A 288,358-nucleotide genomic window follows, 5' to 3' on the forward strand; every position below is an offset into this window, starting at 1 on the left:
TATCATTACCTGCAGTTTTTCTGTTTGTGTTCCTTTGTTATGTTTTATCATCTCATTCTCTCTCTCTTACCAGAAGAGAAACAATGTGTGCAAGATTTGGTCTGTTTTATTCACTGCTGTATCCCTACTGTCAAGAACCATGCCTAGCACATAAAGGCACTCAATAAACATCCATTGAATATATGCCAAATAAATTCAAATGACCTTTATTGAAAAGCTAACATGACCCAGGCATGGTTGGGCTTAGGTGGAATAACAATGAACAAGACATTATGCTCCATCTCTTGTCTCTGATGTTTTATAGAGAAGACCAGTGGTGAAGTCCAGGATACGTGTGTGTATTAAGCCTTTCAGACCCTACAGGTGACAGGCATCTTGTGTAAGGTCCAGGGAAGCTATCCATGCTGCAGTGCGTGAGTCAGTCCCATACAACAAAGAATTGTCCTGCCCCAATGAAAACATTGTTCCCAAGAGAAACACTAGCTTGAATCACCCAGGGCTCAGCAGCAGAGCTGGGGAGAGCATCACTGGGCACAAACCACATGGGGGAGAATTGGGGAATGGAGTCTCACAAATGACAGTTAGGATACTCAGCAAAAGGAGGAAGGTCCAATGCTTGAGGGAAATGACACGCATCTTCTATAACAGGTTAAAAGCATCGAGTGAAGCTTCCAAGGATTTTCTTTGAATATGGACATTGGAGAAGTCTATGAAAAAAAACTTAGAATAATATTGTTGTATTATATCACTTGTGTTATATCACTCTGATGCAATGTAATTCTTGCTATTAATCACGGCATAATTTCTTCACTATACTTGGCACTGATATAGAAGCGTTCTTTCTTTCTTTTGTAGTGTTCATTTATCGTAGTGTTCCTAGTGTTCTAAAGTAAACTTAAAAAAAAATTAAAGTCTATCATACCTACTAAGAAGTTCGCAAATCATAAGTGTGCGACTCAATGCAGTTTCACAATAGGAATCTACCTATGTAACAACCATCCAGATCAGGAAATAGAGCCTGGCCAGCCCCCAACAGTCCCCTCCTGTCCCCGTCGCTTCTCCATATGCTGATTTCTATCATCACAGAGTGAGTCTGTCAACCTTTGATGTTTATATAAATGGAATTATACAGTCTATGCTCTTGTGTTTGCCTTCTTTTGCTCAACTTTATGTTTGTGGCATTGTGACATCACTCATGCTACTTTTGTAGCAGGAGTTCATTGATTTTCATTGTATATTATATATCTAAATTATATTATTGTATAAATATGTCACAATTTATATATTGATTCCACCTGGGTTGTTTCCGAGTTCCATCTTTTACAAATAGTAATTCTATCTGTCTCTTCTGTGAGTACATGCTTGCATTTCTGTTGGGTATACACCTAGGAGTGGAATTGCTGGGCCATAGAATATGTATATGATCAGTTGTAATAGATACTGCCCGACAGTTTTCCAGAGTGGTCGATTCAATTTATTTGTGTGAGAGTTCCATTTGCTCTACATAATGATAGAATTTTTTAAAAGGCAGTAACTCATAGGATTAGGGTATGATGGAAAAAGTGTTGCCTTAGGAGAAACACTGCCTACTCTGTAATAATTTTATGTATGCTCGGCATCCTTCAGCATTTATAATAAAGCGCATCCTTTTCTTTTGTGAAATTTTACCCCTGTGCCTACTTGAACCTACTTCAGACCAGATAATGATGGCAAGGATCTACCAAGTCTAGGAAATTCAAATTATCCCCCAGAGTATTGGGGATATGGGAATAACTTACTCTGTAAGTGTATATAGTATTCCTTTAACTAAATCGTAAAAATCATTGCTGTGTTATATGAGAAGTTTATGAGGTCACATGAATGCTTGCTTACTGTGCATATGGTAAGAGCTGTGCATTTCAAGTTAAATATAGGAGCAGTTCTGGCTGTAAAGAAGTAGTTTAAGAAATCAAGAGAACTATAAATGGCCATCTGCTCTCTTCTCCATTTTTATTTGCTGAATTAACCCAGTGCAATATTTTAATGAATTATGCGTTGGTATTCCATCTGCTCATTAATTTTTTCACACTATACAATAATCTATCATTTTCACAGAGTAGAAACAATTTGCTACTTTGTAAAAATATTTTTAAAAATAGAGGCAGTGGGTGTAATTCAACTTGCCATTAATTTCAAGTGTATTTTAGAGATGGAGATAGTGAGAGCATCTTTTGGATCAAGGTGCTGGGGAAAGTATTTCAGTACTTTGAGATGACAATGCGTATTGGGTGATGTGTATTTTGTTTTATAAGATATGTATGTTTGGGCTTATTTGGAAAAAAATCAAGGAAAGAACCTTTCTCTGTATGATCAAAGGTTGCAGAGATGTAAATGGCTTTGGTATAATGATAATATAATGCTCTGGCAAAAAGAGTGTAAGGATTAGTTCTTTAAAAATAATATAAAACATATGTCACTATCAGGATGGAGCTTATGGTATTCCAATTCTGTACTCAATGCTATGAATCTAAAACAAGTCGAGCATATTAATGTGTGTGTGCATGTGTGCATGTGCAAACATTTAAATTAAAATTTCATTTAAGTATGTTTTTAATTTGTTTCTGTTTTCTTGCTTCTGTCTTTTTATATCTCTTAAGTTGGCATGGCACGTTATATGCTTATGGGCCATTTAAGGTTCCTGTGTCCGGAAGCAGATGTCAGTTTAATGGCATCTTTAATGCCTGCTGTGCCTCTTCCACAAGTAGATTCCCTGAAACAGGCTTTGGCCAGAGGGTTCAAGTTGACATTTGGAGAATTGATGGATGAGATGAGAGGTGGAGAAGAAAAGGGAAGTGGCTTTAAAATATTCCAGTATTGACGATTTTTAAGATTTCTACATCATTTACCAAATATTTTCTCTTCTGGTGGATTTCTAGCTCAGTCGGTTCTAAATAATTTATCAACAGATTTTAAAAGCCTCCACTCCAGTTCTTGTAGGTTCTGGGACCTGAGGGTGTTCTTACCTATCAGTAAAGATATATTATTCCCTTTAAAGATAAGGGGTATATTGTGTAGAAGGAATGGAAAATAATTACTAACAATGTTCCTGTGGATTAGAGGAGCCTATCCTACATTAATATTATTCTGAAAAAATGACTAAATTTTGAAAAATATGACAATACACTAATCATCATGTCTAAAGTAAATGAACCATCTTAGAGGCACATATTTTAATCCATCAGATTTCACTTATAACTACTGTCTATTGATCTGGATGAATTAAAGCCATAGCTTTTTATTTACTCCTTAGAGTTTGTCGATGAAATATTACTTACTTTTATTTTCCTAAGTCTCTTGGGCCCCACACATCGTTCATATGATCTCCCACACCCAATTCTTCTCCACATTACTAACCAGAATATCTAGTATAATTGGCACTATTCCATCACGATGCATAAAGTAAATGATATATTATGAATTTTTTTTCTAGAGAAAATTCCATTAAATTTAAAGACGAAGCAAAAAAGAAACTTGAAAAAATCAAATGAGTCAATATTTTAAATGGTCCAACAAAAGAAGTCAAGGATTTCTATTTGGTTGAATATGACTATAAAAATGTCTGGATGAATAGCACCAAATTGTAAAGAGAGATTTTCTCTGTGGGTTCTACCTTGGAGGATTTTTATTTTTCATTTTTTACATCTTTGTAAATTTTAGTTTCAAAATAGACTGTATGGATGTCTTTGGGAACCTGTGTTCAGAGAGAGGACACAGCAAAATGTTTCCATGAGCTACATAGCATAGATAATAGATGGGGTGTTGATTGACAACACTCTGTTATAAACTGAGGAATGTGTATGGTGTATGTCTCATAGTAGAGAACCCAGTCCATCATGGCAATGCCAGGACCAGAGCTCCTCTGACATGGCCTCCTAATAAATGCCAGTAGATTCATCAGTAGTAGGTCCTCTCAGGTAAGAGTTTTATATTTCCAAGATCATAGGAACACTTTCTTCAGTTACAAAGCAGCAATATAACAGGGTGAAAAAATCATTATATTCTATGAAAATTTACTTGTGAATAAAATGGAAATAATTCCATTAAAACATACTTTAATTTGAAATATACAATACTTTAATTTTTCTAATAAAATGTGATTATGGAAAATGAACTAGGAAGGGCAATATAGCCTTCCTCTTAAATCTTCAAGAAAGATATATGATAGGAGCCATTTTCCTTTCTCTCTTGAGCTATTAGGTAAGCTCCATGAGAGCAGTTACTGTGCTGTTCTTCACCAACATGTCCCTAGAGACAGCACAGTGCAGGGCACACAGGCACATAGGTGAATCTCAGGAAGTAGATAGTAACATAGAGGAATGACTCTGGGCATCAGATAGTCTGGGTTCAAATCCCAGCTCCTACAGTTAATGACTTCTTTAGCCTTAGGGAAATTACTTAATCTCTCCAAGCTTCAATTTATGTACTGGGGGATAAAATTAGCTACCCTCTGGATTGTTGTGAAGATTTTATATATAAAATGTTCGGTTCTGTGCCTGGCAGAGTTTGTGCTCAATAAAAGATAACTATTTCATATAATAAAGTTAGTGATCTTCCTGCCCCAGGTAGAATTATTTCTTTATTTTTAAGTAAAAATTTGGGATGGAGAGTGAGGCTTATGCTTGAATATCAAAAATGATAGAGGATTTCTCAGGCCGTTACTGATTTCCAGTGTCCCCAGTATGATTTATTCTAATTAGCACCCAGAAGAGTCAGGGGCTCGTGTTATTCCCTTACATAATCAATTGATAGCTAATGTATAAGTTAATGTTGGGTTCTTCCTTTGTTCTTTTGCCTTAATGGTATACCCGGTGTTCAGAAGAGAGAAATAGCACCAGAAGCTTGAAATGTCTCAGAGAGTAAAGTATGTTTATCAAAATCCATAAGGAATATTTGATTATACAATTTGTTCCAATGAAAAGGCCTGTGTTGATTATCATGTTAATTAGAATACCTTCTACTCTACTGAAATGTTCTATACAATCAGTGTTTTACTTCCTCTTGCCTCAAAGCACATAATTTGTAGTCTTCTGAAATGGAAGAGACAGATAGTACCAAATCTTTGCCTTACAGCTGGTTCCCCAGAGAAGCTTGTAGCTGTACTAAAAACTTAAGGCATAGTGCCTGAACTATATACTGGGATATCATAGAAAAAATTTTAACCTTGTCATGTGAAGCTCAAGGGTAATACCTACATGATCAGCCAAAGAAATGTATCAGGCTAAAAAGCAAAAACAAAAAACCAGAGACACATCAGTTCTTTCTTTCATTATTCCTTTCCTTTCTTTTCTTCTCCAATTTACCTATCAATGTTTTATAAATAAAGAAAATTTTTTCATATTATTTTTTATTTTTAAATGAAAATGCTTATGGTTTTATTTATTTTAAATTAAAAGCATTTTTTAGTTTTCTCATAAACTTTTCTGAAGTTTCATTTTTTAGCATTTTATTTTTTTTATTGAGATAACATTGGCTTATATAACATTATGTGAATTTCAGGTGTACCTCATTATATTTCAATTTCTGTGTAGTTTACATGATGTTCACCACCCAAAGGCTAATTAATATCTGTCACCATACACATGTGCCCTGTTACCCCTTTCACCCTCCTCCCTCCCCTTTTCCCTCTGATAACCACCAATCTAATGTTTGGTGGTTGCTGTTGTTGTTTTTATCTTCCACTTATGAGTGAAATCATCCAGTATTTGCCTTTCTCCATCTGACTTATTTCACTTAGCACAATACCCTCAAGATCCACCCATGTTGCTGCAAATGGCAAGATTTCATCTTTTAATGGCAGAGTAATATTCCATTGTGTATAATACCACATCTTCTTTATCCATTCATCCGTTGATGGGCACTTAGGTTGTTTCCAAGTCTTGGCTATTGTGAATAATGCTGCAATGAACATAGGGGTGCATATATCTTTATGCATTTGTGTTTTTCTGTTCTTTGGATAAACACCCAGAAGTGGAATAGTTGGATTATATAGAAAATTTTAAAAATAGACATTTATTTGATAAAGTAAAAAATAAAATTATGAAATTAACATTTTAAAAAGAGCACTTGTTTTCACTTGAAAAGATATTTTGAGAGGTACAAAAATTAGTTTTATTTCAACAAAAATATGAATGCTTATTTAATGCAAGCAGTGTGTTAGAAACGGTGGACCTACTGACATAAATAAGGTATGATCTCTACCTTCACAGAGCTTTCAGTCTATTCAACGAAACAGAGTAACAAACAACTATGTCAAATAATTTAAGGTGAAGTGAAATATGTGTGACAAGAGTACAAAGCCCAAAGCTTTCTGCCGGCCAATATCAGAGAAGGCTTCATCGGAGAGTTGGCATTTCGAGTTAATCACTGAAGGACTAAGTAACCTTTCTTAGGCACACAAGAGGAGGAAGTGCTTCCAGGAAAGGGAATATAATGAAAAAATCATCAAATTGTGAAGGTTTGGGGACCAGCAATGGGTCAAACTTGGCTGGAGCAACGCTCCAAGCCATCTTCCTCTGCAGATCTCTTTCACTTGTCGGTCCGTCTTCCTGTAATGCTCATCCTGAAGTTGCAGAGCTCCTTCCTCACTTGTTCAGGTTTCTGCTCAAAAGTCACATTATCAGAGAGGCACTCTGGGAGAGATCACCTGGTATAAAATAGCAATGACCTCCATCCTCTATTCCCTTGCCCCTCTAATTTCTTCACAGCAGTTATCACCACGTGACCTATTATATAGGTATGTGTTTCACGTCTGTCTCTTTTTGGTAGACTTTAAGCACCTTTAAATTTTGTCAAACACTTAAATCATATATGCCAGGCACTCTTTAAAGAACTTTACAAATAACTCACTGAATACTTATAACAAGTCCATGACATAGGTAGTATTATTCCCATTGTATAGACTAGAAAATTGCAGCATGGAGAGGTGAAGTAAATTACAGAATATCTCACAGCTCGTACATTGTAGAGCTCAGACTCAAACCCAGGCAGTCTGGCCTCTTCACAGCCACTAAGTTTTTTGAAAGCAGGGACTTAGTTTTTTTTCACTGCTAATGCTGCTTCCCTGGCACCTAGGATGTGGCCTGGCTCAGTATTTAATGAATAAATAAACTTTGGCTATATTAATTTGAGGTGGTGGTACAGCATCTCTTTCCAGTGTTCAGAAACTGCTGGAAATACAGGAAGATAAAAATCAGAAAGTTTGTTTTTGTTCAATCACCATATACTATTTCTTTTGAGAGTATCACTTAAGTTTTTCTTTTTTAAGCTCTCTGGATTTTTTTTATCAGCCTGCATGATTCCATTTTCTATTAAAATGCTGTTATTGTAAACTCAGCAGTAAATACTAAATATTAAATACTTGACTGCTTTTTTATGGTCATGTGCTGAGTTGAACAAATTAATCAAAAGAAGCTTGTCTCTAAAATTTCCTCCTTTTAATTGCACTGTGGGAAATAGTTGATAAAAAGATATTGGATGAGGAATGTTAGCTTTATCAAACTGAACAAGCTTATATGGGCTATGGCAAGTGCCAAGCCCTGTGCTGTGAGTATAAACACCTGTAAGGTATCCCTACATCTGCAAGTTCACAGTACGGGGGACAGACTAGTAAATAAGTAAGCACAAAAATTATCACTTGGGCACAACACGGGACATAGAGCTATGTGTTTGGAGAATTGGGTAGAGAGGGAGAGGTTTCAGGGAAGGCTTGGTAGAGGAGAGGGTGTTAGGTATTGTAGGGGAGGAAGACAAATCCTCTACCCTCTGGATCCTTCTGGCTGGGCTATGAATTAAATTGAATGAGATAGAATAACAGGAGAAAATCAAACAAAGCTTTATAACATGTACACATGGGAGAGACCCATGAAAACTGAGTAACTCATCAAAATGGCAGAGGCTCTCATCTTAAATACCATCTTCAGCTGAAGACAAAGGAGGGTGTTGGGAGTAGTGGTTTGGGTCTTCAAAAGGGAAGGAGCAATTCACGTGGAAATGGAAAAGTAAGAATTTGGTAAACAGAGCTTTGATAAGAATAGGCTTAGCAAGGACCCTCCCAGTCTATCAATACCCAGAGTTATCCATGGTGATGGCCCATCGTGGGGACAGACCTTTTATCTTAAATTCCTTTAGACAGTTAGGGGGAAGGCCAAAGTTTCTTTCAGAGTCTTTTGTTCTTAAAAATAATCAAGCCAAGGCAAAGAGACACATTTTAGGGTGGCCAATCTGATCCCCCACAGTGTCCTAAGAGGTTAGTGAGTATTTGCAAGGCTGACTCAGGGTGGGGGCAACTCAGGGCAGGGGGTATTGGTGATGATGGTGGGTAGAAGGCTTTTCAGACAGAGAAAAAAGCATGAATAATGGAAACTTACCATGTTGTGAATCTTTCTTCAAGTTGATCTTTCATGGGGAAAAAGTCTATTAATTTGTGAGAATCCAGTTTCTTATTAACTGGATAAATTGCTATAAGACCATTGAAGGCTCATAATTGCATATGTATAAAAATGGCTGACAGGAAATAAAGTAATGTGTTATCATTTTATATGTGGTTTAAAATGTATTTCCTTTTAATTATGAAAATGTGAGATTATGGGTAGAATTGACATTTTGGTACAGTGTTAGAAAGCAACCAAATTTCTACAAATGCTGGTTAAGTTTTTGCTGAATTTCAGGTTTGTTTCCATCTCAGATACATTTTTTTTTTTGTGTGTGTGTGTGAGGAAGATCAGCCCTGAGCTAACATTCATGCCAATCCTCCTCTTTTTGCTGAGGAAGACCGGCTCTGAGCTAACATCTATTGCCAGTCCTCCTCCTTTTTCTCCCCAAAGCCCCAGTAGATAGTTGTATGTCATAGTTGCACATCCTTCTAGTTGCTGTATGTGGGACGCGGCCTCAGCATGGCCGAACAAGTGGTGCATCGGTGCGTGCCCGGGATCTGAACCCGGGCCGCCAGTAGCAGAGCGCGCACACTTAACCGCTAAGCCACTGGGCTGGCCCTCAGATACATTTTTATAATAAGATTATTCTTAACATTTATTTATAATATACCTTTAAAATGTATCCATCATTTTATTTGTGGGTAAAATTTGGCATAGATATTTTGTGGTATTCCAGACATCTTTGGAAAGACATCTAGGTTTTTCTTTAAGAAATTTTCATATAACAACATTTTAGGTTTTATGGACTTATATCATGCTTACGTTGTATCGTGCTTTATACAATTTACCTACCTTATATCAGTTGCTTTAACAGTTTACCTACCTTATATCAGTTAATCCTAGCAATAGTTCTGTGAGTTACATAAAGGGTAGCTAGTTCAGAATTCCGTGTACAAATTACTGCTTCTCTTTTTACATACTCTTCAAATGACTGGATGTAATGCCCTTAGCTGTTGAGAGCATGTAATTCCACAGAAGGTGTCAGAGCATCATGAAATATCATTGATCAAATGGCATAGTGAGAGCAATGCCAATGGACAGTGAGTCATGTGACCAGGGTTTCAATCAGTCTTGGCCCTTTCATCACCCAGAAATAGACACTGGACATATCACTAGACTTTTCTGGGTCTCAATAAATCATATCTGAAAGGGAGCTGGAAGGGAAGAGACTAAATCATCTTCAAGGTCTCTTTTAGTTCAAAGTTCTGAGACTTGCTGTGAACTTGAAACTAAATGAAGCCGAATAAACACAACAATTAGAGGAACCTGTTAGAAGATTTTGTTGAAGCGTGAAAAGTTTTAAGACCTTGTGACACCCGTGAAGCGCATTTGGACATGTCGTCCTAGGCATTCTACAAATGGGCAGCATATCTTCAAATGGAAGGTACCAAAAGCTTGTTTCATATCGACATTGGCACCTTTGATATATGTGACCTGATGTTTACTTTGGTAAGGCAGTTGCAGCTTTTAAGTGATCTGCTTCTATTAGGAATTTTTGATTTCTCTTAATTATACTCAATAAAAACTTTCTGCTAACAACTTTAAGAGAGGATCAAGAGAATTATTTCCAGATATTGCAGATTAATGGAAACAGAGTTGACACTAGTTGGGAAGAGTTTTTTGTTTTTTGTAGCTAAACAGTATTTTTTGAACTCTCTGCCTATGAAATTCTAAGTGAAAAATAAATTTATAGAAGTCATTGTTAGAAAGCAAGAATGGTATCAAAAATTGATATTATAGAGCATATATTTATTTTCTTATGGAATCTCTCATATGTGAAGATACCCATATCCCATGAAAATTGTTGGGAATTCATCGTTTTCTTGAGTACTGATTCATAAACTAGATAATTGACTGGAAATCAGAGCTAAGATTTATTGCCACTGATGGTACATTTTCTAGCAGAATGCAGAAATTTCTTTTATATCAGATCAAAGGCTGAATGTTATTACCAGTTCCTCAGAAAATCAGTGGTTCCTTTTCTGGATATCTATGTTTCTGTTTGGAAAAACTCTTAATTTCTTCTCGTTATCGGCACTACCAACAATTCCTATTCTTTAAACAATTCCTATGTAAACACTAATGCATACAAACCCCTACAAACCTCTGCTCCTGAAAGCAGAAAATATTCTAACCAGGACCCATATTTACAACATTTCTTAGAAATTAGTCTGTTTTGCAATAGAAAGATCACTATGTGAGAAAACCGTGGATCTACGACCATCCATTTCTATAGATCACACAGAACTAACAGAAGAAAAGCTCCATGAACCCCAAGCTCAAATTATTTTTTTCTCTCTCTGAGATGACGTATTGGATAGTTGTATTAATTCTATTTCTTTTATTCAAGTAGAGTAAACAGAAAGTAATGTAGTTGACTAATTCTTTAAGGCTGGATCAATATCTTATTAATTTGTGTATCCTTGGCATCTAGTAGGTGTCAGTAATTCTTTGTTGAATAAGCAAAGAGCCTCATAGGCTTCCAACGAAAGAACAAATACAGAGGATGCTTACTACAGAATAATTCATGAGTTAGTAGTGGCAAAAAGGTCATCTCTTCTTTCCGTAAACATGTTCAAGAGACATAAGTTCAGAATGAACTGAAGTCTTCTGAACCTTAATACACTTAGTGCTGGCATCTTAAACTAATTTATCGATGTGACTTTTGTAGTATGTCATAGAGATAATTTGTCTCCAATCATTTCATAACCGTCACTGAATAGCTATCCTGTAATAAAAGCCCATCATTATTATATTGAATCAGACTTAAATACATAATGTAAGTTGTACTCTATTGTAGAATGCATTTAAATACCTTGATTAAACTCTACTAACTCAATTTCAAATGACATTTCATGCCCTTAGTCTCTTAGTTTTTTTTCCCCCTACTTGGTGATTCTCTTTCTTTGGCTTCTCACTGTATTCATTGATTCTATTTTTCTATTAGTTTATAAAAAAATCAGGGTATTTCTGTGAATTTACATTAACTACAAATACTTAGCAATTTTAAATTGTGCATGCTGGGGCTAATTTAAATATATTGAGTTTATCATGGTTGAATCGCTTTTTAAGAATTAGTCTATACTTCCAACATAATCCATCACTAATGTTTTGTCTTTTCAGCATCTTTTGGATTCCAGCTGCTGTTAATCCAGCCCAAGGCTTTCATGAAGGGATGAGGTTTAGCTCTATTTTAGCTGAGCTTGTCAAAGTAAACCTGAGCTACAGTAATTGTGGTTTCACTGGAGGAAGATAATGGATGGATAGAATGTTAGAAATGACTCAATTTGTCTAGGTCAAAACTAGTGGTTAAAAGTATGGTCCCAAACCAGCAGCATCAACATCACCTGGGAATTTGTCAGACTCCACCCAGACCTGCTGGATGAGAAACCCTGGAGGTGGGCCCCAGCAAACTGTGGGTTCACAAGTCTTCCAGATGATTCTAATCCATGCTCAAGTTGCAGCACCACTGCTTAGGTCATCCTTCCATGTGGAGAATTCTCTGGGGGCTCGCTCGAACAACTAAGAATACCATCCCATCTCAGGGAAGTCCGGGTGATTCAACCCAAACCTCAATTAATTTAAACTGAAACTCAACAGTCTACACGGGTTTCAATGTAGATGAATGTGAGCTTGCATCCCAGTGGATGGATTCCTAACTCAGTCATCTAGGGTAATCCTGCTGAGCCTCGGCTTCATCGTCTACAGAATAATGCCCACCTTGCTGGGCTGTTGTAAGGATTAGCAATGGCATATAAAGAGCAAGATCCAGAGATGCTTTTACCAGGTCGCTATTGAGGCTCAAGTGTCAGGCCTTCACTTGTACAAATCCCTTCTAAATAATATTAAGTTTTGAACCTAATTTTGTATTTGAAGTTTGTGTTTTTTTTTCTTAGGGAGGACCCTCAAATTGTGTTAGTTTCAGGCCCCATAGAATCCCGATGCACTCCTGGCATAGTACGATGCTTGACACGTGCCAGAGGCTTCGTAAGTGTTAGTTATATTGGTATTCAGTCTTTTCACTATTCCTGCCACTTTTGTCATTTCCGTTAGAGTTCTGCATTGTATTCTGGAACGATTTACCAGCATAGCATATACGCTAGGGAATGGGTGCATGGTCCACATTGCTGGATGACAATGAGGTTGAAATGTATTTAGGAAACAAAACTTTAGTGCCGAGGGGTGCAGTTTCTCACAAAGCAAGAGTCTGCTCGCTTGTCAGTTCAGGCAAAAATTCCAGCCTCTCCATTTACATTTATCTAACATGTGGCAAGCAAAGTGTATGGCAAGTTGGTTTTTTTTTTAAGACAAAAACCTTTTTAAACCAATGTGAAGTTGCTTAAGATTCAAATGACAGTTCTCTGAAAGTCAGATTGTATTCTTTGCCCTCTCTTTGACAATGATTATAGTAATTGAACAGAAGATAGTCTTCTCTACTGAAGTATATGAATGTAGACACTTAAGGTTATATTTCCAAAGTAGCATGTGTAGACTTAGCCATGCATCTCTTCTTAATGTTGATGCTGTCGTGCAAGGAAGTGCTTTTGCTCATTGGGTTGAAAATGTACCCACGACATTAATGCACATATCCTTCAGCATCATCAATTACCCCATTTCTCTCTGACTTCTTTTCAATTAATTTCATTCCAGAATGTAGACTTATCTGAGCAGTGATTTTTTTTTTGGTTTAATGATAGTAGTGCTAGCATTTTCGGTATTTATCAAGTGCTGACTGGGTCTTTTTGGTTGAAGAGTTGGTTAGGGAAATTACTGTTAAGCTCACTCACCACCATAGTAACCGAATTTTAACACCTTCTGGGGATACAGACATTTATATAATCTGATTCTATGGCACTGAGGTACAGTATATGTAGTGTATTTATGATTGAACAGAAAGTTTCAAACAGCAGCCTGTGAAATTGGATTTTAGATGTAATGTACCATAAATAAGTGCTATAAAGATTGCCTTTAATGCTATAAATCAGATTTTATTGGTTTCAGCTATCTGATTCTGGTTATTGTATTACCCACAAAATCAGAGGAAATCAAAGAGCTGGAATATTTTTTATTTTAATATCCCATCTTCTACAATAATGGCACACGCACCCTTACAGCTTCCTATTTGGGTAGGTTGGACAATGTTGACAGGTGGCAGACCCCAGCAACATATCAGTGGCACGATTGGTGTAAACAACAAAACTTTGGGACTTGAAACCTTTTCAAATTTCCTGTCTGTGAAATATACAAGGTAGGTGAATTGGCAGATCCCTTCTGTTTCTGAGAAGCTGGTTGTCATGTTCTTCAGGCAAGGCTGACACCTGTAGAGATTGGCAGGTGAGGTATGCTTTGGGTCTTCTGCAAAGTTGATGCAGTTTGGTGATGAGGTTACCCATTGGGGATGGGCGGTGTCCATGCATGACCTATCTTGAGTTATTAAAAGCACCAAAACTGTTGCTATAAAAGAAAGTTGTGTCTTCAATTTCTCAATATTTGACTTAGAATCAACTCCCATAACACACACTTGGATGCTTTTTATTCAGTATGGTTTAGTCAAGAAAATCAACATATTTGGCATTTAAAGCAAATGTTTAGAAGAGCATACACATGGACTGGTAGAGCCCAGGATTAGTTTAGTTAATCTAAAGTTGAAAACTAGAAGTCTTTTTTTTTTTTTGAGGGAGATTGGCCCTGTGCTAACATCTGTTGCCAATCTTCCTCTTTTTCTTTTTTTATCCCCAAAGCCCCAGTACATAGTTGTATATCATAGTTGTAGAGTTGTAGCTCTTCTATGTGGGACGCCACCTCAGCATGGCTTGATGAGCGGTGAGCAGGTCCGTGCCCAGGATCTGAACTGGCGAACCCCAGGCCACCGAAGAGGAATGCATGAAATTAACCGCTATGCCACCGGGCCGGCCCCTGAATAGTTTTCAAGCTATTAAAAATGCAACTGTGGGGGCCGGCCCGGTGGCGCAAGCGGTTAAGTGCGCGCGCTCCACTGCGGCGGCCCGGGGTTCACTGGTTCGGATCCCGGGCGCGCACCGACGCACTGCTTGGCAAGCCATGCTATGGCGGCGTCCCATATAAAGTGGAGGAAGATGGGCACAGATGTTAGCCCAGGGCCGTCTTCCTCAGCAAAAAAAGAGGAGGATTGGCGGATGTTAGCACAGGGCTGATCTCCTCACAGAAAAAAAAAAAAAAATGCAATTGTGCTTGGTTTATGTGTAGTTTTCCTCAGTGTTTACTTACTAAAGTGCTCTGAGTTCGAGTCACAACCCAGCCTTGTGGGTATGACTGTCGTTACTCAAGGTTGAAGCTATAGGCCCTGAAGAAGGCAAGGGGGATGCAGGGGTTTCTTGAAACTGAGGATCTGAGAGAGCTACATCTTCATTATGCTTCACTTTTTAATTTATTTTTACTGCGGCATTATACCAGATATGTTCTCATTAGTTCCCCTACCTGAAAAATAACCATACTTAGTAATCAGAAAAGGCACCGAAATGTTGTGTTTTGTCTTGATTACAAAGACATCTAATTCCCACAAATGCTTAAGTAATCTTGAACCTACTGGAGATTAAAAAAAGCTATATAGAACGTTAATACTGCTAATATTATGCCAATCCCAGTTTAGCAATTATTTTTTTTCCGAAATAGGAAATCTTTTTGATGCCACCTTTACTCGCTCTGAGCTAAGCTGGAAGAACTAAGGGGATTATGTTGATCGGGGCTTGACATTTATGACTGCCAGTTCGCTGCTGAAAATACAGCCCAAGAGCTCAGCGCTAGACCTGGGAAGCAGCTGGGTCCCAGAATGTGCTTTGGCACTTGTTTCAGGCTGCACTCAATTTTCTGGGAGACCTGTGGGCCACTTGCATTGAATAAGGAACTGTCCCTGTCTGCAAGTGTACGTGTAGCTGCAAACAGAAGCAAGGGGGCTTTATCTTTAAGCACTTTTGCCGCTCGTTCCTTGTTCTTAATAGAGCATGAGGGAACCTCTTTCTCTCTCTCTTCAAGACTAGCCTTCTCCAAGAAGCTATCATCAATGGAAACCTTACCTATTTACTTTCAGACCAACCCAATGATTCTACCATTTACCTGTTTTGTATTGCTCCCTATATAACTCTCTTTTGGCAAATGCTAAGAATATAATTTTATATTTTGGTTTATTTGGTTTGCTTTACCTTGCCTCCTGACCTAGCCAGTCAGCCTGAGATCACCAGAAATGAGCTTTTATTCAGCAAAGTCAGGTTTGTTGTGCCATTGCAATGAGGGAGACAGCCTGCCAGGGAAACTGTGGGTCATCTCACCACACAAAGGTAAAGATAGAGGTTATTATAGGATTTTGAGGGATAATGAAGTTTAGGTTAAATTTAAATAAAGCAGTGTTTGGATAGGCTCAAAGCAAAGCAGGGCTGTGTGCAAAAGGTTTAATATCAAGTCTAGACTGTGAAGTGGATCTGAGGTCCTGTTTCCTTGGAAACCACAAAGTTAAGATAGATGTAGAATGTTGTGTCTAGAAGCCCCTTATTTGAAGCTCTGTACCTGGATTGGAAATTGAGACTGCCTCTGTGTCAAAGTGTTAGATCCTCTAGGCAAGAGTGGGATGTTTCGTTTTTACTGATATAATTTCCCAAAAACAAAGTTTTGATAGTTAATAATTTTAGGGAATGAAGCATCTAAGTGAATAAAAAGTAGCAGTCACCCAAAGAAGGGGATGGTTATGACACTTTACAGCTGTAGTATGTACTTGGGTGAAATATCGTTTCCTGTTAACTTAGCTCATTAATTTAAAGATTTTATCCTTTTTAATGCATTCATATAAGTCTATAAATTTTCCTCAGTACTTATTAGCTGAATCCCACAAGTTTTAATATGCAGTATTTTAATTATCGTTCAGAAATTCATTTAAAAATTTTCCATCATGATTTCTTCTTTGATCTATGTGTTTTTCAGAACCGTGTGTTTTTTGTAAATTTCCAAATATATAGTTCTTGTCCTAGATATCTTTTTGGTTTTGATTTTTAACCTAATTATTTTATGTTTATAGAATACAGTCTATAGGATACCAATTATTTGAAATATATAGAAATGAATTTTATGGTCTTTCATGTGGGCAATTTTCATAAATAGTTCATATGTTCTTAAAAGGAAGGTATATTCTGAAGTTGTTTGCTGCAGTGTTCTATGTTCTATATGTCCATTTAAATCAAGTTTATGCTGTTCAAATCTTCATCTCCTTGCTGGCTTTTTTGTTTGCCTGATCTATTAATTAATGAGAGATTGTATTAAAAGCTTCCAATATCTTGGTGAATTTTTCAATTTCTCCTAGTATAACTGTGAATTGTTAATGTATATAATTCAAAGCTACATTATTATGTTTCATATAAGTCTCAAATTGCTAGCCTAACTGGTTAATTAAACTTTTTATCATTATGAAGAGACTTTATTTATCTCTGCTCATACTTGTTCCCCTTAAAGTCTCTTCTCTTTGTATTTTGGGTTAGTATTTGTTTGACATAATTGTTTTCATCCTTTTGCGTTCTCACCTGCTCAGAATGTGTGTGTGTATATGTGTATGTGTATGTTTGTGTATATGTATGTATACATATAGATAAATGAAGTATGTGTGTGTCTACTCTAATAGTCTTTTTAAAAATTACTGGATAGGTTATTTCATTGGGATTTTATTTTACCTTTTTTTGTTCAATTTATGACTTGCCTTGTTTTTTTTTTTTTTTTTTTGGTGAGGAAGATTAGCCCTGAATAACATCCGATGCCAATCCTCCTCTTTTTGCTGAGGAAGATTGGCCCTGGGCTAACATCCGTGCCCATCTTCCTCTACTTTATGTGGAATGCCACCACAGCATAGCTTGACAAGCGGTGCATCCGTGTGCACCCGGGATCCAAACCTGCGAACTCCAGGCCGCCGAAGCGGAGCTCATGCACTTAACCGCTACGCCACCAGGCTGGCCCCTGACTTGCTGTGTTTTTAAATTTTTCCTAATTTCTTGCTTCCTTTTGAATTTTATCTCTCTAGTTATTTTTGAAGTTTACTCTTTATGCCATTTTTAGTGGTTACTGTGGATATTTTAACATGCATAATTAGCACCGCTTAAAATTAATCATAACTCTACTCTCATCCCTAATGATACAAAAACCTTAGAATGCTTTAGCTTTAATCATTGCCCTCCCAATTTAAATACTATTATTTTCCACTTATTACATTCTATATTTTTTAATCTTCACAAATTAAACTACTTTATAGATCAATGTTTGTTTGTATTTATCGTATATTTACTCATAGTGTTGTTGAGAATCTCATTTTGCATTTTAGACTTTCCATCTGGGCTAATTTTCTTTCTCCCTGAAGTGTGCTCTCTAGATTTTCAGTTAGGGGTAGTCTGTAAGTGATGAACTCTCACAGGTTTTGCTTCTCTGAAGATGTCCTTATTTTGCCCTTGTTCTTGACAGTTAGTTGTAGTGAGTATGAAATTCTAGGGCGAAGGTTGCTTTATCTCCATGCATTGCACTCTATCTTCTGGTATCTCTTGCTGTGCTGAGAAGTCAGCCATCAGTACAATTGTTCCTTTGTAAGTGATATTCCTTTTTTCCTCTACTTCCTTTAAATATCTCTTCTTTATGTTCAGTGTATATGCTTTTACTTTCAATATGTCTAGGGGCGGATTTCTTTTTGCTTAGTCTGCTTGGAAATCATTGAGCTGCTTGGATATGAGTTTAGTATCTTCCAAAAATTGTTGAAAATATTAGTTATTATTCTTTTCAGTATTCCATTCTCTCCATTTTATGCGTTAGCTCCCTCTGATGTACTTCAAACTTTCTCAGCCTATCCTCTTTATCTCTTTTTAACTTTTTTATGTTTTAATATTTGTCTCTCTGAAGTTTGATTACTTCAGATTTATCTTCAAGTTTATTAATCCTCTCTTCTGCTGTGTTGAATTTGCTAATTTATCCTATTGAGTTCTAAGTTTCATTTTAAAAATTATTAAGTCCAGTGTATTCTTTTAAAAATTGATTTGTTTTCTAAAATATCACCTTATTTTTTCATGTTTTTGTCTTTTACTTCTTAGAGCATATTAAATATAATTCTTTTACATTGTGAGTATTATTATATATTCAATATCAGATCTTTGTGATGGTTCTGCCATCTCTTGTTCTTGGTGTGCTGTTTTTGTGTGTGTTGTGATCTTTTTTATTGTGATTTCCTTGTTCTTCTTGGAATTATCTGTGAGAACTATTAGAGCTTCTGCTTGGTATTGAGTTCCTCTAGAGAGGATGCTCAGGCACTACCAATCTGGCTGCAGATTTAATTATTTTCTCTGTATTTTCAATACATATAGAAAGCATAAATGTGGGTCACAAATCCCATATTCTCTGTAAGGATTGACTTGTGACTACTCATTCTCAGGGAAATTTATTTTTCCTCATACCTAGCATCAAGTTATGACGGCAAGTTCCCTTACTCTCCTTTCCTGAGGGTGAGGATTGTTTTATTTACTCTTCTACTTTGGAATCTCAGCTTTACATAGAGCTCTAATACCTTCCTCACTCTGAGCAAACCCTGGCTCTTATCCCTTACCTTCCATGCCCTGACAAGCCATCCAAATAGAGAGTCAAGGTCATGAGATTCTGCCAATACCTTCAGGACAGCTGAGGCTTTGATTCTGGCTTACTTCTCTGGGGTCTGGCTTTTATTTCATTTTGGGTGATTCACTTCATCTGGGATTCTTTTATTCCTGAGTTCTGAGATGGCTTTAAAAAGCTGTGTTTTAAAAATGATTTTATTCAATGGTTTTGGAGCTTTCAAAGGGAAACCGAACATTTAGCCTGCCATACTTTCAGAAACGGGAAGTCCTCTCTAAATGGGCTTATTTTTTATAGTGCTCGTTGGAATAGGGATAGGAATGAAATTCATTTTATTGAGTTTTACATTTTTTAGAAGCTCACCATTATAATTAGAAATCAATAGTTTTCAGTACTCTTAAATGTAAAATCAAGGCAGAAACATTCTAAATGTGAGAGTGCAGATGCAGATGAGCTAGAGGTTGTTGCTAATTTCCTGTAAGGAAATAAAGGTCTACAGAACTGGCTTGTAATCATGTGAGCTGGGAAGGGAGTGGTAATATTTCAAGCAGGCCCCTTTAATTTCAAGGGCAGGGCCAGATGTATACAAAACAGCTCATCTTTTCCCAAGATTTCTCAGTCCTTTGGAGTGGTTTTATTCTAGCCTGGATTATGGACATTCCTCTCCTTTGTGCCTGGATATCATCTATCAATTCTTCACTATTTCTAAAAATAAAAGTTTAGCAGCCCATGGCCCTGTTTAGATTAAAGGGCATAGCAACAATAAATGTTTTTTTTATCATGAAATAACAGCAATGAACGCTGTAAATTTCATTCTCACAAGACTGAGAACATAAGACACATTAACTTTGTCCAATAGTCTTAAAATTTAATGAGGTAAACAAGAAAGGTCTAAGAGTAAACAATGTTGTTTGTATGAAAAAGAAATAGCTACTTATTCCATTTTCCTTTTTCTCTGCACCAACCTTACTACCAGGAAGATTCTGTTATCATTAGAGACTGGTTCTCAGCCCCAGTCTGTAACATCTTAGTTATCTACTGATAACCGAGACATGTTGCAAAATTCCTAAAATGCAATTAACTTCAGTGTACTTTGTTGTATGTCATATTTCTTAAACATCAACTCAAGGTTTTCTCCAGATATCTCCAGATAACATTGCGAATTTCTCAAAAAGCCAATTAATTTCAATTCAGTTTTGTAGAGATGTCATATATTTCTTAAACATTTCCAGCAATGATAGGATGTCAGAATCAATGCCGTGGTGCTCATGAAAATCTCCTTGAAATAAAACCAAGGGACTATGAATGCCAAAGCAGAGGGGGAGGGCTGCCATTTGTCAAGCCCAGTGGAGATGTTTCTGGAAATCCGCGCAAGTTAGAGCTCAGGTTAGTTGAGATAGGAGTGAGTGGGCTGTTGCATTGATTGGGTCTAATGGAGAGCTGATTCAACTCAAGAATATCAACTGGTGCACAGTTGTTTTTCAGGGGCCCCAGAATATCACCTAATATAACTTAATTTCGGAACGTTGAAACATTGCTTGCTTTCTGCAATTCAATCTTTTAAAATACCTTTGCAAAGCAGTTCCAGAGCACCAACCCTTGGAAACACAGACTTTAGGCAACCACTAAGGGCTTAAATGTATGATATCAGTGAAAGAAGATGGGATTTCTGGTTTTTCCGTTTAGTCACTGCCTGGTGAGCTCTGAGAACAGTATATAACATAAACAGGATCCCTACCCTCAGCAGCTTCCATACTGAAAGCGAATCACTGTTTTTCAGCAGCAATACCATTTCTTTTTATTGTTAGTGTTGGTGATGGAACTGTGATAGTTCAGGCTCTACACTACACTAAGGATTAAGGAAAACATTGTGTCTGTCCATATGGTGCATCCTCTGAATACACTAGGCAAGACATTAGTAGATGTAAAAATCTGGGACTACGTGAATGAGATGTGCATGTTTACAGTGAAATCAGCCAGGTCATTTGTTTGTGTTGCTCCTCTCACTGTGCTGCAAGCCACACTTGTAATCAGAACCTCTTCTAATTCTTTCCCAATTCTTTCATCTTGGTTTCCTGTCACTCTTCTAACCCTGGAAGCTGTAAAGTTGGCTGTGTGCCTCTTCCCTACAGTGAGTCAAAATATGGAGGAGTGGATTTCGGTACCATTCCATGGATCAGTCAGCATGGGCATACGCATTGGCAGGGACCAGTGTTTCTCAGACTTCCAGAGAGAAAAGCAGGAATATAAAGTGAAGGCATATGTACAGACACAACAGGGAAAGCAGAAATGAAGTGCAACGGCAGAAAGCAAAATAAATCTCAGCTTGATTCAGGAACAAACAGCACACAGTTCTGTGTGCTTAAGAATAAAACTTTTGGTCTCAAAGGACTGAATTATTGACTGAAATCTTTGTTGAGCACTTATTGAGTGAATGTAGTATGCTCCAAAGGTATTAGAGAGTGAAGACTCTAGACAAACTTTAAAGTGGAAGAAAATTTAGATGTGCATTAGTCTATTACTTCAATTCAAGGATGAGCACATGAAGGCCCAGAGATGTTTTAATGGACTTAGCTCTAGGCACTGAGTAATTAGACATTACTCTATAGTGACTTTACTGCAATGTGGCATCAACACTGTTTTCTACCTTTTCTGTGAAAATCTCTACTGCTGAGTCTCCAGGATCTCACACTCTTTGTCTCACATGTAGGTCCCTGAAACGCCTTCTCATCACCTTCAGAGGTACCTGCTCCCCAACTCACGTCTAACTGGTGTTTATCATCCCAAAGATTCTCAACTACTGCTTATCTCTTTTAACAAGTTCCTCATGGGAAATATCTTTCCTCAAGGATTATTTCTACTCCTATAAATTTTTTTTCTTGTAATTTATTTATTTATTTTATTTATTTATTTATTTATTTATTTATTTATTTTTATTGGTTTATAACATTGTAAAAATTTCAGGTGTACATCATTGTACTTCTATTTCTGCATAGATTACATCATGTTCACCACCAAAATACTAATTACAACCCATCACCACACACATGTACCGAATTATCCCTTTCACCCTCCTCCCTCCCCCCTTCCCCTCTGGTAACCACCAATCCAATCTCTGTCCCTATGTGTTTGTTTATTTGCAAAGGTACATGCACTCCTGTGTTCATTGCAGCGTTATTCACAATAGCCAAGACTTGGAAGCAACCTAAGTGCCCATCAAGGGACGAATGGATAAAGAAGATGTGGTATATATACACAATGGAATACTACTCAGCCATAAGAAACGATGAAATCCAGCCATTTGTGACAACATGGATGGACATTGAGGGTATAATGCAAAGTGAAATAAGTCAGAGGGAGAAGGTCAAATACCGTATGATTTCCTTCTACTCCTATAAATTTAAGAGTCACATAATTTACTCTTAATCTCTGACTCCTCTGAGCTTCAAGCTCATGTAGCCCAAGGCCTGATGAGTATCTCAAGACACTCAGTTCCTGCCTCTAACCCAGCACAACGTCCTTCACATTCTGCCTTGTCAATGTTTCTTGCGTAGTCTGACTCTCAGCCCTAATAACACTGCCCTAATACAGGCTCCCATGGTCTCTCACCAAGAGGAATAAATTGCTTATCAGTTGAGCTCCCTGTTTTCAGTATTGCCCAAATAAAATCCATGCCCTTTATTAAGTTCCCGATTTAAACTGTTTAAAACACAGATATGAGTCTGTTTCTCTTAGAGTTGAAATCTTTCAATGTCTATCTTTCTCAAAAATGACTAAGTTAAAACAAAAATGTCCTGGGGCTGGCCTGGTGGCGTAGTGGTTGGATTTGCGCTCTTGGCTTCTGGTGGCCCGGGGTTCACAGGTTCAGATCCTGGGCATGGATCTGAGCACCGCTCATCAAGCCATGCTGTGGCAGGTGTCCCACATAAAGTAGAGGAAGATGGGCACAGATGTTAGCCCAAGGCCAGTCTTCCTCAGCAAAAAAGTGGAGGATTGGCAACAGGTGTTAGCTCAGGGCTAATCTTCCTCACACACACACACAAAAGGTCCTTCATAACCTTGACATTGCCCACCTCTCCAGTCTTAATGGCCTACTGTTCCCAGCCTGGCACTTGAAATTTGCAGGGCATACCACTGGTAAGTCCCTACACACTCATGCTGTTCCATGTCCTCTTGCCTTTGTTCACACTGCTGCCCAGCGCAGAACTCCCTCCCCTCTCTGCTAATTCTTGACTTAATTCCTATTTATTTTTCAGGACTCAGCTCTGGCATGTCTTCTCCCAGCAGTCTTCTTGAGTCTACCACAAGATTACATACTCATCTGCTGTGTTCCCTCTGGCACCCTGGTCATACTCTATGTAACCTCTGCTTACTTTGTGCATAAATGTTATGCTTATTCATCCATGTCCTGACTAGATTCTAAGTTCCTCAGGGGAGGAAGTATGCAGCCCCATCCTATCTGTGGGAGGAGATATGATGCCTAACACAGAGTAGTTAAATAATAAATGTTTCTTGACCTTAACTGCCAGACCCCTTGTTGTATTCCAGAAATATGGAGATAAACACTGTGTTGGTCTTGCCTCAGGAAGCCCACGTTGGACAGTGGGATACCTATGTACCTAGTAAATCCCACCCCCACCCAGTACCATGTGAGATACACACAGGATGCGGAAACTGACAATTTAGCCTGAGGGAGAAGAGCAGAGGAAAGGATGAGAAAATACTCCTCAGATGAGGCAACCCTTCAGCTCTTTTCTTCACTTACCCTCTTCTGCACTTTTACTTCTTCAATTAAGGATACACAATCCCTTCAAACCCTGAGTAGAGAGGCAGAGGACTGCTTCATCGATGAGGTGATGGAATCCCAAGCTTTGCCTGAGAGCTGTTTCTTTCATCTGGCTTCCACAAGTGTTTAAGCCAAGAAGAAAGTACACTTGTCTTTGCCAGGGACTTGCAAAATGTGCTCCTGACTGGCAAAACACAAAAAGCTTTAAAAACTGAGGAAATTGTACAGCAAGCACTGCCATCTGATAATAGCAAACAGGCTCACGTTTGTGCAGGGATTGGTAGGAAGGCACTTACTGCTTGGTAAGTATGTGGTCGATAAGAGAACTAAACGGCGCTCTTGCCAAATGTCGCTTTTAGATATGCGCTCCACACCTACTGACTTTGGATGAAGTTGCCTACACAGAGCTGAGGGGAGAATTTGGATCCAAGTGTGCAATTTGGTCACGGCTGCAGCTCTGACTGCAGGTAGAGCTGGAGGTAGAGCCTGGGCACATCAACTGGATTTCTCATCCTATCTCTCAGGTCCCCTTGTGCCCGGAGCACAACATGAGCCATTTTATTTACTTTTGGTGCTTTGTGGTGCCAGAGTTGCAGCAGCCTAGCTCTGAAGGGAAGCTCAGCATATTTTTCCAGGAGTTTCTACTGCTAGAAACCAGAATAGAGTTGACACAAATCTAATGAAATGAAAGAGCTCTCTTACCCTCCCCTGAATCCCAGAAAGCAGTGGCATTTGGAAAATTGTGTTCTTAAACAAGTTGACAAGGGCAGGAGTTCAGTAGAAGCTAGCTATGAATATATATATATTTGAAGATTTCTGCTCTCCTCCCTCCTCTCTGCTGTTTGAAGATAAATCGTATTCAGCTTTAGGTAGTTTAAATATCATGCATGTACATCTGAAGATTTTCTTCCAAAAGAAAAAAGGAGAAGTTTTAGAGCCATGTTGGTTATGGACAATAAAATAAAATAAGAAATAAAAAAAAAGGAGTGAAAGTGGTTTCCTTGGTTGCCTCTTAGAAATTAGAAGAAAAAAAAAACGTTGGCTAGTTATGTGATTGTGGACTCAAAATTTGCTAGTGCTTGGTGAATTCAGAGGTTATTATTACAACCACTGTAGCTTTACATAACTCTTTGTTAATTTGAACTTCATTAATTGGAGAGGGATCCAGCTGGGGTCCCCTCTGGCCTTTATGTCAGAGAGGAAAAATATTTAGCCTACGAATTGTTATGGTAAACAACATTGGAGGCATGGAGAAGTGGTCTACATAAGGAACATTTGTTACACACTTAGTATTTTGTGTTTTACACTGTGTGGATACAGAAATATTTCTTGCCACAAGGATGATGAAGTTGAGAAATTACAGCACACATATGTATATCAAATAGAGATCATCTTTGAGGTCTTAGAAAAGTCATTTAATCTTTCTTATCCTCAGTTTCCTCATCTGGAAAATGGGAATAATTACCTCAAAAGCCTGTTCTGTTGATTAATTGAGATAACATCATGCCTGGGATGTTGTGAGTAGTTCAAAGTATTAGCTTGTATTTGTATTAAGGCAGGAGAATTAAGGTATTAAATCAAGGCAGGTAATAGATGGTAATTAAGAGCAAGGCCTTAGAAGTCTCATGGTCATTGGTTCCAATATTTATTAAATATTCACCAGGTGCCAGGCATTTGCTAGATGCTGCATATTAAGTGTGAGACCCTGTTCTTATGGAATAAATAGCTTTGGGGAGAGGCAGAATAAACACGTAAACAAACAATAATGCATTCTCTCTTCCTCCCAAAATGGTAGGACCTTCTCACAGAGTCTCTGTTTTTTTTTTTTCCGAAGCATGGATTGAAATCCTATCTGTGTTTAGTTCTACATGGTGTTTCCATGGTGACTGAGATGGGTGCCTTGTAGTGGATAGACACAGAGACCTTCCTGTGGTTTAAAAGCCACTTAGGTTGTCAGGGGAAAGAAGGTTGGCTGCAGCACTCTTATCTCCTTGGTAATAGCTCTTATCACTTATTAAGGGAACACCTAGTTGTGTGGCATCAGTGAGGAAACACTGTTATCCTGATCATTCCTCAGTGTGACCAACTACCCTGGTTTTCCCAGGATTGAGAAGATTCCCAGTACTTGGGACTATCAATGTCGATTCTAGGAAAGACTCAGGAAACCAGGATGAGTTGTTTACACGATATATAACTTAACATTGTGAAAAGTTCGGTGAAGAAAGAGAATAGGATGCTGTGAAAGTGAATTACAGAAAGGACCTTGTATAGATTGGGTGTAAAGTATCCCCAATGAGGCAACATTTAAGCTGAGACCTCAAACATGACAAAGACATTAAGTTTAGCTTCCAACTTTGTTTCTTATTAAGTGTTTGATCTTAGGCAAGTTATATAACCCTTTCTACTGGAGTTTCTTCATCTGTAATAAGTGGATAATTATTATACCTAATCATACATCTCCTATATAATCATATTGTACTTCATAGGATACTTGTAGAATTAAGTAAAGTAATGCGTGTAAATCACTTAAAAGATTTCCTGGCCATTGATTTCTAATTTATTCTATTTTTGTAATATAGATTTAAAATTATTGAGTCTTATTTTATGGCACAACATATGGTGTATCCTGGAGAATGTTCCATGTGCACTTGAGAAGAATGCGTATTCTTCTGTTGTTGAGAGGTGTTCAAAAGATGTCTGTTAGGTCAAGTTAGTTTATAGTGTTGTTCAAGATTTGTATTTCCTTTTTGGTCATCTGTGAGTTGTTTTATACATTATTGAAAGTGGGTTATTGAGGTTTCCATCTGTTATTTTTGCACTATCTATTTCTCTCTTCAATTCCATCAGTTTCTGCTACATATATTTTGGGATTCTATTGTTAGGTGCACATATGTTTATAATTGCTATATCTTCTTGATGGATTGACCCTTTTATCATTATAAGATGTCCTTATTTGTTCCTAGTAAAAATCTTTGTTTTAAATTCTATTTTGTCTGATATTAGTATAACTATCGCAGTTCTCTTTTGGTTACTCTTTGCATGATATATCTCTTTTACTTTCAACCTATTTATGTCTTTGAAAGTGTGTCTCTTGTAGATAACATATAATTGGATCACATTTTTTTCCTCATCTATTCTGCCAATCTCTTTCTCTTAATTGGAGCATTCGATTCATTTATGTTAAGTGAAATTACTGATAAGGTAGAGTTTACACTGCCATTTTGCTATTTGTTTTCTATGTGTCTTATGTTTTCCCCATTACAGCCTTATTTTGTGTTACATAGATATTCTTTAGTGTACTATTTTAATTTTCTTGTTATTTCTTTTATTATATTTTCTTTGAGTTATTGTCTTGGTGGTTGCCTTGGGAATTATAATTAACATCTCGATTTTAGTTTGGATTTATACCAATACAATTTCAATAGTATGCAGATCTTTGCTCCTATATAGCTCCATTTCTTTCCCTTTGTTTATGTTGTTATTGTGATAGAAATTATATCTTTATTTATTTTGTGCCCAACAACACATATTTATAAGTATTACTCTATGCAGTTGTGTTTTATTTTTATTTATTTTTTTTGCCGGCGAAGATTTGCCCTGAGTTAACATCTGTTGCAATCTTCCTCTTCTTTTATGTGAGCCACGACCACAGCATGGCCACTGACAGACCAGTGATATAGGTCTGCACCCAGGAACTGAATCTGGGCCACCAAAGCAGATAGCACCGAACTTAACCACTCGGCCACCTGGGCTGGCCCTATGCAGTTGTATTTTAAATCAGATAGGAGGAAAAATAAATTACAAACAAAAATATTATAGTGTCTTTTATATTTACCTATGTAGTTACATTTACCAATGCTTTTTATGTCTTTATGTGAATTTAAGTTACTATCTACCATCCTTTTATTTCAGCCTGAAGGGCTTCTTGTATGGCAGAAAAGCAACCAGATGAATTCTCCCAATTTTTATCTGTGAATATCTTAATTTCTACTTCATTTTTAAGGATAGTTTTGCTGGATGTGGAGTTCTTGGTTGACAATCTTTTCCTTTCAGCACTGTGATTATGTCTTCTCATTGCCTTCTGGTGTCTATGGTTTCTGATGAAAAATCAGCTGTTAGTCTTTATTCAGGATCCCTTGTATATGATGAGTCACTTCTCTCTTGATACTTTCAAGGTTCTCCCTTTGTCATTGGCTTTCACCCATTTGATTATGTCACTTCTAACTGTGCACCTTTTTGAGTTTATTTTACTTGGAGTTTATTGAGCTTATTGAACATATAGATTAATGGTTTTCCTTAAATTTGAGATTTTTCAGGCATTAATTCTTCAAATATTCGTTCTGTGCCTTCTGCCCTCTTCTTTCCCTTTGGGACTCCCATTATGCACATGTTGGTCTGCTTGATGCTCTTAGGCTGTGTTAATTTTCCTTTATTCTTTTTTTTCTGTTCCCTACACTAGATAATCATAATCGACCTATCTTAAAGATCATTAATTTTTAATTCTGCTGCTTAAATCTGCTGTTGAGCTCTTATAGTGAATTTTTCATTTCATTTACCATACTTTTAATCTCCAGAATTTCTATTTTTTTAATATAATTTCTATATTTTCATTTATGTTCTCTATTTGGTGAAACATCATTCTCACATTTCCTTTAGTTCTTTAGATGTGGTTTCCTTTAGTTCTTTGATGATATTTAAAATAGCTGATTTATTTATTTATTTATTTTTAAATTTTTTGTTTATTGCAGTAACATTGGTTTATGACATTGTAAAATTTTCAGGTGTACATCATTGTACTTCTATTTCTGCATAGATTATATCATGTTCACCACCAAAATACTAATTACAACCCATCACCACACACATGTACCGAATTATCCCTTTCACCCTCCTCCCTCCCCCCTTCCCCTCTGGTAACCACCAATGAATCTCTGTCCCTATGTGTTTGTTTATTGTTGTTATTATCTACTACTTAAGGAAGGAAATCATACAGTATTTGACCTTTTCCCTCTGACTTATTTCACTTTGCATAATACCCTCAATGTCCATCCATGTTGTCACAAATGGCTGGATTTCATCGTTTCTTATGGCTGAGTAGTATTCCATTGTGTATATATACCACATCTTCTTTATCCATTCGTTCCTTGATGGGCACTTAGGTTGCTTCCAAGTCTTGGCTATTGTGAATAACGCTGCAATGAACACAGGGGTGCATGTACCTTTACAAATTGGTGTTTTCAAGTTCTTTGGATAAATACCCAACAGTGGAATAGCTGGATCATATGGTAGTTCTATCCTTGATTTTTTGAGGAATCTCCATAGTGTTTTCCATAGTGGCTGCACTGGTTTGCACTCCCACCAGCAGTGTATGAGAGTTCCCTTCTCTCCACATCCTCTCCAACACATGTTGTTTCCTGTTTTGTTAATTATAGCCATTCTGATGGGCGTGAGATGATATCTCATTGTAGTTTTGATTTGCGTTTCCCTGATAGTTAGTGAATTTGAACATCTTTTCATGTGTCTGTTGGCCATCTGTATATCTTCTTTGGAGTAATGTCTGTTCAGGTCTTTTGCCCATTTTTTAATTGGGTTGGTAGTTTTTTTGTTGTTGAGATGCATGAGTTCTTTATATATTTTGGAGATTAAGCCCTTATCAGAAGTATGGTTTGCAAATATCTTCACCCAATTGTTAGGTTGCCTTTCATTTTGTTGATGGTTTCCTTTGCTGTGCAGAAGCTTTTTAGTTTGATGTAGTCCCATTTGTTTATTTTTTCTATTGTTTCTCTTGCCCGGTCAGACGTGGTGTTTGAAAAGATGTTGCTAAGACCGATGTCGAAGAGCGTACTGCCTATGTTTTCTTCTAGAAGCTTCACAGTTTCAGGTCTTACATTCAAGTCTTTAATCCATTTGGAGTTAATTTTTGTGTATGGTGTAAGGTAGGGGGCTACTTTCATTTTTTTGCATATGGCTATCCAGTTTTCCCAACACCATTTGTTGAAGAGACTTTCTTTTCCCCATTGTATGTTCTTGGCTCCTTTGTCAAAGATTAGCTGTCCATAGATGTGTGGGTTTATTTCTGGGCTTTCGATTCTATTCCATTGATCTGTGTGTCTGTTTTTGTGCCAGTACCATGCTGTTTTGGTTACTATAGCTTTGTAGTATATTTTGAAATCAGGGAGTGTGATACCTCCAGCTTTGTTCTTTACCTCAGGATTCCTTTAGCTATTCGAGGTCTTTTGTTGTTCCATATAAATTTTAGGATTCTTGGTTCTATTTCTGTGAAGAATGTTGTTGGAACTTTGATAGGGATTGCATTGAATCTATAGATGGCTTTAGGAAGTATGGACATCTTAACTATGTTAATTCTTCCAATCCAAGAGCACGGAATATCTTTCCATTTCTTTGTGTCTTCTTCAATTTCTTTCAGAAATGTTTTATAGTTTTCGGTGTACAGATCTTTCACCTCTTTGGTTAAGTTTATTCCTAGGTATTTTATTCTTTTTGTTGCAATTGTAAATGGGATGGTATTCTTAATTTCTCTTTCTGCTACTTCGTTGTTAGTGTATAGAAATGCAACTGATTTTTGTATGTTGATTTTGTATCCTGCAACTTTACCATATTCGTTTATTACTTCTAAAAGTGTCTGGTGGATTCTTTAGGGTTTTCTATATATAAAATCATGTCATCTGCAAATAGTGACAGTTTCACTTCTTCCTTTCCAATTTGGATCCCTTTTATTTCTTTCTCTTGCCTGATTGCTGTGGCTAGGACTTCCAGTACTACGTTAAATAGGAGTGGTGACAGTGGGCATCCTTGTCTGGTTCCTGTTCTTAGAGGGATGGCTTTCAGTTTTTCACCATTGAGGATGATATTACCTGTGGGTTTCTCATATATGGTCTTTATTATGTTGAGATACTTTCCTTCTATACCCATTTTATTCAGAGTTTTTGTCATAAATGGATACTGTATCTTGTCAAATCCTTTCTCTGCATCTATTGAGATGATCATTTGATTTTTATTCTTCATTTTATTAATGTGGTGTATTACGTTGATTGATTTGTGAATGTTCAACCATCCCTGCATCCCTGGAATAAATCCCACTTGATCATGGTGTATAATCTTTTTAACATATTGTTGTATGCGATTTGCTAGTATTTTGTTGAGGATTTTTGGATCGATATTCATCAGTGATATTGGCCTGTAATTTTCTTTTTTTTGTGTTCTCCTTGTCTGGTTTTGGTATCAGGGTAATGTCAGCTTCGTAGAATGAGTTAGGGAGCTTCCCCCCCTCCTCAATTTTTTGGAAGAGTTTGAGAAGGATAGGTATTAAGTCTTCTTTGAATGTTTGGTAGAATTCACCAGGGAAGCTGTCTGGTCCTGGACTTTTATTTTTGGGGAGGTTTGTGATTACTGTTTCGATCTCCTTACTGGTGATTGGTGTATTCAAATTCTCTACTTCTTCTTGATCCAGTTTTGGAAGGTTGTATGATTCTAAGAATTTATCCATTTCTTCCACATTGTTGAATTGGTTGGCATATAGCTTTTCATAGTATTCTCTTATAATCTTTTGTATTTCCGAGGTGTCTGTTGTAACCTCTCCTCTTTCATTTCTGATTTTACTTATTTGTGCCTTCTCTCTCTTTTTCTTGGTGAGTCTAGCTAAAGATTTGTCAATTTTGTTGATCTTTTCAAAGAACCAGCTCTTGGTTTTATTAATTTTTTCTATTGTTCTTTTGGTCTCTATTTCATTTATTTCTGCTCTGATTTTTATTATTTCCCTTCTTCTACTGATTTTGGGCCTGGTTTGTTCTTCTTTTTCCAGTTCCTTTAGGTGCATTGTTAGATTGTTTATTTGAGATTTTTCTTGTTTGTTGAGATAGGCCTGTATCGCTATAAACTTCCCTCTTAGAACCGCTTTTGCTGTATCCCATAAATTCTGGCATGTCGTATTTTCATTTTCATTTGTCTCCAGGTATTTTTTGATTTCTTCTTTGATTTCTTCATTGACCCAGTCGTTGTTCAGTAGCATTTTGTTTAATCTCCACGTATTTGTGGCTTTTCTGATTTTCTTCCTATAGTTGATTTCTAGTTTCATACCATTGTGGTCAGAAAAGATGCTTGGTATTATTACAATCTTCTTAAATTTATGGAGACTTGTTTTGTGGCCTAACATGTAATCAATCTTGGAGAATGTTCCATGTGCATTTGAAAAGAATGTGTATTCTTTGGTTTTTGGATGGAATGCTCTGTATATATCTACTAGGTCCATCTGTTCTAGTGTGTCCTTTAAGGCCAATGTTTCCTTATTGATCTTCTGTTTGGATGATCTATCCGTTGGTGTAAGTGGAGTGTTAAAGTCCCCTACTATTATTGTGTTATTGTCTATTTCTGTTTTTATGTCTGTTAATAATTGCTTTATATATTTAGGTGCACCTACATTGGGTGCGTAGATATTTACAAGTGTTATATCCTCTTGTTGGATTGTTCCCTTGATCATTATATAATGCCCTTCTTTGTCTGTTTTTACAGTTTTTGTTTTAAAGTCTATTTTGTCTGATATGAGTACTGCTACCCCAGCTTTCTTTTCATTGCCATTTGCCTGGAGTATCTTTTTCCATCCCTTCACTTTAAGTTTGTGAATGTTTTTAGGTCTGAAGTGTGTCTCTTGTATGCAGCATATATATGGGTCTTGTTTTTTTATCCAGTCAGCCACCCTATGCCTTTTAATTGGAGCATTTAGTCCATTGATGTTTAAAGTAGCTATTGACAAGTATGTACTTACTGCCATTTTTTAACTTTTTTTTTTCTCAGTGTTTTAGTAGTACTTCTCTGTTCCTTTCTTTTTCTATACAGAATTGATGGTCACTTTAGTTTGACCTCTGTCTGAAAGCTGTACTCTTAACTCCCCTCCTCCCTCCTTTTATGTTTTTGATATCATATCTAACCTCTTTTTTGTGTATTTGTATCCATTACGTTCTAATCATGGAAATAGATAATTTTTCCTATTTGTGGTCTTCCCTTTTCCCCTTAAGTCAGTCCCTTTAACATTTCTTGTAGCACTAGTTTCTTGGTGACAAACTCCTTTAATTTTTGCTTATCTGGGAACATTTTGATCTCTCCTTCCATTTTGAATGATAACCTTGCTGGGTAGAGTATTCTTGGCTGTAAGTTTTTTCCTTTTAGCACTTTAAATATATCATGTCATTCTCTTCTAGCCTGTAAGGTTTCTGCTGAGAAGTCAGCTGATAGCCTTATGGGGTTTCCTTTGTATGTAACTTGACATTCTCTTGCGGCTTTTAGGATTCTCTCTTTATCTTTAATTCTGGACATTTTGATTATGATGCGTCTTGGTGTGGTCCTCTTTGGGTTTATCTTGTTTGGGGCTCTCTGTGCTTCCTGTACCTGGATGTCTGTTTCCTTCCTTAGGTTAGGGCAGTTTTCATCTATTATTTCTTGAAATAGATTCTCTGGCCCCTTGTCTCGCTCTTCTCCCTCCGAGACACCTATAACACGGATGTTAGTGGGCTTGATGTTGTCCCAGAGGTCCCTTAGACTGTCCTCACTCTTTTTGATTCTTTTCTCTTTTACCTGTTCACCTTGGGTAATTTCTTCTAGTCTTTCATCCAGCTCACAGATCCGTTCTTCTGTATCCTCTACTCTACTTTTGAGTCCCTCTAGTGAATTTTTCATTTCCAGTATTGTATTCTTCATTTCTGATTGGTTCTTTTTTATATCTTCCATTTCTTTGTTGACATTCTCACTGAGTTCATCTATTCTTCTCCCCAGATCAGTGAGAATCCTTAACACTCTTTGTTTGAACTCTCTGTTGGGTACGTTGTTCATTTCTGTTTCACTTAGTTCCTTTTCTGGAGTTTTGTCCTGTTCCCATACTTGGAATGTATTCTTTTGCCTCCTCATTTTGCCTCTTTCCCTGTGCTTGTGTCTACGTATTAGGTAGGTCAGCTACGTCTCCTGCTCTTGGATAGGTGACCTTATGTAAGTGATGCCTTAGGAGGCTTCCAGTGTGCTTCCCTCAGTTCTCAATGCCAGTCTCTAGGGTGGGCTGCCTGCCCTGGCTGAGCTGGATTAAATCTTTGCTCTAGCGGGTGGGGCAGACCCTGGGCTAGCAGGCCTCAGGGAGAACTCCAATGGCGTCTGTGTCAGCATGCCCACACCAGGCCACAACAATGGCCACCGCCAATGTACCAGTCCCTGGAGAGGTCTCACCCCTCACCGAGATGCACTCAGGGCCTATTAGGTGAGTCTCTTTTCACCACAGCACTGTGCACCTTTCTTTCTGGTGATTTTAGGATGCTTTCTGAAACGGGTGAGTTTGCGCACGGGCCCTTTAAGAGCCAGTTTTAGTTTCTTTGTGAACCCGGTTTTCTGGGGGTACTCCCCAGTGTTTTAGTAGCAGGCAAAGTCAGATATTATGCTGCTGGTCTCGATTGTGCTGGGTCCACAAAATGCCCCCAGCAGGGGCGCTCCCGGCTCAGGACCTCGCGCCTCCAGGGAGGCTGCGTACCTGTGAGCTGCTCCCGTTGGCCGTGAAGCTGGCGGCTTGTGAAGGCGGCGTTTTTCCTCTCCAGAAGGGAGTCTCTGCCTCTCCCACCTCAGTTAGGATTGTCCGTTGTTGCAGGAGTTCCTCTCATCCAGTTTTCAGTTCTGTCTCAGGGGTAACTTTTCCACGAGTAGTTGTAAATTGGTTGTGTCCATGGGAGGAGGTGAGTTCCGAGTCTCCTTACGCCGCCATCTTGACTCCGCTTCTAAAATAGCTGATTTAAATTCTGGGTTGTAAGTCCCAACATTTGGCCTGCCTCAAGGACAGTTTCTATTGATTGTTTTTTTTCATTGTATGTGTATGGGCCATACCTTCTTGGTTTTTTGCTTGTCTCCTATTTTTTGTTGAAAACTGGACATTAGCTAATAAAATACGGCAACTCTGGAAATCAGATTCTCCCCACTCCCCAGGGTTTGTTGCTGTTGCTATTGATTGTTTAGTGACTTTTCTGAAAAAATTCTGTATTCTTTTTTGTGCTTGGCCACTGAAGTCTCTGCTCAGTTATCTTAATGGTCAGCTAAGGATTAAGCAGAGATTTCCTTAAATGCCTGGAACTAATTAATCCCCCAGTCTTTGCCAAAGGCTCCAGTGTGTGGGAAACACCTTCAACACTCAGCTAAGCTATTCCTTCTTAGCCTTCATTTTCTGCTTGCACAGAGCCTCAAATTTAGCAAGAGATTAGACTTGCTTAGGTCTCCCTGAGCTTGCACACAGTCCTGGCTATAGGCACAATCCTACACGTGCTTGTGAGCTTTGAGATTACCACGAATGTGTTGGAGCTTTTCAAAACCTCCTATGGACGTATCATTCCCCATCTTTTCCTTTTAAGCTTTTTGTTTAGCGTATTGTCTCAGCTGTTACCCACTGACTCAGGTAGTTGCAATGTTAAACAATTGCCTCTGATTTTTTTTTTTTTTGGCAACCCCCCCCCCCCCCAGGAAAAAGCCTTTTCACATTGAGTGAACTTCAAGTTAAGTCATATAAAAACAGCTTTGCAAGTGGGGTCTTTCAGGGTACCGCTAAACAAGTCAACTAACGATAAGTTCTCTAGGAATGGGGCTTTGAAGATGCTCCAACTCTATTTTGGCCCTTCCAATGGCTGCCAGACTGCTGGCTTTAACTGTGATTGTGGCTGTCGGTTTTTAGAGTACTGCATATCTGAGGGTGGGGTGGGAATAGGGCGACTTAAAACACCATAAATCCTGCTCTTCTTAATGAGATTTATCCTTTTTTTTAATGCTTTATAAATTGCTACCAATCTTTAGCTAACTTTCAGAGTTATAAAAAAGTTAATTCTTACTATTTTTGCCAGTGTTCTCATTGCTTTTATAGAGGAGAGGCTTTTTGGTATTTTCACTGTATTTGGTATTTTCACTGATGCTACCTCTGACTATTGAAAGACCCAATAAATGGTGTTTGTTTATTGTTATTAATTAGGTTAATAACCTCATAAGATGAACATCATTATTATCATCTTATGAATGATAATGAAGTAAAAAGGAAGCAAATTTGTTGTCTTCCACCTCCTTTTATTATACTTTTCCCATTTCACCTGCCAGTGGGGCTTCCCATCCAAATCCATCCTCAGGAAGGCATTTGATATTAATCAATTATGTCAGATTAGTCAATTATATAAATTTCAGGACATAGGTTTCCTCTCCCAAGAAAATGTGTACTGAATCAAAGCATGTCTTTATTCTCTTAAAGGAATTTGAATCATCAGTGAGAAAAGCAGAATTTTGATTTTAAGGCAGAGAAGCCCTTTAGATGCCTGAAATAGCATTATATGGGCAGGGCAGGAGACCTTCATCTTATTAGTGGGTCTACTTTGGAGTCCACCATTGCCTGTAGGCTTGGAGATCCGTCAGGGCTCATGTGGGATGATTAGGGCACTGCCTTAGGGAGTGGAGTGCAGAGAGTAGAAGCAGCCTGGAAAACTGATTAACATTCTTGGTGGGATGTGGTGAGGACTGGCTTTATAACATGCAGCCAGCGAACTCCACATAGGATGTGAAAATCAATAGCAGAAACCCATGGCTATACCTTAGGATCAGTAACATCATAGGAGCATCTTACTTAAGAAAACAAAATGATCAAACCCTCTTGTTCGCTTGTGGGTATAGCAAATAGGCAAACCATGCTTCAGAAAAGAAATCTCTAGAAACAGTTTTCCTCTGTGGATCTTTCTGCAGAGGTGACGTAATTTCATAAATGGAAATTATTTGAAGGGTAATCTCAAAGAAAATTCTGTTGTATGTGGAGGAAATATTCTGCCTTATAACCTGGATCAGTCCTGTACCAGAAATATTAACTGTTCAAATCCTAATATGTGTGCTTCAGTCACTAGAGATAAACCATGAAGAGATTCAGAAAATGTGTTGTTCAATAGGGTTCAGAGCATCATCAGAACGTCTGAGCATGGGTTAACCCCACAGTGCTTCTCACTGTCTCACAGTGCTGGGGGGAGTGGTACTGCAAAGATGGAGAATTCAGCACCATCTCTGCTATAAACTAAAGCCAATTGTGTCCTTGTTGCCTTTTCTGCTTTTGGTTTTTAGCTTTGCTTTGTCTTGTTTTAGGAGAAGGAGGAGAAAAATCCTGCTATTAATCTGGTATTTACTTTTAGCAACATAGATCTATAGGATCATGACTTTAGAAATAGTTTTATGAATGAGGAAATTGAGGCTCAGGGAGTTTGGGTGACTGTCTAATGAAATTCATAGAAGTCAGAGAGCTGGACCTTAACCCCATACCCATGATTCCTTTTGTCCAGTGTTTGTTCCATGTTACTGCTCTATCTCACATATTCCACTTAGGTGAAATATAATATTGAGGTGAGAGTGCCTGAACATGTGCAGAAATCTCCATAAGTGTGTTTGACCTTATTATATGCACTTTGGTTATAGGATTCATACTATCTGAAAAAAAATCAATCACGCTTGATAGAGGACATCACTTAGTGTGGACACTCCATTCACTGATGCAATCTGTATTGAACTATGAACTCTTTTAGTTCATAAATAAATATATCTAGGAATGATGATTCATTTTGATTGTTGGTTTTGAAATTAACTCCAGTTCAGGCAAGAGTATTTGGACCCCATTTCCCAGCTTAAAGGGGAGGAAATGTCATGCAAATTGCTAGGAGAAGCTCCAGGTTTGTTATACTTGCAAATAGTTTATAAACAATTTGGTAGTTTCTTTTCTCTCTAGTTCAGTTTGCACAATGGTCTACTTGGAACTACGTGACCTTTCAGATTTCTTCAAAATCTATTATTCTTAATTGGATGCCATTACAAAGAGAATTTGTTGCTAATAGCCAAGATGAAATTCAACAGACTCAGAAAGATTATCTCATAGCAGACAAAATTTAGAATTTTCAATGATATAAAGGAAGAAACAAAAGGACCAGTAATAAAGGCCCCAGTTTCGAGAATTGAAAAATAAGTAACGTAGCCTTGTTATGCATCATGATTATAAACTGCTGAATTGGCGTTTACTGTGACAAGAGTCTCCAATTTATTGGATGCATGTCATTGGAATTTGCCCTTTCTTTTTATGTGTCTTTCCATGATGAATGCCAGTGCTGGGAAATGAAGAGCTCTTACCCTTTTCATACTTTGCTGAATGCTGGCGAACTTTGCCAATTGATGCTTCTATAATTTTTGCCTCAAGGTCACCCGAGGGGACAGAGTCATCCAAACAAGGTCACTGTCTACATTGAAAGTTAATAATTGTTTCTTGAAAAGTCACAGAAACATTAGGACACCATGGATGTAATTACTATAAGATGGAAAATGGATTCAGAGAATATTTTCTTTTAATAATGTAATTCATTTAAAATAAAACATGATAAATAGTGCTTGGACAACTAAGGTCATTTGGTTTGCTCTCAGTAATTCAATTAGGAGAAATCTGAAAGCGATAAGTGCATCGTAGGTGGGAGCTGTAAAAGCACTGGACTGTTAATAATTTGAGACTTCCTCATCCCTTTATATGGATGAAAGTGGATCCATTATGTGAACTGTATTGTCCTCATGTTGTGTGTGGGCCCTGAGGGAGATTGCACAAGGACCCCAAGCCAGAGGCAGCGCTTGGCTTTTGGAAGAGATTCACTGTCTTCAACTTGATTTTCAATCCAAGAAAAATGCAATAACTAGAGTTTTTTTTTTTCTTTTCTTTTCAAGTCATAATTTCAATGTCCTGAGAACGTACAGCTCTTTTGATTCGAAGTTGCTACTAAGAACTAAGGCGAACGTTCAACTATAATTTGAGAAAACATTTCGTATTATAGCAAGCTTGGACTAGCTGAGCTTCCCTAGGCCTGCAGACCTGATGAGCACGTGGGTTAGTTTTTAGTTCTTTTTCTACAACGAATTCTTAGCCTTAGGTAGGCTGCTCTCCACCATCCGGCAGACACTGGGAGTGGAATCTAAATTTAATTTAGCCCGAAGCAGATCTGCTAACAGTGTTCATGTTTTCCAAAGAAAAAAATTAGAATGCGTGGTGTGACAATTACAAATACATTTATGAAGACAATGAGATTGTCCTGAAAAATTCTAGAAATGTGATTAGCACATGTATGCTATACCTCAAAGCTAAATAGGGCTTTTAAAAAGTTGTATCATATGTCTGATTGTTATAACATATGTCTGGTTATCCATTTGTTGTTAGTGCCATGGAGTTGATTCTGATTCCTAGTGACCCCGTGTATAGCAAAGTGCAAGCCTTCCTACTCTTTTTGTGCCATCCTCTCACCTTCTGGCCCTATATCAGACAGTTTTCCATTGCTATTCATAGGATTTTCATGGCCAATTTTTCACAAGTAGGTGGCCAGATTCTTCTTCCTCTGGTTATCCATAGCATGATTTGTATCTAAATAATTAAGAATTATCCATAGTCTTTTGATTCTGTTCTTTATCAATGAAGTTGCGCAAAGCAAGTTGTCTAGACACTGCCTTTTCCTAATGGCTTTTCTTAGTATTAATCAGTGTAACAGGCCTTTTGGCTGTTAAATGCAATGCCTTGTACCAAATGTTAACTGACTTAAAAAAATTTTTGTAACACGTCTAGGAAACTACAGTGACCATTTGGAAAATTGAAGTGGTGTATATGTTGGAGTATGGAGATATTCTGATGACATTTTATTTTAAGCAAAGCTGAAAGTAGTAAAGTTATTCTTAAACAAGTTCAAACTGAAATCATTATATAGATACGATGGGTAACTTGTGTCCATTCTCTGAGAGGCTAAAAGGAAAAATTCTTATCTGAGTCTGATATACTTTCATCTACCAGGGAAAAGTTAGAAAAAAAAGAAAGAAGAGACACTTTCCGGCAGTAGCAAAATGATCCTAGCTTGAAAAACCTTTCTGGAGTTTAGCTTCTTACTTTACCTTCTTATTTTGCTTTCTTCACTTGGAAATCTGAGCCTCTTACACATCTTACCTTTAGTTTTCTCCTATTTATCATGATATATCTTCTGAAGATTTTATCCTTTCCAATGACTTTAATTCTCCCCTTCCTAGAGATGATTTCTCGAAATATATTTAATAAATTTTTGTTTTGGTCTTTAGTCCTAGATTTCCAGCTGTCACTAAATTCACTGACTTCAAGTTGGTAGCTCAAAATTGGCCATGATGGGAGTATTTAAACCAGAGAAATTGGTAAGTACTACAAATTACACTCCCCCTACCTGGAACCGGTTGTTAAAATATTTACCAGCACACCATTAGCTGTCACCTGATTTTTGTAGTTTCACTTCAAACACAACGTGTATAAAATAGAACGCATTTATCGAACCAGCCATCTCTCACCACACTCAGATTTTCTCTTATTCCCTTAGGGACAGCACCGTTATTCTACTCAATCTCTTAACGTTGAGTGTCTCTAGACCCAGTCCTTGGTCCTTTTCTTTTCTCTACTACATCTACACTTACCTCTTTGGGAATTCGTCTTGTCTCATGATTTACATACAGTTTATATCCTGAGCACATCCCAATTTATATCTCCACCTCAGACTTCTCTGTAGATCCCTATATTTAATTGCCTATTTAACATCTCCACTTGGATTTCTAATGGATATCTCAAGCTCAACACATGCTGAACTGCACTCTTAATCGTCTGCACAAGTCTGCTCCAACCCCAGTCCTCTCTCTCTCAGTTTATAGCGATTCCATCTTTCTAGTTGTTCAGGCAAAAAAACCCCAAACAAATCCCTTTGACTCTTCCTATCCAATCTAATCACTTCCTATCCAATTTCTCAGGAGGAAATCCTGTTGGTTCTACCATGAAAATATATCCCAATTCTGCTCACTTCTCACCACCTCCATTGTTGTATCCTCCATTGCCACTGTCATGTCTCACTTGGATTACTGCAGAAGCCTCTTCATGGATCTCCCTGTTTCTATCTTTGCTCCTTTATAATTTTTCCTCAATGCACAGAGTGATCCCTGAAAGTGTAAATCAGATCATGTTACTCCTTGGCTCAAATGATCTACTGGCTCCTAGTTCACTCAGAGTGAAAGCCAAAGTCCTTACTATGGCCTGTAAAAGCCTACAAGATTTGCTCCGGATTTACTGTGATTTCATTTCCTATCATACTCTTCTTACTTACTCTGAAGTAGCTATACTGGCCTTCCTGCTGTTCATTGAACTTGCTAGACATGCTCCTGTTATTCTTTCTGCCTGGATTTTCTTCCCTCATATACTGACTTGACTAGTTCCCTCCATCACATTCAAGTCTTTGCTCATATCGCCCCTCCTCAAGGACGCCTACTCTGACATCTTTATTCAATATGGCATCCTCCCCACTTCTTCTCCCCTCAGTGATTATTCCCTGATACCCTGTTCTACTTTTTCCATAGCACCTAACATCTTCACACATACTACATCATTTATACATTTATCGTGTTTATTGTTTATTATTTCTCTCCTCCACCAAAAGTCAAGCCACATGAGAGCAGGAATGTTGGCTGTTTTGTTCCCTGGTTCATATCAAGCATGAAGAGCTATGGCTGACATGTAGTGGAAACTCTATAAATATCTATAAATGAGTGATCTACCTTGAAAGGCAGTTCATCTTTGACTTTTATTTCCTTCCCACAACCCATCTATACTGAAGTCCTTCCTCTTTTAAGTCCTTCCTTGGTGAGTCCTCGAGCTCCGAAGGGCTTGAGGAATAGGGTAGGTTCTTAACAAGTGGGTTTCTTTTGGGGTTTTGGTCCAGTGGCTGAGACTGGGATGAGGGCTATGTTTACCTGAAACAACAAGGAACAGAAAGAGTGCAAGAATGAGTGCTGAATATCAAATTGGGAAGTAGAATTCACTTTAAGTCCAAGAGGCATGTGAAAACTTGCCTGGAAACAGCCGATAGAGCTAAAGGGTCAGAAGACTTAAATACAAGAATGATGCAGGAGGGGATGCAAAGGGTGAAAACTCAGGCCAAAATAGGCCTGGAGGTCTTGTGGTATATATTTACTGTCCTGCAACAACCTGCTATGTTTGAGTGGATAAGTCTGGTAAAGCTATGTAATAACGGTAGATAATTCTGCCTTTCTGATGTTTCTTCTGTTCCTTCTATCCAGTAAATTCCTACTATTACCTAAATCCCTGTTAACTTTAGAAGTGATTCAGGTGAAAGGGATAATTCGGTACATGTGTGTGGTGATGGGTTGTAATTAGTATTTTGGTGGTGAACATGATGTAATCTATGCAGAAATAGAAGTACAATGATGTACACCTGAAACTTTTACAATGTTATAAACCAATGTTACTGCAATAAACAAAAAATTAAAAAAAATAAAAAAAGAAGTGATTCAGGAATAGCCTGTTCTTTCTAATATCCTTTCTCTAATCCATCCTTTATCTCAATACCAGATTCATCTTCCAGATCACAGTGTTGATCCTGTCACTCCTTCCTTTTAAAATCCTTTTGGGTGTCCCCATTGCCCACTGGATTAAGCCCTGACTTATTAGTCTAGAATTCAAGGTTTGACTCCAACCCATGTTTTGAAACTTCTTTCTCCCTTACTTCCCTATAATCAGTCACTTATTTATTCATTCAACACGTATTTGTTGAGCTCCTAGTATGTGCCAGGAATGAGCAAAAGTTTCTTATCCTAGCTGTACCATTCACCATTTTCTAAGTCTACATTACATTCTTGTCTCTATCCCTTTCCTAATGCCATCCTCTTTTTCTGGAATGTTCTTTTCATCACAGTTCTGACTATAGAAATCATATTTATCTTTCAATACTTAGTTAAAATGCCTTGTCTTTTACATGATCATCCCTGATCATATCAGTTATTGCCCCATTTTCTGATCTAGACTCAACATGGTATCCACACGATAGACAACCTTGTCCCTCTTGCTATCCTTGCCTTGGCTCCCTTGCTGCACCCTCCTCTCCGGGTCAGTGAATCTACTTGCCATTCCTCAGCATCTTATACCCTCCTCATCTCATGCTCTGGCTCACATTTCTCTTTGGCTTGCAGAACTCTTACTTCTTCAGCTGTTAAAGTGAGCCCAAAAGCATCTCCAGGAAATATTTCGCTGTCTGCTTCCGCCCTTGGACCATGTCACAATAATCCCTCCTTCCTTCAGTCATTGTTAGCATCTGGTTTTATCTATATCAGGGTACTTGCTTCATACTGTTTTGTATTCAATGAGTTATTTACATGCCTTTTCCCTCACGTGGCTTTAAGTTCATTTGGACCACAGAAACCATCTTCTCCTTGGCTTTCTATTCCCATAGTATGTGGTCCAATTCTTTGTTCATAGGAAGGTCTTCAGTAAATGCCTTGGAATGAATGAATGCATCCATATTTGGCTCCATATATTACTGTCATGACACATATCAGATATGTAGAAGCTTAATGCCTGGTATACAGTCTCATATATATGTATGTGTATATATATACATATATATATATATATACTGTATGAAATTCTATTATATATAATGCAGTCATATAATACAGTCTATATATAAACATACACATATATACACACATCTGTGAATGTATAAAATATACTGTATTAAATTTCTACTATGTACCTGGTGTGTGTGTGTATACATATAATATATATGTGTACATGTATATATATAATACTATATTAAATGTCTACTATTTTATATAATACAGTCCTATAGTACAGTTTCTCTCTATATACATATATATAAACACATCTGTGTATGTATATAACTGGTATATATATATAACATATATACCCACATATGCATTTGTGTATATAGATATATATATAATTTGGTATGCAGTTCCTGGTACACAGTAGAAGCTTAATACCGTTTCCTTCCCTTGGGCTAAATGTATTGAGAAAGCTCTCTAGTTAACTAACAGAAAGTACAGGCCAAAGCATCATGGTGTCATGGCTGTCTAGTGCAGGACGTGGACCGTGTGTGAAAGCAGTGACATGTTGGCACAGGCCCCTTGGATGCCTCTTGGCATGGGGAACATTCTGTGAGCTGTGAGAGTGTTCTATATGCCTCCTGATGGGGACGAGAAACAATGGCACTTTTCCAATTCTTGCCCTTGTCCCTTTGTCACAGATGTTCTGACACTGTGCCTGTCAGGCCAACCCTCTTATTGGTTCCTAACTCTTTTTTCATCTCAAGGAGCAACCATCTCTCCAGGAAAAGATTAGTCCTTCTGGAGCATTGAGAAATGTAGTGCTGGGGCATACTAAGTGACTCTTCTGTGAGAAAAACAGATTTCACTGAGTGTAAATCCATTCTTTCTCATTCAAACATAGAAAATTCACTCCCTGCCAGTCATCAAATCAGTAAATCTCCGACTATGGTTGAGGCCTAGGAAGAGATGCACAAACACACTTTTTGTTGCCTTTCCTTCCATTCTCTTCACTTCTCTTCTTTTTCCTTTCTTTTCTCTTCTTCCCTTCCCTCCTGTCCTTCTCTCCCTTCCTTCCCCCTTCTGTTCATCTTTTGCTTTCTCATTCTTGATCTTTAAGATATAATTCTGCTTTGATGTACTTGGTACACCAAGAAAAGGTGCTGATGGCTAAAATAACCTTTGTCACCTTATATTGAATTGTTGATATACAGGTTTACAGTTTGAGAGCATCTCACCTATTTGTTCTTTACTATACAGGGCATTAGAACAAATTGTTTTGTATGTTTTTTGAAAGGCAGATTGGCTTCAGTCAAATAGGTGCTTGGTAATCTGTGATGTGAATTATGCCTTCAGTCTCTGAGGACCTTTGTGAGGGTATAGCTTCTGAAAATATTGCTGCAGTCAGAAATAGGACTCATAATTACTCTAAAACTGTAAATTTTAAAAGGCATTGCTGGGCCATCTTCGACCTCATATTTGTTTGCTATTTAGAAATACCATAAAAACAAGCAGCACTGATAGAGGAAGTGAGGAGAACTTTATACGGTGTCACAAAATTCCAATCGCATCATAATAGTCATCAATGAATTGATGACTAAACTCTGGTGGTCGACTGTTTGCTCTGCAAGAAAACAGAAATGCTTTTTTAAAAAAAATGTTTAATGTCAGTACTATTTGGGGTCTTGTGTTTGCTAAAATCTTTTCTGAGGTGAATGCAGAGCCAGGGGAAGTTCACTTTATTACTCACCCCAGTCTTGAACCCAGAGAATTAGAAAACTCAATTGTCTGTTCACAGTGTGTGCTTAATTCTTATCTTCCATTCCCTCCCAAAGAAACAGAGGCTGAATAGTAGGCAATGTGTAAAATCTTTTGAAATTTTTGTTTTTAAATTCACCACTTGCAAAAAATAAATATCCTGATTGAAATAAAAGAAATCTACAGTGACCCAGACTCTCTATGGTTTATTTTTAATCGTCAATGTACGAACACACATCCCATCTTTATCTCTTTTACATATACTAGATGTGCCTGTTCCTAAAGCCGTTGTTATTAGAAAGAAGCCTGGAGTTAACATGTCTGAAGTGATTATTTAATTTGACAAGGGCAGTACCAATTTTTCCCCTCAAGTGTTTACATCACAAAATGTTGGAGAAGGAACTTCTTGGCTGTCTTCACTGGCTCACCAGAAATTTTCATTATTTTAGAGGTGTTTATAAGTGGAGGGAAAAGATCACCTGAGCCCTTAGGACATTGTTAAGTTTTTATTTTCTCTCTGTCAATATCCATAAGGGGAGAGCTAAATGAGCATCTTAGTTCCTTACTTTATGCTTTTCAGTTCATCCGAATTTCTCATCCTAACACACTCATGGTGACAGGGACTAGAGAAACTGTGAACCCCTGACAGTGGGTAGGTCGTCAACTTTCCTTAAGGAGGCTAAATCACGGGATGTTTCCAATATGTTAGAAAACGTGCTTCAAAGTCTAGTTCAACGGGGAGTACCAAAGTGTTTGGAATGCACAAGATTATTACTTATCTCCAGGAGGGTGAATGCCATAGAAAACATCATCATCATTTCGAATTCTTACTCAAAACTTGTGAACAGGCTATCAAAGGGAGGACTGCTGATTTTTGCTTAGGCTTTTTCATTTGTATCTATCCCAAAATAGTTAGTCTTCTTGGAAGCCCGTGCAAAAGAACTAGTCCTTTCATTGACAAGATTGTTCGAAGATCCTGCAGTATATCTGTAATGAGCTGTCTCCAGGAAGAAAATTCTGATTGTAGACTGATGAATATCACGACTGCTAGTGCTGAGGAAAAGCAGGCATTGTGGATAAAGGGTAAAATGAAACTGCCAAACACCCACAGATGTTGTCCCTTCTGTGCTAACCAGATGCATATTTTGTTCCTGGAAATTGGACGGGAATGGCTGGGAAAGGAGAGACAGTCAGACAACACTGTGATAGAGAGGAGGAATGTCTCCCAACCTTGTTTATCTGTTAACCTTGCGTCAGGCTGTTCAGGGCTCTCTACATCTTATGAAAGGAGATCCTGCATCTCAAGAACAAAGGAGTAGGCTGAGCATAGTTCGTGGTTGTAATAGATGTCACCATTTTCATTGTTATTATGATAACCACAATTATAATTCAGAATCTGTGGTTGCCAAGAGGAAATTAGATAGTGTATAAAACATAGCAATAGACATAATCCCTTCAAGAGCTTCCAATTCAGACTAATATTTCTGTGGCTTTGTTCATAACCTAGGAGAATTATGAAGATTGCCTTTGATCTACTTTTGAAAAAGCATTATTAAAAATAACTCGTGATATTTTTAAAATGCAAGAAAAATAAATTACAGTAATGGGCCTAGATGCCAGGTATAAAGTTATATGCTGAGTTGAGCAGAGCAGACCACTAATGCAATTAGTAATTTATTCTCCAATAATGGTTTTCATCCATGATTTCTTAGGATGCTTTACAATATAACAATCATATACCCTTTCATTTATTAAGGGAAGCCTCATTTTATTCCCATCACAAATCAAAAGTTCGGGTTCAGAAGTTATTGGTGAAACTCATCTTCCAAAAGAATGAGTAGAAATACATTGTTGGAACTAATTCTGAACATATTTCAAACTTCTGCTCACTTTGGAACTAGAATAAGGGCCAGGAAACTAAATGAAACCAAAATATGATGGTATGGTAGAGGTGTGTTTGGGACCAAGGCTCTGGGCTCAACAACTGGGCTACAATAAAACTCTTTCCTTTGGCCAGTGTTCCACTCTGAGCCCTTTGGAATGGACTGGGAGAAGGAGAATGAGGGACAAAAAAGGTGCCATAGGGATCCTGGTTGGATTCTCCAACAAACTGGCTGTACTGAGAAACTAGGGCTGATGTCCTCAGCTCCAAGCATTAGGCGGGTTCTAAATCTTAAATTTCATAGCAGACCAACTTGTTTTACATATATTATACATAAAACAGTCTAGTGGTTTCTCTAAAGCCATATTTGGGATGCCTCTCCACTCGATGCATGTTGTCAAAACCTAGATGTGTCCTGGCCAAATGGATTATTCTGACTTCTTTAATTTTATGTGTGTATGAGAGTGTATGTGTGTGAGAAACAGAGAGGAGGGGGGTGGTGGGGGAGGAAGGGTGAGGAGGGAGAGAGAATGCATGTGCATGAGTCTCTGTGGCTTTTTTTTGCTGGCACATGCCTCAAACAGCAAAGCAAGAAAGGTAGACCCCAGTCAGTTCTAATGTTTATTCAGTACAAGCAAAAAGAGACATATTCTTTCCTTATTTTTATTTATTGCAAAGCAAAATTATAAAAATAGCAAGGATAATTTTAAAAAGCAGAAGGAAAAAGACATTATCTAGAACTCATTCACTTATAAGAGGCTGACTAGAGCAAGTATCCCCAAGTGCATCCTGTCATTGTTTCAAAAGAAATTTTTGGAAGTTTGAAAAATGCTTTGCTGTGAGTGCTGGTGGTTAAAGATGCTGTTGGTGACTTCTGCAGAGAGAGCTTTTGTAAAGAAGCTACCTGGCTCTGGTCATGCTAACACCAGAAGTATTCAGTGGAGTCTTGAAGAATCTTATCTGGCAATAGATGTGGAAAAAGACTTGAAGGTGGGGGGTGGGGCGTGGAAGAGCGTCTATTCTAAAACTTTGTTTTAACAAGCGGAAATTCAGTATTCAAAATTACCATCCAGACAATTGTGAAGAAAAAGCAGCACACCATAGCTAGTAGCTGGTCAGGCTTTAATAAAACAATTAAGAGGCATTGGCCCTAAGGAAGCACATTGAAACTGAAGCAACACCTGATTTTGCAGTTATATATAACTGTTAGCCACAACAAGAGCAAGAACATTCCTGACATTCTAGGATGTTCAACTGTACTCCTTTCCTCTAGAGGTAATGATTTTTCACTTCAATCCCCACTGATTAATTGTGCCTATTCTTGCTGTTCATATAAATGGAATAATACCATGAACTTTTTTTGAGTCCAGCTCCTCAACATAATGTCTTATGAGATTTATTCACATTATTTCATGTGTCATTAACATGTTAAATTTTTAATACTATCTACTATTGTATTGCATACCACAATTTATTTATGTATTCTTCTATTGATAAATATTGGGTGGTTTCCAGTTTCTGGCTATTATGAGTAAGACTTCTGTGAACATTCTCGTATATGTCTTTTGATGGATATACACACTTGTTTCTCTTGAGCACATGCTTAGGAGTATGATTGCTGGATCCTAGGAAAGTACTGACACACAATTTTCCAAAGTTGTTGCACCAGTTTAGACTTCCTTCAGCAAGATATGAATGTTCCAGTGACCCCCACATTCTTGCCAACAAGTGGTATTATTTGTCTTCTGGAGTTAGCTATTCTAAAAGGAATGTAGTTGTATTGCGTGGTAATTTTCATTCGCATTTCACTGATGATTAATTATATTGATTTTTTTCTAATTTGTCATTTGGATATTCTCTTTTGCATAGTGCTTGTTTAATACTCTTGTCCAACTTAAAAAATATGTTTGTCTTTTTCTTATTAGTTTGTAGGAGTTTTTGAGATATACTATATGTAAGTTTTTTATTGGATATATGTATTATAAATATCTTCTCTCCTTGGATTACTTTTTCTTTCTCTTCCTGGAGTCTTTTGATAAATTAGTTCTTAAATTTAATAAACTAGAACATCATTTTTCCTTTGATGTATATTGCTTTTGTGTACTAATTAAGAAATTGTTTCTTATCCTAAGGTACGAAGATATTCTGTTTTGTCCTAGAAATTTTATTGTTTTTTATTCACATTTAGATTCATAGGCCATTTCATGTTAATTTTTAAATACGATGTGCAATAATGAGGCAGGGTTCATTTTTTTCTCATATAGATATCCAATTGCTCCAGAGCTATTTATTGAAAATAAATTCTTTTCCTACTGAATTTTAATGGCATCTTTGTCATAAATTAATTGACTGTATATGTGTGCATCTATTTCTGGACGGTCTAATCTGTTTACACACTCTTTTATAAATTTTTTTCCACTTAGTATGTTATGGTTATGTTTTCATGGCAATAAATATTCAACATAATGCCCTTTAATGGATAGACAGGATTTAATTTATAGATGTGCTAAACTTTCCTTAATCCCTTATGTCTTGCAAACTCAATTATTAAGTTTATTTTCTCTCTTACATTTACTGAATCATTATGCACCCTTGTTCCACACAAATGCTGTAATAAATGACAAAACAATTAAATTTTTAATGAAGAGAACTTCTATTGTATAGTGTGAAGTGCATTAATACAGCGTCAGAAGAACTGAATTCCAATCAAGATTCTGCCACTTATTAACTGTACAGAATAAGTCTCAGCTGTAATTTCAGCGCAATAACACCTACCTTCTGGAATTTTAATAAGATTAAAGCATATTAATGGACATAGGAGTGCTTTGGAAATTGTAAATTGTGGTAAAAACATTTTTGTTATTGATAAGTAATAAAAGTTTGAAAAACATAGCATCATTTTACCTTGTTTGACAGACATAAAATCATTTTAGCCTATTCATAAGGAAACATCTTATCTGCAACAAGTCTCTAATTCAGAAGAGACCCCCAGTCTTCAGTAACTTTAAATTGTAGTAACTTTTATATGTTAAGTACTTGCCATATCTCCAGAATTGGAGCCATCCTAAATCTGTAATTGTTGGGTTAATCAAATAAATGATTGCGAAGTTTCAAGAGGAGTTTCCTCTTGCTTCTTGTCATCACCTGATGAGGCATGGCTGGTAGACTTGCTAGCCTAGATTGCAAAAATCAATGAAGGTGTCCGAGACGTAAATTCAAAGGCCTAGGAAAATGAAGAGAATAAAACAGTCCATAAATTCACCATAGTTGGAGTCAGATAATTATGCATTGCTTGGACACGAGCAATTTTAGCAATGACATTGCAGAAGGATAGTCCTCTTAGACATTTTAGAATGGTCTGTAGGAGACGTGGTGACTTCGACATCTTCAACCTGCCCAAGGTAGAGATCAACAAAGATGTGTCTGCCTTTACTCATTTCAAGATCTTGCTCCTCACACTCAGCTCCTTGGATAGTTCTCAGTCCTACCTTCCTGAGGTTCAGAGACATATGGATTTATTCAGACCACAGTCCCAGCCCTGTGACATTTTAGTCAACGCAGTGTCCTTCTTATTACATGTCAGCCAGTGGAAATCATAACCTAGGTGACATGGAAACAGTGCATTTCCGAATATTAGATGGTTAGAATTAGATGCAATTGGATTCATAGAGATTGAAATATATTATTACAAGTGTTTCTAAAGCACAGCCTTTGGGAGAAGAGTATATCTTGTTGGTAAGCAAGGAGAAGACAAAATGTTCACGGGTAGTGGCTGAAAAGAAGCAATTTTCATAACTCTCAGTGCAGTGTCCAATAGAGTTAGGAAATTGTTAAGGATAAAAAGTAAAATACCTGCTCTATTGGTATATCAGTCAGTGACCTAGCTGCCAATGTTGTAAGCAAAAAGAGAAAAGTGCATTCTTCAATTTCAGTGAAGGAATATTATGATATAGTGAAATGTTTTTAAATTTTCCTTGCATCCTTAGAATTAATAGGGTATCTGAAGTCATCAACACCACAGTGAAAGAAGATAAAGTGACTGAGAAACTCAAAATCATTCATCTATGTTCTCCCAGAACAGTTAAAACATTTAATTCCACATTGCAGAGTTACCTGAAAGGAAAGGTATCCAAATTTTCCAAAGAATACAGTGTTAAAACTTCTGTATCTCGTTACCTACTCTTACAACTGCTTGGCTAGGGTAGATGGTGTCTTTATTAGCATTGTAATGTAAATCATCAAGGTGCTAATTAAGGAGAAAAAAAATAAAGTTTCCTTTGGTGTTTTGTGATGTCTATATGCTGTCTAGAAGAGATGCAACTTAGATGCAAAGACACAAATTGCTTGAGAGTAAATGTTGGAAAAAGATATACCATGAAACAGTAAACATAATGGATCTGGAGTGGTTATATTAATATCAAACAGAATAAACTTTAATGTAATAAATACCATTAGAAACAAAGAGAGGCATTTCATAATGTTAAAAGGTCAATACATTAGAAAGATATAACAATTATAAATGCATATACACCTCATAACAGAGACCCCAAATACTTGAAGCAAAAAGAACTGAAAGGAGAAATAGATAATTAAAAAATAATAGTTGGAGATTTCAATACCCCACTCCAATAATTGATATAACAAGTAACTCGACAGAAAATTAGCAAGGGTATAAAAGACTGAACAACATTATCAACCAATGTTATTAACTGACTTAATAGCACATTCCACTCAAGGACTGCAGAATACACGTGTTTGGAATGGAATAGTCTCTAGGGTAGACTATATGCTGGGCCATGCAATAATTCTCAATACATTTTTTAAAAACTGAAATCACTCAAAGTATGTTTTTTGACCACAACAAAATTAAATTAGAGATCCACAACAGAAAGACATCTGTGCCAAATATTTTGGTACTAATATACTTCTAAATAACCCTTGAGTCAAACAAGAAACCAAAAGGGGAATCAAAAGTTATTTTGAGTTGAATGAAAACTAAAACAAAACAGAGGAAAATTATGGAATTCAACTAAAGCAGTGCTTAGAGGGAAATTTATAACTCTAAATGCTTATAACAACAAAGGAGAAAGTTTCCAACCCCCATAACCTAAGTATCCACCTTAAAAAACTAGAAAAAGAAGAGAAAACTTAATCCAGAGTAAGCAGAAGGAAGGAAATAATAAAGGTAAGAGCAGAAAATTGTGTGTTTACAAATTACCAAAATGGACTCAAGAAGAAATAGAAAATAAGAAAAGACTGGAACAAGGAAAGAAATTTAATTAGTAATTTAAAATCTTCCCACAAACAAAAGCCCAGCCCCTCATGTCTTAATTAGTGCATTCTATCAAATATTCAAAGAAGAAATACCAATTTTTACAAACTCAGAATATAGATGAGAAGGAAACACTTCTCACCTCATTTTTTTTTTCAGGCCAGAATTACCCTGATACCAAAGCCAGATAAAAACATCACAAAAAGAAAAACTTCACAAAATATTAGCAAAACAAATTCCGTAGCATATAAAAAGGATTATATACCATGAGCATGTGGGATTTATTTTAGGAATGCAAAGTTTTTTACATCTGAAAATCAACCAGTGTAATAACCATATAAATAAAATAAACAACAGAAACCACATGACCATCTCAATAGATACAGAAGACACACTTGACATATACATTTCTGGTGGGGATATACAATGGTGCATCTGCTTTGGAAAAGATTCTGGCAGGTTCCTAAAAAGTTAAACATAACCTTACCACACAGCCTTGTAATTCCAAATTCCACTTCTAGGAATCTACACAAGAGAAGTAAAAATATATGTCCACACAAAGAATTGTACATGAATGTTCACTGCAACATTATTCATAATAGTCCAAAACTGGAAACAATCCAAATGCGTATGAATTTCAAAATGTGGTGTACCCATATAATTAAATGCTATTCAGCAATGAAAAAAGGAACAAAATACTGATACATACTAGAGCATGAATTAACTACAAAAAACATTATCCTAAGTGAAAGAAGCCACACAAAAAAACAAATTCGACTATATTATTAGATTTCATAAAATGAAATAATTCAAATAATTTCATTTTACTATATTATTTGATTTCATTTATATGAGATGTCCAGAAAAGGCAAATTTATTGAGACAGATAGTGGATAGGTGGTTGCCTGGGTTTGGGGGTTGAAGCAGAACTGAGTACAAACAGGCTCAAGGGAATTTTTTGAAGTGATGAAAATTGTCTAAAACTGACTTGTGGTGATGGCTGCCAACTCTATAAATTTATAAAAAATCATTTAATTCTGCATATGCAATGGGTGGACTTTATGGTATGTAAATTATGCCTTACTGAAGTTGTATAAAAAAGAAGTCTCAATCTTCTCATCTGGAAAAATTGATATATACAACATTGTGTGTGCTTGTGTGTGTATGTATAATAAATGAGGTAATTCATAGAAACAGCTTTGCACAGTGCTTGACAGAATAACAGTGAGTCAACGTTTGTCATCACATCATCATCATCACTATCAGCTTTATATGGAGTCTAACCATCTGTCTCCAAGACCCTAGTTGCTGAACTGTGCAGCAGAAAATACTACCCAAGCCAGTGTAAATTGGTAACATTAAAAATTCGTAGTCTCTAACTTTGGCTGAATGCTTGCTTGATGCTTCCTGGCAGTTCTGTGTCTCTCGCTCATACCTTCTCCCATTCTCTTCACTAAGCTCTTCGAAACCCTATCTTCCTCCTCTCACCTCTCTCTCACATGTAAATGCCACCTCCTACTTTACAGAGAATAGAATGTCCATGAAGGGATCTCCTTTGAAAACATTTCTGCATCCAAAATGATCTTTCCATCTCCTTTCCTACCACAGTGTCAGAATTGTTCCTCCTCTTTTTCTTGGGCAATTCTTGCTCCTGTGCCCTGGATTAAATCCTTTGATGTTTTCAGGGACCTTACTCAATCTCTCATAATTGCTCTATTGTATCTTAAAATTGTCCACTGCTTCTTTCTCAAGTTCAATATTCTGTCATTAATAAACAAAACCAAACAGAAATATTTGCCGATCCAAAGCTCCTCTTCATTCTTCATTTATCCATTCACCCATTCATTGATGTATCCAACAAATTTTCGTTGAATGCCTACATTGTACTAGAGAGCTCCCTAGGGACTGGAGACACGATGGTCAGCAAGAAAGAAATGGCCCTTGCTCTCCTGGAGCTTACCGTTTAGCAGAGAGATGGTAGTTAAAAATAATTAGAAAACTAATTAACTAACTTTAATTATTAATAAGTACAACAAAGGAAAAATACCAGAATAGTAAGAGAACATATAATAGAAGCTCCGGGACAGTTCACTGAAAAAGTTATATTTAAAATGAATTGTGGGAAAGAAGTCAAGATGGCAGCGTAGGCAGACTCTGAACTCACCTCCTCCCGTGGACACAGCCAATTTATAACTACTCGTGGAAAAATTACCCCTGAGACAGAACTGAAAACTGGATGAGAGGAACTCCTGCAACAAGGGACAATCCTAACTGAGGTGGAAGAGGCAGAAACTCCCTTCTGGAGAGAAAACGCCGCCTTCACAAGCCGGCCACGGCTGCAAGGGGGCAGCCCAAATGCACACAGCCCTCCCTGGAGGCGCGGGGCCCTGAGCCGGGAGCGCCCCCGCTGGGGGCATTTTGTGGACCCAGCACAATCGAGACAAGCGGCATAATATCTTACTTTGCCTGCTACTAAAACATTGGGGAGCACCCCAGAAAAGCTGGCTCACAAAGAAAAACCGGCTCTTAAAGGGCCCACGGGCAAACTCACCCGTTGCAGAAAGCAACCTAAAATCACCAGAAAGAAAGGTGCACAGTGCTTTGGTGAAAAGAGACTCACCTGATAGGCCCTGAGTGCATCTCCGTGAGAGGTGAGACCTCTCCAGGGACTGGGACATTGGCGGCGGCCATTGTTGTGGCCTGGTGTGGGCGTGCTGACACAGAGGCCATTGGAGTTCTCACTGGGGCCTGCTAGCCCAGGTCTGCCCCACCCACTAGAGCACTGATTTAATCCAGCTCAGCCAGGGCAGGCAGCCCACCCTAGAGACTGGCCCCACCCAACAACAAGCCCTCAGGCAACTTGTGGGCCTGCATAGATTGGTGACCGGATTCTCTGCAGCCTGGCAACTGAGCCGACTTCAGTGGGGCAGGGCGTGCACAAGGAGCAGGTGTAGAGTGTGGGGCTCCCGCCGTGGAAAGACTGGGTCTGCTTCGGGAGGTCAGGGCGCTCACACGGGGCAGGACTGTGTTGACTGTGTGTGTGGACCTGTGGGCAGCAGGGCTTGTGAGCTGCAGAAGACTTGTGCTTCTCAAAGACCCACATAGGGGGTTTTCCCCACCTTCCAAAGCTTGAAACAATTGAGTGCTCCCATGCCTGAGGCCAGCCTCACCCAGCTGCAATCCTCAGAGAGCTGACAAGAGACCTAAAGGCTGGAGGCTTATAGAAATTGTAAGGCCCTGAGCCTAACAACCTGCCACGCTGGGGACCTACTCACTTGAAAGAAATACTGCAACACAAATGTGGTATTAGAACTTGTAGCCAACTGTGCTGGGGCTCCCCACACCTGATAAAGAGACTGAAGGGCCCACAGCAACTACAAACAGCTGAGCATTACAACAGCTGGCCAGGAGAATAACTTGGCCTCCCTGGGCGCCTACAGGGAGAGCAAACAGGCCACAGCAGAAGGACACAGGTAGCCCACATAGGGGTCACCCCTGGAACATTGAGAACTGAGGCAAGCACACTGCAGGCCTCCTAAGCCATCACTTACATAAAGTCACCTATCCAAGAGCAGGAGACGTAGCTGACCTACCTAACATGTAGACACAAGCACAGGGAAAGAGGCAAAATGAGGAGGCACAGGAATACATTCCAAGTAAGGGAACAGGACAAAACTCCAGAAAAGGAACTAAGTGAAACAGAAATGAGCAACCTACCCAAAGAGAGTTCAAACAAAGAGTGTTAAGGATGCTCACTGATGTGGGGAGAAGAATAGATGAACTCAGTGAGAATGTCAACAAAGAAATGGAAGATATAAAAAAGAACCAATCAGAAATGAAGAATACCATACTGGAAATGAAAAATTCACTAGAGGGACTCAAAAGTAGACTAGAGGATACAGAAGAACGGATCTGTGAGCTGGACGAAAGACTAGAAGAAATTACCCAAGCTGTACCGGTAAAAGAGAAAAGAATCAAAAAGAGTGAGGATAGTCTAAGGGACCTCTGGGACAACATCAAGCACACTAACATCCGTGTTATAGGTGTCGCAGAAGGAGAAGAGTGAGACAAAGGGGCAGAGAATCTATTTCAAGAAATAATAGATGAAAACTTCCCTAACCTAAGGAAGGAAACAGACATCCAGGTACAGGAAGCACAGAGAGCCCCAAACAAGATAAACCCAAAGAGGACCCCACCAAGACACATCATAATCAAAACGTCCAGAATTAAAGATAAAGAGAGAAGCCTAAACCACAAGAGAAAGTCAAGTTACATACAAAGGAAACCCCATAAGGCTATCAGCTGACTTCTCAGCAGAAACCTTACAGGCTGGGAGAGAGTGGCATGATATATTTAAAGTGCTAAAAGGAAAAAACTTACAACCGAGCATACTCTACCCAGCAATGTTATTATTCAAAATGGCAGGAGAGATAAAAAATTTCCCAGACAAGCAACAATTAAAGGAGTTTGTTGCCAAGACCAGTGCTACAAGAAATGTTAAAGGGACTTATTTAAGGGGAAAAGAGAAGACCACAAATAGGAAATATTATCTATTTCCATGATAAGAGGGTACTGGATACAAATGCACAAAAAAGAGGTTAGATATGATATCAAAAACATAAAAGGAGGGAGGAAGGGAGTTAAAGAGTACAGCTTTCAGACAGAGGTCAAACTAAAGAGACCATCAATTCTGTATAGAAGAAGGAAGGAACAGAGAAGGACTACTAAAACACTGAGAAAAAAAAAAGTTAAAAAATGGCAGTAAGTACATACTTATTAATAGCTACTTTAAATCTCAATGGACTAAATGCTCCAATTAAAAGGCATAGGGTGGCTGACTGGATAAAAAAACAAGACCCATATATATGCTGCATACAAGAGACACACTTCAGACCTAAAGACACTCACAAACTGAAAGTGAAGGGATGGAAAAAGATGCTCCACGCAAATGGCAATGAAAAGAAAGCTGGGGTAGCAGTACTCATATCAGACAAAATAGACTTTAAAACAAAAAGTGTAAAAAGAGACAAAGAAGGGCATTACATAATGATCAAGGGAACAATCTAACAAGAGGGTATAACACTTGTAAATATCTACGCACCCAATGTAGGTGCACCTAAATATATAAAGCAATTATTAACAGACATAAAAACAGAAATAGACAATAACACAATAATAGTAGGAGACTTTAACACTCCACTTACACCAACGGATAGAGCATCCAAACAGAAGATCAATAAGGAAACATTGGCCTTAAAGGACACACTAAACAGATGGACCTAGTAGATATATACAGAGCATTCCATCCAAAAACCAAAGAATACACATTCTTTTCAAATGCACATGGAACATTCTCCAAGATTGATTACATGTTAGGCCACAAAACAAGTCTCCATAAATTTAAGAAGATTGTAATAATACCAAGCATCTTTTCTGACCACAATGGTATGAAACTAGAAATCAACTATAGGAAGAAAATCAGAAAAGCCACAAATACATGGAGATTAAACAAAATGCTACTGAACAACGACTGGGTCAATGAAGAAATCAAAGAAGAAATCAAAAAATACCTGGAGACAAAAGAAAATGAAAATACGACATGCCAGAATTTATGGGATACAGCAAAAGCGGTTCTAAGAGGGAAGTTTATAGCGATACAGGCCTATCTCAACAAACAAGAAAAATCTCAAATAGACAATCTAACAATGCACCTAAAGGAACTGGAAAAAGAAGAACAAACCAAGCCCAAAATCAGTAGAAGAAGGGAAATAATAAAAATCAGAGCAGAAATAAATGCAATAGAGACCAAAAAAAAAAGAAAACAATAGAAAAAATTAATAAAACCAAGAGCTGGTTCTTTGAAAAGATCAACAAAATTGACAAACCTTTAGCTGGACTCACCAAGAAAAAAAGAGAGAAGGCACAAATAAGTAAAATCAGAAATGAAAGAGGAGAAATTACAACAGACACCTCAGAAATACAAAAGATTATAAGAGAATACTGTGAAAAGCTATATGCCAACCAATTCAACAATCTGGAAGAAATGGATAAATTCTTAGAATCATACAACTTTCCAAAACTGGATCAAGAAGAAGTAGAGAATTTGAATAGACCCATCACCAGTAAGGAGATCGAAACAGTAATCACACACCTCCCCAAAAATAAAAGTCCAGGACCAGACAGCTTCCCTGGTGAATTCTACCAAACATTCAAAGAAGACTTAATACCTATCCTTCTCAAACTCTTCCAAAAAATTGAGGAGGGGGGGAAGCTCCCTAACTCATTCTACGAAGCTGACATTACCCTGATACCAAAACCAGACAAGGACAACACACAAAAAAAGAAAATTACGGGCCAATATCACTGATGAACATCTATGCAAAAATCCTCAACAAAATACTAGCAAATCGCATACAACAATACGTTAAAAAGATTATACACCATGATCAAGTCGATTTATTCCAGGTATGCAGAGATAGTTTAACATTTGCAAATCAATCAACGTGATACACCACACTAATAAAATGAAAAATAAAAATCACATGATCATCTCAATAGTTGCAGAGAAAGCATTTGACAAGATACAGCATCCATTTATGATCAAAAATCTGAATAAGATGGGTATAGAAGGAAAGTACCTCAACATAATAAAGACCATATGTGACAAACCCACAGGTAATATCATCCTCAATGGTGAAAAGCTGAAAGCTATCCCTCTAAGAACAGGAACCAGACAAGGATGCCCACTGTCACCACTCCTATTTAACATAGTACTGGAAGTCCTAGCCACAGCAATGAGGCAAGAGAAAGAAATAAAAGGGATCCAAATTGGAAAGGAAGAAGTGAAACTGTCGCTATTTGCAGATGACATGATTTTATGTATAGAAAACCCTAAAGAATCCACCAGAAAACTTTTAGAAGTAATAAACGAATATGGTGAAGTTGCAGGATACAATATCAACATACAAAAATCAGTTGCATTTCTATACACTAACAACGAAGTAGCAGAAAGAGAAATTAAGAATACCATCCCATTTACAATTGCAACAAAAAGAATAAAATACCTAGGAATAAACTTAACCAAAGAGGTGAAAGATCTGTACACCGAAAACTATAAAACATTTCTGAAAGAAATTGAAGAAGACACAAAGAAATGGAAAGATATACCATGCTCTTGGATTGGAAGAATTAACATAGTTAAGATGTCCATACTTCCTAAAGCCATCTATAGATTCAATGCAATCCCTGTCAAAGTTCCAACAACATTTTTCACAGAAATAGAACAAAGAATCCTAAAATTTATTTGGAACAACAAAAGATCCTAAATAGGTAAAGGAATCCTGAGAAAAAAGAACAAAGCTGGAGGTATCACACTCCCTGATTTCAAAATATACTACAAAGCTATAGTAACCAAAACAGCATGGTACTGGCACAAAAACAGACACACAGATCAATGGAATAGAATCAAAAGCCCAGAAATAAACCCACACATCTATGGACAGCTAATCTTCGACAAAGGAGCCAAGAACATACAATGGAGAAAAGAAAGTCTCTTCAACAAATGGTGTTGGGAAAACTGGATAGCCACATGCAAAAAAATGAACATAGACCCTTACCTTACACCATACACAAAAATTAACTCCAAATGGATTAAAGACTTGAATGTAAGACTTGAAGCTATGAAACTTCTAGAAGAAAACATAGGCAGTACACTCTTCGACATCGGTCTTAGCATCATCTTTTCAAACATCATGTCTGACCGGGCAAGAGAAACAATAGAAAAAATAAATAAATGGGACTACATCAGACTAAAAAGCTTCTGCACAGCAAAGGAAACCATCAACAAAACGAAAAGACAACCTAACAATTGGGAGAAGATATTTGCAAACCATACTTCTGATAAGGGCTTAATCTCCAAAATATATAAAGAACTCATGCATCTCAACAACAAAAAAACTACCAACCCAATTAAAAAATGGGCAAAGGACCTGAACAGACATTTCTCTAAAGAAGATATACAGATGGCCAACAGACACATGAAAAGATGTTCAAAATCATTAACTATCAGGGAAATGCAAATCAAAACTACAATGAGATATCACCTCACGCCCGTCAGAATGGCTATAATTAACAAAACAGGAAACAACATATGTTGGAGAGGATGTGGAGAGAAGGGAACTCTCATACACTGCTGGTGGGAGTGCAAACTGGTGCAGCCACTATGGAAAACAGTATGGAGCTTCCTCAAAAAATCAAGGATAGAACTACCATATAATCCAGTTATTCCACTGCTGGGTATTTATCCAAAGAACTTGAAAACACCAATGCGTAAAGATACATGCACCCCTGTGTTCATTGCAGCGTTATTCACAATAGCCAAGACTTGGAAGCAACCTAAGCGCCCATCAAGGGACGAATGGATAAAGAAGATGTGGTATATATACACAATGGAATACTACTCAGCCATAAGAAACGATGAAATCCAGCCATTTGTGACAACATGGATGGACATTGAGGGTATTATGCAAAGTGAAATAAGTCAGAGGGAGAAGGTCAAATACCATATGATTTCCTTCATTAAGTAGTAGATAATAACAACAATAAACAAACACATAGAGACAGAGATTGGATTGGTGGTTACCAGAGGGGATGGGGGGAGGGAGGAGGGTGAAAGGGATAATTTGGCACATGTATGTGGTGATGGGTTGTAATTAGTATTTGGGTGGTGAACATGATATAATCTATGCAGAAATAGAATTATAATGATGTACAGCTGAAATTTATACAATGTTATAAACCAATTTTACTGCAATAAACAAAAAATTAAAAAAAAAAAAGAACTAGATGGTTGGCACTCAAAACAATAAAATAAAATAAAATAAATTGTGAAGAATAAAGAAGATTTAACAGGCACTAGGACATTTATTGTAGGAGAGTGGGGAAAGAATTGCTAGCAAAGGAACCAATATGTACAAATGTCTTGAGGCTAAAGATATGAGAATTGCTTGAGTTTTGGACTAGACAGGGCTAACTTGAATCCCATCTCTGCCACTGACTTTGTGCCATGGTGTGGCCCTGAGCATTAAGTGATAGAACCATCTGAAGATCCAAGAGTACAGTATAGTCTTACGATGCTGCATGAATAATTTAATACTTTACATACTCTATCTCGTTTAGTCCTCACAATAGCTCTAGGTATTATTACCTTCACTTTGAAATGTGGGATCAGAGATTCAAAGGCCCTGATTCATCCAAGGACGCCAACTAGCAAGTGTTAAGACAGATTTTAAACTGTCTTTTTGAATAAGTTATGTTACTGTGATTTTGACATGTGGCAGGTGCTCAGTTTTATTTCTTTTCTTCCTGTTCCTTTCTTCTGCTCTTTCCTTTGATCTGACAGGACCACCTTCAATTGATTGAACTGCATCACATTCCTGCTAATTTTTTTCTGGTATACCTTTCTTCTAATATTTTTGTTAGATTAAGATGTTAATACTATTAAAATAGAGTTATGGTTAATTTTCAAATGCCTGAAGATATTTTCTTTTTCTCTTTACCATGCTGTTATTTAATACCACAGTTAGAATGTTACAGCAACATTTTGAGCTTTGGCTTCCTTATTTCTAACTTAAGTGATTTGAATCAGCTAATAACTATGGTCATTTCCATCTCTAACAGGTTGTGAATGTATATTTTTGGTCTTTCTGTGTAACTTAATTTTCAAAATTCTACTTCTTTATCAAATAGTAATTGTATTTTATGTCCTTATGAAAATAAGTAAATGAAAGTCATTCGTATATGTATTTCATCATGTTTCAAGATATGCAATTTGTAGATGGGACAGTTCATCTAGTTTGGTTACTTTTTTATGTAGAAGAAATTTATGAGTCAAAACATTTGAAATTCACACTATAAGACATTTAAGTTGTCATAAAGGTTTATATTAATACATTTTAATTATGTAATTTCATCCAGGATGAATTACACCAGTGTATTTGCCAATTTTTTTGTTATGTAGGATGTCATTTAGTCATGGAATCAAAAAGGGCTTTCTCATGCTAAGATAGTCTTTTAAGCCAAGATAAACACCAAATTTCCACTTGTTTTTGTTTTATTTATGATACTCATAAAATAGTATGAATATGGATTGTGCAAAGAGTAATTTCTATTTTGCTAATGCCAAAATCTATTAATAGTATTGAATATGAAGTAAAAGTACATTTGTAAGGCAATATTTAAACAGAGAAATAGATAACAGAAAGTAGCAGACAGCTTCAGGTAGATTTTTCTATTCTCTTAATATCTAACTTTAACTTGCAATGAAATCTTCTGAAAGGGTCAGTATCCAATTAAACTCTTGTGCTAAATGTTGAATACAGAAGCAGTTGCTTCTTTACAGAATATATGCCTTCTGGAAACTTCTATAAGGTATGTCATTTTTTGAGGGTAAAAAAGCACATTTGTTATCCTAGTTCAGAGATAATTGCTTGCCATTAGGTTGTTTGGAACGTAAATTTTACTCATTTCTGTCAGCTAGTGTGTCAACTTCCTAAACTCCATCTCCATCTGCCCCTCCAGTGACAAGCCGAATATCATTTTGCCTTCCACCAAAATGATAATGACTCGTAAATGTAAATTTCACTGAAATCACACGTGTGGAAACATTTATTAACTTTTCTTTTTTTTTCCTTAGGAATAGAGAAATCAGATGGGTTGATCTTGGTTCAGCAACAGTATAAAAATTATCCCATCCAAGTCATTTGCTTTTCTTGTTACAATGGTGTAAACATATTATTGACATTTTTTCTTCTCTCTCTTTTTTTTTTTGCAAGATTTATATATGCATTTGGCTTTCAGAGCTTTAGCCATAATAGTGTCACAGAAGGAGTACTTACTATGCCTTCCTCTAGGATGGGAGCGGGTGGTGAGACCAGCCACCTGCATGTGCCCTTGTGCCAGAATTCTTCTCTCTAAGGCCAGAAGCCACATTTTAGCATCACAGACTGACTCTAGGGAAAAGCCCTTAATAAAAATAGCTGTTATTTCCAAAATACCTACTGTTTTTTTTGTTTCCTAATGTTCACCAAGTCTTTAACTCTTTGCCAAGCTCTGTTTTAAGCTATTTATGTATAAACTCATTTTAATTCTCTCAAGAACCCTTTGAGATACTGTTATGATGCCCATTTTGCAGGGAAGAAACTAAGGCACAGAGGGGTCTCACACACAGTCACTCATAGCTGGCGATAAGTGAAGCCAGGATTTGAACCCAGGAGATCTGGACCTGCAGAGACCACGCTCTTAATCACAACACAATACTTCTATCCTTTAGTATGTTATAGTATTAAGTCCTGAGAAAAACCAAATCAGGCAGGATGAGAAAACGGATGCTCAAAAAGGTTAAGCAATGTCCTCAAATGCACAGTTAATACAATTAATAAATAGCAAAGTGATGCCTGGATGATGCTAATGCGCATGCTCAGAATGCTTTGTGACGTCGTAAGACTCAATGCCCGCACGCCCATTCCTTGCAAGGCATTGCCCTACTGAACCCAGGGAAGGTAGGAAAACCTCGCGGTGCTGCTGCCCACTGCATTCCATCGCATTCCTGGCTAAATCCTGTCAGAGGGCTGCAGAACCCAGGCGGCGCAACTCACTGCTGTGCCACACCAGTTCACAGGAAAAAGGAAGACAACCGAGGAAACTGAGCATACGAGGACAAACCTACAAACCCTCTTTTTTTCTGTTAGGTACATTTGGTATAATGCACATTCAACCTGTTCATCTAGCTTTTTCCAAAAAAAGGCAATGTAGTTTTCTTACAAAGATATGAGATCCTGGCACATTAGTCTTACATTTACCCTTGAGGATAAGAATTCTTGCTGATGGGAAGTGAGCTATAAAATATGGATACCGTGTCTCAAGTATTTAAGGATAAAGTGATAAACATGCAGATGGGGCCATTAATGAACATTAATTGCTTTAAATTAGGTTTTATTGTGCAGTGGGTAAATTGGAAAGTACACATTTGCATTGGTAATAGAAAATTAATTTAAATGCTTCAGGAAGCAAAATATCACCTGATGTGCTAAAACCTGTTATTTGTGGTAGACTTAAAAGGAAATTTGAAGGACACTATGTGTTAAAATAAAATAGAATAAACTATGTGGCGGCACACACCTGTGTGAACATCTTGGGTGTAAAGCCTGTGTGGCTACTGAGTTTGCCTAGGCCAAGAAAGGTCCCAGGTGGGGACTGGTTTAATGTTAAATGTTTTGCACTGTGTTGTCAAAATGTGGTAGTAATGTAATGGTGCACTGTAAATCTAGGAGTTATTTGAGCCCTCAGGAGGTCGTTGGATCCTTCTTCCTCCCTCCAGGGAGGACATGGTGTCTTGAGATCTTCCAGAATGGATTGTTGCCTACTCAAGTCTTGTAAGCGCTTGGAGGGACAATGTGGTGCCCCTTCCTTAGTGGCCTATTTCTAGTCAGGACCCATCTGCGCTCACATGGAAGAAGCCCTCCCTCATGCCTCTCAGTCTCTCCAGTGATGGTTTAAACCTGTATCTTCTTCTTTAATTTCTGAAAAGTTGGTAACCAGAGAATATGCATAATTTCGTGGTTCTTCAACTTTCCTACACTTGGATAGAAGTAATCTTTTTTCTTTAACACTTCAAAAAAATTTTTTTTCATATCATTGTTTTGCTCTGGGTCCTGCTCTGAAAAGGGTAGTATTTTAAAATATTTAAAAATTCTCTAATAAAAGAGGTCCATAATAAAGACCTTATGTCCTAAGGCAAAAATAGTAGGGAATTGTCATCTTGGCTGTTTTATTGACTTAGACAATTGAGTTACTAGCCAGCTCTAGTGGTTAAGATTCGGCACTCTCCTCGCCACGCCAGGGTTCATTTCCGGGCCAGGGAAACACACCACCCACCTATCAGTTGTCATACTGTGGTGGCTGTGTGTTGCTATGATGCTGAAAGCTATGCCAGCGGTATTTCAAATACTAGCAGGGTCACCCATGGTAGACAGGTTTCAGCGGAGCGTCCCGGCTAAGACTAGGAAGAAGGACCTGGCCACCTACTTCTGAAAAAATTGGCACTGAAAACCCCCTGACTAACAATGGAGCATTGTCTTATATAGACCTGGAAGGTGAGAGGATGGCGCAAAAGGACCTGGCAGGGTTCTGCTCTGCTGTGCACAGGGTCTCTAGGAGTCAGAATCCACTCGACGGCACTAACAACAACAAAAATTGTGCTGCTGTTCCTTAAGACAGGGAAGAATGGGAGAGAAGTGGGGTTGGGAGGAGGAGCAGGAAATTGAGGCTTAAGGAGCATAGAATACACTGATGTGGAGTTGAGGAGACAAATTGAGGCTAGTGATCTAAATTTGAGAGCCATCACTTTATAGATTATTTTCAAAGCCAGGGGATTGTATGAGATCACCTAAGGGTAAATGTAGAAAGGGAGGTAATGTAGAAAGAACTGAGCCCCTGGAGCACATCGGCATTTTAAGGTCTGAAAAGAGGGGGATGAACCAGCAAAGGAAACTCAGAAGAAGCGAGGCCAGAGAAGAAATAGAAAAATTAGGAGAATGTGGTGTCCTGGAAACCAAATAAAGAAACTGCTTTAAGAAGATGGGAGTGGCCAGCTGTGCTTAATGCTGCTTAAAGGTTGAGTAAGAGGAGGCCCTTGTTGACCTTGGCAAAGTCATTTTTTGTGGTGTAATAGGGACAAAGTCTATTTGAGGTAGATTCAAGAGAGAATGGTGGATGAAAAGCGGAGCAGGTGTACATAGACATCCTTTTAAGCGAGTTTAATATAAAGAGGAACAGAGAACAGTAGAGGGGAATGTGAGATCAAGAATAAAATTTTTTAAGGTATAGGATCTTGTAGCAAGAATATATGCTAGTGGAAATAATTCAGTAGAAGGAAGAAATGATGCTGCTAGAGAGAAAGGAAGTGCCAGAGAGGGGATGGCATCTGGTACATGAGTGGCATACTGATCCTAGATCCATTCAGGAAGAGGTCATCTATGGTTATTGGATGGATGTCAGGTATACGGGTACAGATGGAGGAGGTTTAGAGATTTGGTTCATTAAATAAAATATTGAATTATTCTGTCTATTATATTTGACTCAAATTTTGTTTCCGCTAATCAGATATTTTCTCAGGCTGTTGAACAATCCATTGCTCCTTGGAAGAGATTTGGCCTTTTGGCCCACTGTGCCAATTAGATAATGAGCAGCTAACAGAAATGGAAAATATTGTGTTGTTTGTGCAGCCAAAGATCTGATAGCATAACTCTCCTCCATAGGAGTCCACTACTGATGGCTCCACTCTGGCTGTTCCTTGGCCATGCCTTCTAATATCTGAGATCAGACCCCCAGTGCAAGAAGAACAGGCTATGAAATTTAAGAGTAGTTCACAAGGATAATGAGAGTACATCACCAAAGAGTGGCTTATAAGTATGAGTAGAAGATAGCCCCTCTGTCCAAATCTGACCTTAAGATAATATCTACTGGGCCAACTCCCTTGCTGCTAGTTTACCTCATTACTGGGAACACTCCAACTGTTTTCAGAACTTAGAGTCCAGGCCTGAATGCCATCACCCATCATCTCCCAAATTCTTTAGAATTCAAATCAGAAGTCTCTTCTCTCTTGTATACTTCAAGGACTGCTCATTTCCTGCACCAAGATTTACCCTCTTCCCAAGATGATTGACAATGGCAGTTCCCTTTAACTAAATCAATGCCTAACTGCAAGGATGTGTCCTGGCTCCATGTCCTCGATAGGACAATTGTCATCATGCAGTTCCCAAATGTAATAGTTTACTAGGGCTGCCGTAACAAAGTACCACGGACTGGGTGGCTTAAACAACAGAAATTTGTTTCCGATGTGTTTTGGTGTTAGTTTTTGTTGATCATTTTGCTTTGTAGGCAATTTAACCTAGAAACTCATGTCCTTTATTTCAAGAATATTTTCTTTATTGATTCTTTGGACTTTTCCCTCCTGTATGCCACCTATCTTTTTCAAGAATTCCGATTTGGTGGTTGTCAACTCTCCTAGGTCGTTCTAGGTGAATCCTCTGATTTAGTTATATTTTCTAGTGTGTTTTCTGTTTCTTGAACTTTTTGTTCCAGTTCCTGAGAGATTTCTAATCCTCCCATTGATATTTTATATTTCTGATATTAAAATTTTAATGTCTAATATAGTGTTCTTCCTCATCAAATTCTTGTTTCATGACCACAATATTTTCTCATCTCAGGATTTTTCAATTAGTTTTTTTTTTTTTAACTTTCTATATCATCACTTTTTCTTCTAAAAGTGCCTTTTTAAAAAAATCTAGTTTGTTTTTACCTCATTCTGTCATGTGGGAAGATTTCTTCAAATGTCTGGATATTTACTCATACTTAATAGCAATGTAATAATAACCTAATGAGATTATCACAAAGTGAGTTAGCTTTTTTTGCTGGATGAACTCCAAGTGTCAATTTCTCTAAGTCTTTTTTTTCCCATGTATGTGGTCCTTTTTCTGAGAGAGAAACCCTCTAATTTCCTCCCAAGGAGGTTGAGCCAGGCTGCTAGCGTTGTGGGAGCTGAGTAGGGAAAGGGACCAGGCTTCTCATCATTCATGAGCAGACTTGCACTTAGTCCTTCCATTAGGCCTCTCTTCCATTGCCCTCAAATGGACTCAATGTTCCTGGGTTCACATACTCTGAATTAGTCTCAGCTGAAATAAACATTCCTTTTTCAGGATGGAGGAAGAGCCTCAGAAGCCCACAGCACTTCCAATTTCAGAGCCTTTGTGTGGTTCAGCAGTGCTCACCTGCTCACTTCTTCTTGGCCTACCCAATCCCCATTCCTCCCTCCCACGCACCAGAGACTTATACTTCAGCTCTGCTGTAAAAAATTTAGTTGATGTCTCTTACTTGCTGTTGTCTCCTTTCCCCTTCTCAAGAGAAAGATCCTTGTGAGTTTGTGCCATTTTTATTTCTCTAATGTTTTTTAAAAAAATTTTTAAAAATCACATTTCAGGAAAAAGCAGAGGTAAATGCATGGATTTAACTTACCATGTTTAACCTTAGTCTGAAATAATGGTAAAAATAGCATCCAAATAACCCATTCCAGCTTTTGCTGCATCGTGCCCAGCCTTTCCTCCAGTTTAAGATGAAGAGAAGTTCAGGCCTGCATGCCTTTATTGCAGGAGTTCAGTCTCCACTCCTGACGTTTGGGCAGCTAATGCTTGGATAAGAATGTAAACAAACAAACAAAAGCAACACACACACACACATTCCTTGGATAAATTGTAATTTTAAGTATAAATTTAATTTTATAGATTTAGATCTCCCTAAATCTAAAGCTAAATTCAGATTTGAGAAAATCAAGAACTATATTGTCTAATTTTGAGGGGAAATAATTCTTCACTATATTCTAAATATATATATATATTCTATACACAATTTCCAATACTGAAAGATACATTTACTATTTCATTCTAAAGAAAGGACATTTGGGTTATTTCATTGACTATAGTGCTTCCTCAGAATAAAATGGTAAAATGGGCAGGAACTTTCTCACAACTTGCAGAATGAAAAGGTCCCAGTTTTTTTAAGAGAAAAAATGTTTCTTTTCAAATAAAGAATGATCTCTCCCAAAGGCAAATCTAGTTTGCAATTTGTAAACTTCTCCTTCTACCATCTGGAATAACAGTTTTTCTCATTTCAAAACAATGTAAGATCAAGTCTCTCTTGGACATTTGGTTGCATAAGAACGTTTTAAGAAAAGGTGCTCAACATTACTAACCATCAGGGAAATGCAAATCAAAACCACAATGAGATACCACCTTACACCTGTTAGAATGGCTATTATCAAAAAGACAAGAGATAACAAATGCTGTTGAGGATGTGGAGAAAAGAGAACCCTGGTGCACTGTTAGTGGGATTGTAAATTGGTGCAGCTACTGCGGAAATTTTTTGAGGTTTCTCAAAAAATTAAAAATAGAACTACCATATGATCCAGCAATCTGACTTGTAGGTATACATCCAAAGGAAATGAAATCACTGTCTTGAAGAGATATCTGCACTCTCATGTTCATTGCAGCATTATTCACAATAGCCAAGACATAGAAACAATCTAAGTGTCCATCGGTGGATAAATGGATAAAGAAAATGTGGTATATGTATACAATGGAATATTAATCAGCCATAATGAAGAATGAAATCCTACCATTTGTGACAACATGGATGTCATTATGCTAAGTGAAATAAATCAGACAGATAAAGACAAATAATGTATGATCTCACTTATATGTGGAATCTAAAAACATCATACTTGTAGAAACAGAGAGTAGAATGGTGGTTGCCAAGGGCTGGGGGGTGGGGGAAATTGGGAGAGGTTGGTAAAATGGTACAAATTTTCAGCTATAAGATGAATAAGGTCTGAGGATCTAATGTATAACATGGTGACTGTAGTTGATAATACTGTATTAACTGAAATTTGCTAAGAGAGGAGAACTTAAATGTTCTCACCATAAATAAGTAAATAAATAAATACATAAATAAATGAAGTGGAAAAGGAAAAGGAACAAGGCAGGAGAGATTATTGTAAGGCTAAATGAGGATTGGAATCAGATTTGGAAATCAGTCAGAAGCAGCTTGAGGGAGTAACCTCTCGCTCCAATTTTCACTATCAGCCCACATGATCTCTCTCCCTGCACTGTCATATTTTTCTGTGTGCGTCTGCACCTTCTGTAGATTTTGACTATCAATCTGCTGTATCCACCAGTGTGAATGCTGAGCGAGCCAGCCTGGTTGGATAGCTCACTATCATTGTCCAGTTGGGCTGAGAGCTGTGCTCTTGGCCACCTAATAGGGTCAATCAGCCTATAGATGAGTTACCTTCACATCACTTGCTAATCCCTGGTCTAGTAAGCACCACCTGTGCACCACAGGGAACACAGAACTGCTTCTTGGCACAGGGCTCTGGAGGAGTTTGCTAGGGCTGCTGTAACAAAGTGCCACAGAGTGGGTGGCTTAAACAGCAGAAATTTATTTACTCTCAATTCTAGAGGCTAGAAGTCTAAGATTGAGTAGGGTTGGTTCCTTCTGAGAACTGTGAGGGAAGGATCTATTCCAGGCTTCTCTTCTTGGTTTGTTGATGGCCATCTTCTCCCTGTGTGTGTCTGTGTCCAAATTTCCTAGAAGGATGCCAGTCATATTGGATTAGAGCTCACCTCATTTTAAGTTAATTACCTCTTTAAAGACTCTATCTCCAAATACAGTCACATTCTAAGCTACTGGGGTTAGGAATTTAAATTATGAACTTTTCGGGGGACACAATTCAACCCATAACAAGCTCTATGGGGGAAGAGCTTCTTGAACCAGAAGCCAGCTCTCAGAGTGCAAACATCACAGCTGACATGCCCAGTGCAATGTTTAACCCCATTACAGTTCCATTAAACAAATGTATACTTACTGAATTAATGAAGAATTATCTAAGATCTGAATCACTCATATCAATTTGTAGGTAGTACCAGTCTCAATAAATTTCCTTGATAAATCGCTTTATGATTCCCATTCTACTCCCAAAAGACACAGACAACTTTTTTTTTTTAATCCTCATTCCCAGGCTGTGGTTGTCTACCTCAAAGTTTTTGAGGTCTAAGTCACAATTTTCTAAATTATTTATGATTGTGTTCTTCAGAAAAGACCACGAAAAGTTGACAAGGCTTGTGAAGTCAAGATAAATGACACTTTCTGCTCTTTCATCTGTAAGATCCATTACTCTGTCAGAGGAGTAATTTAGATGGCTGTGATTTGTTCCTCAAAAAGTTATTTTGGTTCTTCCAGAACCCTCTTCTTGGGTGTGGTGGTCAGCAGCTTTTCTTAGTTAGAAAATCTCTCCAAGTGAACTAGAAACAGGAGGAGGGGCAAAGTCGTAGTAGGGAAAAGTTGGCTTTATATTTGCTTTGGGTCCAATACTGCATCATGATGTGTGCAGCATATCTGAGGCAGAACATGGGTCATCTCTATGGTTGGTTCGGGAAATTTTCAGATTAAAAGAAAAAATTGCTTGACACATCAACCTGGTCTTAGATTACATTATATGGAAGTAAAATACAAGAACATCTACATTTTTGTCTTTTGAGAGTCAGAGTTGACTGTATTAAAGCAGGTTGTTTGGGTTGATTTGCATTATTATAGGATACCTGTTCTCTACCAACAAAGATGGGATAAATATGTAAGGTAAGAAATACCATTAAAAGAGGAGGTAAGTGAGTCAGATTTTTGTTGACATTTTGGTTGGCTTTGTGTCTGCCCCACTTTTTGCCAGCAGATGTGGCTTCTGGCTGGACTGAAAGCCTCTCTATTAAACAGAACGTGAATGGCTGGTCTTCCTACTACGGTCATGAATGCCTTTTGGCATTTTAAATTTCATTTCATATATACACACACACAAACACACACGTGTGTTTGTGTGTGTGTATATACACATATATAGCGCATTTTTTTTGTGTTCAAGAAAAACTAAAGTGAAAGAGAAGGTTACATATCATTTTCATTCCCTATGTCGTATTTCTTTTTAAAAGAGATTTATTTTCAGACATTATTAGCAACTCTGTGCCCATATCACTTTGCGCTCAATTCTCTTATGTCTTTTGACATTGTGTTGTAAATATTTGATTACATCTCTTTTCTCTCCTTGAGAACTTGAGTCATACGAGACTCACATAAATCTCATTTCAAATTTAAGTGAATATTGTACTTGGTCAAAATGTTTATTTATTTATTGTTTCATACTGAGTTCTTTAACATAGAGAAATATTTTTAGGACGCGGGCCTACGATATTTGGTAATACTCCTATTTATAATATATTATTATAGCATTCTGGCTGATACTTAAAACCAGATAAAAGCAAGGTTGGCCTTCTGAACTCAAGAGCACCAAGAATTGACAATAATATCAAGTTGCTTTGATTCAAATTCTGATTTACTTCATTAACTGTGCACCTGCTAATTACCACACTATGCACTTCATCATTTATTTATTTTTCTTATCAATTCAGCTATTAGTGCAGCCCTCACAGCCTTAGGAAGAGTGAACAAAGAAAGCAGAATTTCAAATGGATGCTTTGTTCTTTAATAATTTATTAAAATGTCAGCCCCACATTCACCCTGAGTGTGGAGATGATAGGAAAATCACACCTATTTCCTCAACTGGTCATGGAACAAAGAAGTCGCTTCTGTAGGTCGCAATGTGCTGTGGCTCTGCTCTCTTCCTCGCCACACTCTCACCCATCTGGCTGGCCTCAGCAAAGTTCTTCTGTGCTTGTTATTTCGCTTCCACATAGAGATATCATCTTCAGATACCAACCTGTTTCCTTATTAGGCTCTTGGCTAGGACCAGCACTGATCTTTGTGTTCTGAGCATCTTAATGGTCAAAAGTTGACTCATGATTGAACTAACTAATTAATTATTAATTAATATTGAGAAACATGAGCATCTCCTTAAGTTCTGACCAGGCTTGTTTAAAGCCCGGTGCAGCATCCCTGTCTGCCTCACCCGAAGAGCCTAGACAAGGAACTCCTCCCTACCCTTCCCTCCAGCAACCACATGGATTCTTAATGTAAAACGACTACACAGACACCTTCAGCTGTGCATATGTGGTGCCTTTATTAACTCCCACATTCCCTATCCCTCCCACAACTCACACCCACTCGAATGTTCAAATCCCAACCCGCCTCAGCAATTGCTGCAAAGCCCAGCCAAAGATAGTTATCCATAGCACTTGCTGCTGCTCTCCACTCTTTGTGGTGTGCTTCATTTTTGTTTTCCTATGAGGAACTCACTCGAAATGCTGCTCTTCCCTAGCTTTCTGCCCCCACAGACACCTTCTTTCATGGAGGTGACCCACTGGTTACTGTGGCAACCATGCTGTAGGCAGCAGCAGATTGTTCTTTGTCATTTCTTTCTTTGAGGTAGACGTCATACATTCATTCGTCAAACATTTAAAGATGTGGTATGTGCTGGGATCCAATAATGGAATCAAAAGTTCCAAGACACTAGGTACTGGCCTTGCGAGCATTGGAATCCATTGGGAGAGTTTTGGCGTAATAAGAAATGGAGTTCCCAAGACCCCAAAGGCCCTATTCCAACCTAAAAGCAGAGGTGGTAGAAACATGAGGAAGGAATGCAAGGGAGGGAAAAGGAATACAGCTCTGGGTTGTGAGGAAAGAGCCCCTGAGCACAACCCAGCACAGCCCTCCAGGACAGGTCACTGCCTGGGAGATGCCAGTGTTTATGGATGGGGAAAGTTTTTATGAAATGCCCTCGGCCCACCCAGCGTCTCTTTCTGGGGGACAACTGACCCAAGCAGGCTGCCACATAATCCTTGGCCTCTCAGCGAATTTTGTGCTTCTTGATGGCATCCATGAATCTTGTCATCTCATCACCACATGGATCAGCAACACCTCCCCACAACCCAAAAGATATTACACTGCATTAGAACCCCTGCAATACGGATAAATGTAACCTGTCAATCCTCCTGCATACTTGTAAGCTCTATGTGATCAGAAGACTCCTCTGAGAGGGTAGGGAGAATGAGTTTAGGCTAAATGTTATTAGAAGCTAGGCAGTGAAGCACTCAGTGACTCCTCTTCTGGGATGAACTAAGATCCTTTAGAGCACTCCAATCTAGGGTCACGGGGAAGACGACACTTCCATTATACAGGTACAGTAGAATATATTTCAACAGAGGTATAGACAAGATACTAGCACAGCCGAGGTAGGTTTTAGCATCACCATATTCCTAAGAGGTAAGACCACAGCTCTTGGTCATATCTTCATGGGCCACCATAGCCAACTTGTGAAGAAGACTGTTGCACTAGAGGCTGACCCACCATCTTGGTACAACCATCCCCTTCTCCAACCCTGGGCATACTTTTCTTCACTCTTCAGGGATATTTAAATTTCCAGGAGACTCTATATTTCATAAAAGTCATTGCTGGAATGCCAGGCATAATGAAAAATAATAGGGAAGAGTTGGGAGTGTGTAGGTAGGGTGGGAGAGGATAGAGAAAGAGCATGATGACTTTGGCGCTACATAAACATGATTTGGAATGCTGGCTTCACTACAAACAGCTATATGATTTTGGATAAGGTATTTAAGTGTTCTGGGTCTCAGTTTAAAAATCTGTAAAATGAGAAGGGAAACTACCTACCATCATTATGTTGTTTTTTCCTGAAATCATCACAATGTGCCATATAGGTAGTTGCCTCCTTTGTCTAGTTGGGATCGTGGGCTCTGCTTATATGGGTTCTACAAAATTTTGGCTCCAATTAAGAATAATAACACTTGATCATATAAATTTTGTTTGGATTGGCTAGATGCATGAGTGTTAGAAATAAAACTAGGCCCCCAAAATATGCTTTATGTTGATGAAGGTAAGAATGCTTTGTGAAATAAGGAATTATGACATCTCTTTTCAACCAGTCACCTTTGTCAAATCTGGGAAATTGATGTAGACTGTTCTTTCTCTCTCATCCCCCCGATCAAATGCCTGACAACACATCTCTCCATCCGAGATTCCTTTGCTCTAGACTCTCAGAATCTCTTAGCTTCTGTCGTTCTACCCCCACTGCAAACCATCATCCATCCTGCTGCTACTAAACTTACCTTCCAAAAAAAGCCAAACTGATCATATCACTAATCTGATTACACCCTTCCTTGGCCTTATTGCCCTAGATTAAAGTCCAAACCTCTTCAGTGGGCATGTAAGTCTCTTAATTAACAGAGATTCTTTTTAGTATCACCCCCAGGGTGCCCCGCCATGGGCCATGTGCTTCTAATGAAATAATTTTCCAATATATTTTCTTAGCAGCAGACTACTTCAAAGGAAATCCAATTTAAAACCTGATATAAAAATGAATGAAATGGGGCTGCTCCAGTTGAGCTCAGGGGTGGGGGACAGAAGCCCCAACACTTGTTCTTCCCTTTCCTGCCCTGCTTCTCTTGCACTGAGAGATTCTATGTAGCCCACTTTTAAACCACTGAATAAGTCTGAAGTTGCTGACTTGAGGCCATTTGTTTTTATTTTATTTTATTTTTTTTGGTGAGGAAGATTCGCCCTGAGCTAACATCTGTGCCAATCTTCCTCTATCTTGTATGTGGGATGCCTCCACAGCATGGCTGACGAGTGGTGTAGGTCTGCACCCAGGATCCAGGCCCACAAACCCAGGCCGCCCAAGCAGAGTGTGCAGAACTTTAACCACTCAGCCAGGGGCCGGCCCCGTCTGGCCATTTATTGAATAGCCCTTGTTCTTTCATGCCTCATTTAGATATCTCCTTTTCTCTTTTCTCTTCCACACCATCTGTGTGAACAATGACTCCTCATCTTTTAGTATTCAGTTCAGCATTAGCCCTTGCGCAAAGCCTGGGCTGACTACCCAAGCAAAATCAAGGGTCTATTTAATGTAATTGCTTGAGTATATTCTTATCTATCCCATAGACTGAGCTGCTGGAGACCAATGAAATGTATTATTTATCTTTGTGTCCAGACCACAGTGGGAGCTTCAAAAATATTTTGGGCACTAATAAAACAAAATTCATAAATTTACTAATTATTTTTCCTCTCCAAAAAAGTTAATTAATACTCAAGGCTCAATCTAGATGTTAAGGATGCCTGTCCAAAGGCAGACATGTATGTATTTACAAATAAATATATGACTTTGTATTCACAAATACATACTAAACTCACTGAAATTGTGTTTGTACATAAATATTTAAGTAGCATCATAACATCTTTTTAAAGCATACAGTCTTCATATCATTTATTTTCTCTTTATATTCATCATGCTCAGTAAAACCTTGCCTCCTGAAGCTAAATGTTTTATTCCTATGTTTGGTCTATGCTTTGTTCCTATGCAGTTTTGTTTAAAGATTTGTAGGAACACAATGATTCTTTGGGACGTGCTGAATTATCAGAGGAGCTCCAGCTGTAATTGGGCAGATGGAAGGGAATGACTTTTGACTCCAGAGGCTGCAGTGACTCTTAGAGAACTGAATGCAGTGGATGGTGCATAGTTCCTGGAGCTGCAGTACCTGGATTTTAGACCTGATACAAAAGAGACTTCATAATAGCAAATGTTGTTCATTAAACTAAAGTGCTTAAGGTGAATTCATGGTGGAGACCTCATTAAAGGCCAATAAAGAAAGAAGCTCTCATACTGATGTTTTGAAATAAATGATGGGTTTATTTCTTTTATCTTGATCATGATGTAACTTTGCGTTAGTTGATGGATTTTTCCCATGTCTTTTGTTAGTGTCAAATGAAAATAATTCCAGAAAAGCACCTTATTAGTGTTATTAAAAAAAAATCCTTGACACACTTTTAGAAGCAACTTTATATCCTCCCATTCCGTTTTATACACAGAAATTAAATTACCTTTAGAGAGTCTATGTAAGGCTTTTTCCTTTTTTATATAAGACCATATGTGCATTGAATGGAAGTGATTTCGTGAAGATTTGTTTGATGCAACAGTGTTGTCATGAGGTTTATTTGCATCACTTGTGCTGTTCTCTGTGCCTTGTATATTTAAAGTATCTGCTTATCCTTCTTCACATTGATAGTGCGTTAGTGAGGGGAACATATAATGCATCGTTTACAATACTTAAATGTCAAATACTTGTTCATCCTACTAGAGTCCAGCTATATATAACTACTCCCATTAAATCAGTCTTACTCATGCCTCCGTTGGAAATGTCAATTAAAGAAGGAATCTAATCTCATTACAAAAGCTCAGTGACAATGCTATGATATTCAAATGTATCTATCAAATTGTGTTTCTCTCCCACATTTAGATGTTTTAATTAAACCTTAGCGTGCCTTGGCAGAATTTTTACTGATGGTGACAGTCTCTAAAGCAATCTCCTGTTTATTGCATGCTCATTAAGACATCGTAAGAGCATGAATGGTAGCAGGTATTATTTCATCATTGGTTTAATACATTCATAATTCACTTGTTGTTGTCATTTTGTTCCAAGCAGGTGCTAGCCAAAGCACTGGGAAACAAGATTGGTAGCCACTTCTGCTAATAGATTTGGGTTTATTTGGCTAAGTCATTACATGGTTGTGAAATGATCTTCAGTCCTGGAGAAATACTCTCTCATCATGTGTTTAATTTCTATTGGTGTTACTGGACCATCATTTGCTTACACAAGAGTCTTACATTTTTCTGTAGGGGGGAAAACCTTCTGTAATGATAACAAAAACAAAACTTAAACAATTCCTAAGTCATTTAGAATAATAGAACACAATTACTTCTATCTTCAGTTTGTAAAAACTTTGGGGTATAAGAATTACCAACCACAGAGAATCTGAAAACAATTGAAACATGGATGGATGGACTTGAAGGCTAGTGTTTGTTTTTAGCAGAAGTAGGCATTTCTATGCCACATTATTCTACATACCTCTCTAATTGAAATGATCTTTGTATGCTGGGAAACCTAGAAGGTTAAGTTGAGAGTCACATTCTACAAGTCCTTTAATATTTACTTATCCAGAGATAGTTTAGCAATTGTAATTTTGGATAAAGTGGGTTTGGGTGGCACTGATTAAATCTTGATTTTACACATGCATTTGTTGCCTCAATAACTAAACTATTTTGATCAGAATAAAAAGTTCTATATTTTCTATTATATATAATTTATAGGAATCTGGGAAAAATAATCTTTTCTCTTTGTCTCTCTTTTGTATTTTGATTTTTTTCATAATGTCACTTTTCACTGGTTTCTACATGGATGTTCCAAAAGGTGGTCTATTTTATACTACATTTCTGTTTATCCAGGGACACCACATGCGGGACAATAGGAGATGTCTAATTTTTGAACTATTTTAAGTAGCTAAATAAAATGTTGGCATTAATATATGATACCATCCGATACTTTTGAAATGAAGTCTTCATTTGCAGTCAGAAATGTAAGTGGAGTCAGGGCTGGGGGACTTGTGTGTATAATTTTAGAGGCTTCTCCAAAACACAAGCCTCAGAACAAAGTTCTCAGTATGCACATATTGGTGGGCCAGTGGATCCTAGAAATAGATTCTCTTGCAAAGGTAGCCTGTTGCTTGATAGAGGACCAAACTGTGAATGTCTCCTGGATTTCAAGTATTCCCATTGTGTTGTCATCTCTGCACTTAATATCCTTTCATACTCTTGACACTTGAACTGACAGCCCTAACCTGTTATCACTTGGTAGTGCAGCTCCGTGACATGAAATGTACAGCTAATTACAATGCAATTCACAGTGGCATATGACAACAAGGATGCCATCAGAAGACCCATCCAAGCAAGAAGTTACTAGATGATTTAAGAGTTGGTTGCTCGGACAGTCACAGTAGAAAAATGCTGTATGAGTGTGTATAGTATATATGATAAATACATATATATATATACACACGTATGCACACATAACACAAACATATTTCCACAGCATTTTTTATTTGGTTCTTTAGCTTTCAGCAAAGACATATGGGTGGAAAAAAATGATCAATACATAAAATGAGTATTCAGCACACAGCACACAGAAGTGGTCTATTTGTCAGGGGCTGGTTCTCTTAATCTGACAGTCTTCTATTTTTAATAGATAAGTGTTATTTAACTGTTATTCTCTCTGCCATGATTCCAAAACAAACCAATGAAAAGTAATAATGCAGGTCAAACCAATCATTTTGGCACTAAGTAGAGCAGAAATTGATTATTTACTTAAATCAAAAGGATTACATGCAGATAGTTTATTTCTCTTATTACCTCATTCTTGCTTTTTTGTCATAAGAAAGATGGAAATAGGACGACTGATTGTGCTTGTTGAAGGAGTATTAATATCTGGCATGGGAACATGGAAGGACAAAGTCCACATTGTATTTTGTAGCTTTACTCAAGTTTATATCACAAGCACAAATTTATATTTATAATCAGTTATTTATGTTGTGGGTTCCATCCTACAAGCGTGTAGTATCTGTGTTAGATACTACATAGAGCACAAACATGACATTAATTCACTAATTCAATTAACATATGCTGAGCGTCAGCAATATTTGAGGCATTGTGCAGTTGAGATCTTCCATTCTGTAGGAGTGTGACGTGTATGCTTTATGTCCACCTACTAACAGTATACCTATTCCATGATGGGGTTAAAAGGGAAAAGAAGGAGAATTATACCTCATGCAGATCAAATATCATCTCTTAAACACAGACACACCAGGGGAAAGATGATAACTACTGCATTTCATTCTTATTTTCCCTCATTTGCCCAGAATAATTTGCCAGAACTTCCAATGAGCTAAGAAATGTGATCCGCATCCATGTCATGGTGGCTAACTCCCTGCCAAATTGTAAGGGCCAGAGAGTAATTCAGAGAATGAGATGTTCATTCTATGTGCTAGGTTAATGAAAGTGTCAGACAAAATTGCAGGTATAGAGCATTGGGGTTATATTTTAAAACTGAAAATAATTTCATTTTTGGAATGTCCAACTTTCCTCACCTAGGTTATTACTTTCCCGCTGGAAAAGTAACCCATCATTAAATTTTCATACGAGGGGGAAGGCGTTTGACTGCAGTTACACACAACTCATCATCACACTTTCTCATTACCATACACGTCTCCTCCAATTTGGGGTCTCATTTTCCTTATAAACACAGCTTGAAAAGCTTCCTCTTCACCTATTTATTCAGGCAAATGATGACCTTTCGAGCCAAGAAAATAACTGTCACAAGTGAAAAGATATTTTTATTGATGGGAAGAGCAGATTGTGGTTTAGCCCACAGCAATGCATTTATTCCCCTTTAATAATTATGGTTTATTACCTGTGTAAATAGTGCTGAAATGGTGCTTAGTACATATTGCTCAGAGGCCAAAGCCATCTAAAAACTGTCTTGAGTTATTGTAGTTTTCTACTGAATGCAAGGTAACTGAACCTATTCGGGTTTAATGTTCTATCTTGTGTTGGCTAGGCACGTCTGAGAAGGATTGATAGTCGTTTTTTTATTGCTGTTGTTGTTGTTTTAATTTAGTACATCTAATAACTTCCATTCCTAAGACACTGAATGCACAAGACAGCCTCTTCCATCAGCAAGCTCATGATCTGTGCAACTAAATAATAAAATAGAAAAAGCTCTTTGATAAAGCAAGCACGCTTACAGTCAAGAAAAGTTAAAGTGCCATATGTTTGTTCCAGTCTTCTAATCATTGTCCCTATGTAAAATTATAGCTCTAGAGCTTCATTTTTCCATTACGGAAATAGACTTAGAAGATAACTCTGTATAACGTTGGTGTTGAGGATTGGTTTCATAGCCATATGGTATAGATACATTTTATTTGGCATCTATGGTCTATAGTTACTTTTTACAGTATTCCCCATTGTGGAGTTCAGTACATGTGATAATCAGATATATTAAAATGTGGGTTTGGTATTTAATATTCACTGGAGATAAAAGTGCAATTTAATTTATGCATGCTTGCTGCTCCTATCCCTCCAGGCTCTCTTTTCTCCTTTTCGCTAAAGAAACGCTGAACAAATACCAAATGTATTCTGAAACAGCCAGAAGAACCTTTATTTTCTTTGTACAAATATGATGGTAAGATGTTCATTTTGTGACTATTTTCAGTATAACAAATAGACAAAATAATTCTGTTAAAAAAATAATCTGTGCAGTGAGACAAATTTACACTCTCCTCCCCCAGTGAATGCATTATTTTTATCCACAGTAGAATACGTGTGTGGTTTCAAGGCAGGCTATTCAAAGTTTCCTTGGGGTGGAAACTTCTGAATTTAGGGTGGGTTTTCATGCTGTAACATATGGCATGTTCTTTTTTTGTTATTTGGTCACAGTTGGCTGAAAGTCAATTACTTTGAATTTGGGCAACTTATGTTTGTAACACATCTAGACAGGGTGAATTTAAAGAATGACTACAATATGCAGAATGTCTCTAAACATGCCCAGAGTTGAGCTCACTTTGGTATTTCAGATTTGTAGGAAATGAAGGGCGGAAATGATTACATATTTCCAACTCACATATGAATCTGAAAAATTTGAAGCACTTTCCATCTCTAAAATGATCTGGTAGTGTGCATGTCAATCCAAAAGGCAGTTCGCATGATGGGCTGGATGTATCTAAATATTATCCTGGACAAGGGCTGCCGTACTGGTTGGTGGCATTGGGAATAGAGTAGTAAAATGTTGGGAGGATGTCAAGGATTGAGACCCTCTGTCTTTTTAGGGGAATAAATGAAGAAGAAAAAGCCAGTGAGGCACAATGACTGACAGTGCAATTTCTCACTAAAAATTGGCTAAAACAGTGAATGAGATAGTCAAACACTGGTTTAGTCCTCATTCGCATCATTTGGATAATAGGTCTATGAAAGGAATTGACTCTCTCTGGCTCCAATTTTGTCGGCCAAAACCATTCAAACTTCCCCCTGGTGGTACTAAGCTAGGCTGTGCGAGCTCGGTTGGATGCTGTTCCTTTATGTGCAAATAAAATTTGTTTGTATTTTTTAATGGAATTTGTTATTTGTAATTGATGTGGCTTCATCCAGCTGATGGCATGAAGAGGTAGGATTAATTTAGGGTGGATCCAAAGGATGGTAGATTGAATGTACTTTCTTCCTTCTGTTTTTAATTGCTGCCCCCACATTTTCAGGTCTTGAAGGATACTGCTAAAGGAATATTAGAGGAGAGATGCTCACTTGATAGAGGGGTTTATTCTAACCCTATCAGCTGTCAAATTCACAACCTCTGAATTTAAGTGTGTTTTTGTAAATGAGTGTTTTTGAAGTTATGCGTCTGTCAGTTGTGTATGAACTCTCTCTCCTCTATGGTGACCTTAAATAGGTCATGTGTGATGTAATATGTTTATAATCTTCATTAAATAAGCTGCCATCACCATGCAAAGGGCCCCACTAGTCCCTGGCATATACCTTCATCTAGCCACTGTGGTTGGCTTAGGACAAACCAAGGATGCTTTGCCAATCCTTGTTTACCCAAGACCCCCCAAATTTAAGCATCCTCCTACTGCTGCCTGTTAATTTGAATCTTGCTTATGCTTCCAAATCCAGCTGAAATTCTTCCCTCCTTAAAGACTTTCCTATCACCCCAGTCCAAAGAGCCACCATTTATAGAGCGCCTATGATCTCCAGGGCCTGTGCTAGGTCCTTGTATTTCCCGTGAGAAAGCTGGTGATGAGACAGTGAAGAGCAGTTGTTGTTGATTCATGCTTTAGCATTTGACTGTGTTCTGCTGCTTACCAATTGTGTGACCTGGGCAAGTTATTTGATTTCTCTGAGTCCTATTTTCATCTTACGTAAAATGGGGCACATTTTACAACCTTCTATAACACTTCAGGGTTGTTCAGAGGGTTAAATAAAATGGCATCTATAAGGGTTAGCTCAGTACACATGGTCAGCACCAAGCAAAAGATTATCACTCCCAATCCTCTTAGGGGTCCTGGAGGGTAGGTATCACTAATCTCTGGCAGCTAGTCAGTGGAGGAACTGGAATTTAGATTCAAATTTGTTGGGCACTAAAATCCAGGCTCTTCTTTATTTCCTATATCTGGCCCTCATCTAAGTTCCTAAGTTACTGATTGGTAGCAAATTTAGCTTTATTATACCCTATATTCTGGTGTAGTTTATGTACACGCCCTATATTCCCAACTATGTTGTCAGTGATGCGAATAATGATAGGCACACTTTCATAGCTTATACCTAGTAAAAAGCATCTCCAAAAAAATGGGTTAATTTTGGTTCTTAGTCATTAAGACCATCAGTTGTATTTGTGGGAATTCTTTTGTCCTTGGTTGTGTGGTTGATTGCCATGTAGAAATAGGGTACTTACTTTACAAGTATGAAGGATATGCAGTACAATTTTTGGTTCATCTTATTCCTATAAAGAGAAAGGCTGCTTCTTTGGTTATTCTTTCTTTGTTGAGCATCCTGAAGTTTGTTTGTCAAGATACGTAATATTAACTTCAGATGATGGTGGCCACATGCACTTCCTTTTTTATTATAATATGCATCATCCAGCTTTGATTTTGTATCAAAGTCAATAATTTAGTTATATCATATTCTTGCTACTAGGTTGAAGATTCACAGGAGAAGGGGTACAAGCAGGGAAAATTGGCCCATTTTGAGAAAGGCTAGGTGTCCTTTAGTTGCTCATGTTTTGAACTACAGTGAATAAAACCTGTGATGGGTGCTGTGGGCAGAAAGCCCCTCTAAAGCACTAAAAATTGCTACATCATAGATTTGAGGTGTTTGACTCAGTCCTTACAAAGGGGGCTTCATACCATCCCATCTTACAATATTAGATTTAAAAGCATGAATGAATCTTTGAATGAAATGAAATAGAAACTTAAAGGAAAAAGTCATTCTTAAGAAAAAAAATACTGGAAACAAAAACTGATGGACTCCAAATATTAGGCACAAGTACAAGAATACTAGAGATTTGGTTTCATTACCCAGGTTATAATTTATATGCAGACATTGTATGCTGTGTGTGATTTACTATTTGAAATGCAATCAAGTCATCTTTGTTTGATAGATTGGTATTTTGAGTTTTCATAACAAAAGCTTTTCTACACACTATTGCATGACTCCCTTCCAACTTGGTATTTGAAACCAGATAATAGATTATCTTATAAATACAACACATACATCTCTAGTGTGCTCCCTAGGACCTTCATGGATCATCTGAAATGAAAGTCATTTCCCACACCAGGAAGGAATACTGAGGAAGTACTCTTGGCTCTGGCATCTTGTAATGTTTACCTTCATTTACCTGGATAGAGGTTACCCTTCAAGCACTGTCAAGGACTTCTGAAATTGTTGAAATGCATTTTTTGGATCACTTTTCAAAGTGCCACTGTGCAGAGATCATTACTCTGCATGGAAATTACCTAGGGATAGGAAAATAAGAAAATCCATTCCAAACACATGGGAAAGTCTTGTCCCTTATGAAATGAATGCCCACAAGAGATATAAGGAAAAAGATCTGGACATGGCTTTTATTCTTCTTATTGTCACTTGTCAACAATGATAGGTTTCAAATTTTTCAATTCCAAAGTTGGGAATAAATGCCTACTTAATAGATTATTACAGGGAAACATAAAAAGTAAAGTATCTACCATGGTCCTTGGCACACAGCAGGCCCTCTAGAATTTCCAGTCCCCTTCCGGTCCCGTGGAGAAGCCATCACACGGGTCAACTATTACTGTGTCTGCACAACAGCAAATACTACATCAGAAAGTAATAAATCAAAACACATGACTAGTAGCCTTTAATGGATCTGCTTTATTTCACATCTCAGCAAAATGTTTATTTCAAATTAACGTGTCCTGACATAAGGAGGGGGTGTTTTCAGCCAAAATATTTAATTTGCTGCTGTCTCGTGATTGATAAGTTCTCAGAGGGCCATGTGTAAATGACTGCTCTTGTGACAGGCTAGTGAACGTAAGGGATTTAAAGTGGGGTGTTAAATGTAAGACTGATAGCCAGCTCCTATATGCCCCTACCCTTGCTCATTTGAACACCATAGTTTCTCAAATTGTTGACCAATGAAGGAACCCCGTTGTATCTTTTCCTACTACTGGTAGTCATATATAGAGAACAGAAGGAAGGGACAATTGGTTGGAATTTAAACAAACACATGATAATTTAAATTTTTGACTTTGTAAGATGGCAAAATTGGCCAAGCATATTTTGAGTTTACTAGCCAGATCAGGCAATTCTGCTTAGTTTTTCTTTTTCTCTTTTTTATTTCTTTTCTTTTCTGTCCTTTTTTTTTTCTTTTCCTTTTCTCATCCTATATCATTGGAACAATGACTCAGCAAAGAGAAGATTTTTAAAGAAAAATAGCAAGTTTGGTGAATGTGTGCCCTAAAGAAATTAACTCTTACATAAGTATCTGCTCTTAACTAACTCTTAATCGAGGGACTGTTTCATCTCATTTAACTTTACCCTAATCAATCACAATTAGATAGGTATTAATATTCTGACTCTACAGAAGAAAAAAACGAAGGCAGAAGTTAAACAATAAACTTGAGAAGTACACTAAGGTCACACAACTTGCAAGTGAGAGAAGGAAGGTTCAAACTTGAGCCTAAGCCTAAACACGGTGTACTTTTACTCCTACTGCCCTGACTGAGCTAAATCACGTTTACTATGGCTAAGAGAAAGACTAGTACTTAGAATGAGGAAGATTGGTCATTCAGTAATCATCTAAGATTGAAATTTTCAGATTCATTCAAAGAACAAATATTTCTAGGGAAGAAATAATTTCTGCAGAATTATGTAACCTTGAGAGCCTTGCCAATTTTATAGTCTATTCAAGGACACTTGCCACTATTAGGACGGCTACAGATTCCCGAATCTGTTGGGAACTTTAATCACAGATTGCTTTCAGGGAGCTTGTGCAAATCTTGAAGATGAAAATAATTAAACTACATTAAGATTCCATACTGAATGATTCAGGAGCAACTATTTCTATATGAATATTAATAATGTTTCATGGAATAACAGATGTTCATTTTTCACTTCTTTTCTTTTTCTGGCGTAGCTATTATTGATCAAATGAGTAAACAAAAGTGTATATTTTTCCATTCACTTATTTACTAATTTTGGTCTCCTATTAATTCTTTTGTGTTTTATTTATCTGATGTCTTGTATTCAGGATTATGCAAATCCAATTACTACTCTCAAAAATCACTATGTAGGAGAAAATATGTTGTTAGCCTGGTGCATTTTCTAATGCACTATTTGAGGGACGTGGCACGGTCTATATTTTACCAAGCTCATTTTGGAATTTTTGCTTGAAGAGGCCATTTGTGGCCAAATGATAATCCCCATTTGAAAAATTAGGTTTCATACTCAGGAACGATGACCCCCAATCCACAATTTCATTTTAGTTCTTTGAGATGAAATTCACCCTGCGTTTATTACGTCACTTTTGTGTGGATAAGGCTGCTTTCTCTACTCTACAGGTGAAGACAAGAGAGCTTATTGTCTTATTTAATAAAAATAGGGGAACAGATCCCAATCTCATCTATAAACATAGAACAACCTTCTTTAATGTCAAAATATATGACTTTGTTATGCCATTTAAAAAAAGTTAACCAGATTCTTTAGAGTTGCATTGGAATTACAGCACAATCCAAATTGCTTCAGCTATTTATGCTCTTGGTAAAATGATGATTGGCTAAGCACCATTTGGGGGAAATTAGCCAGAGCTAGTGTGAGACCATCCCTCAAGAATGTTAAAGCCAGAATGGACTGCTTTCACATTCACATTCTTAATCTCTGAACATCTTTGATTTGGAAGTTGGCTATAGACCTGTCACAGACTCATCTTTAAATTAAAGTTACACAGGCCCAGATTTGATCCTTAATACACATTCATTGCAGCCCTCACAACTGTTTATAACCTACAGACCTAAAACTCTAAAAACAACTGATCTTGAGCAATAAAATCCTTCTCATATTTGCGGGCAGTCATATCTTCTTTCCCTGTCCATAGTTTTAAATCTTATGGAAGGAAAGAACAACTTGATATATCAAAATAAGGGATACACACATACACACACACACATTAGTCTGCACAGAAACACAGACACCTAGAAGCTCCAGGTTGGAAGTATCCTTAAAAGTCTTTTGGTTCAAAGGCCCAGCTGTTTGATGCTTGGTACCATACCAGCTAAGTGCTTGAACAGGACCAATGATGAGAAAACCAATTTCATCTAAGGATACTACCATCTTCTTTTTAAATTATTTTTTGTTTAATGTTCTTTCTCCTGTTGGCCAGGAAAAAAAATCTCTCTCTGTTTAGATTCTGTTTGTTGGTCCTGGTTTACTCCTTTGAGGCAAAATATTGATGACTGCTCTTGTATACCACCTGAGTCTTCTCTAGGTCAACCACACCTAGTTCTTCTGAATGTAGGACATCTTCTGATTCTATCCTTTGAAATCGACAGTCTCATTTGAAGGTGTTCCACTTCCATGGCCCCTAGGAAAGTTTGATGGCCACTCTCACACATGGTAGGTGGGAGTGAGAAATAGGCATAAAATTCCTGCAGGACAATTTGGCAATATCTAACAAAAGATTTTAAAACATGCTTACCCTTTGATCCAAGAATTCCTCTTGTAGGAGGTTAGCGTGAAGAAATATTGAGACGTACAAAGTTCATACATAGTGATGTGCAGCACAGCATTAATAGTAATAATAACAATGATGATGTTGAAAACTTGGAAAAACCTACCTATCCAAAACCAGTGAGTGAATTAAATAATCAGAGGCTTCTGGCACCAAGTGGTAGACTTAGAATATATGTTCATATCTTCTTTCTTCACAATAATTTATTAAAATTTAGTAGTATAGGGGCCGGCCCAGCGGCGCAAGCAGTTAAGTGCGCTCACTCTGCTGCGGCGGCCCGGGGTTTGCCGGTTCAGATCCTGGGTGCGCACCGATGCACTGCTTATCAAGCCATGCTGTGGCAGCGTCCCATATAAAGTGGAGGAAGATGGGCACTGGGATGTTAGCCCAGGGCCAGTCTTCCTCAGCAAAAAGAGGAGGATTTGCAGATGTTAGCTCAGGGCTGATCTTCCTCAAAAAAAAAAAAAATTAGTAGTATAAATCTATAACAGTAAAGAGAACTATATAGGGATTGGAGTCTCTGAGTGGGTGAGAGAGCTCAACAGATTTCTAGATGTCAGGGTCCAACCAGAGAAATAGTAAGAGATATATATTAAGAGATTAATTGCAAGGAACTGTCTTATATAACTATCGTGGCTCACTAGGCAGGTTGGAAGTCCACAGGCCAGGCTGTCGAGAAGGGCAGACTGGAACTCTCAGGCATAGACTGAAGCTGCTGTCAACAGGTAGAATACCTTCTTTCTCAAGGAAGCCTCAGCTCTGCTCTAAGGGCTTTAAACTAATTGAATCAGGCCCACCCAGATTATCTAGGATAATCTCCCTTATTTAAAGTCAATTGATGTGGTATTTTTAATCTTCTCTACAAATACCTTCACAGCAACTGCTAGATTGGTGTTTGATTGCATAACTGGGAACTGAAGCCTAGCCAAATTGATACGTAAAACTGGCTATCACACTAGAAGACAGAAAACGGATGGAAGAATGTGCTCTGATAAATCAGAAAGGAGAAAGTCCCAGCATCTATAATACACGGATTGGGTGACAACAGAGGAAAGAGCTGATCAGCCTGGCAGAACCCCAGGGATGGTTTTTAGACAGGAATGGGAAGTGAGGTAGAAAAGTGGATATTTACCAAAGGTCTTTTGATCTGCTTGCATCTATCTTGCTTGTGCTCTTGTACAATAGTACAATTAACTGTACAACTAACCTTTAAACCTGAGCAAAAAATTAGAGAGTTTTTCTCTGAGGAAGCAGAACTAACATCTGGGAAGAATTAAGACAGCCAACATGGGTGTTGGCAGATGAGAGTAAAGCCTGCCTCGTTTAGCAATTAGAAGAGGCCCCTAGCCTGACAGTGAGTTCAAGATCTGCTCACACTTAAACTAAAACATAATGAAAAAGTGCAGTCCACAGACACACACACACCTCTCAGGCAGCCCCTCTATTTATTTCCTAGTCCTTAAATATAAATGGCCAATTAGAATCTTCCAACACTTAAAGAAGAATGCAGCATTTTTAAAAAAAGAAAAAGAACATGGAAAAACTGCCCTAGAGAAAACAGGAAATTCAAGAAGCAGAAGACAACTTACAATAACTATAACTATTATATTTAGGGAGATTTGAGAAGAGAATAGACCATAAAATAAGAACAAGATATCATGAACAAGAGAAAGAAGGGAAAAAAGTACCTTTAGAAATTAATAAGTGTATGAAAAAAAAGGAAAATACATCACAAAAATATAAAAGTCTAACAGTAGGAAAATATGAGATAAAATATTAGAGACATTAAAATCGACCCATTCACTTAAACATGTGACAATTAAAAGTGCCACCAAAAGAGAAGAGAAAATATAGCAGGAGAAACCAGAAAAGAGACAATGCAAGAAAATTTTTAGAGCTAAACAGAGCCAAGATCCTTCCAGTTAGGTTTCCACTGAGTGTAGAATAGGACAAATGAGGTAATGCCCACAGTTAGACATATCAATGTGAAATTTCAGAACACTAAAAATAAAGAAAATATCCTAAAAGTTCCCAGGTAAAAAGAAAATTTAAACAAAAGTACAGCTAACCACTAAAAGAGGTCTTATCAGCAAATAACGCATGCTTGAAGACAATGGTAAAATGCCTTTAAACTAAAACTATAAGGGAAAATGGTTTTGAACACAGAATTCTACTAGCTACTAGTTATCTTTAGATGGTAGAGTGATGGGTTATTTCATTTGTTTTTGGAGTATTTTTATATTATACTCTGATATTCTCCAGAGACTGGTATAATATGTTTTTATACTTTTTAAACTGTGATACACAGAAGCAAACACAAATACCATCTATAGCCTAATCCGTGCTTAAAAGTGCCAGTTTATTGCATAACTTCTTTTAAACACTTTATTTCTGCTGAGCAGCAGACTAAGATTGCATTAGTTTTTTTGGTGACAATAGTTTTTGCTGAATCTTATTGAACTTATTGACACTCTAGGCTCCTAAACTATTTTTCATTTGTATGTACCTAAGACATATCTCCCTTGCTCAGGACCTGAGCATTTATTTCATATTTGTTTTTTTATAGTTATATCCAAAGCTTTACATTATTTGTTTTCAATTCTTTTTATTCAAACAGCCTATCATGTTTGTTGTCAACATTTTTGTGGATGCTGATTTTTATCTTAATACATGAAACCTAAATTAGTAAATCTGTTATTCCTAAAGCTAAAAGAAACAACTGGAGTCCTTTGCTTGTCACCTGACTGTATCTAGGTCTGTGTAGGGGAGGAGGAAAATTATTCACTGTAAGGAAGAAGAGGCCTTAATTCCTCCGGCCCCAAAGGAACTGCATGTTGCCCTGGAAAAGGTCACTTGCAAAATTGTTTCCTTTTGTCCTAAAATAGATGACACACTTCCCCTAGAGCGAATGATTCACTCTTATTTCATTGGGTTTAATCATTAGGCTAGATAATGACTTAATGAGTGTAAACTCCTTACTCGTATAAGGCAAGGGCATTGGGACATCCGGGTCTCATTTAGTTCACCAGAAGAAACAATTGAGCTGGCGGAAATTCACCTCCTGGAATGACATGGTCACAATTTAAGGGTGAATGGTTTACTCACAGAGTCGTTTTGATCATCATAATAAGTAGAACAATTTTATTTTAGCTGATTTTGGGGGAAGAATCATGTTGGATAATAGTCAGCTATTTTAAATAGTTGAGTTGATCTATCGATCAAAATTACCATCTAACAAAAGAAGTACTATACTTATCAAAGTCACAACATTTCTGTCATGAGAACTGGCATGGTGTATTATTAAAACCAGCGTTTCACTTTGTTTTCATTTCATCTAAGACACCAGGCGCAATTTGAGACAGGTGAAATGTTAATTACTGGTCTGAAGAAGTAGAGAGTGACTAATGGAATAATGTGGTAGCTCATTGAGATTCTACATATGTATAGACAAATCCTAATTATGGTATTTAAGAATAAAATTAGAATAGGCTGGATTTTAAATAACGATTGGAAGTGGTTAAATATACATATTTAACTTGCCTTAGATTTTTTTTTTCTGGGAGCAAAAATAAAATCCAATGCTATGGAACTCACAGAGCTGAGAAGGAAAGTCAGTCAAAATTTAATACTCAGAGCACTCTACCGGATGCTGGACATTTGGTGGAAATAAAAAGGACTCCCATGATGAAATTATTTATAATTTAATGAGGAAGACAAGAAATATGCAAGAATTACCTGTAGGCAAGGAGAGGCGAAGGAAACAGTATAGAGTATAGACAATGGATGTAAGGGTAGAGGCTGGATCAAGGTGATCATTGGACTTCACAGGCAGATGGACAGAGAGAGGCTGTGAAGAGGAAGATGGTGAGAGGAACAGTAAGTGTGGCTATGCAATATCTATGGCATTAAATATATAGGTGAAGTCAGTTAGAGGCAATATTGGTTGTTTGTTCCATTTTAGTTGTGAAGAAGAATCGTAAATGTAGAAGAGACCACGAAAGAACATGTAGTCCATTCATCTTATGTCAAAAGCTGTCTGTAGTCATCCTAGTAAGATAATGCAAAATGAATCTGGTTTATCTGCAAGGATTTTCCTGCCTTTATTCACAGTCTTTGGAGCCTTTCAAGTAAACTCTTCTGGTGGTTCCATGTTCAAAGTGGCCTTTTGGGGACAATATTTCCAGGTAGTTCAGTTGGCAATTTTTAAAGGAAATACTGTCAATGAGTGTGCAAATGAACCAAATGCATCATATTAACCAATAAGACATATTCTTACCTTACTTTTAAAGTATAATGTTGAAACTACCAGGATACAATGAGGATTGTCCACTCCTTTCTTGCTGATGCCACCTTGGGCATCAGAACAGCTGTATCAAACCTGCTGCCCATTTCTCTATTGAAAACCTACTAAACAAATCACTTTCTTGTATATACAGAAAAAAAAGACTTTGGAGCATTCAATCTTTTGATTTCAGAAAGTGGCCAAGAGAAATAAAACAAAGATCATTAGATTTAAATCTCGTTGAGGGGCTTTTAAATATCTCCCATGAAATACCAAGAGTATTCAAGTTTACAAGGCATATTAGCTGGACATGGAGCAAAAGAAGTGAAAGATGAAGTGAGTAAGTGACCTGGGCAAGTCAATTAAATTCTGTGAGCCTCAATTTCCCTAGCAGGAATGTTTTTAAACTGTGAAAGTCATGAGATGCTACTATTGTTGTTATTTTCTGCTCTATAACTTTGAGTTAGCCTATTCAACTAGCCTAAAACTTCTTTCTTTGTCTAATAAAATGATTGAACTATAGAATCTCTAAGGCCCGGTCTCTTCCAGGTTTAAAATGTTTATGTATATTGCGCATATTTGCTTACGTTAATGTTAAAATTAATTTCTACTACTGGGCATAAGCTCTTTTACCAGGAAGAGTTTCTGTCTCCAAATAGTGAACCATGTATATCTATGAGATAGCTTCCACTAAAGACTAACTTTTCTAAATGATCTATTGACATGGCCTTGCTCATCATTGATGCTTTTACTTGGCTTGCTTAAGATCTGTATTTAACAAACGGCACTGAGAACTTTCAGTGTCAGCCTGAGAAGTAGCTCTACTCATCTGCATTTGTTAAAGTTGTGAGAAGAGTAACCAACCTGTAATTTTCCGGTTCATCCTAACTAAAAATGGAGAATGAAAATAATGTTATGCTCTCGTCAGAGGCACTTAGCCTGATTGAGCGCTTGCTTTTTGTTCAGCATAAAATTGCTGCAAATATTTTCATATGTTTAAAGTGGGATAACAAAGAAAATGCAGCAAATTCACAGGCATCAATGTTACCACTACTTCCTGACAAATGCTCTATTGTGTTCTGTTTGCTGGATTTGTTGGGATTACTTTCTTCACTATGGGGGCACTTAACAAAGAATGTTAGATATCTTCTGTACCAAAGAACTTGGTTTAAACATGTTGTTATTAGTCCTTGCCCTCGAAGTAGTTCCAAGTAGCCACTTCTAATTAGCCCCAAATATCTCAAGCAACTCCACAACCTGCCCCAAAACAAAAAACGTCAGGGGTATATAATATCAGCAGACAGTGAGCCATGTCTCTGGTCAAGCTTACACAGATTAGATGGGATTCTGCACCTGACACTCCTATGGTCTCTGCCCTCGACCTCCAGAATAAATCTCAACCTGGAAGTCTTTTTGTTCTCCACACACAGTCTAGATCTAGTCAGGATAGTAGGACTCATTTTCAAGCTAGCCTGCCCTAAACAGCTTGTCTAGGGCAAACATCGGTAGTCAGATCAGTCAAATTGATGTGGATGCCTAAAGTGGAGAGATAATTATAGACTAGTAAGTTATAATTTGATGAGGAGCAAAGACCAGAAATTTAGATTGTTGAATCTATGTAGAAGCAATCTGTCCAAAATTCTGTATTGGAATTAAGATGTTGCTCTTGAGTTGGATTCTCTATGGCCTGGGCTGAAGAGCAGATAGAGTAAGAAACCAGGTCCAGGCCATCTGAAGAGTCAATCTCATGGGACTTAGCAGAGAAGAAGCCAGGTACGAGGGAGAGGGTAAAAACTGGGACACCAGACCACAGGGATATTTGTGTCAGAGGACTAAAAGAGAGAGAAATTAAACTCCCCCAAGTTCCTAAATGTCTGAACCTGCAATTAAGCTTTATAGGCAACCTGAGGTCTCTATCAGGGAGGGGAAGGGAGCTTTTAAGGGCCCAAGTTGCCTGGGATTCCCTGGGGGTGTTATCTGGCCTCTTTTCAGAAACTGTCTAAGCAAGTAATCTTGTTAAAAAAAACTCTATTAGGGTATTTTAAAAAATAGACTTTATTTTTTAGAGAAATTTTAGGTTCACAGGAAAACTGAGTGAAAAGTACAGAAATTTCCCATATACCCCTCAGCCCCACACATACATAGCCTCCTCCAGTATCAACATCCCCCACCAGAGTGGTACATTCATTACAATCAATGACTCTATGTTGACATGTCATTATTATCCAAAATCCATAGTTTATGTTAGAGTTCACTCTTGGTGTTGTGCATTCCATAAGTCTGGACAAATGTATAATGTCATTTATCCACCATTATTGTATCATACAGAATTATTTCCCTGCTCTAAAAATCCTCTGTGCTCTGTCTCTTCATCCCTCCTTTCCCTCTAACTTCTTAGGACTTTTAAAATTGCATATGAACCAGTGCAACAATAACCTTTAGAAGGGTAAAACTAGCCAAAATAATGATTCAGGTTAACTCTTCTGTCAATGCGATTTTTACTCAAATTCTTCCAGATGATATCATTTGTGGAATACTGTGCATTTTAGCATATTTTCCTTCCTGAGAGTGTTTGAAATCAAAAATTACGTAAGGGTGCTGCAAAAAGACACTGGAACTCACTGGGCCATCCCAGCCTCTCAGTGCTCCTCCCTCGCACCCAGATGTTTTTGGCCCTTCCGTGCGCCCACGTGTGAAACTCGAAGGTGGGTGGCTTCCAGCTTAAGCCTCATGGTCCTCTACATGACTTACATTCTCAGGGAGCTGCTTCATGCATTCTTTCCCCAAAGCAAGCCCTCACCGGCAGTGCAGGAGAAAGCTAACAGGCAGGCAGAAAATCATACTCTCCCATCAGTCCCAACAGATGAGGAGCCGCCTTCTGCTCAGCAGCCTGCTCAGGCTCCAGCAATTCACTCAGGCATCTGTCCATCTGCTCTACTGGTGCTCTGCACACCTGCACAGGTGACGGTGGTCTCGTTGAATCTCCAGCTATAGGTCTCATCATTAAACTCTTGCTTATTTCAGCCAAAGGAAGATGACAGAGACAGACACTTCTCCCTAGTCCTTATTCTCTTTTCCTCTTTCCCTCCTAGATATCTAGCTAGTTCTCCACTTTCAGAACAAGAAATTGTCAAGTCCAGGCGCATCTAGGAATCTTTTCTTTCAGAATAATCCATTGGCTCCTTTCCTTGCGGCACTTCTCACAAAATATAATCTTAAGTTGTCATTTTACTCTTTACAAATAAGGAAACTTACCTCTTTCAGTACATCTGTCTCCACAGAGCAGAAAGGAAATGAGCATGCTTCTCTTCTCCCAGGATCACACCCTCAGAAAATGAGCAGGTGGTCCCTGGAAGCTGTGTTTGGGGTCATGTGTTATACCCAGAGATGGACTGAGGAGCAGGCAGAGCTGTTAGTAGACTGCGTCTCTGAACCAAAAGGCATGAAAAACATCTCAGGAAGCTAAGACATCACTGGAAATGTAACAGCAAGGAAAAATCTTATATTGACTAGGGAAAGTACTGTGTTAGTTAAGAAGTATAGATGATGAGTTTAATGGGCTGGTATTGAGGCCCCCAAGAGGCAGGCTTTGGTAACAACTAATGGTCAAGTAAATTTCTGAAGACAGGAGGTCTGTTTAATTGCAGGTCTTTTGTCTTGCTAAGGGGAAGGGGGGGGCCTATACCTCTGGGACCAGAGCTGAATTTCTCAGGACAAGGAAGGTAAAGCTGACCACTGTCCCCAACAACCCATCATCTCCTTCCATCCCCTGCGCAACATTCTGCCTCTTCCACAAATAAATGTAAAAAAACATATTTAAAGACGGTTAGTTTAGAGGAAGTACTAGTTTAGAGGAGTGACAAATTATTAACCTGCTCAGAACGCTCACAGGACTGAGCAGTTCTGGCTGCACCAACAGATAATCTTCCTTCTCATTCTAACCCGTGGCACTTTAGAGCAGTGGAGAGATGTTGAGACCTTCCCTTAATAGCAGTTCTCAAACTTGGCTTTGCGTTAAAATCACAGAAGTAGCTTAAAAAAAAAAAAAAAAGACTCCTGAGCTCCACTTCAGTTCTACTGTATCAGTATCTCTGTGGTGGGACCCATAAATCTGCGTTTGTCAGTCCTCCCCATGACATTGTGATGCATCCAGCCAGCCTGAGACTAAGAGGTGACACTGGAGAAGTACTGTGGCAGGCTGTGGCTGTGCTTCATGTTGGCCATGCCTCCTTCTGGCTTCTACATACGTGCACTGGGAGCCAAACACACTGGACATGTTCTCCTCTGCACTCTTGTGTGTTCAGCCATATAGAGATGCCCTGACAATCCTAGGGCTCATGTACATGTAGGAGGAATGTAGGATCCAGGATTTGTTTATTTCACTTTCCACTTCTTTCTCCTGTAGAAAGCCAAGCTAAGCATGCGGTGAAAAACAAAGTCCTCTGAATGAAAAGAAGTTAATAGTGAACCATCTCAGGCCCTCTATTGACCATTAATGATCTAAATGAAGAGCTGGAGTTAGTGAGGTTTGCTGATGGCATAATCAGCGTCAGTCAATAAGAGTTGCAAAGGAATGAGGGCATCCAGATGGGCTTTAAAGTGAGGAAATCTAATGAAATAACTCCTGGGGATATTGGATTTGTGAACCTTTCAGCCAGTCTGCAGAAAAACACTAAGTGCTGGTGTCGTGAGTTCAAGAAAATAGTGGCCAGAAATCATTCCAGGACTCTTGTTTATGTGTTTGCTACTTCACAGTATATGTAAAATGAATAAACATTACATTTAGAAGCCACTTTACTTTTTTCCCATAATTATCTGAGCACGGCTAACGACCTTGGATTAGGTTTCTGAAAAACATGAGACCATAAGAAAGTCTGGACCTTGTATTTATAGCATATAACATGGATTTTTCAATAATAGTATTCTGACTTTGCAAGGCATGCATAGTCCAATTTGAGAATGCACCCATCTCTTTCTCTGGCCTCTGTCAGGCTAACTGGCTCACTGAGGAAGGTCAGAAAAGTATTGATACATGATATCAACAATATTCAATTTGCTTAGCAATTCCTTCACTTCTTTTCCCATCGCTGATACTGCTATCCTCTCTCTTTCCTTCCTCATATGGCCTTTGCCTTCTCCACTCACATAAGTCAGGCTTTTATTTAACTAAGCAACCCTCATACACAGCCCAGAGCCTGGTTCTCTCTGGAGAGATGTGGATTCCCCAGGGGAAGAACAGCTCAGTGCTTAAGGACCCAAGGATCCTGGCCCAGACCACACCAACTGAGCTGGAGGAATGTGATTGTTCTCTTCAACTCATATGGGGAGCAGTTTTCCAGCACAACAAATTATCGGAAGAGATGCAAAATGATAAGCCTATCAATGAGGGACAAGGGCATGGAAAGGTGATGTTACAAAGCAGATGCTATTCAGTTGTTGATAGGATGGAAGAAAGGATAGGAGAGAAAATGTTTGGATACCCGTCCCACACCCTATTCCTAAACATCATCTCTTCACCTTCCCAGCTCCATGTGTCCCCCTCTTACGTTCTCTCTCATGCTCACACACACTTCCAGCCTCCAGAACTGTGAGAAATAAATGTTTGTTGTTTAAGCCACCCAGTCTATGGTACTTTGTTGTAGCAGCCTGAACTCAGACTGTAAGCAATCAATAAATGTCAAATAAATTACTCAAGGTGAAGCATTTTAAGATACTGTTTAATTTTAATATCTATGTGAAGTGGTAAATTGAAATAGAAAGCTCCATCTTCCTTATTATAATTACCATTTTGTAACTTGGAGAAGATGTAAAGAAAATAATTTATAATTCAAACAAAGGGCTTTAAGTGGCAGAGCCGTATTTGAACCTGTCTACGGTCTCCATCGTTAACTGCAACTCCATGCTGCTTCTCAATTCCTTGGAGAGGTAAGGTAAGTACAGTAGCTGAAATAATTCTGGTGCATAGTAAATAATCTCTTGGTGGTATTAGTTACTATTGCAATGACTGTTGTTCTAATTTTCCCACTATATATGATTAGCCTACTAAATGTATAATTCAAGATTTTGAAAATGGCTAAGAAGACAGCCAAAGGAAATAGGATGAAGTATTAAGCAGTGTCAGCTAACAATAAATGTAGATATTTAAACATAGTGTAGGTCTCAGCCTGAACTGGCCACATGCATTTGGGGGCCTGAAGGCAGCTGGCTCTGGATCACCCCTGAACCTCACACCCTCCAGCTAGGCTTTCTGAGCACAGTCCACCCAGAACTGACTGCTTCAGGTCCCAAGGCTAAAGCGGTAAAACTGGGCTCCATCACGCCTTGGGCTTTCTCTGGTGAACATGAGTAACAGTGGGGATTCTCTCTGCAAATAAATACGCAGATTAGGTAGGTAACTCATTCTTTCATATGCAATTCAACAAATGTTTATTAAACACCTACTACGCACCAGGCACAGTCCACCTCCAGGCTCCTTTGGCCTTGAAGAGAAGCAGGCTGACCCCACTGCAATGGGCTGACCCCCATGTCATACTTCCACCTCCTGCCAGGTGCTGCTTCCCAAGCAACTGCCCCTCTCAAATCCAAGCTCAGAGACCCCCAATGAGGCACAGGAAGTTCTCTGTGTGCAGAGAAATGCTTCCCCAGTGGTGCTGAGGACCTCATGGAGAATTCTGGATGGAAGCTGAATGTACCTCACCCTTGGGAAACCAGGCCTAAACGAATTATCCCTCGAGAGCCATCTCAGGGTGAACTTAGCCAGTTGGACCTGGATGGACCACGCTGGTATCAGAATAGCACATTTTTCTCAGATTTCTCAATGATTCCATACCTTGACTGGTCTTTTACTAATCTCACCAACAAAAATTACCTCTTGTGCTAAGTCTGTCCTGCATCTGAACCCACCTTGTGCGTAACCTGCCCAGTCCAAAGGGAGATGAGTGACCTGTGTTCCATACTCAGCTTTGGCATCTTTCTTAGGTCTTTACCTGCACTGGCTGGTAACCTCAGTCTGGCCTGTCTCCCCCTAGTTGACCACACCTCTGCCTATATTCCCTAATAGCCCAACATGAATGACCCACTCTCCCAACTTCTCAGACCCTGGCCAGCCAGAACACCCAGCAGTCACAAAATTATGTGGTGAAAATAAAGTAACCAGGCACTCTAATGATACATAATGCATAAGTTCCAAAATATATGTATAAATTATTAATAAAGTAATATGTGGTAATAAAATAAGAAGAAATAAACATTTTACATTGAGATGAATCATTTTTTATGTGGGAAACATTTATATATTAAATAATTCTCTATATGAAAGCAGAATATGAGCACTTATGACAAGATGGTCCTCATCTTTGCCTGTCTTCATTTTCTCTGGCTTTTGTCATTTCATGTCCTTCTATGAACCTCTTAGTTTCTACTTTGCATACATATATTTTTTCTCCTAACTTCTAAAGATGTCTCTGTATTAAGCCACCATCCAAAGCATCAATTAAGCACCTGCATATCCATAGGACTTTTTTTGGGGCTGCCTTCCCACATATTTTCTATTTATGTGTCATTGTGCATCTCATTCCAGACTTTCCGTGTGTTTCCCAATATATTTTGTGCCACACTCTCCCTGTGGGTTATTCTTTATGACTCCATGTTTATTTATATCCCTACCTTGTGAGTTTATAATCCAGATTGTGAGCAACCTGAATTGTTTTATCATCTCTGGTATATCCTGTATAAAGAATGACATTGAGTATAATTGCAATAGATTGAGTAGATCACTTAGTATTCTATGTATGAAGTTAGGATTTCTTATGATTCTCTGCCTCAGTAGAATATAAAATATATGAATTGGGTAGAACTCCAGTTTTCTGGGATAACAGATGCTTTACTTTAATATGGCATATTTGTCCAAAGATACATAAGCCAGGAATGGTCTGATTTCATTTCTTGTCTATTTTGTATGACCTGGTCCTGATCTTTCTTCACTTCCCTCAGTGAACTATAGATTGGGGATTGTGTAAGGACTGCCTAGATTCACGAAAAATGGCTAAATCGAACTGAATTGAACTAAGGTGAATGGCAGAGAGAATTAAACAGAGTTTTAGGGCATGAACACTAATGAACACTAAGAGATACAGATTTATCTTTCTTGACACCACTATCTTTGTAGATACTTCCTGATGTGACAGTCTTGTAAGAACTTAGAACACCAGTAAAGCAGGGAACAGATGGGTTGGGCATCATTTGATGATTTGGAGCTATGGAATTTTGAGTTTTGTAATGATAGACTCTCTTAGATCGGAATTCTATGTGCTGAACTCAATGAGATATTAGCTCACCCAAGCAAAAGCATACAGTCTCTATTATTCCAGGGTGAAGGTTGTGTGGCCAGATAGTGAGAGAATGAATTAGCTACCAAGACTGCACCTTAATGCTTTGGGAGTGTCAAATAGCCATTTTTCCAGAGTAAGAAGTGTTGGCTTACCATCCAAATCAGTCAAGGTGACTCCATTTCATACATTGATAGACAACTGTTGGATAGCTTCCAAATGTCCCCCCGGTTCCCTGACACTTTTTAGCCAATAAAGTCTTTCCAAGAATCTGATGCAAATTCTGATTCTAGGACATCCTCTCTCCCCCCACACATCCAGGTCATTTAAAGGATTCAGTAGGCGTGATTTGATTCTTTCATTCAAACGATGCAATGGAAATGTAAGTGATTCTAAAGGGAGAAAAGAACAGAAATAGAAACCATGGCCTGTGCAAACTGAATCAAATGAGATTTTTAAAAACAGTAAAGCCTCAAAGCTTATTTTCAGAAGAAATGGTCTTTAAAATGACTCCTACTGAGTAACATAAAATGAAAATCCATTTCAGGATATAAAAAGGATGCACCAGCTTTCCTTGTTTGGTACCACAACTTTACTATTGTGAAATGTCATCTTTTTCTGTGCTAAATTTTCTTGGCCTTTTTTTGGTGTGATGGTAATGGGATATTTTCAAAATTCCGCATCTGTCCCAAGCTACAAAGAAGCATTTATAACCATAAGCTTGCAAGCCTGCTTGTTAGAGGAGTTTTAAATCTGGACTCTAAATATTCTACATCTTTCAAAACCATTAATCGCCATTGATCAAATAGAACTAAACTGCTTTTGAGTCTCTTTGGGTCCCTTGCATAAATACATATTGAGGGGCTGTTTTAAATGTCCATTAGATCTTAACGTTTCTCTTTGGAGCCGTTACCATTTATCATATGACTGTAAATATAGATTCAGGGATATTTAAAACACACATTATTTACCTGGCAAGGCTTAATGGCTCCAAAAGATGCATTAGAGTCTGTTTATAACTCCTCTCCAAGAATAGATCCTGAACACCTCCCTTATATGAATCTTGTTTTATACCAAGGGAGCAGATTACGCACTTCAGTCATTTACCCAATGTTTTAAATAAAATATATTCTCCAAGTCATGTGTGTTCAACAGTTTTGTGACTATTTGTAAAAGTAATTAGCTTTAAGTGGTGCTTTGGTAGAAGCAGCCAGCCGTGGTTTTACTGAAAGCACTTTCAAAAGAAAAGTAAAAATTCTATACTTTTAGAGTAAAAAATATTAGGTTTTTTTTTTTTTTTTTTTTTGGTGAGGAAGATTCGCTCTGAGCTAATATCTGTGCCAGTCTTCCTCTACTTTGTGTGTGGGTCACAGCCGCAGCATGGCCTGATGGGTGGTGTACGCCTGCGCCTGAGATCTGAACCCGCAAACCTGGGCCGCTGAAGCGGAGGGCACCAGACTCAACCACTACGCCATGAGGCCGGCTCCCTAGATTTCCTATTTTTATTAGTGTTCATTGTTTTGAAGTTAATATACATAGATGGTTAAAATAAATATTTCAGAAGACCTAATGATGAAAAATAAATGATTACTAGGACAGAACACAGAGCCTAGAAACCTCCTCCACGTGTATGGAAACTTGGTATGACAGGGGTAGCATATATGTCAATGGTGAAGGAATGGGCAAGTCAAGAAGTAATGCTTGGATAACTGGTTATCCACAAGGACAAAATTAGACCCTTACCTCACACTAGGCCCTGGATAGTTTCCATGTGGATTAAAGAATTATATGTGAAAATGAAACACATTAAAATTTTTGGAAGAAAATATCAGAGGATATTTTATGACCTCTGGGTAGGGAGAGATTTCTTAAGGTACAAAACCCTACAAACTTGAAAGGAAAAGATGGATAAATTAAGCTATATTAAAATGTATAACTTCTGTATAAAAATACATCACACACCCAGTGGAAAGACAATCTAGAAAAAGATATATGTAATGTATATTACAACAGAGGATTAGTATCCTGAGTGTATAGATAACTTCTACATATTACCAAGAAAAAACAAACAACAGAATTGAAAATTGAGCGAAGTGTAGGAGGAGGATATTCACAAAAGAGGAAACCCAAACATCCAATAAACATATAAGAAGATGCTCTCCTTACTAGTGGCCAGAGGAAGGAAGAATAAAGCAAAGCCATGTCATTTTACGTCATCAAGTACACAAAATTAAAATGTTTGAGAATGCCAAGAGTTGGAAAGATTGTGAAGCTACAGGAACACACATGTGTTGCTGGTAGGAATTTTCGCTGGCATCGCTACCGTAGATAAGTGAGTATAAGATGTGATAACATTGAGGTTGTGCATTCCTTCCTGTCTAGCAACTCACTGCTAGCTACCTAGCCTAGAATAGCCTTGCACATATGTATCAATACGCAAATAGATATAAGGAGATCCATGATTGTTTATAAAGGTGAAGATTTGGAAACAGCCCACCTGTCCATTAATGGAAGAATTAATAAATAATTTATGGAGTAGTCACAAGATGCAAATAACATTTTGCTAAATATACTAAACAGCAAAACCAAACAAACATCCCAAATGGAGCAGAGCTACAGGTATCAACATGGCTAAATCTCAAAGAAATAATATTGAAGGAAAAATTGGCAAATTGGTAATTTAAAGTTTAAAAATATGCAAAATAATACTGTGTATGCTATGGATTTATACATATGAAAGGAAAAACAAAACATTCAAGGAAATGAAACACCGGCCTCAGCTAGTCTTTAACTCTGGATGAGAGAGGTACATTGGGTTCTTCAGTTGTATTTTACTTTTTTTTAATTAAAAAACATTTTAACGTTTTTTAATTTAGAAGAAATGTGGAGCAAATAAGGGAAAATACTAAATTTGATAAAGCTGAGTGTACTTTGATGTTGATTATGTTATCTGTTCTTTTTTATGTTGAATTCTTGAAATATTTCTAATTTAAAACTTAAGAACACACATAAATAGTTCCCTTCCTGACTCCTTACCATTCCTTGTACCATCTCCCAAAGGCAACCATTATTAACCATCTTTAGCTGTTTGTTTCTTCTAGCAGTGACTGCTCTATCTCTAGGTAAGATCAAAATCCTACTAATTGAAACATTACCTATTTCCCATTATGAAAGTTAATGATTGTACCCTCTTATACCACTTCCTGCCTTCCCTCCACAATTTGAAACATAGTTATATCAAGATGTTTATTTTTTTATTGGTTCGTGTCGGGTTTTAAGAAACATGTTATATGTCAATCTTGATTTCTTGTTCCATCCATTACAGTGTTTCTTGCTCCTCCACTTTCTACGATGGTTCCTCTTACTGCTCTGTTCTCCTTCCCCCTCTGAGACTTGTTCTTTTGTGCTTTTACATTATTCAGATTGATAACTTCTACATTCTGTTCCATAATCATAATTAAATCTTCTGTGCTTTGTCTCTGAGCTAGTTCTAAAAGAGAAAAATCAATAAGGAATATTTATATTATTATGATTATTTAGTGTGGTTTAAAATGGATCTAAATAGTGGATCATGGTTTTATTTTTCTCATATTGCTTTTTGCTTTTCCTGGAAATTTTAATTGTCTTTATTTTTTGAATTAGCTACTGTTATTATTTCCTAGAATTGTTCAAATGTCCCATAATATCAAGCATTCCATTTGAGGGGCTGATATGATTAGGAAAGATTTCTTTTTTTAAGTAGAAATTAATCTGGACAGATAACCAAAAGAGCCTACTAGAAGTCTAAAGCTTGGGAGAAAGAAACTACTTGAAAGCATAACCCATCATTGTTAAATGACATGTGAAATGAATTTTTGAATCTTTGGCTTTAGATTAAACTGGGGTTGAAGTCTTTCTGGAAGAAATAACAACCAAGAGCACCACATAAATTCTGTCTCTAGCAATAACCAAGAGGGTATACTTGATCTAGACTCACCCCCAAACCATCCTCCTGTGACATGTCACTGAGTAACTAATTTCAACTCTCTAATATTTTAATTAATGCAAAATGCTGGCAGTGATATCTTTCTGTCTATACAGGTAGACTTTCTGTCTATACAGGTAGATATCTGTATTAGTTTTATGTTGCTCCATTACAAATTACCACGAATTTAACTCACAGCTCTGTAGGTCAGAAGTCTGGGTGGACCTAGATGGGTTCTCTATTTTAGGGTCTCATAAGACCGAAATCAATGTGTTAGCTGGGCCGGGTTGTTGTCTAGAGGCTCTGAAAAGGATCTGCTTCCAAGCTCATTTACGTGGCCAACAGAATTCTGTTCCTAGAGGTTTTAAGAATAAGGTCCCATTGCTGGTTGTCAGCCAGGGGTTGCTCTCTGCTCCTGGCTGCCACCTGCATTTCTGCTCACGTGGCCCACTCATCGTCAAACTTCAAATCTCTGACTTCTCTTCTGCTATCAGCTGAAGAAATCTCTCTGCTTTGATTGAAGAGCTTCTGTGATTAGATCAGGCCCACCTGGGGTTTTAATTACCACTGCAAAATCCCTTCAAAACAGCACCTAGATTAGTGCTTGATTAAATAACCAGGGTAGGAGACTTTTGGGGGAGGGGGAGCATCTTTAGAATTCTGCCCACAACTCTATTTATCACCTTCCTTCCTTCCTATCTATCTGCCTATCTACCTAGCATCTATCTGTCTAGCATCTATCTAGACATCCATCTATCTAAATATATACCCATCTCTATGCCATTTAATATCTGTTCTTGTTCCAGAAAGGACGTTTTCGGACTTTTAAAGGACAGCATACAGTAAAAGCAAAGTGAAAAGGAAAAGCAAAACTTGAGTAAAGACAGCAAATGCTCTTGACCCCTGCATTAGCGTGGGTAAGTGGGCCAAGTAGAAAGGCAAATGTTAGCCACAAAAGCAGTGAACTAACGCCGGACTGTAACAGAAGAACGCCTCGTGTTACTTTCCTCCATCCAGGACGTTTGGGTCCAGCAGCAAATCCAAAGTCTGAACTGTGGGGTTCTGGTGGGAAATCACACGGACATTGGGCAGCACGAGAATATCTAGTCCTTTGTGTATGGGATGTTAGTAAATATCCGGGAGTAATTTGTGAGCGGTGTACATCACTCAATTTTTGAAGCTATAAATCTGAAAATCATGTAGTCAAGGAAGAGAAAGAAAGTATAGTTCATCGAGTAGGGACACTCGTGTGGCAGATCCTATGATTCTTCTGTCCAGGTTCCTGAAGCAAATCTCAGACATCCACTGGGGACTAGCATAGGTAGGCAAATGCGGAGCACACTGGCTCTTCTATAATTGATAGATTACGCGCTCAGAGGGAGTAGGTTCTGGGAAGAATCAAGTGGTCCCAAGTAAGTGTGAAGTACCGTATTTCTCATGTGTTTTCCAGTTTTTTTTCCCTAATACTTTATGAGAGTATACCACATTCTACATGCTTTCACGTAGCAAATGGCACTTAATCCTCACTCCAACCCTGGCAGGTGTGTATCCTCCTTCTTGTTTTGCAGAGGGATAAAGAAGAAAGAGATAAGGAACTTGAAATGGAACATGTATTACGCGGCTATTAGTTACTAGGTACTGTGCCAGGTGTCTTTCATATTTCCTTTTATTTATTCCTCACAACTCTGTGAGGTAGGCCTTATTGCTTTCATTTCACAGAGGGGGAATCAACACTCAGAAATGAGACAGAACTTGCTGGTGTCAAGCTGGAAGTGGTGATCTTGGACTTAACTTGGGTGTGTGTCCCTAAAAACATCTCTGCTGAGAAGCTGACATGAGGACCCCAGAGAGGTGCTTTAGAAGTTCCACATGTGTGGGGGAAAATTTCATGTTTTAATACATCATTTAGCTGTAAATTAAAAATATAGTAAAATACACTCAGAGGTGTGATATCCAAATTTTAACACACTGGAGGCCAGCACATACGACTCCACCTGCCCAGCAAAATAAAATGATAGGAAAAAACCCCCTCCACCCAGGGTTCCCATCTCAGGGTCCACTCAGTAGTCCTTGACACCTCCCTCTTCCCAGGCTTCCACATCCAACCAGCCATCCAGTCCTGAGATTTCCTGAATCCCCAGTCTGGGTCAGCACACCAGCCACCTGCTCTAATAGCACTCCTTAGCATTTATTATAATAATTATTAAATAATAATTTGTGAATTAATTTTGTTTAATGTCTATCTCCCCTGCCAGAATTAAATTCCACGAGCATGACAAAGATAGTTTCTCACTGCTATATCTCTAGCAGTGACTTATGGAATCTATAAATAAATGCCAGGTTAAATCATTTTTGTGCAGACCTCACATCAAAGCTTTTCTCCCGCCTCTATTTAATTGAAGAGTACCATGAGATTACAAGACATGCTGTCATGCTGTTAAGGAACTGTTACCAACTGTGACTCCTTTTCCGCATGAATCAAGATTTTTTCTGTATTATGGAACCAACGAGTAAAAGGGAGGGGGCAAGAATAAATTGGATGCTGACTTCTGTAACCACAAATTTCAAAATCGAGGGTTCATAAAAATAGCCTTACTGTTTGGTGACTGACTATACAAAATAAAGATTATAAACTTGAACTTATGACATACACCTAGCTTTGTAAAATACCTCTTCAATCTGTTTTATATAGTCAGATGTCATGTGAGATTTAATTTGAGAATGAATTGAATAACTACTGATATAACTTCCAAAAAATAATGCTGGGCACAGGAGAGACCCTAATTAAAATCTGCTAAATGGGACATGAATGAATCAATGCCTATATTTGGTATTATGGACTGAAGGTTTGTGTACCATCCCAAATTCAAATGTTGAAACCCTACCCCTCAGTGTGATGGTATTAGGAGGTGGGGTTTTGGGGAGGTGATTAGGGTTAGATGAGGTCATGAGGGTGGAGCCCTCACGAATGGAATGGGATTAGCGCCCTTATAGGAATCATGAGAGAGCTCGCTTCCTCTCTCTGCTCTCTACCACCATGTCAGGATACGAGAACTCAGCAGTCTGTAATCCGGAAAAGGACCCTTACCAGACGTGACAATGCTGGCATCCTGATCTTGAAATTCCAGCTTCCTTTGAACTGTGAGAAATAAATTTCTGTTGTTTCTAAGCCACCCAGACTATGGTACTTGTTATAGCAGCCTGAACGTACTAAGACATTTGGTCAAAGTCTACATTAGCCATTGTAGCTACGATTTCCACTTTATTCATCAGCCATATCTGCCCCTCCTTTCTCTTTCACTTTTTATCCCCTCTCTCCTCCCAGCTATAACATTTCTTTAAACAATGAAGTTTTTTAGTAAAAAGCTTTAGTAAAGGTGCACTTTAATAGAGAAGCTTGTTCCTTTAGAAACAGCCCAGATATATACCATCCAAATTTCTCTACAATCTCTTTGAAGCGGCAGCTAAGAAGCTCCTACTTGAAGAAGCCAGCAAATATTAGAGCAAGTTTATTCTTGGTTTAAGGACAATAGAAAAAGCAATGGAGAGACTGTTTTATTTTATGGGTTTTTTTTTTTTGGTAATGTTTGTGTTTTGACTTTTAAAATTATTGGGATTTTCATAAATATTTGAACCCTGTGGAAATAATCTCATCAACATTCTATTTCTAGGTTTATAAAGCAATTACAAGCTTAAAAGTGCTATTTCATTGTAATAAAAAGGAGACTATTGGTGATATGTGGTTTGTGGTTTATTAAAGCCAGCTTGCTGAGACTTTAAAATGAGTAATTGCCAGCATAATTACTGTTTTACATTATGTGATCTGCACTTGGCTTTTTCAGTGAATCAGTCTTTCTACAGGTTTATGGTGCTCTTGCTTTCAGGACTAAAGAAAATGTAGTTAAATAATTTAGCACCTATCGTGTTACCTACAACTGTGAATCTGCCTTCCACAAAGTTGTCCTAGAGATTCTTTGAGTTAAGCCCGGAACAAGAATACCCACACACTCTCCACTGCCTTGAGAACCCAGTCTCCCTAATATCCTCTGTCTCTACCTTCCCTCCTATCTGCTGAAGAACTCGCACCTTCCTAGGCAGCCCTGGCCTCAGGGGTGCTCTCTCACCTTTGCTGACTAGGTGCTGAGAATTGGAGTGTGCGTCTTTGGGGCCCCCGATGCCAAAGCATCCGTTCTGGCTCACCTGTTTTTCCCCACTTCTTCTCCTTCCTGCCTTCCCTTTAGGTCACAGGGACACTGGAGACAGTGATAAAAGAAGTCACTTGCCTTCTTGAGGAATCCTAAATAATCTCCCTCTCCTCTAAATGCCGTGGTGTATATTGGTTCTAAGACCCGGTTGTTGCTTGTGTGTACTGCCTTCTATAGAACTTGTCTTGTTCTTGTACTTTTATCTCAGAAAAATGGACTATAAGCTCCACAAGGCCAGGGCAGTCTTCCTCCCTTTTGTGTTGCTCACTGCAACTTGCATGTAGTAGGTCGTAATGAAATACAGAGAGGAGAGACTCTAGCCCTACAGGATGCATCTGCTTGGTCTGAAGCAGCCCCTGAAAGCACCCAGGGAGGAGATCCATGCTAGAGAAGCACATGTCCGTCCTCCTACCATCCTTGGGTTTGGCACTAGCTTTCTTTTGCCTCTTGGAGTTTGTGGGGGTCAGGAAAAAGAAATGAACTAAGAGGGGGCCTTTCCATAACATGCTAGCGTCTTCTATGTTCTCTCTAATTTATTTTTAGGTGAGCTAACCTAGCTGGTTAGCTATGGTTATTATCACTGATTAAGCCACTGATAGCTTGTTTTGTTGCTATTTCACCATCCTTTGCTTCTATCCTCATCCTGGAAATGGTAAAAAGGCAACATTGCACTGTGAAAGGAAATTTCTTTTATTGTTGAAAAGCAATATGGAAATAAAGATTTTCTTCTTTTGTTCATAATCCTTGTGTATTGATAAGCCTCTGGCTCCTAAGATGATGACATGGAAGTGCCTTGTAGTATTTTGAAGTTTACTGCTCACTTAGGAAATAATGTTTTATGTCATTCATGTCCCATATTTAAGAGTGTCATTAAAAGAACAATTCACATTAGCACATCTTCCTGTTCTCTCTTCATTGTGTATCTTTATAAGGGCTCATTGAGGGACCATGCAATGATAACCACTGCAGGAACTGAAAAAAAAATCATACAATTTGTAGAAAGACACATGGTGAGTAGATAGCGGAGACCTCGAAACTGAATTAACAAGCAGACTGCAACAGAGTTTTAAATTCTTCAAGACCCTCTCATGCTGATTGCCTATATACTGAGGCTGATGATAATTCCTCTTGTTGAAGAACAAGGTGTTTATGTGTTTTTTATGGTGCGTATCACCTGACTGCGAGGTGCTTAGACATTATTTTAGAAGAAGACACAGCATTTTTATATCTTTATCTGCTTAATGACCTCATATTTGCCTCTGCGGGTGATTTGTGTTCTAGTCAGAAGTCTTCAGGGATTAAGCACACATAAAGTGTTATCTCTGAGGAAGATTTTTCTACAACCAAATCGAACCGAGCTAATTAGAATGTTAGCATAAATCACAATATTTATCTAATAATAATAATGTCTAACAAATTTATCTTCAAGATAAATTTACAGACACATTCTTTTTATGGAAGAACACAAACCTCAGGTGTTGATTTACTAAGCTAAAGGCAAATGAGCCAATCTGGCCATGGACTAATAGTAAAATATTACACATTTGTGAATTTCTCAACTCATCCCCATGCATTTTCACAGATATTACCTTATTTGATTTTTAATGGTAGAAATATTTTTATGTAGTCTACATTACCTTTTCCAAACCCTTACAGCCAGAAATATTTCTTAAACAAAAAGTTTCAGACTTTTAAAGGTAAACTATACATATACCAGGTATTACAGAGCATCTAGGGGTTTACAGCAGTGCCTGCAGTCAAGCTCATTACTATTGCTGCAGTGACACTTATGAACTGTCACACAAAATAAGTTAAAGAGTAAATATGAAGAGTCTCACATGAGTTTAAGTCACGTTTTGCCAATAAGTGATTAAGGAAAAAAAAATTTGGTTTTCAGAGATTGGGGATTTGGCTTATAAGTAAGAGATTAGGAATTTACACAAAATATATGTTAAAGGCCCAGGTTTTCACTAACAAAAGCCAAAAATATTTCATAGACATCACTTATCAATTTGTTATTTAACAATCTGACACCGAAAATAAGAGCAACAAAAGAAAAAATAAACAAGTGAGACTACGTCAAGCTAAAAAGCTCCTGCACGACAAAGGAACCCATTAACAAAATGAAAAGACAACCTGCTGAATGGGAGAAAATATTTGCAAATCATATATCTGATAAGGGGTTAATATCCAAAATATATAAGAAACTCATACAACTCAATAGCAAAAAACCCAAAAATTTGATTAAAAATGCGCAAAAGATCTGAGAAGAGATACAGATGGCCAACAGGTACCTGAAAAGGTGCTCAACATCACTAATCATCAGGGAGATGCAAATCAAAACCACAGTGAGCTATCACTCACACCTGTTAGAATGGCCGTTATCAAAAGCACAAGAGGTAAGTTTTGGCGAGGATGTGGAGAAAAGGGAACCCTTGTGTACTGTTGGTGGAATGTAAATTGATGCATCCACTAAGGAAAATAGTATGGAGGTTCCTCAAAAAATTAAAAATAGAACTATCATATGAGCCAGCAATTCCACTTCTGGATATTTATTAGAAGAAAATGAAAACACTAACTCAAAAAGATATAGGCACTCCCATGTTCATTGCATCGTTATTTACAATAGCTAAGATATGGAAATGACTTAAATGTCCATTTATAGATGAATGGATAAAGAAATTGTGGTACATAGATACGATGGAATATTGTTCAGCCATATAAAAGAGTGAAATCTTGCTATTTGTGACAACATGGATGGACCTCGAAGACATTATGCTAAGTGAAATGTCAGACTGCCAAATGCAAACACCGTATGATCTCTCTTCTATGTAGAAGCTAAAAAAAATAACACATAAACAATCTCAGAGAACAGATTAGTGGTTGCCAGAGGTGGGGGAGTGGGGAGTGGGAGAAATGGGTGAAAGGGGTCAAAACGTAAAAAATTTAAAAATAATATATTCAATGTCAAAAAATAAAAATAAAAATGATACTGCTGAGACCAATGTCAAAGAGTGTACTGCCTATATTTTCTTCTAGGAGTTTTATGGTTCCAGGTCTTACATTCAAGTCTGTAATCCGTTTTGAGTTAATTTTTGTGTATGGTGTAAGATAACGGTCTACTTTCACTCTTTTGCACGTGGCTGTCCAGTTTTTCCAACACCTTTTATTGAAGAGACTTTCCTTTCTCCATTGTATGTTCTTGGCTTCTTTGTCAAAGACTGGCTGTCTATCGATGTGTGGTTTTATTTCTGGGCTTTCAATTCTGTTCCATTGATCTGTGTGTCTTTTCTGCCAGTACCATGCTGTTTTGATTACTACGGTTTTGTAGCATATTTTGAAGCCAGGGATTGTGATACTTCTAGCTTTGTTCTTTTTTCTCAGGATTGCTTTGGCTATTCGGGGTCTTTTGTTGTTTCATGTAAGTTTTAGGATTCTTTGTTCTATTTCCATGAAGAATGTCATTGGGATTCTGATTGGGATTGCATTGAATCTGTAGATTGCTTTAGGTAATATGAACATTTTAACTATCTTTATTCTTCCAATCCATGAGCATGGAATATCTTTCCAATTTCTTTTTGTCTTCTTTGATTTCTTTCAATAATATCTTATAGTTTTCAGTGTATAGGTCTTTTACCTCCTTGGTTAAATTTATTCCTAGATATTTTATTCTTTTTGTTGCAGTTATAAATGGGATTGTATTCTTGACTTCTCTTTCTGCTAGTTTGTTATTAGTGTATAGAAATGCAACTGATTTTTGTATGTTGAGTTTGTACCCTGCAACTTTACTGTAGTTGTTGATTATTTCTAACAGTTTTCTGGTGGATTCTTTAGGGTTTTCTATATATAGACTCATGTTGTCCACAAACAGTGAGTTTTACTTTTTCCTTTCCAATTTGGATCCCTTTTATTTCTCTCTTTTTTTTTTTTTTTGCCTAATTGCTCTGGCCAAAACTTCCAGTACTACGTTGAATAAGAGTGGTGAGAGTGGGAATCCTTGTCTTGTTCCTGTTCTCAGAGGAATGGCTTTCAGTTTTTCACCATTAAGTATGATGTTGGCTGTGGGTTAGTCATCTATGGCCTTTATTATGTTGAGGTACTTTCCTTCTATACCCATTTTATTGAGAGTTTTAATCATAAATGGATGTTGGATCTTGTCAAATGCTTTCTCTGCATCTATTGAGATGATCATGTGAATTTTATTCCTCATTTTGTGATTGTGGTATATCTCACTATCTTTTTGAATACCGTGTTTACTCAGGCAAGGGAAACAAAAGAAAAAATAAACAAATGGGACTACATCAGACTAAAAAGCTTTTGCAAGGCAAAGGAAACCATGAACAAAATGAAAAGACAACACAGCAACTGGGAGAAAATATTTGCAAATCATATATCTGACAAAGGGATAATTTCCAAAATATACAAAGAATTCATGCAACTCGGCAACAAAAAAGCAAATAACCAGATCAAAACATGGGCAGAGGATATGAACAGACATTTTTCCAAAGAAGATATACAGATGGCCAACAGGTACATGAAAAGATGTTCGACATCACTAATTATTAGGGAAATGCAAATCAAAACTACAATGAGATATCACCTTACATCCATCAGAATGGCTACAATTAACAAGAGAAGAAATTACAAAGGTTGGTGAGGATGTGGAGAAAGGGGAACCCTCATACACTCTGGTGGGAATGCAAACTGGTGCAGCCACTATGGAAAACAATATGGAGATTTCTCAAAAAAATTTAAAATAGAAATACCATATGATCTAACTATCCCACTACTGAGTATTTATCCAAAGAACATGGAATCAATAATTCAAAGAGATTTATGCATCCTTATGTTCATTGCAGCATTATTCACAATAGCCAAGACGTGGAAGGAACCTAAGTGCTCATCAACGGAGGAGTAGATAAAGAAGATGTGGTGTATATATATACAATGGAATACTACTCAGCCATTAAAAAATAACAAAATTGTGGCATTTGCAACAAAGTGGATGGACCCCGAGGATATTATGTTAAGTGAAATAAGCCAGATAGAGAAAGACAAATACCATATGATTTCGCTTGTATATGGAAGATAAACAAAGACATGGATGAGGAGAACAGATTAGTGGTTACCTGAGGGGAAAGGGGTGGGGAAGGGAAAAAGGCATAAAGGGGCACATATGTTTGGTGGCAGACAAAAACTAGACTATTGGGGCTGGCCCCATGGCCTAGAGGTTAAGTTCAGTGCTCTCTACTTTGGTGGCCCAGGTTCAGTTTCTGGGTGTGGACCTACGCCGCTCATTGGCAGCCATGCTGTAGCTGTGACCCACATACAGAAAAATAGAGGAAGATCGGCACAGATGTCAGCTCAGGACGAATCTTCCTCAAAAGCAAGAAGAGGAAGATTGATAACAGATGTTAGCTCAAGGTGACTCTTCCTCAGCAAAAAAAACAAAACTAGAATATTGGTGGTGAACATGATGCAGTCTATATAGAAACTGATATTTAATAATGTACACCTGAAATTTACACAGTGTTATAAGCCAATATGACCTCAATAAAATAATTTTTTACAAAAGCAAATATAACAAAGTGTTAATTACAGAATGTAGCATGTGGGTATATGAGTGTTAATTATATGATTCTTTCAACTCTTTCGACATGTTTAAAAATTTTCATAATAAAATGGGAGAAAAAAATAAAGAAAAAATAAAAATAAAGCAAATGAGAAAGAACAAAATCATAAAATTATCAATACACGGTCCTGTTTTTAAAATAAAGTTTTAATCATTCTGCTCGGGTCTCCTGCCTCCTTTTTGCATTCACATTTATACTTTTCTCAAGAATCTTTTCCTTAGGATCATGACTCTTCAATTTCCCATTTTTAACAGTGAAAAGAATATATACTTTGGAGCCAGACAGATCTAGATTTTAATCCTATTGTGACTTTCTATAATTTATTTGAACTTTTAATACCTCATTTTATTCACCTCTAAAGTGGGAATAATAATATTTATCTTGTAGGGTTTATATAAAAATTAAAAATATATAAATATATGTATGCTCAGCCTAAAGGAGTTTGTAGCTAATTGTGTACCCAATATCCCTGTTCTCCTCTTCTTGTTTAATGGCAGAACCTTAATTTTTAGCTAGTGCATGGCTACTATAAATGATGACTACGACTCGCAGCCTTCCTTGAAGATGGGCATGGACATGACACAAAATTGCAGCCAATGAAATGAAAGCAGAAGTGCTGGGTGGCACGTTCCAGAAAATCTGAGGTAACAGTGGGTGTGCACCCTTTTTTCTTTCCCCTTTCTTCCTTCCTCTATCCTGGGATCCTCATAAGGTGCTTCAGCAGCCTCCCTGGACCGTGATGGAGGGCTCCACCCTAGAGATGGTGGCATAATGAGCAGAAGACACTTGGACAGCTCTTTGCTACTCTGTGGAGCTGGCCTTCCAGCTCTGCACTGCTTACTTTTGGATTTCCTTTATGCAAGAGAGAAGTCAAAGTCCATCTTGTTAAGCCACTGTTATTTTGGATTGTCTGACACTTACAGCTGATTCTGAATGATAAAACTTTCAATAGATGTTGGTTCTCTTGAGCTGTCCTCACAATCCATTTTTTATTGGCACCCATAAACTCTCCTTGCAGGTCTTCTGAACCTTCCAACTGGGGCTTACTGGTTAATTCCTGTGGTGCATTCACAGCCAGGCTGTGGGTACCTCCCCCCACACCCTGGCCTGGAAGTGCCTTCTTTCTCGCGACACTTCAGCATGGTCTTTGTTTAACCAGCAGTTTATTATGTAAGGCATTTCCCATGACATTTCTGTTTTATCCTACTTTCATTTCCTATGGGCTCTTTTTAGATCTTTTTAATGGTCTCATCGTAAATTCCTTTAATTTCTATTTTATGATTCTAGAACTCTTTTGATGTTTCATTGTGAAACACTTTGTTAGGCTTTCTTTTCGCCTCCTCTCTTTTAACTTTTTCATCACATCTTTCGTTTCTTCCTTTCTTTTTCAGTCTCATTTTTCCATTTTAGAAAAAGTTTTCTCTTCACTGCTTTATTTCCCTCTTGAGATTATATTGGCTTCTTCCCAGAAGGCAGTCTAGCTTCAGAAGTGTAGCTCATATATCTTTCACAACACTCTGCAGAGATTAAAGCCAATAAAAAGTAACGTGCGCATTATATTAACATTTATGTACACTTACACAGAGCAGTAGTATGTATTGTATGGGTACACAAAAAGGTAGAAAAAGTAAGAAAAAATGCATCAAGTAGCTACATATCAACTTTAATAGTGATTACATATTTGGAAGCGGGGGGGAGTGGGATAAGGTAGGAGTCTTTGGTGATATATCTGTAACTTTTTAAACAGCTTTATTGAGGTATAATTGACGTATAATAAACTACACATATTTAAAATGTTCAATTTGATAAATTTTGACATATATTTGCACTATGAATCTGACACAACAGTCAAGACAGTGAACATATCCATCACTTTCAAAAGTCTCTTTCGTCCTTTTGTAATTCTTTCCATTGGCTCCCCCCTCCCACACTCATCCAGGCAAAGCTGATCTGCTTTCTCTGCCTACAGATTAGTTTTCACTTTTGAGACTAGTATACAAATGAAATCACAAAGTATATACTTTTTATTTTTTGGTCTGGCTTTTTTCACTGAACATAATTATTTTGAGATTCATCCATATTTTGTGTGCATCAATGGTTTATTCATTTTTGTTGCTGAGTAGTAGTTCATTGTATAGATATAATTTGTTTATCTGTTTAACAATTGGTAGATAATTTGGTTGTTTCCAGTTTGGGGATATTATAAATAAAGCTGCTGGGAACATTTTATGCAAACCCTGAATGAACATTTGTTTTTATTTCTCTTGAATAAAAACCTGGGATCACATAGTAGGCATATGTTTAACTTTTTAGAAACTGCGAAACTGTCTTCCAAAGCAGCTGGACCACTTTATGTTCCCCCCAGAAGTGTATGGGAGTCCCATTTACTCCACACTGGCCCCGAGTCTGGTATTGGGGATACGTATCTGATAGATGTGTAGTGGTATCTGATTGTGGTTTCAATTTGCATTCCCTAATGACTAATGCTGTTGAGTATCTTTTCTTGTGCTTATTTGCTGTTCATATATCTCCCTTAGTAAAGCATCTCTTCAAATTTTTTGCCTATTTTTTATTGGGTTATTTGTTTTCTTATTATTGAGTTTTACAATTTCTTATATATTCTGGATACAAATCCTTTGTCAGGTACATGATTTACTTAGACTTTCTCCCAGTGTTTGGCTTCTCTTTTAATTCTCTTAGCAGTATCTCAAAGAGCAGAATTTTTAAATTGTAAGTAAATAAAATTTATCATGTTTTCTTTTATGGATTATGATGATATCTTGAAATCATAGCTTCACCATGACCACAAGGATTTTCTGCTATGCTTTCTTCTATTAGTTTTTGAGTGTTAGGTTTTACACTTAGGATTATGATCCATTTTGAGTTAATTTTTGTACAGGTACAACATGTGGATAAAAGTTGTTATTTTTTTTTTTACAGAGAGATATCCAGTTGTTCTACAACCATTTTTTGATAAGACAGTTCTTTCTTCACTGAATTTCCTCTGTGTGTGTGTGTGTGTGTGTAATGAGAAAGAGCGAGAGAGATTTCTGGATCTTGTTAAAAGATGTGCATTCTTAAAATGGAGTTGGTGACCTTTATGTCATAGGATTGTTACGGGGTGTAAAAAAACTAATATGTGCAAAGGGCCTAGCATACAGTTGCTGCCAAATAAAAGCTAGTTCTGTTAAAGAATAATAGTTCTTACTGTTCAACTTCTAACCAAATTATAACACAGAATGCTAGTGGTAATGGAAATTATCTCCTCCATTTGGTGTAAGTGAAAAGAGAGAGAGAAGGAGCCAGACATCTACTTAGTATCAAATTTTAAGTTTTCTAGGTGAGTAATACATGTCTTACCAAGCACCATGAATCATCTCTTGTGAGAATACACAGAGGGTGCTTGAGGAACAAGGGCTGAAGCCTCCTTTCATTGTCTAACCCAAGGACAAACTGGGATAATAAAATTAGTATATCAGAGAGACAGAGAGAAAAAAAGGAGTATTCTAGTTTCGGCGGTTAATGACAGTGCCCGTGGTGGGGGTGGGGTGTGGGGAGGGCATCTCTGCTCTAGAGTAACAAGTAGAATGCCCACTCTGGGCTGGAATCCCCACCTCTAGAGGTGCTTTGAGCACAAAACCTTCACTAATTTTAAAAAGTAGTGCTATTCATCTAATAGCTAATCATCTCAGCTGCTATGGTTGCAAAAAGAGGCTCTGCCTTCAAAGGAGTAGTGAGAAGGTATGGGCCATCCTGCACTCTGAACTACGAAAAACAAGACAAAACAGAACCTGCCTGGCATAAGATGCTTAATTCAGTGAACTATTTCAGTCTTGACTTTTGTTTCACTGCTTGTTTGAGGCTTTTAAAAATGCTTTATGCTTTCTAGACTCAAAACATCTCAAAATAGTTTTAGTCTATTTGGTTAGCAATTGGTCTTCCAACTTCTTCTTCATTTTCTGTATGTATAACACCTTGGTCTGTTTGGATTTTATTGTTTTACTGGTTTCTCTCACCTCTGGTACATGCTCAATCCAATTAGCATTTATTTATTTTTTTGAATCTTTATTTTTTATGTAGAACATGATGGTTTTCAACATGGAATTTCAGGCGGTTACATCTTTTCTGTATGCCTAACTTTTATTTCTTGCTATTATTATTAGCCTTTGCACATGATATCATCTCTGTTTTCATTGGTGTGTTTGGCAATTCCCTATTTAGTATCATCTGGAAATTTCATAAATGTACACCTTCTTCCAGATCATTAATAAAGTTGTAGCTCAAACTAAACCTGACATTCATTCCCATGGCTCCCTCCTGGTCATCTTCTTACAGCTCAACATGTTGCCCTTTATCATAGTATTTTTTTTGAGGATTTGTCAGCCACTTTCCAATCCTCCAGATATTGCTCATATTCAATCATTTTAAATTAATTTTGTGATTGGTGTTTCAGAATTTAATAGAGTGCCTTGCACGTAATAAGCTCTAGATAAACATTACTAGAACTAAATTGGGTCACCAGGTCTGCCATTTGCTTTACTCACTGTGTTTGGCTGTTCCTACCAAAAAGTAAGAACCTAAATCGTTTTTGTGACAGATTTTTAAAAACAGCTTTCAGCCACTTTCTCTAGTCTTTTTAAATATTTAAGGATGCTACATTTCTTTTGATAGTTTAGATACTATCTTAATCCAGGTACTGATGTAGACAATAAGCAAGAAAGATATCTGTGTATTATACATATATATTCTATAGCAACTTTATATCAATTAGTTTTTAAAGATGTCCTTATAACCCTACCAAATTCTTAATAGAATTTGAAATGTCTTATAAGAAATCCATATTTACAGTAAGACCAACGCCAATTATCATAGGACATAAGAGAAGATAATTTAAAGAGAAAAAAGGAAGAAAACATATTTTAAAAGTCCTTCTAAACTATATCAAGAGTGGCAGAGGGGAGAGGAGAGGAGAGTATGAGTTTAGAAGCCAGAATAGGGTTGAATTCTGACTCTATTGCTCATGAGATAAATGGCTTCAAGCAAGTTATGTAACCCCTTTCAGCCTCGGTTTCTTCATCAGCGATATGGGGATGATAATATTTCATCATATGAGGTTTTGTGATTGTCAAAGAGAATGGAAATTAGGCTGTAGGAAAACTCTTGGCATATGATGGGCCCTGGATACATTTCTGCCCCCTTTGCCTAATCTCAGGAAATGGTCCCTCTGCCCCATTGCTCAAACCTGTAATTTAGAAGAGACCTGTGACTGGCTTCCTTTTTCACCTGCACACCCAAACAATAGCAAGTTGCATTGCCAGTTTCTCAAGAATATTTCAAATCCACCCACTGCCACCGCAGTATGTTGCTGAGTCACTGCCATGGACTTGAAGTCTCCCTGCTTCAACTCAGCCCTCCTCCTGTTCCCTGCTTACAGAACAGCCAGATTTAACCGTTTAGAAGTGCAAATCAGATCCTGAGGCTCCGTTGGTTGGTTACACCTTGCAGGGACTTCTCACTGACTTGAAATCAAATCCAACCCCCTTATTCACTTATGATCTGGCCGCTTCCCTCAGACCATGAGCTCTACAAGGACAGGGACCAATCTGCCGTTTCAACACATACTGGCAGTATCTGGCACATTGCCTAACACACAGGAGGCACTCACCAATATTTACTGCTTGAAGGAAATACTCTGCACTATTCCTGCAAGGGAAAAAGACTTTTCTCCCAGCTTGGTCATCGACTCTCCTCTTAGGTCAGTATTCTAAAATGGATTGCTCAAAGACGTCTAGCAGTGAGAAATGGTAAAACGATGATTGTTCCTACATTGGCCCCACCTTCCTTATCCGGACGCTGACATTTAATGATCATCGAGTATTCAAGAATGTAGTTCTTATAGATTAAAGTAACTATTTGTTAAAGAGGAGGGGACTGAAATTAAAATGGAGAATCCTTTGATGAACGTTACAGTCAAATCACTAGAATTTCATATAGATGTAATTGCTCCCTCAGAAATAGATTAAATACACACAGCATTTTAAATGACATTTTTACATTGTTAAAGCAGAGTTGATTATAAATTATGAGTATTTTAAACCAGGCATGTTTCCTCTCCATCAATCACCACTATCATGACCATCTTTTTAATAAGATTATTTGCTTATGCAAAACTAAGATGAGCAATGCCTGGAGCAGCATTAACGCAGAGAACGATCCAGTGACAGCACACCCACCGTTTGGTTCTCTCACCAGGACGTGGTATCTGGAGAAATTTCTTTTCCTTCATTCACACACACCAGTGTAGCTTCTGCTAATGGGCATTTTTTTCAGATGAGGAGTCACGAGTGCCTCTAAGCTTTGAGGTGCTAATCATTAGCGGTTAAGAAACATCTCAGAGAACAAACTCTGGCATTCTCCCCAAAAGCTGAAGGTTGACATGCTGTGGGGCTATTTTGGATGCTGGATTTTGACATTTATACTCATTCAAATTAGGAACATAATATATTAAGTTGACAAAAAAAGTAAAGCCATCAGGCTTTCAATTGTGCAATGCAGTAGACTGCTCAGCTGGGTGCATTTGCCAAGAAGTTCTAATGTGCTATTTACCTGCACAGTTTTTTTAAGAACCTAGGAAGATGCATGATGATGAAAATCATCTACAGCAAAAAAACAGAGGAACATACAAAATCTCTAAAGGTGAAATTATTTTTATTTTAAAAATCTGAGAAGGGCTGATGTGTTTTGAATGTGGGGTAGGGGGTGGACAGGGAAGGGAGCCACGCAAGTGCAGAAATGTAGAGAATTGTATTGGGAAGTTATCAGGAAACATGTCCAATAACTCTCATCAAAGAAGTTACCTATACCTATTGCCAATTAAATCATTCTTATTCATTATAAACATTCACTATAAAAGAGTCATCAACATATTTGAAGAAGGATATTAAATACAAAATGTGAACACTTGTTCAAAAGATATTGAACCAAAACGTATTGGGTCAGAACACTATGTTGTAGGGGCTGGCCTAGTGGTGTAGTGGTTAAGTTCAACATGCTCTGCTTTGGCAGCCTGAGTTCATGGGTTCGGATCTTGGGCATGGACATACACCACTCATCAAGCCATGCTGTGGCAGTGACCCACATATAAAACAGAAGAAGTTTGGCACAGAAGTTAGCTCAGGGCCAATCTTCCTTACCAAAAAAAAAAAGAACACTATGTTGTATTCTGAGGAACCAAGAGTAGAGAGAGCCAATGTCGTCATCCCTGGCATTTAAGAGCAGGCCCCGTTTACCTTTTTCCAAACTTCCCGTGTTCTCTGCACTAAATAAATGGAACCTGTGTTCTCTCCTACCATATAGAGTAATTAAAAAATAAGTAAAGCAGTAAAAGATGAGCTAAGATTAAGTGTATCTATCATATAATTATGTTTAAGCTGGTTAAACTCATCTGAGAGAAAGAATCTCAGACATACCACCCAAAACCCACCTATACTCTGTAGAGAAGGAAGCCTCCTAAAACCAAGTGACAAAGAATTGAAAACAAGTAAATCATCACCCAAAAAGAACTGGTTAAATAAGCTATGGTACACTGATACAATGGAATATGCTGCACCCTTACATGAAAGATGCTTTTCTCTTTGTATTGAGACAGAAAAAATTACCAAAATGCAGATCATATGTCATTATTTATGAGAGGCACTTTTTTTTTTCACATTTTAACATTTCTGAAATCAAGAAGTGTCTTTCAAATAATGGCCTGTCATATTTAAATGGCAGCATATTTTTTTCTTTCATAGCAGTAAAATAGTAATGGTGTATCTTCTGGTCAGTGAGAACTTAAATTTGATAGAATACTGTCGTTAAGTGGGAAAAAGTTCAGATTAGTGTGTAACTATGTATCATAAGCAACAAAATGAATATGTGTAAACACACACATTTTCCCTCTTTATTAGATCGTTACCATGAGCACTCAAACAAGCTTTTTATTTATCCCATTAAAACAACAAATCTCTTTTGATCGCATTTTCTCCCTCTAGTTATTACCCCTTTTCTTGGCTTTCTCTTACAGCAAAATTCCTCAAGAAACTTAATCTATACACATTTTCTCCAGTTTCTCTTCTGTTTCTTACCCCTCAATCCATTCTAATTCATTTTTGTCCCACTAAAACTCTGCTCATCAATATTACCATTGATCTCAATCCTGATAAATCATTTAGCAGCATTAGACCCAGTTGTCTTGCCTCCTCCTTGACGTCTGTTTCTTCCCTTGTCTTCCAGGACATCTCACACTGGTTTTCCTCCTCCCATTGCTGCTCCTTCTTAGTCTCTTTGCTTTTTCCCCTTATCTCTTTCACTACTAATTGTCGGAGGTTCCCAGGGCTGCATTCTTCTTCCCTTCCTCTTCTCTATCAACATTCACTTCCTTGGGGTCTCCTCCAAATTCACAGCTTTGAATACCATCTATTTGCCTTTGACCCTCAAATTTTTATCTCCAGTTCAGATCTATTCTCTGGTTTCATACTCATATAGCCAACTGTTCGCCTAGCATCTCCAATTTGATGTCTAATAAGCATCTCAAGCTGAGGATATATAAAACTGACCTTCTCATCTTCCCCCTCAAAACCTATTCTTCCGTCAGTCTTCCTATCTCAGGTAACGACACCTCCATTCTTTCAGTTGTTCTGGCTAAAATCCTTAGAGTCATTCTTAATTCTCGCCCGAATTCCTCTTGCAGCCCACATGCAAGCCATAGTGTATTCTTGTTGACTCTGTCTTCGAAGTATATCCAGAATCGGACCATTTCTCATCACCTCCACTGCTGCCATCCGCCTCCAAGTCACCAGTCATCATCTTTTGACGGTATTAGTGCACTGTCCTTCTTGGTGCTCCTCTTCAGGTTATTCTCAACAAAGCATCCAGGATATCCTGCCAAAATGTAAGTCAGATCATGTCGCTCCTTGCTTAAAGCCCTCTGATGGCTCTCTATCTCCTTTAGAATAAAAGCCAGGTTTATTATAGCGACAAATCTCAGACTGATTTGATCCACTGTGGACCTTGACCTAATTTCCCACTCTTTGCTCCCAAACTTACTCTTCCTGAATGCTCTTCCCTAATATCCACAGAGCTCACTCTCTTTCCTCCTTCAAGTCTGTTCAAATGTCACTTGTAAAGCTTTTGCTGACCACTCTTAAATTTTGCCACCCATTTCTACACCTTCCCAAAACTTCCCACACTCATTCCCTGTTTGAATTTTCTCAGTAGTAATTATCATCTTCTAATAGACTACAAAATTGGCATATATATCTTATCCATTGCCTGTCTTCCCACCCTAGAATGTAGGCTCCTTGAAGGCAAGGAATAGTAACTCTTGTTCACTGACGTATGCACCGTATTCAATGCCCAACACATATTGAGTGCTCAATAAATATTTGCTGAAAGGGTTATGAATTCCTTATATGGGCATAGCATAGTTCTGGAAAGATACACAGAGAACAATGACAAAGGCTTCTCTGTGGAGGGTAACTGAATTTCTGGGGGACAAATGGGGAATCTATACATTTTCAATCTTTGATTTTTATGCTGTTACATATTTAAAACAATCAGATTATTTACAAACCGTTTTTAAATGTTAGGTAAAGGCTCTAATCTCAACTGTGAGTTGAGATGGAATAACAGATTTTGAACCAAGAGTGTGAAAAATTCCATACCAATTTGAGATCACCCAACACTCTCTTTGCTCTGGTCATGTCTTCACTAATCATATGGTAATTTAATATGTCAATAAGGAGGAGCTTATATGCTTGGTGATATTCTCCATCACTAGTTCATCCTTTCTCATTCCATTGCCCTGCTTTTTAATAGAATTTGCAGAAAAGTAGTATCCAGACAGATGGGGCTTTTGAGATCAAAGTCAAATTAGCTCTTGAACCACAGCAACAAGATTTCACCTTCTCTTCTAAGAGGGAGGCAGAGGCCAGCCTTAGAACAACAGATGATAGCTGTGCACAAAATGGATCAACTCAGTGTGTCTGGCAATAAGGCTGGGGCGAAAACAATACTTGATTAAACAAGTGCCAGATACCAGCTAGTATGTAATTGTGGGAAGTTAGAAGTAGCAGTTATGATGTTGCTAAGCAGAGGTGCTTTGTTAGCATTAAGCATTTTCCCCTTCAACTGAAACATAAACCCACAAGGGGAAACAATCCATTCTTTATTATTTTTAAAAGTAACTTTTTGTCTGGAAAACAATTTACTGCCACCAGAAATATGTCTTCTTTTAGAAAGTGTATAATTGGCTGCCATTTGACATTATGTGGCGTTATTAAAGTCTTGAAATTCTCTTAATGTGCATTTTTTTTTCTTGCCACTGAGCAACATTTTCACAATCCCAAAGATTCCCTTGCTGTCTTACCTGACCCAATCTATTCTGAGAGCTTCTCAGCCAGAGATGATTTTGAAAGAGTCAGGTTCTTGGTACAACTTTATAGGATTAAATGAGTCAGACTAATATAAAGATAAAATGTAACCATGGTTACTGTTACTTTTGATTAACTTTTATTCTGCACACCACACTATCAAGAGCTAGTGGTACACTAATACTTGTACACTAGTACTTGAGCTACTGGTTTGTAGACAAGCAGACTTCTACCTCCCCCTGTTCTAGTGCAACTATCTACCTCACTGTGGCAAACATTTATGGATCATCACTATGTGCAGAATGGACAGGACAGACCATACAAGTGTGATTGTGCTTCCTGTTCATCTCAGAGAGTGCTTGTTAGAAATGCAAATCCCCAGGCCTCCCCCATGACTGTTAAACTTACTCGGTGATTCTGATGCTCACTAGGGTTTGAGAACCATTGAGTGACAGAATGGAAAATAAATAGAAGACAAAGTCTTTTTTCCTTTGAAATGTACAATATAGTCAGCGAAGACAAACTCCTTACGTATAAAGCAATTTGTTTTTATTATCAAGCAATGTATAAATAGCATGAGAGGTGCTCAACAAAGACCTGCTCATTGAATACATGGCTGGATGGATGAATGAGTTCAGCACAGACTAAGTATGGGAGCATGATGGACATACTTGCTTCTCTCCTATGCTACTCTGCCTTCTGTGTGATTCTTGGTTTCACAAGGTTAACAGATATCCCATGTCTCTGTAAGCAAGACTGGGCCTTGTCATCTTTGAAGTTATACCAGTATCCCATTGAAAGAGGGTGTGTGAAGCTAGTAGTTATGATGATGTTAAAAAAGTACAAAGGGCTTCACTTACTCTGAGCAAATCCTAGTTAATATAAATGGCTACTAAAGAATAGAAATAGAGTGTGTCATGTCCTAACCAGTTGTAGGAGGTGAGGGAGTGGAATTTAAAAATTTGAATCCAAAATATGGCAGAAAAGGAGAAAAAAAAGAAACATAGATAAAATCAGAACAATAGGAATAGCAAAATAAGATGATTAGAAATAATTCCAGATATATAAATAATCTCAATAGATATAAGAGGAACAAAATCTCTAGTTTAAAATACAGAGATATTGGGGGTCGGCCCAGTGGCGCAGCGGTTAAGTGCGCGCGCTCCGCTTCAGCGGCCCGGGGTTCACAGGTTCAGATCCTGGGCACGCACCGACACATTGCTTCTCAAGCCATGCTGTGATGACGTCCCATATAAAGTGGAGGAAGATGGGCACAGATGTTAGCCCAGGGCCAGTCTTCCTCAGCAAAAAAAAGAGGAGGATTGGTGACAGATGTTAGCTCAAGGCTAATTGTCCTCACAAAAAAATAAAATAATGAAATAAAATAAAATACAGAGATATTAGTTTGGATAAAAGAAAACCAAAATTCAGCTATGTTTTGTTTACAAGTGACACATAAAATGACACAGTGAAAACATAAGGACCGAGAAAGATTGACAGTGAAAGGAGGAAGAAAGATATGCCAGGTGAATGTTAACAATAAATGTCCTTGAGGCCACCACAGTCACATTATTCTGTTACCCGTAACTGTAAGATTTCCAACTCCTGCATATTTTAAAGGAACAAGAACACATAATTAAATACCACGATTTCAGGTTCATGGTGTTTCAATGGAATATTCCGGCTTGTTTTAAATTCTGAGGTCATTTTTCCCCTAGAAAATGCCAATTTCTGAGTTCATTTTCATAAAATAGAGTTACATTCCCATGATTAGAGATATTTTCATTTTCCTATTAAAATGCTATAGATGAAGACACATTCTATATGAAACATGTTTCAGTAGGAAATTACATCCTAACTGTTTTCACTATAGCTCATGAACTTGAGTATCATGAGGCTGCAATTTAAGTCCAGCAGAATGTTCATTGAGGGAATGCTAAGGCCCAGCAACTTGATAAAACCAAGTTCAGATTGCCAGTGTTGGGGTAGAGAGAGCATCTTCTCAGGAAATTATGTTGTGTCCCCTCTAACCTTTTCTTATCTTCCAAGATAATAGAGAAATGTGGCTGATTTTTTTAAAGTGGTAATACATGTCCTCATATGGCTGCAGTAATGAATATGAGATCTCCGAGGAGACCTCCAGTCCTCTCCAGCTTCATTGCCAATCAAGCAATGATCAGGTCTGATTTTATCAATACTAGTGCAGGTGGTGGGTTTCCTTATCGTCAAACCAGTGGTTGTTATGCTGTCTCAAGCCATTCTTTGTTCTGAGTTATTCATCAGGAGTATCTCAAAAGAAAGTCATTTAATGTGGAAAAGTGAGTTGGAAAAAAGGTGAGAGGTTCAAAATTTACGCTTTAAAAATATTAAGAATGTTGAACAGTCATGGGGCAGTCCTGATATTGACTTGGTGCGGACTCTTTGTTAGTCTTTGGACTGAGCAGCTGTATTGGGAGAGAGAGCTCTGAGATGACCCAGCTTTCCCTAGAGAACATGGCCATTAAACATCCCCTATTCTTCTCTTGTAGGAGTGCTACATACTGTGAGTAAAATCTCGTAATGACAGTGGAAATCCTGCTTAGAGTATAACTGATCTTTCTATTCTTTTTGAAGTGGGGAAATGGGGGCATGTTTCTTTGTAGTTTTTCTGGAGCTCTTAGTCCCTGTGTTGTATGAAATAAAACCAAAACACAGTTTGTGGTCTTTTCTTTGTTAGTTTGACAATGAGGGTGTTGTGAATCAGGAGGTTTCAAGACAGCTCTCTATTGTAATATACGTTTGGGGGTAGGGTCTAATTTTTGAAGATTTGTCAATCTGGTGCTTGAAGAGGTATATCACAGGAAATGTTTTGTACCTTACAACTCTTTTTCTTGGCTATGATTTATTGAACCACGGTACTATAAATCATGCTTTCTGATTCCCTCTTCTCTTTCTGAAATAAGTGACTCATTCTGTAGGGCCAAGCTTGTTCCTTTTTCTTTTTCTTCTTTGTTTTTTTCATTCTCACTGAAAACCTTGCTTTCATCTGCCTCAACTATGTACATGTCATATTTTTCTATTAATTCTCCTATTATCTAGGAATGCTCATTTAAAGAGTATTTCTATAAAAGTCATGTATCATTTAGTAAAGGCAAGAAGTAAAAAATTTAAAACATTTGCATTCTTAGGAAATGCATAGATTTAAATATACAAGCCACATTATTGCTTGGAAGCATGGTACAAATGAAATTTTATCTTATTTTGATTTTTGTCTCTTTCTGTAAAGAGTGTAATTTTCACTGGGCTTGGAAAATATGAATTCAAATTACAAGTGAAGTTGTAAGCAATGTTTATTTCTTTAAAGCCAAACTTCTAGAAAACCATAAAGAAAATAATCATGTTTTTACAACACCACAGGTAAACAACAAACATTTTAGAAACTAGAAGATTTTGAACTGAACGACAGGGTAAATCAATAAGTCCCACCTGGAGGGAAGAAATGATTTTCTATTCAGGATATCAAACAAAACTAACACGATATTAGTGGCTTCCCATTTGCACTTGCATGAGGGGGAGGTTGAGGATTGGCAGTTGCTCATATAAATCAAGTCTGGTAAGAACCATATGAATAAGTGTTTGACATTTTCAGTTGGAAAGGAGCAGCTTGTCTTCAGTTCTGAGAAGCCTTCCCCTTGTGACAATCGTCTTTTTTCCTCTTTTGATGAACCAGATTTTTAATATCAACTTCGCATAAGCAAATGCACTGTAGTCCAGGGGGCAGAACTTTCTGAAGTGGCAAGTAGGCAAGATGAAAGGGGAAAATATGAACATATTTGCCTATCAAAACCAAATCTGTTGCCCGTGTATTTGCCAGCACATTTTACTTAAGTTCTTTCTACTCGTGCTGTGTTTCACAATTCTCAAATCTAGAGAAACAGGGAGAAAATGACATATAAATCAGATTATTTTCTGCTTTACATCAACTTCACAGAAGAATCTAGTTTTTTACTGAGCAAATGTCTTACATGGCAATTACTTGTTGAACAACTACTAACCCAACATTTATTGTTGAAGGTCTACTAAGTGCCCAGAAAATTGTGTGATTCATGTCCAAGAGAAGATATGTTGCTTTGAAGTATAAAAGATCTTTCAAGACATTTGAATTCTATTCCTATCTGTACCACTAGTCACATGACCTTTGCAAGACTCCTGACCTCTTGGCCTTTGTAAAAATGAGGAAGTTTAAATAAATATCTTCTAATGCGCCTTCCAGCTCAAACATTATAGCCTCAATTAGCTGAACCTACTTACCTACCTCAAAAGGAGAAAGTAGGAAGAGATCAGAAGGCAAAAAGGGAACAAATAAAGTACAAAGCAATGGTAGTGACAAAATGTGCTAGAATTTAAGGCAGTGCCCAACCAAGTTGTAAAAGTGATGATCCCTCATCTTGCTAGACATACGTGACTCCACGTTCATTTAAAAGATGTGAATCAAATCTCTCCTGGAGCTGTGTCAGAGCAGAGCTCGGAGACATTTACGTTTTGGCAATGCACCAAAAGTGGTGAAAGTAACCTGAACAGAATCTCAGTTCCCTCAGTAAACTGGCTTTGGCATGATGGAGGAGGGCAAGGTCAGGCTCTTTGTGGAGGGCAAAGCATTTCCAGTATGAGCCAATTACAGTTCGTGTATATTCAGTACCTCAGAACTCATTTCAATGCATTAAATTACAGGTCTCTGGCTTGACTCACACTTGAGGTGGTTTGATAAGCACCCCTGAAACTTTCTACTTTGACTCCAATATTGCTCTTGTAGCCATCTGGCTGCTGGCCATGATGCGGAAGCAAAATTCCGCTGGAACCCCACTTCTACTTGCTTGGCCTTGTTCCCGGTGCCTCACTTTCATCTTCAGGCTTTCCACTGCTGCAGAAAGACAAAGCCCAAGCAATGTGTTGGAGCAGCAGTTTCTGGTTGAATTGGCCTTCCTTACAGGCATAGAGTGTCAGCTCTAGTTATTAAAAAAAAAAGTGAGCATAAGTAGGGAGTCAATCCCCCAGTATCAGGACTAGACCCAAGAAATGCTCTGGACTAATTGAAGACGCAAAAAACCCCATTTCAAAATTATCCAGCCCCACTTACACTTTAAAGAGAGAGTGTATTTTCTTGCCAAAACTAAGGGAAAGTAAGGGAACTAATCCAGGCACTTTTATATAATTATATATCTAATCTTCTTAACAACCTTTAACATTATTTGATGTAATTCCAATTTTGCATTGAAGAATTGAAGGTTTAAAAGGTTAAGTAACCTGTCTAAGGTCAAAGACTTAATATATAGTAGAATTGGATTAAAACCATTGACCTCAAAATTCTATTTTTTTTTTTCACCAGGCAAGTTTTTGCAAGTACGTAGAATAGCAATTACCTTAGTTCCTCTCAGATTCTAGAGATCAAGAAAAGGATAGTAAGTGAAAGATATACGCAAGGAAGGTAGAGTTTAGTTAACTAGTTTAAACTAGTTATGTCCAATGCTTTGGGACAAATAAAGAAAATGGTGTGTGTTTCCTATATGAGTTTGGGTTTCCATTGTTTTTGCATCTCAAGAATAACATGATTTTGGCTTTTATATTGATCTTATATGAAATCATGAGACATCACTGTAAATGTTTGATTCATGAATATGAATGATCATTTTTTTTCAAAGATATAACATTTAAACACTTGCTCTGTAGTTAAATATTACTTTGAAAATTCCATTTTCAGGCCTAGATTTCCCCTGAAACTCTAATCTAATTAATGGTATTATATCGTTTGATTTATAAAGTGATTTTAGGAACCTACTTATAAGGAAGTCATACCAATAGTCCTGCAAGGTCTAATCTCATTGATAAAGAGTAAGTAGCTAGTGAACATCACTGAAGACTCTTATGCCAGTTCTTATGCTGTTGATTCTTGCCATGGTACTAATAGATGTTTTTGGTTTGATGTCAGTTGTTTGTCAAGGAATTACAATAATATTTTTCAAAATCTTCGCTGTGACTTCCATTATACTGCGAGACTATTTTTTTTTCCCAACCTCCCCACCATCTGTCTTGATTCTACGTTGGAAAATCTCCCTGATATTCCATCCAGAAGGGCTAAGTGAAATCAATACGGCAACAGCAGATTGCTGATGCATTCTGGCTTTTAAGAGGGATGTTGTTATGATTAACAGTGGCCCAGCTCCTTACCTCTCTATTATCCCAATGCTCTCAAACATTTCAGTCACTCATCAGATTCAATTAATTGTATATGCTTCCTAAAAATGCAGCATAAGGCTAAAAGAAATGTGAAGAAAAAAAGATCAATTATATTTAGCTTTTGGCAGGATTGGAATGATACACTTTTCCCTTTTTGTCTATTTTGGTTCAAGACCATTGATATATAAGAATACCATGTGTTTTAAATTAGGGGCTGGGGCCAGCCTGGTGGCGCAAGCGGTTAAGTGCATGCACTCCGCTGCGGCGGCCCGGGGTTTGCAGGTTCGGATCCCGGGCGCACACCGATGCACTGCTTGTCAAGCCATGCTGTGGCGGCATCCCATATAAAGTAGAGGAAGATGGGCATGGATGTTAGCCCAGGGCCAGTCTTCCTCAGCAAAAAAAAAGAGGAGGATTGGCAGATGTTAACTCAGGGCAGATCTTCCTCACACACACAAAAAATAATAAAAAAAGATAAATAAATAAATAAATTAGGGGCAATGAAAATCATTAACAAGATCTATTCTTTTATGTGCCATATGCTTAGCTAGAAATTACATAGAACACTTGAGCTTTTTTCAATTTTACTACCCCAAGTAAGAAAAAATCTTTTAAAAACTTTATAACACCTAATTATATTATGGAATCTGTCACTGTTGATTTTTCATAATCCAGCTACTAATAAATATGTGTATCTCTATAATTAATAGAAATTGGGATATTAGGGATAGCATTTCATAGTGGTGCAGTTCTGGGTAATGACAAAGGTCCAGTGGTGGTTGAGGTAGATTGAGATTAAGGGCCACTGGAGACAGTATAATAAAAAAAATGGTGATGCTTAGGGTGTTGCATGAATCATTCACATATGGAAGTCTCTCACGAGCAAGGTAGGTATTAGGAAGATATATTCAAGAGGCATTTGATTGCAAGAGTCAGAAATTTTAACTAATGCAAAAAACAAATTTATTGGCTCACATAAGTAGGACGGTTAGAAGTGAATCTCCCTTCACACATGACGTAGGGCACTTGTCTTGAACCATCTCTCATCTTAGCTTGTCTCTTTCACTCCATATTTACCTCATCCTCTGCTGTTACAAACAAGTGCTCTCCATGTGGGATGAAAGATGGCCATGGGCATCCTTAGATTTCCAACTTCCTTGTTAAGCAGAGTATAAAGAGGACTTGTATCTTACAAAGCCCACATACAACTTCCAGGACAAGATTTTCTATAGCCCTGCTTGGATCCTGTGTCCTCTCCTGGACCAATCAGTATGGATGGAAAAATGAGGATCTAATGCTTGCTTGACCAGGGTTGGCTCAGGACTGTGCACTGTTGTGACCTGGGAGTGTAGAGTGTTATGAATTGGGGCAAAACCTTTTAATACTGTTAGAGAGGAAGACCACAAGCCAAAAGCAAAAGTCCTCAATTAATATGAAGGAAAAGCTTTTGTTGCTGGCTTATTAATTAACTATGGCTAATCCTCTGCAGAACCAATCAATCTAACTCATGCAGTTGTATTTAGTTACTCAGAGCTAAGCCACTTTGCAAATGTCTCACATGCAATCCTTATATACTCTCCTTTTTCATGAAAGTTTTGCCTGGTCTCATCCATTACAGCATAAATTTTCAAGCTTCATTAAGTTATTGTGTCTTGCCTGTTGCTCTGCTTGGCTTATAGCAGAACCTCAAAAATGTTTGTGAAATGACTAATAGTAATCATGCTTTTTTTTTTTTCCTTTTATATAGCAACTGGTAGAGTCTGGTTGGCACTAGCTGCTCTGTAATAGTGTAAGTTCTTGTCATTTTAATTGTCTTCCTCTGAGTTGGCATTTGGTAGCCCCTCTCAAATTCCTGGTCTCTCCTATCCTCTGCTTCTCCAATTACCCTTTAGTTTAGGAGAAAAATAGCCTAGACATTTAAATACTTTGGCTCACCAGATCTTTAGAATTACCTATCACTGCCCATCTCTTCTCTCTGCCACGTTAGTCTCTCACTAAAATAGAAAATTAACAGTTGATTCCACAGTTGCTTGGGGAGTTATTGAAACCAGCATAAAATGGGTAACTGTCAGGTGTTTGTTTTCTTCCCTAATATCACTGCAAATATACTCTATGTTCAACACAAATAAATCATTTCTTTAACTTGCCTTAAACTGGTGCTTTCTATGGAATACTGTGCAACTAATAAAATACTATTGTTGAAGAGTTTAAGTCAAGGTATTTTTCACATTTTAACTGAAAAAAGTACAATGTATATAGTCTAATAAGTCTTGCCATTTATATGTATATTATATACATATATAATTACACATATATGTATATATACATATAAGTGCATATGTATATTAATTTGCCAATACACTGCTAGATTTACTTCGTTAATATTTTATTTAGGATTCTTGCATTTAATTCATAAATGAGATTAATTTTGGGAATGTGTGTGTGTGTGTGTGTGTACATGAGTGCTCTCCTTGTCCAGTTTTGAGGTCAATATTATACAAGCATTGTAGAAAGAATGAGAAACTTTCTGTCTTTTTCTAAGCTCTGGAGTAGTTTAGGTAAGATAGGTATTTTTCATTCCCCTGTTTTTGGTCTTCACTTGTAAAATTATCTAGGTTGGTAGTCTAAATTAGGGATAGAGATTTGTCTAAATTTTAATTTCATCTATGGTCGTTCATCCATTGCAGTGTTTTCAATCTTTTTGAATCAATTTTGGTAATTTATATTTTCATTAATTCCTGCATATTTTAAAATGTACTAGCATAAAGTTGTACATAGATAAATAAGTAAACTGATTTATCAGTTACCCTAATCCATAAGCATGAGAATAAATCAAAATTAAAATTCTTGGCTCTCAGTATGCTATTCTATAGTTAAATCAAAGAAGATATTATTTTGTGTAAAGAGTTTTTAGTAACTGCAGGTTTTATATTTTGCCCATAATAAATGCTGTCACTTTAACAGGAAGACAGTTGAAATAATCAAAAGTTCCCAACTCTCTCATTTACATATTCAAATTACCCTGGTACCATTGAAGAGACCTTGTAGCAATTACCACACATTGCAAGGCTGGCAGTTGGTAAAAAAGTCAAAAAGTGATAGTTACATGGCGCAACTAAAACCACCATTCTTTTTAAGTTGCTCCTCTACATGCTGCCTAGTTCTGCACAAGCCCCAGGGAAAACCAGGAATTATAAGAAATGCAGTATTCCACTACTGCGTTCTCTCCAGTGACACAAGCCTGTGGGCCATGACCTTGGGTCCAGTCCTAGACTTTCTCTTCCTCACTGGGTGACCTTGACAAGCCACATTTCCTCTTCAACATGCCTGTCCATCTTTCACAGTGAAGTGAAGATAAAGTCACTGCCACACACCTCCTCCCAATAACTCTTTTTTTGTACCAACAGGAGTATTATTGTTAATGAGATAATGATTTTAAAAGGCTTTATATGCCTTTGACCAAAAGAAGAAGCAGCTATTTTTTAAAAAAGAAATATTCCACTGGCCTTGGACTTAGGTCTGAGTCCAACACCTATGCCTCCGGTTGGAAGGCATTTAACCATGAAGATGTTCAAGAAAGACTGGAAACTTTGCCCCACAGGCAGGAGACCAGCCATGCCATAGCATACTGCGAAATATCATTAGCTACCTTTAAAATTTTGTCAACCTAAGTGGAGATGCAGGTGAAGATTTTAAAATATGAAAAAGAAACATGTCAATAGCATTTTCATTTTAAAGTGAAAAGAGCTTAAATATTTGCATTTATAAAAAATTATAGGTTCACTGAAACACCTTCAAGCAATACCAAAAAATGTAAAATTAAAATTGCTTATTTTCTCCCATACAGAGAGAATCACAATCTGGCTCATACCCCTTTCAGACGTCTATGTATATTTTATCTATATTTGCATTAAGGGAATCACACAACTTTTTTTCCCCCTCATCGTATGTTGTGAATATTATCTCAGATTTTTAAATAATATTTAAAATAAAATGTGTTAAAAAACAAAATTCAACTTAGTAAATTTGAAGATCTAATTGGCTTTATTAAACAATTCATGTATCGGGCAGCATCTCCTCAGGCAAGCAGAGAGATAATCTGAGGGGTTACACAACATGGAAGGCTTTTATAGTAAAGAGGGCCAGACAAAGAAAGGAAGTCATCAGCAAGGAAAAAATGAAAGTTCATTGGAGGAAAGTAAAAGTTCAGATGACAAGGGCTTCTCATTGGCTGAGCTGTGGCATTTTCCATTGGCTGGGCTTGTTGCTGGGCAAGAAGGAAGTCTTCCTTCCTCGTGCTGGAGTAGTAAAGTAGTTGTGCTTCCTGTTTAGGAGTGCAAGGTACATCTCTTCCTGTTGGGGCCAGTAACTGACATCTTCCTGTTGAGGTCTGTAACTGACCTCTTCCTGTTTGGGGTGATTGATGAGTGATAGGGCATGAGAGCTCCCTCTACAGACCTTGCCAATTCCAATTTTAGTTGAGATTTTCTTTATTAATTTTAACAAATGTATGTGGATTACCTACTGTTATGGGTTGAATGGTGCCCCTGCACCCAAGATATGTCCACTTGGAACCTATGACTATGACTTTATTTGGAGATAAGTTTTTTGCAGATGTAATTAAGTTAAAGATGTTGAGATGAGATCATCCTGGACTATGTGGGCGGGCTGTAAAGCTAATCTTGTCATTATATAAGAAAGACAGAGGGAAATTAGAGAGACACAGAGGAGAGGGCTGGTAAGATAGGGGCAGAGATTGGAGCCATGCAGCCACAAGCCCAGAAATGCAGACAGCCACCAGAAGCTCAGAGACAGAAGGGACAGAATTTGCCCTACAGCCTCTAGAGGGAGCACAGACCCAACACCACCCTGATTTCAGACTTCTGGCGTCCAGAACTGTGAGAGAATAAATTTGTGTTGTTTTAAGCCACGAAGTTTGTGGTAATTTGTTACGGCAGACCTAGGAAACTAATACACTTATATATACATGGGAATTGATATAAGTGAATACATTTTTAAGTGAAGCCTGGATTTCTAATATGTTAAAAAAAGTAGGCATGTAATTATTCATAGCTAATGCAATGAGTTTCTTGAATCTTGTGTTTGAAAGAATAAAACCTGATTTCTAGGATAGAGATATATAGTATACATATGCTGTATACTGTATCTTCTCTCTTTAAAAAAAATTGATGTGATATATATACCTATGTATAATAAATATAATATATATACATATACACATATTACAAATATACACATATGATCTAAGATATGTCTATATATAAGGAATTACATAGAATTTTTAGAATTATAGAAATAGAGAATTTTTGGTTTTTTAAAAGGTCTAAAACTTCTAAAAGTTTCCCTAAATACTACATTGCTTTTCTTTAGAGTTTATATAGTGGTATCATAGTCGATGTAGTCGTTTCAGAGATGCTTTTATCACTCAACATACATTTCTAAGATTTTCCACGTGCTACATTCTTTTTTTTTTTTTGTGAGGAAGACTGGCCCTGAGCTAACATCTGCCAATCCTCCTCTTTTTTTTTGCTGAGGAAGACTGGCCGTGGGCTAACATCCATGGCCATCTTCCTCCACTTTTTATATGGGACGCCGCCACAGCATGGCTTGCCAAGCAGTGCGTTGGTGCGCTCCCAGGATCTGAACTGGTGAATCCCGGGCTGCCGCAGCGGAGCACGCGCACTTAACCGCTTGCGCCACCGGGCCAGCCCCTACATTCATTTTTTATAACCATTTTTAGTGTATCCATTGTTCCCTTGGTGGATATTGGAGCTATTTGCAGCATTTAGTAAGTATTTGCTATTTACTACCATGCTTGTTCATGTACCATTGTGTACTGGATTAGCACATCCTCAAGGTGTGCGCATGTTTAGGAGTATAAGGTAATACCAAATTGTTTTCCAATGTGTTGACACCGATTAACACTCCTAGCAGTGTAGGAAAGTTTTCTGTTGTTCCACATACTCTTCAAAATTTGATAGTGTACAGCTCCTTTATTTTGCCAATATAGTGAGTGTAAAATGGAATCTAGCTATGATCTTATTTTGTGTTTTCCTGATTAATAATTGAGTTGTGCATTTAAAATAAATTTTTAGATTACTTGTGTTTCCCACTATGTGAGATGCTTATTCATGTCTTTTGCTCATTTTTCTGCTAAATCATTTGTCTTTTTCATGTTGATGTTTAGGATTTCTGTACATATTCTAAATACCTTGTCAGTTATGTATGTTGTAAATATCTTCTCCCAGTTTGTGGCTTATCTTTCACCATCTTTATAATATCTCTTGGTGATAAAAGTTCTTAATTTAATGTAATTAAATGTATCTATTAATTCCTTTTTTTTTTAATTTGTGACTCTTAAAAACTCTTTCCAATCTCCAGGAGTATAAAGATATTTTCCTATATTGTCTTCTAAAAAGTTTAAAATTTTGTCTTTTATGTTTAAAACATGTAGAATTAATTTTTGTGAATGGTGTGAGAAGCAGTGTTCAAATTTCATTTCTTTCCTCACGGCACGAACCAATTGTCCCAGAGCATGTTCTTGAAGAGGCATCTCTTAGAGATTTGTGTTGCCATCTCTGTCATAAATCAACTATCTGGTCTCTCTATTGAGTTTCACTGTTTTTTTTTTTTTTTTTTTAATCTATCCCTGTAATTATCTAAGAGTGTTTTAATTGCTAAAGCCTTAAATCAATCTTATGGGGCAAGTCTTCACAAGCTATTCATCTTTTTTAGGAGTCTTTGCTATTTTGATTTTTTAATGTACATTTTAGAATCACCTAAGTAAGTTTCTTTTATAAAAAACTCTGATGGAATTTGGATCTTTAGATAAGTTTGGAGAGAACTGTACCTTTTATGATAGTGAGCCTTCCTTCCCCTGAACAAGTTTTATCTCTTCATTTAGTTATGACTTCTTTAATGTCTTGCAATAAAGTTGTAAAATTGTATCCTTAATAGTCTTCTACATCTCTTGTTAGATTTTTAGACACTGTATATTTCTGCTGCTATTTCAACTGCTATCTTTCTTTAAAAAGCTACATTTTCTCAATTGTTTTCAAAGGTGTATAAATTAAGTGTATTGATCTTATTTCTAGCCAGATTGCTAAACTGTCTTATTAAGGTAATAATATCTCTATCAATTATTTTGGATTTTCTGTGTAGATATTATATCATCTGTGAAAAAGGACATTTTTGTTTTTCCCATTCCAGCTCTTGCCTTTTTGAATTTATATTCCACATGTTACTACACAAGCAAGGACCTCTAATACAACTTGCCTAAAAGCAGATAGTGGACATACTTCTCTTGCCCTTGAGTTTAAAGTGATTGCTTCTAACATTTTACTGGTAAGAATGTTTTTGATCTAGATTTTTGGAACTACTCTTGATTGGGTTCAGGAAATTCTCTTTTATTTCTAGCTTACTAACAATATTTATCATGAATAAATCAATTTTACCAAGGATTTTTCTTCATTTATTGAAAAGATACATGATTTTTTCCCCCTTTTTCCTATGATTGTGGTAATTGTACTTAAGGACTTCTACTGTCAAACCACTTTTGTAATTTGGGAATTTTTAAATGATGAATGATATTAAATATTGTCAATTTTTTCCTTCATCTACTGATATGATCATATAATTTTCCTCCTTTATTTAATGAATATAGTGAATTATATTGATTCATTTTCAAATAGTAAACAAATCTTCTATTCCCTGGACAAGCCATACTTGTTCATGCTGTGTTATCTTTTTTGTATATTGTGGCTTCAAATTGCTAATATTTTGTATGTATTGATGTTCTTGAAAAATATTGATTTGGAATTTTCTTTCCTTGTAATGCCTCTCAGATTTTGGTAACAAAGTTATGCTGACCTCATAACGTGTGTAGAGGTGTATACACTTTTCCTCTATTTTCTAAAACATTTTGTATAAACTGATATTCCTGCCTTGAGTTAAAGAATGACCAGTTAATCTACCCAGGGCTGAAGTCTTCTTTATGGACAGGCTTTGATTATAATTTATTTCCTTTAATATATATTAGGGCTATTCAACTTTTCTACTTTTCTTGTGTCAATTTTGAAAAGGGGTTTTTGTTTTTTTTGGGGGGAGAAAGACCAGCCCTGAGCTAACATCTATGTCAATCCCCCTCTTTTTGCTGAGGAAGACCAGCCCTGAGCTAACATCTATTGCCAATCCTCTTCCTTTTTTTTTCCTCCCTTTTTCTCCCCAAAGCCCCAGTAGATAGTTGTATGTCATAGTTGCACATCCTGCTAGTTGCTGTATGTGGGACGCTGCCTCAGCATGGCCCAACAAGCGGTGGGTCGGTGCACTCCCAGTATCCGAACCCGGGCTGCTAGTAGCGGAGCGTGTGCACTTAAGCGCTAAGCCATGCGGTCAGCCCTGAGAAGGTGTTTTTTCAAGAAATTTGTCTAGAGCCAGCCCCAGTGGCCTAGTGGTTAAGTTCAGCATGCTCCACTTTGGCAGCCTGAGTTTGGTTTCTGGGCCGAGACCTACACCACTCATCTGTCAGTGGCCATGCTGTGGCGGCAGCTCACATACAAAAAGGGGAAGATTGGCAACAGATGTTAGTTTAGGGTGAATCTGACTCAGCAAAACAAAAAAAAAAAAAAAAAGAAAGAAATTTGTCTATTTCATCAAAGTTGTCAAATATTTTGCTATAAAATTATTTCTTTTTAAATCTTCCTATCTAAAAGATCAGTAGTGAGACTTCCTCCACTATTTCTGATATTGAAAATTTGTGCTTTCTCTGTTTTTTCATGATTGATCTTGCCCAAGGGTTTATAAATTTTTTTAAATCTTTTCAAAGAAACAAATTTTAGCTTAGTTAATTCCATCTGTTGATTTTTTTCCTATTTCACTGTGTTCTGCTCTTTATTATTTCCTTCCTTCTCTTTACTTTGCTTTCTTTTTCTATACTCCTTAAGTGTTCCTTTCAAAAAATATTTTCTCTTCTTATGGTTACAATTATGATATGAATTATATACTCCTATTTCTAGTTCTTGATTTACCCATTTATATGAAATTTGTTGACTCCCTGCTGTGAAAGTTGAGGAATTTACTACTCATATTCACCCGCCTATTTTATTTCCACCTACTAATTTAGTTAATGATTATGTTTGCTTTGTCAAGCTTTATAAAATTTACATGCTGCTCTGCAAAAATAATTAAATATTTTATACTTTGTCTAAATAGCGATTTTAAATTTTACTTTTATTATTATTTTTAATTATTTACTTTTATTATTATATTATTTTTACTATTATTACTTTTATTATTATATTATTTTTAATCTGCACTTACAATATTAAGTTTATGTAGGGAAACTTTATTTGCTATAGAACCAAGAAGAGTGTTTGAACTGATAGTGAAGATAATATAATGATATACCTTTAAATCATTAAATCATACATCACGAACCATTAAATTGCTAAGGGACACTCTTTCAAATATCTCAGTCTAATGAACTCTCTGTTACTTTAAAAAATGTTAAATTCCATATTGCTCAATTACTTTCTTCTTTTTTCTTTTTAATTTCTTGTATTCCTTCTAAAGAAGTTTATCTTTAATTTCTTCTTCTTTTTTTCAGTAGTAAAATTACTGAGTTTTTATACTTCACTTATAGATTGAATGGGTAGACAATTTTATATTAAAATTCATTTTCTTTCTGTCCTTTGAATTCTTGACAACATTATCTTTTAGCATCCAGTGCCCTTGCTGAGAAGGCTGATGTCAATCTTCTCCTGTCCCTTTGTAAGCAACCTAGGTTTTCTCTCTGAAAACTTTTAGGGTTTTCTCTGTATCCCTGAATTGCTCCAGTTTATCAGGGAATGTGGTTGTAGTGCAGATCCACTGGTCCAGCTCTTTCCTAAGCAGTTATATGATTAATTACCCTGAGGATTTCTCCCCAGTCCATTCCTGCTTTTCTTTTTGATATGTAATTTCATATTTTCATTTAGTTCAGGGGCTTCCTTTGGTAAGACAGTTCTTATCTCTGTTGCCTCTTGGAGACTCCCTTGGGTAAGACAAATTTGATTTCTGTTGTTGGGTTGCATATATGCCACCTCTGTTATATCCATTAATATTATTCCATATTTTTTCAACGAAGGAAAAATATAAACATCCATGTGCCTACCACCCAGAATTAGCAAATGCTGTAATTTGTTTCCAATAATTATTTAAAAAAATACATGAAGATGAAAGCCCCTTTGAGTCCCTTCCCAATCTTATCTTCCTCCTTCCCAGAGGAAATCACTCATGTAAGTTAGGTATTCATTCTTCTAGTTTATCTGTTCAAACTTTTTTTTTATTTCTTTTATTTATTTCTTTTTTATTTTTTTTGAGGAAGATCAGCCCTGAGCTAACATTTGCCAATCCTCCTCTTTTTGCTGAGGAAGACTGGCCCTGGGCTAACATCCGTGCCCATCTTCCTCCACTTTATATGGGATGCCGCCATACCATGGCTTGACAAGCGGTGCGTCCGTGTGCCCCCGGGATCCGAACCGGCGAACCCAGGGCTGCCGCAGCAGAATGCGCACACTTAACCACTTGTGCCACCAGGCCGGCCCCTGTTCATACTTTTATTTCATATATTGAATGAATATGTAGTATTGTTTTGAGAGTTTTCATTTACATAAATATTATATTGTGAATGGAGCACACATAATATTTCAAAGTGCTTGTTTTTACTAGATTCCATGTGTTTGAGATTTACTTAAGTTGATACACACACACACACGTACACATAGAGTGCATTCATTTTTCTGTCATTCCATGTGACCTTGGGAGGAAAGAAATATAAATTGTTTGCTCAATTCTGTATCTTGTACTCTGAGCCTAGTAAATAATAAATTTAAAAATAAAAATTAATAAAACATGAATTAAATGAGTATAGTATTATGGTATATATATGTGTGTGTAAATATATATTTACATATATACCTATATAGCTACATATTTACTATATTTTTATGCTTTAGTGTATGTATATGTATACACAAATACTAACGAGATTAGAAATTATATTGCTTGCCATTAAAATATGTAGATATTTAGATATATACCATCAAATCAGAGTGGAGGAGTTATTAAAAATGTTTTAAATATTGAGAGTTGTTAAGACACAAATCCTAAACCTTTCACATTGCGTTTACTCAGCAGTGGAAGGTGATGTCTACAGTTGCGCCGATCTCTCCTGTAGGCTGGATCTGTGCAGACTCCAGATGGACTCCAGCTGGAGCCTTCTTCTCTAGTCTTCAGTTTGTCCTTAGCACCCTGTGAATAAAATTAACAAAGGATTATTCATTGGCTCAATGGCCTTATTCAAGACTGCTTCTTTTTGGGAGAATAAGGTATATTTATTTGAAGTCCAACCTGTTCTTTACCTACTCAAGTCAACTGACTCTAAATAATTAGCAGTTACTAAATTTGTCTTGTGAGAACTGAGCATTTTAGGAGGTTTTGCAAGGCTGACAGGTGTTGCATCTTTCCTACGTTTCCTGATTCCTTCCACTATTCTTTCTCCTCTTTCATTTATCCCTTCTACCTCTTTCTTTTCTTTTAGTCTGCCTTCTCTCCATTTCTCTGCTTTAAATTTCAGAAACAATAAAAAAGATAAAAAACAGAGACTGGAACCAATGTTCTTTCCTGGTATGGCCCTCGTTCAAGTGGTGATTTAGCTCTTTTTGAGACAAAGTGACTCATATACATGAGATGATGTATTGTCCATTTAGAGTTTTGGGAGATGAGGTGCGAGTAGAGACAGAGGGTGTGGGGAAGCAGCACTGAGAAAAAAATGTAGACCACTAAAAAGTTTTTCAAGCCAGTTGATTTTACAAAGATTATTTTTCAATTTGGCGTGTGTCTATCTAATTTAAGGCAATGTGGCCTAATGGTTAAGAGAGCCAGACTGACTGGGTTCGAATCCCAGCTCCATCCTTAGGAGCTCCATGGACAAGATTCTTAACCTCCTTTTGCATCAGTTTCCCCTCTATAAATTGGAGGTGATAATGGTACCTACCTTATAACTTTGTTGATTAAATGAGTTAATATTTGTAAAGTGCTTAGAATAGTGTTGACTATATAGCAAGCACTATATAGTTTCCTGAATAGATAAAAAATAAATAAATGGGAAAAAATTGGACAAGAAAGTAAAACATAAGTCATATTGCAACAATATGCTTTTCAAAGATAATTATCCTTGGGGCCAGCCCGGTGGCACAAGCGGTTAAGTGTGCGTGCTCCGCTAGGGCTGCCTGGGGTCCGGCGGTTTGGATCCTGGGCGTGCACCAACACACCGCTTGTCAAGTTGTGGCAGCATCCCATATAAAGTAGAGGAAGATGGGCATGGATGTTAGCCCAGGGCCAATCTTCCTCAGCTAAAAGAGAAGGATTGGCATCCATCAGATGTTAGCTCAGGGCCGATCTTCCTCACCAAAAAAAAAAAAAAAAGATAATTATCCTCGGGTAACCTTGAAGTTAGAAAATAAGCAGATTTTTAAAGGAAAACATGGCATGCAGAAAAATAGTAGATATGGAAGAAATTACCAAGACTTGCAGTTATACCCACAGAATCACAATGATTCGTACTTTAATTAAGAATAGTTCATAGTATTCTTAATTCAACGTTTACTCACATTCACTTCTTTAGATTCTACAGACTTCCTCACGTAGTCGTGCCTGTTCTTTAAATATTTTAAAGCCTTTTCTATTGAGTACATGAACAACACTAATTTTAGCTGCAATTGTTATATTTTCAAAGAAGCTAAAAAAAGTGTTAAGCCTGACTGTTTTCAAAGAGCGATTCTATAACAAGAAACTAGACTGTGGTTTGAAAGTGATTGGTCTTATTAACAGGAGAGAGAAGTATGGCCTGATGGAAAAGGGAAAAAGGAACAAGTGATGATTATATCTTACACTTTCATCTTGGGCTTCCCAAAGCACCTGAAACCAAGTCTCATTATCATTTCTTTAAATAGAGGAGGCAAGTGAGATAGCCAGTTAAGTGAGCTTCCCAAGGTCATACTCCAACTTGCTAACATAGCGATAAAAATCCAATATACTTAAGTAGTTTCCTCTGCCCGATCATCCTCTTGGCATCGATTTCGTGCATCATGAGGAAAGGAGGTGGGCAGGATGATCTTCTTGGTCTTTCCAACCCTGCCATCTTGCTCAGTGGCTCACCTTATATTAATTGTTGATTGCATCTCGACAAGCTTTCCTTTACACCATTTCTGTTCAGGCAGAATTCTTGCCAGTTGCGAGGTCAAAATGACAAGTCTGGTCCCCAGCTGTTCTCTTGTGCTACTTCAGCTCTTTCTCAGCCTTTCAGCTCCCAAGGAAGAATTTAAGTCCTCACAAGTGTTTTTGATTTTTGTGGGTCTTTGTTTTATTGATCATTTTCCCCTGGAATACCTATCATGTTTGTGGTTGGTTTCAGAAAGTGTTGGGGATTTCATTAATTGTGAATGACTTTTGTCTTTTCAATTCTTTTGAGTTTTGACCCATTGGCCATGTCTTTAAACCCAGCTGAAGAGGAAGATATAGGAAGGACCTCTGAGCTGTCCAGTAGGGTAGCCACTAGCCATATGAACCTATTGAAATTGAAGTTGGAACTTAAAGTAACAAAAATTAAAAATTCAGCCTCTCAGTCTCACTAGCCATATTTCAAGCACTCAACAGCTGCACATTGTCTCTATCAGCTCCAGCCTTAGTTTACTCCTCTCTAGAGTGGAGAGATTGCATTAGATGACTGTAAGATTCCTCTGGCACCAGCATTTCTGTGATTTTTCCAGGAACATTTTTTGGGTTTGGCAGTACTACCTTGGATTCTGTGAGCCGTGCCTCTCTCTCTCCATCTCTCTTTTTCTCCATCTAGCAAAATGTACCTCTCTTATATTCATCTTGTATGTTGGAACCAAGTGTTTGACAAAGAATATGGTAACGTATTCAACAAAAGCTTTGTGTACTAAATATAGCCTCGGAGTTTTAAAGAGTTTTTTTTTCTTTTATGAGTGTTGGCAGCTGTTTTACTATGATGCAGGTCTCAGAAAGAGATGAGGACATATTCTATTTTGAGATAAAAGCTTCATCTGAGATGTAGAAATGACACTGTAATAAATGCTATTACAGTTAATGAAATCAGGGTACAAGCTGATTTTTATTTGATTATATGAGGCAAATTCTTCCAAATTTCCATGTACACATTCTGAGCATAAACTGGCAGTAGAACCTATTGTTAATCAATCAGAACTACAAGTTGGTCTCTGCTTCATTCTTTTTTGTAGCCCTGAGATTGTAAGAAAAAAGAGTAACAAAAATAGAGGTTAAAATCGTAGAGACTAGAATTTTCCTTTCTTTTCCTACCACTTACATAAAAGGGCAACAATTAATAATCCAGTGAGAAACATTTATGGACCTCAGTTTACAAACTAAAACAAATGATGAAAAAATCATATAATGCTAAATTTCTGTTTATATCCACTTGAAAAGTAATTGCGACAGTATGGTGTTAATCATCTTATAAGGGAGAATTTTAAAACCTGGAAGGCAGCAAATTTCCAAAGTGCTGATTATATGTGCTAATTGTCTTTTGCTTGTTATTTCAATCCCTTAACTAGGAAGATTCATAGCATATGTCTATTTCCCCCCTACTTTCTTCAGGCAGAAATTCCCTTGGGGGGAGTCACCTGACAAAATCGTTAAGTAGAAGTTTTATGAGCGTAGGTGGGATAACATTTGGAGATGACTGATTACATGATTGCAGCTAATTGTTTGTGGGACTTGGAAAGTCTCTAACATCTTTAAGGGGAATCCTTTCACTTGTAATCCATCAAAAGAATTGCAGCTTTCCCTAAGGATAAGCTTCCTTTGGGGTGTCACAGAGAAATATTTCTGAGGTAACCTTGAACCAGCATCAGCCTTTTTATTTTCTGATGAAAATAATCCCCCCTTTGTCACCAAAATATAATTTACAGCTATGAGGCCATTCCCAGCTAGGATATTTGCCCTTTGACAAGATTTTTTGAGACCTCTTCCAGTTGCCTGCAAGAAATGATACACTAACTGTGTCCCGTTAGAACCCTACTGATCTGAAAGAATTAATATGTTTAACAAATAGGTGTAACTCACTCCAGGAATAGCTTGCTTTTTTTTTTTAATTGCTACGAATAACATACATTTATTTGTTTATTTTTATCCGTTATTGTAAGAACACTTAACATGAGCTCTACTCTCTTAAATTTTTAAGTACACAATACAATATTGCTAATTATAGGCACCATGTTGTACAGCAAATCTCTTGCTTTTGAATTGAGCTAATGTACATGTGAAGCACCTCAAGCTATTTGTAACTTTAGTGTATTTTTATGTACAGTGTAATTATTACCTTATATTTTTTCGGCATCTATTCATCAAATGCTTTGAGCTCCTTTACTAAGTTATAGTTAATCAATAACCATTAGCTGTGCGACTACAGTGATGCCATCATGCCTGGAATCCTGAGCCCCACGTCAAAATCCTACCCATGGTCTTCTCATTTCACATCTACTACAGGACAATGCTAGTTACATAGCAAGTATTCAACAAATATTTTCAATAATTCATTCAACAAACATTTACCAAATACCTTCTATATGTGACATACTGTGACTAACACGCATGTACACACACATGTGTATGTGTGCATACACACACAGATACACATATGCATCCCACCCTTAAGGTTTAAGAAAATGAAGATCATCTATGTCTCAGTCTATTTGACAGAAACTCTGCCTGCCTTGGTCTCATTACCACTGGCTTGGAAAAATGTGTGACATTGAGCAGTTATGAAACTGCGGCTTTCTTGGGGGGTGGGGGTGGGAATTGCAAAAACATAGGAAATTTTTCCCATTTGTAACCTGTTACACATCTTGTACGCTGCTTCCAGGTTGGGCTGATCAACTCTTGAACTGCAGCCCTGACATACAGCTGGGCATGTGCATGTTGTGGCAAATATGGATTTTGACAAAATTTCTGCCCATTGGAGATCTGGGTGGTGTTTGGTGATAAATGGTGCCTGAAGCCATGTGGAGTGGATCAGGATGAAGAAATCAGACTGAGAACTGCAGAATGCAGGCTGTGGCATGAAGCCAGCCAGGTTTATGTATTGCCAAAATCTCAATCAGCCCAGAAATGAATTACTGTACATACTCTGAGCTAAGAGTGAAAAAAGAAAAGCATCAACACAACTTTATCACCCACGCCTGCTTTAGAACCAGGAATGCCTTGAATCCTTGGAAGGCGCTAATGTTAAAATCAGGTAACTTCTTTGTTCTTCTGCTGCCTTTGGAAACCATAATATTTTTGCTCTCCCGTTTTAGCTGAGAAGAATGAGGCTGGGACCTGGACGGGAACACACCCCTGAGGTCACACCGTACCTTGCTTCCTGTCTCTCTTATTCAGTCACAGAACAGTCTTAGAGACTCACACTCTTGTCCGAGGACGTGGAGAGAAGATGCTTTCATTGCTTTTCCAATCCCTAGCTCCAACTTCTTCTCTTTGTTTACCTTGCTGGTGCTTGGTAGGTAGGTCACGCTTGATCAGCATGCAGACACTGCTCTTAACTGCCTTGGAGGCAACGGATTAAGCGAAAGGGGAATGAACGCTGTCTATGGAAAAGGGAGAATGCTTAGCGTCACTCCCTCAGCTAGTTGACCGTGGAGAAAAGTAATTACCAACAGTGATTTGGGGCCTGCCTTTTGCAGGCGGTGCATTTAAGCACGTACATAAGCCTTTCTTAGCAAATGATCACAAACTCCAACTATGTCACTTTTGTATTCTTATCTAGCTTTTTCTTCTTTTCTCCTCAGACACAGTTGTTCAAGGATATAGAATTTTACCGTGAATACTCAAACTCCATTTCTTGTAGTCTGACTGAAGTGTGATTAAACTTGGAATAAAATGAATTCTTTCCTGCCACATAAGCCACAATGCAGGAAGGGAAAAAAAGACTCTTAATACCACTTTTTCGGACCCCTTGAGCATGCCCTTCATAAAAAACAATATCAGACTCTTCGGTTAGTGTACAAGCAATGCCATTGACCCTATGAGCCATTTATATAAAATCTAAAATGCCAGCAATCATGTTATTTTGTCTCTGCCGTCTGCTTGCTTATACCCACTTTATTCACAGCACAAAATCGAGTCAAGAAAAACTCTAGACTGATACTTCAGAAACTTTAGAGAGCAAACACATCACCTGCAGAGCTTGTAAACACAGATTCCTGGGCTCCACTCCAGAAATTTAGTAGATTGGCAATGGGAAGGACCTGAGAATTTTCAGCTCTAATGAACTCTGAGGTGATACTTACGCTGCTTCTCCGTGAACCACTTGGAGGAGAACTGCTCCTGGCTGAGGGGCCCACATGGAGAACCCCTCGCTATCAGGTACCTAAAACAATACACACACACACACACACACACACACAATCTGCTTTTATTCAAGGTGGGGGATTTGGTAGGTTCATTTCAGCACAGAGTGGTAACACATCTTCTTTATAAGACATTTCAACTGCCTTCAAGGAAATAGCAAAGAGAGTTAGAGGGCCATTAGGATAGACCGTTGAGAACATCCCTGACTTTAAAACCCCGAACAGAGGAGAAGCCGTTAATGCAGACATCCATTCTGTGCTTGCTAGGAACACAGTATTGCTGACACATTGCTTTAAAAGGACCATTTAAAACCTCTAGTCAATTGGTAATTATTAATGTTTATTACTGCTCTGATGAAACCCCCAGCATATATTTACTTTCTAAAGGTTAGTAATAAAAGCAGATAAACTGATAAACAATTAGTCATTTGGGAGACTTTCCCCTGTTTAATTTGTTTCTCACTCCAATCCACCCCACTCTGTATGTGTATATATATATATATATACACATACATACACATATATAGTTTTGAATAGAGTATGTATATTAGAATGGAATGTATAGAGAAAATGTATTTTATATGTAGTTTTGCATATTATAAATGTTGTAATTATATGTATATATTCTAGTTTTGCTAGCTAAGTTATGAGAAAAAAATAAATTACTATTGCTACTCTACCCCTTTCTTACTTGGAGCTAATAATCATATCATTAAGTTAATTATGCCAGCAATTAAAAAGGATCTAGTTCTTTGGGAACAGTTATTCAGAATGAATTGTTCCTTAATGTCTGTACACATGGATTGGTTTGATGGGAGAACAGGAAGTCTGTAGGTCAGTGCAATATTTCTCGTTGCGTTTTGCTGTCAGAGGCTTTCACTTCTGCCCTTGAAAGGCTCGGAAGTCCTGGATTAACCACATTATATCAGTCCTTATCTTTCTTATGGGTATTAGGGACAGATATTCTCATTAACTCTCAGCTTGTGAATTATGGGCCAGCCATTTACAGTACAGAATAATAAATTGTCCAGAACTATGTGCACACAGCTATTGGCTCTAAATATTGGCTTCTCTGCCTGATGCAGTCCAGTTATTTGTAGAAGCCAGACTGGAGCTCCAGTGGATGAACTTATTAACTGAAAATGGATCCTGATTGTATTTTGTGCCGTTGAGCAATTTTCAAACAATTTCTCTTGGGTATAATTTTAATGCTGGCACGTTCTCATTTTTAAAATGACCAGAAACTTAGAAAATATAAGTCAGACCTAGCACTTTCATGTCTTACTTACATGCCTGCCTTACAGAACCAAGTGATTCTTAATTGGATATTTTATATGTTTCACACGAATAGCGGTTTATAAGGCAAAAATTTGCTTTCCACAATATATAGAAAACTATAACGCAAAACAAAGAGCACCTGATTTTCTTGGTGGGGATGAAATGGAAGGAGATATTAGAAAAAAACTAGTAAATTCTACAGCATAGTGAGTACTCAATAGATTGGTACTGAATTATGAATTGATTAATTATTATGTAGTAACTGTCAGAAGTCAACAGAAGAGTTTGAAACAGTGCTCGCTTTCATCCAGCTTGAGTTGGGATCTAAGATCTGAGGACATCCTTCAGAAGGCTTTACTGTGGGTGTTCTGGTCACCCTATCAAGAGTAGTCTTGATGAGTTTACACGTTTTATCAGTTGTTGTCTTTGAAAGAAGGGTAGCACTGTAGTCAGTAGTTAATCCACTCGCAGAATAGCTCTCATTGGATCAGCAAATTCGATGATATATCGAAAGCAAGAGTCATCTTTTGAAAGAATTCAGGAAACCTGGATAAGCACTCTAATGATGTAATCGCTCAGCTATTTATAGAAGTATAAAAAAAGCAGACCAAAAATGGCTGAGGCTTTGGGGGAGGAGAAACATATTGATTCCAGCCCTGAATTGAGAGAGCATATGTACATTTTAGGAAAGTTGCAAAAAACAAATGTTCATGGTTTCCTCCATCAAGGTGCCAGGGCTTCCAAGATCTTGGCAGCTTTGTCCTGTTACACAGCAGGCATTTCATTCTCTCTCATGCAAGAGAAGATCCTGACGTGACTGCTTTTGATGCTCATAATCACAATCTGACTGAAAAAACTCCTCAATAGATTAGGCATCGACCTTAGGCAGGACTACTAGGAAGTGCTATATATACATATGTGTGTTTTGCAAGGAGGCCATCTTCCCCTTGACTTCTAATTCTAACAAGGATGTTCAGTGAACAGTGATGGTGAAATACTAGCTATGAATTATCTCAAATCTATCTATATGGTACAATCAAGACCAAGTGTATGCTTTGTGTTCTTTGTTATATTTTTGTTCTTCTTTCATATTTGCTGAAACCTTTCTTTCTTTCTTTTTTTTTTTTAATTCCATGATGTTTCAGCTTTGCTAAGGGATAGTAAGGGAAGATATTTGGGTTCATGCATAGGCAGGACTTTTATATAGACAATAGTACACATCTGGCAACCAAGATGTTAGTGCAGGCCATACTGATCAAGGTGAGGGAGATTCAAGGGTGAGGTGAAACTTAACAAGGCTATCAGAATAGGTGCTACTTAGGTCAGCTACTGCTGGCCTCCTGCCCATCCCAAATCTGGAGATTCACCTTCCACAGGTAAAGGTATGCCTTATTTTAATAGGGCTTATGTTATGCTTAATTCCAGTGCATTCCAGGAACATGAATGGTAGATTATAATGCTATTCTGCACTCTAGCCAAACCCAGTTAAAGAAGAACAAAGAGAGCATTTTATATTGGACAGAGGAAGATAATGGACCCCAGAGCAAAAAAGCCATGTGATTGTTGGGCCATGATCATCAAATACTCAGAATATTATAATATAAATATATTTATAATATCAATAGGGAGAAATCAAAGATTCTGTGTTGGAGTTAAATATTGAAAATTATCCTAAGGGCACAGGTATGAGGAAATAGAATGATATTATTAAGTATTGTCTATGAGCCAGATATGGTGCTAGGAGCATCAAGTTATGCAGGTGCATCAAGTTATATAGGTACATCCATGTTTATGAATGGGCATGCGATGAACATTCATTAAGAAGAGCATCCCTCCAAGTTATTGCAATGATGGCTAAAGCATCGTCCTTCTTCCTCAAGCAGACAATGGTTTTGAATGCCATCTTGAGAAGTTTGGAATTTGTTCTGTAGGAATGGAAGAAGTTTGGAATTGTCGTATGAGAATTCCTTCTATAGGAGTGGGAATAGAATTCGCTCTATGGGAATTTGCTTTATGGGAATGGGATGTTATTGGAGCATTTTTGAGATAACCAGCAATTACATCAGAGCTGCATATTGGAAAGATCGCTCTGACTATAGTGTAAAAAATGCATCTGAGTTTGGAGGTCATTTGGGGGGAAGATAGTGAATTGAGGATTTGAACGTTTTGAGTATGAGGAGCTAGCAGAAAATCCATGCGAGGACAAATGTGATAGTTGTTGAAAATGCAGGATGTAAAAAGGGAATAGAGATGAAAACGTAGAGTTGTAGAGTGATCCACACACTGTGCAAGAGTAAACATGAGGTCAGATCAATGAACACACGTGAACACACAGGTGAGATGACTCACGGCCCTTTGACTTTTGGGCTTGTCCCAAGATCAAGCAGGTATATTTGCTTTACTAAAATCTTTGATCGTCCTTAACACTGTTTTTTGCAGGGGCATTTGAATCCTTGTTGTCTAGCTCACCAAGATTGCAATTCAAGTTGAGGGACCGGAAAGAAGCCGAGATGAATCATGAACTGCAGGCTTCAATGACCTCTTGTTCAATCCCAGAATGGAAATGAGGTTATTAGAATATATTGCTGAATAACATGATTAATTTTAAAAGTCTGTGCTTGATCCTATCAGTATGAGTAGAGCAGGAGACTAAAGCAAAGAGCTAGGACCAGGAGATCAGACAGCAGAGTGGGCAGAGGGCAAGCATGGAAGAGATTGGTCTCAGGGGCCAGCATGGGGCACAATTCCCACGGCAGGGCTCAGATCTGGAACTATGACAGTTAGAACTGGGGGAGAATGGACATACCAAAAAGAAAAAGTAAAATAGGTATCAAGGACTAAGAAGCTGGGAAGAGAAAGTGGATAGTAGGGATTAAGGATCCAGGCAGAGAGGCTGACAGCACATATAGCAAGCAGTAGTAAATATTCTTGATACTCTGCCAAGTATTTGCTTCAGCTCAAGTTAGGGGTGATTGTCCTGCATTAGTAAGAACCAGCAGCCTTAGATGGACAAACTGAATCTTATAGTAAGAGATAAATAGGAAGCAAAGAGCTGGACAAGCCAATTCTTGACACATTCATTCCAGATATGAACTCCATTTCCTGGAATAAGGGAGAAATAATCTTCCTTAATTCCTTCCCTCTCTTTCTTTAGTCTAGAGCTGAAGTTCTTAACCTTTGAGTGGGAGGCACTTGCAGAATTGAGTGAATGCTAGAGACTCACCATCAGAGGATTGCAAAGACTCATGAACACTCAAATATTTCCTATAATTATAGGGGTTCGCAGCCATGAGTCTCCCTCTGGCTAAGAACTAGTCCAGAAGGAGAATAAGTCAGGTCTTCAGCAGCACACCCTAGCTTCTCTCAGGGAAATTGAAAGACTCTGCCTCCCTCTTGTATATGTATAGCAGGCAGAAGACAGAGTGGATTTGAGCTCATGTCCTTGGCTCTTGAGTATTCCTAGCTGCACGTGGATGTATGGATGAGCTGATTCTGGCAGAGTGACAATCTTTCTAGGGAGTAAGGGAAGGAAGAGGTATTAATCATAGCACAATAAAACAGCAGCAGCAGCAACAACTATCACCAAGTATTGCAGGCCTATCAAGTACCAGCCACCATATGATACACTTTACTTTGCTATGTAAACATTATTCCACCTAATTTACTGATGAGGAAACTGAGACTAGAAGGAATTAATTTTGATTTATCCAGAGGCTGATAGCTTTATCTGTCCGACTATGAGGAATTCTTCCTTCCGTATCTCCAATTCCCGCATCTTGTTTGTGGAGACACTCTCTCTTCTTTCTGTCCTTTACAGAGCAAAAATTAATCTTCACATTTTGGAGTTTTCCTACTGAATATTAGCCGCCAAGCTAAATAAGGGCCACCACTAGTGCATAAATGTCTTTGTGCAAGTTGGTGAAAGGCACTCCTTCTTCCACTTGGATGCAGCCCAATACCAGGGCTCACGGCTGAGCAAGCAGAACATGGGCTTGATTTTAGTCCCCTTACCCCTTGGCCAGATGCCCTTGTGCAGTGAATAACCTGCCCAACTCTATATAGCAGCCTTGAGCCAAATTCTCCAGAATGCTATCAGAGGTGAAGAGCCAAGGACAAAGCTTTGTTCTCAGGAAAAGCTGTAGTGTATTCATGACAGTTTCTCAGTGGTCTTGATATTCAGTAGCTGTATCTTCTTAAACAAATTGCTCTGGAAGTTTACTCTTTTGAAAATCATGTACTATAAAAATGGAAAGATAAACCCCTCAACAGGAAACCAGGGCAGATTATAACTCCGCTGCAGTTCGGCAAATGAAAATAGATCAATAATGAGATGAAACTCAATTCAAAACAACTTATGTTGTCTTTGGGCCTCAAAAATAATCTCTTTCCCATTATTAGGGAAAACGTGAATCTTTTTTTTTATTTCTCGCAAATCCAAATCTTGTTTTCAAGGTATGATCATGTTTAGCTAAAATTGCTTCCACTTAGCTATTATAGTGGAAAGACAAATATGTTATTGTTGGTGTTTATTGGCATTATTGTTAGTCAGTTGTCAAACCTTGAAGGAAAAATCACAGACTAAAACCCTGAAAAAGGAAACTTATTTTCATAAGTATGTTCCCAAATAATTATCTCATGTCCAATATCCACTTAGCCTTAATATAAACTTCTCATGTGAAACAGGAATGGTTGTAGATAACTTAGAAATTTGTTAGGAAAATAAATAGAAATGATAAGGCGTATTTTGTGATATCTTAGCATCTGTATTGATTGTGAACTTTCAAGCTTGTCTTAGCTATACTGTTTTTTTCCAGAGTCTGATGCTTTTCTTCAGAGAACATAATCAATTTACCAACCTAGCCCTGATGCTGCCCCCAATTTCCTCTGCTTATATATGTTAATGTTCAAGCAAAGAAGGCTACTGAATTATTTAAGAAACTGAAGGCAGTAAAATTATCCCAGAGTCTGAGATTGCCAATTTTCTCCATATTCTCCACAATGGTTGCCATGAACACATCACATCATTGTCAGATAGAATGAATTTTCTTTGTTCCTATTGAGTTTTAGTGTCTTGCTCATGGACATGTGGCAGTGAGCTGCTCAGTGGCTATTAGCCAGCTCTACAGTGGTGAAGGTACAAAGGGAGATTTGGAATTTGGGCTTTATTGAAGGCTTGTCTGATATTCACTTAAAATCACTCCTTCTAAGTAGAGAGAGGAGAAGCCCTCTAAATACCTCAAGCTGGAATTTCTGGGTCCCTGTTAGGAAGGGAGGGAAAGAACATGAGTAGACACTGTCTCTGGCCAGAAGGATGAACTCTGAGAGGCCAGAAATTCTCATCTGCAAGAACAGGCAGAGGCACCAGAGCTGAAATAATTTATAAGTTGAGTAAATTATTCAGAACTATGTGATCCAATGAAGGCAAAACAGAGCACATTATGTGTTGAAGAAACAAAGAGTCTTAGGAACTAAGAGTGTTAGGCACAAACATGGATATGACACACACACACAAAAAACCAGAATGTCTGGCACTGAGTGAGCCCTTACTCTCAGTGTGTGAAGGCTGTGTGTTGGGACCGTGTCTTTCTTAGGAATCCAAAGCTATGGGTAGTCTTTGTACTCCTGAACTGCGCTGATTTGTCCCTATACGGGGTCATGACTCTGTTTTCCTCACCTCTCCTCCTATTAGGGCGTTGACACCCTACCAGCTCAACATCAAGAAGGCTGGCTGAATTTTTCATTTTTTTAATCGAATGTTTTAAAAAGTGTTATACAGGCTGTAGCAATCTCTGGCATTTTCCGCCCTGTCTTCATTTCTGTCTCTGAGTTTGAAATTCAAAACAGTTTCTATTTTCCTATTAACAAATTGTGAATCCCACAACTGTTTACCACCACCCATAGCTATTGAGCATTAGAAAAATAAAGGTATTTCTTCTCTCTGTGAAAGGAAGAAAAGAGTCTTCCAATGGCTTAGGCATTGATATCTTAGTGGAGGGACAGGACGGAGCCAATGAAGCTTTGTCAGGCAATTTGAGACAATACAAACAAATTCCTTTTCCTGGGTGATGAACAATGCAGTTTTCAACAGTGAGAACTCTTGAATAGGAAGATGAGATGTGATCAGACAGAGCCTGGCAGCCATGTGTGTAAGAACTTTGCATCACGAGATCACATTAAAGCTGTTATTGATTGGGTTGAGAAGAGGATGCTGTAAAACCATCATATTTGGTGTGTCATTGATTTTCAGAAACTCCCACCGTGCTGCACCCCAGCACCTACCAATAAGCTTAATGACAACACCCTGAAGAAAGAAAGACTCAGTAGAAAGAGCAGAGGGCAGCCAGGCCCTGGAGGCCTTCTAAATCTTAATATTTTCGAACTCTTTCCACTGTGGGCCCTTTGATTCATCACCACTGGGAGATTGGAGACTGAGGCTGAAATTCACTTCCTGCTGAGAAAAAAGGAGCTTTGATATGAATAAATAAGTTGCATGTTTATTTGTATTGATGTATGCTTTATCTCCTCATGAGGATCTGGGAAAAGATTAATGGCGGTAATGAAAACCCTTTGGAAATGAATATGACCTACTTACCTGACTTGTCTGGTGAAAGTTGGTGCTCCAAGAAGTGGAGTTAGCAGATATAGAAAAGACAAGAAGAAAAGGAAAGGAGTTGCAACCTGCTCTTCAGGAAATGAGCTTTCGAGATGTGTAACTTTTTAATTTTTACCTATTTATTCGTGTCAAGGGAGAGGCAGAGAGCTGGATAAAATAGCATATGCTAAAATATAGTGTGATACACACACACACACACACACACAATGTTGTAGGACAGTGTTCAGCTTCAGCGTGATGATGTTATTCTTGCTTGTGGACAGGTAAAATGACTTGGCTTTGCTTAAAAAGCAGTGGAGAATGGATTTCTATTTCAAACAACTAGTTAGTAGGCTAAAAAGCATTGTTCAAAATGCATTTTATAGATGTTACATATTATCCTCAAGGATCTATAAATTAGGTGCTTCAAATTGGACATGAAAACTAGAACTTTATCAACTGACTGGATTAGTTACACTTGATTCTCTAATTCCATTATACCTTGTATCAAGCCTATCCTCAAGGAAGTGATAGAAATAGTGTTTCATGCAATGAAACCATAAAATTTACCAAATAAAAAGATAACAAGGATTGAATGCTTTTGATATAGACGCAGTATTTGGAAAAGCTCTTTTGTATATTGGTGCTGTGACTCAGAAAAGAACCCCCCAGCAATTTGTTGGTTTTCGAGGCAATGTGCAAAAGAGATGAATGCTCACTTATACCAGTGAGAATGAGTGTGTCTTTGATGAACATGGGCTTGATAAGAATCACAGAATTTAGAACCATAATGGTTCTCAAAAATAATCTAATCTCTAGTAGATAAAGAAACAGGATCAGTGATGGTCACATTTTAGTGTGCTACAAAGCTGAATCACATGAAACTGGTTCAGCGTAATTCAATCAGTTGTGATCTACCAAAATAGCCATTACATATGGCTTAACCAAACAGAATCGGAGCTGCCTGTCTCCCAGCCCACTGTTGCAAAGTTGACTGTGCTCCTGGTGGAAGACTTGTGTAGATTCTCTTTCCAAGGTCAGACAGAGGAAGCAAAAGATGGAATGGCAGAAAAAAGAGACAGAGCTGAGGGGCTCAGACAAACAGAAAAGCAACAAAGGGGCACACATACGCTCAGAGAGAGGGCAGACACAATGGAACAAGGGAAGCCCGTATTTTATTGAGCACCTGCCAAAACCTACACAATTCTAGACATACACATATGTATATAATTCTCACAAAAATATTGCTTGGTAGATATTATCCCCACTTGGCGTATGTGGAAACTGAGAGTCAGAGTTAAGAACTTTCCAAAGGTCACATTGATAATATAAACCAGATCATGACTACTCCCTCGCTTAAAAAAAAAACCAACAACAAAAGCCAGTGGCTTCCCATTGCCCTTAAAATCAATCAGACTTTATGCCGTGGTCCACGAGATTCCACAACGTGGCTGTTTCCTCTCTCTCCTTTTTGTCCCTCGTAGCACTCCAGCCCCATCAGTGTCTTTATTGTTCTTGGAACTCTCCAGACCCTTCCTTCCCTCTGCTCCCTTACACTGGCTGTTCCCTGTAGCAGGATTGCCTCTTTCCCTAGCCCTTTGTGTGGATGGTTCCTCGTCATCCTTCAGCTCTCAAATGTCCCCTCGGGCCCTCCCTCAGTCTGCTGTAGCTCATCACCCTGTTTATTTTCTGGATAGCACTTACCACAGTCTATAATCTTCTTTATTTATCTATTCCAGTGTTTATCTGTTTACTGTTTGTTTCCTTCACAAGATTGTAAATTCCTTGATATCAAAACATCTGTTTCACTTACCCTTCTCTTCTCAGAACCTAGCACATACCTGGCATATAGGAGGTGCTCAGTAAATATTGACTGATAATTGGATAAAGTTTGCGGGCAAGAATTTAAATTCAGGTTTGCCCCCAAAGCGTGTGTTCCTTCCAGTAGGCTGTAAGGATCTCCTGTTGGTGGTTACACGGGTGAACAGAGTTACACACAGAGGCAAAACACACACACATAGAAAACACACACACTTGCATGGGGAAACATTACAAACAGGCAAATTTGACATATGATCAAATAACTCTTTTAAATTTTTTTATTTTTTAAATTTACATACAGTAAAATTGACTTTTTTTAGGTGTAAATTTAAATTATATGAGTTTTAGCACATGTGTAGGTTCTTCTAATAGTTTCTACAATCCGGACACAAAACAGTTCCATAACTACAACAAAAACTCCCTCGTAGTGCTCTTTTTCATGCAAATCTTTCTCCTAATCCAACCCCTGGTAACCACTGATCTGTCCCCATCGCTATAGTTTTGCCTTTTCAGAATGTCGTAAATGGAGTCATACAATGTGTAACCTTTTGACATAACTCCCTTGAGATCCACTGAATTTGTTGTGTATATTGATTGTTTATTCTGTGTTATTAATGAGTAATATTCCATTGTATGACTGTACCACAGTTTATCTGTTCACCTGTTGATGACGTTTGGGTTGTTTCCAATTTTTGACAATTATGGATTGAGCAGCTACACACTTTTGTATACAGGTGTCTGTGTAAACCTAAGTTTTCATTTCTCTGGGGTAAATACTTAAGAGTAAGATAGCTGGGTGAGGCCGTTCTTACTACAGGAGTGGTAAATGTATGTTTAGCTTATTAAGAAACTGCCAAAGTGTTTCCCAGAGTGGCTGTACCAGTTTGCATTCTCACAAGCAATATATGAAAATTCCAGTTGTTTCTCATCCTTACCAGCTCTTGGCATCATTGTTTATGCATGTGTGTATGTATGTGTGTGCGCACTTATTTATTTTAGCCATTCTAATAGGCGTGTAGTATTTCATTTGGTTTTAATTTGCATTTATTTAATGAGTAATAATGTTGAGAATCTTTTCATAAGCTTATTTTCATCTGTATATCTTCTTTACTGAAATGTCTGTTCAATATTTTGCCCATTTAAAAAAACTGGATTCTTTGTCTTATTATCGCATTGTAAGATTCTTTATGTATTTTGTAATCAAGTTATTTGTATGACATGCAATTTGCAAAGATTTTATCCCAGTTTATAGCTTGTCTAATCTTTCTCTTGACAGTATTGGTTGCACTGTCAAAAATTTTCAATTTTAATGAGGTACAATTTATCAATTTATTACTTATGGATTGTGCTTTTGGTGTTCTATCTGAGAACTCTTTGCCTAACCCAACATAAGAAAGGTTTTCATCTATGTTTTCTTGTATAAGAAATTTTTATATTTCTAGCTTTACATTTTATATTTAAGTCAATGATCCATTTTTAGTTAATTTTTGTATAAGGATTTAAGTTTACATCAAGGTTCTTTTTTTTTTTTTTTTTGCTTATGGATGTCCAGTTGCTCCTACGCCATTTTTTGAAGACACTGTTCTTCCTCCTGAATTGCTTTTGAACCTTCATCAAAAATCAGTTTAGCATCCTTGCATGGGTCTATTTCTGGCTTATCTGTTCTGTTCCATTGATCTATATGTCTATCCCTTTGCCAAAACCATTCTATCTTGGTTACTACAGGTTTATAGTAAGTCTTAAAATTAAATAGTATGAATCCTCCAACATTGATCTTTTTCCAAATTGTTTTGGCGTGGCTATACTATTTTGCATTTCCATTTAAATTTTAAAATCAGCTTGCCAATATCAACAAGACATCCTCCTGGGGTTTTGATTGGAATTGCATTAAATGCATAGATCAATTTAAGGAGAATTGGCATCTTAACTATACTGAGTCATCTAATCTATGATCATGGTATGTCACGTCAATTATTAGTTCTTTGATTTCTTTCATCAGCCTTTTGTAGTTTTCAGCATATGATTGTGCTGCTCTTCATGGGGTCTTCTGTAAATGTCCATTAGATCCTATTGGTCGATGATGTTGTTCAATTCTATATCCTTGCTAATGTTCTGCGCACTTGTTATAGTGATAGGTAAGGGAAAGTGTTGAATTGTGGATGGTTCATTTCTCCTTTCCATTCAATCAGTTTTTGCTTCAAGATTTTTGAAATACTATTGTTAGGTGCATACATATTTAGGATTATTAGGTATTCTTGGTGAATTGACCCTCTTATCATTATGTAATTTTCTTCTTTATCCCCGGTAATTTTCTTTGTCCTGAAATTTACTGTGTCTGAAATTAATATAGTCACTCCAGGTTTCTTTTGATTAGTGTTTGTGTGGATATCTTTGAAAATCACCTATTCTATTATATTTAAAATAGGTTGGGGGCCGTCCCGGTCCCCGTGGAGTAGCGGTTAAGTGCACGCGCTCCGCTGTTGGTGGCCTGGGTTTGGATCCCAGGCACGCACTGCTGCACCACTTCTCCGGCCATGCTGTGGCGGCGTCATCCCACATAAAGTGGAGGAAGATCGTCAAAAATGTTAGCTCAGGTCCGGTCTTCCTCAGCAAGAGGAGGAGGATTGGCATGGATGTTAGCTCAGGGCTGATCTTCCTCACACACACACACAAAAATTTAAAATAGGTTGTATTAGTATATAATTGAGTTTTTTCTTTTTTGCCATTCTGATGATCTTTCTCTTTTAATTGGTGAGTGGACTATTTACATTTGATGTAATTATCAATATGCTTGGATTTAGGTCTACCATTTTTTTGTTTTTTTGGTTTTGTTTTTGTTTTTTGTGAGGAAGATTGGTCCAGAGCTAACATCTCTGCCAATCTTCCTCTATTTTAGATGTGGGATGTTGTCACAGTACGGCTTGATGAGTGGTGTGTAGGTTCGCGCCTGGAATCTGAACCTCTGTACCCCAGGCTCCGGAAGCCAAGTGCAAGAACCCAACCACTATGCCACTGGGTTGGCCCCGGGTCTACCATTTTTATTATTTGTTTTTTTTGTTTGTTCCCTTGGTTTTACATTCTTCTCTTTCCCCATTCCTGCCTTCTAGAATACTTGAACATTTTTTATTATTCTACTTTAGTTTATCTATTGAATTTAAATACTTCTTTGTGTATTAATTTTTATTGTTTTCTAGGTTTACAATATACACACATAACATTTTACAGTCTGCTTATAATTAATATTTTATCACTTCTAGTGGAATGTGGAAATTTTACCACCATAGAGGTCCTTTTGTCCTTCTCCTTTTATGTTGTTGTCATCCTCATTCATTTCATTGCAGTCATCATCTATGTACATTGAAGCCCAGTCAGGCTATGTTATAATCTTTGCCTTCAACCATCATTCATACTTAAAGAATAAGATGAGAAAAATCATTTATTGTATTAGTCAGATATCTACCATTTCTGTTGCTTTTCCTTCATTCCTGACGTTCCAAGTTCCCCACTGATATCCTTTCTCTTTCTTTTGAAGAATTTTATCTTTAAGAGCAGATCTGCTGCTGCTGACATATTCTCTTAGTTTTCCTTCTGAGAATGTCTTCATTTCCCCTTTATTCTTGAAGCATATTTTAGCTGGATATAGAATTCTATGTTGACAGTACTTTCCTTTAAACATTTAAAAAATGCTATTGCTCTGCCTCCTGACCTCCAAGTTTCTTATGAGAAATACACAGCCATTTGAATCATTCTTCCTCTGTATGTAATACAACCCTTTTCTCTTATTGCTTTTAAGATTTTTTTCTTTGACTTTAGTCTTTAGCAGTTGGATTATGATATAGCTGAGTATGGATTTTTTTAGTTTATCTTGTTTGGGATTTATGAGCTTATAAGTTTGTTTTCTACCAAATTTGGGATGTCTACAGCCATTATTTCTTCAAGTAATTTTTCTGCACCACACTTTATACTCTCATTCTGGGATTCTGATTACACAAATACTTTCTGGTTTTGTCCCATGGATCCTTGAGATACTGGTCAAATTTTTCAATCTTTTTCTCTCCATTTTTTAAATCGCATACTTTCTGTTAATCTGTCTTTAAGTTCACTGACTTCACTCTATCATCACCACTCTGCTATTATGTCCATTCATTGAGTTTTATTTTTTTAGGGTATTATGTTTTTTTAATTCTGATCTTTTAATCTGATCTTCCTTGTGTCTCCTATATCTCTGCTGAGACTTTCTGTCTTTCCATTCATTTCAATAACGTTCACTCTTACTTCTTGGAGCATGGTTACAATAGTTGCTTTAAAGGCTTTGTTGATAATTCCAACAGCTGTTTTATCTCAGGGTTGGCATCTCTTGATTATCTTTATCTTTGAGAGATGTTGAGATTTTCCTGATTCTTCACATGTTGAGTAATTTGGGATTGTACGCCAGAGAGTTTGAATGTTATGTTATGGGACTCTAAGGAGAATGTTGAATTTTTTGTTTAGCAGGCAATTACCCTGATTATGCTCAGGCCAAAAGTTCCTACCCACCTTCTGTATGCTGTGTTTCTAATGTTAGTTCATTTTACAAAATCTGTGCCATATTCTTCAGATCTGTCATGTATATGATGCTCCTCTTGGCCAGTCTTGGACCTGGGCAGTTGTCTATCTAATACTTCAATTCTCAAAGCTTTGGAAAGCTCTCTAGATTCAGATCCACTCATTGAAAGCTTGGTGGTGAGTTCAGGAGTTGATACAAAACTTTATGGGATTGCTTTCTTTGGCTACTTCCTCTCTAGGATCTTTCTTATACACTCTTGCTCTGAAGAGCACCACTTCATGGCTTTCTGGGGAGAAACCTAGGACTTAATTTGACTTCTCTGTCACACACTTCCTGAATCTTCCTCTGGGGCCAAGCGGCAAAATAAAAGCAACGGGGATCCCTAGTCCATGCTCTTAAGACCACAGTTCCTCTGATCAGAGGGAAAGTTTCCTCCTCTCAGAGTTTTAGGCTCTTGCCTAAACCTTAGCATTGCCTGAAGGCTTGGGCAAGAGAGAACAACCTCAAAAAAACAAAACAAAGACATCCCCTACTCTCTCTGACCCACACAGGGCCTCTTTCCCACTCCTCAGATAATAAAAAGCAGGCTTCTGTTGGAGATTTTTCTGTTTGTACCCAGTGTGCAGCTCTGGGTGTTCAGACTGCTTTTGAGTCCAGGCCAAGAGAAACCAGAGGCAAAAAACATTATGAAAGTCCCCACTGATTTGATGATATGTTGAGATGTGTTTTGCTTCCCCAATCTGCCTGTTATCATTGATTTTTCAGAATCCTCAAATATTACTCCATGTTTTCTGTCAAAGATTTTGAGTTGTATTCAGTAGCAGAGACAGAGAAAGGTCTGCTTACTCCATCTTAACCAGCAATGGAAACTCAAGAAAGACTTCTAAAGTTGTGTTATGTTTTTCCAACATAACAGTATAATCCACAAGTCAAATTAAGTTAAAATGAGCTCTGAAACCAATAAGGATGGATATTGGTTCTAAGCCTAAGCAAAAGAATGCAAGCAAACATTAGCTTTGTTAAGAACTCTGAGGTGCAACTTTTCATATTCGGATCATTTCATCTTTTTTTAGAAAATGTCAGTCTGAGCAGCAGAAACACTAGATATCCCTCTTCAGTTATAAGCATTGTTGAAGACTGACCACACAATGGACAAGTACTTTTGTCTTTTTAAGATTTGTGGTTTAGTACAGTCTTGTTTCCTGGAAACTAACTCCATAATAGGATTCTAAAATACACACTCATGCACACATGAGTGTGTGCATGATACACACACATGCACATCCTTCTATACTATATGCAACACTTATAATCATTGTTAGAAATGAGGGAAAAACTTAAAATTAGGAAGTCCCACGAACTAACTCAATGAGGATCATACTCAAAATTAGGAAGTCTTGAAAACCAACTCAAGATTCAAATTCAACCAGTATTTACTGAGTCTTGACTACATGTTAAGTAACATGCTATATACAATACTTATAATCATTTTTAGAAATGAGAGGAAAACTTGAAATAAGGAAATCCAAGGCATTCTAACTTAAGAATCTGATTCAATCTGTATTTATTTAGTTCCTACTGCATGCTAAGTGCTGTACCAAGTTTTCACACAGACATGATTTTTATTTATTTATTACAAAATCTTGCCTGTCCAAATTGAACTTCAGAAGACATTCTGTAAAACATTGTTTTCAGTACTGTCTCTGTGTCAGAATCTCTTGAGGACATAATAAAATACACATTCCTGGGTGCCGTGCATCAAGATTTGTGTAATATGGCTTCATAACTGTCTCCACAGGTGATTATGGTGCCCACCTTGATTCAGAGTGACTGGCCATCTCATGACTTAATTCCCTCACAAAATTCTGATAAGTAGTTATCTAACTTTCACTTGAATGTACCACTCCCTCCCCCTTAAAAAAAATCTATGTAGTATTACAAGAGAGCATATATACTTTGATTCTCTAAATTATTACTGTTATTCATGAAACAGTGTTTTTAGAGGTCTTTTCCTCCCTGCCACCACCACTAATAGTAGGTGCATTTTTAAGGAATCTTCTTCCTTTAGCCCTTAGTTGCTATTTCGAATAGCAGGTCCTCAAGTTTTGCATTGCAAAATAGATTCTTCTTAGGTTGAGAGATGGCTTCCTCATGCAGCAGCCAATTTCTTCAAGTTATTGAACCTTGTTGAACCTCTATTTCATTAGGAAGCTTCTCCTTGCTGTGCTAATTTTTGCCATCCTCTAACTTCTAACTTTTGGTCTTCCGGCATCTTGCATGCTAATATTCCATTCTTTATTATCAATAATAAACATGTAATAAGCACCTATTAGGTACAGAGGGAATGATGGCAAGTGTATGTTGTGTAATCCCCATCTGCCTGTCTTATAGCCGCAGCAGGTATTATTTGTTGATGATCTCTGGTCTCTGAGCCCAGATACAGCTTCAGAATCCTTCTCAACACAGGGGTCCAGGCAGCCACATCAACCCATCAAACTTGATACATGGGATGAAATTTAGTTGCCATAACTATGCCAAGCTCTAAAAGGTAATAATGTATGTAATCTGGGGAAAAAACACTCATTCTCATTCTTTTTTTGTGTGTGTGTGTGAGGAAGATCAGCCCTGAGCTAACATCCATGCCAATCCTCCTCTTTTTGCTGAGGAAGACTGGCCCTGGGCTAACATCCATGCCCATCTTCCTCCACTTTATGTGGGACGCTGCCGAAGCATGGCCTGACAAGCGGTGCTTCAGTGCACTCCCAGGACCCAAACCCGGGCCGCCAGCAGCGGAGCGCGACCACTTAACCACTATGCCACGGGGCCGGCCCCTCGTTCTCGTTGTTATGCAAAAATCCTTTATGTGTACGGCAAAGTAGAGCAGAAAGGAGTGTCTTTACCTTGACGATACGACACTGACCACTTCTTCCTTCGTCTGTCCTTCTCTTTAATCTGCTTTCATTTTACAGTTCATGCCGTTCTCTAGTAACATCATGTTATTTCAGATCTCTGACGTTCTGCTCCTGATAACCGTTTTAAATTAATGATGACTTCCTGTAAGTCCTTGTTAAGGGTTTGCCTGTCTACTTTTCGTCAACATAATGGTTTTATGAGGCAAATTAATATGGTTGTTATTTCTCTGTGTCCTTATACCTTTCTATATATAAATAGTATATGCACAAACATGTACTATACCATATATATGGTAACATATATATTGCACTATATATGTACATGCATAATGTATACATATAACTTTATATACATATATATGTGTGTATATATTATACACACACAAACACACACATTACCCTACATTTAAAGCGAAAAATGAATTGTCATTCCACTACAAGTTCAAGAAAATGGAAAAATTAAAAATTATCTTTTGTGGACAAGGAGATCTGACACTCTGTTTTCTGAGCACTTAACAGTCTTTGTGAAAAGAGTTTGCCCACAGTTTCATAGCAAGATTTAAACTAATCAGTGATAGACTTACACACATGAGCTGTCCAATGGAAATACACTTTGATAATTTGAAACACAAACCATGGCTCAGATGGTTCCCTGGGAGCTCACAGACCTGGCCCATTTGACATTCTGGGAGAAACTAAATTTTGAATTGACCATGTGTGTCCCCCTCTGGTGTCCACAGAATACTTTGTACATTTGTCACCATAGTCTTCGACTTTTGTGTGGTTGCCCTATGAAATTGTTAATCTCTTCGGCCCCTTGGCCACCGATTTCTGATGAGAGCCTCTAAAATAGTCCCTTGCTTGGCTTCAGTCATTAACTTAGAGGCCAGGATGTTGCTTTGGTCCATATGAGCACAGATTGCCAATTGAGAGGAAATTCTATAACCTGTGTTTTGGTCTGGACAGAGAGACCTTTGGTCCAAGTTCATTTTTTCAGAGAGAAAGGGGACTATTTACCTTGGGCATAAAATATTTCAGGTGCAATATGAGCAGCTTTTCCTATCTGAGCTGGCACGGCTTTATTTATCTAGAGAAATTTTGCTCTGTGGCAGCCTGGCAGTTTGACTTGAAAATTTTAATTCTCCATTATCATGCCTCATGTAATGAGAAACTTGCAGTGACATATGTTTATTAATCTTACTTAAAAGACACCTGCCCAGATGGTTTATACCTGGAAAACACTTGCAGTCATCAATCCTTCTCTAATCAGCAAGTTTTCCTTCCCTCCTGGCACCAGACCAATTTGTTGAGGTGACCAAGAGTTGCTTCTCTTTGGTAATGTGTGATCCAGGCCTCGTAAGTTAGAAGGATGGAGGGAAATGAAGCAAATTGCTGAGCTCTGAGAAGTAAGTGAGTTTGCATCTCACCGACCCTTGTAGCCCTGACCTTTAGCTGAAAGGATTCATTTCACATTATTTCTATCTTACAGTCCGAAAGTCATGGTAATGAGGTGCCCTCTCTGTACCTGGCCACTCCAACAGGCTGTATGGAGAAGTACAGCTGCTCACAGCAGGGCTCTAATTACTGCTTCCCCCTGGGTGGCAGGACTGACAAGGCATGGAAGTGGGGGCTGGTTTTTGATTGGAGAGGCTCCCTTCATTATTCCAGCGTCCATATCATTGCTTACCTGGAAGCTCTTCGTTGTTTGTTGCTTGCCATAGAGTCTAGACTTCTATACACAGAAACATTGTTCTGGAGTGAAATTAACTAAGGTATTAAATTGATCAATGTGGTGGCCAGCAGACCTGGTAGTTGGGAGACAGGGAATAAGCAGCAATCACCTGTGAAATACAAAACAGCCCAGACATTAGGGAAGGAGAGTTGGTAAGTTGTGAGCCTGCCAATGGTAACATGATTTTTCTGCATCCCATTATGTCAAAAGGGGATTTACGGGATTTTTACCTCACGCTTCCTTCCGGCGTGTGGGCCAGAGAACTGCGGTGTGTGCCTTGATAATTTGAAAAGCCATCATTAGGCAATGCACCTTCTATGTCTAATTAAATCTCTCATACTGCAGGATCGCAACCACACTGTCATCTGGGATATGTACAGTCTGCTCCATACCATAGCAAGCAAAGATATATAAATCTGCAGTCAATTCTCAGAAGGCCAGTGCTAGGAATTTATTTCCAGTACAATGCTCTGGGACTTCTATGCTAGTTTTAAGTAATACCTCCAGAGGGAATAAGGGTATTATTATGGTTCTAAGAATACCTTCCTCATAAAATATTGTTTAAAGATAATAATGCATTTCATTTTAGTTTTGTCACCACCCAAATATTTTCCTATTGATTGAGTACAATGACACACTAAGAAGGAATGGAATCCTTAAGGAAGATTTAAACAGGGATTTACCTGACTACTTTTGTTTCTACTGATTTTGCATTTATGACACCTTCCACTCTCTCAGACAAATGGCCATGGCCACTGATTTTCTTTTTCTGAGGAGACCAGACACTTCAGTGTCATCCTTCATGTGTCACTTCCTTTATTTCAATCCCTGATGACAGATTAAATAGTAAAATTTTAGACACTCACTTATGTGAAAATGCGTAGCCCTGAACTTATAGTTAGGCAAATGAGTTCTATGTATGTGCAAAACCAGCTGATAAATAATCCTTCATGCAGATTACAATTCCAGGAAACTGTGTACTAAAATATTGGCTCTGACTCTAGAAATTTACAATCTGTAAAAAATAGACACATTTTAACAATGAAGATTCTTTCCAACATTTAGATTTCCTGAATATTTATACCCAAGTTTCTAAAAAATGTATTTTAAGATATTTCTACATAACTTCAGTGTTCTGAAAACAAAAATGAATCTTCTATTTGACAAATTATTTTGCTTGCAAATAAGATATTTGACAAAGTGTGTATTTTTTTTCTCCTTTATTTTTTGGGCTGATAAGTGGACTTATATTCTTGAATTCTGGTGTTGATTTCTGATAAGAACTTGAAAGGTGAAGAAAGGAAACAGGCTACATTGTGGCAGATTTTGGTCACTGTATCATCCTCTGGAAAAAAATAAACTAGGATAAAGAGTGTTGTTTCAGCCCACAATTCTTGATTTGATACATAAGGTCATCAGATGAAACATGAAGTAGAGATGGGCTTTCTAACCAGCTGTGTATTTTGGTTCCAGCTGACTGACAGTACAAAGAAAATGTGTCAGTCATGAATATTGTTTCTTTCTAGCATTTTTCTTCCAGATGGAAGCAACATGCACATTGTAGCAATGCTTCTTCCAACTGATGAATTTTCTTATTTATATATTTGGCAAAGCATATTGATTTTCATTTGTGACTTCCACCTTAGTACCCTACTATATGGTTTTTAAAATGTTCAGTTTAGTTTCTTTTTAAATATCCCACTCTCCAATAAATCTATTTATGTCAAAGTCATTCCTGCACAAGTTGTTTAGCTATCTCTCAAACCCTTCACTCTTTTTCATCCTCTTTAATATCTTTGGAAGTGTATATTATAAACCTACCTTTTTAACTGACTGATGACATTATTATCCAGTCATCACCATAATACTATAATAATATTAATAATCAATGTTAATATTAAAATCTACTATTTTTAATGTCATCTTTGTACCAGAGTCTTGAAATGTGCTTGATATTCATTATGATTGTTATTTCTTCCAATAGCTCTGTAAGTTAAACATTATTATTTCCATCATATAGTCAAGGAAACTAAAGACAAAAGAGGTTAAGTGACTTCCTCAAGTCTACATAGCTAATAAGTGGCAGAAACAGGATTTGAAGCTAGTCTCTTTGAATCCTAATTTCATTCTCTTGACTGGTAGGCTATCAAAATTTTAGAAACTTGGTGATTCTGTTGCTCATTCATTAATATCTGCCTTATATTTTTCAAACAAAAATTCAATAGGAATGTAACTATAAAAAATATTTTTAAAGGTTATGCTCTTATTCATTCAAGTTTCTGACTTTTTGCAAATTATTTTCAGCCTAGCCACCAGAGAACCCAAAGAAAATCATATCTAAAGGGAAGGGTTTTATGTTGGAAGACCAGTTTTCACTGAGTGGCTCTTTTCCTGACTCTTATCCCCATGGCAACAAGCATCTGACTGAATACTCCTTTGCAATCTCCACCAAATGCCAAGGAGATGCTCTTTCTAGAGGGGCTGCTACTTGTTGGAGATGAGACATAGTGGTCCAGCACAATGGTGCTCACGGTACATGTCCAGCTGTGCTCTTTGTTTCTTGGTATATCTGTTGACGGCTTTGAGATAGTGGGAAGGAAAAAGGCAACACTAACTCAAATTACCATCATCATAATCCTTGATATTACCGTTAGTATTGATAGAAGATCTGTTTCTAATATGTCTGTTACCTTTCAGAAGCATTAAGATTCACGTATTTTAAGCAGCAGTCACCACATTTAATTTATCCAGCATTTATTCAGCTTTAAGTTTGTCTAAGTCAATCACTGAAAATGAAATCTTGCCTTTTGATTTGTTGCTGGCCCTTATTTGAATGGGAAAAAAGAAACTTCACATTTGAGTGTTTCAAGCCTCATCATATTTTCCTTTTCCACATGACAGTGATAAACAGATCTTGGCAAAACCTCAGACGCAAAAGAAATTTTTAAAATGAACCATCCTGTCATTTCTTTTGAATGATATGGCAATAAACCAATAATTCACAGGATCACTGAACATCTCAACTTCTGAAGCAGGAGAGCAGCTCAGACTGTTGGTATAAGAAAGCACCATTCAACTTAATGAAGTTACAAAGGGTAACTTTTTAAAGAAAACTCATATTTTTGGAATGTCAGTGATGATTGGATGAACAAAAATCTAATAGAATGAAAAGCCATGAGCCTTCAAAATGGTGAGCAATCTCAGACACATTGTAATAATGAGACCTTGGATATATTACTTAAATTCACCAAGCTTAGCTTTCCTTAATAATGAGAGAGAAGTAGTATTTGGCAGCTTGCCGTGTTTTTGTAAAAAATAGGACTAAGGCATGTAAAGAAATTCCCTGTCATATAGTAGTTGCTCAAGAAACCAGCTGGTGCTGTGTTTTTCTCCCACTGGTATTTGCTGATGGGTCGTGGCCTTATTACGTGGCTATGAGGAGAGCTGAGTAGATGACCATTTCTTCAGTAGGGGACCATTGGACAGGCAATAATGCAGTGAACATTATTGGTTAACTTTCTGCATGTGAGGGTGTGTCCTTATGAGTTTGAGGACCCCGACTACAACTTGCCAAACATTAAACTATGTAAATCAATAGGCTGAGGACATCTGCAACCCTTCAAAGCCCTTATATTTTAAAAAATCCATTTATGAGATGGAGAGGGTTGGCCCTCTAAGGGAAGGCATTCAGAGAATGAGATCCAGTTGGATGAGCCTTTTAATTATATTTATTGACCCTTCAACTGGAAGTCACCCAGTGCCCAGGCGCAGATACACAAGGGAGATTTGAAGCTCCACTTTTAATGGAAGTGAAATGCTGCAGGAGAAAGCAGAAAGCACAGATGTTTGCAAAGCCACGTGGTCCCAGGCTGCACTGACACAGGCGCCATCTGATTGCAATGCTGTCCCAGTAAATGGGGACCCACTCAGAGTTCTGATCTAAGCACCTCATTGCAGAACTGGCAAGCATCAACCCCCTGGAGTGATCCCAGCTGAGATGGGAACAAAGGCCAAAAGAATAAACAATCTGGTTAATAGAGTTTGAATGATAGAGTTGCAACGAAGGACCAATAAAAGGTGCAATAAGAAGGAAGTTTAAAAATTCTAATAAACTTGGAAGAGATAGTGCTGTTGGAGCTCTGAAAATAACAACAACAAAAAGCTATGAAATCATAGCATCTAAGCTAGGAATCCAAGAGTGTGGTTTTGGAAAACAGACAAAGTTTTCAAAAAAAATTTCTGTTTCTGTGACTTCAGTTTTTTATGATTACCTTTAAGAGGGATCCTGCAGTTAATATACACTTTGTAAGAATTTTCCTGTCATATGTGACTTGAAAGAAGTCACTTAAACTCTCTAAGTCTCAGAGTCCTCACTCAATGTATATATATAAAATACATATACATACATACATACTAATACATATATATATATGTATTCATTTGCTAGGGTTGCTGTAACAAAATACCTTAGACTGGTTGGCTTAGACAACAACAATTTATTTTCTCACAGTTCTGGAGGCTGGAAGTCTGAGATCAGAGTATCAGTAGGTTTGGTTTCTTTTGAGGCCTCTCTCCTTGGCTTGCAGATGGTGCCTCCTCATTGTGTCCTCACATGGTCTTTTCCTCTGTGTGTGCAGCCCTTTGTGTGTCCAGATATCCTCTTCTTATAAGGACACCAGTCATATTGGATTAGGGCCCACCCTAATGACTTCATTTTAACTTAATCTCCTCTGTAAAGTCCTTGACTCCAAATACAGTCACATTCTGAGACTGGGCATTAGGGCTTCAACATATGAATTTGCAGGGGACAGAGTTCAACCCATAAAAGTCTGTATATAGAGTAGAATTTAGAATGACTGCCCCGTAGAAGGCACCCAATAAGTAATAGCCCTTATTACAATCAGGGGCATTATTATTATCATTGTTCTCATATAATTTGATTTTTATATAAACTATGCGAGATCCAAATTATTGTCATAATAATTTTATATATATGTAGCGAAATTGAAGTGCAGAGAAGGTAAAATACTGGCCCAATATTACGTGGTGTGTGTCAGTTTTAAAGCTGGGCATGTACCTCATTTCTTCTAACCCCAAATTGTTTTCTTTCTACCACATTGTGCTGCCACCAAGTAGTTAGACAATAGCCAGAGAATTAGTTTTCCTGTTAAATTCGTGACTATCTGGTCCCAAAACATTTATATTGCATCTACTCCAAAGAAGCTGTTCAGCTAAGTGGCTCAGCGTCTGAGCTATTAGAGCGTTCTCTAAATAGAAGCAACTTCTACTTTTCTTCCTCAGAATTCTATGCTTTTATCCCAAGGTCAAAACTTTGAAATCTGAAACAAGGTAAATGTATAACACTTTCCCATTTCTGGGAAATTCTGTGTCTTTGGACTTTTATATCATGTTGTCCAGGATAGAAGCCAACAAATAGAAATCTACTTATTTTCCATTACCAAGTTCACCAAAGTTTCTGCATCTGTCTGGACACACTGTACTTCTCATCTTACTATAAGGAATAGTTTCCCAGCTCCTACCTACGGCCAGATGTCTCGTCATTATCTCCCCTTCTCAAGAACTTTATTCTTGCCATTATCTCCCTTCTCTCTGCTCCATCAATTTCTTCCTCTTTAGTGCATCATTCCCATCAGCATGTAGACATGTTCTAGTACATCTTATCTTAAAAGAAAGAAAGAAAAAAACATCTTTGGTAGCCCTCTAGTTACTTCCCTGTTTCTTTTTATCCTGCTGTAGTAAAATATAAAAGGTATGTATAGTCATTGTCTCCATTTTCTCAACCCTAATTTACTCTTCAACTCACTCCAATCATGTTTTCATCATCTTTCTCCACAGAAATCCATATGTTCACTTCTCTGTACTCATAGTGCTTAGTCTCTTAACAGCATTCAACACTGTTGTCCACTCTATCCTTCATGAACACTTTCTTCTCTTGGTTTCTGGGTGAGCATATTCAATTTATTCTTGTTCTATCTACATCACTGGCTGCTCCATCTCAGTCTAATTGTTTGATCCTTGGCTGACAATCTCAATGACCTGAAACATTGAGTACCTCTCAGATCCTACCTAGGTTCCTCAAGGATCCTCCCCTCAGATTCCAGGTTCCTAAGAGATCAGAAAAAAATACCAATATTTTTCACTTTATCCTGGATTAGGTATAAAAAATAAATAGGCTTTAAGTCCTATACTCAGAGGCTGTCCAATGTACCGTATGTCTTTCTAGTTTTATTTATCCTGCTGCTTGAATGGTGTTTATTTTCTCACTTGATTTGTTTCCTACTTGAAAACAGCTGTCCCAGTTGCCTTTAGAAGGTATGCATGTTGTATTTCAGATATTATTTATTGAGTACACTTTGCGTGCATTGTCTTACATAATCTTTACAAGTGCCTTAGGAAATAGTGGTTACTGTCCCTTTATAGACAGAAACTTGAGGCTTAGAGAGTTTAGGTGACTTATCCAAGTTCATACAGTCAATGGCAGAGTCAGGGTCCAACTCTGTGTCTGACTCTATTGCTGATGCTCTTAATAAGTGTATAGAGTTACATTTAGCATTTTTGCTACATTTACATTTATGCTAAATGTAACACTGTATGCTTATTAAGAGGTGAGGATATGACCATTTCTTTTTGATTTGTAGAGTGCCTTTGGCTGCAAGCAACAGAGAAGTCAGTTCAACTGGAATAAATAATGAGATTTATCATTGCACTGAAAGGGCTTCCAGAGGTATGTCATAGCAAGTTCAGGAGCTCTTCCAGCTCTCTCTTCGCTGTCTGTGTTAGCTTTATCTAAAGGGTGTTTCTCCTTACAATTGCAAGATGACTGAGGTAGTTACAGAAGCACACCAAAGTATAACATCATCTGGCAATAGAAAAGGAGATATTTCTGACTTATGAAATTTATCAGGAAGGAACAGAAGCCCTCCAATAAACATCCTCGCACATCTCATTGACAAAACTGGCTACATACCCACCTGTAAACTACCCACTTTGGCAGCAATGGACCCATCATTAGTGGCTTAGACCTATCAGGATCTACCTGATTCATGGGGAAGGACAGAGGATGGGAGACCAGAAGAAAATCAGGACTTGAATCAGGACTTTCATGAAAGAAAGGAAGACGACTATTGCATAGACAAGCAAGAGGGTCTACTCCATTTCTCAGGTAGTATATCAGGCACAATATCTGTGACTGCACATTTGTGTTTGTGTCTTTTCCATTTTGAAGCCATTTTCCCTTTTAACAAAAGATCACTTAGTTAAGAACTTTTCAGCTGTTCTTTGTACACATTTTTTTCCAAAAGTCTAATTAGCTACTTTGTTGGCAAGAGCCTTAAATAAAACATGCTTCCTGTGGTACCAAGAATGCTTAATTATCCATCATTTGGTCTGTGACTGTTCTGTGTAGGATTTCCAATTTTTCAAAACCTACTAGTATGCTAAGGGATTGAACACATTCCCAAATCATCCAGAGGCTCATGCAATTTTAAAGTTTTCTGCTTAGAAACAAGTTGTCTGAGCTATATAATCTGTGATCATAACTAACAATTTGAATACCTTCCAATGACTTCCACTTGTTGATAGTATCTGTGACTCAGATGTCTTGTGCTGGTCTCACCTCATTCTTATTCATAGAATATTCACATTTTCAAATACTTTGCCCATGCTCTTTTCTTTGGCTCTAAAGTAAACCGTATTTTCAAGTGGCATTATAAAGCCTCACTATAAAGTACCTCGCCATTCTGCACATCCAGTTATGCTGCAGATCAAATCTGGCCCCAGTTCACCCATCACTACATAATCTCTCTCTCACTCAGTAACATGGAAACTGACAATTACTGTACCACGTGACTCTGTATTTTACTTTAGGACAGGCACTCTCACATGGAAAGGACTTTTACATGATGGATCCAGTCTCTTCCCAATTGCTCTGGTTGTCAGAGTTACCCATGAGATATAATTAATGGCATCATCGCCTCACTCCCCCAGTATAGGCTGGACAAGAGTTTGTTGACAAGAGCCAGCATTGTGTGTCACCATCATCCAGCCTCTTTCAAATCCTCTTAGCATCTACTCCCTACAGTTGTTAATCCTCAAGAATTTAGTAAAGTGCAAAATAACAATACTTCTCATCTTTGCAGAGTTGACAATTAACTAATTAGCCCATTAACTCTTTGAGCCAGATTTGTGCCAGTAACTTAAGGGCTTTGGAAGGTATATTAATCCTTTAAGGCCACTGGAGCAACATTTGCAGCTCATGGGCCCATATCCCTAACGTACTACCGGGAAGGGACTGGGGTATTGTTAGGAAATAGAAGCCATTAATCCTCACTGTACCCAGAGGGGCAGATGAGAATGACTTTGCACAAATTGATGAGAAAATGTGTTTTGTTTTGTTTTGTTTTTTCCCTTTTAAGACCAAAAAGAGACTCTGAGTTAAAGCTGAGATTGGAACTCAATATTTTCTGGCAAACAGCCTATATTCAAATTTGAAATTTTACCAGAATTTGTTTATAATTTTATTTTATTTATTTATTCATTTATTTATTTATTTAGTGAGGAAGATCAGCCCTGACATAACATCCATACCAATCCTCCTGTTTTTGCTGAGGAAGACTGGCCCTGAGCTAACATCCGTGCCTATCTTCCTCCAGTTTATGTGGGACGCCGCCACAGCATGGCCTGACAAGTGGTGCATTGGTGCACGCCTGGGATCCGAACCCAGGCCGCCAGCAGCGGAGCGTGCACACTTAACCACTAAGCCATGGGAGCGGCCCCTGTTTATAGTTTTAGATCTAATATTGAGAGTGGGCAGGCAAGAAGTTTTGTGCTGAGGCAAGGGTAATTCCAGCATCTTTGACAGCAAGAGAGGAAAACTGTAATTCTGTTTCTATTCTATAATCTGCTTAAACAGGCACTTATTAAGTCATATGAAATATTCCTCTAGATGGTGTGTGTTTTGGGTAGGGGAGAATATACAAAAAAAGACATTTCTTACATGATTCCTGTTCTGCAGAACAGGACAGACTGTGGGAATTAAGTGGGTCCTGCCCTCAATAGGGCAGCTTAGCTGAAGGAAAAGTATTTAGGACCCATCTCTCCCTCTGACTCTAGCAGGAGGCTGGCCGTCCCTATTGGCATATCCTGGGATCCTGGGCAGAGCGAGGCTAGCACCTAAAACACGGGTGTGTAAGCTCGAAAGCTGAGCAGTGGAGCAGTTGCTTCTGTCAGTAGTCCCCACACAGTTTCCAGTTCTCTTGTGCCAAGGCAATGGTTCAGAGTCAAGTTACCAAGTCTAAATGGAGAAAATATGAGTGTAAAGCCAGAGGTGGGGGTGGTAGTGGTGGGAGTGGAAAGATATGCAGCCAAAGTAGTGGTCAGAACAGAGCAAAACCAATCTCTGTACAGAAATGTAGGGCAGGTGTAGCCCCAAATGTCCTTGATGTGGCTTCTAAGGCCATGTGGTATAAAGAGGGAGGAGGGAGGTGCCTTGAGTGTTTAAGGGTACAGCCTGGAGCTTACAAATGTATTTATAAACTTATATTTATTATACATACAGAGCCATAAATCCTCAAGGGCTCTGTGTCTGGCTGCTCCCTCTTCGTACCCCCACAGATTAATCACAGCTACCTTTGGGAAAAAAGAGAAATCAACTTTTTCTTTCTTTAGAAATAATAATAAAATTCCTGCTTAAATCAGTTCACTGTGCAATATTTAGGTCACCTAGGCAGTACACAACACTCCAGGAATTCTTTCTTCCTTTCCTGCTATTGTGATCTATACTCTCAGCATCCTTCCTTCCTTCAATGCAGTTTCTGTGCCAAGCAAGAAGGAAAGCTTTTATTTCAACAATAAGTAGCATGAAATGTGACATAAACCATATTAAACTCTTTGATGGGATGGCATAGAAATTCTGCAAAAGAGAAGCTTCAGTGGCTTTCTAGAAAAAAAAGGCCTAGAGCTAAGATTTAGAACACAGGAATTTCTCCTGCTTTGCTACTTTGAGTACAAGTCATTTCACCTCTCTGTGATCCATCTTGCCCTTTGAAAACTAATGTATGTACATATGTATGTATTAATAACTCACTTTGTTCCACAAAGATTATAAGCCAGCATCCAAAAGTGTGAACAAAAACATATTTAGAAATATGTAAATGAGAAATTGGTTCAAGGGAAAAGTAAGAGTAGGAAAAATTAAGAAGTTTAGGTTATTTTGTCCCTAAAGTAATTTTACTTAGTAGAAGTGGTTAGGAAGGTACCGTGGTGCTGTCCAATCATAAATGTCAAGAGGGTGATAGTGATGGTGACGATGATGATGGTGACAAATATTCAATACTTATTAATTGCTCATCCTGCACCAAGCACTGTGCTAAGTAAGCATTTTGTTGATATTATCCCATTTTGTCTTGACCCAAACCCTGTGATGTAGATAAATTACTGTCCTCATCTTTCAGGTAAGGAAACCGCGATTTGATGACATGATAAAAATAAACAGATTTTCCAAAAGAAGTAGAATTTGTAATTTGATATTGCTCCCTGGGTCACCAACAAGAGGTCACAATGCAATCTGACATATATCCTCAAAAATATTTTTATGGTGAATCTAAGTGAGTTAGGTAACATTAAAACAACTATAAAGTTGTTACAATGTTACATTTATGTCCAAGTAAAGTTTGTTAAAGAAATTCCATAAGAAGCTATACAATTTTGTCCAGGTATGCAGGATTCTAATGCTTTGGCTTAACCCAAGGATATATTTTAGTTTATCTAGAGGCATGAGTAGTTCTATCCTCAAAGCAAATGTTCTGCAAATTCTATTTAAGAGATTTTATTAAGTATTTATGCTCCCTGACAAACACCTAAAATTACAGATGTCTATGTCAGTTGTTAAGTCCAACCCGTAGCTAGAAGTGGGATTGATTCCATCTTATAAACGTGGTGGGAACTGACAAGGATTCCTAAGCAAGCAGGTCACTGTAAATTCACTCACAGAACATCCATAGGCAGAACCAAAACAGTCCTCATAAAACAATTTTGAAATGTTTCCAAGCCCCAGGAAAGTGAATAATCAAAGTTCAATTAATTTATATCTTCATACAGTCATAGAAATTTTATTGAGATATGCCAGGTATTAGAGGCATAATGGGAACAATATAGATCCAGGCCTTCTCATCACTGAGCATATGATCTACTAATAGATACTGATAATTAAAGAAGCAATTAAAGTAAAGCACAGTGGAACACACAGACACGCACCCAGGGAAAACACCGTGTGGACAGAAGGCAGAGATTAAGGTGATACATCTACAAGCCAAGAAACTCCAACAATTGCCAGCAAACCACTGGTAGCTGAGAGAGAGGCCTGGGGCAGATCCTTCCCTAGCACCTTCAGAGGGAGTGTGGCCCTGCTGACACCTTGATCTCGGACTTCTGGCCCCAGAACTGTGACACAATAAATTCGTTTGAGACTCTCAGTTTGTGGTACCTTGTTATGGCAACCCTAGGAAACTAACACACGTTCCCCTCCCCCAACCTCAAGCTAGAAAACTAGGAGTCATCCTAAGCTTCTCCCTCTTTCCTCTTTCAACCACACCAGTCACCACACTCCGCCACCCCTAGCTCTCTCATCTCGTACGTTTGCTCATGTCCTTCTCCTCCTTCCAAGTGCATTTGGCTAGGGCCTAGCTCAGCTCACGTATATGGATCAGTCAGGATTCAATCGGAGAAGCAAAACCACTGTGCATATTAAGGAATTTATTGTAGGAATAAGAACTTTCACAATTGTGGGAGGAGTTTGGAAGGTAAAAATCTGAAAAGGAGAATTTTTAAATCAAACAAAAATCACTGATCAGCTCTGGTTTGGATGAAAGAGTCGAAGCTCGCAAGGAGATCTTGAAGGTAGGCACATACAGTTGACACAGTGGGGCCATGAGGTGGTTGGTGTAGAAGCCTCTGGAAGTTTCCTGACTACTCGTGATATAATGGCTCTGTGAGTTCCCAGCATGGGGTCTACTGTGTGTCTGGAGGCACAGTCAGTCAGCCAAAATCAAGGCATCAAGGTGTTAGCAGGGCTGTGATCCCTGCAGATGTTCTAGGAAAGCATCTGTTCCTTGCCTCTTCCAGCTTCTGGTGGCTGCCGGCATTCCTTGACTTGTGGCCACATCACACTATACAGTATTTTTCTGTTTACTTTTTTGTGTCTCCTATGAAAATCTGAGCTCTTCAAGCATGTGGACCTGTCTTTCTCTGCCCTGACCACTCAGTTTGGCCAGTAGTAGGTATGAAACCAGTGTTTTGGGGATTATCCCTGATCATGGGCTATATCAGCTAATATTATACTACCAGATACATTGGTTAGAAAACACCTTCTGTAATTTTTTTCATGTAGCTATTTTATATATCAGCGCTTCCAACATAATATGATCTAAAATACTGATGCCCTCAGCTTTCTGTGGAACCTGATATCTGAATTTAAGTGATGTCCTCCCTGAGCAGTCTCATCCATTTTGCCGCAGAGGTCTGCACAATAGTGATCATTTTCTGCACGTGCCATTACAGGAAAGAAGTTGGGAAGCAGTGTTCTAACTAAAGAAAACTTGGTTCTATCTTTTATAAAAGTTTTTCTATTTTCCCTGAATTCCAGTATGGATTGAAATGCAGTTTTATGTGGTAAAAGGAACACAGTGTCTGGAAAGAGAAAGACTTAAGTTTAGGCTCTGCCTCCACTAACTTACTCTGTGTTGTTACTCTGGTCAGGCAACCTACCTAAGACGCTGTTTTCTCATTATGAAGTGAGAATAGCAGTCCTACCTACCCCTGAGGGATCATTTATGGGGGAGCACTTTCTACGCTCTCATGTCTGATAGAAATGTTGATCAGAGTTTTTTGATTCAAGGTCAGGAATGCCAGTCTAGCTCATGGAGTCTGATCAACCCATGTAATTGTATTGGAAATTTTTCATTTGGTTCATTTACTACTCTTCTTATTTGGGGGATACTCAAGATGGGAGAGAGGCAGGGCACCATCTTGTACAAGTGGGCATCTATGATACAAACACGTGAAAAGGCTCGACTAGGCTTATACCAGCCTGTCAATTCTTGAGGAGGCTCATAGGTCCAAGAAGAGTTGAGGATGGTCAGGGAGTTACAGCAGGGTGAAGAGTCCCACAGCCAGGGAGTCAGGGGCCAGTGGGAAGGTCACCAGGAGTGGCTTCCTCAGCAGACTTCCTGCTGTGGGACTGCGGCTGGGCCTTGCCTCCCTTAGATCCTACTTTTCCTTTCTGAACCTATTCTTTAGGTAGTTCATCATTTTTACAAGCTCTCCTTTACCTCCTACCCCCAAAATTTCTCTTCTGCCTAAGTTAGCTAGAGTTGGCTTCTCTCGATTGTCATCAAGAACCCAGCAAGAATAACAACTTAAAAGTTTTGAGAATATCAATTCTACCCTAAATCAAAACAATATCCTTTTAATAGTTTTGATAAAAGAAGCTTTATTTTTATAAGAATATTATACTACACTGTTTGCCAGACTTCCCTAAGCCTCAATCAATTTCTTCATCTGTAAAATGAGGATTCTTTCTTTTAGGGTCATTTTGAACACAGAATAAATTATTCAATGAGGTATTTATTGGATGCTTATGATTTGTCAGGCACTGTCCTAAGTGTTTGGGATACATGCAAAACATTAAAAAATATCTAATGAGTGTTCAATAAAATATAAGTGCTTGATAAAACCAACAACTAAGGAAATAGTATTTGAAATGATTGTCATAAGAATTAAACTACATAGACAAGGAGTTCAATGCTCTCATGTACAGAGGTACAAAATGGAAGTGTATGTGATAGATGCCATATTTTAAATGTAATTTGGAAAAGTAATCAATGTGTAGATATGCTATTAAACATCATGTGCTCTTAACTGTGGTAGATCAGGTGAATGATTTCCAAAACGACAGTTTTCTGATCTCAGAGGAGATAAGACATATATACATGAAATAATAACTTAAAATATGTTTAGATATGACAATGCCAAATAAATGGAATAAAAAATAAATGTTCTAAGAATGAAGGGAAAAAGACACCACTGCCATCCAGCTGGGCTTTGTGGGAAAAGCAACAGAGGAGGTATTTGAGCTCAGCCTTTAGTAGCGATAGGATTTGAAAAAGTACTGTCTTTTGCTAGTCATCAACACTTTTTACCAATATTTTTTCCCATTTGAGCCATTGGTGGGACTGTAGAGCCTGACTCCACTGTGGTTGAATGGGCCCACGTGGCTAGTTCTGATGAATGAGTGGAGAGCGAAAGTGACATGTGTCACTTCCAGGTCAGAGCATTTAATTGCCAATCTGAGTCTTGCCGACCTCTCTATTGAGCAATGTACAAAACGGCTCCTTCATCAACTGACTCTGTAATATATAAGATGAGGCCAGCCCTGTGCTAACTCACCGTAGACACACCATTTGTGTAAAAAATAAGCCTTTGTTTTCTTAAGCCACTGAGAGTTAGGGGTTGCTTTGTTACTGCAGATAACCCAGACTATTCTTACTGATTCAGCACTTGTAGGAGAAAAGGAAAAAGAGAAAGCAGAGATATGAGAATGTAGAATCTTAAGTAGGTCAACTCCTTTAAAAAAGTTAAGTTTGAAAAGAAGTAGAGTCTAAAAAAAGATGAGAATGGCCAGATTGCAGAGAATTTTGCATATCAGAGTAAGAAGTGGGAACTTCTTTCAGGAGCCTATTACTGGTTTTGAGTGGAGGCTATATGTGAGGAGGTAACCTGATGATTCATATGAAGACAATGATCCATGGGAATTAGACAAGGGAGCACAGTCAGGCTACTGCAGGGTGCAAATGAGGTATGAGAAGATAAAGACTTTTCCTAAACTGGTGGCATGGCTCTCCTTTAAACCACAAAAAGAACAAAACAAAAATACATGCTAATCTGAAGAGATTTATAGATTCACCTCTAACCATTTGAGCTACCGGCTTAATATTTTAGACTCAAGGAAAAAGCTCTTGGACCTCTGATTTTGCATTTATCATGTTTGAGTAATGGTTCTTGTTAGCCCTGTAATAATGTCCTCTTTTTTTTAAAGTGAAGCCTAGTAATAAAATTTTTATTGTAATCCAATGCTAACATGATTCTTCCTAACTAAGAATTATGATTGGTGGATTTAAGCAACTCCAGAAAATATTCAGGCTAAGAATTAGGAAGATATGTTTGACAAAAAGAACATCCTTATGGAATAATGTTTTAGGGGAATTTCCTAAGAATATGCTATTTCTTATTTTGTCTTATCTTTTACTTTTAAATTTAAAACTAGTAGTTTTCAACTTTTAATTACTTTAAGAATCACCTGGTGACAATTAGAAATTGCAGAATCCTCAGGTCCATATCAGAGGGACTCTGACTCAGCATGAATAGGGGAGGAGGGGTGCTACAGACTAAATGTTTGTATCCCCCCCAAACTCATATATTGAAATCCTAGCCCCCAATGTGATGGTATTAGGAGGTGGGGCCTTTGGGAGATAATTAGGTCAGGAGGGTGGAGCCCTCATGAATGGGATTAGTGCTCTTATTAGAAGAGACCCCCCAGAGAGCTCTCTCATTCCTTCTGCCATGTGAGAACACAATGAGAAGGTGACCATCTGTGAACCAGGAAGTGGTCCTTATTAGACACCCAATCTTCTAGCCTGTTGATCTTGTACTTCCCACCTCCAGAACTGTGAGAAATAAATGCTTGTTGTTTAAGCCACCCAGTCTATGGTATTTTTGTTATAGCAGCTCCAATGGACTAAGACAAGGGGGCTAGGAACCTCCACATTAAGAAGTAGCTCATGTCATGTGTGCAGGGTGTCTGCAGACCATACTTGGAGGGAAGCTGTATTGACTCTGAGCTCCTAGACTTGACCATGAGCTCTGTGAAGGCAGGGCAGTGTTTTCATTATCTTAGTATCCCTTGCACTTGTCATCATTCCTAGCACATATGAGACAGAGCCATATAAGACTTGTAGACACCGGCTTTGCAGACAGACCTGGATTTACCTGCTGGCTCTAAAACTTATAAGCTCCATGGCAGGGGCTCTAACCTCTCTAGACAGGGCTTCATCCTCCAAAAGTTAAAGATAATGACACCTTCCTCTCTGAGGATTATGGAGTTTACATGAGTTTATGTTTCCATAGTGCTTGGAGCAGTGCCTGGGGCCAGGGATTTGGAGTGAGATTTTGGTACTGTTATGATGGGATTATGGCCAGCACACAAGAATGCTACAACTGGGGTTCCTTACCAAGGAAAATATGCCAAACAGGAACCAAAGTTCCTCTTGATTAAGTACTGAGACTGCATGCAATGCCCTGCAAGGCTGAAGTCAAGTAAAAGCTGATTTGGAGAACATGGTGTAGACCTGGAGGTCACAGTGAAGCATCCTGACTCCCCAACATGAGAGGAGCAGGGACAGGGTGGTATCACCATGGTGGCCTACTTTGAAAATTTGGTAGCCCCTTCCTATCACGAAAACATGGCCCCATCATATTCTAGACTCTTAACCAATATTAAGAGAAACCCCTTCAGTGAGGGAGGGAGACAAAGAGGTGGAATGAGAAAGCCAACCTATTTTCTCCCCTCGCCAGGCACAAACCATGGTATCTGTTTGGGTTGTTATCATTTATTATTATGATTATTATTATAAAAGCTTGTGAATGATGAGAATAGCTGACCTTCATTTAACGCTTTCTCTGTGTTAAGATTTTTCCATATTGTGTTTCATTGAATCCTCACAGGAAACCCTTTGAGGTGCTACTATTTTGATCACCATTTAGACACAAGGAAAGTAAAGCTCAGAAAGGTTAAATAATTTTTTCAAGTAAGTGGTGGCCGTCTAATGAGCAAATCATAGGACAACGTTAAAAACGGATTCGTTAAGTTGAAATAGAGGGGAAATATGAGTTGCCCTAAGTCTGGGGAATTTTCTCCCAACTTAGAGCTTGGGTGTGTGTTATGAGCTGAGGAAATCTACTTGGCCTTTACCTAATGGAAAACTGTCCAGAAAACACACACAAAAAAACAACTACAAAAAATGTAGCCAAAGAGCTTAGGTAATTTTTCTATTACTTGTGTTCATCAAAAATAAGGAATTACAATTTATTTTCCTGCAGCTTAATTACAGCCCTCTGTGCTGAGAACACTACACTAAGTACTACTGATGAGGGCCATCTCAAAAAAAATCCTCCAGAGACCTCCAACTCCGCTGGGTCTGTATAGGACAAGTGATAGGAAACAATGTTCTGTATGAAGGAGCAGCGGGCCCCTAGACAGTGCAAATCTGTTTCTTGTTAATGAAGTAAAATGAACATTTTTACTGGTGTAAAACCAGCAGCAGAAATGAAAAGCCGTTCTTGTTACTTACCTCGGGGCTGCAAAGGAAATATCCATACAGCATGTTAGCTAGGAAGTGATAAGGCACCATTGGGAGACCCTGCCCTGCGCTGCTTTGGCAGAGAGGATGGAGGAGAAATGGTCCTATTTTTAAAGGGCTTTTCTACTTAGCTGATGTGATTTGGGCCCTGTTCCTAAATCATCTTTGAATCAGAATAGCAATTCTTTTTCTCCTACTTGGCTGGAGTGTTAAAGAATCTTTGGAAAATGTTCAAAATGTCTTGAGCTCTATGTAAATAGGAAAAATGCAGTTATTTGTAAAAAGAATATCAAAGAAAAGCTTAATATTATTCAACGATTTCTATCCTGGGAAGCAAATACATTTATTACAATGTACAAAAAGGGAGAATTACTTCATAGAATAGAACATACGGTGGCTGCAACGTGGTAGGTGTGTAAGTATCTGTTGAATGAATTAATGAATAAAAAACATATGAATAGGAGACCTCATTAAAAACAAATTAGAAAGTTGAACACATATAATAAATAACCATTCATACCTACCATTTTAATTAGTCTTTTACCACCAAAAGAAAATTTTGTTTAAAATATGAAGACTATTGGGCCGGCCCTGTGGCTTAGTGGTTAAGTGCGCCCGCTCCGCTGCTGGCAGCCCAGGTTCAGATCCTGGGCGCGCATCGACGCACCGCTTCTCAGGCCATGCTGAGGCCGCGTCCCACATACAGCAACTAGAAGGATGTGCAGCTATGACATACAACTATCTACTGGGGCTTTGGGGGGAAAATAAAATAAAAAAAAATAAAAAAATTTAAAAAAGTTTAAAATATGAAGAATATTAAGGCTTGAAATCGAAGATAGAGGTGTGAAGGAACCAGGAATATCTGGGTGCCAAGCCCGAGGCACAGCCAAGCTAACAAATTCAATTTCCATTAGATCAGAAGGAATAAGCTCAGAAGAGACTTAGGTAATGGAGGAGTCTTGGCCAGAAAATGCATGTGCCTGGGGGGGTGAGGCTGGGGTCTACTAAGTGGGCTGGGGTGGTAGAGTTGGAATCAGGGCCCGGGGGATAGGCAGGGGAGCACTTACAAGACAGAATCACACAGGAATCAATTTAAAAGTTAACATTAGTAATCTCTGTTTTTCAAATCTTTCAATCTCTCTGTCACCAGAGACTTCCTGCTAGCCAATATTTCCCCCCATGCCTCCCCCATGATGCTTGTCCTTCTCTCTCAAAACTTCTCTTTCCTTCCTACTTGCTCTTACCCCAAATTCAAGAAAGTATCTGAGTCCTTGCTTTATCTGGCCATGCTAAGCACAGAGCTTTATCCATGCTAAGCACAGAGCTTCTTCTGTATAAAAACACACACAATGTAGATATGTCACTAAGCAAGAACAGTTCTCCTTCTGAGAATTCTGAAGTTGACTCTTAAAGTTAACCTTTCAGAAGAAAATATAGGCAGTACACTCTTTGACATTGGTCTTAGAGGGGTCTTTTCTAATTCCATGTCTACTCGGACAAGAGAAACAAAAGAAAAAATAAACGAGTGAGACTTTATCAGACTGAAGAGCTTCTGCAAGCCAAAGGAAACCAGGATCAAAACGAAAAGACAACGCACCAGCTGAGAGAAAATATTTGCAGATCATATATCTGACAAGGAGTTAATCTCCATAATATACAAAGAACTCACACAACTGAACAACAAAAAAAAACCTGATCAAAAAATGGGCAGAGGACATGAACAGACATTTTTCCAGATGGCCAATAGGCACATGATAAGATGTTCAACATCACTAATCATCAGGGAAATGCAAATCAAAACTACACTAAGATATCACCTGACACCTGTGAGAATGGCTGTAATCACCAAGACAAAAAATAACAAATGTTGGACAGGTTGTGGAGAAAAGGGAACCCTCATTCACTACTGGTGGTGATGCAAACTGGTGCACCCTCTATGGAAAACAGTACACAGATTCCTCAAAAACTTAAAAATAGAAATACCTTATGATCCAGCTATCCTATTACTGGGTATTTGTCCAAAGAACTTGAAATCAACAATCCAAAGAAGGTTATGCACCCCTATGTTCATTGCAGCATTATGCACTATAGCCAAGACATGGAAGCAACCCAAGTGTCCATCAACAGATGATTGGATAAAGAAGATGTGATATATATATATATATATATGTATATATATATATATATACATATATATATATATATATATATACACACAATGGAATACTACTCAGCCATCAAAAAAAGACAAAATCATCCCATTTGCAACAACATGGATGGACCTGGAGGGTATTATTTTAAGCAAAATAAGAAAGACAGAGAAAGACAAACATTGTATGATTTCACTGATATGTGGAAGATAAACTAACACACGGACAAAGAGAACAGTTTGGTGGTTACCAGGGAGAAGGGGTTAGGTGTGGGCACAAGGGGTGAAGGGGCACATTTATATGGTGACTGACAAATAATAATGTACAACTGAAATTTCACAATGTTATAAACTATTATGAAATCAATAAAAAACTCAATAAATGTATTTAAGGGGGGAACTTGCATATTGCTGCTCTTAAGTGGAAAATCTGTGTCGCTTTATACATAACAATGAAACTACGAAAAAACAAGACAATGTTATTAAACACTATTGGATACTGTTTCTCACACACACGAAAACAACCTTTCAACATTTTTTTCCTCCTCACTAGCACATGAGGACAATGAAGATCTACACAGAAGGGCACTTTCCCTGTTAACAATTGTTAGCTTGCTAACCTTTACCTTTTATTCTTCAGGCTTTGAGATGTTGGTTACTCCAACTATTAGGTGAAGCTCTGCTCATTATAAAGTTGTCAACCAATCATGATGTAATTCTAATTCCAATCACAGTGTGTGGGGGGCTTTCCATACCACGAAGCAATTCTCTGACACCAGCTGGGTGTCCTACAGTTCAACTCAATATCTACCTGGAGAGAGCATCAGATCCCACAGGCTAAGCGCTCAGTCCCACAAGACTGCCTCCCTTGCCCCTCTTCAGAGGCCAGTTGCAAGTCCACATGGTCACCTGGTCTTCTGATCAACAGCTTCCCACAACCCCTTCCTTGGGTTCAATTAATTTGCTAGAGCAGCTCACGAAACTCAGAAAAACATTTTACTTACTAGATTACTAGATTAATACTAGGTTTATTATAAAAGGATATAACCCAAGAACAGACAGATGGAAGAGATGCATAAGACAAAGTATGGAAAAGGACGTGGAGCTCCCATGCCCTCTCCTAGTGTGCCAGTCTCCCCACATCTCCATGTGTTCAGCAACCTGGAAGCTCTCCAAAGCCTGTCCTTTTGGTTTTTTATGGCGGTTTCATTACATAAGCATGATTGATTAAATCATTGGCCATTGGCATTGAATTCCATCTCAAGCCTCTCTCCCCTCCCTGGGTGGGGTAGGGGGAGACGAGGGTAGGTTGAGACTGAAAGTTCCAGCTCTCTAATCACGTGATTGCATTGGTTCTCCTGTCAACCAGTCCCCATCCTTAGGTTACCACCTTTCCAAAAGTCACTCCATTAACATAACAAAAGACACCTTTATGCTCTTATCACTTAGGAAATTTCCAAGGTTTTAGGAGCTGTGTGCCAGGAGCTGGAAGAAGACCAAATGTATATTTCTTATTATAAATCACAAGATCACACACGGTGTCTTTTCTCCTGAATATGAGGAATTATCTTTGTATTTAAAAATGAACACACATAAACCTCTTAGTTGGACAGTAGAGACATATCTTTGATACCTGATTTAGGATTTGCTGGACCATTTCATGTTTTCAGTGACCCTGGCAGATTTGAACTTGAAGGAATCTGGTGTAGGGTTATCAGCTTCCTATCATTAGAGTTTCTGAGGACTCAGGTGATTGCAGGGCATTCTTCCTTCTGTTCTTCTTCTCTGACCACAGTAGCTGTGAGATCAACTCTGCTCTCTAATCTGATTTCTGGCCTGGCAGAAGAACTATATATAAAGCCCTTGCTTCTGAGGCTATTTGGGTATCAAGATAAATTTTGCAATTTACTTCCAGAAAAATAGTAGCATAAGAGCAGGTTTACCTACCCCACAGCTATTCTATGATTCACAAAAAGGAATAAAAGCAAAAATAGGAGAGAAAATGTAAAAAACACTGAAAAAGGGTATGGTGTGAACTCTACATCCGACTTGAAAAGAATCTGTCCCATGTGATATAATTTGGGCTGAATGCACGAGTGGCAAAAGGCATTAACATGCAAGTCTCCTTCTTGAGAAGGATATGCTCCATCCTGCACTCTGTCATTGACATTGTCACTGTCCAGTAAAGATAAGACCCCTGGACCACAGCCTCCTTACTGCTGTGCTGCTTCTATTCTTGCCTCTGCCATGTAGGGGCTCAACAAGGATTTGTTACTCAATGAATAAATTTCCTTCACTATCACCCAGAGATGTCTTCACTCTCCACTATGGAAAAGGAGGAAATTAATGCATATTTAGTTCCTTCTGTCCCCCCTCAATTCAGTCCACCCTCTAACATCTGTTGGCCTTACCTTCATTCTGTAAGATTTTTGTGAACTTTTGCATTCTGGCCTTCAATGTGTGAAAATAAAGAAAAGAAACCTCATTTAAAATGGAGTCAGGCAGTCAGGGAGCTCTCACACGCTACCACTCATTGCCATCTGCAGATCCTAAACAGTAAGAGATGTACCTTTCATCCCCAACAAGAAGAACCTTACTTTTTTACCTCAGCAGGAGGAAGGAAGATTTCTCCTTACCCAGCAACAGCCCAGCCAATGAGAAACGACCACACTCAGTCAATGAGAAGTTGGAACTCTATCTCCTCCATTGGACTTTTGTTCAAAACAGCTCCTCCCAACTCCCTCCTTTCCTCTGTAAAAGCAAACCCCTCTTTTTTGTTCTCTGGACTTGCCTATGGTTTGCCATAGCCTGCTTGTCCCGAACTGCAATTCCTCTGCCATTCCCCATTAAACTCATTTTGCTGGTAAAACAACTGGCTATTTCATTTTTTAAGGATGACAAATGTAACATAGGCTTCTAAACTTGTTCTGTAGGCTGATTTTAAAAATGAAAAATTAAAAAGCTAATAAACAATATGCATAATGTGACTTTGTAAATATTCACAAATGGTGTGATTGGACTCACAAAAAAGGAAATGTACAATGGTTCCTCCAACCCATATCAAAGTCAAATGGATTCTCCTCTCATACATTCCATTTAGTCCTTAAAATAGTGCCATGTTTTAATTTGTTTCACATCTGGTTGTGACTTTCTCTTTCAGCTTTTTGTTTTTCTTGGAATTGCTAATTGCCTTTCTTTTATCTTACGGAGAGAAGACCTATATGCCTCTATCATCATTATTATGTAAAATATTCCATCTATGAATCCTGGTATTTGTTGAAAGGGAATCACTTTCCTCTCACATATGTTCTTGAAGTTATCCAAGTTGTCATCCTTGTAAATCTTTCCCTTGCAGACTGTTAATACCAGTATCTTAGATCCCATCTCTTTTTTTATGGTTTTCTTTTTACTTATATTGGGATGTTTTCTCAAATATAATTTTCTTTTTTCACACAGAGAGTGCAGAGGAGGTAAATTTTCTTAGCATATCAATATTTTTTATTTTACCCATACGCTTGATTGATAATTTGACAAATTTGAAAATTCAATGTTTAAAATCATTTTCCCTTGGAAGTTTGAAGTCACTGATTCAATGTTTCTAGCATTCAGAGTTCCAATAAGAAAATTGTTGGCAATTTGATTTTTATTCTGGGTGTCTAAACTCTTTTCAGGTGCCTTCTCTCACGAAGCTATATAGATCTTCTTTTTATCTTTGGGGTTCTAAAATTTCATTCATACCCCTTGAATTCCACATGCCTTTTCAATTTGAACATTCATGTTTTTTCAGACTAGAGGAATATTCTATTTTTGCTTTTATTATTTCTTCCCCTGTGGATTCTTGTTTTTCTTTACTCTCTATCAGGAATGTTTTCTAGATGGATATTAGACCTACAGAACCCATCTCCTTGTCTCTTAATTTAATTTCTCATCATCTTCCCCGTCCCTGTCACATCTGGAAGGTTTCCTGGACCCTATCATTTGTCCCAGCATTGATTTTTTTCAGGCCCAACATATATATGAGTGTAAATTAATTTCTAAGAAATCTTTCTTATTCTTTTTCCTGCTATCTTGTTCTTGTCTAATAAATGCAATAACTTCTCAGGATAGTCACAATATTTTAAAGCTGTCTTTTCTTTCTTAAATTACCTATTTCTTCCAGGCAGTTATTCTATTTATTCATTTTTTACTCAAATGTTTAATAATCCTTAATGGTGCATTCATATTTACAGATAAAAACTAGGCTTGTTAATGTGGGTAGCTAGTGTGGGTTTCCCCTGCCATTGTGTTCATTTGTTTCTCCAATAAATATCTCCCTTGAATTAGTTTCCCAGGGCTGCTGTAGGAAAAGTATCACAAACTGGGTAGTCTAAACAACAGAAATTTATTTTCTCACAGTTCTGGGGTCTAGAAGTCCAAAACAAGCTGTTGACAAGGTTGGTTCCTTCCCAGAGCTATAAGGGAGAATCTGTTCCATGCCTCTCTCCTAGCTTGTGGTAGCCTGAGACTTCCTTGGCTTGTATATGGCCATCTTCTCCATGTGTCTTCACATTGTCTTCCCTTTTCACATTGTCTGTCTCTGTGTCCAGAATTCTCCTCTTTATAAAAACATCAGACACATTGGATTAGGGCCCACTCTAATGACCTCATCTTAACTTGATTCTCTACAAAGACCCTATTTCCAAATAAGGCCACATTCACAGGTACTGGAGGTTAGATTTCAACATCTTTTGAGGGGACATAATTCAACCCATAACACCTCTCAGTGGGAGATCAATAATGGGTTTTGTGTTGGTTAGTAAAAACTAGCAGTTGGGCTAGTGAATTCTAAACTGAGAAAGACTAGTCATCCAAAACTTCACCCTCAGCCCCACCTCATCGTGGCAGATCATTTAATTTCTTTAGAGAGCAGGTGTTAGCATGGCCAAATACCATTGTAACCAGATGCTCTAGGAGAGGGGAAGGATGGTGGAGAAAAGGTTCTCTTATTTTCTCTAAAACACCAACATTTGCTGTCATAGTCAGTTCAGGCTGTTATAACAAGATACCATAGACTGGGTGGCTTAAACAACAGGAATTTATTTCTCACAGTTCTGGAGGCTGGAGAGTTCAATATTAGGGTGCCAGCAGATTTGGTGTCTGGTGAGGGCCTTCTTCCTGGTTTATAGACAGCTATCTTCTTTTATCCTCATATGGCAGGAAGAGTGAGCTCTGGTCTTTTTCATATAAGAACACTAATCCCATCATGGGGGCTCCATCCTTGTGACTTTACCTAAACCTAATTACCTCCCAAAGGCCCCACCTCCTAATACCATCCCAGTGGGGGTTAGGGTTACAACATATGAATTTTAAGGGGACACAAACATACAGTCTATAACATTTGCCTTCTGCTTAGAGGCGGGAAATCCCTTCTCTTTACCACTTTGAGTTATTTTAAGTACACAGATCAAAATGTATTTCAAAAAAATATACTTAAACTTGGCTAGATGTGCTTTGTCCAAAAACAGAATGCCCTGTGATCTGTTAAGGATCTGGCTGTCTCTACCTGCTTGATGCTTGATCCTCCTGCTTCGCAGGATGTGCCTCAGTCCTAGCCGCCCTTCTGGAGGGCCAGAGCTCTGAGTCGGGATCCAGAGTTAGGCCCTTGCCTGTACACAAATACCCTAGACTAAACTTCGGTCCCAGCTCGTGGCTGGCGTGCTTCAACAAAGGACGTCTCACTAGAAGGTCAACCTTCTGAGGGTGCACGAATGAGAGAAAGTATTCTGGGACAGATGTGGGAAAGCACAAGAGTAACTTGCAAAGTGAGGAAGAGGAAGGATTTAAATGGAAGTCTGGATTAAAACGGAAAAAATCATGATGCCCCCTAGGAGGCACATTTTGAAATTCTTAAAAAGAAATGATGAAGGCAAATTAAGAGGGACTACTGCTACACTGGGAATTATGTTTGGGGAAGCACTAACTCTAAAATATGTTAGCTAAAACCTACAAAGTTTACATTAAGGTTTAGTTCAATTTGGTTGGGGGCATATGACAAGCAGTGTAGGGTTTCTTGAGAGAGAACTTTGTTTTTCCAGAACACATCTCTTGGGTGCCTGAGTCAGAGGCAGAACACTGGCCTTCCTGAACGAGGAATTGTCTCTATGATAATTCTTAATTTCAAGAAGTGAATGAATGTGAGAGCATGACGTGTGGAAACTTGGATCAGGGGGACAATTGCACTGCCCGAGCAGGTGCCTCCCTCTTCCCTCACCCCCCCCCTCACCCCTCCTCCTTCACCCCTCTTCGAGGTTCCAAGATCTAGGAGCACAAACTGTCCAGAAGGAGGACCACGTCGCCAACATGGCATGGAAGTACTCCTGTCCTGTGGCAGAACTGGGACCAATCTTTACCTTTCTTGGGGAATACTTTACCATTACAGAAAAGGCAGTCCTCAAAAGTCATTTCATATCAAAGCTCAAAGGTGCTTTCTGAGTTTGTACAAAGCATATTTTGATATTTAACTAACCAGATAGAATGTTTTGGGAGCATTTTTGTTCTGTTCCCATATTCCCCTGTGGTAGGGGTGATAGGTGGTATTCTCTCTTCTGCCGGAGCATTGGAGAAAGCTGCGTTTCCAGTCTGTCCATATTTGCTGAAACCTCCCGTTCTGCCCAAGTGCGGCACTAGATTCTGCCCCAGTCTTCTGGTTTGACCAGAACATTAAAATACCCTCTCTCATTCCAATGGTCTTTTGTGGTGCAGGCTGTAAACACCATCAACACCATCAAGCTCTCAGCATGAGTTGAAAACCTCCAGAACTAATGACCCCAGCAACTCCCCACTGCCCCAGGAAAGGGTCACTGCCTTTTAACTTTTGTGTGTCAGCCACCAGTGCTGTTTTAGGGGTGCGTGATGTGGCAGAAGGAGGAGGAGAGCCTTTAAAATCCATCAGAGGTCAATGTATTCCATTACATACACAGTGCTTCAAATTCAGTTTTAACCTTTGATGGAATTTGCAGTGTAGGGATTTTTTATGCTAGAGCAGCCACAGGAAATCACAGGTGCAACTCCTTTTTGTTTTGACTTACAATCACTGCAGGCCTCTGGAATTTTTATAGGAAATTCTCTCTCTAACTTGAGTGTAAAGTGTCAGAAGTCTGTAGCTTGTGTCTGTAATGTACATTAATAGGTAATATTGATTTTTGGAAATTAATTACTAGAAAAACAGCTCTCAGCACTTACCTAGTGTTTGGAAAGATTTGAGAGCCCCCTTGTGGCTATGATAAACCTACGCTGAAAACCAATGAAAAGCTTTTAGCTGGTTTTTTGTTGCTGTTTTTTGCTGATTTTTTTCCTGTCTTTTTGGTTACATTTGTTTACTCGCTAAATGAATTGGTTTTCATTTTAGATTAGCATCAGGATATTTCACATCATTTCAGTGGAGGACTCAGAGATAGTAGCCGGTGTCAATTTTAAAAAGACAGTCTACTTCTTTTATTCTGATTATTAAATTCAGTTTCTTATCACCAAGATTCATAATAAATGCAGAGGGGGCATGTTTAGGGAAGTTCACAGAGCAAGAGAAGTACAGTTGCATTATTCTGCTTCTTAAGGGATGCCTGCCCTCATTTTTAATCCATGTGTTGATTGCACAAAGGTAAAAGCCACCTCGAGCAGCCCCAAGCTACATTTATTTTGAACATCTTAAAGATTATTTTCTCTGATTTACATATAGCAGAGGAAAGTGGGAAAATTAATGTCCTCATTTGAGTGTTTTAAAATCTCTAAGAAATGGATGTTGAAAGCTATTACCTCTCTGGTGCTTCAACCATGCCTGAAGAAAAATATTTGCAACAGTAGGTCACTGTGCTCCATACTTGAATTGATGAAGGAAGCCCCCACGGCAAAGTTTAGACAGAAAGAATTGATTTTTTTTTTCTGGGGGATTTAAATTGTTGTGCATATATTTTTCTAAATTTCTGTCACGGCTTTATTAATCAGGCAGAATTGAAGCAGTGCTTCAGAGCCCACTACAGCTGAAAGATCCCATTGAGTGTCCATGTGGTAAGCTAGACTTCTGGAAGGAACTCAGGCTATTATCGTGAATAAGTGGATTTTGGAGAGAACGTGATCAGGGCTCCGTGTTACCTCCAGCATAATTTGGTTTCTCCTAGGTTAGTTTGTGGAGTGTCATTGGCATCTAGACACAAATGAATCACTTGCCGTGTCTACTGTTCCTAGCATGGAGGAAAATGTTGTGTCTGTGAGCTTAAGAGTAAAAAGAGAAGGAAAAATGAAAGAGAAAACCCCTGATGTTTGGGCCTAGATAGAACATATGAAAGTTAAAGATGGTATCTGGTCTATTTCCCCTTCAATGCACAGGGGTAATTAGCGCAAACAGCAGTTAATCTCTTGGTAGGGAGTGAGGGAGAAGACTGTGGAGCACAGGTAATGTGAGACAGGATGAGATACTGAGCAGCAGTCACTTTGTTCTCTGGGAGCTATAGAAAATTTCAAGCTCTAACGCCATCTTTCTTGTTTTTTTTTTAATACTTTTGCAGTGTGCAAGATCCTTTAAGACTATGCGTAAACGGCTGCAAGAGTGTATCAGAATGACTCTGGTTCCATCTTGAATAAGCTCCTACTGGCCAAAAATTAGATAATTTGAGCATCAGTAAGGATAATGACTGCAGCGTATTGAAGCTCATTCAATATGTTTAGAGTCGTGAGCTCATAACGATATAAAAACAAACAACATAAACAAAAGGCCCTTTTAGAAGATTCTAGGAAAGCAACCTATTCTTTTGAAAAGTTGTAAATAAAATGAGTCAAACATCTATCTACTTTGCTATATGAACTATACCTCAGGTATCAAATAGTTGATAAGGGGAAGTTTCTCTTTATAGAAGCATGGTAGCTGATAAATGAAGAAGAAATGATTGAATCTGAATATCACCATTCTGCAGTCCTCTGATGAATGATCATCAATGGCTACTGGCACCACAAAAAGAGAGATCAGACCTTATGTGCCTCTGGATTGAAGTCCACAACACTGCCCACTTAGAAATAAGAGTTTACTATTTCAGGATGATTTTTTCCCACAACTTTAAATATTACCTGAGGGTATATCCATATTTTGGCATTTCTGGCTAGTTCTTCTGGGTCACCCTTTTCAATGAGTTTCAAAGAGAAAATGAGCTAATGTACACATCAGTGAAACCTCCAAACTGTAGAATAATGTGATAATTTTGTGTTTTCTTTCTAACGTCACTAATTAGAGCAAAACACAACAGTGTGGGGTCGTCAAAAGATGACTACGCAGTCAGCTCCTTGAAGTCAGGCTGTGTCTTGTGTCTTACCCAAGAACCTAGCATAGTGCTTGGCATGAAAGACATAATCGACAAATATTTTTAAATGAACAAATAAATGAGTATAGTAGCTGAAGAAGAAGAAAAAGAGAAGTCCCGGCTCTGCTACTTCTGAGTTGTTTCACCTCAGGAACATCCTTTCATATCTCTGAGCATCAGTTTCTTCATCTATAAAAATTCTGCCTCCGATATAATCTTTTAGTGAGGATAAAATGAAATAATGGATGAGCAAAGTGTTTTGAAAACTGTAAACATGTCATACAAATAGAAAAACACTATCAGCTATTTTTTTTTAATTATGAACACAGCTTGTTTAATATTTAAAATTTCATTGGATTTGGGTAGTTTCGGAGGCTCTGACATTCATGGAGGAAGGGAAGCTGTTGAAAGGGAGGCTGTGCTTGTATGTTGAGGATCTGCTCCACACCAGCTACTGCTGAGCACTTTATATTCATTACCTTATTCAGCAATTCCAACAACCCTATGAAGGAAGCATTTATGCCTTGGCTATTTAGATGAGGAATCTAAGGCTCTCAGAGGTCATATAAGCTAACCAAGTCACACCAGAGTGAGGTGGACATGAAATTGAAACCCAGATCTTTCTGACTTCATACCTCTTTTCTTTCCACTGCACCTTAAGTGAAGTTTCCAACATGCTTGAAATTATGCACTCATGCTCCGTCCAAATGAGTAGAGCTTGACTTACATTTTTTTGAATTTTCTCTTCCTGCATAAAGGCTTTGTAATAGCCAACTTCAGGATCCAGCAACCTCCTTTGAACACATTTCTGAGTCTTTGTAGCATTGTCTTCAAAAAAGACCTATTTTAAAGCCAGAAAGAGAATTATGGCATTGCATGAGCTTTGGCTTTTGCTTTATCTGAATTCTTTTGTGTTGCTGTTTATTGTCCTGAGATTACTACAGCTTTTGGCTTCCAGATTCCTTGAGAGTGCTAAAAACTAATGCAACTGCAGTAATTCCCCCTCGTCTCTAACCCCCTTTCCTTGAGTGTAAATTTGTTGTGCAGTTTTGTGGCATGCTGAGCTCAGGAAAGTTGTTTCTAAGACTTCTTCTAAGCTGTAAATATCTAGAGGACCCTCTGGACCCATACACTCCTGAGGCTGAGATGAGCTAGACACCCTCTGTCTCCCCGACCTTGTAATGTGCTGCCTCACTCTCATCTCCTGCTGCCCACCCACAGGTCAACACAAATCCCTTAACCCTGAGATGCTCATTTTGCTTCTGAGCTTTGACTTCAGCAAAGCCTGGACCACTGCAGCATTAAGTCACAAACTGCATCTCTAAGACAGCCTGAGGCTTGCAAGATGATGGAGGAGACTGTCAGAACTTTCATCACTTTGTGAAATTACAGACATCATCTAAAAGCCTACATAACTCAAAGAGTGGTTTTGATGACTAAATTGCTTACTGCAAGTACAGCACGTAGAACTGTACGTGGGTATAGTATGCGCTTATTAAATGTTAGCCATTATTATTATTGCTATTAATATCAAATCTTATTTCACATGGAACTTTCTGTATTTTGAGTTAGCTTGCTCCTTAATCGTTGCCTGGGGGGTGACCTCCAAGGCACTCTTTCTTTGAGAACTGGCAATGGATGGAATCAAGTGAGGATCTCGCAAGCATTTTGTTAAATATGCTAAAGTGATTGCTCAGTCTGGATAGCAGAATCTAGGAAGATCCTAACACAGAAGAATTTTTTATAGAAGAACATGGCAAAATCTGGCAGAGGTTTTTCTTTTTTATTTCTTGTGATGTTTTAGGAAAATCTGTGTCAATCTGTCACATATAAAACCTAAATATTGAAACACACGCCTTGCTCTTAAATATCCTGATTTACTTCTTTTCCTTTCCAAATTGGCTAGCGCAAAACAATTGCAATGGAGCCACCTCGTCGCCTCTACCCTGTGTAACTCTCACATTCCCTAAAAGCAGCGTCTGAGAAATTAGCTAAGAAGAGAGCACGGCTGAACACGAATGGCCTAATAACACGATCTGAGTGTACTATCTGGTGTTCCGCTTTGCTGGGCTGGGATTAGAGCTGCGGGTAAGACGGAATTGAGCCTTATCTCACTCTGGGGCTGCTCCAGGCTTCAGGTGGATGCCCACATGCATAAACCACAGCTTTGCAGAAAAAAGTACCTTGAGATGTCCTCATGCCCAAATCCCGGCGAGGCAGCGGAAGCAGGGAACCTCTGAACCAGATAATCACGGAAATCCCTGAATAATGCATGAGAGCAGGACCCTCCCTGGCACGTTCGAAACTGTACTGGGAGGAACTGTACTCAGCAAGATAGCAAAAACAAGCCCCTGGAACATGCATTCCCTGAAATTTATTCTTGCAGCAGCCACTTGGGGGAAAGTGAAAGCAAATATGACAACCACCCAAAAATCATGGCATTTTAGTGAGTTTGAGGCTCATAGGTTTTATGTCAACATAAAGCAGCAACATGATGGGATTTGAAATTTTATCTTATTGATAAATTCTACCTCTTCCTTTAGGGAAGTTGGGAGGTGGACTGATCATCACTGAGAAATAACCAGTAATGTCAAGAAGCCTCTTATTTCATGCTTTTGTTTGGTTAGTTCAGTTATCCTGTGTGACTTCCCGTGACTAAAGTTAGCTGACACCTAGACATTGCAGAAAATCTGCCTCTCAAGAGGCTGCTTCTTTGAGGACCAGCTCCAAATATAATCGGGTGAGGAACCTCCATCTTTCTACTCCGGATGTCAGCTTTAATATAGCTGCAGTGCTGATGAGTGGGATTTGATTCCACAAATGTTTAGTCTCTACTTTGATATTCCAGCTGCACATTAAGTGCAAAGTAAACAAATCTTTTTGGAAGAATGTTTCCTTACCACCATGTCACAAACCTCACCCTGGCCGTCCTGGAATGTCCGTCTTAGGCTCATGATTGGGCAGGGCACCTTCTTAGTCCAGCTGGGAGGGAGCAGAGCCAGGAGCTTGTTTCGCAGCCCTCCCTTGGCTTCCAGGTGACTTGTCCCCTGGCGCCCGATGATGTCAGGCCTCATGGAATGGCCCTGTCCTTTCCTATGCTGACTGTGGTCGGCTATATTTTGGCATTTTGGCAATGAAATGGGGGAAGTTCCCTTCATTTAGAAATTCTACTTCTAGCAGTTCATTCTCTGCACAAATATTTATGGCTTAGGATGTTTGTCAGATTATTGTTTATAGTAGGATCCCGCCAAATAGAATCAGTTTAATTCTCCAAAACTGGGAAATTGGTCACATAAATTATGGTGCATCCATACTTGGAATATTATACTCTTATGGAAGAATATTAAATAAAATGTAAAAAATGTTTACCTTGTGTTTTTAAGTTAAAAATACAGGTTAAAAATAATGTAAATTATGATCTCAAATATGTAAAAGAAAGAAATATGTATATTTACCTGTGGTTATATCTGAGTGAAGTGATTGTAAGTAATTTTTATTTTCTTCTTTTTTACTGTTTTGCATTGCTCATATTTTCCATAGTGACAATGCATTGCATTTCTAACTGGGTGCAGGAGGATCAATGATCAAAAAAAAAAGACCAGCTACATCCAAAGAATTCTCTCTTTAAAGTTGTCAGGTATACAGGTGAAGAAAAGGGATGCAGAGCCCCTCTCCTCCTGACAGCACCGTGGGCATTCCTCTCACCATTATTTTCCCAACTGAAAAGAGTCAACATCTCTGGGCAGTAAATAAAATAAAAATCCCTTAACCAAAAGGCTCTGGCTGCTTTGGAGGGCACCATGGGGGAGGAGGTGATGGCAGTTTGGTGGGGGCTGGGTGGCTTCTGTGTGAGGTAAGATAACAACATGCCCATGTTTCCATTTTCTCATCATAATACTGGACATCCTTGGAACCAATCGCTCTGACACACACCATTGTCGGCCTCCTAAAGTTCTTTATTATGATACTTAACAATCATAGTTCCCAATTTCCCATTTGCTTAGAACATCATTCTTAAATTTCTTAATTTGTTTTCAAGGCTCGAATAAAAGACCTTTTCATCACTGTGTCAAAGGGCAGTGTGATTGCCCAGCTCTAACTGCTGCGAGTTCCCCTATCACATACAGTATAGTGCAGATAATACTCTATTGAGATAATGAAGAATGGGCAGCCCATAATGAGTGTGCGAATCTAAAGATAGTCAAGAAATTAAATCTATTCTGAGCATTTGGAAAATGACTCCAGCACACAGTACAGCAGGGTGGAGGGGGAGCGAAGTTTCAAGTTTGAAAATGCACACATCAGCTTATGTGTAAGATGTACTGGTTGTTTGTGCATAATCCATGGTGAGGACCGAAGATCTCCTTCAGATGCCTCCAAGTCTACCTTACAATCGCTCACGGTGTTATTTGTGAGACACTGAGCTCTGGCAAAACTTAATTATGTAGAGACAACTCATTTCAAAGTATGTAGGGCAAGAGGAAGGAGTAGAAATTGATTATTTCCCATACATTTCACAAGGTCCAGGCTATGGGAAACCATTAGCCTGGGCCACTTCTGTTGGTTAAGGCACCAAGTTCAGTTTTCTGGGGGCATCACCTTCAAAATCCCTGAAACAGTGGCTGATGAAATTCATATATTTATTCATTCCACAAACATTGAACAACTGAACATCCATGACGCATAAGGTCATGTATCATATGCTTTGGGGGACGAAAGATGAGTAAAGCATAACGCCTGTTCAAGGGATAAGACATTCACTGGTTACCTGAATGAAGATAAAGTAGGAGAGGCACAGTTTCAGGGGGGCAGAAATCCCTTCCTCAGAGGACATCACAGAAGGCTGGCTGGAGGAGTTTTGACCTGAGCTGCTTTTTCTGAAAACACAGAACTGTGAAGTGTGGAGATATTAATTTTGTTGCTTGATTTTATGAGGGTTAAGCTAGTGATAGAAGGAATATATTTGTTAAACCTCCCCTGTGAATTCAGCATTTTGTAGATTCTTTCAGACGTGTTTTCGTTGGCTAGGCAAGTCGTAAAAGTGAATTCACTCGTAAAAGTGAATATTTTTTTAATCACCACAGGCAGAGTGATTCCAGAGACTTAAATTCCTCATTCCACCATTTTGATGAGTGTACTAGCTCTGCCTCTTTTTCACTGCAGAATAGAAAGGAAGGATTAGATAGAAGGGAAGAAGGAAATATGGAGGAGGAAAAGGTAGTTTAGAGGAAGCTGACAATGAGGAAGGGGGAGGGAGCAATGACAGGTGGGCGTATGAGATTTCTTGAATCTGTCTCTGATTCTTTCTTATCAACACCGATGGTTCTGGGTTCTTCCCTGCTGGTCTCTCACCACAGCTGCCAAATGTCTCTCCTGGTATCTGCCTACCTTTGTCCTTCCTAAACCCTGTTGTCAAATGAATCTTTCTAAATCAGCACTTTTCCTGTTTTAGCAATTCACAGTTGCCTTCAGAGACCATGACAATTTGGCCTTAGCATCGTGTTCTAGCTTATGCTCTCCTTTCATTCATTCATTTATTAAAAAAAGTTTAGTTAAATGCACGACATGAACTTCCTGATATAATTAGGCCACTCTGCTCTCTGTACATTCTTTTTTTTTTTTGAGGAAGATCAGCCCTGAGCTAACATCCATGCTAATCCTCCTCTTTTTGCTGAGGAAGACCGGCTCTGAGCTAACATCTATTGCCAATCCTCCTCCATTTTTTTCCCCAAAGCCCCATACATAGTTATATGTCATAGTTGCACATCCTTCTAGTTGCACATCCTTCTAGTTGCTGTATGTGGGACGCAGCCTCAGCATGGCTGGAGAAGCGGTGCGTTGGTGCGCGCCCGGGATCCAAACCCGGGCCACCAGTAGCGGAGTGCGCGCACTTAATCGCTAAGCCATGGGGCCGGCCCTCTCTGTACATTCTTAAATATTCTCTTAAATAGTCTTTGTCTGCTCCTTACCTCATAACTTGCTGATCAATGCCTTTTTCTAATCTACCATCCTTACACCCACAATACTTGAGGGCATTATCCTTTTTTTGTGTTCTCCACATTTCCTAGAGCAGCTCCTTACACATAACAAACCGGCAATAAGCATGTGTTAATTAAATGACTTGCTAATTAAAGAAATGAGCAATTATACAATAAACTGTTGAGTGAAATACAGATTCTTGAAGTAGTAGGAAGAAAACTAGTAAGTTTAACCGTAAAAAAACCTCATTTCTGCTAGTTACCTGTTGTATGAAATGTTCTGCTTTTTACCCAAAGTCTGTATTGCCTGCTTCTCTCTGCATATGGACCATCGAAATAAAATGATGGATATATTATTAGAAGATTGTATATCTTTTTACTCTTTTCACACATTTTTAACATTCAAAAATAATATCAGATTGTTTTTAGGAGAGAAAAGAAGGGCTAATTTATCAAAGGCAAAATTAGTCATTAAAATACACTTATCTCATGTGATGATCATTTCTTTCACATAGCATCATTTATTGAATATCTGCTGTGAGCAGGACTTTGTGTGAGGTGCTGTGGGACATGAGCCCTAAGGTCCAGTTGTCAAAAAGGAACTTAAAGGGTAGATGCAACCAAGACCTTCACATGCAAGATAAGTGCAGTAAGTGATGCAGGAAATCCTAGAGGGGCTGGAAAACTCAGAGAAGATGGATATGAGGCTTGAGCTGGGCCATGAAAGATGAGCAGGATGCAGACGAGCAAAGGAAAAGGCAAAGAATGAGGGAAAGCAATTCTGCCCTTATGCTGTATTTAGAATTTTTTAATATGATTACCTTACAGCAGAGCAAAACACTAAAGTGGTTCTAAAGCAGCCAGGGAAAAGTGTGCATTCTGTGTCTTTGAACATTAGTAAGCTGTGATGGCCCATATGATAATTATCAGTTAAAATGATTGTTGAACTAACGAAGGCACCCCATTCTCTAATCTTCCTGAGTACACAGGTATTTGCCATCATTACCCTGGGGCCACAAGAATAACTATTCTAAAGAGCTGCAATTGCTTTACAGACATTCTTAAATGAATTCACCCAAGCTCTCAATGAAGTAGGTGGCAAATGGAAGACTTGCTGACAGGATGCTGTCACCGAGACAAAGTTATCTGTCTTAGAGATTGCTCTGGTCCAGAGAGACTGGCAGAACTTTCCCTTAAGTTGGTGGTTAGCATTTCTTTTACTTTACCAAAATCTTTGGGTGCCTGAGATCTCTTGGGGACAATGTCTTAGTCAGCTCTGAGTGCCCAATGCCAGGCCCCAGGGCTTGGCAAACATAGGTGGGGAAGGCAGGCTCAATTAATGCTTGGATGGATAGAGGAAGGGGGAAAATAATAATTTACTTATTTCTATTTCCAAAATCTGGGGAGAGTTTTGGTTAACTGCAAGGACAAACAGATGACCAGATGATACTCTTTCTAGGCTTAGGAGATTGAGTTAAAAGGAGCAGAAGGAGCTGATGGAGGCCTCTGCATTGTGGCCACAATAGGCTTTGCTGGGAGTTGCTTGTCTTCTCTAGTCTTTGTTTTACCCCCACATTGTGCTGTTGAACAAGTAAGGCCTAAAACGGAAAGTTGCCGATTTCAGGAGTACTGAACCCTTTAAGTTTTTTCCTTAGACACTGAATTGGGAGGTATAGGAGCAAAAGAAAATGAGTTTCTGTTGTTTTGGATTGGGTAGGAGACTTGTGAAACTGGAGCAAAGCTTGTAAACAATGAAGGTTGGGGGTGTGGCCTGGAGCTAAACATCATTTTGTCAATGATTTTTGCAGTTTTCTTTCTGAAAGTAGAGAAGCAAATGAAAATAGAGAAAAAAATCGACATGAGAAAAAATGATTTAATTAATCAAATTTTAAGTGATTTTCCTTCAATAGTTGGGTGTTCTTCAACCCTATTGTTTTTTTTTCCCAAATATTTTAGAAATTTTATTATTTTTTTATTTTTATTTATGTTTTTTTTTTGAGGAAGATCAGCCCTGAGCTAACATCCGTGCTAATCCTCCTCTTTTTGAGGAAGACTGGCTCTGAGCTAACGTCTATTGCCAATCCTCCTCCTTTTTTTTTCCCCCAAAGCCCCAGTAGATAGTTGTATGTCATAGTTGCACATCCTCCTAGTTGCTGTATGTGCGACGCCGCCTCAGCATGGCCTGACCAGCGGTGCGTCGGTGCACGCCCGGGATCCGAACCCCGGGCCGCCAGTAGCTGAGCGTGCGCACTTAGCTGCTAAGCCACGGGGCCAGCCCCCTACCCTATTATTTTATTTTTACTATTTTTCTAACTTTCTGTTTTGACTGCTTTGCAGGATTGAAACAAACATACAAAACATACATAAGAATATGCCTGACTAAAGCAATACCCAGATGCTATTAGTCGCTGGGTTCCAGAACCATGAGATGGGACAACTTTGTACTACATCAATATAGATGTTCCACTAGTACATTTTCATGCCCTGATGCCAGAGTTTTAGTTACAAATTGACCTCTTACCTATTTGGCTAGTAGAACTTGCAGACATTTGGGACTTACTTTACTCACGTAAGCATCACCCTGCAATTTGGCTAGTCATTGTTAAATGCAGTGTTAAATTGAATAAAGTTAAATTTGAAACCAAGACCATTCTAAGCCAAGCCAGTCTCAGTCAGCTTTGAGACTATGTACATTTCCAATGGAATGAAGGCACCAGGAACTCTGTGGCCAATTTTCCCAAGTGAGACAAAAGCCTCTCAGATTCCAGGAGCAGGTTCTAGTTAACTTTTATGTCACAAACCCTGGTAATTCCCAGCCCTAAAATCCTCCAACTCTTATGATTACTTTAAAAATATGGATCGTGCCTAAATTTGAGACACAAAAATGGAGTTGAGTCTTACCAATTGATTGTCAATCATCTTTTCTACTTAAATATTTTTGTGTGTTTTCTGTTTTGTCCAGTTAACATGGAAATTATAAATTTTCCATTTGTGGTCTTATTTGACCCAATGCAAAGATCTCTCTGATTTGATTCTTCTGTCCTGATGTGTTTGGCATCCTTAACCCACCTGAGTTACATCATCATCATTATTATTGTTTCTCTATTTATTATGCAATTGTTCTGTGAAATAAAACTCAGTCTCTGCTGGTAGAATTGAAATGTGAACAAGTTCAACCATAGGACCCAAGCGGGATTAATAACGACATGTTATATAATTTTCAACTGTAGTAACATCCACTCCGAGCAAAACTGGATCATCAATATTTCCTTGTGAAGTCTAGAAGCTGTGTCAGTCATTTTCTGCTTTCCCTACTGACCTTTTGGGAAATTTTCTTCCACTGATGGAACCGTCATTCTGTCACAGCGAAAGACAACAGAATGATGTAAAATGGTGATGGGCAAAGCAAGGGCTCAGGCTGGCCTGACTGTGGCAGATTCAGTCAAGTCCTCCTCCTGATTTAAAGGGAAGCAAGTGGTACTTAGAATTTTGAAGTTTCATAACTGTCATAGCTAGGCGTTAAAAATAACTGAATACAGTAAATGTATAGTTTTAAATATTATAGTTCATCAATTCCTTTTAAAAGTCGGCATAAAAAAATTGCACCCTTAAATTCCTTATTTTTTCCATTGCTTTTACTAGGTATGTATTTTTAAAAATCTAATTTAGCCTGACCAAGTAGGCAAGTACTACTAGATCGAGTTTTTCCTATGAAATAAGAGGTTTCTCTCTTCATAATATAGTGACTAAGAGTACTTCTTGAAGTAAGCCAAACCTGGGTTAAATCCAAGTTCTGTAACTTACCGTCAGTATGATCTTTGGCAGCTTATTTCATCTCTCAAAGTCCTGAATTTATTCAACACTTAGTGAAAAAAGGAAATAATAATGTGCGCTCACCTCATGGGATTCTTGAAATAGGCTATGTCCTTAGCACCACACCTGACATGCAGTAAGCTTGCAACATCATGGGTCTTGGCCTCTGGTCCACAGGGAAGTGTTTTGGTGAGTTTATCTAAATAAAATTTTATCATTGCAATTTAAAGCAAAATTAGAAAACTTTTGCCCCCAAACCTTGGAAAAAATATTTTTTCTTAAAGGGCAACAATCAGTTAGACTTGAATGAATGAAGAATCTCCATTAAAGATAAAATAAACCTTCATTAATTTGTTTTTTCTTCATATATTTATTAAGCTCCTCTATAGGCCAGATTCTCTGCCTTGGGAATTAGGAATTTGTTCTTTTCCATTGACATAACTTCTCTGTTGAGCTTCTCATCATCTCCATTGACACTTACTTCCCCCACACACTCAAAATGTGACACAGTTTTCTTTTCCCTCTTCTCTCTTCATTGTTCGTTTTCAAGCAATGATAAAATTTCTCCCCTGAAGCTGATTTTTGGAATGTGGTGACAAAGCAGCTCTCTTCAACTTAGAACCTATTCTGACGTGACAGCCTCGATCTTGAACAAGCAGTGGAGTGGAGTGCTCTGAGAATAAAGGGGGAGATTTTCCAGCTCCTCCAGGTTTTGTTTTGTTTTTCCATGCAGAGTTAAAATGGTCTGATTTAAATATAGAGTAAGACACATCACCATTTATCTTTAAGTGCAAACATATGCCCTAACAGCATATAGGTGATTCAGGTGAGTAATACCTACAATGCTCCCTTCACTAACACAGATATTTGACAAAATATGACATGATGCAGTGATAACCAAAATTCAACAGATAACTCAATAGATTATCTGTCTATCTATCTATCTATGTATCTATCTATGTATCTATCTATCCATCCATCCATCCATTCATCTATCCATTTATCCATATGTATGTGTATTTATTTTAGTGGTCAAGTTTCTTTGAAGAGCAGACACTGAGCTGAATCAAGCGAAAATGACCTAGCTTTGCCCCAGCTCTCCACAAGCCAGTTGAGGGCAGGCACTCTGGGCAAGAGTACTTTCCATCCAGTATAGTTGGGTCATGTTCAGACCTACCTGGCAGATCCCCTGTTCAACTCAGCACCAGCCTTGCCTCCAGTCTTCTCTGCAGCACTTAGTCATTTCTATAGGGGTTGGAGAAGCCTGGTGTTCTTTTCAGAACTTTTCAGGACTATGTTTGTTGGGCCACGGGTCCTCTTGAGTTCATAGAACCCACCCTATATTTCTGGAGCTGGCCCCCTCAATGAGCCAAGGACTGGACTAGGATTAAACTGGGATCAAATTGGCTTCTGTGGAAGGACAAAAGGGCAAAGTGGGATCTTGGAACTGAAGACAGCTTGGAGGCGTCGTGTCCAACCTGCTCCTCAGTAGGTCCTTTCTGGGCTTCTGTGTCAAAAGGACCTCTAGGCTCTGCATGAACACTCCTGGTGACAGAAGTCGGGTGGACAGACCATTGGTAGGCTGCTTAAATGATAAGAGTTTTTCTTATTTTTGAATCGATATTTGCTTTCCTCTAACGCCCACTCTTATGTCTTTATCTGTCTACTTTTCCAACTCTCTTCTTGCTTTCTTTTGCCCTTTTAAGCCAGAGGTACCCTGATCTTTACCTGATCACTCTGAAGCTAACCATTTGTAAAATATTTTTCTTCTTAACATTCCATTAGATGTCATTAGATGAGATAAGACCTATAATTATAATAACCAAAGCACTTGACAATTAACAGGCACTCAATAAATAGTAGTTCCATTTTTGTTTTTAAAATACCACTATGGTGCACAGGAAAACACAGGGGTTCTGAAATCAAATAGGCTTAGATTCGATTGTATTGCAAGTATTAACTTGCTTTAGGATCTTGCGCTACATATTTCACCTTTCTGAGTCTCTGTGTTCTCAGCTTTTTTTAAAAAAAAGATGTCATGATAAAACCCATTTTACAGAGTCGTGTTGAGGATCATCTGTGCTGGTATCCGTAAAGCACTTAGCAGAGATCCTAGCACACAGAAGGTGCTCAGTAAATGTTAGTTTAGTTTCCATATATAACACATCCTTCCCCAAGCCCACCTACCTCATGATCCAGAATAGCATATATATACTATATATATAGTGTAAAGAGAAAAGATTAAGGAGCATTGGCTTCCAGCTTTGCCCTTTCTAGTCTCAAGACCTTGGATAAATCACTTTACTTCCTTGCATGTTTCCTTATCAAATAGTACCATGTCTACTACAAAGGTTTGTTGTAAGGATCAAATAAAATATCAGACAGGCAATAACTTTCAAAAATCATGGTGTGTTCTCTTAATGTAAGGTATTGTTATTGCCAGTAGTAATTTATCCTTGAATAATTGCAGAATGAAAGAATGATCTAGTGCCCCCACCACATCCCTCCTCACACTGGTGCAGGGAGGAAAAGCCCAGCAAACTTTGTATTGAAAACCGATCCATGCGTCTTTATGGAAACATGTGCATATGGGGACATTTGTCTGATAGGTGCAAATCCAGACAAACACTCACATGGGAACATTTGGCAGAGGAGCCCATTGACTAAATGCTGATATAAACACCACAGAAGTCCAGAATCCTAGAGTTATATTGTCAACAACTGACACTCTTCTCTAATTTCTTCCAGGAATTTCTATTACATCACAATGTTGCGGGATCCAGTGTCACGTTACCTGAGCGAGTGGAAACACGTCCAGAGAGGGGCCACGTGGAAAACCTCCCTCCACATGTGTGATGGGAGAAGCCCCACCCCCGATGAACTGCCTACCTGCTACCCTGGGGACGACTGGTCTGGGGTCAGCTTGCGGGAGTTCATGGACTGCAGCTACAACCTGGCCAACAACCGCCAAGTGCGCATGCTGGCTGACCTCAGCCTGGTGGGCTGCTACAACTTGACTTTCATGAACGAGAGCGAAAGAAACACCATCCTGTTGCAGAGCGCGAAAAACAACCTGAAGAACATGGCCTTCTTTGGGCTCACGGAATTCCAGAGGAAGACACAGTTTCTCTTTGAGAGGACATTCAACCTCAAGTTCATCTCCCCGTTCACGCAGTTCAACATCACGCGGGCTTCCAACGTGGAGATCAACGAGGGCGCCCGCCAGCGCATCGAGGAGCTAAACTTCCTGGACATGCAGCTTTATGAGTATGCAAAAGATCTCTTCCAGCAGCGCTACCACCACACCAAGCAGCTAGAGCACCAGAGGCACCGGCAAAAGAGGCGAGAGGAGAGGAGGCTGCAGCGGGAGCACAGGGGCCACCGGTGGCCTAAAGAGGGTGGGAACACAGAGGGGGCTGTCACTGAGGACTACAACAGCCAGGTAGTGAGATGGTGACCCCCTGCCCTCTCCTCCCTTGGGATGGGGAGGATAAGCAGGCGCACTGGCCTTCTGTGGTGTAAGCTTGGAGAACATTGGACCATTCTGAGGGCATCTGACTGTATGTGGCTTGATTTGGAACCTGCTTCCTCTTTGTCTTCATCTTTATCCAGTGGAGATGATCCATCTTGTTCTTTTTTTCCTGACGTTTTTCAGTCTGTGAGATTAAATAGGACAGGAATGCATCCAATCTAGGCCACTTTAGAAGGTTAAGGAGAGAAGCTCCGGCAAGGAAACAGTCCTTGCAATCTCCTTTGCAGCAGCACAGGTCATACGTTGAGCAACTGGAACCCACAGAGGCACACATGAAAGGCCGAATAATGGCTTGGATGTTCTGCTGAAACAGATCTGTTTCATACTGTCTCTGTAATGGAAATATTGGTCTATTTAAAGAGAGAAATAGAAGTCCCTTTTAGCACTTAGATGAGGTATTCCGCCAGCTCTCACTTGGCTGTTGACTCTCATCTTTGAACTCTAATGGAATGTGGTTTCTATCATAAGTAGAGTTACGTGTTTTGTTGTTGCAATTGTTTTTAAACAAGATTATCCTACTATTGACTGTCACTAGAGACTCACATCTCACAAAGCCCCTCATCTTAGCCCTGATCCATGCTTCCTCCTCTATCTTTTAGGGAAATGGCTAGTGGATTCAAAACAGGGGTGCCTGTGGCCCCTGAGAAATGAACAATTGGTAGGGGCATTTAGGAGAAAATGTGCTTATTAACTAATGCTTAAGGAGATCACACTTTACCAATTTTTGTTTTCAATGTAAGGAATGAATGATAAATTAAGGAGAGGATAACTATGTGTCTAACGTTTCCATTCCTGCTACAGAACCTTAGTTTTTTAAAGACTTTTTCAGAGTTCTACCTGTTTGGAGCAGTCATCTTTTGTGCGGCCCTGCCAAGTTTGAAATTCTGCTATCACAGGGGAAAAGACATTTAAAAAGAATTTGGCCCAAAGAATAGGAGCTTAGCTAACATGTACGCAAAATATATTCAAGGTCACTAAACAAATAATAACTGATTTAGGCCAGGAGTCACGGAACTCAATGGGGTGGTTATCCAGGGAGTTTAAACAGATTCTACTTCCTAATGTCTTGAATATCTCCAGCCTGATAACTTTTTATCCCCACATGAACTTTACCTATTGTGAGACCATGGCTACAGCCAGCAAATCAAGCTGGAGTGTATAAAACTGGACCAAAAAATGTGCTGCATTGCCAAGGGCTTCTTATTTTCACTTTTCCCAATCACAACTACAATAACACAAAGTTTGTTGAATAGTACGGGGAGACGTACGGAAGCAGGAATAGAAAGCTCTCACCTAGCATTCAGTAGAAGGATCAGAGTGGGTAGAAGGTATCACAAAAGATTGATTTGATCAATCCTTTCAAGGAGCTGAAGGCAAAATGAGTGAAACCCGCAAATCAGATGGAAAAGCCGATTTCATTGATATCCAACATGTTTGATGTTTAAGCCAGCTTTACATAAGCCACAGCTCAGTCTTTAGAATACTCTCTTTGGGGTTGAGAGTCAATCAACCCACAAGCATTCATGGAGTGCCTGCCTGCACGGAGGGGAGCCCAGTGTCTCCATCAAAGAGACATCTGAAGAAGCGGCTTAGGTCCTTCTCTCACTACACTTGGCCTCCTCCGTCATGGGAGGGAAGGCATGATTGGGGACCTCACTCATGCCAGGAACTGTGGGAGGCCCTTTTCATACCTTAAATCTATTCACAACAAGGTAGATATTATTAGTCCCAATTTCATAAATGAGAAGACTGAAACACACAGTAGCTTCCTCATGGATTGTAGCTAGGTCTGGCTGACTGCACAGTGCAAGCTCTTTTAACTCCATCATGTTTTCCATATGGGATAAAATCTTTCTGCCAGTCAGGAAGAAGACAGCTGTTATTGTCCAAAAGCGTTTGTCTCCAACCCTTGTGAGTGGCACAAGTGTGACAGCACCAAGCCAGCAGTGACCCAGAGTCATGCTGCCTTGGGTGAATCCAGCCCTCTCCATGTCACTGACCCATCAATGAGCTGAGAGATTGATGACTTTTTAGGCAATTCTTGAGCCATATATGAGGGTGAGTTAAAGGGCCATGTAAATTTGCTTGTTAGTTGGTAGAGATTAAGCTCCAGAATATTAGTGTTTCCCTTTCCAATGATTTGTTCCAAAAGTAGGGAGGGAAGGAGGATTGCAGCTGGGATTAAGGAGCATCTCTCTCTCTCTCTATCTTCACGTTTCAATGTGAGGATCTAACACTCTGCATAGAATGGCAGGACTGCAAATTATCCTTCTGCCTGCCCCTGTGACACACACACACACACACACACACACACACATATGCACAATAACAGTCCAGTATTTTGTCATGTGGAAAATCAAAACAAGTTAGAAAGCATTCGGATTGTTTCTTTTAAACTCATTTTAAATTTTGGCAGGGAATTCATGCATAGCTGAGACTTGGAGGCAGGCTCTGCTAACTTCACACTGTTCCTTAGGCACCTCGGGATTTATATCAAAAGGCTTTCCATGGCCTTGCCGCTGAAGTCATGATGTATGGTGCTCCACTTGAGACCAGATATCAGGACGTTCGGGGGAGAAACCATCTCTTTGTGTTGGCCTGAGGCCAGTGCTGAGCAAATTAAAAAGACCGACATGGGTTTCCTTCCTCATATCATTTCATTCTAAAGCAGCGCTTGTCATATCCCTGGGGTCCTATGTTGATAGAAATGAAGAGGTAGGGACGCAGTTTGTTCTCTGAAAATTGACTGCACACCAACATGCTGAGTGAAGCTCAGAGAAGTGATGCAAACAGAAGTCATCTGGGCCTAAGGATCTATGGGAAGTCAGCAGCCTTCAGACTTAAGATCCTAAACCAAATCAATTTCAGATACATTAGTGTTAAAAGCCCAAGAAGAGGGGGAAAAAAAAAGAATTCCCCTGGTAGTTCCACATCCCATTGACTACTAGGACTTCCAGGTAGACATTTTTTCCCTTCTCTTGGCAATGGCAGCTCCAGTAACCAGATTGGGATGAGGTATCCTTGTGTGTGTGTGTATATATGTTTATTATTAAGGACTAAAATACATACTATCTATTCTATATCCTTCTAATTTTTTGGCAGGCTACTCTTTCTAGAGAAAAACTTGCCCTGACAATTATTTGGATATGTTCTCTAATAATTGATAACATTACCAATCAGTTAAATTATAAAAGTGTGTTTCTTATCATCTAAAGGAGACAACTTTGTCATAAACAGTTTAATCAAAGGTTTGAAATATGAGGACTTGTTCAAAAGTCTGAGTAGAGATAGTATTAATATGGGGAAGAAAGTCTACCAGATAGGCCTAGCCAGGAGGTGAGCGTAGATCACTACAAAATAAATATAAGTCTACTGGAGAGGATTCCCGTTTGGCTGCCTTAACAGAGAAACTCAAAACAACAGTGACTTCATTAAGATTCAAGCTATTGCTCTCTTACTTAAAAGACAGACTGCTTTGATGACTCTGGTGTGTGACATGACCAGAAACCCAGGCTCTGTCTTGTTGCTCTTTATCCTAATGTGCAAGCTTCCATCTCACAGTCCAAGATGTGTGCTGCAGCTCCTGCCATCTCATTTACATTGAAAACAGCAGAAAGGAAATGGAGGGAAGTTGCACATACCACTTCCAGTCACATCTTATGGGCTAAAGCCTAGCCATTAGCTACATCTAGCTGTAAAGAAGGCCAGGAAATGTCTTTATTCATGATTGCCATGTGCCTTGATAAATATGAGGGTTCTATTATTAAAGAAACAATGTGAAAATTAATACTGATAAAAACTATCAGTCTCTGACACAAAAGGGAATTGAAAAATATTTCAAGTGTTTTTCAACATCATCTGTTTCGTCATGTGTTTTGCAAAGGATAAGATTAAAAATTCATAACTTTGTATGGTATTTAATGCTTTTCAAGACATTTGTACATTTAGTATCTCATTTGATCTTCGCTACATTCTTATATGTTAAACAGAACCTCTATTCACTATCCCATTTGATAGTTTGATGTGGAGATTCAGAGACGTTGAAAGATTTCTCAAAGATTCTAGTTTACTAACAAGAAAGTTCCTCAGAGACCCAGTCTTTTGACTTTACAGCTGTTCCTATACTTTATGCTGCTCAGCGTGGGTATTGGGATTGGGTATTGCAAGAATATGAAATCTAAATATTTATTGATTTATATCCTCATTGACCTTCTCATGGAACTTCAGTGACTTAGAAAATGCCAAGGAAATGGGTAGAGTTGGCCCTTAACCCCCCTGCCTCCACTGAGGGAGCCTCTTATCAGGAGTGAAATGTCCAAGAGATGGGCAGTGTTGCAGGGGAGATGGAGAAGCAGAGACACGCAACACCTCTAACTGGATGTGCACCCCATCTGATCCAAAAACTGTTCAAAATGAAGGCTGAGGGAATGTGCTCACAACTCCTTGGGGAAGCTCAGTGTTAGAAATATTTAGAATCAGTAGCAGCCTGAATGGTGAAGCTTAAGAAGTGATCAACAGAACCCCTGCTCAACAAGTCTCCCTTCTTCTTTACTGCTTCCCTAGGCCCCTGGAATTTTATCAGCAACTTATTGCTTTGGTTCTTAAAGGTTTTATTTGGTGTTAAATGAGTCCCTTTGCACATTTGCCGGAGAGAGAAAATGCTTTAAGCTGTCATAAGCTAATGCCTTCACACGGAAAGGCTATCTGATTCCTCTCCAACTATGACCTCTAGCTGAGAAGAAAGTCCTGTGTAATGGGATCATGCAGAGGTGGGGGGTAGGAAGAGTCGAGGTAACTATAGAGGAAAGTAGGGCTTCTAAAAGGGAAGCAGGTCTGACAAAAGTGGAAAGATGAGGCCTTAAATATGTGCCAGGAAATACTAAAAAATAGCAAAATGACTAACATACAGTTTCTGTCCTCAAGAAAAAGGGCAGGCAGGAGACATGTGGATTATAATTCTTTTAGCCATTTGAAAGAGCCAAAAAGGGCCTGAGGCTCCTGAGACAGGAGCAGAGCATTGGGATGGTTTAAGAGACTGAAGTGAAGGCTGACTAAGTTGGAGGAGTTGAATGAAAAGGGAAGCTGAGTGGGACTTAGAAAAAGAATACCCTGGTCTGATCACAACTGCGTCTCTAAGGTTTTCCTTTCCCATAGTTATTGTGCCTCGACTGGGCACCAGAACTCCATCTGAAAATCTCCAGGCTGGGTATTAGGGCTGGCTGAGTCTGATGACTCTACGCAGTTGCGTCATCTCTGGGAAGGATGCATGGGTCTTTTTCCAAGGCACTTACGGCTTCCTTCTTATCCCCTTCCTCCATCTCTACTGGACGTAAGCCAGCTATTCTCTCACCACTTTCATCTTGGACACCTCTGAACTAACTCCCTAAACCTGAATTGCCCTTCTGTGCAAGTAGTCAGGTTCTGAGACCCGTGTGTTTTGTAGCCTAATGGATGGAGTGTACATGGACCTATCTTCACCACACACTGACAGTACCAACCTACGTTGCAGAGGTGCCTAGATTTCCAGAGAATTAGCCTTGCTTTGAACACCAGCAACATCTGCAAGACAAAAGCCCCTGAACTTCAGACAGGGACTCGAGGTAACAGAACTCAGATCTGAGAACACAGAAGCACAGATGTTTCTTGAGCCTGTGTTGTCTGCAGAAAAGACTGTGCTGTCATCCTTGGGCACATTAAGTGGAGCCTCTGTGAGTCACCTGTTCTGCTGCACTGTGGGAACTCATCAAAGGGCCTGATGTTAGTCCTGAAAAACCCCAGTTTCTGCCGGGGAAAACCGCGTCCTAAGGAAGCAGAGTTCGTGTGATTTAGTCCTCATCACGTTTATCTCCCACCGTGTCATTTTTTTAATCATATGGTCATCTTTTCTTTTATCCTTCTGTTTTTTTCCCCCCAGAAGTACTTTCTGGGTTTTGCTTGCATTATTTTTCACTTAATGTATCAAAGATGAAAAATGTTGGAAAAAAATCTGGACTTCTATCTGGTGCCCCATTTTAATGTAAAGATAGTTATTCAATAGATAGTAAATTATTTCTCCTAAGAGATATTTCCTTTTGTTTCTGTGCAATAATATGTATGAATTCGGGTACTAGGAGATTGTATTGTGACATTATCAACCCTCATTGCTATTTAAAAATGATAGTTTGTAGAACTGAGGATTTCCATTGATGTGAAGCACAATTTAATGAATAAGTTAACATATTAAACTGTTGTGATGTCAAGAACAATTGTTTTCCCCTGTGCTTTTGTTAGATATTTTTGCAAAATGAGAAAAGTTGGTTAAACACTTTAAGGGATTTATGGAAATTGAATCCACAGGATCAGCTTTGTCAAACTCTAAAAATCCATGCTTTGGATACAAATGTGGTTATTGGATGTGAAACTTTAAAGGCATAAAAGATAAAGAAAATATAGATCGAAACAATTTAAAATCTCTGAGGCTAGGGAGGATTTCACAGGCTCTCAAACACATAAGCTTCTAAAAGGATGGTTCTTAGTGACTCTCCCATTCACTGCCCACCCCAGCACCTTGACATTCACTGTGAAACGTGAAACAGCACCCTGGAGCTGAAGAGAAGGCAAAGACTTGGGAAAAAGCGGTGGGAGAGAAAAACAGAGATTGGAGCAAATGAGTTTGGAAATCAATCTAAAAGACAGAAAGGAGAAAAGGAGGAAGGGAGAAAAGGGAAGAGAGAGAAAGAACAGAAAAAGAAAAACACAAACAACAGTAGTGAAATCTAATTTGGGTCTCGCCACAATTTCAATGTGTATGGTTTGCCAGATTTCTAAAAAATGACTAGACCCTATAGCATAAGCAAAGAAAGAGAAAATTAACTTCTAGTAGAGGAAAACTTCCTTCGTTCAAAAATCCCTTGAATGGCGCAATTTATCATTTTCTTTTTGTTCTGTAGAAGTGGGATTTGTGGATTCCTTCCTTGCTGTAGGTTAGTGATATTCAGAGCCTTAGAAAAATGTCATTTGACCACATCCCTCTATGAAGTGAGAATCATATGCAAAGGGAACTTGACTTGGAACAATTGAAGTAGCTATAAGAAAGGCTCCAAAAGACAGCAGAAGTTACATACAGACACACACAAACACACACACATAGAGAGGAAAACATTTTGGAAATAGATCATGAAAGGAAATAGATCAAAATAATCATCTTTCAAAAAAGCCTCGGGAGCCGGCCCCATGGCATAGCGGTTAAGTGCACGCGCCCCGCTACTGGCGGCCCGGGTTTGGATATCGGGCGTGCACCGACGCACCGCTTGTCAGGCCATGCTGAGGTGGTGTCCCACACACAGCAACTAGAAGGATGTGCAACTACAACATACAACTATCTGCTGGGGCTTTGGGGAGAAAAAGGAGGAGGATTGGCAATAGAGGTTAGCTCAGGGCCAGTCTTCCTCAGCAAAAAGAGGAGGATTAGCATGAATGTTAGCTCACGGCTGATCTTCCTCACAAAAAAAAAAAAAAGAAAGAAAAGCCTCAGATAAGAGAAGGACTAAGGAACCCTCAAGATTTACTTCTTTCCCCCCATTCAGTTTGGAAATAGTGTTGAAAATAAGATTGAGCAAAATGTCCAAAATGTTATTGAAAATCTGTTCTCAAAATAGTACTGTTTCATTCTCACACATCAGTTTTCATACCAAATATAAATTTTAAAATTAATGGAATCTAATTCAGCACAAGTTTTTCTTTACTTTATAAACAATGTAATTGTTTTTTATGATTACAAAGTAATATATGATCTTAGATAATTTGGAAAATACAAGGTACTAAAAAGCCCGTAAATTAGAGAGTCAAACTCCAACATTATTTTGATCTATTTCCTTTCATATTTTTTATGCATTAGGAATTAGACTAAAATTTTAAATAACAAATATTTTAGGAAATCAGAATCATGCCATCTATGCAATATAAATACATATATTAACATCTTAACACCCATTCTTTGAAAATATAATTAATAGCTGCATATAAATTTACCATTTCCCTATTTTTGGGCATTCTGGTCATTTCCAATTTTTCCACTAATATAAATATCACTAAAATGAATTTATTTGCACTGAGGCAGCATGTACATAAGTGTCTTCGTTCACCTGTTGAGAGAGGACAGTGGACTGCTTGGTTGTATCTTCCCAACAACTTGGAATGAAAATGTATTGAAGATTGTCAAAATTACATAGATGCAGCTAAATGAATTGTGAGAAAATTGAAATAAATGTTATCCATATAATCAAAGAAAATTATATATGTCTCTCCAGAAACACCTACCTGACCCTGAACTGAAGCTCTCATTTCCCAAGATGCTGGGAGTGTTAGCTACTCTCTCGCAAGGACCTGCCCTCCTCCAAGGTCATGCCACATTTGGGACGATGCTGTATTGAATGATGCTGTTGTGGAGGTAAAGGCCAGGTCTTTTTTTCTTTTCTTTTTTTTTTTTTGTTGAGGAAGATTAGCCCTGAGCTAACATCTGTTGCCAATCCTCCTCTTTTTGCTGAGGAAGACTGGCCCTGGGCTAACATCCGTGCCCATCTTCCTCCACTTTATATGGGACACCATCACAGCATGGCTTGACAAGCTGTGCGTCCGTTGATGCCCGGGATCCGAACCTGCGGACCCCAGGCCGCCGAACTGGAGCGTGTGCACTCAACCGCTATGCCACAGGGCCGGCCCCAAGGCCAGGTCTTTTGACTGGTGACATCTCAGTCCAAAGTGCCCTGTAGGATCAGCTGAGGACTTCATTACAAAGCATCCTCATTCACTCTCTGCCTCTCCCCCTCCTGCGGCCCTCCCTCCCCAACAGGTGTGTCCTCAGTCAACCTTCCGCTCACACACCCCCACCTCGGACTCTGCTCTCCAGGAACCTAGACGTCCATAGAACCCCACGTTCTGGCCTCCGAAGACTTCTGCTGAGTTTCCTCCTTGTTCCAGCACCTGCAGATTTCCATTCCTGTCTTTTGAGCTCAGTTACGTTTTAAGTTATTTTGGCATATTTCGTCCAACATTTCTGCTGTTTATTGTTGTAAGAAGCCTCTGTGTTAGCTCAAAGTTCCTAGAAACAAGTTTGACCTTAAATTTTTAACTCTTTGATTCTGTTTCCGCTGCTTTTGCACTATTCGGCACTTCGTCACCTTTTTTCTATTTCAAGACTCCAGATTTTTGCCATTAAGTTTCACTCCTTTTCTGCTTTTTCAGACTTTTCTCTCTGTTTGCTCATCTCTTTCATAAACCTCCCAATTTGTATTCATTCCTTGAATAATATTTTTCTTTTCCTATTTAGGCGTATATTTTATATATTCTACTTTACTTTTCCACTTCCTAATTTTCATTTTCAATTTTAATCTTACATTTATTCCTGATTTTTCATCTTAATTTTCTTTCATTTTTTATTTATGGCTTTCAAACCTTTATTTCATTGGTCTAATTTTTTATCTTTCTTTTTTGTGAGGAAGATCGGCCCTGAGCTAACATCTGCCAATCCTCCTCTTTTTTTTTTTGCTGAGGAAGATTGGCCCTGGGCTAACATCCATGCCCATCTTCCTCCACTTTATATGGGATGCCGCCACAGCATGGCTTGCCAAGTGGTGCATTGGTGCGCACCTGGGATCCGAACTGGCGAACTCCGGGCCACCGCAGCAGAGCGCGTGAACTTAACTGCTTGCGCCACCGGGCTGGCCCTATCTTTTATTTTAAATCATACCAATTTATCTATCTCTTAATACTTAACCTTTCATTTTTATTGACAGTTTATCTCATACTCAATTTTTCTATTGAAATTTATTTCAACTTCTCACTGTCGGCTGTGAGTGTCCCTTCATTTTGAGACAAACTTGTTTTACTCCTATAATTTTTAATCAACATTTTGTGCTCAGGTAATTGTGCCTGCACAGTTGCTACTTTCTAAACTCTGTTGAGGTTCCTTTGGGGCTTTGTATGTGCTCAATTTTTGTAAAAATTTCATAGATACCTGAAAAGAATATGGATTGTATTGTTAAATTATATATATTATATAGACATCTCTCTATATAATATAAATATGTATAAATAAATTACAGTCATGCACAGCACAATGACATTTCAGTCGATGATGAACTGCATACACAACATATAATCTTATGGTGGTTCTATAGGCACCATAGATCCTATGTGTGCAGTAGGCTGTACCATCTAGGTTTGTGTAAGTACACTCTATGATGTTCACACAGTGACAAAATTACTTAATGACATGTTTTTCAGATGAATCCTGTCATAAGTGATGCATGACTGTATACATATAACTATATATTACATCTATATCCTTGTGTATAATTATTTAAATTATACTACACATATGTATAAACACACATATAAACGCATATATATATATATATAACTAATTTATCAAAGACAAAGTGTGCGCTAAAATCTCTCACTATAAGTGTGTGTCATTTCATAACAGTTTTTAGCTTATATATTTTGGTGATTTTCTATTTAGTGTTTATGACTTCCATATTCTTTACTAAGGGAGCTACCATTCAATATAAAATGACCCCTTTTGTATCATTTAATACTTTTTGCTTTAAATTCTACTTTCATTTAATATGATTTTTGACTTTTTGTAATTTGCAATTAACATGTAGTTTAATTTTTCCTCACGTAGTGTGTCTTTGTCTTTTAGTTTGTGAACTGTACTGACTTATAAATTACTATCGTCTGTTGTTTTCTTGTTTTATGATTTCTACGACTTATGCTTCTTTTCTGTTGTATTTTCTCTTGTTTTCATAGGCTATGATTTCTTTGGAATCGATGTTAAGATTGCGTCCAAATTTATTTGACTTTCCTTCGTGTAATTTGAAGGAACATTTATATGCTTCTCTCATCCTATTTCCGATTGTTTAACACCTCAAGTAACAACCCTGGATTAGATATAATCTTGGAGTTTAGATTCATATTGTTGTTGTTATACTGTTATTATAGTTTATTATAACTATGTCTAAGGAGGTGAGAGAGTAAAAATTAGGCAAATTGTTATACTCATCCTAACGTGGACCTACTGAGTTACTTTCAAAAGTCAAAGTCCTCAGGCTTCTGGGTGACACTTGCATGTATCTGATCATTTAAATTATTCAAACGGTTGTCGCATGTGAAATAAGAAGATATGAAGATAAAGAGGAAATTAGGACTCACAAATTGGTGTTTCAAAGCCATGGGGACAGCTAGCTTTCAGGATGTCATCAGTTCCTGTAAATATGTCTATTACAGTGAGAAAAAAGTTAAAGGAGTGAAAATTTTATCAGGACTCTAAAAATGCAATTGTTTCAATTTAATTTATGACTAACTAAACCCATCATAATATACACACAAAAAAGGTAATGAAGTAACCTTCTGTAGTAGGTAGGAGGGTTCTTTTTTAATTTAAGAATATAATTTAAAAATATTTCTGAGTAAGAACACTGGCTGTCTTTATATCAAGGTAACTGTTATTGAATAAACATAACATAAGGAATTCTTTTCTGGAAAGGAAAGATAGTGCCTTCACAAATCCATGGTGCTCGCTTTATCTGGGGCACAGCCAGGTGCTAATGCCCTCCCCACCTATCTCTATGCCTACAGGTGTTAGATGACAAGAAGTCATTAAGTCCTTGCAAATCAGGGCATCACTCCCAGGAGCCCTGTGGGAAGCCTGCCAGTTAAGTTTTAAGAAGAAGCATATATATTACTGTTCTCCTAAGAAGCCACTACTGATGGTTAGTATTCACAAGTGCAGCTGCAAGTCGCAGCCAGTAATCCCCCCACCACCCTCATATTGCTCCCCATGTGAAGGTAGAAGCTAAGCACGATGTATTAGCTCAGTCACTGCTGAAGAGCCACTATCCTCTCCTAATGTCGTCATTTTCTTTGCTCTCTAGGAGAGAAAGCCATCCCTAGGTGAGATTCTGAAATTTAGAAAAGGTACATGATACATTCATCATCATACTATGACATTGCACATCCTGGTGTTATTAGTTACCAATTTGACTCAAAGTCATTAGAGCAAGCTTTCATAATTTTCAACAATCCCAAAACTCAGATTACCAAATTTGTACCCTCCATAACAATTTCTATGACTCGGTAGAGGATCAGGAGAGATTCCACAACTTCCTTACCATCTTCTAAATCTATAGCCCAGAATGATATTAATTTAACTCTTTTCAATGTCTCCTTCCTTCCTTTCTTTTTAGTATTCCTTTCTTCTTTCCATTTTGAAAAGCATTCACTAGAATTTTCTATAAGCCAGGAAGCTAGATGCTAAAGTTAAAAAAATAGGGTCCTGGGCCCGGCCTTGTGGCCAAGTGGTTAAAGTTCTACGCACTCTGCTTGAGTGGCCTGGGTTCGTGGGTTTGTATCCTGGGTGTGGACCTTCTCCACTCACCAGAAATGTTGTGGTGGTGTCCTACATACAAAATAGAGGAAGATTGGCATGGATGTTAGCTCAGGGCTAATCTTTCTCAAGCAAAAAAAAAAAAAGTGAGGAGGATTGGCAATGGATGTTAGCTCAAAAAAAAGAAAAAAGAATATGTTCCTTCTGATCCAAAACACTGTAATATTTTTAGCAATCTCTCTAGCATCCACAGGCCAAGTGACAGGTGTCATGGAGAAGGCTCTTGCCTTGCGCCCCAGAAATATGTCAGGGAATCTCTCCACCCTCAACCGTCTGAACCTGCACACTACACCTTTCTCGTCCTGTGTTTTACACAGTTTATTCCAGATCAGCACTTTGCTCTGTTCTCAGACACCCTCAGCCTGGACAGTCTTCCCTTCTCTTGTGCCATGACCCAAACCACAGACCAGCTCTACCCATGCCACGCCCAGCTCAGCATCCTGGCATCCAGCTGTACACAGGCCTGGGCTCCTAGCTGCCAGGGATTGAAGGGCAGGGGCGTCTGTGCCCTCTTTGATCCTATACCCTAGACTTAAGTTCCTGTGGGTCAAGGACAACTTCTGCCTGTGCACCATTGTCTAATAGCACTCAGCCTGGCACATAGTGGATACTCAGCATACACTCGATGAATGAACTAGGAGGTGAAAGAATCAATAAGAGAATGAATTCAGTTTATCCTCTTGGGCAAGCTAAGCAAATCCCACAGTGATCACAATGACCTGTATTCTGACGAGTCCGAAATAGACAGTGCTCTCTAGATATCCTTACTTTTAGTGAACTAACGAACACCTTTACCTAAATGTCTTCCACTCACTCCCTCAATTCAACTCATCCACAATGAAACTCATTATCTGCTCCTTTTCCATCTGAAAAAATCTGTGCTTCCTTCTGTATTTCCTTAATCCCCATTCAGCCATGAGCCATACAACTTATGGGGTCACTCAAGGCAGAACACCTAGTCATCCCCAATTCCTCTTACCTATCCTAGTGATGCTATCTCCAATGTCCATCTCTTACTCTCCCTTCCCACAATCACTCTCCCAGTTTGGACCTTCCACCTGTTCCATCTGATTTGCCAATAGAAGTTCCTTACGCCTATTTTAACCTTCATAGCAACACTATGAGGTATTATGACTTTTTCTAATTAGGAAATTGAGTATTAGAGAAAGTAAATAATAAGCATCTAATGGATACATAGTTGATAAATATTGGAACTAGGATTTGAAATCACTTTTGCTTCAACCCAAAGCCCAAGTTCTACAATGAATAATTGTTCTCTGAGCCTCCAAAACCTTTCCTATGGGCCTGACTTCCCTTTCAAAGACCTGGTCATATCACTTCCCTCCTCAACCTTCTTAATGGTGATCTGTTGACACAGCCCTTCTGGACCTGCAGAATCCTTCCCTCCAGGGAGGGGCTCAACTGGAAAAGAACCAGAGTGGGCCTTTTGTGCAGGGGGTGCCCTGGTTGCCTGGGTCTAGGATGGTTCAGTCAATTAGTGTTCATGCTGAGACCCTCTGTCCTCTTCATCTCCATGATCAGGTAACCAATCTGTAGAACAGCATTTAGGACCCATCACTCCCCAACTTGCTCTCTACTGAAATTTGTCCTCTATTCTAGTCACACGAAATTCCTGGAGAATTCTCCCAAATGGTCTGGGGGAAAAATGCCTAAAAGGATCATCTAGTGAGTAAGAATGGAGTTGATTAAGAAGATAAGGGAATAAGTTAAAGGATAGCAGAGACCTGGACATTCTTCAGGTAGAGGACCTCAAAAAGCAAGACAACCATTTTGGTTGAGTAGGCAACTATTGTCCTACCCTCAACACAGAAAGTAGAGCAAAGAAGATTGAAATTCTCTATTAAAAGGGAATTTTTTAGTGAGCTACACATTCTAGAATGATAATAGTTGAGAAGAGTCCAATCAGATGTCGAGATACTATCACAAAACAATGAAGCCATGAAGTATACACAGGAGGCCATGACTGTAGGGACATTTCTGACTCTCCCTAATGAAAGATCTTATGGGCCTATCTTTGGTCATAACAAGGAGGGGATCACTGGCGACATTTTGTCCTACTTATTAGCCAGTCTTTGGAGGAGGGACCCTAAGCACATATTGGCAACTTAAAAAAAAAAAAGAGCAACCTGCCAAAATTAGTGTAATCAACAACAAAGAAGAAGGGATATAATTATGTTTAGTATAATTTTAATATTTCCCTATTTAATTCTGTGAGGACAGGTAATCCTAAACTAACATTCAGTTAACCACAATATTTGTATTTCCCATGATACTGTTATCCTTGGATTCTTTTGCTTGAATAAGTGGGAGTTTATCATGAAGCAATACCTTTTAGTTTGAGTTTGGCTTTTTAGTTTGTTTTCCTACTTTAGGACTCATTATCTTGTTAGCATGTGGTTCCTGGATTGTCTATGGATTTCTTTGATGAAAGCCTCAAGGTAAATTGGTTTGCTTTACCTCCTGAGATGGTAATTTAGATAGACAAGGAGAATCAGACTCTTGAACACTTTTATTGGCCTTTCATGATCAAATCTTCCCGTAAACAATCAGAAAAAGGTAACAGTGGTGGATTAACTCCTTGCTGGCAAAAAGAAATCCATTCTAGACTTGGGATCTGCCCCCCTCTAACCTTACATCTACCATCACCTCCCAGAGTGCCCAATCATGAGGCCATCCCCACATTTTCAGGACAAGGGGCCAGCATTTCAATAGAGGCTCTGGCCTGCTGATCATCCTGCTCTATCTTTCACCCCCCGTTCCCTTTCACACTGTGAGGGAGAGGGAGCAGAAGGAAGGAGGGTCACAGGCTTCAACTGCACACATCCCTCCTGGCCTTGCAGAATCCTTCCCCACAGGGAGCGGTTTGACTGGAGGAGGACCAGAGTGGGCCCTCTAAGCAAGGGGGCCCTGGTTGCCTGGATCTAGGGTGGTTCTGCCAATCGGTGTTCATGCTCAGACCCTCTGTCCTCTTCATCTCTGTATTTCCAGGCTCTGAATATGTAGTCAATAAATAAATGTTAGATGAATGTAATTGAACAAAAATCCCTAGATCAGGTCATGACTTAAGGTCTTCTCAGCTAACCTCTGAACATAGAGATGGATCAGACTTCTTTTCTCCCCATGAGAGTTAGCTAGGAGGGAAGGAGAGGACAGAATGGAGAGAGAGCTGTGTACACTGTTGGTGGGTAGACTGGTGTACTAGGGTGGGTGCATACCTATTCTACTAATAAATCAGCCTTTCCTAAGCCTCCAGACAGGGGGCAGGTAGTCCCAGCAAGGCAGGAGAGGACAGCTCTCAAGTGGCACTTCACCTGCATAATCACGTGGACTGTCAGATGCATGACACTCCCAAAGAGGCCAACGTGGTCCTTTTGTGTCTAGCTCCTAGAACCTATGGAGTCAAGTCAGTGCTCAATGTTGTTAGCTATTTTCAGGGATGTGGAAACATCTATTTGCCTTGTTCCCACCATGCAGTCTCTGCTCTGGTTTTAGTTCTAGCTTTCCTATTTCATATTAAGTTTAAAGTGGACCCTGCCTCAAATCCTCCTGGAATTAGGTGAAGTATGACTCTAAGTAGGTAAGTAAATATAGCTGATGTTTATTTGTGTAGAAAAAGCTGCATGAACTGGAAGGAGAAGCTATGGGTTCTTATTTTTTGTTTTTTGTAAACAAGCCAAATTTATGGGATGAAGACACAACATGCACTGCAGATGCCAAAGGAGAAGTCATGTGGCCTGTCCTGGGGGAGTTCCAGTTCTAGGAAAACTCAGCCATTGGGTTTGTGACTTGAGGCCCTGGCCATCTTCTGTTGTATCAATACTAAACACCTTAGAAATGCTATTTCTGATGTTCTTAGGGAGAAAATTGTGGCCCTTTGTCACTAGCAAGTTACTTAGTTCTCTCTTCTTTTCAGAAAACAAACAAACAAAAAAAGTGGGACATATTAGTGCCTTCCTATTGAAGACCATAAACATTGGCATGTGGCTTTGAACCACTCTCGTACCTGGAACAGTGATTTACTCTCTGTGGTAAGAGGCCAGAGGTGGGAACATAGCCCATATAGCTTCTCCTTTTGCAGTTGCTAATATGTTAACTTTCAGTCCAGGATTTAAACATGTTATTGATGGCCAAGTTCAAGTATCACCTTCTCCTCCAAAACACACACTACCGCTGATATCTTTCCTTTGTCGCTGCTTCCAACAAAGGGCATGAAGAGGGGTCCACAATCCTCCATCTATATCTACATTCACTATCTAAGGTGAGTAGACCACTTCCAATCTCCACTCATCTCTACAGCACCAAGGACTGAAACAAAGAACAATGGGATAGATGGTAGACAGTGTAACTGGTCACCAACATCCCTGCCCCTCTCTCTGCAAGGCTTATACTTCCCTGCCTTGTTGAACTCAGGCATGGTCAATGAAATGTGAGTGGAGTGAAATGTGTCACTTCCAGGCTGAAGCTTTAAGAGCAAGTGCGTGCTTAAGCATGCTTGACTTTCCCTCGGCCATGGCAGTTAGCAAAACTCCAAGGAACAGCTGCTCCATCAGCCTGGGTCACAGAGTGCAGCTGATTACAGGGAGAGACTTAGCGAGGAGAGCCCCAGCTGCCCTGTGATGGACATATAGCATCAGGGAGAAATAAACCTTTGTTGTTTTAAGCCATTGAGATTTTCATAACATATCCTAAGTGATACAGAGTCCAATGTTAGTTATTTCCAGAAAAAAGAAAATGGAATACCTGGCTTTAGTTGTGCCTCTTCCTAAAAGTTAGATTTTAGCCAAGTTAATTAAACTTTGGGAGTCTTCTCAGCCTACTGATCTCACAGGGTCGTTGGAAAGAACAAAAAGGAGATAGTGAGATGCTTCTGCTTTACGAAGAAGGTGGTAGCACCTATGAAGTTTCCCCCAAACATGAATGAGCAAGATTTAGGATTCTTTAGTTCCCTGAGTCCCTCCAAGGACCCTCCCTTATTGGCGCTAGCGGGGGAGGGGGTGATGTCCAACTCAGATGTGACAACTTGGGGTCTGTTGAGGATGGATGGTAGGAAGATGATAAAGAAAGAGAAGGAATGGCTCTTGTTTGTAGGGGCTGGCCCCTAGAAGAAATAACACAAAATGCCCAAGAAAGGTCTTTAGGATACTTTCGAGGGAACAGTGAGTGGGCAAAGTGTAGACCACTGTAAACAGGTCCTATCAACCATAAGAGGCAGGCTGCAAAAGAGACAGCAGAGAGGGATAAAGTCCATCAGACATGAGGAGATGCAAAGGAAAGGTGCCAATTTTTACTTGTGTGACCTCTGTGCTCTGTGCGCCCTCTCTCTCTCCCTCTCTCTCCTACACACACATATATAATCTCACACAGCACTCGATGAGGTCATTGTCATTATGTTTTTCAGTGAGAAAACAAGCTCTGAGAGGTGGAGTGACATTGCTAGAATGGATCCCAGCACAGGCCTGTGTGACTTCAAAGCCCGTATCTCTCTCTCATGCCACACTCCTGCCTTCTTGAGAACAGTTTCAAGCTGGCACGGCCCATCAGCTATGGACCTGGAAGTGCCGGTGGCATATTCCATTAAAGCCCGCGCCCTCTCTCCTTCCCTCCCAAATTAGGTGGTTAAATTTTCTCTTCAGAGGGCCTTTGGCAGCTTCCACTGCCTGCAGGGCCTAATTGAGCGGGAGTCTCCTGGGGGCTCCGCTCTGCTATTTCCTGATGAGCAAGGGGAGAAGGGAGCAAAGAATGCAACCATTCTCATTAATGAGGGACCCCCGTTTGTCATTCCTCTTATCGGCAACATCACTGTTTTAATTAACCATCTTTGCCATTGGGCCTGCAAATAATTGTTCTCTGCATTGTTCAAACCACTAGAATGGATACCTTTAAAGGTGCAGGCTTCCCCCTCCATCAGCGGTTGCTAATTAGAGAAGAAGCTTTAGCTCTCTCTTCAGAAGGCCCACAAGTCAGGTAGGATGTGGCCCTCATTAGCACGGGGAAGATTACAAGCCCCGCTGTTATTATCCAGACCCTAGTCCCCCTTCTGAAAGTCACAGCTTGCTAAGAGTGAGTGTTCATCTGATGTAGATTTTTGCCCAGCAGAGCAAAGTTACAAGATAATTTTTTATCCTAGCAACAGGATGAGATAGCATTTACCTTCCTATGTGGAAGGTAATTTTCTAGTTAAGCAGCAGGTAAAAAGGCAAGGAAAAAGGAAGAAAAAAATAAAACCTCTCCAGAGTCTGACTGTGAAAAAAGATTGGATTAAAAGGGATCTAGTAAAGAAAGCTACACTGCTACTCAGGATCATGGAGGTAAAGACTCTCCTGGGACTGGTTCTAGACAAAAAGATGTAGTGGTAAGAGTCCATTTAAAATTTTTTCTGTGTTGCCTTGTTTTCCTACATAGCTATTTGGTTGGCACAACATCATTTAAGTAACCCCTCATTTGGTAAGAGTCCGTTTAAATGCTGGCTCTATGGAAAGAAACGTGACAGAGAGCAAAGGATGTGAAAGACCATAAAGTCTATTGTAGAAACCTGCTATCAGATCCAGGTAACGAAAGGAATAACAAGTATGGCTGAAACACGGTCACAGGCAATTTGAGTTGGACCAGTGTCTTGTCATAGGTCCAGATTTCTGAAGCACGATACACCAAAACCATTCTCGGTGGTACTCACTGTGGGTTTATCTATGAGTCTGTGAAAAAGTGGCAGGTTCTCCTGATGCTTTCCTTTTCTGTGACTAGGGATGTCTTAAGTTCATTTGTGGGAATCTCCTTGGTTTGGTTCAGGAAACTCATTTCCTCACAGCTACTCTTCCTTCTGAGGGACTGAATATACAACTAGACAATGGCAAGACCATATAGAAAAACAGAACTCTGACCCACAATCTGTAGCAACCAGCCCATTATCTAAGCTCAGCAACCCAGGAGGCCAACCAGTGATGTCAGACTTAAAGGAAGTCAGGCCACTATCTCTAGCAACAATTCAGGAAACCAAACAATAATCCCTGTAACAAATGACCCCAAATGGCCAGGACTTGATAAATAACTGACAGCTTCCCTAATTTTTACCCTCACTTCCAACTTGGGGCCAACCAGAGAAACAAATATGCACCTGTAATCAATCACACAGGACACCCCACTACTAGTTAGCCCACCTCCAGCTTCCCCAGGCCACAGCATCCAACCAGGGCCCACCTGGAGCCTTCCCTTTCTCCACTGGAAAGCTCCCCCACGCCTCTGCCTGCCCTTGAGTCTCTGCCAAACACAAGTGATGGTGGCTGCCTCCCTTAGTACAGCAAGCTCTGAATAAGTAGCCTCTGCTTTTCTCATTGGGTTGATCATCATTTATTTCTACACTTCCCTCTTTATTCTCTGCCTCAGTGCTTCTTAGAGCCTTTTTTTCCCCCTGGTCTTCCATGTCTGGGTCACATGTTTAAAACTTCCCAGTTCATTATATAAGAACCTTCATTTCTTTTCCTCCAGAACCATCCCAGGTTATCCTAGGTTAATCAGCGTATTTGTTATCTATTGTGGAAGAAATGATTTCAAATCTTAGCAGCTTAATACAATACCCATTTATTACCTTACAGTTTCTGTGGGTCAGGAATCTGGGCATGACTGAGCTGGATGCCCCACCAGCCCTCGACCTCTCACAAGACTGCAATCAAGGTTTTGCTTGGGGCTGTGGTTATCTCCAGGCTCAAGGGGCAGGATCTGCTTCAAAGCTCACTCAATAGTAGTAGGCGGCTTCAGTTTCTCATGGCTTTTAGACTCCCACTTCAGTTCCTCGTGGGTTATTGGCCAGAGGCCACCCTTGGTTCTTGCTATGTGAGTCTCTCCACAGGGCAGGTCACAAAATGGCAGCTGGCTTCATCCAAGTGAGCAGGTAGGGTGAGAGAGTTCAGGCAAGATAAAAGTCACAGTCTCTTATAACCTGCTCTCAGAAGTGACATCTCATCACTTCGGCCATCTTCTGTTCATTAGAAGCGAGTCACTCTTCAGTCAACAATCGAGGCAAAGAGATTCCACCAGGGCAAGAAGACCAGCAGGCAGAGACTGCTGGGAGCCATTTTAGAAGGCCACCTACCACAGTTAGCCAGGCTTGCTCTCTCTTTGCATCTATCTGTGTTTCCCTGTGTGCACAAAACTTCCCCTATTCTTGAGCTGCTTGCTCCCTCCCTCACCTCCCAAATATTATCAGCAAAATCTTTCTCTTTTCCCCTTTGAGAAAACATCAAAGGACTGTATTCTTTTTCAAATGACTTTAGATATGCTTTCTCACTTCCCCTCACCATAATCCTGTGAATGAGAGAGAGTGGCCATTATTGCTTATAGACGTTGGGAAGATTTTTTTGCTTGAGGCCACTGGTGACAGAGCCAGGACTGAAGCTCTGGTTCCCATTTCCTTCTTCAAAGTTCTCAGATCACCAGAACACATTACACTTCTGCCCAGTGACCTGCTTTAGGCTACTGGGGGGATCAATAGATGTGAAAGCTCCCACAAAGGTGGTGATGATTGTTTTAGGGCTGCCAAAATTAAGGATGCCTCGCCTATCTGGGCTAGAGTGGCTTTGATTCTTTTAATTATGCTACGATGGAAATTTCAATATTTAGATATGATGTACAGTTTTCAGCTCTCTAGCAAATGTAAAATTCTTGGATATTCTGAACTGATCTGGCCTCCAGAGCTTGTGTAGCTAAATGAGAGGGTGGACACAAAAGGATTTGCCTCCAGCCAACAGTCACGCCACTGTTAGTGACAATGGGGAATTCTTCTCACAAGCTGAGGAGATGTCCTGATCTTTTTTAATAACCTTTCCTGGAGCAAAGATTGTTGCCCACAATGAAATCTATTAATAACCTCCCCCATGGTTTAATCCTATAAGGCTCATGGCAAATTTCCATCAGACGTTTCTTCTAATTCATTTGGGAAACAAAGGATGAGTCTCTGTACACAAATTGAGGAGACAAACGTCCCGAACAAAGGAACTTCAAAACATGAATTTGTATATATTATTCATTTGTCTCCACTGCAAAACCACAGACATCTTGCAGTAAAAAGGCCATTGACTTTCGCCTATCTTGATCAGGAAAACATTTATGATATTAATAACCTCTGATCCTGTAAGCACACTGGGAAAAAATAATGCCATATGGCTCATATTAGGACTTCAAGGCCTATTTGTGGATTTTTCTAAGGACCCCCGTTACATACTTTAAAAATGCAAAGACAATTTATGAATGTGTTTATTACACTCATGCAAAGACAAAACTCACAGGTAATGCAGTCTACTTGTAGTGGATGACCATTTTGAAGAGGCTGGGGATTTCTCACAGCCCACCCAACTCCCCCCCCAACGCATCCCCAACATTCATGCTCATTTCTGCTGGACTATTTTATCTCCAAGCATTTCCTAAGCTCCCCTGGTGCTTAAATTTAGAAATATAGCACTATATATTATAGAAATCATTATCCTTGGCAAGGTCTGGAAGTCTCATTTTAAAGTTGGTGTGCAATATCCAAAATCACTAGCTGTCTCCACAACCTCCTAGCCACGTCCTCCTTCCCAAGTGGTAGAGCTAAACTGCTCATAGTCTTTTAGTGATTGCTCATCCAAAGATCACAGACATCTCAAAATCAACAAACCAAAGCCAAACTCATTCTTTTTCCTGCCATGAATCTGACTTTTACTCTCTCCCCATCGTGTACCAGTCACACCAAACACAGTTAATTTGTCATCATATTCTGCAGCTCGTTTCTCCAAAACTTCTCTCACCAAGATTCTGTATTTGGAACCCAGAGACCCAGTCTTGGTCAACCTTCCTTAACTCGTACCTGGCTTGTTATAATAGCCTTTCACCTACCCTCCAGGTGAAAATCAGAGAGACAAAATCATAGATCAGGTAATGCCGTTGCAACAGTGTCTAGAACGAGGCCCAATATCCTTAACTTCCTTCTTTCCTTCATGCACCATATCTACCCTTTTAACAAATCCCAAAAGACATCAAGCATTCTACCATTTCGTACCCCCCTGCACAGCTTCTACCCCATGCCCAAGCCACCAACATCTGGAGCCTGGATCATTGCAGTCGTCTCTTCTCTGGTTTCATATCACCTGTCCTTGGCCCCTACATGCTGTTCTCATCACAGCAGTCAGAGTGACACATCTTTAAACAAAAATCAGATCCTGTCACTCTACTTAAAAGCATCCAGTGGTTTTCCTTCTCACTCAGAATAAAAGCCAAAAATCCACAAGATGGCTTAGAGAGCTCTTCACAATCAGGCTCCCCTTCTCTCTGCCTACTGTCACCTTATTAACCTCATCTCCTACCACTCTCTCTCATCCTCCACCACTCCAGCCATGCTGGCCTCCTCCTGTATCTCAGAGGCTCCAGGCAAACTCCATGCTCAAGGCCTTTCCATTTGCTTTTCCCTCTGTCTGGAACATTCTTCCTCCACTTGGCTCCCTTCCTCATCTCCTTCAGAGCAAAGATCAAATAACCTTCTCAGCAAGGCCTTGTCTGGGCACAACCACAGCCACAGGCACTCCCTCTTCCTATCCTCTATCTTCTGTTTCTCCTTGGCATTTACTGTCATCTGACATCTCAATATTTTATTTGTCTGTTGATTTTCTTCCCCTACTTGAATATAAACTCACAAGGAAAGGCATCTTGAAAAATTAGTTTGTAACTGATAAATCACCAAGAGCTAAAACACTGCCTGGCATCCAGCAGGTACTCAATACCTATTTGTTGAATGAATGAGCAAGACATACAAGGACATTAAAAAAATCCCTTAGCAATCAGCTCTTCCTACATCACATCACAGACTCATGCTCTCATCATGCTTGATCACTTGCCCTTCCTCCAAAGAGTCGTGATTAAAACATGTGTACACACACATATGCTTATATTCCTTTGCTCATGTTATTGTGTTTTCCCTGTAATGTGTTCCCAATGGACAAACTCTTATTCATCCTTCAAAACCCAGCTCATAGGTCTTCCCCTTGCTGTACTTTCCCCTCTCTTCTTTCAGCCAGATTTATTTACTCCCTTGTCTCCCTCATCAGAATGCTTTGTACAGACCTCTATTATATTATTATCTCATGCTACCACAGTTATTGTTTAGCTCTCTGTCTCTCCTGGCTTCTTCATCTTGATGACTGCTGTGGCTCCCAGCCAAAGAGCTAAGGCTTTTGGTAGAGGAGGTGTGCAAACAACAATTGTTACGTTCTCCATTACATTGGATAACGGGGAGAAAGGGACTTTTGTGGTTGTTTCTTATACTCTGAGTATATCTGACAGAACCTACCACAGTGCTAGGCACATAAATAGTAGGCTTTAGAGGTACTTACAGAAAAATTAATCTAGTGTTTCCCACACCTGCTTGGTTATAAAAAGTTACCTGGAAACTTGTCAAAAATAGATTCCTAGGATCCACTGTAGACCTGCCAAATCGGAATCTCCAGACCAGAATCCAAAAAACGTATCTCATTAACAAATACCACCAGGGAATCCTATGACCAAGCAAGTTTGCAAAAACCCTCGATAAATCCGCTGCAATTACTGCAGGGGCTCAAAGCCTATATGAAGTGACTTTTGTTCTGTTGCCTCACCTATTTGCTTTAGATATTTTGATGGATAAGTATGAGTGAAAGTTTTCCTAACAACATCCAATCTTGATTCCTTCTCTATAAATTCTAGACCACTGCTCTGAGCTGGCTGGAGCTGGAGAACAGAGGAGTAAAGAACCACAGGGTTTCCGTAATGTTTTCTCACAGATTCACGAGTTAACTTTCAGAGACTTGTCTTCTGTTGGCCTCCGTTCACCCATCTGTAAAATGAATATGATGCCGCCTCCTCACAAGGGTATCAGAAAGTTTAATTATATTTTGAAATTCTTTGCATCTGTCAAAGAGTCAAGACGTGCAAGGTCTAATTACGATCAATGAGTTAGTATTCCTGGGTTATCATTGCCGTTAATGTCATGTCTGCATTTAAATTCATAGAATAAAGAGCCCTTGGTTTTCATTTTAAATAACTCCTTTCTCCTCTCACTTCCCATTGTGCACGGGGGCCCTACCACAGAGTCCCTCTTAAGCCAAGTTTCCTCAGCTGTGGCATTTTTGGGTCTATCATTTCTGGAATCTCATGGGGTTCAGCACAAGTACCAGCCCTCAGCCAAGCTGGGCTCCAATCTGTCCACCAACATTTGGGCGAGCTCTTTCAACCTCAGTTACCTCATTTGCCAAATGAAGCAATACTTACTCCAAAGGGCTATAAATAAAGATAAGAGAATAGGAACTAAATCAATGGTAATTATTTTTAAAGAGAAAAAGAATGATGAGAGACCAAATATTGAGTACTGTGAGGAAAAGTTTCACAGCCAAGCAAAGAACCCACCGCAGTATAGGGTCTAGGTTCCTGGGGATGAGACTAGGGGAAGGAGAAATTGTGTGAATGATTTAAAGCTGGAAGACCCTAAAGTGCCTCTTCCCATATCAAGAAAGCAAAGTCCCTGAGCGTGGCCAATGCAATGGGGTTATCTGGGCTCCGTGCTTAGGTAAAGAGTAGATCGCTGGAAGTGGTCAGGGATGTAGGGCTTCACCTGAGTGTTTTGGCTCCCAGCTGGCCACTGCTGCATATGTGATGTGCTTGAGTTGGGATTTGTCTCCCAGTGACTAGATGGTCAGGTTGGAATTTATCAATATTATAGTGCTGATTATTCATAATGTTATTAAACATACCAAATTGTCTTCCTGGTATCTTTTCACCTTCCTTCTAGGCATCCATTCCAGCTCCTGTTTCATCCTGTTTCATCCTTTTAGACTTCTCTTATCTGCCTCTGACCCTCAGGGCTTGTGAATAGCAGAAAATAACTCCATTTTCAGGAGTCAATATTATGTCTCTCTCTTCAGGGTCTAGGGTCTAGCAAACAAATCTGAGAAATTTGCCAAGCTAACAACCTAATGGGTAAGGATACCTCTATGGCATTCTATAGGTAATGTTGTTTTTTTCAATGACTTTCCAAAATGAATTTGCAGTCTGACTGGTAGACTGGGGGAGAAGGAGAGGAGGGGGATGTATTGGAGTGGCTACCTTTTGCAGTCCTTCAGCCATACCTGCTGGGGAGGAGCACGTCTCCCCTTTGTTATAAGAGTAAAATGCTTGTATCAGTCAGGGTTCTCCAGAGAAACAGAACTGATAGGGGACTCTCTCTCCCTCTCTCTCAATATGCATGTACTGGCAAGTCTGAAATGTGTGGGGCAGGCCAGCAGGCTGGAGACTCGAGTAAGAGTTGATGCTGTAGTCTTGAGTCCAAAGTCTTCAGGGCAGCAGACTAGAAACTCAGGCAAGGTTTCTATGTTACAGTCTTAGAGAGAATTCGTTCTTAGAGAAACCTCAGTCTTTGCTCTTAAGGCCTCCAACTGATTGGATGAGGCCTACCCACGATATGGAGGGTAACCTGTTTTACTCAAAGTCTACTGTGATATTGTGATTTATAATAAATATATATATGATCTTTGTCCTGTCCCTGGCACAGAGGTCCTAAAACCCTTGGAATTTCCTAAGTGATAAGAGCCATAAAAATGTCTTCCGTTATATTGATAAGTGGCTTTTTTTTTTAAATTGAGGTCATATTGGCTTGTAACATTGTGTAAAGAAAGTGACTTTTTGAACGCCCCTAGGTCGCCTAAGGATGGGGGCTTGTCATCAGAGGAACCAACCATGTGATTAGAGAGTTGGAATTTTCAGTCCCACCCCTGACTTCTGGAGTGGGGAGAGGGGCTGGAGATTTGAGTTCAATCCCCAATGGCCAATGATTCAATCAATCATCGCTATGTAATGAAGCCTCCATAAAAACCCAGAAGGACAAAGTTGCAAGAGCTTCTGGGCTGGTGAACATGTGGAGATTCAGGGAGAACGGTGTGCTCGAAGATGTCATAGAAGCTCTGTGCTCCTTCCCACATAACCTCGCCCTCTGTATCTCTTCCATCTGGCTGTTCTGAATTATATTCTTTTCTAGTAAACTGGTCATCTAGTAAGTAAAATGTTTCTCTGAGTTCTGTGAACTACTGTAGCAAATTAATTAAAGGTGGGGGTTGTGGGAACCTCCAATCTACAACCAGTTGGGCAGAAGCACAGGTGGCAACCTGGACTAGCGATTGACATCTGAAGGGAGGACAGTCTTGCTGGACTGAGTCCTTAACCTGTGGGACCTGATGCTATCTCCAGGTGAATAGTGTCAGAACTGAGTTAAATTGTAGGACACCGGCTGGTGTCAGAGAATTGCTCGGTGGTGTCGGACAACACACACATGGGAATTGGTGTCAAAATTGTATCTATTGATTTAATTGTTAATCACATCTCAAAAATACCTTCACAGGAACATCTAGATTTGTCTTGGACCAAACAACTGGGCCCACAGCCTACCCAAGTTGACACAAAGTTACCCACCACAATGCTCAATTCCATTCTTATGCTGCCATCCTGCAGAGGTAAAAACCAATTGCTTCCCCTTCTTCCTCTTAGAGGTCCTCCTTTGCTTCTATTAAGGCAGAGAATGGCATACTGACAAACAGAGGAAGGAGGGTCTGAGGGTCAATATAGCATTTATGCAAAGCTACTGTTATTTCCAAAGTGATTCCAAGTCACTTTTTAAAACACAAGCATTTTTTTTTACATTCTCAAATTTGGCTAATTCGAAGTCTGTTCCCACACCGGCTCCAACCCTTTACACTTAGAACAAACTGTCTAAGAAGAGCTGGAGAAATTATGGTTACTTCCTCCAGGGAAGAGCTAAAATAATTTTTATTTAGAGTGTTCAAAGGAGAAAAATTGGAATCCAGATGAAACGCGGGCAGACTTGGGCACACGGTAAAAGCACTGCCTGCTAAGCATCTCGCCCAACTCCTTGTTAGGTAAGGGCATCACCCAGCCTGGAGAAGAACAATTCTCTTATCTTCTCAGGCCAGCTGGCTCATGGCGTTGTTTAGGCAATAGATCAGAGAGAATTATTTCCAACTCTCAGCTTCCAACCAGCAACCCAAGGGCCTTCCTACCTCCTCACTGCCTTGCTAATTCTGCTTACTCCACAGCCAGTTTCCAAGACGGGCAGCGTTGAAATAATGGCTGGTGTGAGTGACTGTGGGTGTTCAGCCCCATTTTGCAGATGGAAAGATGAGTTGCTCTTCAGTGACGGAGCCAGAAACAGCAGCCACAATAGCTGGTCTCCCCAACTGATTAATGTATCAGGCCAGGCTGCTAAACTAACTCAGCTAGAACTAAACTAAATGCAAGTTCTGTGCCGTCTAGACAGGAACCAGCAGTAACTGTGGATTCACTGGGCTCACGTACTTGGCTACTTTTTGGCTGTCTGAATGCAGATGGTGATGATGATGATACTACTTACTGAGCTTCTACTCTGTTGTGTACGTACACTAACTCACTAAAACTCCAGGCTAGGAGTTTTAATCTCTGTTTTACAAATGAGGAAACTGGCCCATGGTCACTTTCTAAGCAGGAATAGCAGAACATGTATCCAGATTCTGGCCTGACCAACCTGCTCTCCTAAGATTCTAAGACCACTGCTGAATGTGTGGTTGCCTTAGGCCCACAGATGGCACCCAGACTTAACTGCTTTAGAATCTGTGTGTGCAAATTGCGCATGTTCATCCACTAGAAAAATGAAAGTCGATTTACCCTATTTTGAATTTACCACAGTACAAATTTGTTTCACACAACTTTTGACTTCAAACTTGAAGGATTTTCAAGCTAGAATGTGACATCATTGTTAATACAGGTTACTATGCCTGAGCTTCATTACGTACAGAAAATACCCAAACCTAAACAGAAGGGAGGAAAGCCAGAATTTCACAGAAATCCATTCCCTGATTGAATATAGAGAACGCTAAGGTTGGGAAATACATAATAAATGAGGTGGAAATGACAAGGACCAGAAGGCATACATTCATTGTTCTATGCACTCTAATGTCTAGTATGTCATGAAGTTGACCATCATCTTGTGCCTTTCTTCACATAAAGACTTTTTTTGTGTGTGTGTGAGGAAGGTTAGCCCTGAGATAACATCTGTGCCCATCTTCCTCTATTTTACATGTGGGACACCACCACACATGGTTTGATGAGCAGTGCATATGTCTGCGTCCGAGATTTGAACCTGCAAACCCCGAGCCATCAAAGCAGAGCACACGAACTTAACCACTATGCCACCGGGCTGGCCCCCACAGAAAGACTTTTCAAACTCTCATTTATTGTAGGACATTTCTCCGTGAAAACACCCATTCAACTTCTTTTGAGAGGTCCCATAAGAAAATAGATTTCCTATTACCAAAGAAATTGCTTTAGTTTTCCTTACTGGAATGCATGTGTTCTGTTAAGTGATAGATACCAAGATATCTTGGGGGGCTCCAAAATTAATTTCCTTTATGTTTCATAGCCTTGCACATGGTTCCTACTGTTGATTGTTACTCATATATCATGCTCTCCAATTATGAACGCTGCTTGAGAAAAACTAGCTGGAGGAAATAAAAAGGAGATCAATCATATTATTTATACCTCCTGGGAAGGAACCCATTCCATTTTCCTGGCCCACAAATACAGTATTAAATTAACTTTCTTTTAATTTATCAAATGCAAGGCATTTTTTATTCATGCATTCAACAAATATTTATTGAGTGCCTACTACATATTAGACACTGTTGAAGTGGCTGAAGACAGGAGCCACAGATCATATGGTCAAAACTCCTGTCTTCACGGAACTCACATTCTAGTAACACACACACACACGCACACGCACAATCAGTTCAATTTAGATGTGAGTAGATTACAACCAAATGTTAAGATCTGAGGGGTTAAGTTTGTTATTTAGCACATTTATTTGTTACCTTCCAAAGCCTTAATAATTTTAAGTAAAATTTCTTTAGTGAAGTATAACACATAAAGAAGTGTACAAATCATGAGTGTACAGCTCGATGAATTTTCACAAGAACACATCATTGAAATCATCACCAAAATCAGTAAATGAAACATTACCAGCTCTCCAGAAACCCTGCTTTTGCCCCCTCTGGTAACTGGTGTCATAGGGTAGACATAGCTTCAGTTTTAGTAGATACTGCCAAACAGTTTTCCAAAACGCGTGTTCTCGTGTACACTCCCTCCAGTAGTGTGTAAGAGTTCCAATTGCTCTCCATCTTCATCAGCACTTGGTGTCTTTCATCTTTTTATTTTTAGCCATTCTAGTTGGGTATGTAAGAGATTTTCAGGTGGTTAACATTTAACTTTCTCTGGTGACTAGTGATGTTGAGTACATTTTTATATGGGGCATTTGGATGTTGTCTTTTGTAATGTGTCTCTTCAAGGCTTTTGTCCAATTTTCTATCGTATTGTCTGACAATTTCTTGCTGAATTGTAGGAGTTCTTTGCATACTCTGGATGAGTTCTTGGTAGTGTTGCAACTATCTTGTCTCGCTCTGAAGCTTGCATTATCCTCTCTTGGCATGTTTTTAAAGCAACAGAAATTTTTCATTTTAAAGTAGTCAAATTTTTCAGGTTTTTTTTTTTTTTTGTGAGGAAGATCAGCCCTGAGCTAACATCCATGCCAATCCTCCTCTTTTTGCTGAGGAAGACTGGCCCTGGGCTAACATCTGTGCCCATCCTCCTCCACTTTATATGGGATGCCACCTGAGTGTGGCCTGACAAGCGGTGCCTCAGTGTGCACCCAGATCCGAACCCAGGCTGCCAGCCACAGAGCGCGCACACTCAACCGCTATGCCACGGGGCCGGCCCCCAGGTTTTTTTAATGGTTAATGCTTTGTATGTCCTGCTTAAACTTTTTTTTTTTTTGCCTAACCACAGTCCTGAAAATATTTTTTTGATTTGATTTATTGTGTAAACTTTGGTATTTATACCTACAATTTACCTGAAAGTAATTTTTGTATATACAATTATTATGGGTCAAAATTAATTTTTTCCCCACTTGAATATTTTATGTTCATAATTTTTGAGGAAAATCAAACAGATAACTAAGAGAGGCAGTTGAAAATATTATTAACATTTAATGACAAACAGCAAACCTTTTATATGGCATTTATTATGTGCAAATAGTGCCCTACACATCTTACATATGTCACTCATTTTATGTACTACGACTTAGATACTATTATTATGAGTCCCACTTTACAGATTAAGAAACTGAGGCTCAGAGAGGTCAAGCGATTTGCCTGAAGTCACACAGCTGGAAAGTGACAAAGGCAGCATTTGAACTCAGACCTTCTGGCTTTAGAACCAGCTCCTCTAACCACAAAGCAACGTCACCTCTCAATAAATCTTAGATTGTTTGCAGTCAATTATATACAATTATATAAATGGGGTTGTAATGTCTAAACTCGAACATCTTTATACAGTGCAAATTATATGACTTTAGAGAAATCAAATAATAAAAGAAAAATGTGGAATTGCAGGATATAGCTGTGCTTTTCTTTCCACTACCCTCTCAGTTTGCTCTGATTTTAGTGCCTCTTGCTTACATTTCAGGCAGACAGAACTACTCTGGGAGCAATTTTTCTTTAATTTTAAAGAGTGTGTCACTGGCTTAGTCTTCAGTACACCGGGCATGCTAAAGATGAAGCATTTCTGCCCACCTTCTCCCTATATACCTCTTCCTCCACAGCTGCTGCGATTTAACCAAGAGCTTCAAGCACAGTTTCCATCTCAACTTTCTTTGTTCCTGTGGCTTGAAGCCAGCCCTTTAAAATTAATTTCACTTGCCCTTGACTCCAGTGGTTGAATTTCTATTTGATTTCTTTTTCTTATTCTTTTTTTCTTTTATTTAAATGCTGGCTTCCATCCAAGATGGGAGGAGAAATGGGCCTAAACCTTTGAACACTGATACCGCCAGCAGGCTGTAATGTTATTACAGCCCAGTGCATTGACCTGGGACACGTCTAGAGTCACTGATGGCCGCTGGCTGGCGTGGGGCAGCTGTTGTAACCCACCCTGATGGCGACACACACCTTAACCATTAAGCAAAGAGAAATGGCCAAGGAGTGGTCTGTGGTTTGGGGCTTTTAGACAAAATGCATCCTGAGATGGAATCAACAACCAACCTGGTGAGGAAGCGCAATTGGCCCTTCACAAGCAATTAATTAACCTGCCTCGTATGAAAGCAATGCATATATTTGGGGCAACCACACCTTAATACGAAGCTCTGATTAAGTTCCAAATCCAGTGGCCCATGTGACTAGATGGTTTATAAATAGAACTTTAGATGTAGAAAACAGAAGCACAAAGCATAAGTCATGACTGACTGAGTTCGATTTAATTAAAAGTCATTTGAGGTGGTGTTGGGGGAGTTGCCTCAGCTCAGGCACCTGGGGAGACAACTGTTAGCACTAACTTTGAAGCATAAACTTGAACTTGCAGTTGTGCTGCTGGAAAAAAAAATCCCTATACTAAGCTGCAGGGGATGGAGAAGCCACTGCCAAGTTCCAGGAAATATCTGTATACTAAGTGGGAAAAGCAAAACCTAGAACAAATTTTTTGTAAAAAATACCAGAAATTTTAAACTTTTTTTGGTGGAGGGGAAGGTTGGGAGGTATCTCAAGGCCTGGCATTTCTGTGGTTCATGGGCTCTGGCTTCTCTAAACCCCTTAGGGAAGGAAAGTCGTTTGAAAATATCATGGATTCTGCTTTGACTCAGCCTCTCAGCATCCATGGGACCTTGAGATAGTCATTAACCGCTCTTTCTCTGACTTATAAGCTGCTCAATGGCAAGGTCATGTCTTGGTAAACGCCATCTCTAGTAGTAGCCATTCAGATTTTTCTTTAATGACAGAAGGAATGAAGGAAGAATGAAAGAGATGTTATTAAATGATACCTATACTACCTTTTGGTCTTAATATTCCATGTTTTGACGTTCAAAAATACTTTACAATGAGTAGTTCAGGATCGTGCTAAATTTGGTCTTATACTCAAGCCAATGGTTTGATTGGCTCTGGAGGGAGGATTATTTTAACACTGACATGGTTTAGAATTGCAACTACATGGCTATAATAAAATGACTGATTTTACTATAGTTTTAAAATTGTGTAGTGACAATGTACCCACTTACTGACAGCTCACCCTACCCTGTGTCTCCCACACAGGGGACTCCAGCTTCTTCTTATCTTTTCTTATCAATATCACAAACTTGATTAACATTTTCTTCATAGTGGCTTTCCTAAGAAGAGTCAACTAGGTGAAGAAACAGGATGCCACACAATGAAATGATTTCCAGAGGTCTGAGCGGGTAAGGCCCAACACGAGTATTCGATGAAAACAAATGCAGAGCATATTCACATAATACACACATAAAATGGCTCCTCCACAGAGGGTGAGTAGAAGAGAGAAACTACAAGGTCTTTGGAAGTTCTTAGAACCAAAGTGTGCTATGGGCAGCAGCAGCAGCAGTAGCTTTAGGTAAAAAACCTCAAATTTTGGTTTAAATAAATTGGCTCTCACTCTGCTCTGTGGAGCACCATGTCTGGGTGCTTGGAACGCATGCTCTAATGACCCAGCTCATTCCCCTAGTCTTCTGTGTCCTCATACTTCCACAGCAACCAGCTACATTCCACACAAGCTTCTGAATTCACTTTCAGAACAATCAGACATTTTTCAGACAGAGTTTATACAACGAGAAAATTGAAGTAAATTGGGTTGACTTTAGATTTGGGGATAGAAGGATATTTTTGCTTTAATGATTGCATTTCCTTTCTTGCATTTCTCCACTCCCCTTCTCCAGTTCCCCTCTCAGAAGGATGCTGCCAGAGGCTGACAGCTTCCAAGCCCTCCATGGCCTGTCTAGCCTGTCTGGGTGACAGAATCACAGCCAGGTGCAGAGTGGTAGGTGGTTTCCTTTGCCTCCTGGTCGCCTCGGTTCTCCAGCAACCAGCAACTGGCTGTTTGTCAAACACTTTTCAACAGCCCCCTCCTACCCCCCCTCCCCATCTCAGAGAGCCAACCTCAGATAAAGCAGCTCCCAATTTATTTTAAAGACAGAATTAGGTTAAATTAATTGGTTTCTGACTGATAAATTTACTCTTTGAAGGGCAAGAATTCTGTGGCAGCAAGACTGATGTACCTACAGGCATTGATAGGAGTCATCTGGTGAGATGATTTGACTCATGTTCATAAAAAGGCTTCCACAAGCAAATATATTCATACTCACACACACACACACGGATATATTGCTAAGGAATAAGTACATTTTTTACTGAGTTTGAGAAATATTACCCGGCAAGAGTTTTTCAATCCAACTGCACTGCGTTGATCTGCCTCATAGATCAGGCACTCTGCTAGGCACTGGGTGTTGACAGATGGCCTAGCGCAGTGAGACTAACAGCGTGAACCAGCTGACCTAGCATAGAGAAGGAGGAATTCTGCCTAAGGAGACTAGCAAGGCTTCCCAGAGAGGGTAATGGTTAGGCCAAACGTTAAAGAATGAGTCTGATTAACCCCCTTGAAGAAGTACAATACTATAGCAGGAATGAATTTACTGGTTTACTTGACAAGCCCGTTACTGTCTGTTGTCACTTTGTGGAGTCTCAAGTTAAAGGCATGCAAGATAGGTGAGATTTACTGGGGGGATGAAATTGAGAGTTCAAGATGGTAACCTGAGGCCCTTCTGCTGCATGGGGTGGGTAGAGAGAGCCAAGTGAGCTTGATGGTGAGAGAGAGACCTCCCCATAACCCACCCACAGCCTCTGTGCCATGGAATGAGGAGGGAAAATTCTCAAAAGCCACTTCACATATTTCCTAGGGCCGAGCTCTGTGGAAACACATTTCTTTACATTACAAGGCTTGAATGTTTCCTAAAAGAGCACGCCCAAGTCATTCTGTAACGAGTTCAGGACTCTTCAATTTTATGAACCACACCTCTCTATTTTTTAAAAAAAATTTTGGAGTGAAATTCACATAAAATAAAATTAACCATTTCAAAGTGAACATCTCAGTGGCATTTAGTATATTCACAACATGGTGCAACCACCACCTCTATCTAGTTCCAAAATATTTTCATCACCCAAAAGGAAACCTCACACCCATTAAACAGTTAGGCCTCAATCTCTCCTCCCCCGAACCATAAGCAACTACCAACTTGCTTTCTATCTCTATGGATTTACCTATTCTGAATTTCTCATACAAATGGAATCATACAATATGTAGCCTTTTGTGTTTGACTTCTTTCACTTAGCATAATGTTTTTGAGGTTCATCCCTGTTGTAGCATATATCTGGACTTCATTCCTTTTTATAGCTGAGTAGTATTCCATTATATGTGTATACCACAATTTGTTTATCTCCATCCATTGATGGACATTTGTGTTGTTTCTACCTTTGGGCTACTGTGAGTAGTGCTGCTATGAATATGAATGTGCATGTATTTGTTTGAGGGCCTGTTTTCAATTCTTTTGAGTATATACCTAGGAGTGAAATTTCTAGGTCACATGATAATTCTGTTTAACTCTTTGAGGAGCCACCAAACTGATTTCCACAGCAGCTGCACCATTTTTATATTCCTATCAGCAACGTACGAGGGTCCCAATGTCTCCACATCCTCACTAATACTTGTTATTTTCTTTTTCTTTTTTTTATTATAGCCTTTCTAGTGAATGGAAAGTGGTATCTCATTGTGGTTTTGATTTGAATTTCCCTAATGACTAATTATGTTGAGCATCTTTTCATGTGCTTGTTGGCCATTTGTATAGCTTCTTTGGAGAAATGTCTAGTCAAGTCCTTTGCCCATTTTTTAAAATGGATTGTTTATCTTTTTTACTGTTGAGTTGTAAATGTTTTTTACATATTCTGTGTACTAAACTCTTATCAAATAGATGATATGCAAATGTTTTCTTCCATGGTGTAGGTTGTCTTTTCACTTTCTTGATAACATCCTTTGAAGTGCAAAAGTTTTTAATTTTGATGAAGTGTAATTTATCTATTTTTCTTTTGTTTTTTGTGTTTTTGGTGTCATATCTAAGAATCTGTTGCCAAATCCAAGGTCATGAAGATTTACCCCTGTTTTTGTCTAAGAGTTCTATAGTTTTAGCTTTTCTATTTAGGTCACTGATCCATTTTGAGTGAACTTTTGTATATAATATGAGGTAAGAGTCCAACTTAATTGTTTTCCATGTGGATATTTAGTTGTCCCACCACCATTTGTTGAAGAGACTTTTTTTCTCCACCAAATGGTCTTGGCACCCTTGTCGAAAATCAATTGCCCATGGATGTATGGGTGTGTTTCTGTACTCTCAATTCTCACACACCTTTATTTTTATAGAACTTTCATGATGAAGATTTCTGCCACAATACATTCCATTTTGTTCATTTCTCTTGATTACAAGACTTTTGAGGGATTTTCAGGCCACATAATCATGCCTTTCTTTTCTTTCCCTCATTCACTAAAGCATTTCTCCGTCTCTTTTCTACTGGGCTACTCAACAGGCGAATAACTCCTAAAGACTAAAAAAAACTTTTTTTGAGTAGTTTTTAAATAATAAATTTGGCCACTGTGATGCTGTAGCACATACAGTGCAAAGCCCAGGATGAATGGAGGCCCTCACACTTTCTTCCATTTGTTCTATTGAGTTCCCTTGAAAAGCAGCCATTTATTGGAACTTAGATTATTCTATTTCACAGCTCTTCTTCTGACAAGGTTTTATTCTTATAAAATGTCACTTCTGTAGCTTTCCTTTTAAATTTACTCCACCTGTGACATCGTGTGTCTTGCTCCACATTTGTAGTTTGTTGGCCCAAGATATCTGACTGATTATTTACCTGTTGAAATATTTACACTGATTCTTTGAGGCAACAGCTGCTCCTAGTAGAACTGCCTGTTAGCCCCTATGGGCCAGTCTCTGACCTTTTCCAATTGAAAAGGTCAGGCAGTTATGGGTACCAACAACTTTTTTTGTGTGTGTGTGAGGAAGATCAGCCCTGAGCTAACATCCATGCTAATCCTCCTCTTTTTGCTGAGGAAGACCGGCTCTGAGCTAACATCTATTGCCAATCCTCCTCCTTTTTTTCCCCAAAGCCCCAGTAGATAGTTGTACATCATAGTTGCATATCCTTCTAGTTGCTGTATGTGGGACGCGGCCTCAGCATGGCGGGAGAAGCGGTGCATCAGTGCACACCCAGGATCCGAACCCGGGCCGCCAGTAGCGGAGCACGCGCACTTAACCGCCAAGCCACAGGGCTGGCCCCCCACAACTTTTAATTTTGCAACCTCTGTGGAAAGCTGAAGGCGGCAGACTTGAACAAATAAATTAAGCTCACCACAAAACTTGTGGAAAACTGTCATGGGAGGAAGGAAGAGGCAATTTAACTTCAATAAACAAAAAGGGGTACTGGGTGTTCCTATGACAGCATCAAGCTGTGTCATCATGTGGACTGGAGGAAGTTTGAGTTATTAATCCCTTAAATCTCCTGCAGGCCTTGTCCACTTAAGAGCTCTCAGCTGAGGTTCACTTAGTATATTCTGAACCAAAGATTATTTACTGATTTATGATGCCTCAGAAATACTGATGTTGGAATGTCCAAGGGGATCCAGTTTTCTGTATGATGTTCAAGAGCTTTGCAGTCAAAAAGCTTCTAGTCATCTTGACCACAAAGAAGCCTTCATTAGAATTTTATTTTTAATCTGAGGCCACTTCCTTGTATTGCTGAGAAAGAGGGAAACATGTCCATGCCATGTCCTAAGATGCTGCGTTAGCGCTTAGTCACTGCAGTACTTGAGTCCTTTCTATGGACAGTGGGGAGGGAATCCAAGGCACCCAACTCTTCGAGGAGTGAGGACAAGGCGTCTCTCAAATTGGACATTTCCTGTTGGCCTTGGGAAGCAGTTTGATTCTTTTCACTCCCTACATTTAGTCTCTTGGGATTCATAGGGCAAATTATAGAAAAGGAACTTTGTCAAATAAGTGTCATAGAGGAAGTCACAGAGCACGCAAACTACTATTTCTAGTATATCTAGACTCAAGTTAAGAAATACAGAGTTGGAAAATGCCCTCTAGGACTTCCTCACCTCCCTTTTATTTCACTCCTTTTGTAAAATCAGGCTTCCCCACTGTATCTTTCTGCCCTAATGCAGCTGCTCTCTCAAGGCTTTTGTGCTGGCCTGACCTTCTCTTAAGTCATCTTGAGCTTCCTCCCATACTTACCTCTACCTATCCCTTACTAAACCACTTGCCTCTGAGTTCCAAAACATCAATATCTTCTGCTTCTCCTCTTACATCTTTGATTACTCTCTCTCAGTCTTTCACTGATTTCTTGGTTTTGACCCTGAAGTCAAAAGTTCTGAGCTTCATGTTCTGAGCTTCAGAAAAGTTCTGAGCTTTGATTTCTCTTCTTCTCACACTACATATTCTTTCTGGAGGACTCCATCTCTGCCCAGGGCTTTAGTTGCCACCTGTATTTTGATGTCTCTCAACTCTGTAGTTCTCAAACTGTCTCTTAAACTCCAGGCACATTTCCAACTGCCATCTGGACACCACCATAGAAATACCCTATAAAATATTCATGCTTAGTACATCTATAACATACCCTTCTGAAATCTATAGAAAACTTTCTTCTTATTCTCTGTATCTTACCTTAGTTAACAGCAGTCAACTATATTACCACCTTCTCTCATACCCCAACTTTCAACATCCTGTCAATTAAACTTCCAGAATACTCTCTTGTATTTCCTATCTATTCTCACCATCATTGCTTGATAGAAGACCATAACAAGCCTACAGTATTATAACCTGTAGCCTTTAAACTCTGTGAGGACAAGAATTTTGTCCATTTTGTTCACCGTCTAGTTTCAGTGTTTAGCATACTGACGGGGACATTGTAGGCAATTTACAAATATTTGTTGAATAAATGAAAATAATTGATTCCTAGATTCTCTCCCTTTTAATTTATTCTATACAACCATCAGAATTAACCCAAAGAAGGACACATCATATCATCACTTGTCCAGAACCTTTTTGTTGTTATCTCCCATTTACTACAGAAAGAAGGCCACCATGTGTAATTGAAACACCTGAGATCTTTCACAGAGTAGCCCTAACTTACTGCTGAGAATTCATTTCCTGCCGCTATCTGCCAGGACCCTACTTGCTGGTTGGATTAGACTATTTCCATGCCATTGATGTATCATGTATATTCCCATCTCTTCTACTTTGCTCCTTCTGTTCTCCCTGCCAGAAATACCCTTCTCTCCTTTGTATCTGAGATGGGATAGTCTTATATTTATGATCCTTTGAGTGGTAAAGTGTGAAAAAAATCAAGAATTAATAACAGGCAAATAAAGTTCACATAATGAGGCTTTGGGGTATAATTAAAGGTTAGGAAGAGACAAAAAAGGCTGCCATTTTGTATCCCTATCTGTAAAAATGACCTTTCCAGCTTCCTGCATTCTTAGGACCCAAAGAGCCTTCACACTCACTTCCACCAACCCAACAGCAGAAACAAAGGGAAAATGGAATAGAGTGACTCACCGGTCATATCTAAGGTTTCCGAGACTGAGGAGAAACAGTGAGGAAGGGCCAGCCAGAGAATCCTGGAGGTCAAGACTCCCAGGTATGAGGGAATTAAAGAAAACAGGTTTTAGGGGTGGGGTCACAACAGAGAGAGAGAGGGAGAGAGAGAGAAAGAGAGAGAGTGAGAGAAAGTCCATGTGCTGGTGGATGGAGACACAGGGTGATGGGGGCAGGGAGGCTGTGGGATGGGCATGCACAGATGTGAGCGTACATGAGAATCTCCCAGCTAGCCTCCTACCCTTCTCCTGCTCTGTTAGGTGGCATTCTACCACGGAGAACTGAAAGCAAAGCACTTCACCTTTTCTGGAATGAGTAAGTGTGTATGCGTGCTGCCCGTGTACTATGCAAAGGATAGAGAATAGATCATCCCCTCTCCCATCCCCTATAAATCACCTACAAGCACTTGACATCATTCGAGTAGACAATGGGAAGGAAAGAGAGCAAAGCAGGGGCTTCACCCAACCAGCTAACCAGAAAAACCAATTTCACTAACTGTTTCTAGTAGCCCTCACCCTGAGCCCCCAAGAAACAAAGGCTGGTGACTCAGTTATACGCTATCAATTTTCTTCTCACACTTCATCAAGTGTTGCCTCCCCAGACAGAATTGATGGTTCTGTCCTCTGGCTTTGGCTGTCATTTGTGAGTCTCTTCATTCTGCTCAGCTAGATTCTGTCTTCTCAACTAGATCCTGAGTTCGCAGAGAGCAAAGCTGTTGACGCTGCCTCCGTATCCTTCAGTGCCTCACTCAGGGTCTTGTGCCTCGTGGCCACTCAATAAATATTCTCAACTTGGCTCTTACAGATGCTGTCACTGAGGCCCAGAGCAGCTAAATGGCTTTTCCAGCGCTCCATGACTTGTCAGTGGCTAAGCCAGGATGGGAAGGGATGGCAGCTTTTTCTTTCAGAGGGAAAACTTACTCTTTCCAGTCTAAAAATTTCAGTTATTGGCATATAATAATATATGTGTAGTGTTTATTTTCTCCAGCCACATTATAGTTTAAAGTAGCAGTTTTCCAGAGAGAGGTGACAGCCACAGGCACAGGCTCCTGAATCAGACGCACATTTTGGAGCTCGCTGGCTAACCCTTCTACCTCCTGAGCTCCCTTTCCTCACCTGTGGAAAGAGGACCCGGGCCCAGGGTCGCTGTGGGATTAAACGTGACAAACTGAGGTCCAACAGTCAGCCGTTCTTCAAGTGTATTGTTACAACTATATCAACTGCTCACTGGCTCTATTTTTTTTTTACAACGTGAAAATTTATTCAAAATGAGAAAAGAAATCACAACAAATTACAAAATACGAAACCTTAAATTTTTCCCTCAAACATCACAAAATCCAGAAAAAAACCCCACTGTATTTATATTAACTCCCTGACATGCTTTTATAATACATTTTCCCACATATTTTGTCAACATACTTTTAAAATTTTTTTACTGTGGTAAAATATATATAATACAGAATTTGTTATTTTAACCACTTTTAAGTGTCCAATTTAGTGGCATTAATTATATTCACAATGTTGTGTAACCATCGCCACTATCTACTTCTACAGTTTTTCATCTCCCCAAACAGAAACGCTGTCTGCATTAAGCAATAACTTCCCATTCTCCTCTCTCTCCAGTCCCTGGTAACCTCTAATCTACTTATTGTGCTATGAATTTGCCAATTCTAGGTAAATGGAATCATATAAATAGAATCATACAATATTTGTCCCTTTGTGCCTGGCTTATTTCACTTAGCATAATGTCCTCAAGGTTCATCCATTTTGTAGCGTGTGTCAGCACTTCATTCCTTTTTAAGGTGAATAATATTGCACGGTATGTATCTCCCACATTTTGTTGATCCACTTATCTGTTGAAGGATGTGGGTTGTTTCTGCCTTTTGGCTATTGTGAATAATGTTGCAATGAACACTGGCATACAGGTATCTGTTTGAGTCCCTGATTTCAGTTTTGGCTATCCACCTAGGAGTGGAATTTCTGGGTCATATGGTAATTTTATATTTATATGTTTTTGAGGGGCCACCAAACTGTTTCCACAGCAGCTAAACCATTTTACTTTCCCACTAGTGATGTTTCAATTTCTCCACACCCTCACCAGCACTTATCTTCTATCTTTTGTGTTATAGCCATCCTGGTAGGTGTATTCACTCTATCTTATTTGAAGAATTTTACTGCGAGTTGGAGGGATTTTGAAATTTATTTTCCCCTCCCCAAATATCCTTATTTTGCTCCTAGATGACCAATTCCACAATTAGAGATTTGTTCATTTGGTGTAAAATCTCTCACCTTCTGTTAAAATGCTGAGAGCAGGAGTATTTTGAGCCTTTTTTGTTATTTGCATCACGACACATTTCTTGTCATGTGGGTTGTCACAGAGCAGCTCAGACGGCTGACAGGCGCTTGCAAGCGGCTGATTATTGACAAACACGTCCTCCTTCTGGCTCCCTGCGTCATTCCCACCATGGCACCATGATCCTCCTGGAGCCCAGGCTTGCAGAGACGCTCCTCACATACGTCTACTTTACTCTCGCCTACCATTAGTCACCAGGTCCCAGAAACCCTCCCTTCACCCACCCTTGCCCTTGTTTCTGCTCCCACTGCCTCCATTCTGGTTGACACCTTGAGTCACTTCACAATTGAACCATTTCGATACTCTCAGCTAGTCCTCCTCCGCCACTGACCCCCAGTCAGTCCCACCAACAGTTGTCATATTCATTTCCCCACATGGCTGCGTATTCCATACGCCACACTGCTGCTATAAAATGGTCAGGGGTACCTCCTTGTTGCTGAAAGCTCTCTACAATTTGATCCATGGTCATCTTCTTAGGAAGATCAGCCCTATCCTCCCCTTCTTTCCAACCTGAAGCCTTCTATTCTCTCTTAACGATAGAGCCAGCCCTTTTACGAAGTGCCAGGCTCTCCCGTGGCCTCCTGGCCCCTGCCCCTGGCAGCCTTTGCTCCTGCATATTTGCTGATGCCTGGGAGAGCTGTTCACTTACAACAGGACATGAATGACATCCCGTTGAGTCCCCTTGAGTTGTGCGGCACCAAGCCCAGAACATGCTATCTTCTCTCACTTTCAAGCTTTGGCACAGTTTCTCCTGCCCAAAACGCCATTATTTCAAACTCTTCCACTCCTATTTTCTGGAACTCCTCCTCACTTCTCAGCTTCAGGCAGACATTTGAAGCCCTTATGGAAACCCCCAACTGGATGCCCTTCCTCTGTGCTCCTACTCCAGGGTTACTCAGAGTACTTTTCATATCATTTTGCTTCCATTGGCCTGTCTGCCCTTGTAGACTGCGAGCTCCTCCAGGGCAAGAATTGTGTGTAGTTCACCACTGAATCCTTGGTGCTAGTGAGTGACACTTAGTGGGTATTCTGCAAATAGCTGATGAATGAGTGAATGGAATGGCCAATCATCTACCAGTTCCTATGTAAGGGCTGCTTGGAACTTCCCTTTACCCCACATGATTTCCCTCAATCCATTCATTCTTTCATTCGTTCATCCTTTCATCAAATGCGTATTAAGCACCTCCTCTATAAGCCAGGCATTGATTTTAGAACCTGAAACTACAGCAGAGAATAAGAAACAATAATCACTGTGTAGTTGATTGTGTAGTTTACACTGTGGTTCAAGAGTGGGAGAGAGTGTGTGGAGAGGCAGAAAAGAAATAAATAAGTAAAATATATAGCACCCCTAACAGATCCATTGGTGATAACAAATATGTGCTTTAAAAATTCAAATATAACTGTGAGATAAAATATCAAAGTGGAGGGAGAGAAGATATTGGAGTGCGAGGCTCTATGGTGGAAAGTTGGATGTGGGTATCAGAATGGGCAGTGTGGGGCATTGAGAGAGGACTAGGGAGGGAGGAAAGGAAGACCAGGGAAATGAAAAAGAGGCAGATAAAGGGAAGCGAAGTACCGGAGATGATCAGTATTACCAAAGTCTGGCCCTGGCTCCAGAATGTAGGAAGAAGGAAGAGGGTGGAAGACCTGTGGGGTAAGGACTACAGGCTAGTTGCCATGGGACTCAAGAAACTAGCCAGAAAGAAGATGGAAGATGGTTATGCCATGATAAATCTGACCTCTTTCTTTCCTGCTGCAGAAGGAAAAGTATATGTAGTATAACTTTTTAATTGTTAAGAGTAGTTGGGTAGGAATGCAGCCTTCCACGCAATGTGACATCTATAGCTCTAGAAATATTCCTTTAACTTGAACTCTAGAATTAAAATATCTTATATCAAAATAACCACTTTTAGACACTTCCAGAACAAGACTGTGAGCTGTTTGAAAGCAGGGCAGTGCTTTCCTTCCCTTCTTCCCAGACTCCAGCACAAGGCCTATGACAGAGCAGACACAGACAGTATAAGCCTAGAACGAGAAGAATAATTTATCAGGACTTTTCTTGGAAATACCTGCCTCTGCGTTTTTCTTTTATACTTGAAATTTTTATTTTCTAATTTATTATAATGTTTTTTCATTATAAAGCAATAAATTTTCTTTGCATGTAGAATGCTCAGAAAATAGAGAAAATATGTAACATATTTCTCTAGCTCATGCAACCTGAAAGCCTATTAATAATAATAATTCATATGTCACTAGTTTTTTCTCCTCCTCTATAAAGCAAGTTCTCAAATCTCTGAACAATTATTGTCCCCTCCTTCTTCTTATGTCTAGTCAGTATTAGGAATCCAAGGGGCCAGGGGACCCGGACTCATGCTCACAGTTTATCTTGGCCCATTATTTGTGGCTTTTGACCCATTCCCTTTCCTCATCTGGCCACCCATGATATTAGCTCGCCACAAAACTGAAAGAGGAGACCCCTGGGCTCTTCTTTAGATGACCTCTCACAGCCCTTCCCTAAGGAACTGGAGCTCTGGAGTCTTCTAGTTGCCAAAGTACCCTCAGTGCAACTCACGCTCTGAGAGTTTCATGCAGAACTATGGAGAGCAAGCCCCACCGCCACCCTGGCCAATCTTCTTACCAAGGCACTGCACTAGAAGACTTCTTGTCTTCCAGCTGGGGCCACTCTCTCTCTTGACCTAAGCTTTATGTCCATAGGACGGGTCTTCAGAGGACATTTGCTGCTCCTTCTGTGCTTGAGCTCTGGGCTTCTTCCATGAGAACACTGGTCCAAACGGAATCTTAACTTGCTCACCCCATGTCATACGGTCTCACCCTACTATGCTCAAACATCTTCAAGTCCCAACAGTTGTACACACTACAGGCTAGAGTTTGGCACCTAGCTACAAATACAAAAAAAGCAGTTAACAAATCATCCTTCAAAGATTATCATTGTTAACATTTTAATGTTTTTGTTTCCTTCTAGTGTTTTTTGAACATTTATTATAAAATTGGGACCGGATGATATATGAGTTGAATATCAACTCTTTTCTTTGTAAAATCTCAGGTACCAGTGTGTTGAATGTATCATGCCTTTCATTTGTCAAAGATTTCATCACTGAACATCAGTCTCAGCAAGGCCTTTTCTATTATAATTATAAATATAATAATAATAATAACTATTTTATTATTCCCTTCTGATGAAGATACTTTCCTACTGATTTTGACATATGAGTCTGTTCTTGAAAAATATGTTGTGTTGCTTCATGTGTGTGCTCTTTAATATACATTTGTACTAAAATCTCATTGTCTTTACTTTTTTCACTCCTATGTTCTTCAGATTTATTGAGGTACACATCATCTAATTTTTGTCACTTCACAGTATGCATTTACTACATTTTGCTTATTCTTTCCTCCAGTGTTGAACACTTGGCTTACTCTAACTTCTTGCTGCTGCAATCAATATCATGACAAACATCTCTTATATGTTCCTGTAAGGACCTGTGTAAGAATGTCTTTGTGATATACAACCAGGAGTGAGTGGAATTATTGGATCATGGGACCTCACAAAGGAAACTTCTCTAAGTACCACCATTTTGCTTTCCAGCATTACTCAAGTTCTCACATCATTAGTGACACTTTGTGTCAATTTCTACTATTTTGATGCCTGTAAATCAGTATCCCATTTTTATTTGTATTTGTATTGTTCTGATTGTTACAAGGTTTCAACAGCTTTTCATAGAATTGTATATCTCTGAGGCTTCTTCTTCTATGGAATGTGTAATCATAGCTTTGCCCATTTATCCAATTTGTGCTCTTAGGATTATATCTTGAACATTTTCTCATACTCTTCATGAACATTGTTTATAATGGGTTTATAATATTCCACAATGTACCATATGTTGTTTAGCCATTACTCTCTTATTAGACCTTTATGTGGTTTCCAATTTTTGCTAATTGTGACAAGCTTCTCTGCACATGAACCCTTGTCTACATGTGTGATTATTTCCTTTGGACTATGTCTTGGAAAGATAATGACTGATTCAAAGGATAGGAAACATTTGAAGTCACTTAGTATATATTGCCAAATTGCTTCCCTGAAAGGTTATACGGTTGATAGTTCCATTAACAGTGTACGAGAGTGCTTGCTTGTCTTACCGTAAACTCGTATATTTGCGAAATCATTGCCAATCTGAGACACGAAAAGCTCCTTTTTGCTTTGCTCACTAGTGACGTTCGGATCTACTCAATATAGATTAGAAATTCGCATTTCTTCTTTTGTAGATTATCTGTTTGTGCTCTGTGCCCAGTTCCTCTAGGATATTTATGTTGTATTGTTGATTCACAGGAGCTCTTTATATAAATAGTACTTATGTCATATTGCTTTCCATGTCTGTGGCATGCTGGTGATAGTTTTACTACTTGAAAAGATGGCAGTTGTTTGGGTCTTGTCTTCTGTGGGTGTTGAAGAACACTGGATTGCAAGTATGCTACTGGACGGACTTCTGTAAGAGTAAGAGAAATAGCCGTAAGCAGGGGAGACGCTTCAGATAATGTCTTTGCGTTGAAGCAGCAGAACCCTGCAGGCTGGTTGCCATGTCTCCCCAGGAAGGGCTGACTATCACCTCTCAGCAGGGAGGTCCAGAGAATTTCCTCTCTCTGCGTCTCAGCTCATTTCTCTGTCTTACCTCTGCCTGTGTTTGACTCTCACTGACTACAGAAGTGAGGAGACTAACTACAGAAGGCCCAGGGCCTTTGAGGTAAAGCCAGAATAATGAGGATTTGATAAATTTGACCTTTAGGACAAAGGCTGCAGGCAAAGGCAATATTTTCTTGTTATCTGTTTTTAATGCAAATTATAGATCATTCCATTTTATGTTGTTTCCAAATCAGATCTGTTCTACCATAAACCTATTTGTAATTCTGGAGTAGTTAATAACATGGCACCTTGTTCTGTGCTATGTCAAATCTTGCTGAAAGCCAGTGCGTTAACCTCCAAAGAACTATTGAAAACTGTGACCAGTGCTCTTGTTTGCCCTTAAGGTCAGACGCATGTAAGGCTAATCATAGAACCATGTAACCGTCATGTAGCAAGGAGCACTGAAAGCCTACCTGTGTCTATTTTACTTCAAGGATATCTTACCCTTTATCCTGAGAGAGGAGAGTAGTCACTTAGCCTATACCTGTTTGCTAAATGGCTACAGAATGTATATCTCATGCTAAATAGTCCTGGGCACTTGATTTCTCATCACATCCTCAGCTGGGCAAATGTCTGCCCAGTCCCAAGCTCTTCTTTCTTGGATACCAAGTGCAGAACTATACACAAGAGCCTCCAGAAATTTTAAAAAGGTAAATATTTGCCGTTAGGCAATAATGAGTAAAACCAAGACAACATGGTGTCAGGAGATTGGGGAGCCATGGAAGCTGAAACAGGTGATGCTTCCAGAAGTCAGAGTAGGTCACCAATATTAAGCCATGATGAAGAGTCAGGTAAGATGAAGCCCGTCTTGTCCATCACATCTATCAAAAAAGAAGACATCCACTGTTCTCAGCAAGAGCAGTTTTAGTGACATGGTGAGGGAGGAAGCCAGATGTCTCTGAGCTGAGTGAATAGGAGATAGTGAGTGGAGAGAGCTGATGTGGGCTGTGAATTTGAAGACAGCGCAAGGCCAAAGCTAAAGTGGGATGTGAAGTCCGTGGAAAGCTGTTGTTGTTACAGTTGTTTCTTGAAATGGGAAAGAAGTGAAGCTGTTTAAAGGCTGATTAGAAAGAGTTGGTACAGAAGAAGAAACTGTAGCTATTGAAAAGAGAGGTGGTGCCTGATCAAGCAATGTTTCTGAGGAGGCATGACGGTTGGACTCCAAAACATCTGTGCAGGGCGTCGTCACACAGAAGAGGAAGAATATTTCTGAAAAGATCAGGCATCGGTACCTGTTATGGGTTGAATCGTGTCTCCCTAAAATTCATATGCTGACATCCTAATCCAAGTGCCTCTGAATGTGACTTTATTTGGAAATAGGACATTGTAGATGTAATTAGTCAAGATGAGGTCATCCTGGAGTTGGGGGTCCCTAATACAATACGTTTAGTGTCCTTATATAAAGGGGAAATTTGGACACAGACATGCACGTACAAGGAGAACACCATATAAAGATGAAGGCAGAGATCAAGATGATGAAGGAGAAGCCAAGGAATTTCAAACGTTGCCAGCAAACCATCAGAGTTTAGGAGAGAAGACTGAGACAAGTCCTTCACCAGCACCTTCAGAAGGAACCAATCCTTGATCTTGGACTTTGGGCCTCCAATACTGTGAGAAAACAAATATCTGTTGTTTAAGCCACACTGTTTGTAGTCTGTTGTTACAGCAGCCCTAGCTGACTAGTAGGGGTACCAGTGAAGGTAAGTTTGCATGTTGAGAGGCAAGAAGTCTAGGGAGTTCTGACCTGGTTTCTACTACGAACTTGGACCCAATGCCATCTTTGGGGAGTCCATGGGGAAGGTGACATGGAGTGCCTGGAGAAAGTGGAGAAGACTTAAAATAACCACCCTGAACAATGAAGACAGCAGTCTAAAAGGAAAAATAAGGTTGCCGGGCAGTACTGAGATCACAGTACTGTGATCACAGTAATTTACAGTTTGTTGTTGTTGTTTTTAAATAGTCCTTCCAGTGACATGCCACAACCCAGTGTGATTATTTTAGGAATATATTTTCCACCACTGGAGTCAAAGCTAACTATCTTTTCTTCCCTGCCTCCCTTTTCCTACGCCCTGGTCCTTAGCAAAGGTACAAAGTAATAAAACTATTTTATTCATAGGAAAGGCCATTAAAATTATTCAGCAGGCTGTTTGCCCATGTGCCTCTCACATTATTCCACCACCAAGAACTAATCCCTGGGGTTTAGCTTATAAAATCCATGACTAAAAAATGTTTTTGTCTTTCATCATCAGCTTTCTCACAGATTTGGTAGCTCTGAGCTGCACTCTGGAGCTGAAGGCATTTTTCTTCGCCTTTAAGTTCAAGGATGTCTTAAGAGGCTTGTTTTCTCTGACCATGAATGTGAATCAGGTCTCAGCAGGGTCTGTAACTAACTGGTCCTGCGGAAGTGCAGGAGCATGGCTGATGCAGGGAAAATTTCCACTGCAAACTTTGCAAGTGTATATTTTTTTCCACACGAAGCACCAATTTCTTAAGGTAAAATACAGCAACTACTGTGAATCACATGAATTCATGTGAAATACAACATAGAAAATGGGACTTCGATTTTTGTGAAATTTGTATTGTTCCCACTGCTAAGTAGGCCAGTTCTATTTTAGATCCCATCCTCTGAGTAAACAGCAAAGTTCAAAGCCTGCCAAAAAAGGTAATGAATTTCTCAGAGATGGTGCAGCTTCTGGGCAGTATTCATCAGGGAAATGAGAAGATAGGAGCCGGGGACACCTCCAGGAGGAGAAAGAACTGGAGTAACGGTCAGCGCAGGACAAAAGCGGGAGTGGGCTGACAGTTAGGCCTCAGAAAGTCACTTCGGATGCCCGTGACAACATCCCCATGAGTACCCTCCTCCACTGAAGAAGTCAATGACTCGGGCCGTGACAGGAGGGCCTCGCTGCCCAAGCTCCAATAGCTCATTAAGGGGGAAGCCATTCAATTAGAAGGCACAGTTGGCCCTGGGTATCCATGGGTTCTGTGTCCACGGATTTAACTAATGTCGGATTGAAAGGCCTGTGATGGTTGCTTCTGTACTAAACACATTCAGAATTTTTTCTTGTCATTATTCTCTAAACAATGCAGTATAACAACGATTTACATAGCATCTACATTGTATTAGGTGTTATAAGTAATCTAGAGATTATTTAAAGTATACTGGAGAATGTGCAAATACTACACCATTCCATATGAGGGACTTGAGCATTCGCAGATTTTGGTATCCACGGGTGTCCTGGAACCAATCCCCCACGAATACTGAGGAATGACTGTACTTCGTGATAGATTTGGAGTCCAACTAACTCCAGCTTCCGTGGAAGTAGGTCCAAGGCTGGGGCAGGATTTACTCCCAGCTGCCATATGTAAAATGCTTTCTTTTAGGGGCAGAAGGTGAGACAGTATTCCTGATCCTCACTCCTTATCAGTGACCCTGTGTGCTTATACACAGGACTCAAACTCTGAGGATCCCGTCTTATTCACACCATTCTCTTTAAATTCTAGTTTGACCATAATGTCGAGACCTCAAAGGCATACATGGAATCATAGCAGAGTAAAGCTGCAGTATAATTTAGAGATAATCTAGTAAATCCTTTCCTACCCTACTCCCTCCCTCCATATATGCCATAACCAACACTATCACCACTACTATTTTATAGAAAAGAAAATAAAAACTGAAGTCCAGGGCTTAAATAACTTGACCACATGGTTTATTATTAGAAAAGTAGGTATTAAGCCTGAATATTTTGATTCTGTATTCAGAGATCTTTCTACTGCAAATTCAAAAGTGTCCAGAGCCTAGAGATCAGCTGATCAGAAAGAAAGGCCCACTGGAATAGATTAGGTAAACCCTGATGTCATGAAAACAGCTCTGATCTGCATGTTAAGAGGGATGAGAGCAATGATTTATAGTGGTCTCCTCTAATCTAGTTGATTTCTATTAAGAAATATTTAGTAAGATGGATTTCATTTTATCTATATATATAATTTATTTCAAAACCCTTTCCTACACTAAATTTCATTTGATTCTTACAACAAACCTGTGAGAAAGAGAAAGAGAAGTTTAGTATTATTTGGTTTTATTATCTTCATTTTGGAGATGAGGAAATTGAAGATCAGAGAAAAGTGATAGACCCGAGTTCACAGGCTAATAATTATTAGAACTGAGATTGGATCCCAGCATTTTACTGACTTCTGGCCCAATATTTTCCCACTATTCAACAGACAATTATTAAACTCCCACCTTATATCAGGACCTATACCAGAGCCTATACGAGCTCTAACTAGAAGATGTGTGATTTCAAGGACTTGGGAGCCTGGTAGGAAATTAAATAAGTAAAAAGTGAATTATATTCATTGAAAAGAAAATTATTAACTTGTGTCCAACCAAAGAAGTCATCAAACCACTCTGAGCCTCCATTTCTTCATCTGCAATAAGAACTCCTTTGCAGGGTTATGGGGAATATATGTAATGCTATTTTAAAATTTCATTTTAATACATACGATATTATAAAGATGCTCAGAGAGCAGGCACAAGATACTAACATTTACGGGTGGTGAGTGAGAGTTCCGGGCAAAACTGCTCTGACAAAACAGAAATTTGTTTCACTGAACTTAGAAGAACCAACTTCCCACTGAGTCCTACAATGCACTCTAAGCCACTGTAATATTTAGGGGTAGGGACGAAAACCTGCAGGATGCCCCCTCGTAGTATAATAGATCTTGGAGAGATTTATTCTAATTTGAAATTTGCTCACATGCTGAATGAATAAGAATAAATTGCTTACTTTCTCTGATTCTGGGCCCCTGAGGGGTAGAAAAGCATAATTATCTCAATAAATAACATGGTATTATAAGTCAATAATGGGATGGCACCTTCCTGGCAGCTAGACTGTAATCGCGTGAATTCAGACCTTGAGTTTGCCAAGGTGCTTGTTACTGCAGGGTTGCCAAGGGCTTATTATATTCTTTCGGTCTTGAAAATGGCTGTCTCTGCAGCTGAGTTCATTAGGTAAACAGCTGGGGTAATTGATAGTGTGAATACCATTTCATTTCCTGCTGCTCTAAAAGAATTTGCTCTGAGGTGGAAGAAAATGACCAGTTCTGCCACAATGAGTTCTGCCCAGCTTTCCTGGAGGAACATGCTTTAGGCCTAGTGTCTGCAAATTATCTTCTTTCCTTTAAGAGTGAAGACCAGGGGAGGAGCTAGTAGCTACTCTCTCTTTCTCATGGTAGGGCTGGGGTTCCAAGGTCAGATCTCATTTGGCTGTGAAGAGTTTTACAGAGAGCTTCCCAGACCTCATTGGAAAGCCTTGGCAATGCCAGAAGGGTCACTGGGTCTGCCAGGAAGACTAAAGATGAGGCTTTTCTCTGCTGTCAGTCCCAGGCCTGAGATTTCTAGATGTCAGAGGAAGGGGTGCCTTGGCTTCATGGGGCTCAAAGCACATTCAATTTGGGGGATGATGCTTTTTGAGAAAAAGAAAGGAGTACAAAATCCTACTGGATGGGAAGAAATACTTTTTCCCCAAGTTAATTCATAAATTTAAACTAATTCCAATAAAAATCTCAGAAGGACTTGTTTAGCTTGACAAAATTATTCTACAGTGTATTCAAAAAGATAATGATAAAATAGTCAAATTTTACATTATCAAAATAATAAGATGTGACTTGCACTTGCAGGAAATAAAATATATTACCAAGCGGTGGTTATTAAGCAATGTGTTTGTGGGACTAGAACAGACACACGTATCCCTGGAAATGAATTGATCCAAATGAAAAGAAACTGAAATTCATATGAGAAACACAGTGCAAAATAATATTAGTGTAGTCAGAAATGGCTATCAACAACTTTCGCCTTCTTAGGTAAGGAGCTTGGGAAGGATGGCAGTGTGACTGGTATAATTCATATCAGCAGATAATAACTGTTTAACAGCACAGAATGCCTGGAATGCCAAATGACTTTGGAATTTCCACTTTTTCTTCTGTTTTTTTTCTCTTTATTGGAGTGAAGGAGGCATTTTTTAAGAATGATACTAAAGGCAAGTTATATAAATGTAAAGATTGTTTGTGGTTGTGGTGATCATTTTGCAGTATGTACAGGTATCAAATCATTGTGTTGTACACCTGAAACTAATACACAGTTGTGTCAATTATACCTCAAAAAAAAATGTGCCCAAGTGTGTAAGGTAGGATGGTTCTGCAGATACTTTGGGAGATTTTTCTTCATTCCACGCTTTTGAATGAATATAATAGTTGTTCAATGCCAATCATAGTTTTTTATACCATAATTCTTTCCCTTTCCCCTTATGTCTTCCCTTTATACTTTTTTTCCTGCTGTTTAGACTTATCAGTGGAAATTGTAGAGAAGAATGAAAGAAAAATATAGAAATCAACCCCATCCTCACCCCCACACTTCCTATCTGCCTCTCCTAATTTACTTTCTCTGCAGTGTTAAAGAAAAAAGAAAGATTGTTTGGTCTATGGAAATATCTGAATTTCCATTAAAAAATAATTTAAAAATATATGTTAAACTGGGGAAAATATTTATAACATATATTATAAAGAATTAATGTCCCTAGTATACAAAGAGCCTAACAAAACAATCAGGAAAAGATGAATACTCCAATTTTTAAAATAGGCAAACGACCTGAAGAAGTAGTTCACAAAAAAAGATACAGAAGCACCAACATTCATATGAACAAGTATTCTTAATTTTGCAAAGTAATACAAAGGAAAATAAAAATGACATTATTTTTGCTTATCAAATTGGCAAGCTTAAAATATACTTTTAATAATCACTGTTGAGGAAGCAGCAAAATGCACATCTGATAGAAACATAAATTGATACAACATTTATGGATGGCTAAACGCTGGAAATTTGGAAAATGTTCATACCTTTTAACCCAACAAGTTCTCTGCTTGGCATTTATCCTGTGGAAATTATTATAGATGTTCACAAAGATTTCTGTGTAATTATTTTAAACACAGTGTTCATAATTTAGAAACAATAAAAAGATCTTTCAATATGGGACTGGTTGTGTAGTACAAGCATACAATGGAAAACTATGCAACTATTGAAAAGCACAGTGTAGAAGTACATTTAATGATATGGAAAATACTCTTTAGTAAATTACTTGGAAAAAAGTTTACACACCTACATGATTACAGTGATTTTCTCTTGGTGGTGAGATTACTGTGATTTTTTCTCTTTTTTATGTTTTCCTACACTTCCCAAAACTTCAACTATGAATATTTAATGAATTTAAAATTTAGAAACCATGATGTCCTATTATATTTCCTTTCTAGAAACCTAATACAGAAAAATCCAAAGTGTATTTCAGCATGAACCTGAAGTGGCCATCTATTGGCTTCATTATGGTGGTGGTGGTGATTTGTGCTTGCCTACAGCTATTCCCTATTCGTCCTGTAAAGAACCACTTCTGCCATGCTTGTGGTCAGTCCCCAGGACTGCAGGGTACTTCAGGTGGAGACTCTTCCAATTGCAGCTGCTAGGGTGGACCTAGGCCTACGACTTAGACCTGGACCAACAGACCATCCCTTCCCCCGGCCAAGTGGTTGGGTCATGGATAACCAAGTGATACAAACCAGTCCATCAGGTCCCATCAGGCTAATCTCAGAATTTTTTCCTGGATGACCAGACAGAAGGTGTTCTCTTTTTTGTTCCATTGGACTTAGAGCTATGAACTGTCCCCAGCAACCATTGAAAGAAATCCTGCCAGAAATGAGGCCGACATAGGAGGATACAGAGCAGAGGCGTGGAAAGAAATTCAGTCCTCATGACATCATCTAAATCACAGGATGAAATCACGCCTGAAACTCGACTGAATCCTCCCCCAACAAAAAGAAATTTTTTTTAGTTAAGTGAGAAAAAACAGTATTTTTAACCACCTCAGGCTGGTTTTCAGTTGGTTTTTATTGCTTGCAAAAGAAAGAGTCCTAATCAACACAGAACTCAAAGAGCTCACAGCTGATCCTCAACAATGCACCAGGAAAACTTTACGGATCAGGATAAGGAGGTGTTCAAAGTGAGAACAGTTCCCTTTGACCTTCTCCCTTTTCTGAGCTGGAACAATCAACCAGCTGAAGGGACTACAATAGCCTTCCTAGGCTGTCCTGTCTCCACTTAACTGGTTCTAATAATATAAACGAAAGCCAATCACCAAATTTACCAGAGTCCTCCATCGCTCCCTGACCCACTGCTTGAAAAGCACCTACTTCGTTCCATAAACCCTCTAAGGGATGGGCTTGTGGGCTTGCTGAAAATGGGTAACTTGCAATGGTTCTTGTTAATCATTATGCAACCTAGACCAGTGCTTCTCAAACTTTACTATATTATTAGTGAGGGTTCTACCAGGAAAGCAAAACCACCATGAGTGCTATAGAGTAAGGGGTTTATTCTAGGAATTGGACTTATTGTAATTGTGGGATGAGGTGAGAAGTAAGGTCCGGTGAGTGGAATTGAAGAATCAGAGAAAAGTCACTAAAGAACCTTCTTGAAGCTTTGGCCTGCGTGGACAAGTTGGAGCGTTCTGGGAAATCTCGGAAGCCAGTGGAAAGGAGAAGGGATGCTGATGAAGTCTGAGTCCATGCCTGGAGGCGGACGGGGAGTTCCTTTGATTAGGAGGGCTGTCAGTCAGAAAAAGAGCTGAGTGTGGAGGGGAACAGCGAGGAAAAGCTGGAACCCAGCAGTACGCATTTGTATATCTCACTGCAGCTACGAGGACCCTCAGAGAACAACGGATGCTGCCCCACTTCCTCCTTGTCAGTCTCATGCAGATCGCCCTTTGGCCAACGCTAATTTGGGGTGCTACCGGAGAAATGCAGCAAACTGACACTGTTATAAAACCACCACAGAGGTGTATACAATCCACCCAGGAATCCGGTAAAACGTAGATTCTGATGCAGTAGCTCTGCGTGGGGACTGAGATTCGGAGTATCGGACATGGTCTGGGTTGGTCCACAGGTGGCTGCAGGTCCACAGACCGTGCTTTGAATAGCAGGTCCCTTGATGAAAGTGAAAAAATACACAGTAATGAGAGTCAGCATAAGAGAGGCTGCTCTTGCCAGCTTCATTTTATTTTCTTTTTAAAATAATAAATGTCCCTTAGCAGCCCTCATAAGAAAGTAGAAAATTGGTTCACGAAGAATAAAGGGCAATTTTAAAAATATTTCTTAATCTTTTGTTTAGTACTACATTTAAAGGAGACTATGGAGACCGATGGTCCCTACTTGAAACTGAATATTTGGACTCACCTTTAATCCAAATGGCCCTTTACCACCCGGCGTTATGTCAATTCTCTGTAGGGGGCTGATCTCCACCGTTCCTCCTCTGATCAAGAGCAACAAGGCCAAATGCAGAAACCTCCTGTTAGCAGCGAAAGGAGATATTTTTTGTGCATTTCATCAACTTGCTTCTTTGTGAGAAGCTGCCTCAGATTTTGATTTGTGGAACCCATGACCAAGTGACAAATTAGGGCACAGAGATCGTATTATGTAAGAGATGAGTTATGGGTGTAATAAGCACGTGTAAAGAGCATTTACATATTTAGTGATGATTTTATTCTATGGCAATTTTGCATTAAGTATTCAGAAATTATACTCTCTTTACTCATGTAAAAGCCTTTTGTCAAGTGCATTATTATTATTCGGGGAAAAGAAACTCTAGTATGCCATTATATGACGCGTGATGGCATTTAAGCTCTCGTTTCTATGTCAGTCCTCCCCTCAGCCGGCCTGAAGGAGTCACTTTTTACTGTAACAGTGAAATGGGATAGGTGGAGCTTCAATCTCACATGAGGAGGGAACCGCCTTCCCCATTTCTGCATCTCCCACCTGCCGCAGGCCAAGGGGTCTCAAGGGCTTTTGTTTCTTCTTGTCTCTTTTTGCTTCAATATTTCATTTCAGTTTCATTCTCAACTTCCCCTGAAGCTCACATTCCGTGGCTGTTCATTTCACTTCATTTTCACCCTACTATCAACCCAAACAGAGATTACTAACCCTTTTTGATTTTGTTGTGCTTTCCCTTTAAAACATCATTCACGAAAGCCGCTTGTGTTGAGAGATTTTCAGTGACGATTTCAGTGGTGGAGAAAGTGAGGGTGAGGCTAGAGATGGCAGCAAAGCAAAGTGCAGCAGAAAACTTTAAATAGAGCATTGGATGGCCTATTCTAGACTGAGTTTCAGCCCGGCAGGTTTCTCTCCCCAGGCCCCAAAGGCACTCACCCCGTTCTCAGTCTTCCCTCTAGCACCTCCTTTCATCTCCATTCTCCAGCAGAGTGTGCCATCCATCATGGCGACTTCCTGAAACTCACATGGTCTCCCACTCTACAAGGCAGAGCAACATGAGTCCCTCTGTTTGTCCTGGCTGTCTAGGCCATGGCTGGGTGCTCATTCACTCAGATGAAAACGATCTGTCAAAGTGTCTTGCTACAAACAAAAAAAATCTCCTCACCCCAGTAGGAAGGAATTCTGCCACCAGCTGACACGTACCAACGATAGTTGTTTTTGGTTTTTGTTCTTTTTTTCTGCTACATTCTCCTCTTAGCAAAATCTTTGCCACCACTGCAAGGGCATCAGCCACTCAAATCTTTACCCCCAAGTAATGGGGGGGGGGGCGGGGGTGGAAGAAAGAAACACATCACCTATTTGGGGAACCTGAGTAGTTGTTCATGTTGATCCCCAAGAGGAGATGGTTTATACACATGGAACAATGTGTGTGCATCACCCATGTTTTGTGGACCATGAACAGCGCATTTAAGCATAACTACGAAGTGAGTTTCTCCCACTGCCTACACATGATCTCTTCTATCACAGCTCTTATTCCCTCTTTTTTTCTTAGGGGTCCTAGTTTCATACTGAATGGGAGTTTCCAGCAGGTTTTTTATGAGGGGAAGTTTGGGTGCTCAGCCTCCAGGTAGTGGTAGGGCTCGAAGCCAAGAGCACTCCTCACAGGGTTGGCCAGCTCCTTCTCTACAGGAAGCTCTCTGCGTATCCCATTCAGAGCAGGACAATTCTCTTTGTGCTCTGGGCGCTCTGTCTAGCGAGCATTCCTCATTCGGAGCTCTGCATGCTCTCTCCACATCCAGAGCTCTAACCAGTTGGCTCTGGGACTTGCTGAGTCCTCAAGCCCTGGGTAGTCCTGTCCCCACTCTCCTGTACCTTTTTCTACTCCCTACAAACTCTGGGATCCTAAGTAGGAGAGGAGGACTGCCCAGTGAGTTGCAGCTATCCTGTTTATTGGCCTCACAGCTCCAGCAGAGAGTGGACAACGCCCTGCCTGGGGGTCAAGATGGGCATAGCATCTTTTCCCTCAGTGTCAGGGAACACGCTCTCCTGTCGCTGAATTTCACCCACAGCGACTCCCACTTCCTCTGTCTGCTTTGCACTTTCAGGTCTGACTCTGCTGTTTTGGGTTTTTCCTAAAAGCAGCAATTCTGTCTCCCAAACTCCCTCATCCTAATGTAACTTCACGGGAAAGAATACTTCAGGAATTCCTGTAAATCTCTTGTGCCACCCCAGTTCATTTTATTCCAAAGAGTTTCACATAAAATAGTCTCAGAAACCCTTCATTCCACTTCTGTATTTGACAGCTCTTTTGTATTTCCCTTGGCAATGATCTCTCTGATATGAGTATACATCAGTGGTTTTTCTTCTTGCTTTTGGTTGTATAGTCAAAATTTGCACCTACAAGTCCTGTTAAATTTCACCCTAACAAAATTCATGGGCTATAAGGCAGAAGTCTCCTTGCACTGAGGCATTTGAAGTTCTGTGCCCAAGACACCAATCCTAGTATAGAAGCCCCCTGCTCTTCTGTTTCAGAGATGTGCCAGTGTTATAGCAGATCCTCGGTGTATTCCTGCTGTGTTTCACTACCCTCTCTTCCAATTTCTGCCACTCCCAGACCATCCCCAGATTGGGGTAGCCGCAGTCTGTATCAAGCGGGCTAGTCTAGCCGGGATCCTTTCCCAGATCAGTCTGAAGCCTTCTATTGTCAGAAAATAACCTGTTTTCTTCTGGAAGAAATTATGTGCCTATAGATGTTGGTTTATACTATAACATCAGAGGAATTTGTTGGTTAGCTTTCTTCCTTGGAATTTAATTGGGCATTGTGTGTTCTCAATCACAGCATCCTCTGCAAAGTGGGAAGACCAATTTCAGAGAAGTTTCCAAGGGTCCATCTGAGAGTTGGGACTAGGGTGAAGCAAATGAGGTACTTGCTTCAGGCACAAAACTGAGGGAGCACCAAATACTTCAGCGAGAAAGATAAAGTTTTTGATAAATACTATTTAGTACAATATATTAACCAAAATTAATGCAAAAATCCGTGACGAACATAATATCGGTTTTAAATAAAGATAGGGTATTATTGATTTTTCCTTTTGCCTCAGGCTGTGGTATGGTTAGGCACACCACTGTGACTGATCCTGTCTTTATTTAAAATTTGGATATTTTGTTAATTATAGACGTTTTTGCTTTCATTTCAATTTTTTAAAATATTGCCTTAAAATAGTATTTACCACGATTACTGAATTTTTTGGTGCCCGAGGCAAGTACCACGCTCACCTCGCCCTGATCCAGGCTCTGGTCTATCTTCCTTTGGGCAATAACTTGAGGGTCCACTCAGCCCACACCCTGACCAGCTGACCTGCAGAGCGTTATGCTGAAATACCCATTCCTTAAGGTTGGAGAGCAACAGCGAGGTCTGCCATTGAGGCAGAACAGAAAACTTAATGTTGAACTTCAGACATCTTGGTTCTCATGGAGGACTTCTCACTCATCATGGTTTCCCACATACTGCTGACATTTTGTGTTCTTTCTCCCCTCATCTCTCAGATGCTTTGGTAGCCACCTTCCTTTAACTAAAATGGCAAACGAAAGAATCTAGCTAATCAAAACATGTTATTTCACTAAGAGGAATTAGATAACTAGTTTTTAAGCAAGTGTTTTTTTGTTTTTCTCCCTGCGGCACATTAATTTAACAAGTTTGTGCCCACCCATGAGTGACAGGCTCTAGTAATACAAAGGTAAATAAAACTTGAATCTGGCCTTGAGGAGCTGATTCCCTCGCTCCGTGGTCCTCAATCAGACTGTGCTGCCGTCTCGCCCCAGACTCCACGGAACTGAATCTCTGGGGGCGGTGCCTGGGCGTCTGAGTGGTGTTAAGGTTCTCAGTTGATTCTGAAGCATAGTGAGGACTGAAAATCACTCTTTTAGCTGAAGAGCAGACCCAAATAATGGTCACAGAATACATTGTGCTGCAACAAAAGGCAAAGTGCAATGGGAGCAGAGTGGAAGTGAGGATTAGTTCTGCCTGGAGGGAGTGGGAAGGGTTGGGAAGGTTTCACTGAAGATGCGACACTTGAGTGAGACCTTGGAAGGTGAAAAGAAATTGCTCAGCTACCATGTTACGTTATGAACACCGGAGAAGTGCTTGCTTAGTTCTGTCAGAGCAAAGTGACTACACGAGGCAGAACCAGAAATTACTCACAGCCCGCTCAACAATGCTGGTCATACAGAACGCTGAGGAGGCAGGGAGGGGGAGGTGATCTGTGGCCTGATGTGTCTTGAAAAGGCTGCATATTTATCTCCCTGCTGGGAGACTCATGTTCTATATTAGCATTTTGAAGGCTCTAAGGAGTGCTACAGTGACCTTTTTGAGGGCAAATGGATTTAACATTCGTTTGCTCAAAATCTTTTTTTTTTGTTTTGCTTTGTGTTGATTTCACGGAATGCTTAACATCCTAGACCTATTGGAGCATGAAGCACACCTAGGAAGTATTGTCAGAGACCAGGGATTCGCAATTGCTTCTCTGCAGAGCAGCTGTTCCAGAATCAGACTACATAGTAACAATAATTCGACAAAGAAAACCAAAGAGAGACGCAGCCAGCCCTGATGGCCTGGTGGTCTCACTGCTTCTGTGGCCCAGGTTTGCTTACAGGTCTCAGAATCACACCACCCATCTGTCAGCAGCCATGCTGTGACAGCAGCTCTCATAGAAGAACTAGGACTTACACCTAGGATATACAGCTATGCACTGGGGCTTTGCGAAGGAACAAAAAAAGAAAAGAGGAAGATTGGCAGCAGATGTTAGCTCAGGGCAAAACTTTCCCTGCAAAACAAAAAACAAAAACAAAAACAAAAAAAGATCAATCGAACTTCCACCAGCAACTGCTGATAAATATTTTTCGGTTTTGCATTTTTTTCTCTTTCTGGTCCATATGAATACATTTTTAAATTTGTAATAATGATATAGGTGATATTTTGTGTTCTTGTTTTCACACTAAAATTTAACTGTAAATCTCTTTTCTTACTGTAACATGGTTTTAATAATTATTATCACTAACAATCCATCAAGGAGATAGCATAATTTACCTACCATTCCCCTTGTGTGACACTAAGGTTGATCTCAATGGTCCTGCAATTATAAATAATTTTGCTGCAAAGGACAGGTAGAGTTATATTTTCTTTCCTAGAATTGTTTCCTTAAAATAAATTCCCAGAAGTATGAAAGCATAGTTATGGGATCTGATTATTATCCTGATGAAAATATTTGGTCTTGATGAAATTAATAAGTTTGTATCTCCAGAGTGAAGTTAAGGAATGGATGAGAAAGAGCTGTCAAGGCTCCTTCCACATGATTTACCTGCTAAAATCAGATTTCCCGGTGGACAGGCTCACAAAACAGAAAAAGTTCTCATACTCAGAGAGAATAGGGCCTTTCCAACACTTTTTCTTTTACTACTGTGTCTACAGGGATAGAAAGGCACATATTTGAAACTCCTTAATTCTCAGACAACTTGCCAACCTCTGTCCTTGCTTTCTCCTGGTCTCCTTGACCCCAAGAGCTCCTTTTTTCCTGACAGAGACTCTTACATGCTGCTACCCAATCCCCAACTGTGGAACTGGGGATAAATGCCAATTTGGAATCTATCTTTTAAATAGGGAACTGCCTGTGGCTAAAAAAGCTTAAGCATTCTCAGCTCTGTAGTTACTGAATTCAGATCTTAATACTCAAAAGGAAAGCAAAAACGAGAAAAATATATATATATTTCCTTGCAATAATTAATCTCAACAGAGTATAGGTACCTGGATATGGGTATAATTAAACTTTAAACTTGGGTTGCCAGTAAGGAAGTTTGCAATAGCAATGATAATTCTAAGTGACCTTTCTGATCCACTGTAGTTGGTGAAAATGAAGCGTCGTGACTTAAATAATTCTGAAACTGAGCAGAAGGGTCATGACTCTACACTTGCCGTGCTCTGGAATGCTGATTTTCTATGGTCTGAATCAATGTCTTGAAGGAGCTACTAGTTCAGCCTTGCTCACTGATTTGCTACAATGATTGCATAATCCTTCCAATTGAGGATGCAGTGACAACTCCATTCTTTCCTGATACTTCTAGTTGAATCAGAATTTTAGAGGTAGGATAAAACCTTGAATATGGGCCACTGGAACCACAAGAATATTTCAACCCACGTGGCCACAAAGGGGTATTGAAGTAGAAGAGTATCATGTTTATTTCAAGAGTTTTAAGACACTTTTATGGTCTGTGGGTTTTATCTGTTTGGTGTGTTTCTTTATCCTTCTGGAGAATCTTTTGACTGAAATGACACTACTGAAAAGACAAAAATGCATAGGCTGAGGTAGAAAAGTGAGGAATAAACTCTAAAGTGAGTATTTTGAGGAGAATGAAAATATAACTTCATAAAAATTATTGAAAACATACTTTTTACAAAACACCAAGTGGAATAACAACAAAACAAAGTTGGAAAAATGGAAAAGAAAATATAAGCAAATTAGATAATCAAGTTAAGACATAGAACATCCAACTATAAATGCATTCCAGGAAGGGAGAACAGAGAAAATGGAGAAGTGATCAATGAAATCCAATCAATTTCTGAGAAATGACAAAAATGAGTGTCCACCATAATTAAAGCAAGGACACCAACACCAAGGTATGTCTTTCTAAATTTCAAAACACCGCAGTGTAATTAAATATCCCTAAATGCTCCAGGGACAAAAAGCAAAGGGTAAGGAGTCAGAATGGCTTTAGACCTCTCAACACTACCATTACAAGCTAGCTGATAGTACAGCATCAACCTCAAAATTATAATGGAAAATTATTTTCCATCCAGAATTCTCTACCCACTAAGTGATCAATAAAGTGTGAGTAGGAAGCATAAAAGTGAGCTCAGACATGCAAAGGTTCTAATTTCCCTCTGATGCTCCTTGTTATGGAAAGCTGCTGGAAGATGTTCTCAGTAAAAGAGATAGGTAACCAGCTGAATGATCACTAAGAAAACAAGGCAGCTGTTGCCCTTTCTGGACTGTAAGATTCTCCCATGACTCGGGTTTCTGAGGCTGCTCAGCCCCATGCTCTCTGAGCAAGATTTGTGAAGTGCGTTTGGAATGTTGGAATTGCCACAAACACTGGAACTTTGATGCCTGTCAGCTTCTGTTGGGGGTGCCCAGATGAGACAGGGAGGCTCCCTCTGAACTGCAGGCAGGAGAAGCTGATCTCGTCCCCAAATGGCTCTGCACACACACTCTCGTTAACTGGGTGAGGCCCAGCTTGGGCTTTCCCTATGAGTCAGCTCATGAAAATAAAGAGTAGAGAAGGAAGAAGCAGCAGCTTCTGCAGGAAAGGTGGCAGCTAGCTGGAGGGTTGGAGAATTTGAAGACGGAAGAGCCTTCTCCCCTTCTGAATAGAGTTCTCTGCTCTGAAATCTTGAACTCAAGGTCCAGGGTTCATCAGCGGTTTTTGTAATGGCGCTGGGCCTGTGGGAGGAGAGGTGACCCCTAAGCAAATTTGCTAAGCAACCGCATGTGCCTTTGTTATCTCTCCTTTCCTGATTTCTCTTTCCTACTCCGTGGACACCTGCAAATTTTGGATGTCCAAGCTTTGACTAACCACTGCTCATGCTCTCACATGCCCTATACTCCTCTCAGCACACACTCCTCCCCCATTCCTATCCTCAGTTCTGTACCATAGATCAAAATGACCTCTCTCTTCTTCTCCTTCTCACCTCCCTCTTCTTCTCCTTCTCACCTCCCTTTCCCCTCAGGGAAAAACAGTCAGCATTCTGGTTCATGAACTATCAAGGCTTCAGAAAGTAAGCAATTCCATGAAATTCATTCCCACTCGCTTGGGAATAGTTAAAATTTCCCACTCTCCTTCAATAATACTGTATTGGAGAGGATTGTTCATCTAAGTGCAAATCCAATTAGCTGAACTTCAGACAGGGAGGTGAGTCTGTTGGGATGGAATTACCTTCCTGGTGACTTGCCTAAGAAGTGGGGAGGTCTGCTTGCTTCTACCCTCTGGGGCTTCTGGAACTGAGAGCATAGCACTTGAGAACCAGAGGGAAACTTCGAGGTTTTACTATTCATCTTCCTTATTTTACTGAGAATAATGAAGTCCAAGAGGAAAACCCAACCACAGATACCTAGTTGCAGAACCAAGGCAAACACCTGTCTCTCTGACTCCCTCCAGTGCTCCTCTTGCTTTCAATGCCATCTCCACATCAAGGACTCAAAGCTTCTTCTTACCCCATCCTGTAGTCACTTGTCTGTCCTCCATATCCCTAGAGAAATGTTCCCACACATCCTTATATTTAGAAAGGTATTTACGTATCGCATAATATAATTATCCTTCGAGAAAATGATTTCAAACTACATCTTGAATAGTTGAAAAAATGGTCATGTGCAACACTTTGTGTTTTCGTTTGCTTGTTTGTTTTGTAGAGACCAAAAATGACTGAAGTAGATAAAGGGTAGCTAGTCATCCCCAACCTCACTACCAGATTCTAAAGAAAGCATGTCATAAATGCTAATCCACATGCAAGATTTTTATTAAATCAATATTAAGCAAGCAGGCAAAAATGATTTGCACAAAATATTCAGTAAGCTCAGTGAAGTTCCATATCTCAGTCTTTTGAAGTCTTCTGGCCTTACTTTGCATGAAAGATTTTCTTGAGCCAAACACAGCAACATTGCAGAAACAGTATTTTGGGCCCTAAAGTTAGTCAGCCATTCAGAAATCCTTCTAACTGATGGCCAGACAAAGGATCACCTAGGGATTTCAGGTGCCCATGCCTAAGTGAGCAGGCTACAGGCCTTGCTAGGTTTTATACCCTAGCCATGCAAGATGTAGGGGGTGGAGAGGTGTCTCTAAAATATTTTAGCTCATCTACATATCTTGGAAACCTTGAATTTTACCAATGGGGCTGCATTTCTAACAATTCTCACATGAGTCAACAGGTCAATATTTTTCACCAATAAAAATCCATTTCTAACATCCAGTATACAAATTAACGCAGTGTGGGTTGATTGAGATTCGCCTACCAGAAATACATGTAGTTGCTGCCTTGAAATGTGTCATTTTCCAATAAAATTCCAGCTGACCTCCCACAGGTTGTGTATTCTTGAGTAAAGCAATCAATTGTGCCTGGAGTTAAAGCTGTACTTTATTAGCACATTCATAATTTCTCACTACCTAAGATGAAGTACTTTAGAGTATGTTTCAGACTTCACAACAAGGTAGAATCTCTTGACCTTGAGTCATGTCTCCTTGACTCCATCCTTCCAGGAGTATCTTGTTCCATTCTTTTGTTTCCATAGTGGTCGAGCCGTGATTACTAGTTGACTTTGGTCTGCAGCTTCTTTTCCCAAGATCAGAGCATGAGCCTCCCTTAGAACACAGCCCTAGGAAAGCCATCTCCAAGCTCCTAGATATTCTACCCAATTGGGAATTTGCTTCTTGGAACTGGCATAGGTTCCTAGGAGGCGGGATGTTAGAATTTCTGACTTTTCATCAAGCTGCTAATTAAATTCTTTTCATCACAATCCATGTTGGCAGCTATTTGCTTAGATATAGAATCATAAGCAGGCAACTGAGCCAAAGCAGAATGTAGTGGCCACAGTAGGACACATGATCTAAAAGGAATTGTCTCTATCATTAAATCCTAGTGGGCCCTAATCCGCTTTCACATGCATAGCAAATTGTAGCTCGATGTCCATGGGCCTCAACCTGCCTTGCTGAAGCAAGTTGCTCCACCACAGACTAATTGATGTCGAATTATACTACTAGAGGTGTATTCCTTCACCTTAAGTTGCTGCCATGACTTGAAATGCAAATACCCTCAAAGGGTAGCATTTGAAATCAGGCAATAGGCCAAAGGGCGAGATGGATTTGTGGAGGATGGGAGTTGGACAGAGGCCCTTCTCTGTATCCCTCAAATCAAGCTCCGTATTTGCCTATTTGCTCTGCTTGCTTGCAAGATTTGCACTGATAAGGAAGAAGAACCAAATCCTCTTACTCTGACACATCCAAATAACCTTGTGATAAGGGATCAAAAAGAGTTCAGGTGGATTTGTACTCCATAGGTATAATATTTGCCTTGTCTGATTTGTCATTGTGCGCAAACATTGACTATTACTTTTATGGCCAGTAAAAGGGCAGAAGCCAAAGCTCTGGCAGAGAGTAAATAACATATTCCACAGTGGCGGAAGAAGACATTAAAAGCTCATAAGCAAGGAGTCGCTGCATGTGCAGCCCATCCTCTTGATTTACAGCATTAATGCTGGCTGTGCACAGCCCCTCCCCGTAATTGGAAGCCGTCCCTTCTTAAAATGGGAAAGTTGTGGTAGTTTTACAGGCTTTATTGGGATCTATTGTGTGTGAAAGTGCACATTTGGAAGAAAGAGGCCTGGAAAAATGGCACTTCCGGCACATTACGTTCAAGAGTGTGTTTATCTGCATGTGGCTCCAAGACCTCTGCTTTAGACGTATCACCATGCAGGGCCCTGGGGCTGGAAGGAGCAATTCAGACCCCTCCTACCAGATTCAGACTCTGCCCACTGCATGCTCCACAACTACTACATAACAGACCCGTCCACTCACCAGGACCCACCCGGGAGCTCTAACTGCATTTGTCTAACCACGAAGTTCAGGTGTAGGAGGGGCCCCTCCTCCCTATCCTGCAGGGGTCCCAGGGGTTCTGTTCTGGAAATGTGTGTGTGTGTGGTTGGGGGCTGAGGGTTAACACAGATAGATAGCAACGTGCCAGGCTGTGTTCCAGGAATTTCACCTGTGTGGATGCATTTAATCTTTGCAATAATCCTACAAGGCGTACACTATTGTTAGAGGAGGAAATGGAGCGTAGATGGGGAAAGCTAGGAAGTGAGTGGTGGAGTCGGCATTTAAACCTGAGTAGTCCAGCTTCAGAATCTGGGATGGACCAAAGGCTGGTGGCATTGGTGGCCTGTCGCCCCCTGAAAAACCAGCTGATTCCTGCTGTCTCTAAGTATGAAGTGTCTAGTCAGCTGATGACTGAGTGGATCACTTGTGAGAACTGACTCAGCCATTCTGGAAACTTGAACAAGGCCCCAGCAGCCATTTTTGCCCCACACATTCTATGGGCATTGGTCAGGCAGTGGCCTCAAAGGTGGACCACTCTTTTATCTGGGGTTCAAGTTCTGGTCTCTCCTTCTCACTGTAGGCTCCACCTCCTCTCCCCTTCATCATCCCATATGAAAGCCTTGTCTGTCTTCCCATATAACATAAAGCGCCGAGGAGAAAGAGAACAAGCAGCCCCTGATGGTCAACAGCTGATCTGGCACTCACAGCCAGGCCTCAGTCTTCTCCTGTGGAGCATAATCAACCTCACAGATCACCACCTGCAGAGAAGGTGCTGAAGTGGAATGAAAATAAGACCAGTCCGTGATCATGTCAAAAAACAGGGGGACTGTGAAAACCACAGAAATGGCCAAACCATCCCCTTCTCCTGGTGAACCTGAATGATTGCCTTTTCTTTACTAGCTAAAGCTTTAACTTCACTCCATTTTTTCTGATTCCAAATAAAATTCATTAAGGTATCCAATCATAGAATTACCCCTGCTTTCTGATAATGCCCTATCCGGAGAATATCCCTGCTTCCTTGTACTCTCCCCAAAATCACCTTGCAGAAGCCCATATCCTGTTATGAAGCCCTCCTCATACTCTCTTACTGAGATGGCCCGCAGGCCCCTGTGGTGTGTGGTCTCCCTTGCAGAAGCAAGCATCCATAAATCTGTTTGTTTGAACATAGGTGCATTCCAGATGAAGAGCCTTGAATGAAGAGCTTCAACAGCAATTACAACTAAATTACAACTAAAACCCAAGTCATTCTGAATAAAAAAAAATACGTATATATATGAGAACAAAACACCTAGTTCTCACTTCCTTTGAGGACTGGGATAGCTCAGCAACACAGCCACACAATTACAGGGTCTCCACTTCCTGGAGGAGAGAGAAAAGTTGTTTCAGATTTGTGTTTTGCCCTATGGAATGTCACCACCACCACCCTACCACTTGCAACGAAGGGCAAATGAGTCTTAAATGATTCTTTGGGAAGACCAAAGGGAAGTGATTGCATTTGTTTTCCACACTGGTATAGGGACTGATGTAGCTTACATTTCCATTCAACCACATACTCAATAAACATTTATAACTTCTTCTGTTTTCAGGAAGTTTAGGCTAGTAAGGGAGAACATGATTATGAGTGTCAGATTTTGCAAAAGAAGTCAGATATTTAGAATTTCCCCTATGGATTTTTCAAGTATCTACACCTAGATTTATCAATTATACCTAACACTTTTGAAAGCATTTGACAAAGTTGTTTATAAATATAAACCCAACATTGCAGTACAGTGTAATAAGTATCATGATAACAGTAGACCCAGACAACTAAGGAGCACAGAGGAAGGGGAACCTTAGTTGACATGGAGAGACCAGGGAAGACTTCCCAGACAAGGTGATGCTTTTGCAGAGTTGAGTAATCCTTAGCCAGGCGTGTGAACTGCAAGGCATTCCGGGTAGAAGAAGCCACATTGGTAAAGGAAAAGAGGTCAGGATCCTTGGGGGAACTTCCCATAGATCAGTTTGACTCCCTTGGGAAACCTTCCCAAAGCCCTCAGGCTGAGTTAGTCTATTTTTGCTTTTGGGAAGCACATGATATATTTACATACCAGTATATTTGTACACTGTGTACTGGGATTATTTTCTATGTATTTGTCTCTTGCTCTAGCGGGAGTGTTCTGATATGTTCCTGACAGCAATGTGGAGTATGAGACTGAGGACAGGACTTTAGTGCCAGATAGACCTGGCACTGCCATTTATTTATCATGAAACTTAGGTAAGCATCTGGCAGCACAAAGCAGGTACTCAGAAATATTTTTGAATGAGTATATAAAGTCATTTGACCCTTTTGAGCTTTAGTTTCCTTATGTGTAAAATAAAGGTAACACAGGCATACCTCATTTCACTGCACTTCGCTTTATTGTACTTCACAGATATTGCATTTTTTACAAGACCCTCCACCAGCAAAAAGATTATGACTCGATGAAGGCTCAGATGATGGTTAGCATTTTTTAGCAATAAAGTATTTTTAAGTTAAGGTATATACATTGTTTTTTCAGACATAACGCTATTGCACACTTAATAGACTACAGTATAGTGTAAAAGAACTTTTATATGCACTGGGAAATCAGAAAACTCATGTGACTCGCTGTATTGCGATATTCTCTTTATTGCAGTGGTCTGGAACTGAACCTGCAGTATCTCCAAGGTATGGCACATGGAAGCAGGGAGATCATTGAGGGGCTAATGGAATAATCTAGAGAAGTAGTGATGGCAGCTTGCATTCAGATAGTAGCATTAGAAATGGAGAGAAGCAGATTGATTGAGGATGTGTTCTGGATGATGAGTCCTCAGAACCTTCTAACAGATTAGATACAAGGGATAAGGGAAAGAGGAAAAAAAAGGACTCCATCCTGTTTTTGACTTTCAGTTCCAAGTGTCACTTACTAATATAGGAAAGATTGGAAGACATGTTGCTGAGTAAAGGTATATAGTAATCAGTTAGATGTAGGAGTCTTGCATTTAAAAAAGCTGAATATTCACAAATGTGAGACTTTTCATCCTATAAATGACTTTTAAGTGAGACACTTGGAACTACCTAGGGAGAGTATAGATTGGGAGGAGAAGGGGTCTTGGGACATATTCCCGGGAACATTCCAAAATTTAAGGGCCAAGCAGAAGACCAGGAGTCAAGAAAAGCAACTAGAATGAAATGTGCCTGAATGAGAGGCCACAATGAAGTAAAGGAAAATCAGGAGAGCGTGATATCACAGAGGCCAAGGGGAAAAAGTGTTGGAAGAAAGAAGAAATGCCGATTGCACCAAACACTGCTTCAAAATCAGGTAAGGCACAAATAGAGCAGGAGTGTGGCAAAGTAAGGGGCATTGGGAACTTGAATGAGCAGTTAGTGCCAGGGTGGAGTGAAGACAGGAACTCTGAACAACTCTTCCATAGTGTTTCCTCGGGGAGGGTAAGGGGGGGACATAGATTGGTAGCTATAGGGAGATCGTCAAGAGAGGGTTTTGCGGTTCTGTTAGGTATTGTATTAAAGATTGGAGGCACTTTTGTTTCACATTGGAATGATCTGCTACAAGGAAGAAACTAATGATGCAGGAGAGAGAAAGGATACTTAGACGAGTGAAGTTCTTGAGACGGAAGGAGAGGATGGTTGGTATGTGGTTGACAGAAGCAGGGATAGTTGAAGGCAAGGTGAAGAGTTTAGGTTCATGTTCTGTAGGTTGGTGAATCTAGTGGAGGGAACGGGGAGGAATTCCTATTTCATTGTTTCTAATTTCTCTTGGAACTTTAGGGCAAGGTCATCTGTTGAGAGTTCCGGGGGAGTAGGGAAAGCAAAAGGTTTGAGTAGAGGGCAATGTGTTAAAAGTCAGTTTAGGGAACAAACAGAAAAGGACTGCTAGGGATCTATAATAAGATTAGCAAGCAGCATTGTATGCCCATTTGAAATGTATGAACATGCATTAAAGTGAGACAAACACATGAAATTGTGTGCTTTGCTAAGCCAATGTTTGGCTACTCAGCTTCAGGAATGCGATAAGTGGATATTAGGTTTCTCCAGTACTGGTATTGACCAGGCTGGTACAGAGGAGCAAGGGAATTAAAGGTGTTTGCAAAGAAAGTGGGAACATGAGGGGCGTGATGGGTAGGGCTGAATAAATGTCTAGTAAATGAATGAATGACAGGACAGTGAAAAATTCAAAAGTGAAAATAAGCATCATTATTGAGTTACTTATCAACTCTATATAAGTTTGTCTTTTCTACTGCTATTGCTGTTGAATGTGGGTAGTCTGTACCCTGTTGCCTGAAACTTAAAGTTCTCAACTGCCCCCTCTCAGTGTGTACTTGTGAAACATGCACACGTCATCTGGATGGGTTGAAGTAACCAAGGAGACCAAAATGATTCCTACAAAAACCTTGAATGACATTTCAAGGATGCAATCCTAGCTTCTTCCTAAGATGCCTATATAAATTATAGGTTCGCAGGGTCAGAAAGCCCATCACTAAAAGGTCTCAGAGCCAGAGTGTGGGAGTGAGGAATGAGGGAGGTAAGAGGAAAAAATGTAGAGAACGAATCAGAATAGGCTACCCCCCCCCCCTTTGTTTCTTCTTGCTGTCTGAACCCCCAGACAAAGGGAAATCTGTCTGCTGCTCCTCCCAAGTTCTCTGGCTCCTTTTCTTGTCCCCACAGCCCAGGAACAGTGGTTTAACCACAGCTGTCTTTTTGATAACACCTTCTGACGTGAAACAAGTGAGACTAGTTTCCTGTCAATTCTAAAAATCTTTAATGACCTTCTGTAATCCTCAGGAACCTTTCATTTCTCTCAATTGATAATTTTCTTTTCCTTCCCCAACAGATATGTTTTTTTTTAAATTTTTCATTTTTAACGCCCTTCTGCAGACAGGACGTTCACAAATAAAAATAGCAAACACATAGGCATCTGTGTCTCTATTGAAGAGTATCATGGAGAAAAGGAGGGTGCCCGTTGCCTGGGGCCCCTTTCTATCCCACTTAGCCTGACCACTGAACTGGCAAGCACAGGTAACAGCTTCCTCCTGGAGTCTCTGAGCACCGTGACTGTGTAACGACAGCTGTGGTTGGAGAGCCCAAAGCTGCCACACAAATACACTTGCTGCTCCTGAGGAAATGGTATGTGAATTGGGTTTTTTGAGTCCAAGAAAGAGAAGGCTGAAAGATGCTTTAATTTACAGTCTTCAAGTATATGGAAGTGGGTTTCTTTTTCCTCCTAAGGAGAACGATAGCTTTGAATGCCAATAACTCAGCATGAAGTAGTAAACTTAAAGCAGGAAACCTTTCCATTGGGCATGAGAAAGCATTTCCTAGCCACTATTCCTTGTGGAAACACTCAAATGAGCTCCCGAGCAGATTTGCAATGTCTGTCTCTGGATACAGTACACACGTGCTCAGTAAACTTAGCTCTTCACCTTTCCGAGTGCAGGGAACAGGGCCACATGCTCTCTGGAGGGTCCTCTCAGTGCCTCTTTCCAAGGGCACTTAATATTTTGGGTGACATCAAGTTCCAATGTGCTTGTCTACCCCTTTGGGAATGCATGTTCACTACTGTCCATCCAGCGTGACCTACTTGTCCTCTCCCGGGAGAGGGAGAGGAGTGGGACCTGTATTTATTAACCACCTACCATGCACTAGGCCGTACAGATGAGAAAACTGAGATTCAGAGACATGAGGTCATTTGCTCAAGGCCTCTAGCCAGTCTGACTCCAGCTTCAGCCACTCTGCAGCACGTTCCTGAAGCCTTTAAAATTCACAGCTTTTAATTTCTCAGAGACTCTCTCTGCCTGGCCTATTTGTTCCAGCTTGGTGCAGCTTTATTTAGGTGATAATAGAAGAACGCTGCTGTGTTAGGAGATGATAATCCAAGCCCTGTGTGGATAACTATTCTTTTATGTTGAGTGGTTTATTCTTCTGATAAAAAGAGGTAGACTATTGTTCTGAAAATCTGAAGTCTTCCTTTCATTCTTTCATTGGATAAAGACAGGTGCATATCTACTTTTAGCAGAGGCCTCAGAGGGAACCCCAAGCTGAGATGTGGGGGCCTGTCTGCCAAGTGGAGGGAATACACTTCTTTCACTGTTGGCTGAGATTTGAGGAAGTTGCCTGCAATTGTTGAGAATGGCTCCTTTTTCTTCTACTTGAACTTTTAAAGGGATTACAGGGTGATCGACTGTCTCATTTTTTTCCTGGGACTGTCCCAGTTTTAACACTGAAAGTCCTGCATTCCAGAAATCCCTGAGCAAACTGAAATGGTTAGTAACCCTAATTAAAACCTCAGCTGGAAGAAATGATAGAAAGAGAAAAAGGACTGGTCAGCAGAAATTTGTTAAAAAATGGTTTACTGTCCCTAGATATTGGAAGCCACTTTTCATATTTTTCCTGGTGACAGAATGTGATATATTGAAGGCCCAGGAAAACAACCTAAAAGTCTGTTAAAGGGGGACTGGTTAAATAAAATTTGGAACCTCAATCACTGGAATACAAGACACCATTAAAAATTAACAGAGTAGAGCCAGTCTTGATGGCCTAGTGGTTAAAGTTCAGCGCTCTCACTGCTTCCATGACTAGAGAACGTTTCACAGTCACGGAACCACACCACCCGTCTGTCAGTAGCCATGCTGTGGTGGCAGCTCACATAGAAGAACTAGAAGGACTTACAACTAGGATATACAACCATGCACTGGGGCTTTGGGGAGGGAAAAAAAAGAAGGGGGAGATTGGAAACAGATGATAGCTTGGGGTGAATCTTTTCCTGCCAAAAACAATGAACAGAGTAGATGTTTATATGACCATGTTGAATAATTTCCAAGACTGGAGCAAAAAAATTGTATAAATCTTTTGCATACATATACCATTTATGAAAAGGTATTGAGTTGATTTTCTATTGCTGTGTAACAACATTATCACAAACTTAGTGATCAGAAAAGTACACGTTTATTATCTTGCAGTTTCTGTGGGTCTGGAGCCAGGGCGTGGCATAGTTGGGTTCTCTCTAAGGCTTCAATCAAAGTGGCAGGCAGGACTGTGTTCTCATCTGAAGGTTTGACTGGAGAAGGATCTGCTTTCAAATTCACATGGTTGTTGGCAGAATTCACTTCCCTGTGGTTGTAGGACTGAGGGCTTTACTTTCTCACTGGCTGTCAGTGGGGGCCACCATCAGCTCCTAGAGGCTGCATGCAGTTTTTGTCATGTGGGGTTCCTTAGCATGGCTGTTTGCTTCCTCAAAGCCAGCAAGAGAGCAAGAAACTCAAGTAAGATGAGTGTGACAATCTCATATAACTTAATCATGTGACTGGGCAGAGATTGACTTTTCATTCTTTTTCACAGTTTAATTTTTTTATTGCCAAGTGCATAAATTACTTTTTATTAGAATAAAACACACACAAACAACAACATTTCACTAATCAGTGAAGAGAATAAAATATAAGACAAGGGACAAAGCATTTTGTTCACCTGGCGATGGTCATCACAACCTCTCACACCAGCACTATATGTGCTCAGGGACAGCTCAGCACCCGTGCCTGGACAAGGCTTACATATGATTGCACCCATGCGTGAGAATCAAGGTGTGTCTTATGGAAACTTTAAGATTTTGTAAAGAAACTTTATTCTACCTCTTAAAAACCTGATGATTTACATTCAATTGAATGAAGAGGCTATATTGTGATAAGTGGTCTATTCAGTATTAACGAGTAATTAAAACAGGCTAATTCCATTTCTGGTATATAGGAGGACACTATAGGCTCGCTGATGGGTGGGCACTGGAAAGTATTAAGAAGCTGCCTGGAAAGCAAACATCTACAAGATCTCATAAGACCCCCAGGTGGTCCATGGACCAGCGACATTTGCATCACCTTGGAGCTTGTAGGGAATGCAGAGGCTCTGTTCCCATCCCAGCCCTACTGAACCAGAATCTGCATTTTAAAAGAATCAAATGCATATTAAAGGTTGAAAAATTTGGGGCTAAACGACTCCATTCTAGGGTATATACACACTCAGAAAAACTCACCCACACTTTCACAGGAAGTATCTACACAAGAATGCTTATTGCAGTATTGTTTATAATATCAAAAAACCCTGGTAAAATAAAACTAATTGATCATCTGTAGGGGACTGAAAAATAAGTTACAGTGTATTTATCAAAGGACCACTATGAGAAGTCAAAATGAAGAAACTACAGTTCCATATGTCATGGATATATAGAAAAGTGGATAAGTGGACAAATCCTAAAAAGGTAATGATGAGTCCCAAAAAACCAAAAATAAAACAACCAAGTTGCAGGAAGGAATACACAATATAATATCATTTATGTAAAGTTCAAGGACTTGGTGTATAGATGCATGCATAAGTAGTGAAATAGCTTTAGAATGACAAACATCAAATTTAAGACAGTGTTTTTGTCTGGGAGGAGGAGAAAGCGAATGAGAAGGAGAAACATACAGGGCATTTTCAGTGTGCGTTTTTCACGCTGGGTTGTAGATGCACAGATGTTTGTTATATTTTCCCTACTTTTTTATATACTCAAAATATCTCATAATAAAAAATATTCAGCTTTTCTAGATGATGCCAAATTCTCCTTCAAAATACACATGCTGATTTCTACTCTCACAAGCAGGGAGTGGGGCTCCTGCTACTCCACATCCTCACCCAGACTCGGTTGGTCAGACTTCTGATTTTTTGCCTATCTGTTAGGCAGATGTGAAACGGCATCATATTGCTGTTTTCATCTTCTTTTCTCCCTTTATAAGTGAGATGTGCTTACCGACCTTCAACTTCCTGTTCTGTGAACCACCGCTTCACATCCCTTGCACATTTTTTCTATTTATTTGTTTTTCTTTATTGATTTGTAAGAAACACTAATTAAGAGCACTAAGAATGCAAGATGATGTCCTTTTTCTATTTAAGGTGCAAGTAACTCTCTCTCTTAAACTGGAGAAGGCGAAGGCTAATGGAAGATGTCTGTAGGGTTCTGAATACAAATTGAGTCACTTCTGAGGTTTGCCACCCAATGTCTTATGGTATCCCCAAGTTAAGGTCACTCTTCTTGCATTTAAAAATGTAATAAAAACAATCAATTTATTTATTTATTTTATTTTATTTTTGTGAGGAAGATCAGCCCTGAGCTAACATCCATGCTAATCCTCCTCTTTTTGCTGAGGAAGACCGGCTCTGAACTAACATCTATTGCCAATCCTCCTCCTTTTTTTTCTGCCCCAAAGCCCCAGTAGATAGTTGTATGTCATAGTTGCACATCCTTCTAGGTGCTGTATGTGGGACGCAGCCTCAGCATGGCCGGAGAAGCAGTGCGTCGGTGCGCGCCCGGGATCTGAACCCGGGCCGCCAGTAGCGGAGTGCGCGCACTTAACCGCTAAGCCACGGGGCTGGCCCAAAAAACAATCAATTAACCAACTAAATGCATAGGATTAGCAACTCTCTATATGTTTCTCCTTGGTAACTTTATTTTACCTTACAGAGCTTCACAACGTTATTTTTGCTGCCATTTTTCGAGGAAAAAGAAGAAATAACAACGACATAAATTAGCAAAATTCGAGATTTTCCCAATCAGCTAAAACTTGTATTAGTTTTTTTTTTTTGGCCTTTAAGAAAATGACAACCTCTGGAAATTACTTAATGGGTGAAATTCCTTTTGGTGTTTGATATAGTACTTCTGTAGCTATCACTGTTTATATCTTAAAAGAAAGACACATTTTCTTATTTAAACTGAGGGGAATCAATTTCTTTAGAATGCTGGAAAATCCTTGTGCTTAAACGATTAGGAAATCTCATTTATGTGATGGATGTTCCTTAGAAAATTTTTGGTAGCGGCCCAAAGAGAGTTTTAGTTCCATTTGTAATAGGAAAGGTGGTGTCGCCTCAGTGAGTGAGACCTAATGCTTTAGGCAATAATGGCTTTCTCCCAGGCCCAGAGCGTAAATGGGATTTTTAAGCATTGCAAAACAGAAACCCCACAGACGTGCGTTACACTGCTTACATCTGAGGTCTAACACTGTTTCCAGGGACTGGCTGTACAGCTCTAAGATTTCAGCTGTGTCTAAAGCCTTTAAGGACCCTTGGTCATTAGGTCAGTCATTCTCGTCCTCCAATACCGACCAATGAGGGTTTTGTTGTTGTTTTGTTTTGTTTGTTTACTGTTTTTTAATATCATTATGAATTCGTGGATTTAAACATATTGACTGTGTGTTATAGACTGAAGTGTCCCCTCCAAATTCATATCTTGAAATCCTACCCCCTAATGTGGTAGTATTAGGAGGTGGGGCCTTCGGGGAGTGATTAGGGTTAGAAGGTGAGCCCTCATGAATGGGATTAGTGCCCTTATAAGAGTGACAAGAGAGCTTGCTTCCTCTCTCTGCTCTCCACCACCTGAGGATACAAGGAGAAGTAGGCAGTCTACAGTTCAGAAGAAGGCCCTCATCAGACCTGAGCATGCTGGCACCATGATTTCTGACTTTCAGCCTCCAGGACTATGAGTAATTTCTGTGGTTTATCAGCCACCCAGTCTATGGTATTTCTGTCATGGCAGCCCGAATGGACTAAGACACTGTGTTTTAATCCATTGTACTTATTAGTGGTCAAATTTCCTCAACTTTGGCCAGTAGGAGTTAATTCAATTAGGCTCTTTTGGTGTGAAAAGATATTCCAGGCTCGTTTTGTACATATCCTGCCTTAGACCTAGGTTAATTTGTTTCTCACAAGATTTCTGATTCCTTTTAGTATACATGGACCACATTCTGGGCACTAGTGGTGTCATGGCAAATGGATTGGTCATTGTTTCTAGCCTTTTCAGTGAACATAGTAGAAATAATACATTTTTGTTAAATAAAAAATGCAGCATAAATTTACAGTAATACTTCCAATTCAAATTCAGGCCTTTAAAGTTTTCATTTAACCACATTGATCATATATTTGTATCTCCTTTCAAATATGCTGAAAAGCTCACATAATTACTTATTTGATACTGTTCACAAAATGTCTTGATATTGTACAGAAAAAATCTCAGAATAATCATATTCACTTTTCCTCCAACAAAATGATTGCTGAAAACAGTTTCAGAATTTTTTCTGCGGTGCTTTCTTACTCAGGGTATATCCCGCTAGGGCCAGACAATCAATTAATTGTTTTTTTAAAGTCACTTGGAATAACTCTTCTCTGTGTGGTTTTGTCACCAAATAGATACATAGTAAAGGCCATTCATTTCATTTTGACTTTCAATTCTAAATAATTACTTTTTAATTTACTTACATGTTGTTGAAATAAGGTATGTACATGGCTCCAAAGTAAAAATTACAATGTAGGGTGTATTCAGAGCAGTCTCGTTTCTGTCCTCCCTTTCCTCTCCTTCCCCGTAAATCAGTCTGGACCTGCCACTCCTTATGGTCTTTCCAAAATGCAGATCCTGTCACCCAACCCCTCTTCCTGCTTAGAAACATTCACTCACTGCTCCAACCACTCCACAATGGTCAACCCAGCTCTGCATGAGCGAGCCCTTGCCTGCCTCTCCAGCCTCGTTCTCCACCCTTACTCGTGATGCGCCAACTAAAATGGAGTTCATTCAAAGCCTTGAAAGTACCAAACTCTGTAGCACTTTTGAGTTTTTGCCAATCTCCTTCCCTCTGTCTGAAACACTCTCATTGCCCACATTCTGTCTGTGAGTCTGCCTAAATCCTACTCACTTTCTGGTGTCAGCCTGTTCGCTACCCTCTCCAGGAAGCCTCTACCTGGATCAGGATCCTCTTTTGTGTGCCCACGGCACGGCACTCCATCTACATAACATCCAACACACTGTTACATAATTGCGTGTTAACGTGCCCACGTCCTCCACAGAAATGTAAGCTCTGTTAGGAGAGAGGCTTTGTCTATTTGGTTCACCATTTTACCCCGAGAGCTGAAAACCTTTTCTGACTCCATGGCCACAGCTAGCCCATATGGTTTCTTTGTGAGTAGCCGGGTGCTTTTATGCAGTCTACACGCTGCACGATCATACAAGATAGCCCTGCCTGGCACAAAGTATTTATCTATTAAATATCTGTTAAATTAATTTAGTTATCCCTGTTTTGACACTTACTTACTAATAGCTTTATTGTGGACCTTTTTTTCCTTTTTAAATTTTCTTTTTAGTACTTAGAGTCCTTCTAACAATTAATTTCTCTGAAGATGATTGCACTGCCATTTTCCAGACAAACAAATTGAGGCTTGCAGCAAAAGTTCATTTGGAAAAGCACACAGCCCACTCCTCCTCATCAAGATGCACCCCCCCATCTACCAAAAGAGAACATGTGCATTTTATTTGAAATTTGACTTTTTCTATCCTCAGTCCTTTGAAGAAGTAAGCAGGTGGCACAGGAGAGGACACAACTGGAACCATTCCTGTTTGTTCTACAGACGGCAGCCCGGATCTTCACTATCCCACAGCTTGGGAGAATTTGGAAGCACAAAGTTTACAATCACTACTGTGCAGTTTGGCCCCTGTTGTTGCTTTTATTAAAGCACATCCTTGTAGCTAATCTGCCTTGTGGAACTCAGAACCGCCTCCCTCCCCCTGAATGCCCAAGTGCTTCGCCTCACACTGGGACAAGATCCTCTACACGTGCAAGGAACCTTAGAATAATCAAAGAAATAAGTGATTTGCACATAAAACCTCTTTTCCTCCACATTGTTGAAAGAATTGTCAAAATACCACTTTTTTTGTAATTAAGGTTTTTCAAAATACCAAGATATAAATTTTGAATGCTTTCTCCCACGTTCCATCGCAACATGGCCCTACACAACAATGAGAGCGAGATGCCCCGTCACAGGCCACATTCTAAAGACAGGGCAGCCATTCTGTCAGCCCCTGGGGGGCCCGTTTTAGGCCCTCTCCATAAAACACTTCAAATTTGGAGAGATTATACTGATGAAGTACTTTTGGAACTGTGTTTAAAGAATGGCAAGAAAGAATTTAAGTGTCCTCGGGGGAGAATCTGGATTTAAATCTATCTCTTCTTCAAGAATTCTTTCCGAGGCTCCTTGTATTGCTTCCTGAAATATTTATATGAGCAAATATCTTGACTTATCATAAAGAGTGTCTGGGATGACATAGTCAAACAAATTCATCTCTAAAAGAAGATAAAAACTCCCAGTGAACACTGACGTGGCCAGCTGCCATTCAAAATTTAGGTCTGTTAACAGCAGTAAGTAAATATTAGTGAAAGCAGTTTTTTCTTTGACTGCAAGAACTGGGCAAATACATGATCATGGAAATAATTCTCTAAAGAGCAGATTTAAAGATTTGAGTTGTGAAAGACTAAGGGTGACTCTTTCACATGGTACCCAGAGC

At 39.0% G+C, this 288,358-nt stretch overlaps 1 protein-coding gene and 1 pseudogene across 2 annotated transcripts; both read left to right on the forward strand.

The window, feature by feature from the left end:
• The first annotated feature begins 33,958 nt into the window (after positions 1-33,958).
• HS6ST3 (heparan sulfate 6-O-sulfotransferase 3) lies at positions 33,959-212,880 on the forward strand. Of its 2 annotated transcripts, XM_058548394.1 has the most exons (3): positions 34,072-34,114; positions 146,398-146,769; positions 208,208-212,880. In XM_058548394.1, the coding sequence occupies exon 3, from the start codon at positions 208,227-208,229 to the stop codon at positions 208,914-208,916; it is 690 nt and encodes a 229-aa protein (XP_058404377.1). In that variant the 5' UTR covers positions 34,072-34,114; positions 146,398-146,769; positions 208,208-208,226; the 3' UTR covers positions 208,917-212,880. The 2 variants fall into 2 exon arrangements, with proteins under 2 accessions (XP_058404376.1, XP_058404377.1); XM_058548393.1 differs by lacking the exon at positions 146,398-146,769 and having other exon boundaries at positions 33,959-34,114.
• On the forward strand, positions 47,783-50,856 carry LOC131410381 (ubiquitin-conjugating enzyme E2 variant 3-like; annotated as a pseudogene).
• Positions 212,881-288,358: the final 75,478 nt, after the last annotated feature.

This window comes from Diceros bicornis, chromosome 9 (genome assembly GCF_020826845.1).
Source record: "Diceros bicornis minor isolate mBicDic1 chromosome 9, mDicBic1.mat.cur, whole genome shotgun sequence".
In the NCBI taxonomy this organism is placed as follows: domain Eukaryota; kingdom Metazoa; phylum Chordata; class Mammalia; order Perissodactyla; family Rhinocerotidae; genus Diceros; species Diceros bicornis.

Bases quoted from the DNA above. Each gene is read 5' to 3' on its own strand.
- HS6ST3 (XM_058548393.1), top strand. From the start codon at position 34,005: ATGGCGTCTGTGTCAGCATGCCCACACCAGGCCACAACAATGGCCACC. The intron at 34,115-208,207 runs GTGAGTCTCTTT...AATTTCTTCCAG, and splicing joins ATGCACTCAGGGCCTATTAG to GAATTTCTATTACATCACAA.